The sequence below is a fragment of the Lissotriton vulgaris genome, chromosome 10 (assembly GCF_964263255.1).
Source record: "Lissotriton vulgaris chromosome 10, aLisVul1.2, whole genome shotgun sequence".
NCBI lineage: Eukaryota > Metazoa > Chordata > Amphibia > Caudata > Salamandridae > Lissotriton > Lissotriton vulgaris.
This window is the reverse complement of record NC_141698.1, coordinates 132,230,014-132,518,371: the sequence shown is the minus strand read 5'-3', so window position 1 is coordinate 132,518,371 and position 288,358 is coordinate 132,230,014. Positions and strand designations below refer to the sequence as shown.

General features: G+C 44.5%; 1 protein-coding gene across 1 annotated transcript; it reads right to left on the bottom strand.

Moving 5' to 3' along the window:
- Positions 1–92,441: 92,441 nt before the first annotated feature.
- Positions 92,442–273,480, bottom strand: GNA12 (G protein subunit alpha 12). The gene is made up of 4 exons (XM_086940704.1): positions 272,091–273,480; positions 162,747–162,962; positions 111,986–112,036; positions 92,442–94,668 (listed from the first exon to the last, which is right to left on the bottom strand). Exons 1-4 carry the CDS (start codon positions 272,394–272,396, stop codon positions 94,099–94,101), a joined length of 1,143 nt encoding a protein of 380 aa, XP_086796830.1. The 5' UTR covers positions 272,397–273,480; the 3' UTR covers positions 92,442–94,098.
- Positions 273,481–288,358: the final 14,878 nt, after the last annotated feature.

Sequence of the window (288,358 nt, the reverse complement as noted above, 5' to 3'; positions counted from 1 at the left end):
TGGGTGGTTTTTTTGCACCTAGTGAAGTGACATAGAAACTTATATTTCTCATGCAATAGTAAAATATGGAAAATATTTTGTGGTTCCGTGTGAAATATAAGCGACAGGGAGGACCAAATTATGCAACACATTCTCTGGAAACATTTTCATTTATTTGAGCTTGCAACAAAATGTTGTTTGCTCTAGAAATTATGTGCCATGTGTTGTAACTACATATTTATGAGGCAAAACAATGCGGCCACAGAATAATAAAAATTACTGGCCCTCACCGCTGTCCTTTGTTTTATCAGCAATGCAATCATGAAATGTTTACAAAAACTAAAGATTTCTAATTACAATCAGTGCCTATTGTTAGCTGCAATTTTTGAAGAAAACTGTTTTATAAATAACTTCCCAAAATAAACATGCACTATATTGAAATGAAATCTTAACAGGATTGGAAGAGAGACATAGACTGGTGTATGGTAGGGAAGAAGGCGGTCTATATTAACAGAGTTTGCCCCGGCAAATGGGGGAGGGTTTAGAGCAAATGGAATTACTTTAGAGGCAACCCCTGTTAGCCCCGAGACCATGGGGGAGGTGTGAGGAAACACAGGAGGAAATGGACTGAGGAAGGGATGAAGGAAGTGCTGCCTTGCAAGTGATGTTGTACACAATGCTAAGTAGGTTGAAGATATGCCCAGGCGAAGTGCTACTATGTTGTATTTGGGGTGAATGTAACTGCAATATTGTTTCGGGAATAAAAAAGATTTAAAGAAAAAAAGAAACTTTAACAGGTAATTTTTAATATGATCTTTTATTGCCATCGCTGGGTTCTGGTGACCTTCACAAACCACTTTGTCATTTGCTGAGTGGTTTATGATGTCAGCGGAACCCCCAGATGAATGTAGGTCGATACTTCACGGACCCTTACACAAGGAGCCTGTAAAATGTTGTAGGCACCTTTAAATAGTGGTTTGTTACATCAGAAGGGCCTTTCCTTCACACACACACGCACATATATATATATATATATATATATATATATATATATATATACACCCACACACCCATAGTCATTCACACATCCCCTCACGGACCCAGAGAATCACTCACAGACCCACACAGGCACTCGCTCAGCCACATACACACTCATACAGCCATTTACACACTCACTCACAGATCCACACAGCCACTTACACACCCATTCACACATCCATATAGCAAAACCACTGACACACCAATACAGCATCTCAAGTATCACTCACAGACCCACACAGTCACTGCCACACCCACTCATACACCCACCCATCACACACTCACATGTCCACTTACACACTCACACAACCACTCACATTCAGTCACTTACACACCCACTCAGACCCAGAAAACCAGTCACACACCCATACAGTCACTGATACATCTACACAGAAACCCAGAGAATCACTCATACACCCACTTACAGACCCACATAGGCACTCAAACAACCACTCACCCAGCCATGTACAAACTCATACAACCATTTTTTTTGATGACACACAAAGTTTATTTAGACCATAGTCTATAAACCATGCATCGAACAATGGATCGCACATTGTGATAAGACATTTAACACCACAATTCATTTTACACATTTACAGCACTTGTAAAACCATAAGCATACAATATTTAAAACCACAGTTCATTTTATACAATTACAACACTTATGAGAACCTCCATACGCATAAAATTGGGATACTCTATAATTTCAAACTCTCCCATTCTCCTTTGTTGCCTCCGTTACATATTCTCGTATTGCTTTCAGAAATTTCCCCAACGCAATTGTAGTATCCAAAGAAGACATTTCTGTGAGGAGGTCAATAGCATCAGCCCGTGAGGACACCTCATTTTTAAAAAAAAGTGGATGTAAATTTTTTTTCCGAATTGCTAAAATACACGTACAATCACACAATATATGTAAAATATCATTTCTTACACCTAGACCACATTTGCAAATTCCATCCGGATGGATCAGGACCACTCTTATATTTCTTTCAATCTTCCATGGATTTAGTCCCACCCGAATCTTCAAAATTTCATGTCTTAGTCATCTACTAGGCAGTAAATCCAGGTATGGGAACCGGACCTTCTTTTCCCAATCATTTTTTACCCAATTCACTGATTTTTTTTAGTCTCAGATAGTCCATATCTTTTGATCTAGAGTATTCAAGCCCTTGGTCTCTAAGCATCTTTTTCGTGCACACTATATTCAACAGTGGTGGGGAAAGGCTCAATTTCAAGTTCGCAACTACCGTCTGGAGGGTTTTCTTCACATCTCGTGCCCAGCGTAAGCTGCTTACTCGAATTTCCTCTACACCAAATTGAAACCTTCTCATCACCACCAGGCTCCAGTCGGTTCCAAAATCTTATTAGAGACAATTGGGACTTTACTTCCCATGATGTTAAACCCACCTCCATTATAATTGCTTGAATCATGGAGCTATTTGGTAAGTACAACAACATTTTCACAATTTTTCCTTCTTCCCAGTCCCACCCTTTTTTACCGTTCAGAAAAAGCACCTCTGCTCCATAAAGCACTCGTGGGGGGATAATAGCTTCAAAAGCCTTCAAAAGCGGTCTGTGTGACATATCGCCTTAATCTTTGTTAAATTTTTTCAGCCCACAGACAGACGAGTAGGCCTTTGCCTTCTGTGCCTCCAAGTGGGTATTCCACTTTAATGCTCCATTAAACCAGAGGCCTAAATATTTATATTCATTTACTATGTCTAATTTATCCTGTCCTAAAAACCAATTAAAATTGTTTACCCTCTTTCCAAAACATAGGATCTTTGTTTTTTCCATATTCACTGTTAAGAGCTTTTTATCACAGTACTTATTGAACACATTCAGTTTCCTTTGTAGGCCCATTTCTGTTTGGTCCAAGATCACAAGATCATCGGCATATAAGAGACATGACACTTTATTATTATTCATACGAGGGCTCGCACTTTTTTCAACTTCCAGAGTCGCTGGGAGGTCTGCCAAGAAGATTGAGAAAAGCAAGGGTGCCAAAACGCACCCTTGTCTCAAGCCATTTTTCACTGGAATTTTTTGGGTTACGGAACCCTTTATATCTCTAATAACCTGGGCCCAATTACCACTATGTAATTCTTTCAAGATGTTCAATATGCACTGTGGCATTCCATAGTTTTCCAGTACCTCCCAAAGGCTATTTCGGTCTACTGTGTCAAACGCCGCTCGGAAATCGACGAAACAGCAAAATAATTTGCCATTTTGTTCCATCGATTTCCTAGCCAGGGCCCACAATGCAAAACAATGATCTATCGTAGAGTGGCCTTCTTTGAAGCCCCCTTGTTCAACCGGGATGATAGATCTATGTTCCACCCAGATTTTTAGCTTACTAAGGATTATTTTAGAGAATTTTTTTTCTCCTATATCCAATAGGTTGATTAGCCTATAATTCTTCGGGACATATTCATCCCCTTTCTTGTGTAGCTGTCTTATTATAGCTCCCTTCCAGTTTGGGGGCATAATCCCTTGGTCTAAAATTAAGGTAAACATTTTCGCGTAGAATTCCGCCCACCAAGTCTGATTTGAATTTAATATCAGGGCTGGTAGATTATCTGGGCCTGCTGCCCTAGTTAGGTTCAGTGTCTTTATTGTTCTAAGAACATTTGTTGTTAAACATTCTTGTTTTAGATCCTCTACTTGGCCATGCCAGTCCCCAGCTACCTCATTTCCAGTCCCTCTCCTTGGGGCATATAATTGCTGTATATACTGTGTCCACGCCCCCTCTTCCACTACGCAACTCATCGGGGCAACCGAAGGTACCGTTGCTGTCTGGATTAGCTCCCAGAACTGCCGTATATTTTTGGCTTCGATTGCTTCTAATAATTTGCCCCAACACTTTTCTTTATAGGTCCTTTTAGCATTACGGATTAGGGTGGTATATTCCTTCTTTATTTTTATTAGGTTTTCTGCCCTGGTTTGCACGAATTTTTTCCGTAGGCTACGTTCTTCTCGCCTAACTTCTCTTTTCTTTAGTAAACATTCCTGATTAAACCAAGTTTCTCGCTTTGCTTGTGACCTTCCGTTGTTCTTATTGGCGCTTACATCATACCTTAATTCTACGCTTATGCTTTCCACTACTTGTGTTATTTTCTCAACATACCAAGGTAAATTTTGGCCGCACAAGTGACCTAATTGCACCTTTTGTTGCAGCTTAGTCAACCTCGCGATATATTTTTCAGTTAAACGTCATCCGCTTTGGGTAATCCATCTCTTGGGGGATAACTATATCACATGCTAAATGTTGGGCGATTACAAGCTCTAGTTTTAACATTTTATGATCACTACATTCCGCAGGGACAATCCTAAAATCTTTTATCAACTCAAAATTCCAAGCCAACATAAAAATATAATCTATTGGGCATATTTGCGTCCCATAATTAAAAGTTTTCTTTGCGGGCAATCCTGAGTTATCCTCCCATTTAGACAAAATAAACTTTTTGTTGCCAAGAAGTTGGCCGCATCAGTTGTTATTTTAGTTTCCAGGAATTCAGCTTTTTTCACATCACAAGCATCTAGAATTTCAATATACAACTGACCAGTCAGTTTAGGGTTTAATTTGTGATTAAAATCTCCCAGTAACAACATTAAATCATTTCCATACTTATCACACAGCATATCCATATCATTTTTAAAATGTAACAGTTCGTCCCCATATTCCTTCCTTGAGCTCCACTGCATATACACATTTAGGATCAACATGCTTTCATATTTTTTATCAGCAAATGATGTTTGTATTCTGCAAGCCAAAAGCCACTTAGATGTCACAGGTATCTGAAAAGCCGTTATTAATAAGCATGTTGAAATCAAAGTCAACAAGCCCCCGGCAGGGCGGCCAGAGGTAGATTTTTCTGCTGGGCGGTAAATTTGTTTATACCCTTCCACTACTGGGGGTTCCCCACAGAGCCAGGTCTCTTGAATACAAATGATTTCACACTTTTTTGTGAGTTCCTTCAGAGTTTCCTGTTTTACTTGGGTACCCATCCCATTTATATTCCAAGAGACCATATTTGTGCTCCGCGGTTGCCCCCTTACCTATTCTACATCGCTTAGGGGATCATTTATTTCTGATTCTTCCCTATAGCTTTGTGAGGGGCCTGCCGGGCTTTCAATATTACTCCAATTTTTCCAGGACTCTACTAGGTCCGAAATATTTATCACTATATTGATATTTTCCCGCCCTTGTTTCATTTCTCTTCCAGGTAATTTCACTTGTCTCTTTCCTAGCCCTGCATGGTACTTTAAAAAGGTTCTCTGTTGGGGCACCATCCGGCCTAGTCCTAGCTCTTCTTTGGGCACTAGTCTAATCCCCTCTTTTTGGATCTCCTGTTCTGCGTTTATTATTGCTGTTACAGCCAGGGCGAAATAGAACTGTACCTTAGTAACCTCCTTGCCATCGCCATTTGCCTGGAAACCCACCTGTTTCAAGTCTTCTGTACCTATGCATTTTAGGTTTGGGCAAAGTGCGAACATGTTAAGAAGGTAGGACCTATTTAAATGAGCGCACTTTTTTGCTTTTTTTCCGCCCCTTCCCAGTTTTACACGTTCGAAATAGAGTAGCTTATTCCCTTTATTCATCTCCTCTCCAAATTTACCCTCACCCTGGTGTAGTTCTGTATTAATTCTACAAGCTTCCTCTAGGCTAGTTTCCCAGTATACCTTCTTTTTCGCTGTGGCCTTCCGGGCGGGTGCAATCAATTGCTCTAAAGCCACCTGTCTCTTATGTTTTGTCACCTTTTCCTGGAGGGTTTGCTTTCTACAACTGCTTTCCTCTTTTGCTAAGCCCCTGTCCCAATTCTCAGATCTTATTCTCATTGAACTAGATTCACTCGCCATCTTGTGCGGCTGGGGCTTGGGATCATGCACTTCTGCTTCTATTAACTCACGCCTTTCTTTGTGGTTTTTTATCACTCTTTTACTTAGCTTCGCTTTCACCCTCCTTCTTGCCACTCTGACTCTTTTTGGTATGCCGTGACTCATAAATTCACTTCTTCTTTTTACCAGCATTGGCCATCTTGACACATAAACGTGGTTTTCCCCGGAAGGGGCTATGTCAATCTGGCTTGCTGATCGGGGTTTAGTTGTTCCACCTTCCTCTTCCCCTTCCCTCCCTTTACTCATCATCACTGAGTCTGCGACAGGTCTTAACATTGAGGGCATTTGCTCCCTAATCCGGTGTAATTCTCCCTCAATTTTAGACAGGTGCATTTTTTGACTTTTCAAAATGTCATGATTTAACATTGTTACTTCTAGCAGGCCTTGTAACGATTTTTGCACCATTAACATCAATTCCAAGATTGAAGATGCTGGGGATTCCGACGACTACAAGTTTATCTCAGGATGCTGGTTTTCCCCATTTGTGTCGCCATTTTTGACCAAGCCCACAGGGTCATTGCTGCTTGAAAATGCAATTTTTCCTGAACCATCAAAACTTCCATCTAAGTTTGGGGTTTTTTCATCACTGTGCCTCGAACTCAGGCTAAGTAAATCCTCCAGCGACTGTCGTAAGAATCGCGGGGAGGAAGAAAGTTGCGGTGAGGAAGAAAGTTGCGGTGACATTATTGTCCCCTTTTGGCCTGGCAGGGACTGTACTGATCGGTCAACTAGATCTATTGAGTCTGCCAAGCGGTCATCAAAGATTAGAGACGTGCCCCCTTTCCATGGATTCTCCTCCTCTTCAGTAGCATTAGTTTTAGCCGGTGAAAAAACCATTTTGAAGTGCTTTCCCACAAATTCTTTGATTGTATGGGTTGCTACATTCCCCTTACTTCCTCCCTGTTGGACTTTTTTGGGAGTTTTCTCTTTGTTCTTTTGGGGACGTTTTGTTTTTTTCCTTGACCACAGGTGATGTCGGGCTCTCTTGGTCATCTTGTCTATTTTCGCTGCTAGGCTTTGCTTTCCTTGTTGTTCCTAGTGTGCTCTTATTTCTCCGTGGGGCCATTTTAATCCCTAATCACTTTCCCTTTCGTGCTTTAATTTAAAAACAATTTAATTGAATTAAATGAAAATTCTTTCCACTTACCTCTGTTGTGCCTTGCCCTTGCGCTCGTGACCCGTGACCTTCTCCACTTTTTCCTTAATACAATGTATGTCCTGGGCTAAGCAGGTTATTCTGCCAAGTAGTCCAAGTTTTCTACCACCTCCTCACTTGCGGGGGATGTAGCTAGATAGGGTTCCTCCTTCTCAATTTTTACGGAGTTACTCCTGACCCTTCACTTATCCTTTTTTCCTTGGCTTTACCGGGGTTTGATTTGCCACTCCTGGCCGCCCGGTTTTGGCCCGGGGCTACGGGATCTATACTCCGAGGGCGAGGGCTGGAGCACAGCCTGGACACACGGGTCCCACAGGCACTGGTTGCCTCGCTCCCCCACTCCACTTACTCCTCGCACCTCCTTTGGGGGGTAATATTATGTCCGTATTCGACTCGCGCTGCAATTTGCGAGTTCTTGCGGTCCTCCGCTCGGCTCCAGCAGCTTCAGCTTCAGCTCACTCCCTTCGCGCTCCTCGCGCACTGAATCACGCGTCACGCGTCGGGTCACGGGGTCACGGTTCACAGCGGCAGTACGGCACAACAGAGACTGTCTACAAGGACTTTGGCAACCATTCACACACCTACTCACACACCTGTACCACCACTCACACACCCACTCACAAACCCTCACAGCCAGTCACACATGCACTCACATACTCACCACACACTCAGACACCCAATTACACACCCACACAACCATTGACACACCCACTCACCAACCCATACAGCCACTCACACACCCATTCACAGACACAACAGCCACTTACACATCAATGTAACCACTCACACAACCACTCAAATATCCATACAGGTACCCATACATCCACTCACAGACCCATACAACCACTTACACACCCACTTTCACATCCACACCACACTCATATACACACCTACACACCCACACAATCACTCACACACCCACTCAGACACCCATTCAGTCATTCACATACATAGTCAGAGACCCAGAAGCCACTAACACACTGAGATACACACTAATACAGCTACTCACACAACCACTTACAGACCCAGAGAAGCAGCCACACACTCACACACCCATGTACACATTTATACTGCGAGTCGCACACCCACTCAAAGACCCACACAGCCAATTAAACACCTACTACACACTCACACAACAAACCATTCAGACACCCACTCACACTCCCATACAGCCACTTACACACCCACTGAGAGACGCAGCAAACAGCTCAGACACCCATACAGCCACTCACACACCCATATACACACCAACACAACTACTCAAACACCCACTCACACACACATACAGCCACTTATAGAACCACTTAGAGACCAACACACCAGTTGTACTAGGATATGTTTGTATGAAATGTGTTGTTTTGTTTTGGATGGGTGCTTTTGGTTGGGAACCTTATGCCTCTGTCAATGCCACTCTCTCTGTTCCAAAACACAAAACTATGGCCCAGAATCCAGAGTCTGACCATTTTGGAGGCAAGCAGGAGTAGCAGATAGGAAAAGGCTGTAGCAACATGAAGCAGTTTTAAAGCTGAAAAGCAATTAAAATGGAGGATAGCAAGTAAAATATAAAATAACATATTTGATTGGATGGTGGAAATGTGCAGCGCACTAAAATTATGTAGTGACTTTAAAAAAAAAAGTGACTAACTATGTAATTGGCTTTGGAAAGAAAAAAAAAGTTATGTTGTTTGGGATATGCTTGGAATTGCAAATAGTCAACCACACCTGCTACAGTTACTGTGAAGCTAGTATTCTGCTGATCTGCCGATATATATATATATATATATATATATATATATATATATATATATATTCACTGAAAAAACCATTGGTTATAGACCATATATAGTTAGGGATTAGCCTTTTCAAAACCTTATTTTACTCACACAAAACCATTGAAATTTCATATATAGTTAGTTCCACTAACTATATATCGCGCACCCGCAATCCACTGCTGATGATGTCACATATTACATCATTCATGACATGGTTAGTGACATCACTGATGACATCACTGATGACATCTCAAATGACATCACTGATGACATCACTGATGACAACATCCAGTGACTGTATGTTTCTGTAAAGTTAAAATATGTCTTACATATTGAAGAATGAGTGGATGTATAAGTGTCTGGATGAAGGATTTAGTAGGTGCATGACTGACTGTATGAGTGAGTGATTAAATGTGTCTCACTGAGTGCATGGGTTAGTGACTAAACTGTTTTAATTTGTGCATCATTATATCTGTTGTTCTACAAACTGCTGCATATGTTGATCAGTAGCTATATGAGTAACTGAATGGGTTATTCATTGGTTGTCCAAGTATTTGTATGGGAAACTGAGTGTGTGTGTATGGGTGGCTGGGAGGTGTGTGACTCTGTACATAGATGTGTGAGTAGTTGATTCACTATATGTATGGGTTCAAAAGTGCATGTGGAAACAGCTGTATGGGCGGTTGACTGTGCATGAGTGTATTAGTGAGTGAATGGATATCTCAGTGCTACATGTCAAAGTAAGTACATATGTAAAACACAGTACATGTGAGAGTTGACATATATAAATAACTGTGCATAAGAGCCAGTGAATGTGTGAGTGGCTGTATGGATCATTGTGAACATGTATCAGGGATTGTATAAGAGAGTAAAGTAAATATGTGTTAGTATATGTTTAAATAAGTAAGGTGTGTATAACTGTATAGTTAAGAAAATGGAGGTGTGATTGATTTTTTGCATAACTGACTAGGTGTGTGAGTAACTCCATGGATGAGTGACAGTCTGTGACTGTCTGTTTACACTGATTGTATCTAAGGTTATATTAGAGTCTGAAGAGGTTCATGGTATTATCACATGAATGATATCATCAGTGATGTGATCAGTCATGTCAAATGAGATGTTATCAGTGATTTTATCAGTGATGTCATCAGTGATGTCATCAGTGATGTCATTTGAGATGTCATCAGTGATGTCATTTGAGATGTCATCAGTGATGTCATCAGTGATGTCACTAACCATGTCATGAATGATGTAATATGTGACATCATCAGCAGTGGATTGCGGGTGCGCGATATATAGTTAGTGGAACTAACTATATATGAAATTTCAATGGTTTTGTGTGAGTAAAATAAGGTTTTGAAAAGGCTAATCCCTAACTATATATGGTCTATAACCAATGGTTTTTTCAGTGAATTTTTAAGGTTTTGTAAATGCAAATTCCTAACTATATATGGCCTATAACCTATGTTTTTTTCAGTGAATTTCATTGGTTTTTTAATAGCAAATATCAAAAGCTGTAAAATGTCAAGTACGTGATAGGTAAAAACTTTTTCGTGTTTATGCACGCTGATGTGCTTTGAACGCTGCCCCCCTCCCCTCTTTTCTCTTAGTAGTACTCTCTCTTTGCAGATAGTGAAGAGTAGTTAACGCAGGCCTTTACCCCCGTTGTAATCCGTCGTGCCTGCTTGTCTCTCCATTTGATTGATTGTTATCCAAGCATTTACTGTTTTACAATTGATTCTCTTTGGTTCATTCTCTATTTACAAACAAGCACAAAGTCGCAATACTCTGTTTAGTCTTTGCAGATAGTGAAAAATCGTGTAAAAAAATAAAAGTAATCGAGCAAAATCAGTAGGCCACTAATTGGATCTCTTTTTGACCTCGCTAAAATAGAAACATTAGGAACAATCCTTCATGAGAAATACGAAAATAGTGAGATGAACTGAGCTCCACACCATGAGGGCTGCAAGACAGCTCGGCTCCGTCACCCACCCCGCCCAAAATAACGACAAACCCTATGCAAATATTAAAAATATAGACAACACACCAGCAAAGTAACAGGGTAAAACATTTTATTAAATAACTATTTACATTACGTTGGTTTATGAGATGATGTCAGTAGTGGACTGATGTGTGAATAGGTCGGAAGCAGCACAAGGCGCCAAGATCCGGATGGCAAGTCCTGGATGTTGGGTGCCATAGTTCAGAGTTCTGAGTTTGAGCCTTTTTCAATGCCTGTGCTTTGTTGTTTCCCCTCCATCAAAAACAAAAAAAATATATAAAACTGTGCAAAAATACAAAAAAAATCAAAAAATGTTTAGAAAAGCAGTGCTTGTAAGACTGTCTGAAGCTTATTTCCACCTACTGCAGCTTCACTATTCTCAAAGTAAGTGAGGGTCGTTTGTGGACCTGACTGCATTTGAAAACAATGTTATATGGTACCTCCCTAAACCGCTTGACGGAGGCCCCCGAGGTGCGGTGTGATGGCACGGACTCGGAGAAGACGCTTGGCTCCGACCCCCTCCCCAAGTCTTATAGCACTGGTGTAGCCTGAGATCGCCCCCGACATAGGCGGCCGGCTCCCGGGGTCCGGCGGAACTTTTTGCCTTTTGATGACTCTTCTATTCTGGACTTTGTCCCACACTCCGTTTGACCTGAAGACACGCTGTAGTGGGGCGCCCCTTTACCGTTTTAGTTGCCATTCCGCCCGCTTTTGCTACACTGTGCCTCTTCCGCCATTCAGCTGTTTACCGCCCGCTCTTGCGACTACAGCGTCTCGCTCACCATGTAGTTGAGTTGCTCCCGCTCTTGCGGTGCAGCGATAGGCGACTGCTACAGGACTCTCAAAATGGCGGCCGGCTCTTCGGTTTTGGGCCTGGCCCACTAAAATGGCCCTGGGACACCTTGGAACTCGGACGCTTCCCTGATAGGGCTTGGGTCCCATTCTCGAAAGCGTCCCCTCAGCCGTGAAGATTCTACAAAAGTCTTGGGGGCCCCCCGACTCCAAGCAGGCTTCTGGTGGGGAGCGGCTGCCATGTCTGCTCGTGGAATGGCCACGACGGAGCTACGAGATGGTAGTGCTCTCATGCTGACGCCAGCTTTAGTCTGAAACATCCAGAAACACTGTAGACTACCAATTCGATCAGTTCCGGTAGCGCCCCAACATGACCCGGTAGAGAAGAACTTGCCCTCCCCTCTTTGACTGATGGTTCTTGTTGGCTGTCCCCTCTGTTGTCATTTAACAGAACTTTTTGGACTGCTGAAAGGGGTTGTGTTCCGAACGCTGGTTGGTGGAGACATTTTGACTATATTCTTGACCTACGTTGTCGCGTAATGCGTTATATGACACGCCGCGTTAGCGCACCCGGAAGTGATCCGGGGCGCGGTGCGCAGAGCGTAACGTAAGCATAACAGGTCATGTGACTTGTTAATAAAACTTTTCATTGGTTCATTTTTTTTTTTGTTATTTTAATGATGAAAAGCTTGGTCATATGACCTAAAAAATACGCTTTTTATTGATTTCGAACTTTTTTTTAATAACATATATGTTATAATATTCCAGGCTAATGTACTTTCCCGGAAAATTTACAACTGTCCTGCAAGTAAAATATATTCCTTTTTCGAGAAAAAGGGCGTTTCTTCGTTCCATGACGGAGCCGTTGAGTAAAAGAGACTCGGCCTGCTGTCTTAGTCGCCGATACGCCTGATTATCAGATTCTTATCGATCACTTTATGTTGCAGGAGTGGAAAACGCAACTGCCCTTGACCATTTATCTTTACTGCGTTCCTACATATTATACCTTTTATCCGTCATGTAATTGGACTGCTTTATTTCACTTGCCTTTTACTGATTCTAAAACAGTGACTAAAAGTAAAAACTTTACCAATGTAAATACTACTACCATGTTTTGTTTTAAAAACCTTTATTGTGAAAATGTCAGTATACAAATACGGGCCTATAACCACGTGGGCCGGCCACGGAGCAAACTGAAATCGTATATGATGAGGAGACATTTACATTATAGAGGAACGTAACGAGCGAGCCATTAGGTTGCAAGAACTAAGATGTCTAACAGTTGCGGAATCGGTGGACGTACATTTTGTAATTAAAATACGACAGGGCCACTTACAAAAAAGTTATCTAGATATACATTTGCGTGCAAGTACCATGGGTGATGTTAATTCGAACTTTCAATAGTACAGTAATAAATAACACATCAGAACTTAATATCAATAGGGATGTAGAAATATTCAATCAATTCTCGTCCCCGCCCGCCATGAGCATCAAAACTGCATTCATATCTCGTGATATCAAGGTTGTTCAACCAGTACACAACAAGGAGTTACGAGTCCCATTTATACCGGCGCCATTTTGGGCGAGGCCGGGCAGGTTCAAGATATAGTTAAAATGTCTCCACCAACCATCGGCCAGACCAGAACCCCTTTCGGCCCTTTATGCTACAAGATGGTGTCTTCCATTCAGAAAATATTGTTGGCAGCATTTTGAAAGGAAAGATAAACAGCCGTTCTCCTAGTGAGTCTCACATTGTTACATTTAGGAAGAATGTTGAAGAGTAATATGTGGAAAATCTGAAGCCATTTTTCTACAAACTCTCAATCAGCCTTGGATGGAAAAAAAAATCCTGAAGAATGTACAAACTGAAAACCAATTTTTGTCTGTATAGCATCAACAGCAACGCTTGAGTCAGCTTTGTGTCAAGCCGCCATTTTCATTCAATCAATAGCGTCCCCCTGCACACATTCAGGGACCTGGTCGTGTCTTCAGGTGAAACGGATTGTGGGACAAGAAGCAGAAAGGAAAAGGAAAAAAGTTCCGCCGGACCTCGGGAGCCGGCCGCATATGTCATGGGCGATCTTTGGCCACACCAGGGCAATAGTGAAGCTGCAGCAGGTGCAAATAAGCTTCAGACAGTCTTACAAGCACTGCTCAGAACTCTCAACGATGGCACTCAACATCCAGGACTTGCCATCCGGATCTTGGCGCCTTGTGCTGGTTCCGACCTATTCACACATCGGTCCACTACTGACATCACCTCATAAGCCAACGGGGCACCCCACACCGACTTTCGGCGCAGCATTGTAGGATGGCCACACCAGTGCGGCAACTTGCTGGACATAACCTCGGTGCCATCCGGATCTCGGCGCGTTCGAGTCACTGTACCGCAAAAGTGACCGGAACTCAGCTGAACACGCCGTCTTTCGGCGCAGCATTGTAGGATGGCCACACCAGTGCGGCAATTTGCTGGACACCACCTCGGGCAATAGTGAAGCTGCAGCAGGTGCAAATAAGCGTCAGATAGTCTTACAAGCACTGCTCAGAACTCTCAACTATGGCACTCAACATCCAGGACTTGCCATTCGGATCTTGGCGCCTTGTGCTGGTTCCGACCTATTCACACATCGGTCCACTACTGACATCACCTCATAAGCCAACGGGGCACCCCACGCCGACTTTCGGCGCAGCATTGTAGGATGGCCACACCAGTGCGTCAACTTGCTGGACACAACCTCGGTGCCATCCGGATCTCGGCGCGTTCGAGTCACTGTACCGCAAGAGTGACTGAAACTCAGCTGGACACGCCGTCTTTCGGCGCAGCATTGTAGGATGGCCACACCAGTACGGCAATTTGCTGGACACCACCTCGGTGCCATCCGGATCTCGGCGCGTTGTGCTGCCTTCGGCCTACTGTAGCCGCAAGTGCGGACGCAACTCAGTTGGACGGCGAGTGAAAAGATAAGGGGCGCCGCACTGCAGCCGAGGAGCCTCCATCTTGGGGGAGACGCACAGCCCCCACTGACTGACGCGACCTCACAGGCCAATGGGGCGCCCCACGCCGACTTTCGGCGCAGCATTGTAGGATAGCCACACCAGTGCAGCAACTTGCTGGACACTAACTCGGTGCCATCCGGATCTCGGCGCGTTGTGCTGCCTTCGGCCTATTCGCACACCGGTCCGCTACTGACGCCGCCTCACGTGCCAACGGATTTTCTACGCTTTTTGTAGCCCTATACCGCATAACAGGTCATGTGACTTGTTTATAAAACTTTTTATTGGTTCATTTTACTTTTGGTTTCCTAAAGATGGAAGGCTTGGTCATATGACCTAAAAATAACACTTTTCATTGGTTTAGAACATTTTTTTTTCCCAAACGATGAACGTCCCACCTTGTTTCTGGATGATTCAGACTGAAGCTGGCGTCACCATGAGAGCACCACCATCTCGTGGCTCCGTCGTGGTCATTCCGCGAGCAATCATGGCAGCCGCTCCCCACCGGAAGCCTGCAGGAGTCGAGGGCCCCCAAGACTTTTGTAGAATCTTCACGGCTGAGGGGACGCTTTCGAGAATGGAGCCCAAGCCCTAGCAGGCAAGCGTCCGAGTTCCAAGGTGTCCCAGGGCCATTTTAGTGGACCAGGCCCAAAACCGAAGAGCCGTCCGCCATTTTAAGAGTTCTGTGGCACCCGCCTATCGCTGCACTGCAAGAGTGGGAGCAACTCAACTACATGGTGAGCGAGACGCTGTAGCCGCAAGAGCGGGCGCAACTCAGCTGGATGGCCGCCACCTGGGGAGGCCCGTTCACGCCGCCTCCCCCACGCCCCCCCCCGGGCCGCCCCACGCCAATTTTCGGAGCAGCATTGTAGGATACCAAAACCAGTGCGGCAGTTTACTGGACATCACCTGGGTGCCATCCACATCTCAGCGCGTTCTGCTGCCTTGGGACTATTCGCACAACAGACCGCTACTGACGAGGCCTCCCCCCGCACCACCCGGGACGCCCCACGCTGTTTTTCTGAGCTGCATTGTAGGATCCCAAAAACCAGTGCGGCACCCAGGTGACATCACCTGGGTGCCGTCCAGAACTCAGCACGTTGTGCTGCCTTGGGATTATTCGCACAAAAGACAGCTTCTGACCATTGTTGCTTTTTTTTTGTAAAAAATGTTTAAATGTTTGTTACAGTTTTTGTTCCGTTCGTTATATTTAAAAGTTAATAAAGTTTTATAATCCCACTTTGTTGGAGTGCTATATATTTTTAAAAAATCGGGTGAATGGGGCCTTGAATCGGGTTATTGTCATGTGTGGGCTTTGCAAGTGTACTGCTACAGGATCGGACATTTCAAACTCAAATGCACGTTCTTTTTCTTACCTTTCCGAAGCATGGAGCGCAATAGCAGGCAGAGAAAGGGTGATGCAAGTGTTGAACACTGCCTGGCCTGGCAAGTTGCTGGCAGTGCCCCCCCCCCGCCCGCTCCTGAAAGAGGACACACACACACCGCCGCCCCGAGTACTTCACAGATCTTTAAAAGACCATGCGCTTGTTCATGAGGCTTAAATGGTTTATCACCCCTTCTAGAACCCCTGCATCGACCCTCTGACGTTTCCTGGAAAAATTACCACGTAACACAATACCAAGCCTTGTCAGCTAAAACCCCCGAGGAATCGTGGGGCATATTATCAAGGGGGTTTATCTCCGCTTTTTTGGCTTTAAAAGCCAAGAAAGCGGAGATAAAATTATCTCCCTATTACCAAGCTGTCGCTAACACCAGTTAGTGACAGCTAAAAGGAGATAGCGACCATCTTGGGCCCCGCTTTGCATGTCAGTGATATTTATCACTAATGACATGCAAAGTGGGCGTGCCAAGATGTTAGCGACTGGAAACAGTCCCTAACATCGCTATCTCCTATTACCACCTTTTGGAGATATTCGCGCTAAGCGCGAATATCTCCAAAAGCTAACACCTGCCCTGAGCAGTTCCTAGCCATGTTATCCAATGGGAGGTGGATAACATGGCTAAGAGCATTTGCTCGATAATGCATGAATATCGCTGACTTTTCAGCGATATTCATGCATTGCGGCCGTTTTTTATCGCATTTGCGATAAACCTTGCTAATAGCAAGGTTTATCTGCGATAAAAATCGCCGATGTGCGGCGATAATTTTTGTCTCTAAACAAGTTAGAGACAAAAATTATCGCTAGTTGTTGGTAATATGCCCCTGGGTTTTTGCTTGCAGAAATCGGGAGGCGGGAGACTAGCACTGAAATCAGTAGTCTCACGCCTGAATCGGGAGGGTTGGCATGTCTGGATTCTCTACAGCTGGGGCCATAAACTACATCCGCAGGGCTAGGTGATAGCCTGGGACCGGCCTGGCATCTAAAATGGCTGCCGTGCACGACAAAATTGTGGCATTGGAAAAAAGGCAAGATGGCGCAGACAATGTTTATCAATAAGGATTAATTTATAACAAAATATTTTATCGCACTGACAAATTGGCGGTCAACACTTCCCGATTTCCATCGAATCGAATGTTAACAGACGTCACGCAGCAAAAAAAAAAAAAGCTCACGCACACCCGCTGGAAGACATGTATCAACATATATGAGCCTCCTCAGCCACCCTCAGAAAACATAAGGGATTAGGATACGTCTCCCCCACCCCCTTATACCTAGTAATTTAATTAAAACGAAGCACAAAATGGCGAATTCCCGTTTCGCTACCAGTTTGCGGCCCAGTTCGCGGCCCGTGAAGCGCTTCTACCGTGAAAAATATATATTTTTTTATTTTCCCCACTGGACCCTTTAATAACCCCAACAACATTCCTAGGGGGTCAAGAGGGGTATACCTTGCCCCCTTTCATTAAATTCCCCCTTCGTTTTTCACCTCTTCTTCTCTCTCGATCCTACCGAGAGATAAGATGGCGGCCGCTCCGGACTGTTTAGAATGTTGACAGACACCGGGGAGCCAATCAGCTTCGCATCGCAAAGTTCCGTTTCGCGAAAAGTAAGCGGACCGGAGCGCAGCCCGGAGCGCTGTTACAGATATATATCTTGTTTTGAACGTTAATTTCTCAAAATCCACTGGAGCACATATATTGAGACCTAGCAAAGGCACATCGGGCTAACAGTCCCTACAATTTTGCCAAGTTTCTTGCAAATCCATTCAGCCGTTCGAGCTAAAAGTGAGGCCAAAGGCCCTATGGAAATTAACATGGGAAAAACGCGTTTTGGGACCCCCCTTTTTTCTCGGCCCCCCCTTGACGAAACCCCCCCAAATTTTCAGGGGCTGCTCAGAAACAAAATGTGCCATTTTCCTGAAAATTTCAGCCGATTCCGTCCACAAACGCCAAAGTTATTAGACATAGAATTTTCAAAAGTTCCATAGACAAATAATCCTAACTATATATACCTAAAGGCGAACGCCAGTAGGTAATATATATATTACAGCTCAAAATTACCCATCGGGATAGGATGCACAGGGAAACAGGATTTGTGCTTTCCAGCATTTAATAGGTATGAGCACAAATGCTTCTTCCGAAATATGACAGCCACTCCATCATAGCCTTACGCGTTTAGTTTTTCGGCGGAAGTTGGTTTGTGCTTGGCGCTTTCACCCAATTTGAATCTATTGCCCGCCCTCAATTGGTCGCTCAAGTGATACAGGGCATTATGTGTGACGTAGTGCCAAATCGCAATCGTTCCGAAAAAGCGCTTTGACGCCTCGTCAGGGGTAGTAAGCGCTATATATAGTAAAATTATAGTTAGGTGAATTTGTCAATGACAACATTAATGTTTTGCACTAAAAACACACAGAAATTAACCAGTTATAGTTAGCAGCCCTAACTATAGCTTGCACCACCACCATGCACTGCTTAGGACCTCTCATATGACAATACTCATGACATGTTCTATGCATCTTTTTTTTAATACAAGCAATTACCATTGTTCCTCTAGTACAGTGTGTGGATATATTTAAATTATTGTGGGAAAGAATGAATTCACTTCCCCTTTGAGCTGTACGGTGAGGTATTGAATGAGCTTGTTTACAGATTAATCATGGAACTGATCGAGCAAGATATACAGCACAATGTTATAACTCTGTTGTTGCCCACATCTTCAAATCAGTGAATGAACTGTGCTTGGCTAATACCCTTAAGATAGAACCCTCTATTCTTAGTGACCATTCTGTACTTAAGCTTGTGCTTCATATAATTTATATGAAAATTAAGGCCAGAGTTACCTATTTAAACTATGGGTAGAAATGGCATCAATTTAAAATGAATAGGCATAAATGAAAAGATACTAATAGAAAGACTAGTTAAGAAGAAACAGAAAGACTTTATTATTTGTACTGAATGAGGGGAGGGGGTTTAACCATGAAAAGCTGTTAGTGGCATTTCACAATATTGGTCTAGCAGTTGCAGACAAACTTAAATCCCAGGTGAAGGGTCTAGGTAAAATCAAAATGACCAAAGGGTGGTTTGTCGCCTCTTGAACTAGAGCAAATCAGAACCTTAGATATGCATTACAGGAAACCCTATGAGATAGGGGAAAAGTAAACAAGCTAAAAAGGAACTATAAATTGGTGCAATCCAAAAGACTAGGGGAACTCCAGGAACAGAAATGGGCAAACCTGGAACATGCAACAGATACTGGCAATAGTAATCTGCTCTCGCAAATTGTTAATTCCCCTTTTCTTAGAGACAATGCCATGCCAACTAAGAAGGTCTTAGTTGAAGCAGGGGCCTGGACCGCTCATTTTGGAGAAATGTTTAACCCAGATCATGTTGGCATTTCTCCTACCAAGGATCCACTCGATGCGTTGATGTTTGAACCTTTGAAGCCAATCAATATTGAAGAAGTCAATATAGCCCTAAATAATAGCGCTCTTGAAAAAGTACCAGGTCCATATTGGGTCTCAGGACAACCCATTCAAATCTAGTATATTGTTATGGGCCCTGATATTAACCCAGGTTTGTAATGCAGCTGCAAAAGGTTATTCCCCCAAAACACAGAGAGATAGTATAATTGTACTTAAATTTCAAAAGGGAGAGAGAGGCAATGTTAGATGTTATAGCCTGATTTCATTAGTAGATTCCTCTTTGAAAATAATGGTGAAGGTGATACTAGGCAGGATGGAAACATGGGCTCAGGAAAATCATATTCTGGCAGACTCTCAATATGGGTTCAGAAAATAAATTGGCACAGTGGAGCAGGGTATTGATTTGCACCAAATAATTTGCAAATACACCATGGCACGTCAGGGACACAGTCATCTCTGCTTTACAGATTTGTTCAGTGCTTTTGATTTAGTGAATCATGCACAATTGTGGCAGTCCCTAGTTGATGTGGGTGCTCCAGTAGATATAATATGCCACCTCTCTCAGTTGTACTCATATTCAACAACTTGTGTATGCTTTCGGAAAGATGGGGAATGTACGGAAATGTTTTGGGTTATGCGAGGAATTAGGCAGGGATACTTCCTTGCCTCTTTTTTCCTTCTCATTATACATGAGTGGAGTATATGGTCCTTTATAATGGCTAAAAGCAGACGGACCTAGCATATGCTCCCGCGTGCCCCCTATTCTATTATAAGCAGATGATGCGGTGCTGCTGTCCCGGAAGACAAATAGACTCCAGCTCTTGATTAACAACTTCATAACTTTTATGGAGAGCAGACACCTACAATTTTACTTAACTAAAACATACAGTATGGACTGTGGTAGGGGGAGAAATGGAGGAAAAGTTATTTTGCAGCAAGGCAGAAATTGGAAAAAGTAAAGACTTTTAGTTATATGGTCATTCTGTTTTCACAGGAAGGACTTTGGGGTCAACATTTCAAAACTGCAAACTTAAACTGTATTAGGGCAATCGAAGAGGTATTCAGATTCACCAATAAAACAGGAAGTAAACCTATAAGAGCGCTTGTGAAACTATTTAAAAGTAAATGTCTCCCGGTTGCATTGTATGGGTGTCCAGTATGGGGCATGATAAAGTGTAATATGATACAGATACAGGAGAATAATTTTTGATGTAGACTTTAGGTACTTCCAAAATCCACCCTATCTTATAAAACCCATAAGGAACTTGATCTTACATATATAGAGTGCTCCATCCACCTTAGTACCTTGACAAAGTGGCATAGCATTTGGAGTAAAATTGATACCAAGTTCACCAGAGACATCATAAGAGATTGTCTAGAACTTGATCACTATAAAACAAATCCCATGGTTGCAGTATGTGAATGGACTACTACAGTAACTTGGGGGCATCTCTAGCATCTTGAACCCTACTGACATTCTGTAATATAGTAAAAAGGAGCCTATAACTGTTTTTCTGAGGAAAAGGGAATGCTATTGAGAACTGTAGGAAATAACCAAGACTACAATGAAGAGATACTGTATGGGTCCAAGACAACAGGGGATTCAAGGTTATTTGATAAATGTTACTAATGCAAAGGATAGATACTACCTAACCAGGTTACGGTTGCAGCTATTACATCACCTAATGGCATTCTCAAAATGTGAGGCATGGTCAGCAAATCTACCAAAGTGCTCATGTGACGACAAAGCCAGACAAATGACTATCAACTTTAACTGTTGTTCTGTGATGTCTATAAAGATATTAGACTTTGTGTACTGTGACCATTATTTTTAACAAAGGGCCTGTTTTATTATCAGGAGGCTTTTACATTTTTACAAAACTTAAGGGACGCTTTTACCTGTTGCGCTATTGTGACGTACATCAAGAGAGCAATAAGGAGGCGTAACCTAATAGACCCACTTGGGCAATGCTGCATATTGAGGAAGATTAAACTGGGCACAGACCGTCTTTTAGATGAAGTTTTGAAGATGGCACCCATTTTGGTATTTTAGGACCTGTACATGCACCTTTTTAATTTCTTAAATACCTGTATTGTAATGTTGTACTGAATGTATGATTATTTTAAAATTTCCGCACACTTACTGTGTCTATACTTTAAATCTTGTTCTATAACTATGCATTGAACATATTTTCTGAATCTGACATTTTGTACTGTACCTTGTATTGAACATATGATCTTTTTATTACCCATATGAAGATAAGTTTTTTTACTGTTTTTAATGTTGATTGATACATGTGGTGTTGCTATACTTTATGGCTGTGTATAAATCCGAATATATTTTATTGAAATTGGAAATTGTACTTCATTGATGATATCTCAAATGACATCACTGATGATATCATCCAATGAGTGTGTTAGTTTGTTTATAGTTTACATAGTGCTGGGTACGTACCATACTGCTTCTATACCTAAATTTGTACAGTGTGGGTCCAGCTAATTGGTGCGTTTGCAAGCACATGCGCTCCTAATTTTGTCAAAGAGTCACAGCACCAGAATATAAAAAGTGAGGGAACTGGCTTTAATCAGAGGGTGAGCATATCAATATATATAAAGCAGACCTATAATCTCTCACCAAAAATCACCAATATTTTAATTCTAATGTATATTTCAGTAATCCACACAATGCAAAGTTTATTAATATGGAATATTATAAAAAATGATCAATCAAGTTTTAATTAAAAACAGTGTGTGACTATCTTTTAACATCGTTATTATTATGTTAAAATATTAAAATAGACAGACATACTTCTGTTAAAAAAATCAATAAAACCAACATGTCTCTGAGTGTTTCATTTAATATTTCTCAGCCCAGAAAATGCAATTATAAAAACAAGCACCAGCGGTCCTTCCACTCTATCTGAAGAGCGTAGAGCTCCAGCTAGGACTGCTAAGGAAAAATGCAGTAAGCTCTCCAAGGTGTCATGGATTTTATGCCCCAGGAGACTTACTGTATTCTTTTAACTGTTTGTGGGGGTGGCTCCAGCACTTTCTTCAGCCCCCGCAACATTAAAAGAAATGATTGGTGGTGCCGCAGGGTACCATAAGGAACCAACGATAATGGAGTAAAGTCCTTACGGGGCATCAGGAGCTCCCCTCCCCCCTCAGCAGAAGCCGTGAATATGAACTGCTCATTTCATAGTCACTGCTAACCACTGCCTTTTTTTAAAAACATATTCTATAGGTAGCACAAAGAGTCCACTCCGATGCTGCCTTTAAAAAAAATTCTATAGGTATAGTGGGCACCCTACTCCCGCGCTGCCTTGTCTTTTAAATTTGGCGAATTCCCGCTTTGCCATAGGCCTCCTTCCACAGCCCCACCGGCTCTCCTGCGAGCATTATAATGGGTGCTTGCAAGAGCCATCACCTTTCCTTTGCTCCTGCATGGACAAGAGCAACATTTTTTAGCTGCTCCCGCTGGTTGGGAGCAAGGTGGAGTTCCTTACCCTGTAGAGTGCGGGCAGGGTATACCCGTACTCTTCTGGGCTGGCAACCAGTGTCGCAAAGGGAAACTGTGTAGTATCAAACCCCAGGGGTTGGTGTCCCCAGGGCAAATACCAGCATGAGAAGAGGGGTGTACATCTCCCCCTCCTTTCATAGATTTTTGGCCATAGGGGAAGGGACCCCAGTGGCCCACCAGTCTTGCACAGAGTGGGCTGCATACCCACCTCCCCTCTATGTAGTGTTTAGGCCCTTGGAATGGGGTCTGCAGGGCCCAATAGTGACTAGGGAAGGAAGGTTGCATGCCCCCGCTCTCCTTTGATGTACATTCGGCCCTGGGGGATGGGGTCCTTGGTGTCAGAAGTAGCTTGTGGAGCAGGGCATCACTCATACCCCTCCCACCCCAAATATTTTAATTAAAGACCCCTGGGCCCTGGCCTGGTTCGGCATTTACTTTTATATGTTGTGATTCTGCAGCCTTTAATGTTTTTTTTTATTTTGGCCCTAGAGCAACCACAAAGGCTGGGGGGTAAGGTATCCCTACCCCTGCCCTCTTATATGTTTTTTATTCATTAAATGTTATCATATTTTACGTCGTTTGTTGTATGATTTACATAGCAAATATTTTCCGGGCTCGAATTGTGCATCAGCTCTAAGATCCGAGCCAGATACTTGGTTCGACTCTGGTTCGGCTCTCTCTATTAATGTGTTGACTCACCCACCTCTAGTGAGACCTACAAAATGACTCGCACACCATTGGAGAAAAATTCACATGGTGTGGGGGTTATTAGATTTCTATTTTCAGAAACAAAATCTCGCTTTAGGATTTTGCTTTGAAAATAAAAAAAACAGGTTTAAAGTTGGCCAGGTGGGACTGTAATGTTCACAGAGGCAACAGTCAAACTTTTAATACATTGACAGGAACTGTCATGACAGCAGTTCCTGCCAAAGTAAGAGATTTCTGCTGGGGCGGTGGACATCTCTAAATTTGGAGTGTGGTTACTCCGTCAAGGTGACAGAGTATTTTACTCCGTCTCCCTGTCAATGTAAGAACCTAACTCCAAACTCTAAATCATGCTATTAATTAGAAATTGCAGTAAAGTGTAACTAAGTAAGGAAACTATTATCTAAGTATACTTAATTAGAAACATGTGCAGTTTAAAGATTCTAGTTGCATTATATCAGGTATGAAAGAACCTATAGCTTATTGAGCCCAACTTGTGCTTTCGAACCACTTGGTAGATTGGCACAATAAAGTGGACGAAGAAGGAGTGGAACATGACGAAACAAATTTTATATTATTTAATTGGTAAACTGCGGTAAATAGAAATACTCTGCGAGTCAGTTGGACAATTTGCACTTTTGAAGGACACAACTTTAAGAAGTTGAATAATAAAACAAGAAATATAAGCTTCCATCAGCAACAGTGGTCACAATTAAGACAACTGTTCTTGGGGTGTTGTAATCTTGGGGGCCAATCAATAGTGAAACTGTATTTATTTATTTAAAGAGTTGTATATAGCGCTGGCTAGACCCGTAGGTATCAGAGCGCTTTACATAAGGTCAGCAAAGTTACAACAATAATAACAATTTTACATTACATCAGAAAATATGAGACACATTAACGGGAGAGAAGGAGAGCTCGATAGAGAGGGAAGGGGGAGTGAGAAGGAGAGGACAATGGGGAGGAAGGAATAAGAGACAGAGATAACATGGTGGTAACCCAATCATGTTTGGGGGCTTGCCATAGATCACCCTTTGAGCATTGTAGAGTCTTGAAGGTAGAGCATCTGACCACAGGTTGCTATTGAAGCAAATGAGGATTTCTGTGATGTGGTCACTAGATTAAGGGGGAGGAGTTCTTTTTGCATTTGTCACCCCGAGTGGGACGGGTATGCTCAGACGTGAGTCCTGTGCTCTCCATGCCACTGAAATCAAGCTATCCTTGCTGAAGAGGGGTGAAACCCCGAAACCGGCCCTAGGATGCTTGTTTCCAGTTCAGGGAGGACCTGGCCTGGCAGTTCGGGCTGGATTGTTCCCATTGGGAGCAGGGTCAAAACTGATTTGCATATGGCTGGGTCCATACTGGAATGGCATGGTGAGCAAAACAACGATGGGATTAGACCCAGATCTCCGTACTGGTGTGAATGTATGACATTGCTCTGCATTCTGTCCATCAATTGTTCTTTTTGCATTTCTCACCCCGAGTGGGACGGGTAGGCTCAGACGGAAGTCCCGTGCTCTCCATGCCACTGGAATCAAGCTATCCTGGCTGAAGACGGGTGAAACCCCGAAACCGGTCCTAGGATGCTTGTTTCCAGTCCAGGGGGGACCTGGCCTGGCAGTTCGGGCTGGACTGTTCCCATTGGGAGCAGGGTCAAAACTGATTTGCATATGGCTGGGTCCAAACTGGAATGGCATGGTGAGCAAAACAAAGATGGGATTAGGCCCAGATCTCCGTACTGGTGTGAATGTATGACATTGTTCTGCATTCTGTCCATCAATAGTTCTTTTTGCGAAGGGGGAGGAGTTGTCTAGCTGTATTGTATTGGTGCTGATGCTAATTAAGCCAAATTCCCAAACACCCTTGATGCAAAGTGATGCAAAACAAAGTGCTATTTGATCTGAGTAAAGGGCACCTTTCCGGCGCAAAATAACTTTTGTGCTGGAATGTAACTACTCTTGTAAGTGCTTGTGCTGCTTGGCATCACTTTGCATGTGTTGGCCGCACATACTGGAAGTCCTTAGTAAATGTGGCCCTAACTTTCTGTTAAGCATTCCCGGTTGTCAAATTCGAAAAAAAATATTTTTATGAGCAGCATTATTATGGCAGGAATTCAGACTGCCCCTCTCACTTTACTAGGGGATCCCTTGAAATGTGAGGGTGCTGTGCAATAATCCACTTTTCCCATGCTTTAAAACATCTCTGACTGGGAACTAAGATTCTAAGATTTTCTTTCAGCACTCCATGAGAGTACCTCTCTTGCTTATGCGCTGCTTCCCCCGACATCCGTTTTTGCCAATGCTGCATGTCTAAAAGGCAATATTTACAGGCTTTTTTTTGTTTATATGCTCGATGTAGCATATGCTATCCACATCAGCAGCTTCCAAGAGTGTGAGATGCACTAATGTTCCCAGGGGGTCCCCCACATTCCAAGGCTTTCCGCTTATTTAGGCACGCTGGAAATCTGCTTCTCATAGGGCTCTCTCTCCCCGCTGGTTGCAGAGTATCACAACATGGCGGCTGGCTGACACACATCTTCTATCATGGTCTCTGTATGGAGAGCTATGGGAGCAATTTAGGGGCACATGTACGACTGGTGGATTTAGCGACTCTCAATTAGCAAATAATTGACCAAATTGCGACTCGCTAACGAGTCGCATCACAATTACCAAAATCGCTAATTGCGAGTCGGTAAATTATTGCAAATAGCAATTGCGTTCACAATTAGCGATTGCGGTTGCAATTAGCGACTGCACATTTTAAAAAGTGCCTTTTCACTTCCTGGAACATGTGAAGGACTCCTAAAAGAGGAAGTGGTGGCCCTGGAGAAGCCTGGCCAGCAGCCAGAAAGCGCTGGTATGACTTGCGCTCATGGGCCAAGGAGAAGGTGGCAGCACACCAGCATGACTCCCAGGGAACAGGAGGTGGTCCATCAAATGTCCCCCCACCTTCAACTGTTAAATCAATGGTCAAGACAACACTGGAGCCAGAGTCAGTGGCTGGATTTGGGTACCTCGACACGTCTGCACCCCCACCAACCCCAGGTAAATGCAATGCTACGTCTATGCCAACAGTCATGTCAAACACCTGCTGAATACATGTATGCAACATACCCTTTCCCTGATTAACACGGATGGTCCATGTAGATGTACAAAATGTCAGCTGGTGCATTATGGGAAATGCAGTCATGTACATATATGGTGCAGGTACTGTCAGACATAAGCTGAATAATGTAGTACGAACAATGAGATAGTGTTTCACACGTTCATTTAATTCATCTCCCCATTTGCCACATAGATACACCTGTGGAATTCCAGGAAAGGGCTGATGATGAGGGCGAAGACCATGACCAAGCCCAGATGGAGAAAGGGCAGGATGGGGTGCCTGTGAGTCTGCTGAGTACTTCACATGGTTAGGCCTGTGCTGTGCCCAGCTTACCACAGCCAGCTGCAATTGGGGTCCCGGGATTCCAGCCGCCTGCCACTCCTCAGCGTATTCCTGTCATCAGGGTCCAGCAGCTGCATGCAACACCACAGGCACATAGACGCCAGCAAGCAAGGCAGGCCTCTCGCCCCCCAGGCAGGATCCAGAAACCAGCGGTGTATGGCAGTCTGGAGGTGGCCATGCTGAAGGTTCAGTGCTTGCAGCAGAAACAGATCAGGTAAATAAACCGTAAGCTGACACAGGGATTCACCACTATTACCCAGCAGTTAGCTGACAACCAGATCCACATGGATGCTAAATTTGATGCAGGGGCAATTGGGCAACTCTGCACAGAGCTGACAGAGGACAGAAGCCAGCAAAGGTGCGGGGAGTGCAGCTGAGGAACCAGGTTGGAGGCAATGACAGAATAATTGGAAGGCTAACGCAGGCAACCACTCAGCACCTTGGCCCTGCAGCAAGAGATGGGCCACTACAGTGGTGACATGTCACGAGGCCTGCAAAGGATCACTGCAGATGTGGAGGAAAATCACACAGCTAGAATTGCCAGTGGGTCTACTAATTATACGCCAGACAGTGAGGTGTCAATCCTCAGTAGTGTGTCTGACGCAGTCGCACGTGTTCTGCATAGGAGGAGCAGCCGCCAACCAGCACCTTTGTGTGGCAGCACCTCTCATGCCAGGCGTATGTCAAAGAAATAACTGCACACTGGCAGTGTGCCATTGTGGTGTTTACATTTGTTTGTGTTTGCTGTAGAGTAACTGCACAACATTTGCATCTATTTAAGTTCTGTTTTATGTGATGGGCGGGTTGTACATCAATGTTTTTGTGAACCCTGATAATTTAAAGGGTTGCTTTTTCTCAGAAATCAAATTGTTGTTTTGTCTTTTATGGAGAGTATTGTGTGTATGGAGATATCTTACCGTGCAAAGTAATGTCTGCCTATGTGGTCCCTGTGCCCTCTCCCTTCTGCTGCTCTTCTTTCCTCGATTGGCTGATGGACAGGTGGTCCAGGGTCCTCATTCTCCAAGTCTGATTAGGACACCTCTACGGGTAAGCCTCTCCTGCAGGCAATGTTATTGAGTACGGCACAGGTTGCCACAATCTTGCATGCAGTCTCAGGCACATACTGCAAGGCTCCCCCACTCTTGTGAAGGCACGGGAAACGCAATTTGAGCAGGCAGCAGGCAAATGTATGCTAAATCACGGACCTGGTGCACCTACATGTCATGTTGTAGCGTCTTTCATGTTGGTTGTTGTGAGACAGGGTGTGAGGATCCATGGCCCCAGGGCATATCCACTGTCATCTGGTGAGACACATATAAGAGTGAGACAAGATAGCGAGTAATGAATGTGCTACTACATTTTACTTTGGACAATACATTCCAGTACCTAGTATGTATCCTTCATCAAAATCCCCTCTTTCTAGTCACAGGTATATATTTATTTATTTAATTATTTAGTGTTTTATAGAGCGCGAACCAGACCCGTGAGGGTATCAGAGCGCTTTACAGTAGAATCAGGGGAATGTATAACAAGGGGAAATAGAGTCCAGGGATAAGGGAACAAATAGAAACAATATATGGTAAAACAAAACAATCATAATAAGCGACTACTATAAGGGGTAGGAGCAAAAACGATGCGATAAACTAGAAAAGCAGTCTCATCACCCAGGAGGATAGTTTGAAGTGCAGGGTGGGTAACATAGGGAAGGCAGCCACGGAAAAGTGCAATGATGATAGAAAACGTCAGGTTGAGGGGGTGATTGTAGTGTGAGCTTTAGGATAGGAATTTGCCCATTAGGAAATATTTGGTCTCTTTTTTGAAGTGGGCTAGAGACGGTATCCTTCTAATGGCGAGTGGGAGTGAGTTCCATATTCTTGGAGCGGCCCCAGAGAAAGCCCGAATGTATGTTTTTTTTTTTCTTGAAAGCGTGCGGGTTGGAGCAAAAGAACACTGGTGGACCGGGAGTTTCTGCTTCCTCCAGATAATACAAGTTTTTGTGCGAGAAAAGCAGGGGACTTGGAATAGAGGGCCTTGTGGGTGATGCCACTGGCCTGACTATGTAGGAGTTGTGTTTGATCCCTGGATATTTGGCCACAATGTCTGTAATGATATAGTGTCCAATTCAGACAACATGGATGTCCAGGGAATGGGTGCTCCTGCAGCTCCTGAATATTTATTCCAGGTGGGTTGGGGGACATATGGGCACATGGATCCCGTCTATGCACCTGATGACCTGTGGGAATCTGGCTATCTGGTAGAATTGCATTTTGGTATTTTGCATTTCCACATCATCCCTGGGCAGGTACATGTGCTGGTGTATGTAGAGTAGCATGGCATCTAGGACACTGTGAAAGAAACATGAACGTGCACACTGTGACATCCCTCCGGCCACTGCTATAACTTTTTAGTAACTTCCAATGGCCAATAGGTGTAGGGAGCAGAACACTTGTACATGGATGGAGATTTCATTGCTGCGCTTTGTACTGCTTTTAAGGTGCGGCTTTAAGGTAGCTATTAGGTCCAATATCACATTGCTACTCAGCCTGATTTGCTCACATAGCTCTTCTTCAGTCTTCTAAAACATGGTCAGCCTGACTCTGATTATCCTCTCCTCTCTCCGACTCCTCTGCTGGGCAGCCAGTGTGCGCATCCTCCTCGCTATCAAGTACAGGGCAGCCATTGTGGAAGTCCCTGATGCATTCTGGGACCGTTTTTATAGTTTGGGCCCTGTTACCACTTGTTTTGAGTTGGTGGTAAATTGCATGTGCCAATGGGGAATTTTCCGACAAATAGAAATTTTTCGACTCGCTAGTACATGCCGTTTGCAACTCGCAATTCGGGATTCTCTCATTGAGACTCGTAAAATCCTGTTGCTATTTTTTGTGAGTTGCAATTCGCTCGCATCACTATTTTCGTTTTACAAATGCTGCTCGAACATTGTGTACGCCCTTTTTAGCATTCGCAAAACGGACTGCGACCGATATGGGACTCACAAAACAGTCATGCATGTGACCCTTAGTGACTGGAGTCAGTAAACACACATCTCTGTAACCAGGCCCGGACTGGCCGTTGCGGCCACCAGGCAATCCCCGGTGCACCGCAAGGGTGGGGGTCGGTTTTGGGCCCCTAGGGGCCGTTTTTGCAGCATAGCTGCAAAATCGGCCCTGTAACAAAATCTGCCGAAAACCGGCTCCGGCAAAGAGTTCGGCGGCACCCCCAAAAGGGGGGGCCTTCCGAGCACTTTGCCAGGGCCGGTTTTGGTTCCCAGTCCGGCCCTGTCTGTAACATATAAAGAATCAAGCTCTCAAAAAGCAAGCTGTTCTCCTTTCTTGGCCGTTGACACCAAAGACAGGAGAGGCGATTTTGAAGTCTGTTCCCTCCCGATATCATTTCCTGTAAACAATTCCCAGGATGTTGAGGCAAATGAAGAAACCAGAATTTTCTCACCGGATGCAGCACTGCTGTCTGTGGTCACATGTTCCACCGTGTATATTTATAACACTGGAAAGCATCCTAAAAAAAACATCTGTGTTCCACTTTGATTTTATGTCTCAAATGTACTCAAATTTCAGTTCTCTTTGAAAAATTTACAGGCCCCGGAGGTCTGTCAGTAATTAATTAAAACAGACCCCGGGGAATTAAAGTTTAAACATGAAAAGTGGAGTGCAAATTAAATAAGCACGTTAACGAAAGGATTTCATGGCAAGTAATTAAGTAAAAAAAAAATAAAAAAAAAATAAAAAAAAAAAGACGTGGCCGACATCCAACAACATTTTAAGATTTGTAGTACAAATCTCCAATGATGACATTCTCATTCGTGGACCCAGATGTCTTCAGTACTAAAATAAAATGTAAAAATAATTAAAAGTGTCTTGGGAGAACCTGTCCATTTTGTGAAATATATTGCAGAGGCTCTCCATAAACAGCTGACCAGGATTCTCGGACATATTGCATTAAGTTTTTTTTTTTTTGACATTCGTGTAACACATTTCCACCATTGGCATAGCTTTGTAGGGCAACCAAAATCTGATATTTTCTTTGCTTGCGTTTCACACTTTTCAAGGGGGCATCATATTGGATAGGGCCAGGCACGGTAATAAAAGGCTATTAATTAGTAATGGATAATTCTGGATTGTAGATGCCTATATCGTGCTATGGATCTGTGCAGAGCAATAGGCCTATGTATATGGCAAAGTATTTAGGGGCAGATTTATGAGTTCTGGCGCATCTCTGCAAATCAGCAGGGATGCGCCAGAACTGATGCGTCATGCAATTCCCTCCTAGCGGCACCACAGATGCGCCGCATTTACAATGCGGCGCACCATGGTGCAAGGAAGGGCAGATGCGTGACGCATCTTGTGGTGTACGGGCGGCGCATTGCTGGAGTAGCGTCGCAAGTGCGACGCAACTCCTGCAATGTACAGAGGCCACCCATACATAACGTGGTGCGTTACTCCTTACGCCTGCTTCAAGCAGGCGTAAGGATTTGACCCAGCAGCGTCGTAAAACTGACTCAGTGAAATCTTGTAAATTTCACTGCGTCAGTTTTACGGGGCTTTCCTACGAGGGAACGCCCACCCTGCGACAGAACACCCACATGAAACCTGACGCAGGTTTCATGTGGCGCAGGGCTTTACAACGTGACGCATCTGCCTAGATGCGTCACGTTGTAAATAGGTCACAGGGATGCACCACGTTTCCGCGCCGTTGGCGTGACGCAACGGCGGCGTAAACGTGGCGCAAGTCCAACATAAATCTGCCCCTAGGTTTCACTCATGTCGAGTGCATGGTTGTTCATTGCTTGGCTTGGAATGGCTGTTTAGTTTGGTGGCTTCTTTTCTAATTCTGGCTTTGATGCAGTGTTGTGTGCATGGTTATTTAAATTAAGGTCTTCTGGGTGGCTGATGTATAGGATGGCGATAGGATACGCTGTTGAAGTGGCACACACTTAGCAAACTGATGCACCAAATAAGAGCCCTTTGTAAATTGGTGTGTTACTCAACACACACCATAAATATGCCATCTGGATTGTTCAGTCAGATATGATAATGCCAATTGGGAGTGGCGCCATAAAAATGGGATGCAACATGCAGATTTTGGTGCTTACCTCACCAAAATCTACTTCCCAGTATTTACCGGACCTGTGCTCCGGTTAGCAGGGGTTGCATCAAACATATCCTACTGGCAACTTGTTCAACATTTTTGTGGCTTGTTTGGACCAGTTTTGAATGCCCTACCATTGTTTGTTATACGTACAGTTGACCTACCCAGCGACATATGAAACAAGGCAGTAATTCCAGTGATCAGCAAAAACATGGCTTGCCACACTCCAAGCCTGGATCTACCAAATCAGGCTTTGCCTATTTGTATCTTATTCAGAGATTCCGCTACTAGGTCCTCTTGCTCCTAAAATTCTGCTTAGCGAGTTGAGTCGGCCTCCTTGGGGGCCACCATATTAGTTTTCAGATAAGGGCTAGATCTGACTTTGGTCTTTTTATTTTTTTTAGGTCTAACCTAGAGACAGTTTCAGCAGTCTTGCCAGCATTGTGCAAGTAAAAAAATAAATACCAACACATACATATAAACATCCCCATTGGGCAAGGGCCAGAGCTTTTCATCCATTGGTCGGTTCAGCTGTCATTCAAATTGTCTTGCCCCCAACCACAGCATACATTACGTTGCAATGGGTCAGTCCACTTTTGGTATTTGCTTCTTGCACTGAGTGACAGCATCTTGCCGGATCTCAGGCACACAACCACCTAAAAAGGCCACTTCACGGCTTTTTTTCTACCCAGTTTTTATCCTTTTTTATTTTTCTTACTATTTGTTTTAGTCATCGTTGCGTTCAAACTATGTCTTCAGGTTCCAGTATTTCAAAGCAGGTAGCACAATTTCTTTGTGCCCGTACGAATTGCCTGTGAAACGCTTTAAACCTAAAATTGGTATCTGTACCTCTGAAGTAAGTATACCTGCCTCCTAGGAAGCACCAATATTGGTATAATAAAATGATTCACTTTTTTTTTATTTGCATTTTTTATTGCAAGTATATGCCTGCCACATTTAGGTGGCAGTATTGTATTTTTTGTAAAATTATTTTGTGGCATATGTTTGCCATACCTTTTTTTTAAAAAAAAGTTAAGCATCAGACCAGCTCATCAAGGGCCGACCTAATGGCCTTGTCACTGCCTGTTTTCCTTAAAGTTAGCAATATTGCTCAGGGCATCATTCCCATTTTGATCTCCTGGCATTGGATCACTTATGTACTTGCAGTGGCAATGTGTAGGCTGGATTATCACAATGCCATCTATACTGCTGAAACCACTGAAACTGTGAAGGTCTCAACTGATCCCACTTGCCGCAACCCAATTATGCAATATCTGACCACAGCACTATGAGTTACACACTAGTAATCGAGAATTACAACAGTAATCACACTTCAATCCTATGCGCATTGTTCATGGTACAGCCCTGGCCCATTACACCATGCTGTTTCAGTAGGGACTACAGACCAGTTCCCAAAGTTGGCTCCCTGAATATTTTGGTTATCCATCCTGCCAAATAAAAGCAGTTCAGAGAAGAGCTGTCCATCATCCTTTGGAATTACCTCCACTCCACATCTGAACTGAACAAACTTTCTTGAAGTTCAGGCAAAGTTTAAAATTGTACTTGTTCATTAAAGGATTCGGCTCCAGCAAGCCTTGATGGGCTATGATCAGCCTTGGTCAACAACTTTTAATTGGAACATATCCTCAATCTTTGCTCATCAGTTTGTTTCTTCCACCACTATCTGTGAAGCATTGTGGAATGGCTGCAAAGTGGCAATGAGCATTCCACAAAAACATAGAACTAAGCTTTCAGACAGTAGGGTAGCGAGGATGTCATAGGCCCTGTTGAAACCAAGGAAAAACCTGCCACATTATTGCTGTTGAGTAGTAAATAAAGCAATTATTAGGGCTCAATGGGCCATTCAGGGTTCTGGACCAAGTGTGCTTCACCAACAGTAGCTACACCCCTACTTTTAGACTAATGTAAGCAATCAATTAAAGAATGTTTTAATTCTATATATGGATTAGGTATGTATTTCAACATTGACTGCTGGTCATCTAAGAGCAAATGTAGACCGTGGTTTACTCTTTGGGGGTATTTCTAGGCTGTACGTGGAGTACGTCTGTTACACATGGCTGTGGCCACAAAGGACTTGATTTTGATTTTCTGCACTGAAGATGGGGTGTTGGAGAGAACCTATGATCTGAAAGGCAGGGTATTGTAATCTATCTACGTCTTTTTCTTTCCTTGTTAAGTATTGAAGTTTATTATTTACTTTTCCTTCCCTTTTTCTCACACTTGTCCCTGCCCTGTACCTCCTCCTTGCTAATGGCCGTTCCAGTGACTGCCTCATGTGATACAATTCAATTTCAATTTCGAAGCTTTTATTCGATTTGCAAACAAATCATACAAGCAAAACATGAAATCAATCCATTGCGTTAAAAAAATTGTTACAAAATTTATACAGGGGAATCCAAAATAATTCATATGGGAATAGGACACATACTAACAAGCGTTTAAACATTGGATCTCAATTAGAAAACATGAAGATGACAAAAAGGTATAGAAGTTAAAATCGTACAGACAGGAATAAATAAATTGGCACAAAATGCTTATCCTGGCAGCTGTACGTTGAATAACAAGCCCCTGCCTAAATCATGGGACAAGAAAATTTTTGATTTAAAATTTTGATACAGACAGGAAAGTATAGAAATATAGCAGCACTAAACATTTCCTGGCAGCTGTATGATAAAAGTGTGAAAAATCAAAAGAGAAGAAAACATGTACAGACAGGATTGAAAATAAGTTGAACACTGCTAAAAAAGTGCTCACCCTGGCAGCTGTACATTTTGAGGAAGTACAGACAGGAATATAGAAATCATAGCAATACAATACTTTTCCTGGCAGCTGTACATTTCAAAATATAAGTGGCAACAAAAAAACATATGTCCACATTTTCTAAAGCTGATAGTAACACAAGGGCTTTCTTAAAAGACCGTATATTATATTTAATAAATATAGGTTTTAAATACCTTAATCTTAAAAAGTGATAAAATTTGCAAAAAAGTAAGAAATGGCAGCAACTCTGGCGTGACACATTGTCACAAGGGCAGGGGGTTTCAGATTTCTGTTTCTGTACTGGGAACGCAACTAGGTGGTGTACAATACCCAACCTGACGCGGGTTAAAACATATTGATGAGATGGGCGGCAGACATAAAGGAGATAGGCTTGGAACCCCAATGGTAAGTTAAGTTCTCTATAGAACTTCACAGTAGTTAGGTTACCATATACCTCATCTCGCCCTTTCTTTTTGTACATCAGAAAGGTTTGTTTGATCTCTTTTTTGGGTATTTCTACCGCGAGTTCGGGGTCGGTAAGAACATCAATATCAAACAAAGTCTTAAACCAAAAACTAATATATTTCAGCCAAAGAATACGTAAAGAAAAGTCCAGGCCTATACAGTCAAGAATAATTTCTTGAGTGAATCGAGTTTCTGGCTTAGCCCAAATAGAACGCCACAATAAGAGTGGACGAACGGCTGCTAAGTCCGAGATAAACTCGACCCCAACCTCGTCATGAATTAATTGAATGGAAGCGGAGTGGGGAACACAAAGCACTTTTCTTAGGAACTTGTTCTCCTCTTTTTGGAGAGAGGTGCCGTCTGTGTGGCCCCACACCCCAGCCCCGTACAATGCCGAGGGAACACAGCGAATATTATAGATGTTAATCATATCACGGATGCTTCTCGAACCGAGCTTAGAAGAAAATCGAAAAACGCTGCTAGTACAGCGAGTCATTTTCAACCTGGCATTATCAAGCTCTGATTTCCAGGACCCATCGTTAGCATAGGTGATTCCTAAATAACAAAATGTTTTAACTTGTAACATTTTATCGCTGTCTAGATAGAAATTGGACTTTAGTTTATTGGCTGACTCACCGCACAACATAACATAGGTCTTGGATTTGTTTACACAGAGTCTCCTGTTTTGTATAAACAACATAAAACCATCAATGAGACGCTGTAAGCCTATCTGAGTGCGTGATAAAAGTACTGCGTCATCCGCATAAAGTAAGATTGAGACAGAATTGCCTCCAATCTGCGGAGCATCTGCTGGTATGGTAGCCAAGGTGCGATCAACACAGTTAATAAAGAGAGAAAATAAAAGAGGAGCTAGTACGCATCCTTGGCGGATGCCCCTAGATACCTTAAAGAATGGTGTACATTCACCATGGGTGCCATATCGGACTTTACACGAAAGTTTCTGGTAAAGACTAGCCAGAAAATGTACTATTTCTTTCGGCGCTCCTAACTCCAATAAAACCTGCCAAAGAATGCCGTGATCAACTAAATCAAATGCGCTGCTCAGATCTGCAAAACATAAAAATAAATTGCCCTTTTTGGCCACTGTATATTTGTTAATTAAAAGATCCAAATTCACGCATTGCTCCAGGGTACCCATCCCCTTCCTGAAGCCGTATTGCACTTTAGTTAAAATATTCATATCTTCTGCCCAAGTTTCTAGTCTTTTAAGCAGAATTCTACTCATAACCTTTACTGAGGCATCCAACAAAGAAATTGGCCGATAGTTGGAGGCCTCGGATTTGCTGCCTTTTTTTATATAAGGGGATAATAACCGATTGACCCCAAGAGGGAGGAAAATTGCCTTCCGCTGCACAGTTAAAGGTCCTAACCAAAATGGGGGCCCACAGATTAGGTTCTGTTTTTAATAAATCTATGGGCACCCCATCAGGTCCCGGGGCCTTCCCCCCCTTGCTATTAGCAAGGCCTTCTAGTCCCTCTTGCAGCGTGATCTCTAACGGTATAGGTAACCACATTGGCAGATCAGCAAGGGGTAGGGTTAGTGATACCCTTTCTGGATTAAAAATATTAGTGAAGTGAGAGACCCAGTCCTCGCAGGCAACATAAGAAGTGATTTCTGGGACACCTTCTGTGTTTAAAAATGGACTGTTGACTATTTCCCAGTAGAGTTTACTATTTTTTGTCTCAACTGCTTCATTCAATTTATCCCAAGCTTCTCTCTGTAGTACCTTTTTCCTGTTGGAGATAGCCAATTTATAATTAACCCTTGCTTCTTTGATGCTAATGCCATCGCGGGGTTTGAGCCCTAAAACACGTTTTAGTTCCCGTAAGGCTACAGTACAGGGCTTGTCAAACCATCCCAGTTTTATCGTTTTATTAGCTGAGGGTTTCTTGGTGAAGATACCCTCGATGATGGTATTGATATTAATAAATTGAGATATCAGAAGATCGTGGTTAAAAACATCTTTAAGGCAATAACTAATCTCAATTTTACAGCTGACTATTACCTCCCTTTGTTTGACCGCAGAATTGACCCCCGTCCATTTAATTCTCGGACCATTGGGTCGTTGGGACACTATATCGGTGGTGCAGGTTTCCCCAGTTCTTTGTATGACACCCCTTGAAGGAAGGGTGATACAAATACTGTTGTGATCGCTAAGACTTTCCTCTCTCACGTACAAGCTTAAATAGTCCCCATTGCTTGAGAACAAAATGTGATCGATGAAAGTCCCAGCTTCCCTCCCTGTAAAGGTGGGACAAGTGGCATTCTGCTTATTTTTGTTACAGTTTAATAAGGATAAATCTAGTTTAGATAGCAGTTTGTTTAAGGTGGAGCCGTAATGGCAATGTGGGAAGTGGGGAAAATCCTCACTCCTTCCCGCACCCCCATTAGAAGTATCCGGCTCCGCCCCAAAGCCGCATGGGTTGCCCCTAGATAACTGACATGGCTGCAGATTAAAGTCCCCAGCCCATAGAATGTCTGACTGCTTGTTTGAAATGCCTATAGCCTTAGTGATTTCTTTTTCCAAGGGGTACAGGATATTCCCTCTGGAGGCATCAAAAATATTATTATAAAAGTTGACGAGAACCAGGCCCTTGCCCTTAGCACATGCAATCCTTAATACCTGGCTGTAAGCTCCCACATTTGAGCTACTTCTAACTTTGTAGGTTTCCAATCTGTTGGAAAGGAGAATCAAGAGACCCCCCTTTGCCCTGCCAGAGTGGATTTGGTGGCATTCAGGCAATAAGAAGAATAACCTTCTACATTGATATCCTCCTGACTCCAGGTCTCCTGGAGGAGGACTATATCGAACCCTTCTCCTATGAATCTAGACCACAAAGGGGTATTTAATTTCCCTGCGATACCAGCGATATTCCAGGATATCAATATAAGGTCGCCCGGCTTAGTTACCTGAGCTGGTATCTTTAGGGGTCCGCTAACTAACCTGCAGGCGGGGGATTGGGTGTTAAAAGGGTGGTGACAAAGGGGAGGGGATTGGGTAAAAGAACTTTCGGGTGCAGGAGTCTTATGTAGAACCATATGACCACTAGAAGACACAGGGGCCGCTGTAAGAGCAGAGTTGGGGCTAGGGCTGGCAGGGTCGGATCGCACAACCACACCAGATGCCGACCGCCTGTTGACAGTTGGAGACGGTGGTAATGGGACATAAAGTCAATCAACCATCTCCAGGCAGTCAAACCTGTTAGTGGTTTGGATACCCTGCCACCCGCCGTCTGCAAAACGGTTGTTATTAGGATACCAGGGACGAGGTACCCAATCCCTACCTCTGAACTGTTGAATTTGCCATGGGTCGCCATAGTCCCATTGATGTTCTTGATTCATAGCCCAATTTGGCGGTGGAATTGGGTAGTGGTAATTAGAAGTAGGGGGGTAGAAAAAGGAGAGTCGGTGGGTATCAATTCCCCCTTTCTTCTCTAGATCAGGCCAGGAACAAATGTGGTTCACAGTAGAGGCATCCTCGCATGTAACGATGACACAATCCCCTTGAATGCTCTTGGGGATCTTACCCACCCAAGATACCCTACGTACCGAAGATATTCTACAGGTGAATGGGGGCTTCAGAGGCCTGTGAATACTAAGCCACTGCAGAATTTTATTCCGGAGGGACCAGTGGGGTTCATCAGTTCCCTCTGGAAGTTCCGGTACTCCTGTTAAAATTGCCGTAAATGGAGATACCTCTGGAGCTACTTAAAATGGGCGTTTAGGTCTAGGCCTCTTCTTGTCTGCATGGGAATTGGCTTTGGGGACCTTATTTTTGCTGGTAGATTGCTGTAAAGGCTCATTGGTCAGGGTACGATTGGCATCATTGGAGGTAACTTGTGGGGTCTGGACAGCAAGAATTTGCTGAGTAGATGACGGTGTCTGGGGTATTGGTTTATCTTTCAGCTTAGATTTGGAACAATTAGTACAGGTGTTAGAAATAGACGGTGTTAAAATTGTGGGGTCCTTTGTTTTAGATTTGGTATTAAACACAACTGTATTGACAGATGGTTTATCTATGTTAGTCTTAGTTGGAGGGACCCCCGGACAGGACACCACAGATGAAACCACAGATGAACCCCCCCCAGGTTTAGCTATTCCTGCCCTTGGATGGTTGGGAGATTTATCAATAAGTATGGCAAGCTGTTTCTCAATGGCCATGATACTCCGTTCTAGGGGCTGGAGTTGTTGTTTAAATAAGTCCCTGAGTCTTTCAAACAACTGGGTATTATCAAAGTCAGACGGACAAGGTGCACCCCCCCTGAACAATACCCTTAGAAGTACAATATGGGTTAGGCGAAACAGATGTTACAGAGTTAGTACAGGTAAATATATTCGTAACTGGTGCTGTAGTAGTCCCTTTCTTTTTCTTATTTTTAGGATGTTGGTTGGCCTTATTCCCTTTATTTGTGGGTAATGACTGCTTAGGAATGGCGCCTTCTCTCACCCCCATGGAACGGATACCTTGGGTTTGGTCATCAACTACAATCCGCTCCAAATCCGGGGTGATCTCAAGGTTCTCAGTGGAGTCCAGTTCCAATGACAGGTTTGTGGCCGATAGATCTATGGCATTGGGAATGGAATGAACTTGTGCTATAACATTTCCGGATTGAGAAAGGCTGGGAATAGATGTGACTGCTGGGACTGGGGTTAAAGCTGTAGCTATGAGACCCAGGGAGGATCTCTTAGCAAACGCAAGGTCCTGGGATACCCTGCGCTCTAAAAGGGAGATGTTTAAATTAATAGCCTCAGTGGTAGTAGAGATAAATTTGTCGATGGGACCTATAAACTGCGCAGTTCTAAGTGCGGTCTTACTCTCCTCGATCCCCTTGTTACTGACATAATGAGGGTATGCAGGCACAGAGGCGGCAGTCCAAAAGAATCAAAACACAGAACTAAAGAGTACCTTTAACTGAAGAGAGTGTCATCAAGCGATTACAAGCCAAACCAAGGGGAAGGGGCCCAGCCCAGCCTGGTTCAGTCTGGAACGGGCTGAAACGGGCCCGCCCTTGGCCCGGGCTTCGCCCGGCGTCCCGCGAGACGGGGCTGATGCCAAATTTAAGCGCCGCCTGGCGCTTCCCCGTGGGGCGGAACACCGCAAGGGCCGATGGACGTTGAAGTCCGCCCCTCGCCCGTCTCCTCTCGGCGGCCCCTGCTCCAGATGACAGCTGAGCAGTCGGGCGGCGGGAGACAGGCGGGCGGGTCCGCTGTAGAATCCAGCAGGCAGCAGAGGGTTCGTGGCTTCAGTGAAGCTGCAAGGCAGCTGGCGGCAAGCAAACGAGCGTGGACAGAAGAGTTTCCCACACACGGTGGGGCTGAGGCCAAATTTAAGCGCCGCCTGGCGCTTCCCCGTGGGGCGGAACACCGCAAGGGCCGATGGACGTTGAAGTCCGCCCCTCGCCCGTCTCCTCTCGGCGGCCCCTGCTCCAGATGACAGCTGAGCAGTCGGGCGGCGGGAGACAGGCGGGCGGGTCCGCTGTAGAATCCAGCAGGCAGCAGAGGGTTCGTGGCTTCAGTGAAGCTGCAAGGCAGCTGGCGGCAAGCAAACGAGCGTGGACAGAAGAGTTTCCCAGTGACTGCCTCATGTGATACAAGATTCTGTTCTGTGGAGAGACTGAAGGGGATTCTTGTTACCTGCACTGGATTTTCTGGTGAGGGCTCCTGTTAATGGTTCGCTTGTTGCAGGTATATGAAACCTTTTCTCAGCCACTCATTGCTTCTAAGAGTGTTAATAACCTTCTTCGTTATATCATCCTCATCATCAAATTTGAAGGAATGCAGGCAAATGTAAATACTTTATTCAGCACAAGGACCAGGAGTGGGGTATGCAGGGCGAAATGCGGAAGGAAAAACAGAAAAGAAGTAACTTACAATACTTAACAATGACAAAAGACAGACAAATTGCAACACAAGACGCCTCTCCAGTACTTATAAGATCTTTGCAAATAGACCCGATATGGGGATGTGGAGGATATGAAACAGCGGGTCCCATAATCAAGTAGGAAACACACATCCCCTTACTGCTTCAGTCCTTCCCAGAAGTGCCACTGACACATAGCAGGTTCATTGGTGGTTGGGTGGGGATGACTCCCATTTCTTGGCGTCTTACAGGAGACTCCCAGCTCCACCCCACCATCCTGCTGACACAGCAAAGACAAAGACTGCACCTGGGAGGAATACGTTAAGGGAAAGAACTACCGGAACCTGTCCATGAGTTGAACTTATGGCATACACAAAATCTGTCTGCAAACTGAGTATATGTATTGAACAGAAACTACGTGCCAGGGTTCCTGTACCACATATTGAGGTCACAAAGCAGTGGTAAACGAGAAGCTCTTCTGTGTTCTTAGTTGGGGTATTGACCACCAGCTCCCGAGTGCCAGGTTTGAGAGCTTGACAGTCTGCTGGAAAATAATACTGCCTTGGGCTTGCCTTGAAGGAAGCATCTGACTGACTGCTTAGGAGGGGCATTGGTGGCACCCTTGCATGAGGAAGGCACGGCATAGAACAGGGAAGACTGCAAAGGAGTTGAGACAGGATACACTGAAGATGACCACTTCACCTTGGAAAAGGTTTTGCACCATTCAACAGGAGGGTGTGGCCTGGAAAACCTGGTTGTTCCCATAGTTAGTTTGTGCTGATTGGGTAGCTCGTGGGATCCAACAGGATGTTTTGAAGTATTTCCCACCAAAGAAGCCAAGCACTGCTGGGAGCTGAACAACGTTGCTAGGTGCTACAGAACTGATACCACATTTGGTGGCCCTAACTGATGAACTAGAGTGTCTAAGGAGGTAACGCACCAAGGAGGAAGGCATCTCCCACTTCCCGGAGGAAACAGTGACAGACATGATTCAATCTCCGCTGCGACCCAGGGTAGGTTCCTAGTCAGTGGCAGCCGGCACAGCTCGCGGGGAGGGCGCGCACATATGGTGGGGGGGATGGGGGGGGGGGGTGTTGTATAGGGGCATGCAGGTCGCCGGGTCCCGCTTCTCTTCTCCTGCCTCCGACTCCAAGAGTAGGAAGCAGGCAGACAGGCTCCCCCCTAAGCCAATCACAACACTTCAATGCAGCGTTGTGATTGGTCTGAACACTGTGACACAGCACTTAGTCTGTGGCTGGAGGGGTGGGCATGTTCTACACGAAGGTTGTAATGCAGCCTGAATGGAGAACAGGGAAGTGTGCATGACTGTTTTGGGCTGCCCGAGAGGGCCTACTAAACAGTCATTGCGCACTTAGGAGTGGGCAAACCACTCCTCCCCAGCTCAGCAGCCCCATCCCACCCCCTCACGCAAAGCTCTCAGAGCAGGACAAAAATAAAATGATAATAACATTATGTATCATTTTATTTCATTTGTATTTTTAATGCTAAAGAGCAGTGGGGCGTCGCTCTTCCGCCTTAGCGGAAGAGGCGTCACTGTTCCTAGTGTTGTCTCAGTGGTGTGCTTGTCGGGGTCAATGAAGATCCAATAAAGATACTTCGTCCAGACTACGAGCAGTGTGACCTACGTGTGCCCTCTTCAGAACCAGCACTAGTACTGTCTATGCTCACCTGACAGGTCATGCATATGTGTATGAAATGCAGACTGCTGCAATATTAGCTGCTCAGGGGAGTCCAGATTTCCCTGCTCAGTGCCCCGTGTAAGCATACACACCACCTACGGGGCAAACTGTGTTATACACAGGCCCTCGCGGTGCGGGGGCCCCCGAACTCCAGAGGCCCCCCTCAGCACAGAACTCCAACCGGAGAGCTCCTGATTGAGTCTGGATAGGGTCCTTCACATACTTTGCGGGGGCCTTCAAATTTTGTTAAACCACTGATTATACAGCCTGTTGTATTCCATTTGTAATTCTATATTCTATGTTCTATCTCCTTGGTGCCGCTGCTGTCCGGTCCATTCTTGACTTGGAGATCGGACCAGACAACAGCTTCTCAGGAGATCTTACTGCACTTTGTGGGTTCCTTCCTTTGGAGTTAATTTATTAATAAACTCCTATTTTGAACTTATCCTGCTTCTTTCTTAATGTTGTGATCCAATACAACACTAATTTGGCGACAATTGATTTTGGGACTCGAATTCCAACAAAAGAAAAAATACACCGTCGAAATCCAAAGAAAATATTTATTTTAAAAGAAAATCGATAGATGAAAACGAATATACATCAAACGAATTCTTCACTTCAACGGTCGAGAAACATTCGGTAAGATTACTTTACCTTCCTTAATGTTTCTGAGGACCGTTTAATCGCCGCATCGTTTGAACTGCCGCATATGTTCTGATTCACTCCGCGTTATTGATGACCTGCTCCTGCACTGTGCGTGTGAAGGAAGAATCGTAAGACGCAAGCGTGTCATCACGCTGGGTCACGCAACGTGACCTTACGTGGTGGCCATTTTCTTTTCATTGTTTTGCATCGCAACTCCATGAAATAGACTCGTATGCACGCAGCTCCATGAAATAGCCTCCTCTGCAAGTAATTCTTTGGATCTTTTTCATTTTAAACTAAATTGTCTATCCGATTTTCAATTATTTGAGAGTTCATCTTTCTTATGGAACTACTCTTCGAAAAAAGCAGTTACTGACATTAAAGGAAAGAATTTCCTATTCTCAAATTTGTTTCTATTATTTTATACTTTGACTGTTCATTTGGTTTTGAGTTATAATGGCTTATCAGATGCAGCCATATCAAATTAACCCTTTTTTTTACAAAATCCAGTAAATAAAAAAAACCACAAGTTAAATGGCAATAATGGTATAAATCGTATGAAAGTTACATCATTGACATAGATGGAAAATCATATTCTAATGAAAGTAAAAAAGCAGTTCTTTATGGTTTATTAGAAGATGCCGGAAGAGAGATTTTTGATAATATCCCAGAGAGTGAACCTCCTCCAGGACAATTTATACCCTGGGATGTTTTAACAGAAGCTAAAAAGAGGTTGGAAAAAAGATTAATTGAAGAACCAAATATTATGGTTGAAAGACATAGTTTTAACAAAAGAAAACAGTTAGCTGATGAGAGGATAGAAGACTATATTTCTAATTTACGCCTCTTAGCTTCTAAATGTGAGTTTGGAGAAATGTTGGATATCTATCTACATGATCAGCTTGTTTTCCATTGCTTCTCAAAAAAGGTACAAGAACGACATTTGGCTTGTAGGAATCCTACTTTAACTGAAGTTATAGACATTGCTATAAGCATTGAACGCTCATCAGTTTCAAGTAAAGTGATCACAGGATCAGACAGCAATTCTGAATCCATTTGTACTGTTTTGAACAAGACTAAAGTATTGGAAACTACGAAACCTAAACCTAATACCATCATAAGAAAAAATGTGGTATGTTATCGTTGTGGTTCTAAGACACATATAGGAAATAACCCAAGTTGTTCTGCTCTTGGAAAAAGATATTCAAGATGCAAAAAGCAAGGACATGTTGAGAGATCCTGCAGGACGAGTTTCAAAACCAAAAATACCTCTCACATGAGTCTTAATGCTATAGAAGAACTTGAAGATGACATGATTAACAATTCAATTGTAAACGTTAATGTCATTGATTATGATTAGGGCTCCCGGTTTTATGGTATTTATTTTTTGGCCATTTCCGTCTGTATTTGTCCATATTTATTTTTTGACCATTTTATCTGTATTTATCCATATTTATTTTGTGTTTGCGTATAAATGAAGTTGTAAAACTGTACATTTCCATACCTATTTAACTGACAGACGCGCACTTGTACTTTGATGTGTGTCGTATTTTAGCTATTTAAGCTGCCAAATATTACACAATACATACACTGGTAGATATTAGCACTATACCATGAATACATGTTAACATATTCAGTTATTTAAAGACATTTCATCCTGTTTTTTAATTTCCCATGCTGTCCATCTGCTCAGCTGTTGGCCTATAATTCATGAAAGAAAGCACGAAGAGTCACTTAAAAGAAGCACAATTTTCTGTATTTATCCACTTTTAAAGATGAATGCAGACAGAAAACACATTGTTTTCTATCTATTTATCTGTAAAAATCCGTAAAAACTGAAAACCAGGAGCCTTAATTATGATGTGTCCTTTGAAGCACCTTTGGGTCAAGCCTGCATTGGAAATGTACATTTAGAGGTTATGGCTGATTCAGGATACCCAATTACTATACTATCTGATGTAACTTATTACAAAAATTATTTTCCTAATTAACTTTTTGTTACAGATGTAAATCCTAAAGCGTTTGGCGGACAGGTTAAAGACATGGTAGGTTATTTTAATGAAACAGTAAATCTGTTGGGCAGATCCATAGTCACAAAGGTATATGTAGCAAAAAAAGGCTGTGATATTATTGAATGGCGTGATCTAGGGAAGATCGGGATCATGCTTAAACCAGGAAGTGATACCCTGATAATTCTTGGTGATATGCCAATCTGAACAGTTGATGTGTGTACTAACGATAATAAGTCAAATCAATTGGATGAAATTCTCAATAAGTACAAAGATGTTTTTGAAGACAAAATAGGTTACGTAAAAGGAGTTATACGTGACATTAAATTAAAAAAAGGTGCACTCCCGTTTGAACATAAATTTAGAAGTGTGCCAGTCAGTGTTAGAAAAGAATTGAAGGATCTTTTGGAGAGTCTCTGTAGAGACAAAAGAAACTAGTTACTTACCTGTACACTATAGTTCTCCAGTATTATCTTTTATAGATTCACATGCTTGTATCTTCCTCGTCGTCATGGTGGGAGTCTCACGGTAACAGAATGACCAAAGCAGTACCATAGAGATGAAAAACTGCATAGAAAACCCCATAGGGAATGAAATATTTGGTAACCAGACCTCCTTATTGTTTGGTCCAAAACTCAGCCAATCAGCAGCAAGCCCTGACATCACACTCCCCAGCAGAACTCTCCTACCTGAGATTTCCAGCCCCAAGTGAGAGACATGGATATACCCAGAGGTAAAAGGTTCTACCTGAGAAACGGGGAGGTGGGCGGGCGCATGTGAATATACTCTGATACAAGCATGTGAACATATGAAAGATAATACTGGAGAACTATAGTGTACAGGTAAGTAACTAGTTTCTTCTCCAGTATTGAATCTTTCATAGATTCACATGCTTGTATCAGGATAGCAAGTAGTACCAAAAAAATATAGCGTTTCCAGGATAGGACCTTAGTATTCTGGTTCTACCCCTAAACACTGTGGTGTCCTAACCATTTGACACCATCCACCATAAATGGATAATCACTGTAAACCTTGAAAATTAAAACATATTTCACATATAACAGCACTAAAAATTAGAGCATAAAATAAACATTGTTCATCAGTCTGTGTATTCTTGAAAATATTCCTTTGTAGACTTATGAATATATACACAATTGCATACTTAGAAAAATAGTTGAATAGAAAAAGAATACCTTATTGAAATAGACGCCGAAGAATGGCTTGCCCCACTGCCGTATCCTCCTTCCACGCAGTATCTAGAAGTAATGCCTATTAAAAGAGAGGACGCTCTTCCAGGTCGCTGCTCTGCAGATGTCTGGCAGCGACACTCCTGCAAATAAGGCCGTTGAAATCGCCATCTTTCTAGTGGAATGCGCTTGTACCTTGGAGCGCAGTGGATTCTCGGCTTTTTCATGACATTTGACAATAGCCGATGTAATCCATCTTGAAATACTTGATCTGGATAGAGGCAGTCCTTTTCTCTGTCCCTCAAAAGCTATAAACAGCTGTTTTGACTTTCTGAAGGATTTTGTCCTGTCAATATAGAATTTTAAAATCCAAAAGTGGGGAGAGCTGCATTAACACTCCGCACCCTGATGCACTGCATTTTTAATCTGAGGATACTAGATCCACCGTTCGTTAATCCATTCGTCTTCGTACATATTTATCCATATTTCAACCATTGTCTTTGTTATGTTGTATTCAATATATCCGTCTGTTCCACATTTTCACCAAATTGCGTTTTTGAAACTTTACGTATTAACATGTGCCCATCCAAGCTTCTTTGTAAATACGATCAATACACAAAAAGTAGTTCTCAGCAGCGTTATTTTATTCATGACCCAATGCATTTCGAGCAATTACTTGCTCTTCGTCAGGGGTAACTGAAATTGGACATAACAAGATTTACATTAATTTACAAGAACCCAAATTTAATTCTAAATTCTACTTCGTACAAATACCATAGTTCAAATGACATCATTACATCATTAAATTACGCAAGAATAAACTCACTTAAAATCACCCTATTATATTTCAAAAAGAAACCCAAACACCCTGATAATACTCAATAATAATCAAGCTTTTCAAGATTTTTTCGTGCATTTTAATGTATCCACCCGATCTTTTGTCTCACACAATTCTTAAGCCCTCAACCATTAAGGAGAACCCTGGCCCAATTATTGAGTTTTACTCGTCTAGCTTTATTCCTGAAACCTGCTTTCTGTACGTTTAAACCTGTCTAATCATTTGCGCATACCGAATGTTTGTCAGTTTACATGCTTAAATTCCGAAGGCTCAATGTTTTATCAAAACTTGATGATTCCGACAACGCGCCATGAGTACCTGCTTTCATTTTCTCTTAACCACAAACCCGGGTTCCTCACAAACTCTTAGTTGTTCCCTCTCTTGCAGCTCAATTTATAAACTTATTCGGCCTCCCACCTTCACGTGCAAACAATCTAAATGAAACATTCCCTTTGTGCGTCCCTTCAAAAACTCACATCCCCATAATGCATCAAAATTTCCATAGAAAACTATATGTGCACAGAACATAAATCGATCGTGTTATACATATGTATTTTCAATACACTAGCATCTCTATCCTTTCAAATTGCCTCAAATGACGCTGGCGGGAACTAGCTGTTTGAAACTGTGGCATCTTTCAGACGGCAATTCTTCTTGTACAAACACGTTTCATCTTGGGGTGCATCACCAACGTGTGGCAGTTCTGTGTTAAAGATGAATGTGGTGGTGTGCACACCATACTTACCAAAATAAACCACTCCATATTCTTAGCATATTTGACCATTTGCGTGCTATCTGGGTTTCGCCTTGCCATTGCGCGATGGCAAGGCGAAACCCAGATAGCAAGGAAATGGTCAAGTATGCTAAGAATATGTAGTGGTTTATTTTGGTAAATATGGTGTGCACACCACCACATTCATCTTTAATATAGAATTTTAAACATCTTTTGATGTCTAGTGAGTGTAGGGCCCTTTCTGCTTCTGTTGAAGGATTTCCAAAGAAAGTAGGTAATATTACCAGTTCATTGAGATGAAATATTGTGGGGACCTTAGGGATGAATTTAGGGTTCGTCCTCAATATCACATTGTCCTGACGAAACTGAAGAAAGGGTTCTGCTATTGAGAAAGCCTGTATTTCGCTAACCTTCCTTGCAGATGTGAGGGCCAAAAGCAATGCTGTCTTCCAAAATATGAATTGCAAGTCTGCCTTATGTATTGGCTCGAATGGAGGCTTCATAAGTTGCGAAAATACTGTATTAAGATGCCAGGGGATAGGAGGGCGTTGGATCGGAGGGAACGCCCTGAAAAGTCCTTTGATGAATTCCTTGATCACTATGCGACCAGAGAGGAGGTTGATTTGGGACTCTCCTATATCTCGAAATTGCCGCTAAGTGCACCTTCAATGAGGCATGTGAAAGACCAGCTTTCGACAAGTAAAGAAGATATGGCAAAATTTGCTCTGGAGAAACTGCGAAAGGATGTAGCTCCTGAGATGCGCACCATTGACAGAACCTTTTCCATTTTGCCACATATGTTTTATTTGTGGAGACTGCTCGAGATTGAGATACTATGTCCCAGCAATCTTACGGAATGTTCAGAGATTTGAACTCATGCTCGTGAGGTTCCATGCTGATAAGTTCAGCGATATCAAATTTGGGTGGAGAATTTGTCCTTTGTTTATAGAGATCAGGTCCTGAGTTATCGGAAACTGTATCCTGTTGCACACTGAAAGTTGGAGAAGCTCTGAAAACCATACTTGCCTCGGCCAAGCTGGAGCTATTAAAATCACATGGCATGGCTCCGACCTAATTTTGCGAAGTACTCTTGCAATCAGGGGGAATGGAGGAAACGAGTAGGCGAACATTCCCGTCCATCTTAGATGCAGCGCATTTCCCAAAGATCCCATCTGTGGATATCTGCTTGCGAACTGGTCGCACTGAGTTGTCCTGGGTTGCGAACAAATCTAATGTTGGCGTGCCCCACAGCTGAAAAACTCTTTGTAGCTGTGCATGATCTATTTCCCACTCGTGGGACACACTGGCTGTTCTGCTCAGGACATCTGCCCTTGTGTTCTGTATTCCCTGGATGTGTTGAACCTTAATAGAGATGTTGTGATGTATGAGCCACCTCCAGCTTTTCTGAGCTTGGGACGAGAGTGGTTTCGATCTTGTCCCTCCCTGTTTCAGGAGGTAGAACATTGTTGTTGTATTGTCAGTTTTTATCAGCACCGTAGAGCCGCATATCCTGGGTAGAAAGCCTTTAGGCCCAGGAATACCGCTTTCGGTTCCAGCATGTTTATGTGTAATCGTGCTTCCTGCTCGGACCAGTGACCCTGGATTTCTAGTTCCTGAAGATGCGCCCCCAACCTTGCAGTGAAGCGTCTGACGTCATTACATAACTGTGACGTTGGGGTTCGGAAGCCAAGCCTTGTACTAGGTTCTCTCGTAGCTTCCACCATGACAGAGCCTTCCTCATTTGAGGAGATATGGTGATCCGATCCTCGAATGACCCCTGAGACTGAATCCACTGATCGCCTAGTAGTTCCTGTAAAGGCCTCATCTGTAGGCGGCAGTTTGGAATCAGTGGGCTACAGGAAGACATCATTCCCAACAAGGATTTGTATATTCTCACTGAAGTGTACTTTTTTTGACTACAGGGTGGAGGCCAGATTTAAGATTTTCTGAATCCGCTCCTCCGACGGATATGCTTTCGCTTCCTTAGTGCAAAGTAACGCCCCTAGAAATTGAAGCGATTGAGAGGGCACTATTGATGATTTTTCTAGATTGAGTCGCAGACCCAGTCGTTGAAAGAGATCCATGCAGCATTTTAATGAGATCTGGACTTTCCTGTAAGATGGACCCTTTATGAGCCAGTCGTCCAGATAGGGGAACATTTGATGCCCCTGCAATCGTAGTTGAGCTGCGACTGGAGCCATGCATTTTGTAAAGACCCGTGGTGCCGATTTTAGGCCGAAGGGCAACACCTTGAACTGAAAGTGGCGTCCCTCCGCTACAAAACGCAGATACCGTCTGTGTTTCAGATGAATTGGAATATGGAAATAGGCATCCATATTATCCAGTAATGCCATGTAATCTTTTTGTCGTAGGAGCAAGAGAATCTCCTGCAGTGACAACATACGGAAGGGGATGTTCTTGATGTACTGGTTCAGATCCCTTAGGTCCAATACCGGTCTCCATTTTGAAGTCTGTTTTTTCTTTATCAGAAAGAAATGTGAGTAAATCCCTTTTCCTCTGTTGAAAAGGAACTTCCTCTGTAGCCCCCTTCTGTAAAAGCGACAGAACTTCCGCTCTTAGTGCTGAGAGGTGTTGTTGTTTGAAAACTGGGGGTGATTTGGTGCTATCTGAACAAACTCTAGGGTATGGCCTTTGTGTATTACATCTAATACCCATTTGTCTGTAGTTATTGACATCCAATGCTTCCAGAAGAGAGACAGATAATGGTCGCTGTCGGGTATAAACCAGTTGGAGGGCGCCCTGGTTAAGTCAATGTCGCCTATTAGATTGCTGTGCCTTGCCTCTAGCCATTGTTTTACCTCTAGACTGCTGTTGAAAAAGAGGTATTTGAGGATCGATATTGTTGATTAGACAGATATTGCCGGTAATTTTGCTGGTTGTAAGGAGGTCTTTCACCAAATTGCCCTCTAGCTCCTCTTCTCTGAAAGGATTGATATTTTCCCTGCTGAAGGGACCCCAGTGCCCGCGCCGTGTCCGTGTCTGCCTTGGAATGCGTTGTCTATGTTTATCCCAAAAAGATTTTCCCCGTCAAAGGGCATGTCAATTATCTTGGCCTGAACTTCGGCCCTAAAAGAGGTAGCTTTCAGCCAACCTTGCCGTCTAAGCGCCACCATCTGTCGAAAAGCCATTGAAGATATATCCATAGCGGCATTGATGGATTCCGAGGCTGCTTTTGCTCCATCTTGTAGAATAGCCACTGCTTCTTCTTTCTTATCATCTGGTAGGTGAGCCAATAGTGGCGCTATATCTGACCACATCTGCCTGTAGTAATGGCTGAGAAGAGCCACAGCATTTGCCGCCTTGATGATAGAGGCTGCCATTACTGCAAACCTCTTTCCCGCTTTGTTCATTCTTCTTCCTTCCTTATCCGGCGGAGCCATAGATGTGGAGACAGGATTTTTAGAGTTTCTCTGCGCTGCCTGCATCACTACCGATTCCGGTCGTGGGTGTCCTATCAAACAGGCAGGGGAAGTTTCTGGCGCTAAATATTTTTTCTCAATCCTTGGGACCAACGCTGCCACTGAAGCTGGTGTCTTCAGTATTTTAAGACCCTCATCCCATATGTGCTGTATGATTGGGATCGATCTGATTGACCTTCTTGAGTCCTCCTTAAAGTCATATAAGAAACATTCTGTTTCTTGAACCGGCATTTGTAGTTCGAATCTTTTAGCAGCCTTTTCAATAATATCATGAAATCCTCCAATGTCTTGAGGAGGCGAATTAGCTGGTGAAGGAGATGGAGAAGGGGTTGTTGGTAAAACGTATTCATCCCATTCTGCTCCAGCCAGAGCGTCTTGAAGAAATTCACCTTCCTCCGGTTGATCATCTACATAGCTCTCAGCCAAGATATCCCTTATTGTGACTATCGACGGAGAACGCACTCTTTGCACTGCAGGTAAAGACTTTTTTACTGGTGCTTGAGGCTGAGCCACTGGAGCCGTTGGATTAGGGGCATTAGCCTCAGAGAAGCGACGGTAGTAATCATTAATCATAAGACGCAAGTCAGTTACTAGCGATGCAGGCATTGAAATAGATTCTTTATTTATTTATTTATTTTACACATTTGTAGAGCGCTCTGTTACCCGGAGGTGTCCTGGCGCTGGAAGGATAGGCTGGTGTGAAGGAGCGTGCTTACAGAGTGAAGAGCCAAGTTTTAAGTCCTCTTCTAAAGACCATCAGGTTCTGAGTCTGTCTGAGCCCAAGTGGGAGTTTGTTCCAGGCCTCTGCCGCTCCCAGAGAGAAGCTCCTACCGCCCCAGCGAGCTTTTTTTGTTCTGGGGACTGTGGCCAGGGCCAGTTGTCCTGACCTCAGAGTTCTAGCTGGTTTGTGCCAGTGGAAAAGAGATTTCAGGTGCCTGGGGCCTGTATCGTGGAGGGCTTTGAAAACCATGCATACCGCCTTGAAAATGATTCTTTTACGGATGGGTAGCCAATGAAGTTTTACCAAATCTTGAGATACCGAGGAGAATTTGGGTGTGTCAGTGATAAGGCGGGCGGCTGCATTTTGCAGTAATTGAAGTTTGTTGAGAACGCACTGCTGGGCGTTTAGCATCAGACTGTTGCAGTGGTCTAGGCGTGAAAGCACTAGACCTGTGACAATTGTTTTCCTATATTTCTTCTCCAGATATGGTAGAATTTTTCTGATAGTTTTGAGTGTAAAGTGAAGGGAGGAGGAGAGGGCGTTCACCTGGGATTTGAAGGTCAGGGTGGAATCCACCAGAATCCCGAGGTTCTTCACTTTGTCCACCGGCTCTGGGAGAGGTCCCATTTCGTCAGGCCACCATCTCGGGGACCAGAACTTCCCTTCCTTCAGTTTGTTGTTCTTCTTCTTCCTCGTAGTCACAAGGTTCCTGAAATGATTCGTACTTCATAGACTTGGTCCGAGTAGTATCTTTAAAGGAGTATACTTCCTCCTCATCCGTGTCCTGACTCTTGATTTGCAGCTGGGAGGGACTATACGCTACCCCTGAAGATTCTTCATCGTACGATTCCTGCATTTCCAGTAAGTTTGATGGAGGTAGTGGAGATATCTTCGTCCATGATGTGAACTCAGAAGATTTCCTTATCGCCGACAGGCCCGTAGACGAGTGAAAAGATCTGATAGAGATCAAGGTCTTTGACTTCGGAGATTTAAAGCCTTAGTCGACGGAGCTTCCGTTGACGAGGCTCTCGTCGTCGGGATGTGAATGATCGTCGACAGAATAGCAGACGACAGTGCCGTCGACGAGGTCGACGCCGTCGTTTGTCTCATCGACGGAGATGTAGCCTTTCCTGTCGACGGAGTCATCGTCGTCGACGATACGGACTTGGTACCTGTCGACGCTGCCGTCGTCAACGATGTTGGCATCGACGGTGTCGTCGACGTTTTGACAGAAGCCACAGATGAAGTCACCACAGCGCTGGATTATGGGGCAGAAGACACTCCCCTATGGCCGGAGGATTTCTTCAGAGGAGTTTGTGGAAGAGAAGAAGCCTCTTTTCCCTTGGTTTTCAGCTTTTTAAAATCCACAGATGCTTATGAAGTGGAAGATTTCCTCTTTTTGGAAGTCTGGCTAGTGGATTCCTCCTCTGAATCAGAATCTGAGGTGCCTTCTTCTGAAGCCACAAAAGAAGAAGTGCCTCACGATCCCTTAATGTCTTTGCAGAAAAAGTTCTGCAGTGTTTGCAGTCCTTTGCTACATGTTTGGGTTGAAGGCAGTATAAGCAGTCCTTGTGAGGATCTTCTGAAAAGAGCCTAGCTTTTCCAAAGGATCTGCAAGGCCTGAATAGCCTCTTTTTAGAGCTTTCAGCCATTATAAGATGGATCACAATATCTTAATCTAGAAGAGAATTCAGCAGTTGGAAAGGTCAAAAGAACAGAATAGTGTCTTAGATAAAGTTCTTGATATTTTGCATGACAAAGGGATGAAAGTTCCTAAAGATAAATGTGGTTTTCTGGTGAATTAATTGGAATATTTAGGACATTTCATCACTAAGGAAGGCATCAAACCAAAGAAAATCTGATTGATGCAATCCCTAATGCTCCAGAACCTGTAGATAAGGATTCCCTTAGATCCTTCTTAGGGCTTAGTGAATACTATGCACTTTTGTGCATGGATATGCACTGTGTGTTAAGCCTCTTAGATGTTTGACTGGAAAAGTGAAAAGTTTGATTGGAAAGTAGCTCATGAAGATGCTTTTAATAACATTAAGGACATGATCAAAAATGCTCCTGCCTTACAACCATTTACATGTGGATTAAAATACACCGCTACTGTGGATGCAAGTTCAAAAGGACTTGGAGGTGTACTCACTCAATCTCATAAAGGCAAAGAAAATACCATTGCATTTATTTCACGAACATTAAGTAAAGCCGAGTCAAATTACAGCATTATCGAGAGAGAAGCTTTGGCTTGCACATGGGCCGCTGAGAAGTTCAAGAGCTATTTGTGGGGTAACTCCTTTGATTTATTAACTGTTACAAACCTTTGATATTTTTAATGAGTGGTAATGGTACAGGTATGGCATCTTCTAGATTAGTAAGGCTCATATCAAGGTTGCAGGAATACAATTTTGAAATCAAGCATATATCTGGTGGAGCAAATTTTAGAGCAGATTGTTTATCTCGCTTACCTGTTAAAAACATTTCCAACACATTGGAAGATGATGATGAAGAATGTGTTGTTGTCTCTATTGATGCCTCAGAATACACTATGGGTGGGAGTCATTTCTGAAGAAGATTGGATTGAAGGTTATAAAACTGATGATGTACTTAAAGTCATCAGATATGTCACCAATGGTTGGCCACCATTAAGACATTTAGAAAAGTGTTTAGTTCCTTTTCAACAAGCATCTTCTGAATTGAGTGTGGATACTAACAAAATTACTAGAAATGGTTTATTTGTTCCACCATTAAAGCTTATTGAATTGTTGGTGAAAAAGGCACATATTGGTCATACAGGTATGTCAGGAACTAAAAAATTACTTTGAAAATGTTATTGGTGGCCAGGTATGGATATTTTCGTAGACCAATTCATTAATAAGTGACCTGAATGCGTATTATCTGATAAGCATTGGATAAACAGTAAAGTTTCTACTTCTACTAATATTTTGCCAGATCAACCTTGGGAAAAAATAGCTATAGATTTTTCAGGACCATATAATATTTTGAGTAGTGACATGAAACATCTTATTGTGCTAACTGGTTATTATTCTAAATGGATTGTTTATGATTTGGTTTCTTTTCCCACAACTGATGTGATAAATTCTTTTGAAAACCTTTCTTGTACTGAAGGATTTCCGAAAAACGTAGTGTCCGACAATGGCACACATTTAACTTCCAATAAAAAGGCGGATTTTCTTTAAAAATACGGTACTAACCCGTTTACCGCGGTGAAAATTTTGCTGCCGTGTGGGCGTTCGACGGAGTAGGCTGGGCTGCATCGGCCGTTGGTCGTGCGAAGCAGCAGGGAGATAGTGCTCGCGTCGGCCAAAACCACCTTTGTATTTTCCAGCTGCTAATGATTTAGTCGAGAGATCAAACACATTTTTTAAAGAAGGTATTCAGACAGCTTTGTCTTCTGGTTCAGATGTTCGAAAACATATAAAGGAGAAAGTTTGGAGTTCTCAACACTCCGCATTCCATCACTGATTTCTCTCCTTTTTTCTTGTTGAAAGGGAGAGATGCAAAAACTGTTTTAAATCCTGTTTTTGATAAAAAAAATTGGACTCATTGTCCAGGGTGATTGAAATGAATACTCACAGGTCAGTGGATGATTGCGTAAGAACATTTTTTGAGAAAAGATACAAACCTTGCACTAAAATTTCTATTAAGGAACAGAAGGAATATGTTAATGTAGATTGGGTAATTGTTAAAAAACAAAAACGGTAAAGGATAATCCAAGTATTCTGCTCCTCAAAAATTGTAATAGTCACACGTTCTTCAGTCATGTTAAAAAATCGTGGATGGTGGAACAAGAGTGCTGTTGTTAAAATGTAACCTTTCCAGAAAGACATTATTGTTAAGAAAATGCGTAACAAAGAATCTTTGGATTGTTCATTCTGGGACAAATCAGTAGCTGATAAATTTCAACATTATTCAAATGCTTCTTGTTCATTGCAACCAAATTCTGAAGTCATTTCAAATTGTAGTCAACAAGATGTTTCTGAGAATTGCACAAATGATTGTACTAATGTTCAATCAATCAGTACATTTATAGAGCGCGCTACTCACCCGCGAGGGTCTCAAGGCGCTGGAGAGAGGGGGGGGGCGCTACTGCTCGATTAGACAAGTCTTGAGGTTTTTTCTGAAGGTGAGATGGTCCTGGGGCAGTCGTAGGTGTGCGGGGAGGGAGTTCCATGTCTTGGCGGTCAGGTAGGAGAATGATCTTCCTCAGGTGGTGGCTCTATGGATCCGTGGGACTGTTGCGAGGGTGAGGCTGGCGGAGCGGAGCTGGCGGGTAGGTGTGTAGAACGAGAGGTGGTTGTTGAGGTATTCGGGACCCATGTCGTGGAGTGCTTTGTGTGCGTGGGTGAGGAGCCTGAACGTGATCCTCTTGCTGACCGGGAGCCAGTGCAGATTTCTCAGGTGGGCAGATATGTGGCTGTGGCGAGGGATGTCAAGGACGAGTCGCCCGGAGGCGTTCTGTATGCACTGAAGTTGTTTCTGAAGTTTAGCTGTGGTTCCTGCGTAAAGGGCGTTCCCGTACTCCAGTCGGCTGGTGACGAGGGCCTGGGTGACCGCGTTTCTAGTTTCTGTGGGGATCCACCGGAAGATCTTTCGGAGCATGCGCAGGGTGTTGAAGCATGAGGATGAGATGGTGTGGACTTGTTTGGTCATCGTGAGGGAGGAGTCCAGGATGAATCTGAGGTTGCGTGCGTGGTCTGTGGGTGACGGTGCGGTGCCCAGCGCTGTGAGCCACCAGGAGTCTTCCCAGGCGGATGGGGATTGTCCGAGGATGAGGACCTCCGTTTTGTCTGAGTTCAGTTTCAGCCGACTGAGCTTCATCCATTCCGCGACGTCCTTCATTGCTTTCTGGAGGTTGGTTTTGGCGGTGGTTGGGTCTTTGGTAAGGGAGAGAATCAGCTGGGTGCCATCGGTGTAGGAGATGATGTTGAGGTTGTGTTTGCGTGCGATGGCAGCGAGGGGGCTCATGTAGATATTGAAGAGGGTCGGGCTGAGGAACCTTGGGGTATGCCGCAGATCTTGGTGGCCGTGGAGCGGAAAGGCGGGAGGCGGACTCTCTGGGTTCTGTTGGAGAGGAACGAGGTGATCCAGTCTAGCGCTTTTCCTTGGATCCCAGTGTTGTAGAGGTGGGTTATTAGGGTGCGGTGGCAGACCGTGTCAAAGGCGGCTGAGAGGTCTAGGAGTATGAGGGCGGTTGTCTTCCCGTTGTCCATCAGGGTCCGGATGTCGTCGGTGGCTGCGATGAGGGCTGTCTCGGTGCTGTGGTTGCCTCGAAATCTGGATTGGGATGGGTCGAGCGAGTTGTTTCCCTCGAGGAAAGCAGTCAGCTGTTTATTGACGGTCTTCTCGATGACTTTAGCCGGGAAGGGGAGAAGAGAGATTGGGCGGAAGTCCTTGAGGTCTTTAGGGTCAGCTGTGGGTTTTTTCCGAAGGGCGTTGGATCTCTGCGTGCTTCCAGCTCTCTGGGAAGGTGGCTGAGGCGAAGGAGTTGTTTAAGACGTCCCGGAGGTGGGGTGGCGAGGGAGTTGCAGAGGTCTTGTGATGTCGTTGTTGCTGGCGTTGGGGTTGGAGAGCTCTTTCACGATGCTGAAGAGTGCCTTGCTGCTGTGGGTGTTGCTGTCCAGCTGTTCCTTGACCAATGTCTTTTTGGTGGTGCAGATCAGCTGGTGGTGATCGCGAGTGGCGTTCTTGAGGGCTGTCATGTTTTCTGTCGTCCGTTCGTGGTGCCAGGTTTTTTCGAGCGTGCGGCATGATTTCTTTGAGTCTTTGAGGGTGTCGGTGAACCATGTAGTTTTTCCGTTGCTGGTCTGGCTTAGGGGTTCTTCAGCGGAGCGAGTTTTTCGGTGCAGTTGGTGATCCACTGTGCGAGATTGAGAGCTGCGTCATTGGTGTCGGAGGTGTCGGCTGGTGGGTTCTGGCTCAGTGATGTAGTAAGCTGGTCAGTGGTGACTTTGCTCCAGCATCGGCGGGGGATCTGTAGCGTGCTGTGGAGTGTTGTCATCTTCTTGTAGGTGAAATGGATGCAGCTGTGGTCGGTCCAGTGTAGTCTGATGGAGTGGCTGAAGGAGACGTGGCTGTTGGCGGAGAAGATCGGGTCCAGCGTGTGGCCGGCGTAGTGGGTGGGGGTGTTCACCAGTTGCTTGAGTCAGAGGTTGGCGAGGTTGTCGAGCAGGTTGGTAGTGTTGCTGTCATTGTTGTTCTCTAGGTGGAAGTTGAGGTCCCCTAGGAGGATGTATTCTGGTGATGTTAGTGCGTGGGGGCTGACTAAGTCAGATTGTGTGCGCGGGCCTGGGGGTCTGTAGATGAGGGTTCCTCTGAGTGTGGTTTTGGGGTCGGTACGGATCTGGAAGTGTAGGTGTTCATAATGATAAGTCTTTAATTTCAGATTCATCTACAGTTAGTGGAAGGAGAAATGTTTTTATACCTGCCAGATTTAATGATTATTATTTGTATTGATTTTGTTGTTATTTCTTCCAGTTTTAATGATTATTATTTGTATTGATTTTCTCATTTTTCTCTGTTTGTTTTTGTTTAGCGAAGGGAGATGTTGTATCCCTTTAACTCTCATTCCATTTGTAATTCTACATTCTATGTTCTATCTCCTTGGTACCGCTGCTGTCCGGTCCATTCTGACTTGGAGATCGGACCGGACAACAGCTTCTCAGGAGATTTTACTGCACTTTGTGGGTTTCTTCCTTTGGAGTTAATTTATTATTAAACTCCTATTTTGAACTTATCCTGCTTCTTTCTTAATGTTGTGATCCAATACAACACAGCCCCAGATATGCTGTGAGGGAGAATGTCTCACTTGCACTAAGCTACCACTTGACTCATGTCCTTAAGAAGCAACCCAAGCTGCATTCCAAATCACAGTTGCTACACGAGATCTCATTGTACCAGTTGAAGTGCCCTCCGATGACTTTCTACAGTGCTGTGTTGTGATAAATAATGTTTTCTTTTACAAGTAAAAGCACCAGCAGTAGATTGATTGTTTAGGGAGGGGGGGGGGGATATTTTAGTGAGTTAGTCTCTCACACATAAACCCTAAATGGTTAACCATTTCATAGGTCCTACTGACAAAATACTGATTGGTCAGCCCTGTGGCATTTTTTGTCTTTATGTCTCTAATAAATGAGGAATATATTTTAAATTTTTACAGCATAATTCTATTCCTCTGCTACTTACCATTAGACACAGGTTTTTTGGTAGGTCATTTTTGTGATTTCATAAGATCTGTCCCTACTCTAATCCCACTTCTCGTTCACATGTAAGCCAGTCACCAAATGGATGATATCCTAAACAGTACTCAGGGGAGGTAGTGAAACTCCCATTAGAGAATCCAAAGGGATTTTAGCAAGGAAAACACCTCTCGCATTCATTGAGAACCTCATAAGGCAAATGAGTCTTTACAATCTGAACATTCTAAGGAATAACTTTGCCCTCTGTATGTCATAACCCTTTTCTGAATATGCACTGAATTTAACATACATAATGTTTCCTCCAACCCCTTTCTAGGTACTCAGTGAGTACTCCAATGAGTAGATCTTGTGGTTCACCACTACTCCGATGAGTATCGGGTCAAACTTAGTGCCAACTATAGCCTTGTAGCCCGCCATAGAGGGCTATACCAGCCTTTAATGCCCACTCCAACACTAAAGGCATGAGCCAAAGGAGAGGGCCTTTAACAAGGGACTGGGACTTTAATGCCGGTATAGCCCAGCCACGGAGGGCTATAACGCTATTAGAACATTCAGCCACTACAAGGCAGAATATTCTAACAAATAAAACAAAGGCCTCACGAAGCCAGCTCCGTGAGGCCTTTGCTCACTCAATTGTTTTCAATGGTGCTCCGAACATTCCAATGTTGTAATTTGTACTAAAGGTTTGATCTGACCAACATAGGCTATTCTTATTAGGAGCCTGAAGTTTCTTTACAGTATCAGACCAGGAGCTCTCAGAAAAAGCCCTAGGTGAGAGATGCCCTTGATAACACTCTAAAGTTAAGAACTACTTTGGTGTTTACATTTTAGAAAGCATCTTTCTGGAAACCTGGTTACAGCCAGCTCCTGCCTATTTGCCCTCATGGTTATTTATTTATTCTATTTACTGAGTTTTATGTAGCGGTGGATAGACCCGGTATCAGAGCGCTTAACATAAGGAAACAGCAAGTTGTAAGTTACAAAATTTCACATAAGTTACAGAATGATTACATAGCCAAGACATGAGTTACTAGCGAGCCCAAAAATCAAGCCCCAAAAGACCAAGAGAGCTGGAAGACCACAGGAAGGAGACTGCAGCGGAGAAAACGACGAGTTATATGTCCGAAGTCCGGCTGGGTAGGTGACGGTCATAGGAGTGAGCCAGAGCCAGTCTCTCCTATAGCTGTCGGTGCAGCTCCACCGGGAATCGGCCAAGAAGCTCAGGCTCCGCATGGTTAGAATAAAGATCATGAAGTGTCCGGAGGTCTTGAGTCAAGAAACAGGAGAGTGGAGATGACGAGGATGGCAGGATAGGAAGGGGTATTGTGTTTGGCAGCCATCTTACAGTTAGGCAAATAGTCAGTTGGACTCCGAGACTCTGCAGCTAGGCTTGCCTCATGTTCTGTGGTTCGTTTACTCAGCTATGCCATTAATGTTATGTTATGTTATGTTAGGGGGATATTTCTAGAGCGCACTGACACCGTGAGTTTCCTGGCGCTGATTGGGAGATCAGTGAGATAGCAGATAGAAATTAACCGGATTGGGTGAAAAGCCAAGTTTTAAGAGATTTACGAAAGAGAATAAGAGAGTTAGCAGATTTGAGAGACAGGGGAAAGGAATTCCAGAGTGTGGGGGCAAGATGTGAAAAACTCCGACCTCCCATCCTCGCAAGTTTGAAAGAAGGGGTGGCAAGAAGATGAAGATGGAAAGATCTGAGATTGCGAATGGGGCAGTATGGGGTGATGAGGGATTTCAGGAACCTAGGAGAGGGGCCGGTCAGAGATTTAAATACTATGCAGCCGATCTTGAAGGCTGCCCTAAGATTGACCGGGAGCCAGTGCAGTTTGGCAAGAAGAGGCTTGGCCGACTGCCATTTGGGGATCCTGAAGACCAGCCGTGCCGCTTGGTTCTGAGTGATCTGCAGCCTGTGAAGCAGAGTTTTTGGCAGACCATGATATAAAGAGTTGGAAAAGTCCAAGCGGGAAAGGACCAGGGCCATGGTGACTTGAAGCAGAACTTCGGGGGACAGGAGATAAGCAACCTTCCTAATCCTGCGAAGCTGATACATACAGGAGGAGACCACCGCCCCCACCTGGGCTTTAAGTGAGAGTTCGGAGTCAATAATAACTCCCAAACTCTTTACGGACGCCACAGGGGCGGGAGGGGGGCCAAGCTCTGAGGGCCAAAAGTGGGGACCCCAATGGATGGAGCTCTTGCCAGGAAGAAGGAGCTCCGTCTTCCCAGGATTTAGTTTGAGCTGATTTTGACTCATCCAGAGGAGGATGTGGGACATGACAGCATGAAAGTTAGAGACAGCAGAGGGGGTAGAAAGAGGAAAGATGAGTTGTAGGTCGTCAGCGTAGTTGAAGACGGTGACGTCCCACTGCCTCAGAGAGAGAAGAAGAGGACGAAGATAGAGATTGAAAAGAAGGGGGGACAGAGAAGAGCCTTGAGGGACACCGCAGGTGGAAAGTACTTTGGGTCCACGAAAGGGGCCCAAACTGACCGACTGAGCCCTACCGGACAGGAAAGAGTGGACCCAGGCCAGCGCCGGGCCCTGGAGGCCGGCTTGCTTGACACGGCGAAGGAGGATGTTATGGTCCACCGTGTCGAACGCGGCGGACAGATCTAGTAATACCAGGGCCTGGGGGGTGCCCCTGTCCGCGTTGCCTCTCAGAGTGTCGAGCACGGCCAAGATGACTGCCTCCGTGGAGTGGCCGGGCCTAAAGCCGGCCTGATTGCCCTCCAGGAAGTTCGAGCTTTCGACAAACTGTGAGAGGCAAGCAGTGACATGGGCTTCTAGAATTTTGGAGAAGTAAGGGAGGAGAGAGATGGGTCGGTAATTAGCTGGTACCGAGGGATCAGCCCCAGGCTTCTTCAAAAGGGGCACGAGAACGGCCTCCTTGAAAGAGTCAGGTACCGTACCCGAAGAAAGAGAAGAGTTAAGCAAAGGGAGGATACAGTCAGGGAGGGACAAGCAGATGTTACATAGCATCGAAGGGGGACAGCAGTCATCCGGAGAGCCAGACTTGACTCGGGTGGCGAGTTTTGCTAGAGTGGCGGAGTCAAGAAGAGGAAAGTTTGAAAGAGAGGAAGTGTTGTGAGGGACGGGAGTGGTGTCAGCGTCAGGGAGGGGGGCAGAGATGGAATCCTTAATAATGGCGATTTTATCCACAAAGAAAGAACTAAGGGTATTGCAGGATTCCTGAGTGGGGGCTTGAGTAGGAAGGGTCCTGGTGTCAGTGGTAAGTTCCCCCATAACTCTGAAAATCTCTTTGGATTTAATAGGTGCGGAGAGAATTCTGTCGGTGATGTGTGCAGATTTGGCCGCAATGATTGCTTTCTTATACTTCTTGCGCGCAATCAAGTAGGTATCTCTGCTCGTGGCGCAGTAATCTCTTCACCTGCGCTCAAGTTGGCGGAGTTCAAGGTGTTGCTGTTTCAGGCTAGAATTATACCACTTGTGAGAGTGACTGTGCCGGGATCGAGGGAGTTTTGTTAAGGGGGCCAGGGCATCAGTGGCTGATAACAGCCAGTGGGAGGTGTCATTGGCCAGCTTGCCGGTGCTGAGGTCAGGCGTGAGGGGGGGACGCGATTTTGAGAGGAGATCAAGAAAGCCCTGAGTGTCTACGGTCTTCCATTTTCGCGCCATACCACCCTCTGAAGGGGGGACCTTGATATGGCCAGTGATGGTGAGAGTGGTCTCGACCAAGAAGTGGTCGGACCAAATATGGCTTAATATGGATTAATACGGCTAGAACACCGGAACCCCCTCGTCTAATGGGATGTCTTCCCTCTGAGGTAGAAATACGTTGGCAGGCTCCATGTTGGGGTCAGGCTCGGCGAGTTACGATTGAAAAGTATTTGCCGAGTTTGATGGGGGATAAATTTAGGCTCCAGCAGGACCTCTGAACCAACATTGGGATCGCAAGTGGCTGTTTTCCGCTCCCCCACTCACCGCCTCTGCAGCACGTCCGCTGTGTAGATTGAGATTGGCATACCATGGCACTTTCTAGACTCACTCTCCGCACGCAGTATTAGACTGGCTAAGAGACTGAGTGCAGTCGCCATGTCAGGGTCAGGCACAAAGGCCAGGCAGTCCATCGCCAGCTCGCGGCGGCTCAATTTAAGTCCCAAATACACTAAAACTATTGACTGACTAAAGGGACCCCACTAAGTAATTATCAGACTGGAGGCTGGATCAGTTCACCGCACTCTGATCTCCGGGTCTGGGCCTCTAACCGTTCCCTTTACTCCTTACTGTCCAGGGTGCGCCAGCTATGCGGAGGTCACAGCTTCCATCCCGCATGTCTCTCCACTTCCCCGCGGCCCTTCTGTGCTCGGCCTCAGCCTCCTCGCAGGTCCCGGGCCTCGCGGCACGCTCCAAGTCAGTCGATCACTTTTGAAGCTCCATCTTGAGGGCGCTCGAACTCCGCCGGCTCCCCGGGGCAGAGCCTGCCCCCGTCGCTCCTGTGGGTGCTTGAGCTATCCGAAGTAGCCCTGCTCGTCAGTGGAGTTACCGGACCAGATTCAGCCCGCGTACAGGTCCCAGCCACCAGCAATTTAAGATGATAGACTCAGGACCGGCGCGTAGCTCCGGGCTCACACGTCCGCTCTCCCCTGAGGCTCCACTGTGTTCCCACTCTTCTCTTCAATAAAATGCCAAGATCAGTCTCCCAGACTGCACCTCACAAATGCTTGTTTATTTTAGCACCAACCCTAACATTCTATCATGACATCACAGATTCTATGATGCTCTGGCTTATACCAGAAGGTTCTCTGCATGACACTCTTGCATATGAACCCCTAGAGGAAACACAATCAGACCAATGCTCTAGAAACCTACTCAGTGCTTGCTGAAAACAATAACAATGCTTCCAGTGCCAAGGCCGACAGCTACTAAGCAGCTTACAAAACAATTGTTCTAGCCATAAAGACTCGCAGGGGTTACACCAGGCATATTCACAGTCCAGAGTCAAGTCTGCTCATTATAAAACAGATGCCAATGTTCGAAAAGGTGCCAGCCATCTGCTTGTCAGCACAGCCCTTAGTTAGGAGGGACAGAAGAGTTCACTTACCCAAATTTAGGGTCAAAGTTATAAGTCCTTTTTGCAAAGCTTCTTGAAGGTCTGTGTCTAACAGCTGAAAGTACTGCTGAGGAAACTGATTCCAAAGCAAAGTAAAGTATGTGATGATAGTAGGATACCCTGCTATGTTATCCCGTAAAATAGTATTGGAGTTAGAGCGAATCCACAAGACGTCGCCCTTGTTTTTTTGTAGACCTTCACCCACTCTAATAGTGGCTTGCTTCATCATTGGGTTTCATTTCGGTCCATATAAACCAGAATGAGATTAACCATGTTCCTGAGTGCACTTATGATTTATGATATTTATCCAAAGGGGCCCAATACAATAATAATACCTATGAGACTCCCCAGTTATCCTTTTAATATTGTCTATGTGGGTATCCAGGGAATTTATTCTCACTACACCCCGATACTTGGCCAGCATCGGAGTGTAGGATAAAAAATACTCTGAACATCTGCATAGACCATTTTTAATCGTACGAAGAACACCCAATATTAAAGTGATACTGGGGTGTTTCAGGTATTTTTATTGCATAAGACCCTGTGGCATTATGCAATACCCAGACCTATTAAAAACCAGCATGGGGGGGACAGTATCCTGTATCCCAAAACATTTATCTCTCTCTTCACTGATAATAAGTTTGATTTTATCCTGGGAACTTGGTGAATGAGCTATTATGATACACAAATGGTAAAACTATCTCAAGCTCATGAAAATGAAAGAAACTTCTGAAGGCTAACCTCTACTCAGTAGATTTTAGCTGAATATGTGTATCATAATAGAGACATTGGGAGATATCCTAGATGATCATGTGGATGTGTTTGCCAGATGTTAAACTAACATTCCATATAATTCACCATCTCACTGGATTAGACTGTTTATTCATCAACAAAAAAGTTTCTCTGGTATTGATTTTCAGTCATAAAGGTCAGTGTACTCCTGGATTACTAGCACAGCCTTGCTTTGGTCTTGTCAGGTCAAACGCAATCATCTGCTGTCCTTCCTTTTTGCAATGCAAATCATCTGGTCATGTGCAGCGTTCCTGCATAATCTCCATTGTCGCTAATCCCTTTTAAAATGTATCTGCAGTCTTTAGGAATCTGATTACATTTTCAGGATTTCAACCTGTGTTGTAGGAGGATGGCACTACGATCATTCTGAAGCAAGATTGCCATTGCTTCCTTGGTCTTGTATCTTAGCAATTGCTTGTCGACTTGGATGGGCAAACATTTTCTGGATAAGTTGATACAACAGGAACCTCAGCTGTAGAATTCCATCCTCTAGCCTATGGGTGTTCTTTTTTCCAGACGTCAAGGTCCGTATTCTCAGATTTTGTTTTTCGTAAAAGCTTTATTTTTAATGACCAATGCATTGCTGTAACGTCTATTTCCATCAACATTCGATATATACACAGGCTTGCAGTTTATCCCAGCTTCCCTATATATGTCAGTGGTATGTGCTTCTATACAATCCCTTCGAGATATTAAACAAGTATTTGCAATGCAATAGGTCTGCATTTACGAGAGTTTGAGCTATTGACACAGCAAATAACAATGCCTTTTCTTGTTTTCGTTTTTAAAACATAAATAAAAAGCAGTGTCATTTACAATGCCAATAGCTTAAACTTGCGTAAATGCGAGACCTATTGCATTGCAAATGCTTGTTGATTAATGTGTGGGGGGTTGCTTTCCACAACCTTAATGATTTTTAAGGCATATGATTTTGGAAGCATACTTCACCGAATAAACTAGGCTACTGCAACATGTTGACAGTAAAGGCACAGAGTACAATTACTGAATCCCAATTCGTCCCAGCGCCCCTGATAGTGGCGGAGGCGGGGCACCCTGTTAAACCCAACAATCACATTCCTTTGAGTCAGAAGGTGGCCTGTGGGCATTAAAGCATTAACCCTACCTTTGTGACTCTTGAACAGCTCCGGTAGGCAGATGATAAACATGATACCAACTGCAGTGAGGAGTTTCAGGAGCGTGGACTTGGCGCCGGCCCTGTATATGTCACCATGTATGCGGCTTCTACTGGGAAAGCACAGGGATGCAGGGCTGCTTAAAAAAGAATCAAAGTGCGTGCTGAAAATAAAACAAGCACTGGCGACTGCGGAAAACGAGGAAGTGCTGCTGGACGGCCTGTCGTCCTCTCCACCTGCAGCGTGTGTGGCCCAGAGTTGTCAGCCGATGTTTGAAGGAGGGCCCTGCGTGGGAGACCCCCAGCCCAGGTCCCATGTCTGTAGCAGTCTGCGCTTACAAAATAAAAGTAGAAGCACGAATGGCACACTGAAAACAAAAAGTGCCAGCGAGTGGTGTGTACCAGAGCTGTCGGCCGGATGATTGAAGGCAGGCCCTGCGTGGAAGACCCCTACCCACTGTCCCCGTTTGTAGCAGTCTCGAGGCTAACAAAATGAAAGTAAAAGCACGCATGACACGCTGAAAATAACAAGCTGTCGCCATTGCACAAAGGCAGCCGCTTGTTTATATTTGCCTCACGCTTTCACTTTACAATAGCTGCCGCCCCATGAGGGCGAAATACTGGCACCCTCCTAGGAGCATATGAATGAAACTCACCAGACATAGCAGGTTTGCTCAGAAACAGAGTGACATTTATTTAATGGTACCAAAAGCATGCATCATTGCTAATTAGCAAGGAAGAAGTCAGATCTGCCACCTTAGGGGCTCTCAGACCGCTTCTTCCCAGAGTGACAGATTTCTAGGTGTTATATACCTAAAGTAATGCCATGTCAGCGGAACTAGAATAAGGCACCAAGCCAAATATGGCTGACATGTATGTGCAATGTCTGCACCATGCAAAACAGCTAGATATGGGCAGCCTAGAAAGACAGGCTTTGCACTGTGCAACACTTGCATATCATGAAGTCAAGACAAGCAAGGTGACCTGTAAGGGGGTACAGAATAGCTTGTTGAAGCTTGTCCAGTCAAGGTCAGATAGGAAGCCCTTTTGAGCTCCAGGCCTCATTTTAATGTGAAATATCTAATCATGATATCTTTTAAAGTGCATACACATGAATTTGTATGGATATGTATATATATTTTAGAACACCCCACCCCGTGAGTACTGTGTGGGGCAGAAGCTATTGTAAAGTGAAAGCACGATGCAAATATAAACACGAGGTCAACCTTGCCAAAATAGTGCCACCTACAAATGAAGGAGAATAACGCCGCAAGTAAACAATCCAGTACTGATGGGCGGTCTCCAAGGAGACCGGGCGGTAACAAGGAGGGACTAAGAAGACTCATTTTCAATCGGAAGCCAGCATTTACCATGGACGATGACGCCAGACAATGATAAAGTTGGGCGGGGCTTCCACTCTACTTCTAAAACATTCCCTACTACAATATGCCTCGCAGAGCATACGCGCTGCAAGGCAAGACCTAAAAACTGCTCTTTACTTGGCTTGCCTTCATTTACCTATCTTAAGGATACAGCAAATTGTTTGGTTGGTCTGCGCCATGAAAATGTCTGATCAAGACTGCCCTGCACTTCAGACTGGCTCCCGGTTGCTGAATAGATTACATTTAAAATCCTTTGTTTAGCAAATTTTCTCTTTGATATTAGGGTACCCCTCCCCGCTGTCTCAGAAAATGTTATTCCATAAACTCCTTCCAGGAGTTTATGGAATACCAACTTCAAGAACCTGTCTTCCAACTTCAAGAACCTGTTCATGGGCCATGACTCACCAAATCTTGCTGTTATGGTACAGCTACCTGCACTTTGAGTTCTCGACTCTGGAATGCTATTCCTTTTGTATGCCAAAATTCCAAACTTTAATAATTTCAGAACGCTTCAAAAACATATTAGTTTTAGGGTCCTTTCTATAATCGGAGGTTCCTGTCTTCTGCTTATTAATTCATCCATGCAGTATGATAGAGCTAAGAAGTCACTGGTGAACAGGTGTTCCATAAATCCCCAAATTAGCTAAAATTGAATCAGAAAAACATTTGAGGAAAAAATGTGGGTGGTTGGGGGAAAAAAACCAAGAGGACAAGAGAAATGAAAGGGAAGTTTAAGGTGAGACATCTCCTTAGGACCGCCGTAGTAGCACAACAACTGTAGAGTCGCCTGAAGTCACAATAATGTCAGATGTAACTGCTTCTCAGGCTTTTTAGAGCGAGTCCCAGGTGATTTTATGGCACATATGTGATTTTAATATGTTATTGGGTATTGATTTATTCAGTGCCATGCCAAAATCCTAGGTAGTTGGACCATCACATAAAAGGAAAGGGAGAAGATGGCTACATTTCCTTACTTGTATGACTTAATGTATGCCACGTTTCCCAAATAGCACAGAAATGTGTTCTTTTAAAAAGACCCCACTCCAATCTAGACTAGTTCCCCTATGAGATGATGTTCCGATTCTTTAACTTCTGGAGGGCAAGGGTTATTCCACTTCAGGCACATCTCTCTTCTTGCTAGTAATATTCATACAAAAATAAGGGATTTTTGTGTCTTAACTAGTTTTATGGGGGGACTACTCCCCCTCAAGTACCCCAAATATAACCATTGGCAGGCTTACCTTGATTTCTTGGCCTATGATTTTGGTCAGATCCATGCCTACTTCTTGCCAGAAGGGCTCGATCAGGGGCCACTGCCAAAACATATGGACATCGGCCTTTTCCTCGCAGCATTTAATACATCTTCTGATCCCACAGCTTCCCATTTTGGGCAACTTTTTTGGTGTTCAATAGGCTTTATGGATGGTAAACAAATGATTTTTCTTAAAAGGTGCATATTTAATAGAAGACCGAGGAAAAGACATACTTGCCACAAGGAATTTGCATCCACGCTTGGCAGGTCTTTCTTCCAGATCTTTGCAGGTAAAGTACATTTCTCGTCTCCTGCTTGGACAGACATCCTGTACCATACTGCTACTTCCTTTCGCTGAAATGTCTTTATGTATCCTATCTTCCCAAAGACAATTGCCTTTTCCATCTTTACATAGTTCTCTTACCCAGCTTGCTAATTGATAGTACTTAAATTTGGATAAGCTGCCCTCTGTGTTTTCTACCAACTTATCAATCATCAAAAGGAGAGCGAGCAAACAATATCGGAGCAAAACGTTCCATTCCCCTGGGTAAATATGTCGCAATCAAAAAGAACGGGCTCATGCAAACATCTTTTGCTTGTCAAATTACTGCTTTGTGTGAGGAAAACCATTAGTTGTTTTTTCTTGAAGCAAACCTAGTCGGTGGCATGCTTTATCATCGGGTTCTCATCCAGGATGCAGAATACATACCGGGTGTGCTTCGACCCCGAGAATTACAGACGGGACTGGAGTGTTTTTGTCTGTGCCAAGTGAAGTGACTTGTGAGTTAAAATTATCTATAGGGTCCCCTAAAGAAGGGAATTTTTTTTAATACTAGGGCCCTACGATGGATTAAAAATAAGAGAGTGGTGGATATTTGTACAGATTTCAAATTGACTCCTATATCCTGAAGGGTGGTCTACATGTTTCAGCCAGATACTTATATTTGCTGGCTTTCGTCAGGACCAGAACTGTGAAAAAAGCTGGACTGGTAATACAGATTTTTTTAGTGAGAAAAAACACAATCTAAGGTGCGTATAGTGAGAGAAAAACATGCTTTCTTGTAATTTTAAGGCTAATTTACTGTCATTTTTGCTAGCACTTTTATTCTGTGGCGAGAAAACTCACAATACAGTAATCTTAGACATACACACAAATAAAGTAACATTTGTTTTGGTGGAAATAGATGTGCACCCATATGTGCAGCATTAATTATTACATGCAGGGTTTATGTTAGTTGTAAGTGCCTATAATTGTTCACCATGAATGTAGGACCCCATTGGTTTGACTAGCCCCTATGGTAAACTAGCATTGGCATAGCCAGTAGGTCTCGCCTTTGGGACCTTATAAGTGTTTAGCCATGCAACACTTGATGTTGTTGCACCAAGGAAATTGTGCTGGATAACTAAACACTTATAAGGTCCCAAAATCGAGACCTATTGGCTATACCAATGCGTGTTATGTTTGGCTTGCAGCATTCATTCATGCCAACACTTTTGGTGATCTAAAAAAAGGACAAGGAGTGCATCAAATGCAATTGGCAACTTTGGGTTTGTTTGAGTTAGATAGGTATTCAAGTTTTGCTTCAGACATAAAGCTTATTTGCAGCACCTTTTCTACTGTGGCATCTGAAAATTTTCATTGGTAGAAGCGTTAAAAGTATCCAATTTTCAGAAACCATTTTAAATGCAGGCAACGTGTGCTTGCACTGGTCTACCTTCTAACAGAATTAAGTATTCAATTTAGAAAACTCAGCCACTCTCATTCCTCTTGTCATTACGAAGCTGAACACCAGTTAAGTTATAACAGTCTGTAGCCAGCAGCGTGGAAGAATAAAAATGTGTGTAGAATTTACTTTTGTTCAAAAAAAATTGTTCGTAGAAACAGGTTTACTTTGATAACAGGGAAACAAAAATAAGTGAAATAGCCAACAACAAATGCCAAACGAGTGTTTCGTACAAAGAGTTATACCCAAAATGACTGCAGAGCAAGTAGCTTTTGCAGGTCGCTCCTTGTATGTCAGACAGTATATTTTGGGTGTTGTAATCACCTGACCAAAAACACTATATAATAATGACTTCTAAAGCTTCTCTATTTGCACCTAACAGTCTAGCAGCCAGAGGGGCTCATGGAGACCTGTAGGCTGGTAAAACCTTCAACTGTGGCTAATCGTCGTGGTTATCCTGCCATGGCTTTACGCCTAACTTAAGTGTATAGAGTGGACTCTAGAAGTACCAATGCAATACAATGAATACAAATAAATCATGCCATGTTGATACAGGGTGGCAAGCGCAAAGCTTCTTTTCAAAGGGGTGCGTTCATTTGCCTCTGGGATATCCACTTTTGTCAGTGTGGTGTCCAGTTATGTGTCCATAAATACAAGCCAGCTTGCCATATTGCTGCAGACAGAAAACCGGTCGGTCCAGATGAAAATACTGAGAACCAGCTCTAATGCCCACGTCAGAGACTCGAGTTACAGCTGGGAGGGATGCCCAAAGGTGTATTCCAGTGATGCCACAAGGCTTTGAAGTGGTTCCTTGGAGGGAGTGGGATGCCAAAGGAGTGACAACAGTTGGTGTTACATTTTTAAATTAACGATTTTGGCAGTTCATATAATCGGGCACTTGTATGACAACTATGAAACCGATTTTCAATATTTGAAGTGGTACATTTTGCCCAGTCATGTATTGGCCCTGAGGGGCGGGCACATGCCACTTTGTGATGCTGCTTCGTGTTTACCCATCTTGCAGTGGTCGGCAATTGATTGGATAGTGCCCTGGAAGCAAGGAAGGTGGCCTTTCCTGAAGGAATGTTGATAATTTGGAGTAGGCAAGGAAGTGCAGTTGAACTAGGGTGTGTGGAAAAAAATACAAAGGGGTGTCCTGAGCTCAGGAATTTAACAGCTCCATGCGTGAATAGATTATCAATTCCAGGACTGGTAGTCCTGATTTTAGAGTGGCTTTCATAGGACTACAAATCCCAGTGTGCTGTAAAAAAACATCCAACTGGATGAGCTACTCTCTTGGAACTGAATAGCTTAAGCACTGGATCTTTTGCCGACCCCCAGGAAGGCAAGTAATCCCAGTGAATGAGTAATAGAGCCCCTGTAAAAATAACTGTGCATTTTAGAGGTATTGTGACTCGCTAAGAATGCAGTGCTCCACTTGTGTTCTATTAATTAGTTAAGGTGTGCAAATTTAGTTGGATCCAGTGTCGGAAATTGGAACTACAACTCCCAGAATGCATTGAACTGTTTAGCTTAATCCTCGGGGAGAAGCACTGCATGTACTAAAGATAATTGAGTGACAAGACCTCGAGTAGTCCTAATACTATCTGAGCAGGACAAACCTGAAGCTGGCGCTGGGGAGTTGGTGATTCAGAGCAGCTCGTGCTGCTGAAGGAATGAGTTTCATCTGTTCGCACAGGAGTGCAGAAGAGGAATCATGGCTAGGAAGGCCTTTTCCCCAAAGACCGCTTCAAAGTGTATCGGATGAGGAAATCCTTCCTGAGTTGTGCCGCCACTGACGGGGAAACAGGAACAGAGCGCCTCCATCAGCACCAAGGCGCGCCATATTCAAAGCGCCAATGTGATACGGGTGCCCTGGAGCCAAAACACAAAACGGACCCGCACAGCTCACTGAAGGGGTTCTAACAGGCGCTAAACAGATAACACAAAAATAACAAGACGTGCGCGCTAAGCAGAGCACACAAAAGACGCGCTGCGAAAGTGAAAGTAATCGCGATTGTGCTGTAAGGGTACAGCGAACAATGCTCCTAATGAGGCATGACGGAAAGCCAGATGGCGGCTGTACGTGCGCGTAACCGCAAGCTTGAGGCCAGCAAAAGCATGTGGTAGGACTTGTAAAAGCCCACTTACTAAATGTCTCGCAGAGCAACACATGCGCTGGCTCAGGCGAGACCTGAAAAAAGGGGCTATGTGGCTAGTGAGACCTCACAGGTTTTGTGACCAGTCTGGTCGTGATAGCAAGTGTTAGTTAATTTTAAATAAAATCACCGGTAAATTTCCAGTATGAAAAGACGAGTCATCCTTTAATACCTTCCTGCCTTTAAGGCTGCGGAGAGAATTTTTTTCTTTAAGGAAGTTGATGTTAAAATTAACCAGTATTTTTCTAAGTGTCTTCCTAGCCGGACCTCTGGAGAAAGGATCTTGGTGTACCCTTTGTATGTCCTGTTCTATATGGTCTACCTCGATAATAAATTCTTTCAGTAAATTCATTGTAGAGGCTTGGATATGGTTTCCCTCTAAACCCTCTGGTACATTTAAAATCCTGATGTTATTTCCCCTTGTGTTCTCCAGTATTTCTATTTTCTCATGAAGATTTCTATCTCCAGTGTTTAAATGCTGAATCTCCTTTTTGTTCAGTTCTACTTCCTTAGAGAGTTCTACAATAGATTTTTCCATTACGCTTACTCTGTCCATTAAGAGTTTAATTTGACTTCCATCGCTTCGCATGCCCCTTGTTTCTTTTGCTGGTACTTCTCAGATACAGCAAATTTCTCTCTAACCTCCTCAATCAGAGTAACAAACATTTTCTCTACATTTGGCTGCTTTTCTTTTCCTGAGAAATGTGTAACGGTAGCTAGCGCTAAGCCTCGAGGAGTATTTTCATGGTTAGACAGTCCAGCTAGAACTGGAAATCTATTTCCCACCTCCATAATACCCAACTCCTTAACCTGTGTTGAAAACCCCTGCAGGATGTTCTTTAAACAAGTAGACAACAGCAGGCTGAGTTGTTCCTCTTTAGACTGAATCCTAAAATAAGAGCGCAGGGAGGGGGTAATCTTCACTTGATTTACAGCTTGAGTCCCTTTCCTTCCTGTCCCTTTTATGGGAATACCTAATAGCATCAGTGCTTGAGAATGGGGCGCCCGAGAGAGGGAGGGATGGGGTCGGATCACAGCTCTTAATGGTAAGTTGGTCTTTGGCAGCAATCTCCTGTCTGCTTGCCAATATGCTGACCTGTGTGTGTGTGTGTGTGTGTGTGTGTGTGTGTGTGTGTGTGTGTGTGGGGGGGGGGGGGGGGGGGGGGAGTTTAATCTACTTGAAATATGATCTCCGAAACCCTGTATACCCAGACATGCCTATTTCTTAAAACGTATCTGTGGGGTTGGGCTCCCAAATGCACTACGGGAGCGGAGCAGAACTTCCGACCGTCACTATCTGGCGGCAGCCTTGTCGTCGCCCCCCTCCGGAAGCCGGAAGCCCCTAATTCTTAGTTACTCTATGAAAGTGTAACATTACAGATACCATTAATTAAATGTTCTATGTACTGTTGCAACTGAAGTTTGGTTGTATGATCCATACAAGAGACATCAAATCTAAGAATACTTTTTCAACTTCTATCACTTTTTGCTGCTGTAGAACCAGAGTAGTTAACAGAAGAAGGAATCGATAGTCACACCAAAGGTGCTGGGAACGCTTGACCATGCCATTGAACTCCAGGAGCAAAAAAAAATATGGACTAAAACTGTTCACCTTGTGAACTCAGTGGGCTATGTGTATTAACTGTGTTGAATAAAGATTTTTTTTTAAAAATGAACAGGATAAAACATTTATTTTTTAAATAAAACATCTTTAAAGTCAAAGGCCATGGTTGTAAAAATAGGGGAGATACCCCAATCAAAGTGAACCTGACACCACAATGGCAGTGGCCAGAGAAAGGCCTTTCAGTAGATGAAACGTTCGTACGTAAAATCAGATTTGCCTTACATTGTTTTCTGTGTTGATATTACAAAGTACTTGTGTTACGTGCGTTTCCAGGGAGCCTCGTGAGATATCATGTGCACCGTACTGTTTGCTTTTTCAACAGATCTCACTTTAGACATCTCTAGTAATGCAGATACAGCTGCAGTCCATGAATCCAGTCCCTAGCATACCTTCTTCTGCAGATGTTAAAAGTAGCGTGAGGCAATATCTTCTGCTGTTGACCAAGAAATTGAAGAGAATAATGCACAGCCATAAGACTCGCTTTATGACGATGCTGAGGCTGATCAAGAGTCGTTGATGAGGCAAGTTTTTCATAGGTACCAAATGATTGCTCGGAACTCGGTGAGGTAGTTTCAATCTAAAACGTGTCTATTTTATTGTGCACGTCAAGGTGAAGTACTAGATCAGGTACTGAAGGTTATCACAAGATCAATATAATTCCGCATATAGGTTTTGGTTTACCTACAGCAGATGTAAACATTCTGCTAGTAGAGGTGAGGCATTCGGAAAGATTATTGCACAGGCAATATATACCATACATACTTTCATAGATGCTTATATACAACATTATGTAAAATGTAAATCCAGTATTTGTAAAGTGCGAACAATTACCTGAAGGTGTCAAGGCGCTGGGGGCCTTCGGGAAGATTAAGCAAGCTATTGCCCAGAATCACATGGTGCTGACCTGCTGCCGGCAATCGAACCGTGAGCCCCTGTGTTCTGGCATCAGTTGCCCTGGCTACTGCGCCACATCTCTTCCATGTTATAGTGTATTGGGGCATGCTTGTGTCTACAATAACAGAATCCTTCCTACACCAATGACTGTCCTATGACCATCAATTCATGGATAATGAATGCCTCCGACACAATGAAGCACCTACCTCATGGAAAAGCAATAAAAGATGAAGGACGTAAATTAACAACAAATGCATGCTACAGGTATTTGGTTGTGTCTTTTCACAGCAATGTTGAAGTATACATTGAACACACTGAACTAAGATTTTTGTGAAAAACTTTGTTGTGCCGAATTTCTACAAATGCTTTTTAGGTGTCGCCTACGCAGCGCGCATGCGCTGCTTAGGAGGTCCTTTAACCGTCGCTCTGTTCATTTTCAAGCACACACTTGTGCTTGTGGCGGCATCCACCTTGCAGGAGCGAGCCGGGGCACTCCACAAGCACAAGTGCTTGAAAAGGAGCAGACTGAGTGTGCACACGCACCACTCCCGGGCTCACCTTCTGCTCCCCCTCTCTCTCACGTGCATTCATTGTTTGTTTTTTACGTTTCAGCACGTTTTCATTGCCAGACAATGCGCTTATCTTGTTTCTCTCATGGGTTCTGCATTTCCCATGGATCCTGGCTGCAAAATACTAATAATGTTTAATACCCATCGTGTTAGCATCATTTACACAAATACTTTACAGGGAAAGAAAACAAACACCACAGAAGCTTGCTTTGACTGAGATTTCAGACGTTCCTTGCATATCTGTGGTGCGATACACCTGCCACATTGCCCATGATTCAATGCTGGAACATGAGGTGCTCTGAATGTGCGTCGCAATCCTGGTATGTAGCACATTCCCCATGAATCCATGGAGTGGATAGGATGCATAATTGGCAAACGTGATTCCCTTTATTAGCAGTGCTCACTGCCACAGTTAGTGTCCTTTGACCTGGTGATGGTAGCAGTACATTTTGCGCTCATTCCGCTCAGTTCTTGCAGGCACAACCTGTTTAAGAGTGAATCTAACCAGGTACTGGTGTGTGCTTACCCTTGTTATGTACTGTATGTCGTTACCAGTGTTGTGCCTTGTGCACTGGCTTTGTGGTGGCAATCTAAGTTCGCCCAAAATACACTCCCATCTTAGTTATGAAAGACTTCGAACAGTATCTTCTGCTACACAGTTCAAGTTAACTCCCAGACAAGTCCTTTCATAATCAGCTACAAACGACAAATTGCATTTTAGAATTGCCACCTAATGTAATTACTTTTCGTTGAAGTCATATTCAGAGTTAGGTTACAGTATGTGTGTTGATTAAGGAACTGGTGTGTTTGGACTGCATAATAACTGTCAGCAATGCCTACCAAAATGGATTTTCCGTTGGTGGACGCTCAGGAATGTGCTGCGTGGCTAAACACTTCAAAGGTAAGATGTATTGGCTATGCCAATGCTCAGGGCTTTAAGTGGGATGAAAAAACTCGGGGGTCTCTCAAAGGGGCGTGGCCAATGTAATTAGGGGCGTGGCTTAAAACAAATAGGCATAAAATATCTGTGCTTACCATAGTGTGCCACCCAACTTGTATTTTGCCGTTTCTGTCACTCCACCCAGATTATGATACAACTCACATCATACCTACAAGTCAGGACTATTGGCTTTGTTAATGGTTGCATAAGATACATAACTAGCAACTATGGTTTGTGTATAATATTGAAAAAGCTTCCACTTAAAGCCAGATGACACCACAACACTGTTGCTGCTCCTGAGTTTCAACAAGCATTGGCATAGCCAATAGGTTTCGGCTTTGGGACGCTATAAGAGTTTAGCCATGCAACAGTTGATGTTGCACCAATGATATTTTGCTGGATAACTAAACACTTATAAGGTCCCAAAGGCGAGACGCATTGGCTAAGCCAATGCTTGTTACATAATGTTTTGAACAGTTTGGAATGTGACTTAAGTGGCCACCCTGGCTTTGGTAGTTATGAATAATACTATACTTTAAACATTGATGCTTTTTAATAATTTAGAAGTAAAGCACAATTAAAAGTTTTGGTGAAAATGCAAAATGTAATCAGTTATTTGAAGAAATGTCCCGTCAGTGTGAGTCTTCCATTCAGCAAATAGACTAGTTTCTTACCTGTCGGTGTAGTTTTGCAGCTTGAAGATCTTTCTGGATTCACTATGCTGTGCATTATTCCGCAATCTGGTGGTTGGGTCCGGATTCGTAGTCTTTTTTCTCTTCTTTTTTTTTTTGTAGCCCAGGTGGGCGTCGACGTCCCACCACTTGGTGCACCTTCGTGACGTCGGCACGCTTCCTGCGGAAGCTCCCACCCTTGGGCGCCATCTTCGGATTCTTTTTTCTTTCCTCCTTTGTGGTGAATCCATGGCTATGTGTATTAAAACTTTCCTTCAACGTAAACTTCTTCACGTATATTTGTCTTGTTAAGCGTTCCCATCTTACTCTATGTCCTTCCACCTTCTCCAGCCTCATCTTTCTGGCGGAGGTGGGTGGGTTCGCTAGTGAATCCAGAAAGATCTTCAAGCTGCAAAACTACACCGACAGGTAAGAAACTATTCGTTTTGCAGCGTGAATCTTTCTGGATTCACTATACTGTGCATTGATTTCGTAGCGGTTTTGTCACTCATGTGGCGGCTGGGTGGAAGATGAGCCTTGGTTGTTAAAGATATGTTGAAGCACTCTTTGGCCCACTTGTGCTTCCTTGTTCATCTGCACATCTACGCAATAGTGATTAGTGAAAGTGTGCACTGAAGCCCATGTTGCCGCCAGGCATATGTCTTGGATGGGCGTGTTTGCCAGGAAGGCGATTGTTACCCCTTTCTTCCTGGTTGAGTGGGCTTGTGGCCCCTCCGTGAGCTCCTCACCCGCTTGCATGTGGCAGAGCTGTATTGTTTTTGCAATCCATCTTGCTATGGTGTTCTTAGTCACTGGTCTACCCAGGAGACTCCTTGCGAAGGACACAAAGAATTGTTGTCTTCCTGTGTTCTTTCGTCCTTTCTATATAGTGCATTACTGCCCGCCTTGCATCCAGAGTGTGGCGCGCCCTCTCCGCATTTGATGTGGGCTTCTGGAAGAAGCTAGGGATCTGGATACTTTGGTTCATGTGGAATTTAGAAACTACCTTGGGCATGAAATGCGGGTCTGTCCTCATCACGACCCTGTCACTGTGTATTTGTATGTACGGTTCTTGCAGCGTTAAAGCTTGTAGTTCGCTCACTCTGCGTAGCGATGTTATTGCTACTAGAAAGGCTGTCTTCATTGTCAGTATTTGTAGTGACGCTTTATGGATAGGTTCAAACGGCGGCTTCATGAGTTCCGTCAGTACCACGTTCAAGTTCCATGCCGGCGGCGGCATCCTCTTGGGTGGCGCTATTCTCTTTGCTCCTTCCAAGAACCTTTTCACTACTCTGGAAGTGAAGAAACTTCTCCCCGTTTCTCCCCTTGTGTATGCCACAATCGCTGCCAGGTGAACCCTCAGCGAGGACGAGCTTAGTTTGGCTTTGATCAGGTGCGTGAGGTATCTGAGTACTGTAGACCATAGTCAGTTTTTTCTCCAGGTTTTTCTTATGGCACCACTGCGTGAACCTCTTCCATTTCTCCCCATAGCACTTCCGTGTACTGGGTCTCCTTGCTTCTCTCAGCACCCGAAGTGTGCTCTCTGGTAGTTTTAGATGAGCAAACTCTGACAGGCAGAGGCTTTCTGGTTCTGGGTGTAGAACTTGTCCCCCTTCCATGGAGAGACGGTCTCTTCTTTTTGGGAACTTGTGTGCTCTGCCCTGCGCCATCTCCATAATCTGGGAGTACCAAGTCTGCCTCGCCCATTGGGGAGCCACCAGGATGAGAGTCATGTTGCTCGACCTGCACTTGTTCAGGACTCTGGGGATCAGTGGCGTCGGTGGAAAAGCGTAGGCAAATTTCTTTGACCAGCTTATCCATAGGGCATTCCCATGGGACATTGGTTCCTGTTCCCTCGATGCAAAGTGTTGGCATTTTGCATTCCGGCGTGTTGCAAACAGGTCTATTGTTGGTGTGCCCCACCTCCTGAACAGGTTCTCTGTCTCTTGGTTGTTCAGTTCCCATTCGTGGGACACCGATGCTTGCCTGCTGAGCCAATCCGCTTCCACATTGTCCTTCCCTGGCAGGTGTATGGCCAGCAGGTCTATCCTGAGTGGGATCGCCCATCTCCATATTTCTTGAGCCAAGCTCGACAGAGGAAATGACTGAGTCCCCCCTTGCTTGTTGATGTAAAACATCGTTGTGGTGTTGTCTGTCTGTATCAACACCTTTTTGTTGTAAAGGTGCTTTTGGAAGGCCTTGAGGGCCAGCAACACTGTTTTCAGTTCCAGGTAGTTGATGTGCTTGACCGCATCTCCTGGGTTCCACAGACCCCTCACTCTGAGCCTGTTCATGTGTGCGCCCCATCCTTTCTGGGATGCGTCTGTGGTGATGGTCACAGTTGGGTCCCGTGGCGTTAGAGGCTTCCCCATCGTTATATTCTCCTTCGTCCACCATGTCATCTCCTCCTGCACATTGTGCGTAACAACCACTAGATCTTCCCAACTTCCTTCTGCTTGTGACCATTGTTGTTGCAGCCACTCCTGTAGTGGTCTCATCTTTAGGCGAACATTGGGGACCAGGTGGATGCATGACGCCATCATCCCCAAGATCTTGCTCACCGTCCTCACTGTCAGAACTTGCCCCTTCTGGTAGTGACGTTTCTCCCTCAGCAGGCTGAGTGTTCTCTTCTCGCTGGGTGTCACTCTGCATTCGACAGTGTTGATCAGGGCTCCCAGGAAGATTTTTACTTGTTCTGGGTCCATGGAGCACTTCCTCCAGTGGATGGAGAAGCCCAGGTTCGTGAGCGTTCTTGTGACCTGTTCTGCGTGGGCTTTGCACCTCGTGTAAGAGCTTGCTTTCACGAGCCAGTCGTCCAGGTAGGGGTACACGTGTATACCCTCCCCTCGCAGGTGTGCGGCCACCGCCGCGAGGCATTTGGTAAAGACCCTTGGTGCTGACTTGAGCCCGAAAGCCAGGGTCGTGAACTGATAGTGGTCTTTGTTCACCTTGAATCTTAACAAGTGTTTGTGTTTCCTGTTCATGGGGATGTGCAGGTATGCGTCTTTTAGGTCTATTGTGGACAAGTAGTCCCCGGGCCTTATTTGTGGGATGACCTCTTGCAGGGAAGTCATCTTGAACTTTTGAGTTTTTACGTAGGTGTTCAGGAAGCGTAGGTCCAAGACGGGTCTTAGGCTTTCGTCCGCCTTTGGTACTAGGAAGTAGTTTGAGTACACTCCCATGTTCCGTTCTCTTTGCGGGACTGGCTCTATGGCCTCTTTGAGGAGCAGTTCTTGAGCTTCCTCCTGGAGCAGGCGCAGTTCTCTGCCCTTGTGACCCCTTCTCTTTGGCCTCCTGCTTGGTGGGTATCTTTCCAACTCTATGCAGTATCCGTGTTGTATAATGTTTAGTATCCACTTGTCTGTGGTTATTTTTCTCCACTCGTGTAGGAAAAATCTCAACCTTCCCCCTACTGGTGTTGTGTGTTCTCTTGAGCAGTGTCCGTGTGAGCCTCTCCTTAGCTGTAGGTGCTCTCCCCCCGGAGGCTTTGGGTGGGTGAGCGCCTCCCTCTTCGTGGAGTCATTTTTGGGGGGGTTGATCACCACCTCTCCGTCTTTGGCCCCGTCCGTTTCCTCTCCCTCGAAAGGACTGGCCCCTATTCTGGGAGCTCCAATTCTGCCTCTGTTGACCCTGTTGCCATTGGTTGTCCCCTTGTTGACCATGGTGGTGCGACTGATGCGAATGTGATTGCTGGTTTCCACCTCTACCATTTGGTCTCCTCGTGGGGGTGCCCCTCCGCATCCCCCTGAATTGTAGGGCTCCCATTGATTTGGCTGTCTCATTGTCTTTCTTCAGCTGGGCCAGTTTGTCATCCACCGCTGTTCCGAACAGCGTCTCCCCATTGAAGGGGGTGTTCAGGATGTTGTTCTGTACTTCTGCCTTGAAGCCTGATATTCTGAGCCAGGCCTGCCTTCTCTCAGTGATACCTATGGCCATCAGTCTGCTTGATGTTTCTGCCCCGTCTAGGGCCGTCTTCAGGCATGCGTTTGCTATGTCCTTTCCCCCCTCGACGAGGTGGGCTGCCCTCTGCCTGTACTCCTCAGGCATGTGTTTCAGCAACTGGCTCATCTCATCCCAGTGCTGGTATTGGTGTCTATTCAGGAGTGCGTTGGAGTTTGCCATCCTCCAATGCATGGCCGCATTCCTTTCTATTTTCCTTCCAGTGAGGTCCATCCTCCTGCTTTCCTTATCAGGTGGTGGGCCAGTGTGGTTGGCACGTTGGCCCTTCTCCTGGCAGTTGCCGCGATAATAGAGTCAGCTGCCACGGTGCCCTGGATATAAGGGGGGTCCCCGGAGGAGAACTTGTATTTCTTCTCCGTCCTCGGGTCACCGACCTGCATGTAGCCGGTTCCTTGAAGGCTTCAGCTCCTTGTGCAGTGACGCTCTTCAGCATGGGCAGGAAACTGCTTTTTGTCTGTGAGGGGAGCAATGTTTCCAGCAGGAAGTCTGCCTTTGTCTGTTCCTCCTCCAACTTTACATTGTAGACTGTTGCAGCCTTCTTGACGACTTCATAGTAAGCCCCGATGTCGTCTGGCGGCGAAGGCCTCGACGGATACGTCTCCACAGGTTCCTCGGGGTTATCGGCCTCGAGATCCTGCCATTCTTCGTCTAAGGACGCCGAGCATTCTGAGTAGTAGCTCTCGCGGAGGTAATCTCCCTCCGAGCGGTAGAAGTCCTCCTCTTCCCCTTCATCTGTGGGGTCTGGAGTTTTCGGCGGCTCTTCGGCCTCGAAGTCCTCCTGCAACTCTACCTCTTCGGCTGGAGCTGCGGTGCTCGAGGCGGCAGTCGCGGTCTTCGAGGGAATCGAGTAGTTCTTCATTTTCTCGTCGAAGTCTCTCTTCCTCTGGAGCATACTCTCCATTTCGGCCTCGAGCCTTCTTCTCTTTTTCTCCATCTCTGCCGCCTGCTCAGCGTCGAGCTTCCCGGCTGGTCTCTTCGACGGCGCCTTCGACGTGGAGGCCATTTTGAGCATCTTCTCGCTCGCGGGTCCCTTCTCGAGGGCCTGCTTCGACGACCTATGCTTATCGCTGGTCTTCGCCATCTGGGAGTCCTTTTCGAAGGATCCGCTGGGCTTTTCGGAGGATGCAACTTCGGACGTCGAAAATTTCGTCGCCGGTGCTCCTTTCGAGGACTTAGCCTCTGTTTTTCGGGGTTCTCCCTCAGGCTTTCTAGGCCCTGTCTGGGTTTTCGGGATCGTAGACTCTCCTACCTTTTTTGAAGGTCTCACATCGGTCTCTACGACCGTGAAGTCATCTGGTCCCTCGGCGATGTTCTCCTCTTCCTCGGAGGAGGCGCCCAGGTCGTAAAGCATCGGCGTGGTCCCTTTCCCTTGCATCGTCTGGTGGGCCACCCTCTGTCTCTCTCGAACTCTCAAAGTCTTCGGCGTGAAGACTGAACAGGCGATGCAATCCTCGCTGGAGTGGTCGACCGGCAGGCAGAGGTTGCAGACTGGATGCTGGTCCTTCTGCGCGTACTTGTGGTGGCAATTACGGCAGAACTTGAATGGAGTGTTGTCCATGTGCTCGGTCAGGGGGTCCCCTGCCCGCTCCTTCTCCTTGGCTGTCGAAAACCTCGATGTTTTCTTCCTCCTTCTCCGTTCTGGTTCTAGGAGGTCTTCTTCTCCGACCTTCCTCGGTCCTTTTTCTTCCAAAAACTTGTGTATTTCCTTCTTTTCTCCTGAAACTTCTCCGGAGCTTCATGCGACGATCCAGACCCAACGGCGGAAAAAAGAATCTGAAGATGGCGCCCAAGGGTGGGAGCTTCTGCAGGAAGCGTGCCGACGTCACGAAGGTGCACCAAATGGTGGGACGTCGACGCCCACCTGGGCTACAAAAAAAAAAAAAAAGAGAGAGAAAAAAAGACTACGAATCCGGACCCAACCACCAGATCGCGGAATAATGCACAGCATAGTGAATCCAGAAAGATTCACGCTGCAAAATAGACATTTTCATTATCCAGATGATTTATAATTTGTGCAGTCTTTTCCATCTCCGCCACACACGCCTCTGTCCCCCCCATATTCAGGCAGTGGAAGCTGGAGTTCTGTGGTTTCATTACGGAACATACACTAGAATTTGAACGATTTATTCTCAGGACCTGCATCAGAAGTCTCATTTGAGCAAAGAAAAGCTTTTCAGTACAATTAAAAAATAACTTCATGTGCCATATTGTACTCGTCCTCCGCAATGGTGAGAAGATGTAAATTTGTAGCACGCAGTCAGGGTTTCAAGGGGGAATTCATTACTGCCTACAGAAATGAACAAGCATTTGCAATGCAATAGGTCTCGCATTAGGAAAGTTTGAGATATTGGTCTTGTAATTGACTTTTTTTAATTAATGTGTTGGTTTTGAAAATTGCTAAATTAATAGCTTTGTCATTTACAATGCCAATAGTTATAACTTTCGCAAATGTGACACCTATAGCATTTGTAATGCAACATGTTTTGTATTTATTGACTTGGATGTATTGATATTACAAATAACAATGGCTTTTTAAAAAAAAAATAATTAATACTTAAGTAAAAGTGATTGTAATTTATAATGGCAATAGCTTAATGGCACTACCTGTAATCGTTCTGAACAGTTAGCACCATGATGCCACCATTGGTAGATGCACACTACACAAATGCTAGGTTACATGACATAACTTGACAAGTGTCACTTGAGTCCTATACATAGAAAGATAGAACAAAACACATACACTTTATGTCAAGGCAAAGTTGGGGGAAATCTACATGTCCTCTATCTATGTTGACAATTTGGCCCACTACAGGTTTGCTGCTTTTGAGTGCCATCTCCTTTTTATAGGCCTCTGCTGAATAGTACTTCTATTAGCAAGGTAATTTACTATCCACTTAATGTGCTTTTGGTAAGGAACGCTCTCAGAGAGAAACACTATCCATTTGTACATGTATTTCAACTGTAACATCAAAAAGGCATTGCAATTTGGGGGGGTCGGGAGGAGAGGCAACAATGAAATAAAATTACAATGAAGATATTTTATTACAGACATAAATGTTGTAAAAGCAATACACTGCTAAATGAATATATTGCACTATTTACCACAAATCATGTATCAGGCCTAATTGTCCTTTCACAGAAAACTGATAACCAGTTTGTAGTTTATTGGCCATAGTCGTTATTCCACAACAGATTATTTACCCAATTATTGGTTAGTGCTCTTATGAGTTATAATTAATCTAATAACATGAGAGAAGAAAAGAACAGGCTACATAACTAATGAAAAAGCAACCTACACGCGTTTCGCGTGGTTTGATGCACTGACACTTCATGGCTATTTTTTCTATTCAGAAAGACTCAAAATGTTTGCCATCTTCATTTAAAATGTATCAATATTATAGAAATAGCCATCTTTTCCATTGAGTTGCCAAGGGATCCCAAGACATGCTAAGTGCTCCTCTTACCCAATGTACAGGTACCTTTCTATTTCCAAATGCGACAGTATTCAATGTAAAGGATTAGAGGGTTCGTTACCTTGTCCGAGAGATGAGGTGTACAGGACAGGGTAGAAAGTGAGAAATGGGTCTCTAAAGTCACCCTCTTCAAAATACAGAGCTTAAGACAATCTAAGAAGAAAGCTCTATAAAATGTTCCATTGCAAAAAAAAGTGCGCCAAACAACATCAGCTCGGTATAATAAATGCACGTGAAAAAATAAGAACTGTACATGCGCTTACTTTGAAAAGGCTCTGGAGCAAAGGCAGACAATATAACTGTCCTCACAGGGATCATCTATATGCAGCACGATCTCTGCCACCATGCTCCACCTTTCGCACAACATGCCCGTTCCCGCGGAGAACAGCAACCAGATGCCTTCTCTGTACGCGCGGGTGCCACACAAATGCCCCAGGGCCTCTTTACGACAAGCATTGAACGTGCAAGTCCTACCAAGTTTGCGCTTTATCAATGGTAAACACTGTATTCACTGCGCACGAGGACCGAACTAGTGGCTCCAACCATAAACACTCAATCAGGTGTAAGAAAACATATCCTGTTTAGATAGGGCAGTACTCTGACAATCAGGGATTGGTTTGTTGACCTTTTGTCATGTGACTGGCTGGGAAGCTATTGTCAACTGTTTATTGGACAACAGTGCTCTTAAACTACACGGTTGTTGTGGATTGGCTGAGAGAGGTCTGCCATTTTATTATTGGTTGAGGGATCCCGGAAGACGACACACAGCCAAACGATTGGATGGCGGCATGCCCGTTAACTTCTGTGCAGGCAGTGTGCTGGTTTGCAGCCCACCCGGCCTGTACTGGCGTCACAGGCGTGTCATTTACGCCTTCCTTTCCTACTGCAGCTACCGGCCTCTTAAGAGCATCTTTCCGTCGCACCCACTTTGTGTGCTGCGGCCCCCCACCCCGCAGCTTTTCACTTAGAATATTCCCTGCATGATACCGGCGTCCCGACCGGTTCAGGTGAGACTGCTGCAGCGACTAGTATCGCCTCCTTAAAGGGCGCGCCAGCCATGGTACGGGATGCCCGCGCATGCGTGGCATTTCTAACTTTCATTCTGAGGGCCCTGGCCCAGTCAGAAATGCCGCGCATGCGCAGGCAGCCCCCGCTCTACTAGGTCCGACAGCTCCCGTCGTGAACAAAATCGGCGGGCAGCCCCCACACTACCAGGTCCGGCAGCTCCTGTCGTGAAGAATGTCGGAAAGGGGCGAACATGCGTAAGGGGAGAGGAGCCCGGTGAGTGGGGTTGAGGGAGGGGGTGTACGCGCGTTTGTCTGTTTGAGTGTGTCTGTGCGTGCGTGTGTGTGTGTCTGTTTAAGGGGGGGTGTGTATGCAGTGTGTGTGCCTGTGTATGGCTGTGTATGTGCGCATGCGTGAGTGTGGCTTTGTTTGAGCATGGGAATAGGAGGCACGAGAGGGGCACGGCGACGTGCGCGCCCACGAGGTAAAATCTCGGCCAGAAAAAGCGCGTGGTACTCTGCTGTCCACATTCCCCCAAAAGTAACATAAGTTGTCTCGCCCTAGACAGCGAGAGCTTCGCTTTTGCTTTCATCTAGGCGAGACCTAAAAAATAGTTAACTAGGGAATTAAAGGTCACCGGAGATGTAAGAGTTGGTGGTAGATCTGTTCCACAGTACTCCAGATGATCTCACACATTCCAAAGAAAAGCAATGCATATTCATAAAAAATAAATAAAAAACTATCTCCATTACTAGCGTGGCGAGTGTAGGTTCAATGGCTATTATAGTGCGAGTCGCATAGCTTCACAGCAGCGGCAGCTCCTCCACTATGGCAGAGGAGCATCGCCCCCTCAAAAGCAGCAGGAAAGGAAACATAAACAATTTAGGGGAGTGGTGTTGCTGCACTCCCATCACTACACATGATGGTTTGGCCGGTCGTCTTAGGCCAACCAAACCATCATGCGCAGTGAAAGCTCTCAAAACCCAGCAACGCAGCTGGTTTGGACAGAGCAGGCAGAGACTCGCAGTCTGTCCTGGAGCGCAAATCTAGGGCACTCAGGACAATCCTGAAGCTGCTCTCATGCACGAGAGCAGCTTCAGGATTGGCCGCATGTCATTCTGGGAGCCTCTGCCTTCCTGAAGAGGAGCACGATGTGGCCGGCTGAAGTTAAGATTCTTTTAGTCCCCTCCCCTTCTCCCTCGAGTCACCGGCTCCTCCAGCATACCGGCTCCTTCTGCCTCACAGAATACAATAGTACAAATATTCTGTGGCCGCACTCATCCACCAACACAAAGTAGAGGCTGGACTCAAACACATGGACACATGTAGGAATTAATGTCCATTAATGGACTAGTATATCCTGCACCCATTAGAGAACCATTTGTTCTTTCTGAATGCACCTCATAATCCGTTACTTAGCATGAGAATGTTGAAAAAAACTGCAAAACTATGGTTTATACAGAGGTCAGCAAGGCATACAATTAGCCCATTTAAGGAGTATGTAATTTTCCTATTGCAAAACATTTGTTCTCGTGCCTTAGGTAAAATTGCTTGAACAAATGTCCATAGTTTTACCCAATTCAGATGCGGAAACAATGCCAAACCTTAGAAACCAGCCTGGGCAGCATGTGGTTGGAAACTTAGTATGGCGTGTCAGGTCACACAACAATGCTTCAAGGACTAGTGCCAGAATCTGGGAAATATCAGCTGAGATCCTACATGAAGAAGCCACAGTGTCTTGAAAATATGCTTGGAAGCATGCATTTCAACTTTAATATTTATTTAGGGTTCAAGTATACTGTGGAGGGGGCTCAGGATGGTCTGCTTACCAAGGCGTTACAATGGGATTCATCAGAATGCACAATGAACAAGAATATCCGGACACTGCACATGCGCTCCTTCCTTTGTTGCGCCTATGCTGAAGCAGAGGTCTTTTCTACTGTGCCAATGCGTGCACGTTCAAGTATAAGCAAGTGCTGCTGTGAGCATATCAATCGCAATACACAGCTAAGCATCTCTGCCAACTTGCGCCCACAGTCTTGACGCTACATCACGAACTAAAAATACATTTATAAGCGTTTTGTAGTAGGATAGGAGGACTTTCAGGTCTGTGTACTGCCATTTAGCTTCTCACTGCTAAGGGTGTTTACAAAGGTCCCTATAATTGTTGCCCTTACTTCATGAAGAAGAGATGGGGGTATTTCCGTATCTTGTAGATGGTTACATCTGACCCTCTTCTATGTTAAAGATGAATAGTGGCACCCAGCAAATCTACAGAAGGATTCGGTTCAAAGGCAAGGAGATCACCAAAAATACCTCTTGCTTCTGTACAATTAAACGTGTATATCCTCTCTGCTACATTCCAGATGGGGTGAGGACAGAGTGCCTCTAGGTAGAGAAGCTTCTGTGCAACACTAGCTGACAGCATAGAGGCAGGGTGCCTCAGACCAGGAGTAAATGAGGGTGCAAGAAAGGATGCCACAGTGGCTAAAGTTCCAGGGATGTGCCTGTATCTAATGATAATATATGGACAGGGTTCTCCCAAGTCGGTCCTGGAGGGCTTGATCCATGACAGATTTTTAGAATATTCCCATTTCGATAAATGTAGTATTCTTACATTTCTGGCATGGATCCGGCTCTTTATGACCAACTTTGGAGAACCCCAATATACGAAATTGAATCAGCCATGGCAGAGTTGTGAGGGCCCTCTAGCAGCCTTCCATTCCTCACACCTCTTTCTAGCTGCAGTCCACATTACTTAATTCAGGATGGAGTGCCAGGTGGTGGGCTAGATTTTGAGCTCATTGTTGTACATCTAAACATTAACCCAGGATCTGTTTGTACAGATCTGCTGCATTTATTTTGGAGTAAGAATGTCTGCTAGGAAATCTAGCTTGTTTCACTCTTGCTTGCAATTGTTTTGCTGCTTTCTGAATTATAGTTTTGCGGGGGGGGGGCAATTCATATGGGGCAAATTAATTGATTTATGGAGTACAGTCTACCATCACGTCAAACGGTTTCTGTACACCGTAATCTTTCCATATCTGTCAAATGCTAATCAAAGAGGTCTTCCTTGCCCCCTGTCCATTATCAGATTCCTCATACAATTAATAACGGTATCAACGTTTACATAACAATTATGGTTCTTTGTTTGCTTGCAGGTATATTTTCTCCCTCCTTGTATGGAAAGCTCTTTCTCCACAAACGATCTCTTTGGTGTTCTTTATGGGTTAAGACAAATGGTGCCTAAGTCACTGCTTCATGTTAATTTTTGGTCCCACTGTTAATCTTTTGGTGGCACAATTTCAATGTTTTTTTTTTCTTTGCAGCTTTGTCAGTTTAAAAACAATGTATCTTTGGAGCCAATGGCAGCATATTTTCTAGGGTGCCTTATGGCAACATTGAGATATCTTGACACAACAGTTTCCTTATTTTGGAATGTTTTAATGGGAACGAAGGGCCCGATTAAGAGTTTGGCGGACGGGTTACTCCATTGTAAACGTGACTGAGTACACTGCCTCCCAAACCCTCAGTCCTTCCACGTCATTAAGAGATCGGAAGACCTTATGCATTCCATCGACAGCCCGATGGAGTATGTGCTCTCGGAGGAAGGACATTACACCAGCCGCCCCATTTATTAATCAATTATTTTGGCATTTGTAGAGCGTGCTGCAACCCTGCTGGAATCCTGGCGCTGAGAAGATAGCAAGGGACCAGGAAAAGCTGTTAAGAATGTGAAGGGCGATCTACAGAAGAAGAGCACTATTGCTAAGAGGCAGGATTTTCAAACTTTTGCAAATAGCCAGGTTATACTCTTTTCCGGAACAACGTCAGATTCTGAATACCCCTGATTTCCAGGGGAAGATGATTCCAGAGGAGGGCTGCTGCCACACTAAAAGCTCTCCCTCCCAGGGTAACCTTCTTTGTCCTGGGGATTGTGGCCAAACTGGCCGAAGAGGAGCGGAGTGTATGTGCAGGTTCATACCATTGGAATCTATCATCTTGAATCAGCTTGGGGCCTTGCCCATGGGGTGCCCTGAACACTATACATAGAGATTTGAACAGGATCCTCTGGGCTACTGGCAGCGAGTGTAGCTCCGCCAGTGCTTGCGTTGTCGAGGACCGGCGTGCTCGGCCCAGAGCTAATTTAGCTGCTGCTGTCTGAATACTCTGGAGCCTGGCAATCAGGTATCCCGGGGATTCCAGAAGCAGGGCGTTACAGTAATCCAGGCGGCTCAGTATAGTACTTCTGACTACTGTAGTGCGTGCCTGTGCTGGCAGCAATGGCCGCACTTTCCGGAGGCCTCGGATGAGGGTGTAACAGCCTCCCATCAGTTTATTGACATGAGATTCCAGGTTTAGTTTCTCATTTAAGCCAACCCCCAGGTTGCGTGTGGTGTTCACTGGTGTCTGTATGCCATCAGAGGTTATAGGCCTGAAGATAGCTGGCAAGGTTTTTGGGGAGGAAAAGCAGCATTGGTCTCAATTATAAAATTAATTTACTTCCCATGTGATGCACTCGCTTGCAAGAAACCCTAAATATCTTCTCTCATTCAAAAATCAACTTTGGAAATCTGTGCTTCTGAGCAGTGTGAGGCTCATTATATGCGACTGGTGAACATTGGTCATCGTCTCCAGTCAACACCCACTATTAAAGTTTTGGAGAAAAATAAAATGTAATGTCCAAACAAAGCCACTAGACTGTGGGTTCAGAGGCCTAACACAGGCACCGGGGGTGCTGCTCTCCAGGGCCCACGTAGCTCATCAGGGGGCCCATCTTAACATTTTGCAGTGGCGCCCCATTCTTTTGCGTGATGCAACAGCTTGGGATTATCTATAGCAGTGGTTTTAACCTGTGGTCGGAGCACCCCTGGGGATTGTGAAGCCCACTCAGGGGGTCCACAACTGCTTAGAAAAATCAAAAGATTTTTTATCAGGTTAATAAAATGTATATAAATAAAAAACAACAATTTAAAATTGAAAGTTTCAAAAACGTTCTGTTAAGGTGAAGTCAGTATCCTCAGATTGATTAGTGGGAGCAGTGCCTTAAACTGAATACAGTACTGCAAGAGTGGCCTCAAATGAATTTACAAAAGCTTGCAAATATTCATTTTTTTATATTGGTTACTGAATTAAATAAAATATTTCATCATTTGTGTACCATGCTAAACCATGGATTTGGAAATACAAGGTTAAACCATTTTAACACTTCTCCACAGGGTCATTTTACCCGACTCAACCATAATCAGGTTCTAATCGGTCTTCTCCATCCGCTTTAGCCCACACGTGTCAGTTGTCACTACTCTAGGAGAGTAGAGGTGATTGAGTGGAAATGAGAAAAGCATAAATCGCTTTTTATGCTGCCAGCTTTTTGCTTCAGCAGCTCGGTGAATATTTGCATGCACAGCTACAAGTTGAAACCCTTTTCCTTCCTTTCTCATAGAGGAACACAAATTAACCTCTGATCCAAGCAAGTAAAACAGGTCACAAATTCCTGTCTCTGCTGGCCAGTGTTGAATAAGCGATCTAAAAATAGAAATGGCTTCTTCCTGTTGGCAGCTGCTCAAAGATGTACTTGGCCAGAGATTGTTTAGGACAAGCAGACACAATATGCAGCTTACTGTCCTAGTCCAGCATTTTGTCCCATCATGGACCAAACAAATAATACCTCCTTTATTTGAGGAAGTTCTGTACAACCACACAAGCTGGAAGTAATGAATACACGTAAACCACAGAGGACAAAGGGCTGGGATCACAAACACAAATTAAACCCATACAATGCTTGAAAAATGTGGCAAATTGCCAGAAAGTGGCAAAGACCAAACACAGCGACGGGTTCGCAACAACAAAGAAATTATAATTTTGACATCAATCCGTAATTGCCTGCTCAAAGCTCTACAGGTAACAGACATATTTAAAGAAGTTGTGTTTATTCAAATTCTGAATGGCAGAAAGGAGAAATGCTGTTTGCATATTTCACAGAGACTTTAATCATCAGGCTCACATGGCCTCCTTTTGCTGGAACAGTTAAAAACATTTCATTTACATGTAATTTCTGAAACAAGCTATACAAAGTAAGTGCACATAAAAATTATATTGACTTCTAATCAATGTCAAAAACCGCATTGGAGGAATTTGTGCCGTGATCTCTGGGGTTTTGACCTGATTGTACCACATGGTAGACATGTTCTCCAGAGCCAGGCCCACCAGAAAGATGCTGAAGCACTTTAATGAAAAGCTTGGTTAATTTAGATAGCCATGTAGTCAATCAGCTTAGAAGACAATTTCACACAGTGTATAGCACTCGGCAGTTCACGACTACATAAACATATTGAGCTAGAGGCCAGTCAGCTCGCATTAGTGTTCTTCACAGACTCTTGCAATTTCACATCGGAGAAGAGAACCTGATCTAGGTCATGTGCTAAGTTTGATGTTCTGTTTTATACATGTGCCTTAATAAGGGCTAAAGATCCCTGTGGAATAGGATTGGCAGAGCAGAGATTTCAAGCAGATTTACGTAAGAAATTCTCATTGCCCAAGCGAATTTGCGATCACACGGAGTTAAAGAGATACAAATTCTTCAAGCAGATCTTCCGTACAACGAAGCGTTTCCCAGTATTCCAAATACAAGAAAACAAATACAGAAAAATCCAGAGCCTTTTCTTCAAGAAAAAACTTTCCACATCTTAAATATCAACGTACGTAGATCCTTGCTACCACATCGTCTCCTTCACCATTCTAGTTAGCCAAGGGCCCAAAATCTGAATGTGTCCCGACAAGTTCCAGTAAATACCTTTCACATCATATTGGCAACGTTTTTATTTTTTTTATTTGTCCAATTTTTCAATGGTGAAAATAAATGTACCTGTAGTGCAAACTAAATGTGGTTCTACATCAGTTAAGCATTCCCTGTAAAATTTACAAGCTCGAAGGACTGCTTGGATCAATCAACTGGCTCTGACCAGCCGCCCCAATCCCCACCCCCCCTTGAGTGTAAGATTCACACTGACATACAACCTTAAGTGGTAGTGTAAGGCCCATGGCAAAACAAAAACACAGTGGGCAAATAGGCTGCCCTCATCTCCAAATCATCATCAATTAATGTTGCCATGTACCCTCAATGTAACCATATTCCTGTTTGGAACAGAACTGTTACAACAAACACCAGATGGTTTAAATGGGAACAACATGGCTTGTTCTACGAGCTGGTGTCAACAGCTTCGCAAAATATCAATTCTTCTTATACTCCATTTGAACCTTTTAGTCCCAAACGTCAAATTTCTCTTTAAATTTGGGAATTGTCGAACAGGACCAAATGTTTTCAGTAGTTTCGCAAGTTCAGACGATTCAGTAGCTAACCTTAAAAGTATCCAAAGCGGTTCTGCGCATAGCTCATCTGTTTGATTTGGCTAGGTTACAGCATTCCTGAGCTTTGTACTAATAGTATGGATGCTGGAACAAGGGAGAAAGATTATTGTCTTTAACACCCTTGGAGTGGGTGAAATAATCACTCTGACCTATAGCCCTGAAATAAATTAATGGCAACTCAAGAGAGGAGGTTTCACCCCTTTCACTGCAACATAATGTCCTTTAGATTCTCTTGGAGAATGGTGTCTTTCACGGCGTGAAACACAAAGCGAATGTTTTCAGTGTCTATGGCTGTAGTGAAGTGGTGGAAAAGAGGTTTGCTGCGATTCCGCCGCTTTCTGTCAAAACATTGCACCAGGTAGCGCTGGACATCCTCCATGCGCTGTGGATCCCCCTTGAAATCAGAGAAGTACTTCTTAATGCTGACAGTCTTTACTTTGTCTACAAGAAGGTCCATTTTGTTGAGGAAGAGGATAATGGAAACGTTGGAAAAGAGCTTGTTGTTGACTATTGTCTCAAAGATGTTCATGGACTCCAGCAGACGGTTGGTTCGCCGATCCTCCATGAGAACTTGATCGTATTCACTTGACGAGACCATGAAGAGGATGGAAGTGATGCCATCGAAGCACTGGAACCACTTCTGCCGCTGGGATCGCTGACCGCCTACATCCACCATTTTGAACGGGATCTTTTTGATTATGAAATCGTGCTCCACAATTCCCTTTGTGGCTTTCCGAGCTAGCAGTATGTCTTGCTTGCTTGGGAAGTAGTTCTGGAAATGAGAGTAGACATGTTAAAAAGGAAAAAGATTATATATAGAGTCCAATCAAACTATAACAAAAATAACAATTTATAATGTTTGCACAGTTCTGCTTTGTGGCATTGGTTTAAGTATGAAGTATGAAGCTTTTTTTTATCCCTATGCTTAAAATGTGACATTTTATTTAGAACATCATTTTCTTATTGAAAATTAAAAATTCATTCCTTCTAGATCAACCATTCCCGAACAGCAGAAAGAAATAAACTCATGGTTTTTTTTGTCATATATAGAGAGATGCATGCCAAAAATTAATCCAGAGATTAAAAAACCTCAGCCGTACACAATGAGTTTAAAATCAGTAACATGTCATGGTTGAAAACGACTCCGCCCGTCTCCCCCAGCATTCCCCAGCATTCCCACTCCTTCCATTTTTATAGGGAAACGTTTTACAAAACAGGAAAATTAAACAATCCAAGTCTATCAAAAGTAACTTGGCAAATAACATGATCTGACATCCCTGATGACTTCACCTATCACACAGGACGCCCGCTGGCTGCACAGTGGCTGGACCCAGTGCATGGCCGAAAGAGAGGTGCCCGTTCTTAACAATAAACAATACATAAGGAACATGATATATGTGCAAATGATTGCGAGTCCCCAATAGTGACTACTATGATATGACTTGTGAGGCAATATGTGATATCAATGATGTCATCTGACACAAATTCATTAACAGTGCACTGGGGCGAGTTAGGGTTGATTATGAATGGCTAATTTCTGTGATTTGTTTTTAACTAGAATCTAACCATAATGGTTCAGTGAATTTGTGTATATACATTATAAAATATTTTTTTCCAAACGCCTTGACGATTTGATAAGGTAACTCGACCGCACCCCTCCCATCCGGGCTGATGCCTCATGGAGCTTGCACAAACAGATCCCTTATTTTTCTTGAACAAGCCGACGCGTTTTGAAGCTGGAGCGCCTCTTCTTCCTGGGCTTGAGGGATAGAGCTGCTGAAACACCTGACTGCGGTTGCCACTTCCTTTTATTTTGCAGTTGCCAATCACGGCGTACTCTTTGTTGCGCTGCACTGTGGGGCATGTAGTCTTTAAGGTGATTCTGCATTAATCTTTGAGTAAGTTCAGTGTTAGTTCCTCACATTAAGTCCTCTGTATACACACCTTGAGTAGGTGGGGAACTGTTTGCATTCGCTAATTGCCACGGGATGCCGCGCTGCCGGGACTTGACCAAGTTAGAGTCCCAGCCTTCCCATGTGTGCGTTTTCCGCAGGGAATGGTGCACCTTATCAAGAAAGGAAAGCAAGGGATCGGTTTGTGCGAGCTCCACGAGGCATCAGCCCGGATGGGAGGGGTGCGGTCATATATAATTTTTTTTTTAAATTATTTTCATTATCAACGTAGCCGAAAATTTCAGGTGCATTAGTCATATTTTAACAAATTACACATTCCCATATCAGTAGTACAAAAACTATGTTCACATTCTCATTTAGATCTTTAGAATCTACCATTATTCCCCTCATATAGACCATGTTACTAACTTTAATGTTCCTCCTCTGAACTGTCCTCATTTAGTTCCGGTGGCGGTTCACAAATGTCTCCCCTAAACTTATTCCACGTTCCCCACACCTTGTTCCATTTCTGGGGGCAGCCACGATTAATAAACATCACCCTCTCAGCCATCATAGCCATGTCCATGCACCTACACCACGCGGCCAGAGATGGCACCTCCGCCGCCCCCCACTTTTCCTCTATATTTTGTTTAGCAACCATTATCCCCAGCGTGGCCCAGTTCTGCGCCGGATGAGTAAGGTCATTAGACTCCCACATATTTAATAAGCACCTCTTTGGTTCCGGTACCAACGACATCCCTTCAGTCTGCGATATTGTGCTCATTATTTTCTTCCAGTAGTCAGCGATTTTCGGACAGTGCCATATCGCATGGTAAAAGGTCCCTTCCTCCCCACAATTTCGGAGGCAATAAGGGTGTGAAATTTTTCCCATCTTGCATAGGGTATGTCTAGTGTAGTAGGTGGGATGTAGGATTTTAAGCTGCACTAGTCTGAGTCGCGGATGTATGCCCACCTCTCGCGGCGAAGCCGGCGCCTCCTGCCATTCTGTGTCATCAAGGTCGCCCAAGTCACGGGTCCATTTGTCCCTGAGTGATGCCAGGGGTCCGGAAGGTTATTAACTAACTTCCGGTATGTGAATGATGTAGCCCGCTTTTGCATGCAGTCCGTCGGTAGCATGTCCTCTAAGGGGGAAGCCTCAGGTACCTTGGCAATGTGCCGTATGGCCGTGGTCAGTGCGTGTTTGATCTGCATGTAGCAAAAAATTTGAAGGTGCCAGTTCGTATTGTTGCTGAAGATGTTCGAATGGGACTACTTCCCCCTTATTCCACATGTCTCCCACCGTGGATATGCCTTTGGTGTCCCATTGCTCAAAGCCCTTGCTATTCCTGAGTCGTCCCAAGCGCTTAGTGTCCCAAAGATGAGCAAGTTGGGTTAAAACCCCTTGCCAGTCCATTTTTGCCTGCACCGCGTGCCATATGGGGACTGTTTTGTGGGCCCTATTAACACAGCGGTGTGTCCCTTATTGACAGTGCAGAGAGAACATTTCCGGGTCCCAATAAAAACCTGTCTGCTGTGTCTGCCTGCGGGGCATGTATCCACTGGTTGATTACTTTTAATTGCGCCGCCCAGTAATACGGTTGTATATTTGGGAGTGCCATCCTACCTCCCATGGAAGAACGACTTATCCTGCACTATACGGGCTGGTTTGTTACCCCATAACAGGTTGGATACCTGGGCTGTTTTCTTTTTTAAATAACCTAGGGGTACAGGGAACGGCGTATTTTCTAGCGCATACAGAAAACGGGGAAGCGCCATCATTTTGAAAAGTGCTGCTTTTTCCAACAGGTTCATCAGTAATGATTCCCAGTGTGTTGCATCTCTTCTTAGACGCTCCTACGGGGGCATCAGATTTCTTGAGAAGAAGCCATCTGGGTTGGCTGTAATGTATATACCTAGATATTTAGGTTGTCAGTGACCTGGGGCGGGCAATCAACAGGGAGTTGCGGTGGGGGGCCATGTAGGACGTATAAGATTGATTTTGACCAGTTTATGGTGTACCCAGATAACCTCTTGAAAATCTCAGTTATTGAGGAGAACTAGTATGGAGCGCCAGGGGGAGGCCAAATATAACAAGACCTCATCCGCGTATATGGAGATACGTTCTTCCAAACCCATCTGTCCACCTGAGACCCTGTATCATTGGTTCTCATCTGATCCACGCTGCCAGCGGCTCCAGCACCAGGGCAAAGAGCAGTGGCGACAAGGGGCAGCCCTGGCGAGTTCCCCTCGCAAGTGGAAAGTCGGAAATGGGCCCATTTGCCATAACGTGTGCTACTGGTTTAGTGTACAGGAGGCGGATCCAAGCGCAGAGCTTGGGCCCAAAGCCCAAATGATGAAGCACTGCGAATAGGAAGGGCCACTCAACCATACTGAATGCCATTCGTACGTCCAAGAAGAGTATGACAGCTGGTTCTTGAAGATATGGAATTCGAGCCATCACCCCATGTAGGCGTCTAAGCTTCAGTGCTGTATTTCTGCCAGACAAACTGACTGATATGTGTGTATTAGGGTTGTAAGATGTGGTGTTAGTCTAATCGCCAATAATTTCACAAGGATTTTGGCCTCCGCATTGGATAAGCGATATCGGGTGGTACAAGGTACATTCTGCAGCAGGCTTTCCCGGTTTAGGAATCGCCACTATGGTAGCTATCCGCTGATCAAGCGGTAGTTCACCTACATCCAGGCTGTAGGAGTACATGCCTAGTAGGTGTGGGGCAATAGTCCCTTCAGTCTTCTTGTATAGCTCAATAGGCATACCATTAGGTCCTACCGCTTTGCCAGATAGCAACGACCGGATAGCGACTTGTAGTTCTTCCAACGTGAGGTCCGCCTCAAGCGCGAGGGCCGCCTCCGGGGTGAGCCTAGGCATTGCTATGGTTTTAATATAAGTCAACGCATCCTCCAAGGTAATCGTGAAGGATGAGGTATATACTCTGAAAATGCAGCGCTAGTGTGCAGACTATCGTCTGTGGGTCCGTCGTAGTCTGTCCTTCCTCCGTCCGAATCTGTGCTATCCCCGTATTACCCCGCTCCCTCTTGTTGAGCCAAGCCAGAAGCTTTCCTGCCTTGGCACCGGTTTCGTATATTTTAGGTTTAATGGCCGTGAGCCTCGACTTGGTCACCTCTATAAGGTATTCTCTGTACTGTTGCTGCCCAATGCCCAGCGTCTGTGATGTAGCTGGTGTGGGGTTAGTAGAGTGGTGCGTCTCAGCCTCGTGCAATTCTAGCTCAATGTCATGTAATTCCCGCTGCTTCTCCCGCTTGTGCCCTGCAATAGAAACCTTGGCCTGCCTTCTAATGACAGTTTTATAGGCCTCCCACAAGGTAGTCTGCGAGCTGACCGACAAATCGTTTTCTTTGAAGTAGTGTTTCGTCGCCGTAACGACCGCTTTTTTGATCTTTGGGACCTGTAAATAGCTGGGGTAAATACGCCTCTGAGTCTTGTGGTGATACGTACAAGTCAATAGTACCAGGGAGTGGTCGGAGATGCCCCTAGGTCTGATTTCTATACCATCAATGTTCCTAAGACTATCCGCTGAGGCCAGGAAGTAGTCTATTCTAGATAGGCTGTTATGTACCCCCGAGTGGAAGGTGTAGTGCCGTGTAGTGGGGTGGTGCCGTCTTCACAAGTCAGTAAGCCCAAGTGCCTCCAGAACACTCTGAAGGCGAGACACGCCAGGCATGTGTGCCCTTACAGGGTATCTGTCCAGATTACCATCTATAGTCGCATTGAAGTCCCCTCCTATCAGGAGTTCCCCTTCCGGAAGGTCAAGTAAGAATTCACTAAGGGCTGGGAGCGCTATCGCATTTAGTGTGGGAGGAATGTATACAGATACTATATTGACAGACCGTCTCTCCCACTGACCCAGTATAGCCGCAAAGCGGCCTTGATCATCTGTTTTTGTTTTATTCACTATTAATGGGAATTGTTTTCACCAGGATCACAACTCCTCTGGAACCAGAAGAAAACTAAACTATAATTTTATACCCCCACCTGTCCATCGCTTTACATGCGGTACCAGTGAGGTGCGTTTCTTGCAGCAGGGCTACTGTCGGGTGCATCGCTTCAAACTTTGTAGTACCAGGTCCCTCTTTATTTTGTCCCCCAGGCCGTGCACATTCCACGTGAGCAAGGACGGAGGGGGGGGGGGGGGTCACTTGAGTCTTGGGGTACGATTCAGAGTCTGGATCAGCTGGGGTTTGTGTTGCCATGCCTAGTAAAATGTCTGGGAGCAGGTACAGAGTTAAAAACAAAAAACAATAATGCACAAAACCATGTAAACTGTCCAATCCCACCCACCCCGCCAGACAGACTGCAAAGTTGGGAAAGCGAGTAGTTTTGAGAGTGCTCAGTCCCAAACTCCGAAAAAGTACTTGCGTGTGGGAGGTGAGAGGTTCAAGGACGGTCATAGTCCATCCCCACCCCAAAGACAGCTTTTGCCAAGAGTATGGTTCAGTTCTTTGTGCAGGTAAGTCAGTCTGTGCGTCCCCGCAAATCGCCCAGTCGCAGAGTGATACGAACTCGCTCAGTCTCACTCCTCGGTCTCACTCTGGTGCAGGTGTTCTTCCTCTTGCTCCTGGCCACGGTCCCTGGGCCCCCAGTCATCCCACGACATTGCTGGTTTCTCTGACCGTTTGGGTCCTTCCACCCGACCCCATCCCTCGATCCAGTCGTGTACCTGTTTTGGTGTGTTGAAAACCCACGTTTTCCTATCTGCCACCACACGCAGTCTCGCTGGGAATAGCATAGAGTATGGCAGTTCCCTGGCTCTGAATTCTTTCTGGACCTCCATGAACTCCTGCGGCACTTGGAGACCGCCGTATAGTCCGGGAAGAATGACAACTGAATTCTGGATATGTAGCGGCGGGGCCACCCTTGCTGTTTGCAATATAGCGTCTCTATCTCTGAAATTGAAGATGCGGACCAGTACAGGTCATGGGGGGCCCCAGGTTTGGGCATACCACCCCACCCCCTGGGACCCTGTGGGCCCTCAACTGAGAAAAAAAGGTTGATAGCCCTCAGGGTTGGAGTCTAGATTTTATGAGGTCCTCTACATACAAGTCCATGGCAGGGCTCCCTTAGTTTCGGAAATTCACGTAATTCTGATATTGTTGCGCCAGGAATGCCCTTCTTGGTCGTCCAGCTTTGCTGCCATGAGTTTGTGTTCTACCTCCAGGCGATTTATTTATTTATAAAATTTCTAGAGCGCACAAATACCTTCCGGTGTCTCGGTGCTAGAGTTCATTAAGATTGCAGAGGGTTCCTACAAGGCTTACTGGTTATAGAGCCACATTTTAATGTGTTTCCGAAATATAAGTAAGGAAGAGCTTAATTTAATATGAGGGGGGAGCTTGTTCCACAATTTGGAGGCAGCAACTATGAAGCGTTTGTCGCCCCATGTTGCTTTCTTAGTGCGTGGGATGTCAAGTAGCTGGGATGCCGCAGAGCGTAAGGATCGAGTGGGTTTGTAGGCAGTAATGGATTTTTTTAAGAAGTCCGGTCCAGTATTGTTCAATGTTTTTTAAATGATGCACAAGGCCTTGAACTTTGTGCGGCTTCTGATAGGCAGCCAATGAAGTTGGCGAATGATGGGAGATATGGGTGAAAATTTGGGTGCACCGGTTAGAATTCTTTCAGCAGCGTTTTGCACTAGCTGTAGTTTGTTCATGACTTGCTCCTGTGCATTCAATAATAGGCCGTTGCAATAGTCAACCTTTGAGAGGACTAGCGTGGACATTAAGGTTTTACCTGAGTTTGGGGGTAGGAAAGGAAGAAGTTTCTTTACCATTCTCAAGGTGTAAAAGGACGCTGAAACCACTGCGTTAGCATGGCTGTGAAAGGTTAGCCTATTGTCGAATAGGACTCCAAGATTCCTGACTTTTGACACCGGTAGGGGCGGATCTCCAAGCTCTGATGGCCACCAGACTGGTGACCAAGACCGGGTCAGTTCACCAAAAAGCATGACCTCCGTCTTGTCGGAGTTTAGTTTTAAGCAATTCTGGTCCATCCAGGTGCTGATCGCTCTCATTCCTTCCTGGAAGTTAGCGGCCACTGCGGCTCCGTTTTTATGAATAGCCGGGACTAATTGAGTGTCATTGGCGTATGATGTTATTCCAATGCCGAATGACTTAATCACCCTCGCTAAGTCCGACACATAGATGATAAAAAGCGTCGGACTTAGCGAGGAGCCCTGAGGAACTCCACAAGGCAAAGTGAAATCAGGCGAGTATTAGCTCCCCATTTTCACAGACTGTTCTCTGTCTGATAAAAAGGATGCTAGAAGAGTCTTAGCTTTGCCTTGGATGCCCATGGCATCGACACGGTCGATCAAGATGTTGTGATCGACCGTGTCGAAGGCTGCCGACAGATCTAAAAGTATTAGGATCGCTGTACTGCCTTGGTCCAAAATTATTCTAACTTCTTCGGCTGCTTTTATCAAGGCGGTCTCGGTGCCGTGACCCTTTCTAAACCCAAATTGGGTATCATCTAGTAGGTTGTTGTTGTCAATAAAGCTTGATAGTTGTAGATTAATTGCCTTCTCGAAAACCTTAGATAAATATGGGAGCGAGGCGATGGGTCGATAGCTTTTTAACTCTGCTGGATTTAGTGTTGGTTTTTTTAGAAGGGGCTTCACAATGACTTTCTTCCAGACTTTAGGGTAGTCACCTGTCAGGAACATCGTATTGCAGATATGGGTAAACACCGGGGCTATCTGATCAGATACTAGTTTAAGGATGCGTGGGGGGGCAAGGGTCCGTGGGTGATCCTGATTTGACTGTGTTCATAATTTCCTCTATGGAGGCCTGAGAGTGAGGAGAACGCTTCCAGAGTTGGCCTGGTGGATATATGGGGAGCAACTGGGCCAGCTATGGCATCAGAAGTTTTTTTTGTGAAATTGTTAAAAATATCTGTGACCTTTCCTTTAAAGAATTCCGCAATTTCGTTGCAGAAGGCTTGAGATGGTTCTATGGAGTCAGGAACCGTAGGGTTAGATACATTTTTTACCACCTGGAATAACTGTTTGCTCGAATTTTTAGCTGATTCTATTTGTGTGGTATAGAAATTACATTTTTCCTTAATGATACGTTTTTTGTAGCTATGCAGGGCTGTCTTATATCTCTCTCTATCGTTATTGTCGTAATTCCTACGCCAACGTCTCTCTAGGTTACGACATCGTTGTCTCTCGAGTCTTAGTAGTTCGGAGAACCAAGGAGCAGAAGGTTTATTACGGTTAGGCTGCAGTTTTTTGACAGGTGCCACATAATCTAGTGCATTATTCAACCAGCGCACATAGTTATTGGATGCTTCAGCTGGGTCATTTGAGTCTTTGAGTTTAGTGGCTTTGAGTGTATTATTAAAAACATGGTGGTCAATATTTTTCCAGTCACAACATTTGATCTGTGAGCGTAAAGAGGGCGCGCAGTTTTTGCGTTTCCTAACTAGTATAGAAAATGTCACTGCCGAGTGATTAGTCCAGATGAGTGGAATCACAGTAGGTTGATTCATAAGTGATTTGTTTGTGAATAGTCCGTCCAAGGTATGACCAGCTTGATGAGTGGCTGAGGAGACTTGTTGTTCTAAACCCACAGCCTGAAAATCAGAGATAATCTTAATGGAATCTTTGTCAGCATGATTTTCTAGATGAAAGTTAAAATCACCCAGTATTGTATATTCTGTGTTGGCGGCTACTGGTTCTAATAGAGGATTAAGAGCTTCCAAAAAAGATGTTCGTGAAGTGGGAGGTCGGTAAAGTAAGGTTCCTTTAAAGGTTTGAGTAGAAGAAAGAGTAAAGGTGAAACCTAAGGCTTCAATAGAATCATGAATCATTGGCTCGGTTTTTAGAGCTAAGTTAGCACGATGTATGATAGCTAGACCACCTCCTCTTTTTCCAGAGGATCTATCTAATCAGGTTACATAATAGCCATCAGGGGTGGCTATGTTGAAATCCGGGCCCGAAGCTGAATCTGCCCAGGTCTCTGTAATGAACAGGATGTCTAGGTTTTGAGTGGCTATAAGTTCAGCTACCTCTTCTCTGTGTTTTACAAGGGAACGGGCGTTTATAAGGGCACAGTGTATATATTCTTCAGCAATTAACGGCAACATAGGGGCAGCTAGATTAGAGTGAGGAGTTGATTTAAAAGCGCAGTTTGGACATGGATTAGTAGGCAAATTGCGCAAAGAGTCTGCATAAAAATGGGAACATCGTTTATCATTGAAAGTCTTGCCTATACACAGAAGTTGAGTTCGGGTGTAGGTTATTACCTTTGGTGTATTGAGGGTGTTACAAGAGGCAGGGGATCTGGCGCTCAGCGCAGTCCCAGAACGGACTGGCGCAGACTGGCACCCCTTTGGCACGGCTTCGGCGCTCCCGCTGCGCTCGACCGCTGCGCTTCAGAGAGGCCATTTTATACTCTAAGCCCCGCCCCCAGCTGGAACGCTAACTCCGTTCTGCTCGGGGAGGCGGCTCTGTAATTCTAAAGCTCACCCTGCCCTCCACACAAACGGCACGAAGCCGCGATGGAACGGGGCTAGGGATACACAAAGACAGTAATTTTGTACATATACTTTTAAAGCGTTTCAGGAAAAAAATTCTTGTTCAATTGAGTCCGAGTCTAAAAGCAGAATTAAAATGCAATTTTAAAAAGCGACACAACAGTGCTTTACAGCGTGCAGAGGAGGAGCCCCTCGCAATCTGCACGAGCTCTATTAACAAAACTGCCAAGGAGCTGCCACCACCTTGTTAGTACCGTTTGTATCAGACCCATATTATCCTTCGTCAGAGATTTATCACTTGCTCAACTTCCGTGACACTGGCTGTCATTTTTTTAAAGTCCGCTCGTACGAAGGAGACATCCGCTGATAGCGATCCCACTGTCGAATGTACACTGGTGAAGGCGGTCATTAGGTCTTCCAATATTACTTTGTGTGTACCTTCCTCTCCAGGGAACTTGTCCACAAGGCTTACTTTCAGGTAGCAGAGGGAAGTCCTTTCCGTAGGTGAATTTGTCCAGTTTGGACTGGGCGGTCGTGCGTGGGCCCCTGCTCCCCCTCCTCGCCCAGATGACTAAGCGCTATCCGGTACTGGCCGCCGCCTGCCTCTAGACCGCCTTGCCTCGAGACAGCCTGCCTCGAGACAGCCTGCGCCACTGGATGTTACGAGGTCTGCAATTGGGGATGTAGGGCCAAGGTGGGGTGGGGGGGAGGTCTCCTACGCAGCACCTCTGTATCGTGCACTTCACAAATTCCCTTTCTCTTTTCGCGGGGGCCGCCAGCCCGTGATTCTTTGCCTGCCTTCTCCTGCAGCTCCCCCAAGTATTATAGGGTCTGCGAGCTATGCCTCCGGCGGTGCGTGTATTTGGGCCCCACTGTCACTAGGGCCCACAAGTCTCCTTATACACCTTGAGGGCGCCTGCCTGCCAGATGGTGTGGGCTGTACCAGACGCCCCTCAGGCGGATGAGCCGCCCGCCTGTGCTCTGCTCTCAGCCAGGTATTACCACAATATCGGGCGTCTTCCGCCCCTGGTCACAATCCTGCACCCTGGTCACAATCCTGCAATCTGGTTCACTGCAATCGAGGACCCGGCTTCACTTGTGTGCAGGCTGCACACCTTCCTTATGCAGCGCGGGGCCTCGGATGTGTCTGACGAAGTCCAAAGCGGGTCCGCCGGTCTCAGTGGGCCGCCCCCACCACGCCGCAGGCGCCAGACACCCCCCATGTCGCAGGATCGCTTCTGCCAGTGTCGTCCGTGGGGCGCTTTAGGCAGCGCTGCAGCTCAGGCCCCAAGGGGAGGAGGGGCAGCGCACCCCGTACACTACTCCGGTGCACCAGCGGGCTATAGTGGGGGGCAAGCCTCCGCCGGTGGCACAACCTCCAGGGCCCCCTTGCCCCGGGATTATTCCCGCGCCTCGGCCCCACAGGCGGGCTCACCTCCAAAATAGACTCCCCGGTTGCAGCAGAGCCGCCAGGCCTCTACCGTCTTCACTCCGTCCCTGCACTGCGCGTAACGGATTAGTAATGGAGTCGGGTCTCCAGGCTCCTCCTGCACTCCGACATCAGTGTTAGTCTTTAGGGTACAATGTGTGACCGGATTATCAGGGGAGTCTACCGTGCGCTTGGAGCTCTACTAAGCAGCAGCCATCTTGCTCGCCTGCATGCCACGCCCCCGTTTTTAAATGTTAGGATCCTACAAAAGAGGACCACAACTTATGGTTAACAAAGTGTCTTTCAGTGATAAATTATATACTTATATGCTTCTGAGATATATGTGTGCATATATAAAGTGTATATTTGCTATTTACCCCATTGCTATTAATGCAGGAGGTACACAGAGAGATACAACCTCAAGTGTCTCAGGATGCTCCCACCCGCCATCAATAGAAATAACCTAGTGCTGCACTCAGAACAGCATGGCATAAACCATACATGCAGAAACGCTCTCATGTGCATTAGATATAGTCCCAGTTATTCAAGCATAACAGGAGCACTAGCTCATGGTATAGCCCCACATTGTGATGCAACGTTGATCTAAGGCATGTTCCAGGTACAGAAGATTTAGATGGAGCTCAACTGTGGCAAAAACATGGGGGTGGACCTCTGCATTGTGGCCATGCATGGGTGAATAGGCATTTTGTACACTTGCTCCAAATAACGAGTTTTACAGGGCCGCATTGCTTTTTTATTTTAATGGGATGACAAAACACATGCAGCCAGAGCTCACAGTCAGAGTGCAAGGCCCTTGGTAAGGTCACTACATATAAATTGGCTTTTTGACCCAACTTGGTTAGCCAAGTAATCTAGAAATTGCAATTTGGTCATCACCGGAAGGCCAATTTTAAAATCTTTTATATCTAGTTCACGGAGTAATATAACGAGGCTTATTCAGAAGTTAGCCAGTTGGTGTATCGGTTCCAAGCCATGGCCACGTTATTGCCCAACCTATGACATATCTAATAAAACTTCCAGATTTTGCTAGAGCGGATCTTCGAGTGAAGGGTTTAATCCTGGTGCAGAGGTTCACGGTAAGAGGGATTTAACCAGCAACGGCTGATGGAGAGCGAAGAGACTCCTTCCTTTCCACATGCGGGGTGTTTAAGGAATGGAAAGTAGACTTTTGCTGGATGAGCACGGGCTTTTAATGCCGGTAAAGGATAGAATGGCTGCATTGTACATACACAGAACTTTACTTGAACATTGGTAGGGAAATGGTTTAAAGCACTGGATAGCCACGCCTTCATTAGATCAGAGTTCTAGACACAAAGCAGAATTAATACATACATGTCCACCATGGATTTTATATGAGCAACAATCATGGCAATTTGTTTTCTAGAAAACACACCCTGTTTTTCTGCAGGCTAGATGCATGAAAACTCAACTGACTGGCCAGAACAGCTGAGCAAAGTAGGAGGGGCTCAGGCAGCTTTTTCTAGGCCAATATTCAACAGTGCCAAATAACAGCATATTGACAGTCTCAACTCTTCCATTCTACTAGAAATATCATATTATCCAACTATGTGGTGTTAATCTTAATCATTTGACATTAAAGGCAAGTGAAAATTACATAGCTATCATACGGCTATTTGCTTGGTTGTTTGATCATAAGTTGCCAGATGAGGCTTCTAAGGCGACATGTTTGGCACTATGCAAATCAAATAAACCTAGTAGGGGCGTGGATGACGCTGGTCATTAGGGAAAAGGGGTTTAATTTGTGGCAGTGATTACAGGTAGTGGGCCAGACACTCATGTTTTTTGGAGACTGGTACTTAATTTTCTTTATCAAGATAAAGAGTCTGCTGCTCCATCCCTCTTGAACGTCCTGCGGTAGCAGCTGCCATGCTTGTGTACTATGTGCATGATAGCCCACACTCAGCCTACGTTACACCTGGCTCCTGTTCACCCTAGGCGGGCTAGTTGAGAGCATTTGAGTTTAGAATGGTTTTCTGCATAGCTGTATGAAAGGTTTGAGGAGCAGGGATTGGTGAGTTAGCTTAAATGGTAAGGAAAGTAAGGTGAAGGGTTGGGATGCTTAGCGCTAGTGAAAGCAGCAGCGGTGCAGCTAAAGGGAATCAGTAGTATGTGAAGTGCAGCAGAGTAGTGCAAATGCTGGCCAACTGTATTGTTGGTGACATTTGGGCAGTATGAAATCTCATTTAAGGGCCTACTGCATCCTCGCAGAAGCTGGAACAAGGTCACTGAAGTCCAGTTTACCACCCCTCTCAACCAGACCCTACCACAGACATCCAACATCGTCAACACATAAGCACGCAACCTCCAATGCTTGATCTCCAATAAAGCCAGCTGGTTCTCCCCCACCCTCCAAGAGTCCAGGTGCACCTGCAGACGGCTCAAGAACAGATGGAGGAGCAGCAAGAGCACAGAGCCTCCAAATCTGACGTCCTAACACTCCACCGCTTTATCAGAACAACAAAGAACACAGCCATCAAGGAACGCATCGACACCAACGCACACAACAAATAACTTCGCTGTAGTCAAAGAATTCACAAACCCCAGCACAAAGACAGCAGACCCCCCCTCCATCTCCCCGGTTTCAAGACCTCTGCGTCAACTTTGAATCCTTTTTCCACCGCAAGATCATGGAAATCTAAGACAGCTACGCAACCAAAGACTCATCCACCCCACCCGCAACCACTGGACTCAATGGCTCCAGCCGACCGTGACCAACTGGACTACCCACACCTTAGGTGAGACCTTCAGGATCATGAACAGAATACACCCCAGAGCCCCCTCGGACCCATGCCCACAACACATCTTCAACAAAGCCAGCATTTCCAACGCATAGGAACTCTGCTGCACCATCAACTGCTTCATTGAGTCTGCAACCTTCCCGGAAGACTGGAAGCATGCAGAGATCAACCCACTGCTGAAGAAACCTTCTGCCGAACAGACGGAACTCAAGAACTACAGACCCATCTCTCTGCTCCCAGTCAGAGCCAATGTCATCAACACCCAGCTGTCTGAGTTCATCAAAAAGACCTCTCCCATTCAGCTTCAGAAGCAACCACAGCACTGAGACGGCTCTCCTCACTGCTACGGACATCTGTGCCCTCCTGGCCCGAGCCAAGACTGCAGTACTCATCCTTTTGGATCTATCATTCGCCTTGGACACGGTCTCCCACCACACCCTCTGTGGAAGACTACACAACGCTGGCATCTGTGACAAAGCACTAGAATGGATCCATTCCTTCCTCACCGGCCAAACGGAGAGAGCCAGACTTCCAACGGTCAACTCAGAACCCACAGAGATCAGCTGCAGAATGCCTTGGGAAGTCCCACCCTCGTCAACATCTACATGACCCCGCTTGCAGCCATCATCAGAAGCCACACCTCAACATACTCTCCTACGCAGACCACAACCAGCTGATCCTCTCCCTCACAGATGAACCTACCTCTGCCAAGACCAACTTCCATGATGGGATGAAGGCATTCGCCATCTAAATGGAGGACAGCTGCCTCAAGCTTAAATCCGATACGACATAAGTCATCATACTGCCCCCCCCCCCCGCTCCACCCGGGAGGACTCTTGGTGGCCTGCGGTGCTTGGACCCCTCCCCCACGACAGACCATGCACAAAACCTTGTGTATGATCCTGGACTCCTCGCTCTCAATGAACCGCCAAATCAGCACAGTTTAGTCCTCCAGGTTCCACACGCTCCGCCTCCTTTGTAAGATTTTCAATTGGATCCCCACCGACTCCAGGAAAACACAGTCACCCATGCTCCCGTCAGCAGCAGACTACTACGGCAACACACTACGCCGGCACCACCAAGAAACTCCTAAATAAACCGCAGACCATCCAGAATGCCCCCGCCAGACTAATCCTAAAATTCCCATGGCGCAACCACATCACTGGCCACCTGAGAGATCTTCACTGGCTTCCTGTAAACAAGAGAATCGCCTTCAAGCTTCTCACTTATGTCTACAAAGCCCTCCACTACGCCGGACCTGCATACCACTGCTCCCTCCTTCTACACTCCCACCAGACATCTCTGCTTGACCCAACCAGCCCCGGCCACCATCCCACAGATCCGCAAGACCACGGCTGGAGAAAGGTCCTTCTCCTGCCTCGCTGCGAAGACCTGGAACTCCCTACCTCTGCACCTCTGGCAATCACCATCACTACCGAAATCCAGGAAGGACATCAAGACCTGGCTCTTCAACTGAACCGCAGACCTCATCCCGGGCCTTGAGACCCTCACGGGTGAGTAGTCACGTTTTATGGGAATATCGATTGACTGAAACTGGCTTGCCTTTTCCCCCGATTCCACTGATTAAATAGTCTATCATTGAATTGGGTACTTTCACAATTTTTCAGAGGGTGGGCTACATACATGTCCCAATGTTGCTGCAGTGTGCTCCTATAAAGTCTGAGGCATGGAGACAGAAATTTCTAGACTCATCTACTTTCACTATGATATTTGTTAGAAACTAGGATTGTGAAAGAGGTGCACAAAAGAAAAGGATAATTTTCAATACTCCATAAAGTAAAAAAATACACCTGTATGGTGTCCTGGATTAGAAATGCTATGTATCCAAAAGGCCAGCACGTGCGAAATTAATAAAAAAAACTTTACATTTGCAAAGCCTAATGTGCATTAAAAAAAAAGAATTCAAAACCTCACTTGGTTGATGCATTTAATCACATATCAGAATTTAAACAGCAGGTATATACTGAAAAATGAAAGTATCCAGTTTTTTTTTTTTACTTTCCGTAAATGAGTATTCTAGTAGGAAAAGTATGGTCAGATGGTGGAAACCCCAAGGAATATGTAAAAATGTGAACAGTGTGGTGAAGGTATTCAAACTATTTAACAAGTAATATTAATCTGATTTCAAATTATGCACAAATTTCTATTTGCTCAAAATTTACTTAAACGTTGGTTGTTAATTTGCATCTGAGGCATAAGGTTTACCAGAACAACTAAACCAATGCTTTAAGATTTATATGTTTTTAAAACTGTTAAATGTCTGAAATGATGGATTAGTAACTGGAATTTTATAAAGGTATTGTCAATAAATGCGTTTATGTTTTTTAGATATTGAGTTTCAATGTATGCTGTGCCCGCTTTTATTTAAAACTATTAACAAAACTAGTGAAAGTGAATGGAATTATTAATGAGATTAGTTTTTGAGCCAGATCAAAAGAGACAAAGAAAAGGGATTAAGAAGGAGGACGATAAAGCTAGATAAACAGTGACAAAGGAGGCCTGCAGGGTCTAAAGAAGGAACCCTGAAGAGTGAGATAAACAGCCAAAGTGTAGAGTAGAGGTGGAAGAAAGCAGCAACAGCCTGAATTACGAGAGGGGTCCTAACAAATTTTACAAATTAAGCAATGAATAAATCTTATGATCCAAAGAGCAGGACTTCATGCTACGAACCACGACAGATTTGTTGCGTTGAGGAGGCTCCACCAGTCTATTATCCAGTGCCGACCTTAGAGAACTGTATGGTTTTGTTTTAACACTTACATCTAGATTCTCATTTTTGTGTTCATCTTGTATGAATGAAGTACAATTATGGTACTTTTATACTAACCAAGCTTCACATCAAGTTTATTCTACAGATGACCGTCATCTAAAAACTCCATGCAGTCTATGCAAATGATGGGATTTCTTGATAAGAACCATAGTGCCTTATAAACTTAAACATTTTCTGTACGATTTTTAGAATGTCAGAACAGAGTTAGAAATTTCAATGCTCCCATTTCTGAATTTCTGTTTTTAAAGTAACTTCTTAAAGTATGGACTTAATAAAATAAAAAAATAAAAAAGACTCAAAAGAATACACTTAAAATACTAACCATACATAAATATTTCACGATATAAAATTCTAGTACACCTAGGAACACTAGCAAGCATTATCCCTTAAAGATGCTCAGGCTGGCGTTACAATAGTAAATTAAACGAAACCCTATAACAGGCGGATATTGGCTACAATTCAAACCTCACAATTTTTGTAAGGAAATAGTTACATAAGGTTGATATTGTCTTTCAGGAAACTATGTTTTTATATCGAACTATTTTCACAGTCTGATTAGACCCCCCAAATATACTTTTATTTTTGTTTTTATTTGCTCTTCAATACCATCAGTCCTCAATGTTCAAAGTGCAGTCACAAGCGTCTACAATGTCATGTTCAACTTTATTAAACCGTAGCTTACCAGCTGCCCAATGCGGTCCAAGTTATCCAGGAAGTACTTCACAGACTCGCCCTGCAGAAAGAAACATCTGTTTTAAAGAAGTGAAATCGAAACCACAAACCATATCCTGAAACCATATGTCCTATGAGCAGGGTTATTAGGAAACACTAAAAGGAATCCGCCGGATTGGAATTGGGGACTGTTGTGATGCAAGTGACTAAAATAACAGATGCACACGGTGTACATGCGAAATCTATCCCTCGGGAACATGCCCGGTTCTCAAAGGCTGCAAACAGGTCAAGCTTTCAGGCAATCCAATGAGAATAATCATGAGGCGAGTGAGGAAGTATAGTGTACCTAAATTAACTACATAGTTAATGGTTAGCCTGCACACCAGGCCCGAGTGAAATATTAATTAAATAGCAAGCAAAAACTTTGCAGTTCAGTTTTTCACGTAACGGATATTTATGTACAATTTTCCACTGCTTGCTGGTTATATATTCCTCCCCGCTGGAGACTGGTTTCAGCAGCAAATGTCTTGCCGGAACTGGGCAGAGAGAGGTCTGCTTAACCGGTAAGACATTCTCTGCCCAAATAAGCCATGAGCGGGTGTCTTTAAGCTACTTCTGCATGTGAGGTATGCACTCGCGTACAATGTTCACTTAAAAAACATGAGAAATCAACTTTGGGCACTATGATTCACTTTTAGGAAATTATGTATTTTGCAAGTAAAAAATGTTCACCCACCACTACTAAAGTCGTTTACCAGACAGAGTAGGACTGCAGGCTACAAAATGTAAAGGCTTTTAATAACACCAGCCTTCCACACACAAACACACACAACTGTACAACTGAAATAAGGGTCGGAGCCTGCGTTTAAAAAACAAACAAAAAAAACTGATTCTTTAATTTATTTATTTTTAAAAACACAACTCTCAACGCCAGTCTGTTTGCCACAGTTCGACGAAGAAATCATTACGTCCAAAAATATATGCTTGCTAAAATTCTGATAGAAAAATGTAACTGTACGCACTAAAAGAAAATCATATTAAGATTATCGTTGGGATTATTTAGTAGTCGCCAGATGTTTGGAGATGCTTGTGAACACCTAACTGTTCTGCGTGGATACCCCTCTACAGCACCTGCGGATGGGACTTCAAGGAGCGTCCTGTAGTAAGAATGGCAGATACTTCTGCAGTCTTAGGTGAATGGGGCTCCAGTTATGGATGTGAGTATTTTTACTTGTGGGCTTATACCATACCAGAAATACTACTAGAGTTACTACAGACTACTTATTGTAAGCAAAACCATTGTTGCAATCGACTCTACCCTATCTAGAAAAGAGCATCCCTCCCAAGTATTTGTCTATACGATTAGAACTTGAATGATGAACAACTGCAGTTTAAACTATGGACTGGTCCAATGACATAGGACCAGTTTCAGCACTTTAGTTTGCATGACTGATGCATTATTTCCTTCGTCCTCCTCTTTCTACGGCCTTCCAGCGGGGCAGCGCAAGGAATGTCAGATGGGAAATCGGTCCCAGTCAAGGGTGGATTAGTGTCATATGTCACGTGGAGGGTGACCATTGCTACGCAACAAAGCAACAGAAGCACCACACACACACACACGACTTCCCACAGGGGTTAACAAGCATTTGCAATGCAATAGGTCTCGCATTTGCGAGAGTAAAAGCTATTGGCCTTGTAAATGACTTTATTTGCTCTTCAATACCATCTGTTTTGATAATACATAAAATCAAAGTCATGGTCATTAACAATGCCAATAGCTCAAAATCTTGTTCTATTTCACTTCAAAGAAGTGGCCGCCATGGTCCCAGGCTGCTTGGAAAGAGACAGCACCCATGGCACGCTGAATGTAGCAGGAAAGCATGTCCTGCCTGCAGTAGGAGAAACTCGCTAAAGAAAACAGTTTTACAGACTAAATAAGACTACTGTGTAGCAACTGAAAAACATGGGCATTCCCATGGGAAGGTACAAATGAAGACAAGTCGGTACAAAGGAGGAACTAACAAGGCTATTAATGAATCAGGAGCAAGTATTTAGGAAGGACAATGGCACAAGCCAATTCAAATATGGGCGGAGAGTTGGCGGTGCTTCAACTCCATACTCCAATACAGCATGCCTCACAGAGCAGCGCATGCGCAGCCCAGGCTCAACCTAAAAAATAATTGCCTAAATATGAGCAGTGGAGTTATAGTTCCCCAATCAAAAGGATGGTAAAGAAACCGCTCCAGAAGGAAAAGGCACACGAAAAGGTAGCAAATATATCTAAGAAGCAGCAAATTACATTGACAATAAAGCCAACCAAAGGTAAGCAATAGAGTGGGCCACAGTCCATTGTATGTTCTGGCACGGACCACAATAGGTAGCTTGTTGCATTACCCACCAAAGACATCTGGGATGCAATCCATAGTTACCTTATTCTTACAAGGGCCATGTGATGTCTACTGTGGGTCAGCTGGATCTCAGATGTCTAGAGTAGACCACCACAGGATGGCGTGCATAAACATTCCAAGCCTAGAGCATTCTGACTTGGCTTAACATTGTATCTTTCGACAACAAATGAACGTATTGATCAGGATGTACGCATTAATGCTCAGCCTGTGTGCCTTATACAAAATCCAAATATAATATAGCCTTATAAATGCTTGGTAAAATGCTTCCTATACAAATGTAATACAACTCAAATGCGACTGCTGCCGTTTCTATCCCAAAACATCCCATGTGGGTGGGGTTAGGGTTAGCAAATGACTGTCACTGGGTTACAGTCGAAAGCAGCTCTGGCTTTCCTCTTGAAAGTCTATACTATCTAGTCAGATAACACAAGGACACGACGTGCAGAGTTCCCTTGCATTTCAAGCGAAATACGGGTATGGACATGTTGCGTCCAGGAGAAAGGGAGTCACAGTACTCATGGGTATTTCATAGCGTTAAGCAACAGAGTGGAGCTAATCTCACCTGGTTTCTAACACCATGTTGGGCGGTTGCCATGAATTTGTTGAGATACCCGCAATGGATCCACAATGAGCAGAATACCACAGCTGGTAACTCCATTGTCAGTGCTAAAACCGCAAGAGAAACACGTACAGGGCACACAAATAGCTCCTGTACGTTTAGTTACGCCTTTCTTGCGTGCCAAGCCTCCGTTTGAAATGATTCAGAGAGTCGAAACAACGTTAAACCTGTATGCACCAGTAGAATTCTACTGTTGTCCGGGCAGTGCGTTGTAATGATGGTCCAGGCGAGGTTGTAGGAAAGCACTTTAATGAAGAAGTGAGCAAATACAGGTGAGCGCCAGGGAGCATCCACAATCTACACCACAGCTCTCCAACTGCCCATGCAATCCCCAAAGATCTACACACATACATTCCAAGCATCATGACATTCCAACAAGCACACACGAGCCTTAAAGGAAAAGTACAACATAACATGCGTGGCTAAAAAAAACACAGCCCGGTTAGGCCAAGCTCACAAAACGGCCATCTAAGAAAAGAAATCAAAACTCCATTTGAACTGAAAGAGAAATATCGTTACTCTAAAACGGGCGTGGTGATTTTTTTTAAAGAGCCAAATAAAGAAAGGAGGCGGGACAGGGCGACAGTTTATATGACAGAGGAGATCGACTCAAAGCAAACTAGTTTGAGCTATGTACGTTTCACCATTTTAAAGAATGCAGAATTTACGTTTCACCATTTTAAAGAATGCAGAATTTACATGTTCAGTTATAGAAAGGTAGAAGTTAAATGCTGTAAGGGAAAATGACAGATCGGTTTGCTTTTGTAAATTGTGTTAAGGAGTAAACATGAAAAACGTTACTCATAGAATATTGTATGTGTATAGGGAGTTTGCATGACGTTTAAACATAAGGCTAGTGAGTTTCCACAAAAAAAATACAATGGGAAAAGGGGGGTAAAGAAGGCACAGAGGGTGGGGGTAAATAAGGCACCAACAGGAGGGAGGGTAGGGTTGTAAAGAAGGCACCAAAGCGTGTTGTGCCTGCAGTAAGAGAATCTTGATAAAGAAAATAGTGCTTAAAGACTAAATTACAGGTACTGTGTAACAACCGAAGTAAAAGGGCCAGGCGCCATGGGTGGAGACAAATGAAGAAGAGGTGGTACTAAGGAGGGACTAACAAACCTATTTACGAATCAGAAGCCAGCATTTAGGAAGCACAATGGCACAAGGCAATGGCACATATGGGCAGACAGTGGGCGGGGCATCTATTCCCTGCTCCACTACAAGTCTTGCAGAGCAGCGCATGCATGCTGATCCTAGGCTACACCTAAAAGGTCTGTGCGCCTGGGCTGGAATCACATTGCCACCACTGCCAGTCTCCTCAAAAGCTGGGAGAAGAGTGCAATACCTACTCCCGCTCCACTTTGGGTACTACTTGAGTGATCTCCCAAATCAGGACAGTTAAAGCTCTATTCACAAACACTGCAGTAAAGTCTTATAGTATTCCTAGGTACTCGCAGACTGTTCACTGGAGGAAAAACATTGAACAGGGATAAAAAAGAAATGCAGATGTCAGGGCGGCACAGCTTTCCCTAAACACGCAGAAGACTGTTCCACGCCATCAAGAAAAAACAAACGTTAACGGAATGTATATTCAATGCATTATATATCACAATACCTATGTTTAGGCGACTCAAAAATAAATTTGCAAAAAATTAGACTTGAGCTAAAAAAAAATAGTAATAACGGTCAAGATTTAAAGATCTATATCTAAAATATTCAGAGAAAACTTGCTTCACACGTCTCCAGTTCAGAAGAAAAAAAATGATGAAAAGGTGCTTTCTTCAACACTAAGATGTATCCATAATAAATCTCGAAATTGGTTCAGGGCCAATGCCTAAGGACCTATCAGATCAGCCAAAATAACTAACTATTTGGGAAAGATCTGTATGGGTGGTGCCACCAAACTGCGTCAACAGGATGGGTGTAGAAGGCAACATGGGAAACCCTAAGCCAATCTCGGACCGGTCCGGCCTGCAGCCAGCACTCCAACTACAGCTCACCCCACCAATGATGGCTGCTTCTTTATGACTCACTGTGGTTTTGTAAGTCCAGCTTCCCAGTGCAGTTCATATGCTGCGTCAGATCTCTGCCCTAAGTCACCAGTAGGAGTACACAAGAGACCCTAGCTCCAGAGGTTCTGTTAGTCAGACTCACTTTTGGGAGTTGGGAAATCATGCAGATATTGAAGAGAGCAAAAAACTCCCATTAATGAGAAGAGCATGTTTTACTTCGCCTTTCACGGATGTGCTCTTCCCCAATCTAAACAACAGATATGACTCAAAGACTCTGTTGCTGTCACCGGATCGTAGAGAGGCTCAGGGCGCGTTTTAAAATCTGTTTAAATAAATAATATTTTGATGATGCTGAATATGCCATAAAAGCCCAGTGTAGTTATGCGTGACTGAACGCCCCCCGTCCTACAGGACTATCTTCGTTACAAACTCCCTGCTTTTGAAAGGGCAGAGGAACCAGTTCCCGTTTCAGACAAAGCAATCTGCAATTGCTCTCCAAAAACCTGCTTTTGCTGCACAGAAATACAGCAAGACATGCTTTGGTATCGTACTTAAAGAGCGAACGTCACTCACAACATATTCACTCTTAACACTGCAGCAGGACTGCAAAACAAACGCAAAAGTACGTTTCAATGAGGAAAAAATCAGCATGCCCCCACTTTTTTAAAACCAATATATTCATTATTAAAATTTTATAAAAGATCCAGACCGTGCACAACAGCAGCACTATTGGTTGCGGTGCTCCGCAGCGTGAACACAGATCAGGAAATGTAGGTGGGGGGCAACATTTAGTCTTTCACTGGTCATCATACCAATCCTGCACAGGCATAGCTCCCAAAACTATGGGTGCATGTATATCCTATCCAGATAGAGACGCTCTTTGGAATCCCAAAGTACGCTTTCATGAGCTCCACATGTCACATTATATTTAGGAGCATCCATGCTTTCATTAAGGATTCTTGCAGTTAAGATAATCGTGAGCCATTCTTCTTAATTCGGTTTCTCGGAAAACCATTAGGCCTCCTTCCACTTGGCTGAGATATCTGCACTGGGTGTGAGAGCCAACATCAGAATAGGTTTACATATCGAATCACTGCCAATACAGTCAGTGCTATTACAAGCTCTGTTTTTAGTCCAAAGACAAATGACCAGCCCGGCACCCTTTCCATCACTTTTACACGTGTTGGTTAAAAGGCCTCCCGTACCCACCTGCAAAGATCTCCAACATATCAACCGGCCCCAGCGTGATGAACCTAGGTCTTGGGTATACAGCCACCATGAAGACATTTAAGAACTGGTTGCAATACCAACCTATTCCCTTCAAATCATGGCCTCCATCCATTCCAAGGTTTTACCCTTTAAGTCAAGTCCAGCCAAACAGTAGGTGGGGTGGCCATTAAGGACACTGAAGGGCTTCTCTCCTCAGTCATAAAAATTCTAGAAGTCTTACCGGCCAGAGACACCTCTGCGCTGGTTCTGAAAAGCTCATTTACCAGAATTGATTTGATGCTTTTTTCATAGACCTGGAGGAATGTCAATGTTCATAAAAGGCTCAGTGTGTGAAAAGGGTGCCACTCATCAGGATTAGCACAGACTTTCTGGAGCTTAATATCTTTGCACAAAAGAGGCAGCAGTTTGAGAATCTCAATCAGCACCCTTCAGCCCTTTGGCAGCTGCCCTTTTTTAGGAGTAACAGAAGCTCAAACCCTGCTGAGTCTTGTGAACTAGAAGAGCCATCTTCAATTTGAGACCGTTTGATATGGGAAGCCAGACTAGACCTTGGTTGGGAGACTGAAATTGGCAATAAAGTTACTTTGAATGGGGGTGTCTGAAACGTTTCAGCCCTCAGTCATTTCCCTGCGTTTGCTTTGCTTACCCTTAAATTGGCAGGGTATGCTCAGATGTGGGTCCCTTCCTTAATTTGCCACTGGATTCAAGCTAGCCTGGCTGATGAAGGGTGTTACCCTGGAACCAGTCCCAGGTTGCTAGTTTCCAGTCCAGGGAAGGCCTGGCTTGGCAGTTCGGGCTGGACTGTTCCCATGATACACAGGGTCAAGACTGATTTGCATATGGCTGGGTTTGAACTGGGGTGGCGAAGTAAGCTAAAGAATGATAATGAATTCAACCCAGATCTGTGACAGGGTGGGGGTGTTTGCAAAGAGTGAAACGTTTCCGTGCTCTGTCCGTCATCTCCTTGTGTTAGCAATAAAGTTACTTTAACATGTGTGAAGTAAATAATTTTAAAGCAGCTGGCCAGAGACCATCTTCATACACGAGGATCGCTGGATTGGATGACACTACTGACCAGCAAAGCTGGGAGATTGACTAGAAACGAAGAACTGCTCTGCAAAATATTTAAATACCAGACGTTATAGTACTAAAGAAGCCAAGCCAACTAGTTCGACTCTCTGAAGTGTTGGGGAAGCGGGGAGTAGAGTTCCTCCCACAAGAATATTCGGAAAGTATTTTTTAACATTAGAGTCTACTACATTTCACAGGAGCAGCATTTCTCTACAGCGGTACAGCTGTGCCACATTAAAGTAGCTCGGGCGGAAACCTCAGCCAATCCATGTGTCGGAGATTGGTCCTACCCCACCTGTAAATTTTGACGAGTCTTGTTTGAGGGACAACATTTTCTAAAGAGAAATTCTCCTCCACATCATGTGGTTCAGATGGAGATCGAATGGAGGTGTGTAGAGGAGAGATATAGAAGATGGTAGCTTTCTCTGTTTTAGATAAAGGACATGATTTAGGGTTTGGCAGGCAGAACGCCATCCGTCAAGGCAGTGACGAACATTACATCCGCTACTATGACCAACTACCTCCCACCAAATTTAGAGATCGCCGTAATCCCAAGCGTTATTCTCTGGACCGGCAGTCTGTACCACAAGTCTGGTAGATGGCAGCAGTCTGTTTTGAAAGCTGCCATCAGTTGAGGACAGCCCACCACACACTTTGATTTTCAACAACAAATGGTGCTCACATACATTAGTTTATTCCCTGCTGCGGGGATATTATTTTTATTTTCCGATAGTCACCGCCGGGTTTTGCCTGGCGATGTCAGGCAGAAAAAAGAGGACATCAAACTGTCAGGTCTAAATAAAGTGTGCTGTGAAAGGCCCTTACTCCGACGGTGAGCAGTCAGTCTGCAATCAATACAACAGAGCTAGTCCAGGAACGTGATTATTCACCATTACATATAATAATCTTCTTAGAAGCAATATTGGAGCCCTCCCCAACCCACCTTCCCAAGCATCCCACTATTACATTATCCCCTTAATATGTGCTCGCCAAGCCCCCTCTTGATTAAACCCTTGTTAAATAGTATTCATTGTATAGGTTGAGCCTCAAGCTTTGCCTTGAATGAATTACTTTTCTAGGTCATTACCTCTTCTATTTTACTAGGTCAAGGGCCTTTACACCATTTCCTCACATCATCGATACACAGAGGGAAATAAATTGAGGTAGGTCTGTATGTAACACTCATGTCTATGGCACAAAGGTATACAAGGTATGAATGCTTATGGAGAAAGTAAGGTTAATGGATAGTTTTCCGTTTATTGTTGTAGCAAAGACAGTGTTAGGTTAAAGGAAAAGCTTAGCAAAACAGTAAGGGAAACCTTTATGCTTAAAGGGAATAAATGAGTTTAGGGTTCATTTTAGGATCTGGGTATGGGGCAGTTTGGGAGTAAGAGAGATGAATAAGTAACTTACCTTTGATAATGCGCCTTCTGGTGGATACTCTCTCCAACCAGGGATTGCTCATCTTCACTCCCCAGGTTTAATGCTGGATTCAGAAACAGAGCCAGCATGAAGCAGCACACTGCTAGTTGGTGCCATGCAGCTCCATGCTGACTCCGTACCACCAAGGAAGTAATGGAGTAAAGCTCAATATAAGCGCAGTCCTGAGGGTTTACATCTGTTTCCACCTGATCTCTTTCCGAGCCCACAGAAAAGGAGTGTGAACAATTGTTAGTACCAGTAGGAAGAATCCCAATTTTGACCCCATTTCCATTTTCAGGGCATAGCCATGTCAGAGGATATTAAGGACCCGCCGGTAGGATATGATACTTTGCCACCCCAAGATGAAGTATTTAATCCTGCGTCCCACAGAATGGCTGTGTGGGGCTAATGGCAAACTAAAGTGGCCTGGAGGCAGATGCTTGAGGGGTGGGTGACTGGAATGTTTGCAGCCCAGATGGCCTGGATGTTGGCTGCTTGATCTCAGTCTCCGATCCCAAGAAAACTTCGATGCATACTAGGGGAGCGGTAGGCCTTGTCCGGTACACCAATCCCCTGGAGTAGCCTTGAAAAAGCAAAACTGGCGATGATACGGTCTTGTGAGGGTAAAAAGGCATAGGAAGTGTTCCACGGGCTAGCTCTTTTAAAGAGTTCCAATGCTGAATCTGCCTTCTCTCCAAAAAGGCAAGACCCCCCAAAAGGCTTGCATGTCTCTAGAGAAGCACAGCTGCTCTCTGAGTCTCTTAACTTTGAAGATTATCTTCCTCATTGCGATAACTTCAGCTCGTCACATGAGGGAGACTCATGCACTGTTGGTGCAGCCACCCCACACCTCGATTTTCTGAGCTAAATGAATGCTGAAAACTCGGGTGGGCTTCTTGCCAAATGTGGTGACTCCTTTCCAAATTGGGCAGTCAGTCACTTCCTGCATGCATTCTTGGTCTCTTCACCCCTCAAAAGAGGAGGCAAGGCTCCATTGGTTGAAACCCTAAAGGGCTTTGAGCTGGGCCTGGGTTGTACCAAGAACACCGTTTGAACAGTCAGCTTTTTATGGGGTTCTCTGGAGCAAAGAAAGATAAAGAAGTGCAGAGAAGGACCCTTTTGAGGTGGAATGTCCTCTGCATCAAGATCTGCTTTGCACTGGCGAAGACAGATCCTCTAGAAGGTCTGAGCTCATTCCACTAGTGCCAAGGCTGCTACCACAGCATTGGCACTCAGAGTGCCTTTCCAGTAAATCTACAAGGCTGCGACAAGGATGTCAATGCCCACGTTCATGAAGCACTGCTGTCTTGACAGCCAGATCTGGCTGGAATAGCATTTTGCAAGTTCGGTTCTGCAAGATGTTTTGGTCCGAGCTCACCCCACAGGCTCTTCACTATGTGGAGGTATACTCCTTTGGTATTCATTCTAAAGTGAGGAATCAGCTGGTAGAAGTCCCTATCAGTAGAAAAAGTTACTCATCTATGGCAGCGCTCTATCTAGTGGATTTTCTATCTAACCACAGATTCCTCATTGCCCCCCACCTTCCCATTCAGTGGCGTGACCTCTCAACATCTGAAAGGTCCCAAATTGGACATTCCACCTCAAAAGGGTCCTTCTCTGCACTTATTTATCTTTCTTTGCTCCAGAGAATCCCACAAAAATCTGACTGTTCAAACTGTGTTCCTTGGTACAACCCAGGCACAGCTCAAAGCCCTTTAGGGTTTCAACCAATGGAGCCTTGCTTCCTCTTTTGACGGGTGAAGAGGCAAAAAATGTATGCAGGAAGTGAGTGACTACCTGCCCAACTTGGAAAGGAGTCACAGCATTAGGCAAGGAGCCCACCCAAGTTTTCAGCATTCATTTATCTCAGAAATTCGAGGTGTGGGGTGGCAGCACCAAAAGTGCATGAGTCTCACTCATGTGACGAGCTGAAGTTATTGCAATGGGGAAAATAGTTTTCAAAGTTAAGAGACGCAGTGAGCAGTTCTTTATCAGTTTGAGGAGCGTGCAAATGAGAAAAATTAAGGTCCAACTGTGGCCCTACAAACTATTTAGAAGGAAGCATGTGTGTCAAACCTTCGATAAACCATTACAATAGGTCATTTAAACAAGGATGGCTCGTCCGACAAATGTAGATAGTCTAAAATGGGTTGAGGAGGCGGACGACAATTAACCTTTTAATGGTGCCCAATGCAAACCTTTGTCAATCAAAGACAAAATGAACAAAAGAACAGGCTGCTTGGCTTGTAAAGGAAATGCATCTCCTAATGAGCATTCTTGCGGAAACTCAAATGCACTAAACCTTCAACAGCTCATTCCCGACTATGGCGAAAAGATCTATCCAGGGTTCTCGGCAATGTTGGAAGATGCCCTGCGTTACCTCAGGATGTACGGCCATTTGTAATCTACCAGATACTGATTGCTTAGCACATCAGTTCTGGCATTGAAGGATCCCTCCAGGTTACTCTTGTGGGAAATGCCTGATGCTCCAACCAACCCCATAGGCGCAGAGCCCTCTGTCACAGGCCTAGGATGCCAATCTGCCCTTCTTGTTTCGATAACACATGGAGGTGGGGTTGTACATAAGAATCTGCACCAGCCTCATCTTCATGGGAAATAGTTGGGGGTAAATTTAAAAGTTTGGATAAGTTAAGTTCAAGAGCTCTGGAAGCTGGAAAAGTTTTAAAAAATTTATCAAAAAGGGAAGGGGGGCGTAGCTAGGGTCTAAGGGATTAGGGAAATACATATTATAGTAAGGCAGGCAACATAGTTGTAAACAGCGTGATATTGACCACACAAAGCCAGGCGAGCACAAGGTAGTCAGTCGTTGGCTAGATCGAGATAATGAATGCTATGTAATGAAAAGTTGTTTTTGTGAGGGTGTGAAGGCTAAAAGAATGCTCCTCCGACGTCCACACCACACTGCCTCTTGGTGTGCATGATCTTATACTGATCAGGGACATGGGATGCAGAGAGAAAGGAGAGCTGCCAATTTTTCAAAATCCATGGGGTTGAATATTAACTAGCTGATTTTTAAGGCTTGTGATATGACAAAATGTAATACTGATCGGTCACTGGAATTAAGATGAGCGAAATACTAATTCGGTCAGAAAGGGGAGAATGAATATAATAGTCACCAACACTAAAGTAGACAATGAATTAAAATAAGGTTGGCTGGATTCCACGTGTGCAAATATCCTGATAGAAAGTATGGAAAGTATCACGGTCATGTTTGTAAGGAGCATCAGTCTTGTGCGCAAATAGACTCCTCCCCGTGATTCTAATGGCTCTTTGCCTTCAGTTGCATCCCCAGAGAAGCACCGGTTGGGACAGAAATTTACAATATTTGGATGCCAAGTTATAATATTTGTGGCAGATTAAGCTTTCTCACCAGAATATTCTAGCCGTGGAGTAATATCAGGTAAATTAGTTTACTGCACTATTTTTGGGCAAAGCCGCATTTTCCCCAGATGTTCTAGGCATGTAGTTACAACAGTGAATTGGTGTTATAAGAAGGCTTCCTCCATGGTAGGAGTCGCCTCCATCATCTTCAGCTTTCTGGAGCTGCTCTGCAACAGTAGAGGCGTACGCAAAGTGACATGCTGCTATTGTGTTTGCTTTTATGCTAACTAGCTATATAAAAGTTTGACTAGTCTGCTGGCCACACCCAAACAACTCATAACATCGAATTTTCAACAAGGAAACTTCAAACATTATCAGACTGCCTATGACTCGATACACCATGTTTATGACGGAATCCTTGAAATATGGGCTGGAAAGTACAGGATGGAAAGCCATACCAATAGCTGGATGCGCGCCACACAAATACAACATAGCACTTCATACCACCCTTCTGCCATTTTTAAGCACTGTAAATAAGTTGTTAATATTGACGCACTTTACCACCCTTGCCTGGATGGAAGGCTGAGTCGACTTTGTGAAGACCACAGAAGCTGTGAGGAGAGACCCTTAACTCACTGTGCCATCCGGCTTCTTATATCTGGCACGATGACAATAGCTCTCATCACCATGCCCAAGATTTAGCCGTGCGTGGGTGGGAGAGGTCGAGCCAAACACCACGTGTGAATCACTCGTGATGGGTGAGATTTGACATCTCCAGATAAAGTGATTTGCTCATGAGTACATCAGACCTTGGTAAACTATGGAAGCTGCCGTTCAATCCAAGGTCTTCTCTCTGTAGAGTCTTCGGAGCGCTATTTTCAAAGTGTGCCTAGAAACACACAATAAAATAACAGCATAGCAGCTCCCATTTCAAGTCCCTGCTACTGTGATTTTCTGTTCACACAAACTGCACCCCTCCCCCTTCCTCCTCAAGAGACTGGAGCGTTTCTTGGCCGCGGTCCACCGTCTCCAAGGCTCAGCCAGCTTTCGAGCTCTGCTTCCAAACACCAATTACAGGAATCGTGCTGTTCCTTCTCACACTGCTCCCCAGCTAGGACCCTCCTCCTCCTTCCGCTTGGTCTCAGGCCTCCAAAGTCCCCACAGTGTGCAATCGAAACATGAGCACAAATGTAGAAACTGAAAAGAAGGTTCCCTTCGCATAGGGAGAAATCAGTAGTGGCAGCCACTCCGTTTCGTTTGCCAACAAGGTTCTTCAGGCATAGAATTTAAAGACATACATAGCTTCAATAAGAGCAGAGGCCTTGATTCAGATTTGTCACCAATAGTGGGCACAGCGCTTCCACTAATGCGCCATTTTCTCCCAGGCTTAACCAATAGATTTGTATATTACGGCAATGGAAATCGCCCCAACCACCATCACAAGAAACATGGATGGTGGCCATGATCCAAACAGCTTCCTACGAACGTATTATATACAACATACAGGATCAATCTGATCTTTCTTAGAGTATGGTCACCTTTTCTAACCTCAAATACTGATACTGTCAATAACCCATCTATGCAGTAATTTAATTTCTATTTCCTCTCACTCATTCATTACTGGTGGTTATAAATCCTAATACACATTATATTTATCTACTATTTGTTGTTTTTAAGAGCTACTCACCAGAGCATTTACATGTAATTCTGTGTATATATATATATATATATATATATATATATATATATATACACACACACACACATACATACATATATACATACATATACATACATACATATACATATACACACACACACACACGTGTTCCTCTACTTACACTTTCATTCTGCGCAATATACCTATTGTTTTCATTTACTGTTTGCACATTTCTCTATATTATCCATTTCATTATCTTTCTCTAAATCCTTTTCCTACTTCATCTCCCTTGGCTCTAACAATATATTCATATACCTGTAGTACATTGTAATGTAATTTAATTTTGTCCAGCAAAGAATATTACTTTTTATTTTTCTTTCTCTGAATCAGCATAATTACTTTGTGTGTCTTTTCCTTGGAACATACTCTTATTGCATTATGCTTCATATTTGTACATTTTTCCCTTATTACTTTATTTTGTGATCCCTTCTTTCACTTTCTCTCCCTCCCTTCTGGTAATTCCATATTTTATGGCCTCAATATTAATCCAAATTTGTCTTCGCATTCATAGGTTTATGTATTTATTAAATTATATAGTAGGATTAATTATTCAGAAAGTCTTACTATATGCTGATATATAACAATGTTCTTCTATATTTATTGCATGACAATGCATACAGTGATTATAATATATGTATTTTGATTTTATTTAAAGTATAAATTTCAATAAAAAATGTAAACACAAAAAATAGACTGATTTTCATATAGCTGGGTCTGAACTGGGGTGGCAAAGTGAGCTAAAGAACTGTGATGGATTTAACCCAGATCTGTGAATGGAGGGTGAGTGTCTGAAAAGGTTTAGCGCTCCGTCCATCATCTTTGTGTTTCCTTTATTTACAATGGCATCAACATCTTCATAGTCAAACATACAAAGATCCCATTTTTTTCCTCTTCAGATTATATTTCATATATAGAGGCGGAAGAGATCAGTTTAACGGTCTGCATTTATCTGTGAAAATAAAAAAAGAAAAGTACTTCGAGTAGTTCAAAATTCTGTCACTCATAAATGCCCAGCCAATGGCTGTGCAGAGAGAGAGATCTTCGGTGGTTCATAAAGAGGCACACATTTAAAGAGATGCAGATGTATCCATGGGTTTAGAATACAATGTTGATTATTTTTTTGTAGATGCGTATGGTGTTATACCAGACTGCTTAATAAAAGCAAACCGGTTTCCTAGTGCAAACGTACATTCATCAGTGAAATAAATGTGAACATTTGTTGATGAATCCCATTGTTTGTGACAAGGTCAACTCGTCAAACGCACAGCGCAGGTAACACCCATGACGAGTTGACCTTGTCACAAGCATCGAAGGGGTTAAATATAGCACAATGCCCCCCCCCCCAAAAATAAACAAATACCGTAACTCAGGAGCACTAAATATAATGCATATACAAGGCAACCTAAGGTACACATTCTGCCGCTAGAATGAATGGGTTTTCCCCAAATATCTGGCTTTTTAAAATTAAAATGGTCTGCACTTCTTAGCCGCACCTAAGCATATAGTCGTTTTTGTAGACTACACCGCTAGCCAGACTGACACATGCACAGCAGATCAGCATAGCTATTAGTGTGGTAACGCTGGGACGGAATTGCCTCCTGCATGTTTTTTTTTTTTTTGTATGTGTCCCCGGGCCGATTTTTTATCCCAATCCAACCCTGGCAGGCATGGAAGTGACCCATATGAGCATGTAAATTCTTGTTCCCTCTTCTCTGCACAGTTTGTTTGGCCTACTGCCCTCAAACCCGCTCAACGCTGTGCCTAAGTCTTATGTGGCAGAGTCCCTTGATAGCACAAGTATGCGGTATAGGGAGATCGCAGTATGTGCCAGTGAAGTGCTCGGAAAAGCACGTGGGAGTGCAAATATGTATGTATATGAAGTTTCTATAGCTCAAACCTAGTGAAAAGACAGCTGAACACGGACACCCCCCCCCCCCCTGCCAAGTATTATTGGTGCATGAGTTACGAAACAGGGCAGTCCTGGGTTTTTCTTAGTCTTCTGAAACATTGTAGCATTATTTAACCCAGTATAAAACTAGGAGCTACAAGTACCAGAAATCTAGGAAAAGCAGGAGCTGGGCTAACAGTCATGCATAGACCTGGGAAATTTGTAGCTGTGCACCATTTTATTGTTTCCCCTTACCCCAAGGATGAAGCATTCGCCTAGCGGGTGGGAATGATGTTGTCCACTTCCTATTTTGATAACGGTCAGGGGGATTATTTGCACTGGTTACCATTTGTAATAAATGTACCCTTCACTCAAAAGCACAGCAGCAACATCACGGTACCATCTCAAATGGCCATAAGAGGGAGCCAGAGAACAGCAAATTTCCTCAACAATGGCCTTGTTTCAAGGGGAAAATGCTCAAGCAGCAAAATGCAATATTACCTGAAGATTTTAAAGTCTCCAGTTGAGGCTAAATGAAACCAGATGGATGCCATCACACCCAAGTAAGAGCTGCTAAAGCAGATTACTAATTTGAGGACAGGTTTATCAAAAGCGGTTTAGGCGGGATGGTGGCAGAGACACCCTACATATCCCCCATGAAGAAAGGACCCCTGAGCCCAAGCCCAGTGAAGTCAACATGCCCATGGGTTTGCCTGCCAGTTAGGTCACAGTAACCTTTAATCACAGATTGCTAGACCATGCTCCAGCGTGGGAGATGTGGAGTAAGCGGTGGGAGTCCGAGGCTGGAAAAACGCAGCTTTCAGCCTTGAACCAAATCTGCAGGATTGAGCATGCCACGTAAGACTATGTAAAATACCAGGCCCACTGCCATGTGGTCACCCAGCTGTGATATGAGACCCCTTTACTGAATGCCCAGGGATCTCTGAAGGTGCGACTAGCTTTCAAGCCTAGGCTAGCTTAGCATCCCCCCCCCCCCCCTCCCCACCAACACCTCTTTATATATGTTGAGGAAAATCAAGAAGTTGCTGCCGTATCTCCCCTCAACTGCAGGAAAAACCTTAATCACCACGCTTGTCTTCTCAAAAATGGACTACGGCAATGCCCTTTTCCTCAATGCTCAGGAGCAGGTTATATCCAAGCTGCAATCAGTGCAGAACACGGCAGCTAGAATACTGCTCGGCGTTCCAACTCGTCACCCCACTTCCGCAGCCATATACCACTTACACTGGCTGAGAGTAAAGAGTCGGATAAAGTTAAAGGCTCTTTGCATCGCCTATAAAGCCATTCATGACTCAGGACCTAGGTTCCTGAAAGACACCTTCTGAATCTATGTTCCCAAAAGATCTTTACGATCAGCCTCCACACACATGCTCCCGGTGCCACGCACCAGAACCACCACATGGGGAGACAGGCGCTTCTTGGTAGCAACCCCCAGGCTGTGGAACTCCCTCCCGTTGGCTATAAAAACTTGCCCTACTCTCATGTTCCGCAAGCTCTTGAAGACTTGGTTATTCAACCAGTGATCCCTTTAGATGCCTTCTGTTATTAGGAAGTTCTGCATGCATCGAGACACCCTAGGGTATTCGTGCGCAATAAAAATCTCATAAACATAAACATAAGAACATTACTTTTGATGTTTCGTCATCAAAAAGTTACAAGACTTTTTGCTATACCTCCATACAGCAGGCAATGGTGACCAACTCAATATTAAGGGTTCTACTGACAACGTATGGTTGAATGGTCGATAGGCCCTACCTGCACTTAGAGGGGGACATTTAGGGAGGGTGCAACCTACTGAGCCATATTATCAATAGCTACATTTTTGATTGAACAAAATTATTATATTTTATTAGCAGACAATATGGCATACTTAGAACGCTGACTAACTACCACGTTCAGAATCAGGAAACTGGAGCATAGAGTGGCAGTATTTTTTTTCTTTTAAGTGAAACGGGGGAGAGGGGGGCAGTTGTAAATGGCCTTCACATTTGCACATCCACCTAAAAAGAGCACTTCCGTGTCACAGCTGGGGTGGCTAGTGCATTACTTTACAGTTCTTTATTTTTTGGTGTGGCCTACAGTCAGCCTTGGCTGGCTGTCTGTTGTCGCCGACCTAGCAGCTATAATGCATTCGAATACACACATACAGTAGATTTAGGGTCAATCCTGGTTCAAGTTTCGATGGCTTTCTATTTTTGATCTTTTTCCTACTGCTTATTGTTTACGTTTCATCCCTATGGGTAGCCCCGCCACTAGAACATTTCCTTTAAAGCGTTTTGAGTGGATCACTTCTGCCCTCCAAATACTTACATTCATGGCGGCTTTTCTTTTTCTTTGAACACTCCACGAGGTTTTGCATTTTCTAGCTTTCTCCATCGTATGGTGCTTCTCACCTCAAAACCTCAACCTCCAACCCACACTATTCTCTCCCCCCCCCCGCCCCCACACCTTGCTGCGGCTTCTCATTTCCTCGCAGTAATTCCGGTTATAGTTATATCAAGTAACTATGACTCGTGCTCTAAAGTAACTAACTTACACACACCCCTGTTAAGCACAATTTTCACATCAATAATTTCATTTTCAATGTTCCAATTAAATCAATGAGGTCATAAAAGATGTCATGAGTGATGTAATATGTGGGGCAATTAGCAGTGCATGGCGAGAGTGAGTTTTAGTTACTGAAGGCCATGAGTTATTTACTTGAGATAGCTTTAGCTTGTGAATTTCCAGTGTTTTGAGTTTACACCGTTACATTGATACTGAACAGTTTACTTAACTATAACATTACTTTAACCTTTATTTTTCCAGTAAATTAAAAAAAAATCTTTTAACCCAAAGTAATATTAAGTTATCATACGTAAAGTCAACCCCATGCATTGGACGAAGGGGGTTGGCTGCAGGGCTTGGCCTACAGCCTGGCCCTGTTTCCAACCCTCTGCAGGAAGCCAACCCATGCTGCGAGGTCAGCCGTTGCCAACCCACTGCAAGCATCTGACCGTGCACAGCGTGGGGTTGGTCACAGGGCTGTGGCCAACCCTTCCCCCGGCAGGCAGCCAACCCTTCCCCCGGCAGGCAGCCAACCCTTTCCCCGGCAGGCAGCCAACCCTTTCCCCGGCAGGCAGCCAACCCTTTCCCCGGCAGGCAGCCAACCCTTTCCCCGGCAGGCAGCCAACCCTTCCCCCGGCAGGCAGCCAACCCTTCCCCCGGCAGGCAGCCAACCCTTCCCCCGGCAGGCAGCCAACCCTTCCCCCGGCAGGCAGCCAACCCTTCCCCCGGCAGGCAGCCAACCCTTCCCCCGGCAGGCAGCCAACCCTTTCCCCGGCAGGCAGCCAACCCTTCCCCCGGCAGGCAGCCAACCCTTCCCCCGGCAGGCAGCCAACCCTTCCCCCGGCAGGCAGCCAACCCTTCCCCCGGCAGGCAGCCAACCCTTCCCCCGGCAGGCAGCCAACCCTTCCCCCGGCAGGCAGCCAACCCTTCCCCCGGCAGGCAGCCAACCCTTCCCCCGGCAGGCAGCCAACCCTTCCCCCGGCAGGCAGCCAACCCTTTCCCCGGCAGGCAGCCAACCCTTTCCCCGGCAGGCAGCCAACCCTTTCCCCGGCAGGCAGCCAACCCTTTCCCCGGCAGGCAGCCAACCCTTCCCCCGCAGGCAGCCAACCCTTCCCCCGCAGGCAGCCAACCCTTCCCCCGCAGGCAGCCAACCCCTTGCTATGCATTGCCTTTGGTAACATGGCGTACGGTTGGACTTTAGGCCATTCCAATTGCAGGGCATAGCCATGTCAGAGGATTTAAATGACCCGCCTGTAAGATATGATAATTTGCCACCCCAAGATGAAGTATTTAATCCTGCCTCCCACAGAATGGTTGTGCAACTAATGGCAAACTAAAGTGGCCTGGAGGCAGATGCTGGAGGGGAGGGTGACTGGAAAGTTTGCAGCCCAGATGGCCTGGATGTTGTCTGCTTGATCTCAGTCTCCGATCCCAAGAAGACTTAGATGCATTCTGGGCGAGCCATATGCCTTGTCCGGTACACCAATCCCCTGGACTAGCCTTGAAAAAGCTAAACTGGTGATGCTACGGTCTCGTGAGGGTAGAAAGGCATACGAAGTGTGCCATGGGCCAGCTCTTTTTAATAGAGTTCTAATGCTGAATCGGCCTACTCTCCAAAAAGGCGAGACCCACCAAAAGGCTTGTACACCGAGGCTCGCATGTCTCTAGAGAAGTACATGGTTCGTAACCAAGCATGCTGCCCAAGCACCACACTACTGCACACTGCTCTGCCTAAGCAGTCTGAGAAGTCCAGTACAGATAATATACTTTGCCCACATCCTGACCAGCTTGGATGATTTAAGTAAAACTGGATCAAGATTTGAAGCAGGGTTTGGCATGTACTATCAAAGGAAAAGGCCTGTACGGAGGCAACCAGAGAAGGCTGCACTTGATTATTCACCAGGTGTACAGTGTTCAGGGCACAAAGGTCTGACGTTTTGGCCATGCCCTGTGCACAGGTCCTAAAGGCTACAGCGCATGATCAGGGGCCATGGGCAGAAGCATCAGAGCACTGGGCCCTCGACTTCAGCCAGAAACAAAGACCAAGAGTTTACTGGTCATACAGAGAAAGCTAAAAAGATGGAATAAAGAAACTACCTACCTAATGGAGAAAAAGCTGACAATTGTAACACTTTTTGTAGCCACATATCAGTACTTTAATTCAGGCCACCAAACGTACACACCAAATTCTACTTGCTGTGCTTACATTACTCCAACAATCAAACGAAGGGCACTAACTATTTGCAGTCCCAATTTCAAATTCCTTCACACTTTAGAAAGCGACTTTAAGAACAAATAGGATAGTAGGTAAACCGGTCTACATAATTTGACCAAACTGTGGTGAGCACACACAACACTTGGGCTTGCGTGATTACATATGCAACTCTAGAATGTGTGTCCTAGTCTGTTTTGACATCATTGCGCTGTGTTTAGAGCCCTAGTGCCATTGCGTGACAAGGTTGCGGTGTCCTAAGCTTTGTAAATAAATCGAAATGACTTTTGTTCCAAAGTAGGTTCAAATTAACTACGATATGTGAGATTGGCAAAGCCTCACACATCTCAGTATTGGATAGCGGTACCGAGCAACTACAAACAATAATATGGCTGGGAGGAGAATACGTTACAGAGGACTGCGAATAAAGAAGCTCCACCACTCAAGCACGATATGCTAAATGTATGCTCGACTTCCACAAAAATAAATTCACATACAAAGATTCTGTGTGGAGAACGTGGTTATAGAAGCTATCCTGAAAACCTAGCATGGATCTGGGCCTACACAGGACACCCCTTGAAGAGTCAGCTGCGAGAGACCCCGGAGTGAATTCTTGTCCGACGCCTTGAGAGCTGTAGCTTAGAAGCTGCATGCCACTGCTCCAACAACTGCCCTTTCCTCTGCAACACCTGGCGGTAAAGACAGCTGCAGTCAAGGTCGCCGTCCGATCCAACGACAGACAGAAATCAACTTGACATTATCTGTTGTGACCAGCGCACTCCGCCAGCTAAAAAGATGCCCTTGTATTCCTGGAAATAAATACTCGGACACCGCCGGTTGGCTCCCGGAGTCAATCATGGGCCTCTTTTGGGGTTGAAAGGATGGACAAACATTTATGAGCGCATTCAGAACAATGTACAGTTTGATGAAGCGCCTAATGTTGGCAAACAATCAGTTACTTTTGGTAGAAAAGGGAAGAGGGGCACAGTCAAAATTGATTTGCTCAGGATCACACATTTGTCAAATAGAGAAAGTTATAATTAGCTTTTTGTGTTTGTGGAGACCTTGTCCAGCAACAACTAGATGACACAATGTATTGATCAGTTTATAAAATTGCAAGTCGATTTTATAAAGTGTATTGCTTGTCCCACTAATATGTTGGGGTGAAGTGGGGTGGGATAAATCCTGTAAGGACTCATCTATGGAGAATATCAAGGCAGTATCTCCACATAGTGATAAGTCACGACAGAAAGGTGGACTAGGGATAACCACGAAGTGACAAGATCACCATGCCCTAGTGAAGGGCCTGCGACGACGGTCCAATCCTACAGCACAGAAGGGACTGCACCACAGGCAGTTCAAAAGGAACTAGCCAGAGTATTCACGAAATAGTTTTACAACTAGTGCTGCCACTCTGTTTGGGGTGGTGGAGAACCAGGGGAAAGAAAGGAGACCCCCTGAACGATACGCGGGTAAAATTACACCAGTCACCAGATTTGCTCTTGTCCACTCCTGCCTCTAGCAAAAACAAGAACGCACAGTTTTCCAAATAAACAGAACATAGTTATTAATCTAGGTGTTATTTTGGCTAACAGTGAAAACTCACAGGACTAAAGAATTGCTTTAATCCGTCTGTATATGGTGAAATACTCAGGTGATGATACAAACCTCGGCCAAGATGCTGCTACGCATAAAACGTCAAAGTAGTCAGACATGTGTTGATGCGCTTGTTTGTGTTGCAGTACTGATACCTGGCCGTCATTTCAGTTGTGTGAGCAGTCACTGTTCTAGTAGCATTTAACAATAACTGGCTGGGGCTCACCAATGTGAAATAATAGCATTCGTTAAGGTAAAATTAGGCAACATATGGACCAAACATTGAATTTCAATTCTTTTGGAAAGGAGCCAAGTTTAATACCAAAGACGTCTACACATAAAACTGATTATCAGAGGGTGTTAGAAATTCTATGGCACAGTAACGACATCTTGTGGAGGTACCCAATCCCTCCCCAACGCACAAATGGTGCAGAAAGGCCCTTAACCTCATCGACGCTGATGACGGAACCGCTCCGTCATCAGCTGCGGTGGCGTTGTGCTGATGACTGAGCGGTTCCGTCATGGCCCGCTCGCCGCTCATGCGCGGCGCGAATTCCGTGCCTGCGCTGAGCGTTCTATTGAGCGGGCGGAGCCATGTTGGAACCGCTCCGTCATAAGCACAGCGCAACCGACGCTGGTGACAGAGCGGTTCCGTCACCAGCATGCGCCAGCCGCTCTCCCGCCCCGCCCACTTAGCACTGCGGCGGAATAGCCGCCGCAGTGAAGGGGTTAAGATGGTGCAATGCGGTCTGTCCATTTTGTAGCGTGGCGGGGCCCAGGTCAGGTAGGCCACAAGTGCACGCTTAAAGGATACTCGAGAGACAATCACCTCTCTGCAGGAAGACCACGAGCGATCTTCCCCCATTTATTTATACCCTCGGGACGAGCCCGCCCGAGGGGTATAGGAATGCGTGGGTGCTTTACAACAATGTCAGAGAGAGTCCAGGTGGCGCTCTACACATTTCACCACTACAGCGTTTCACACAATGTATACTCCTAGACTGGTCTCCATATATGAGCTTTAGGCGGAGAAGGCAGGGGTGCTTTATGAAACTTCACAGCTGTATTGACGAAGTTTAAACCAGTTATCAGGGGTGGTTCATTTACAGCAGGGGTCTCCAAACCGGTCCTGGAGGGCCGGATCCATGCCAGATTTTTTGGATATCCCCATTGAGATACATGTAGTAATTTAAAAAATCTGGCATGGATCCGGCCCTCCAGGACCGGTTTGGAGTCCCCTGATTTACAGGGACCGGAAAAGGAGCCAGCTACTAATTCATGCCAAAACATTACAATGGACCTTTATGAAGGGCGGCTCGCGGCCTCAGTGCAGGCAGAGCTGCGCGTGGCAGCCGCCATGCTGCGACAAGCCTGATGACTGTTTACTGCTTAGTTATTTTTCTCCACAGCTGGTATCAACCCCAGAGGCTACAGGTTGCCTTCTATGAGGTCAACAAAGACGAAGGACTGACAGGCCAGAATCCATCACCTTGTTGCTGGTCAGAGATACCCAACAGCATATTTTGCCGAGGTTCTTCAGCAAACTGACAGGCAGTTAGTGATAATTCTCATGCAGCTGATTTTTAGGGAATTATCTCGCTGTAATTGGTCCTACGCAAAACAGGCTCGTCTACAACCATATACTACCAGCAGCTTTCTTCCAACTGGCCTTTCCAACTTGATAAGAATGACGTTTCTACAATCTGAGGTGGTCTAGACACAAAACAAAGACTACACTAGGTATACAAGATGGCGGTTTGTGTGCAATCATTAATGCCCATTTGTGAATGTGGCATGCAAAGCTTGTTTAGGAAAAATGGACAAAGTCACTGATGGAATCGGCCCCAATGTGCACTGCAAGTCGTGTGCCACATCAAAGAATCTGTTGAATGTAAAGATACCGTAAGTATACCCACTTATTGATTAAATGAAAAAAGTATCCCAGATCCTGATGTAAGCTCTTAATTTCTGCACATAGTACCCTCATTTACTAGCAGGTGCCAAATCTCCACCTTTGTCGCCCGTTGAGCTCTATTTTTTAGGTCTCGCCTTTACCATTCCGCAGGAATGGGAAATGGGGAGAATTCAAGTCGGCAAAATCCTCTTCAAACCACGGGCTTTCAGCCGCGGTTTTCTTTAAGTTCACGTGAATCACGTGATTAAACATGCACGCGCATCGGCAGCATTTCTCCTGCAGGCTCGCAAAAGGCTCTCCTCCCTCCCCACATCAAAGGCATCAATCACCCTCCCACAGGCTTCCCCAGCGCTGCCCCGCCCCCTGCTTCACAGCCAGGCCATCTGTTGCCTGCCAGACCTCTCACACCTCTGTCACAGCATGCCTGTGTACTTCAAAGGCTTATCAGTTCACACGGCCGGGGGGGGCGTGGCTCGGGCGCCGATGGCGATGGTCGCCTGAGAGCTCGGCTCCGGGACTAAGCCCGAGATTATCCTGAAAATCGGTGGCTGAGGGGCACCCCAAACCCCGCATTCGGTTGTGCGAGGCGACGACACCCTGCCGGGGGCCTTAGTGGAGTTTGGACGGGGACTGCTCTGAAGAAATGCCGAAGTTTGCGGAGTGGCGGAGTGCGACCCAACATGGCGCCCGGATTCCTTTGTCCCCTCGATCGGAGCTACTGAGCTGAGGAGGACTCGCGGATGTCGGCTGGCACCCGGCTTCATCATCCTCGGTTGTTTGGACAGTGGACATTGACGGGCTCAGACTTTATGCAACGGGTTCACACTCGATTAGACGACTGGGTGGGTGCCCACGCACTGGAGGGCACCGGGTGTGGGAGCCTTCGGCTACAGGTGGTGGCCCGCGTCGCGACTCCGCAGCCAGATACGTCCTCCCGGCCAATTCAACTACATGGGAGGCGCGACACTCTGGCGCCACGGAACAACCGAGGGAGTTGGTGGCCCTCACCCGGGAGCTATAGTGGGTGAACGGGCCTGCCCGTCCAGGCGACGGTTGTCTCCGCCCCCTCATCGGTGCCCTCGGACGACGTGGCGGTGGTGTGAGCCGAGGCGGCGGAGCCCCTACAGGCACTGGAGAAGGAGATCGCCCAGACCCGATGTGAGACGGAATTCCCGGGAAGGTCGCGATCGACTCCTGTACGCGGAGACACTTACTCCGGGACACCTACGGAGAGCCCCCGGCAGCATGGGGAAACCCAGAGGAGCCAAGGGATCCACCCAGACCACCTCGGACTCTGAAGCCCAGGACAAGGAAGAGCAAGGAGACCCCAAAAGACCTGATGGCGCTCCGCTGCAGCAACAGTTCGACCGAATACTGGAGGCGATAGAGGCTACTCGGTCGGCCCTCCAACAGGACATTGCTCAGGTGGCGACAGGCCTGGGCCTCCTTAGGGCGGACCATGGTAAACTCTCGGACCTGGTCAAGGAGGTGGAGGGCACGGTGAAAACTTTGGAACCGGCGCAGAGAACCTTAGCTGCGACGATAAAGGATGCCATGTCCCGAATCGAGACCCTCGAACGGAGGGCGGAGGATGCGGAAGGCCGCAACAGAAGGAACAACATCCGAGTGGTGGGCCTACCGGAAAAAATCGAGGATGGTGATATGGTGCGATACTTGGAGACCTGGCTCCGAGACACGGTGGTCCCGGAGGGGCTGTCCTCCTTCTACACTCTGGAACGGGCCCACAGAGTTCCAGCACGACCCCTACAGCAGGGACGCACTCCAAGGCCGGTGGTGGCGCGGTTGCTACATTTTCGGGACAGAGACTTGATCCTAAACGCTGCCAGGCACAATGGTCCGTTCCAGGTCGCGAACAGTCAGGTGAACATCTTCCCTGACTATACCTACGAGACGCAACGCAAGCGGTTCTCCTTCCTGGCGGTTAAGCGTGAACTCAGAAGTGAGGGCATCCAATATTCCCTCCTATTCCCCGCGAAGCTCCGCGTCATTGTCGACGACAAAACCCAGTTCTTCGACACCCCGGAGGAGGTCTGTAACTGGCTCGAACTGTATCGGACAGGGAAAGATGGTTTCGGCGCCTCGACCCAACGGGAGGATGAGCCGGAACAAAGGAGGCGATCCAAGAGAGTCAGAAATCGCCGCGGCCGCACGGGAGGGCCATCGACTGCGGAGACATCATCGGAGCGGAGGGGAGTGTTGGAGGTTCTGTCGGAACTATCGGGAGCAAGAGATGAAACTCTCGAGGAGGAGGAAGAAAACCCGGGTGCCCAGGGGGCACCATCGGACTCGGAGGATTCAGTGGCAGACAGTACCCATACACCGGTGATCACACCGAAGTCGGTGGAGGACCTCTTAGACGGACAAGGGTGACGGGGTACGCTGCCTTGTTTTGGGTGGGGGCCCGGCAGGGGGGAGGCGGTTGCCGTTCTTTATTGCTGACAACGGAGAAGGGAGGGTTGGGGGGCCTCTGCTCTTGCCCCAGGAGGGTTTGATACCGGGGGGGGCTTGCTATAGTCCTGGTAGCCTGGGCGACGAGGGCCCACTGCCTCCGCCCAGCCCGCACCTGGCCCATAAGGCCTTCCTACGGTGGCGACTGTGGGACTAGGGGAGGTTTTGGGGTTGATACACGCCGAGGTTTGGATGGGATCTAGATGGTGCAGTTTGGGTCCTGTTCTGGGGGGGTTGGGGGGGGGCCTTGTTGGTTTTTGGGTGGTTTGGTTTTGGTTGGGGAAAATGGCAGCCATCAGCGCTGGGTGGATTGATGCTTTTTCTTTGGGGGGACCCAAACGGGAAGACTGTGCAAGAACACAATGGGACAATGGCTGATGTTGCTAACTTGAAATGTGTTACTTGGAACGTGAGGGGGCTTCACACTATGTCCAGGCGTCACAAGGTCCATGCTTATTTAGTGCGTAGGGGAGTGCAAATGGCGCTGTTGCAGGAAACGCATCTGAACAAGGCGGAAGGGGCGGCGCTTCAGCGTAGGTGGCGAGGGCAGGTCTTCTCCACGGCGTACTCTGCTTATGCCAGGGGGGCGCTAATATGGATTAGGGCAGGAGTCCCCTTTCAGGTCACGAGGACAGTGTTGGACCCAGAGGGGCGTTTCGTGGCCATCTCAGGCACCCTAGGAGGGAGGGATCTGAACGTTTGCTGTGTGTATGCTCCTAATGTTGACCAGACTGCCTTCCTTTCCGGGTTATCGGGCTCGCTGGCCCACTTTTTTGCCGGGCCCCTCCTGCTGGGGGGAGACTTTAACTCCGTAGTAGATGTGGACATGGACCGCTCGCACCCCCCGCTCCCCGATTCCCCGGTCCGGCGTACGGCCAAGGGTCGTCAGGATTGGCAGACCCGCTGGGGTTTGACGGACATTTGGAGGGCGCATCACCCCGCGACTAGAGATTATTCATACTTTTCGAGCCTCCATGAGCTACATGTCAGGCTAGATGGCTTTCTTGGTTCGCCCGAACTAGTTTCGGCAGCGGTCCGTTCGGAGTACCTATCGCGGACCATCTCGGACCATAACCCCCTCCTGCTGGACGTTCGCTGGTTCCCCGGGACGCCGGCAGTACCCACCTGGAAGATGCGCCCCGAGATCCTCGAGGACAGTGTCTTCAAGGCGGACCTAGGGGAGAAAATCGCGGATTATTTTGCGTCCAACGGCGGTTCCGCGAGTACTAGGGCGTTCGAATGGGACGCTTTTAAGGTGGTGGTGAGGGGCTACTGTATCTCTAAGAAGGTGGGCATGAGGCGTGTTATCCTGGCAGATTTAGATACAGCGGACCGGGCACTCCGCGAACTTGAGGTTAGCCGTCCCGGGCACCCGGAATTACAAACGCAAACGGTAGAGGCGAGGGAGAAGGTAGCGGTGGAGGTCGAGCGGCTCCGCTGTTTTGATTATAAGGCCTATACGGTCCGGTCTATTGCGGAGGGAGATAGGTCAAGTGCGTTGCTGGCGTGGTTGGCCAACCCCACGCGCCAGTCCCAGACAACGACAAACATGCGTAGGGCAGATGGGACCGAGGTTTGCACCCAACCGGAGATTCTTAGTTGCTTCCGGCATTACTACGAAAGTTTGTACCGTAGTCGCTCCGCGCGTGACCCGGATCGGCTTGACAACTATCTTAGCCCACTGGAACTCCGCACAGTAGGACAGGAAGTGGCTGAAACCCTGGGATCCGATATCGACTTAGGGGAGATCCGCGGGGCCATCAAACGGATGGCGAGAAACAAGACCCCGGGCCTAGATGGCCTCCCAGTGGAGTTCTATGCAGCTTACGCTGACCTCTTGGCCCCTCGGTTACTAGTGGTCTACAGGGAGGCGAAGAGGTTGGGTCGTCTCCCTGGCTCGATGTGTGAGGCGTTGGTGGTTCCTCTCCTCAAACCGGGCCGGGACTCGTCCGACCCGGGGTCTTACCGTCCCCTATCCATGCTGACGGTGGACTACAAAATATTGAGCAGCATCTTAGCCTCGAGGCTGCTGGGACATATGAGTTCCCTAGTACATGAGGACCAAGCCGGTTTCATCCCACGGCGGAATACAACTATGAACATCCGACGGTTGTTCCGCTTGCTTGGGGAACCATTTGTGGAAGCCCCGTCCCCGGTGGTCTTGTCGGTAGACCTGGAAAAGGCTTTTGATAGCCTGGAATGGGACTACCTATGCACGGTATTACGGAGATTCGGCCTCGGGGAGGGATTTGTCAAATGGACCGCAGTCCTCTACGCTTCCGCTTCGGCCAGGGTTAGATCGGGCCCTTTGATTTCGTCGCGATATCCGGTGGAACGGGGCACGCGGCAGGGATGCTCTTTATCCCCGCTTCTTTTTGCACTAGCGGTAGAGCCGCTGGCGATGCACCTCCGCTCGGGAGCCCACTACACGGGCTTATGGACGGCGGCGGGCCCGCATTATGTCTCGCTCTATGCGGACGATCTGTTGCTCTTCCTGGAGGATCCGGTCGACGCTTTGCGGGGAGCGGAAGTAGCGCTAACGGAGTTCGGAGCAGTCTCGGGTCTCCAAGTGAACTGGTCTAAGACCTGCCTCTTCCCAATGCGCAGGGGCACCCCCGCTCCTACGCTAAGTAAGGAGATCAGGTGGGAGCCCGACTGCTTTAAATACCTCGGGTATTTGTGTATCATGACCAACCCGACCTCCTAGATGGGAACATTGCCCGTTGCATGCGAGCGCTCCGAGGCTGCATGGACTTCTGGGCCACGCTGCCGCTCTCAGTGGCGGGACGTATTGCCCTGCTCAAAATGGTGGCGCTCCCCCGGCTATTGTACTACTTCCGAACCTTGCCGATTTGGGTCCCACCGGCCACGTTTCGTCGCCTGCGTTCTATGGTGATCGGGTTCCTCTGGGGAACGGGCCGGCGGCGGGTGGCCCTCAACACCCTGATGAGGCCAAAGGACGAGGGGGGGCTTGCTGTGCCGGATTTCGAGAAGTACTACCTGGCGGCACAGCTCCAGACCTACACCCAGGAGATAGCCAGGGAATTCAGAGGCCCGGAAGACGGAAGGGGGACGGGTATGGCCAGGCACATCCTCTCCTTTATCGCGCTGCGACAACGCTTGATCCTACGGGACCTATCGATGGAGGAGCGGACTATCCGACTGTGCTGGAACCGGGCTCACGCTAGAGGCCACTCACGGAATCCATATGCACCTGAAATACCGTTGGGGATGCTGACGGCCCTCCCCCACGGAGGGGATTGGTCACGATTGGCGGACTGGGAGGACTCAGGTTTACAGCTCGTCGGGGACCTGTATGAGGACGGAGCGCTCTTGTCCTTTCAGGATCTCATTGACCGCTTTGGGATCTCCAGGGGCGACTTTCTGCTGCATTCGGCCATTGTGCGAGCGATCCAGGCGCACTGGCAGAACGGGCTAGAGGAACCCCAATTATCTCAGGTATGCCAGTACGTGATGATGTCGGCGGGCACAGTGAAGGCGGTCACCTGCCTCTACGGCAGGTTGATCACCGAGGGGTTGGTTCCTCTCACCACATTGAAATCCCGCTGGGAGGAGGACATTGGTAGGGAGATACCGGAGACGACCTGGGCCCAGCTGGTGAGGCGTGCCTGGAAGGGTACACGCAGCACCCGTTTCCAACTGGTCCACTATTATGTTCTCCACAGAGCGTACCTGACCCCGGTAAAGATCAGGCGTTATTTTGCCACGGCTTCAGCGGAATGCCCTAGGTGCCCGGCTCAGGAGGCGGACCTTTTACACATGCTATGGGCCTGTCCAGGGCTGACGTCCTACTGGCAGGAGGTAGAGGCGACCTTAGAGGAGGTGACGGGGAGGCATCTATCATTCGATGTGGCGGTGGGGCTCTTGCACTGGTTCCCCCATACCCCCCGGAATAAAATCTCCAGTAAATTCATTGACCTGGGGCTCCTACTTGCTAAGCGAGAGGTGACCAGGAACTGGAAGGCACGGGCTGGTCCGGCAGGCAGCAGATGGCACAGTGAGCTTTTGAAGTGGGCGGCGGGTGAGAGCGCGCTAAGATACCAGCTGGCTTGGAGGCAGGGTAACGAGAAGGCGCAGGAGGCCGCGTTAGAGTGGGAAACGCTGGTGCAGGCCCTCAGAGATTATTGTACCCCCAGCGACTCCGATTGTGATGAGGCAACTCGCCCCGAGTCCCGATAAACATTAGCATTGATAGCACTATTACCTTCACCGTGGGTCAAGCAATGGATCCTACGTTGATGAGCTCCCTGGCGCTGATGGTGGGGGGGGGGGGGGGAGAGTTCCGTAGTTAATGGGCAGTTCAAGGGGGGGGTTACTGTGGGGGTTTTGGGTTTGTTTAGAAAAGCAGAAGACGGACAGTGTGTCATCCGGACCAGCTCCAGCATTCTACTGACCCCAGCTTATTTGCCGCCCGACCCCAGGGATATGGGCTAATTGGCTGTGTACAAACGTCATGGAGGGGGATCAGTGGGCTTTCTGTTGTAAATATCGTTCATACCACAATGCTGGTCGATACTGTATTGATTTACTGATTCCTGCAATAAAAATATATTTAAAAAAAAAAAAAAAAAAAAAAAAAAAAAAATCAGTTCACACGGCCGGCCGCAGGCCGTGCAACCAGAGCACTTCAGTTGGTGTGCAGCCCCCCTCCTAGCACTGCCTTGTTACTCTCGGCAGCCGTGAGTCCCTAAACACTTTTTATATTTAATTAGCAGCAGCATTTCTCCTGCGCCAGGCCACATCAAAGGCCCTGTGCCACTTTCACCCACACAGCAACACTTACAGACACGCAACGCCACTCACACCCACGCAACCCCACACTCACCCACGCAACGCCACTCACACCCACCCACGCAGTGCCACTTTCAGACACGCAACGCCACTCACACCCACGCAACCCCACACTCACCCACGCAACGCCACTCACACCCACCCACGCAGTGCCACTTTCAGACACGCAACGCCACTCACACCCACGCAACCCCACACTCACCCACGCAACGCCACTCACACCCACCCACGCAGTGCCACTTTCAGACACGCAACGCCACTCACACCCAAGCAACGCCACTCACCCGCGCAACGCCACTCACCCGCGCAACGCCACTCACCCGCGCAACGCCACTCACCCGCGCAACGCCACTCAGACACACAATGCCACTCAGACACACAACGCCACTCTCACCCATTCATGCCACTCACCCACGCAATGCCACTCTCACCCATTCATGCCACTCACCCACGCAACAACACTCACCCACGCAACAACACTCACCCACGCAACAACACTCACCCACGCAACAACACTCACCCACGCAACGCCACTCACACACGCAACGCCACTCACACACGCAACGCCACTCACACACGCAACGCCACTCACACACGCAACGCCACTCACACACGCAACGCCACTCACACACGCAACGCCACTCACACACGCGCAGTGCCACTTTCACCCACACTGTGCAGTGCACAATAGGTCTCGCAGTAGGAAAGTTGGAGCTATTGGTTTTGTAAATGACAAAGCCCTTTATGTTTTTAAAATGAAAACAAAAATAAAAGGCATTGTTATTTGCAATTGTAATAGCTCCAACTTTCCTACTGCGAGACCTATTGGCAACGCCAGTGCTTGTTTCATAATGTTAGGGAACCATGAGCAGCAAACCGCTCTACTCACCTGCTGGAATCAATAACTTCACCACTTGATATGGTCTGGTCAGTCCTACCAGAGCGGATTGGAGACAGGACGACGACTAAAGTCCACATGACCTACTATTATACCAGGGTCTGCCGCTCCCCAACCTTCCAGACTCAACACAAGCGCATCACATGCCTAGACAGTCCTCCTCCCTCACGGCAGGGCGAAGACTCTACAGCAAATTGAGAATTTTAAGTTTACCCTCCGATATTTAGTGTATGTGCAGGTGAAATATTCACAGGGGATTCTGCTAAACGGGTTGTCAGTGTCCAGGCAACAGCCACATGTAACTGCCATCTCCTTCCTGCTCAACCGCCATTCAACAACTACTCTAGCATCAAAGCCATACAACCATAGCTCTCGCCTAGCAGTCTATGACCAGTCTTCCTTACAGAACATGTCAGAATCACCCGGTAAACCCTCCAGGGTAACCAACGCAGTGGTTAGACATAAATGTGGAGTTCTTGCATAAAGTCCCATTTACATAGAGTTAACCTAACCCACCAGTAACTGTTGTACATGAATTCTGTGTAGGTACATGGTACCTTTTCGACAGGGAACTATAAACATATATGCATTTTGTGCACTCCCAGTTTAATTTATATATTTGCACCAACTTCTCAACTTTGTTTTTTGAAGGAAAAAATGTGTCTGTTGTGACTGCTGTGTCCACAACCCCATGCTGCTTAAGGAGCTTGTGTTGTGTGTCCAAGGCTCCAAAATATGTTAATTTTCTCTAACATATTATAACGTAACACCTGGCATTACTGTACTCCCAGCAGGCATATTGAATATGTGCCTCATAATTAAGGGAATCTGCAGAGATAATAAACACCTTTCATAGCTTGTGACCGCATAATTACTGGCTCACACCCCGTTATTAGCACACAAGGCCGTGACTATGGCTTCATTCCAGGTGTGAAACACTGCTCTCAACTCCAACAATACAGAGTAAATTAAGGTTCAGACTGCACATACTACGTTACACAATTTTCCAAGGTTTATTCTAGAGTGAGAAAGCAGGGGAATGTGCTATTTCAACATAATACAACTATGTATCCTGAAGTCACTATTAGGAGAAACCTACATCTCAATCTTCTTTTGCAATTCAAATAGGTCGGCCAAGGTGTTGCTTACCTTATGGACAACAAGCTGGACTTCTGGATTGATACGGAACACCACCCAGATTCATCAAAATTATGATTTTAAAACTGTGTGGATTATGGATTGGTGTGGCCTGGCCTTGGGGTGATTTAAGTTTATATCTAGTAGATATGGAACTAGATGTTGTGTTTCCATACATGCCTGAAGAATTTGAGCTTTGTCCAGACACCAGAGTCAAAACATAAAAAACAGAAATTAATGCAACAGCGGATCTTCAAACTGGCATCTCGTGCTATTTCGAAATGCACCATCTTACGTGCCAGGATGAGCACTCATTATTTATGTCAAAGACGAATACTGGAGATCTGTATTTTTCTTGATATTTTTCTGTGGTCTGGACAGGACCAATTATCTTACTGGTTGAACAGATGACCAAGCACTGTATGATTTGCCTCAACGAAGCTTCCTCCCCGCTTTCCCACAGTTTGTGCCAGCACTTCCTGGTGGGAATGTAGTGATTAACTGCAGCTGGGCTATGGTTGAGCAGAAACAGTTTGGATTCAATGCAAACTATAAAGGAGGACATGAAAAACTCAAAATATCTGGGACTATTGAGCTTTTTTCCATTATGGTTTAGAGTTATTTTATTAACTGCTATTGTTCAGGGAGGTCGACATCAAAGCTCTAAGACAATGGGGTGCATCAAATACCTCATTCTTTGAGAAGCCTCTGGATTTGGAAACAAAATATCGAGAAAGAGAAGATTCTAGCAAAGAAACTTTTTGTACAGTTCCGAGGTGATTTGGTCAGGAAGCGGATTCTACACCTTGAAACAGTGGTCACCAAATGTCCCTCAAATGGAGAACTGCCAAGAGCCCACTCCTGCTATCAGAATGAATACCCTTACACCCTGGCATCTAGTTGACCACAGAATCATGAATGGAAAGTGTGGTGGCAGGCTCTGGTACGACACACTTTTGTACACATTTTGATTAGAAGCATTTAGTGACAGCCTTTAGAATCAATTGCAATGAGATGAAAGCGAATGAGGGAAAGACACTTGACATAGGTAATCCTAATACCGGAGACCAATACACAATGAAGCAAACCTGCGGTCTATGGTGACTGGGGTTCAGCAGTATCTTGTGAACAAAATGTCATTAATACTTTGGCATTTCACAGATATATGGCAATGTGCTGGAGTCAGTTATTGGCCACGTGAAGGAAGATCAAAGGAGAACGCGCTGGGACCATCCTTTAACCAATTAATTTGCCAATGCAAATGCTCAAATCCCAGTGCCAAGACTCTGCATGCAGTTCTGACAATGGGCCTTAAATCTGCAAAGCCCCTAAAGATGCCTCTGCATTGGAGAGTTGGAAGACAGAGCGGTCCTTTTTTCAATATTTATTTCTTCATTTGCAAAATCCCATTTATTTGCATGCTAATGATTGATCAGTGTTGTCAAGCCTTTAAAAAGAAAATACCCCTCCATCCAACTTCATATTTGCAAAGAATTTTACAACTGCACATAAGGCTTCAGGATTGAATGTTGTTCAAAGATACACAGCCGACCCCACTCTAAAACCCTGTCTTAACCTGCTAGATGAAGGCCCTTTTAAATAAAGGACAGCTCTCATTAAGCCAGAGTTCATCACTGCATGGTGCAGTTTATAGTGGCTTCTTCTGAACAGAGGTGTTAACCATTGCTTCACAAAGGCTGGAGCAATGACAGAACTTTAGGGAGCACATTTGAAATACAATTACACAAATTATCCTAAACAGTAGTGCTTTAATTACATAATCTGTGGGTACATTGAAAATGTTGCATTCACTGTCCCTCGGTGACCAAGGAAACATTGCTTTAGAAACTGGAGAGTAATCAGGAGTCTTGCAAAATGAGATGCTGCAAATGTTTTGTAAAGATTTGTGATTCACCTGGATTTTGAAAGACCTTTTTCTTTTAGAAGGTAGTTGAAAGTGGGGTGTTATGGTAGCAATTTTTTATAAATTGGGTACCAGGCCATGGGATTGTAAAGGCGCTTTACAGAAATACAATACTCTGCTGCGCCTACACCTCTACCGGTTACGGAGTTAACAGCACAGCTTCCACGAGTCATTACCTTTTTTTTTATATATATTTTTATTGAAAGAAGAAAAACAAGAGGAAATATTACACATATCAGGTGTCATACAATAGAATACATTACAACTGTGAGTAGGCGAATAAGCCAATGTGGTAAAATCAATGCACAGGAGTGTGGGACGTCAACATGAACAGGTAAATGAAAAGGAGAAACAGTACGATCCACAACCCCGTTAAGCTGACGCCAGTAAGGTCCGTCCACCCACAATTCAGGATAATTAAGACCAGACAACCAGATGTGAGAAAAAAGATACTCAGGATAAGCAACCCACCTCTCATAAAAAGGGGAAAAGAAAGAAAAAGGCCATAGAACTAAACAAAGACCAAAAAAAAAAAAACATTTCACCCACCCTGCACACCTGCAATGGCTACGGCTATAACCCCACTAGCAGTGTGCCTGTCGCCCAACAACTATAACCTAAAAGAAGGAAAAGAGTGGAGGAGGCGATGTCATACAGGCTCCCGGTCCCCCTCATATTCCGCCAGAAGCAAACCACCCCTAAATATAGTCAAAACATTGAAGCAGCAATTCCAAAACAACCGGGGGAGTTTGTGAAAACCGCCCGACTCCTGCATCATTATAGGCTACAAATCCCGTATCAAATGAAGCCTTTTTTATCAAACCCAGACAATCAAACTCAACCCTGGCCACTCTGATTTTTTTGTGCGAGCTCTCCGCTCTCTCCAGCATTTCGACAGGAGAATCAAAACGTTCAAGAAAGTCAAAGTCAGTACGGTAGGATCGAATCCAAAGTATTAGTACTCGAAGTCCACAAGTCAAACGGAGATATCTGTCCACCAACAGTAAGTCACGAGAACGTAGTTGAACCAACTGGGAGGAAAAGAATGATAAATCAATCCGATAATCACGGAGGAAATTATCCTGGAGTATAAGATCGGCTGTGTCCATCTTGGGCAGTATCGGCATTGAGTATGATGAGTTTTTGGTAGTTTCAGGCTCGCTAGCTGTTTGGGAGCAGACAAAAAACACCAGATCTGGTTTCCGCGCGGGGCCCTGTCTCAGACATGCCCTGCTTTGCGGGTAGCACAACATGTTTCAAATCTATCGAAGGGTCGTAGTCCGGTCCCTGACACATTTTCAGCTGTTACGACCTTTTTATGGATGATGGCGGTGACCTGCAAGTTAAGCGCCCCAATGGCGGCCATTGCGGTCTGCAACAACGGCGTACATTCCACCCGCTCCATATCCTCTCGCGAAGAGACAGATCAGATCTTTGACCCCGGAGGTAGACTACTCCGGGGTAACAGGCACAAGCGGGCCCGACGTTAACCGTGGGCACCCGTCATTCTCGCGGTCTAAACACAGTCGCCGCCAGCGAGGATCCAGGCCCGTCGACCCCGGGGACTCAGCAGGGTCTTCGGGCAACGGACCCCCGTCCACAGCAACCGGTGCGTCTTGCCGCCGTATCCTTGGAATCAACCTGACCACAGTACCACCATCCAAACCGGTCAGGATATTCTCCACTTCGGCAGAACGGACGCTGCCCAAGTCCTGCGGCCGATGTTGTTCAACTCCAACCAGGATGGGTTAGAAATAGAAGCCCCGGCTTACACGCTGGGTTAGGCAGAGAATGAAAACACGGCCCAGCTTCGTCATTCGAGAAGATGGAAATCTCGGGATTACACCTTTAAGCTCAGCAACACTTCAGCCACACTGGAGTCTGGTTCGAATTCAGGATTTATGAGCTACTGGCGGAGGTCCGCGGAGCCGGGAGCTTACGAGGCCATCTTGGTTGCTAGCGTAGCTCCTCCTCGAGTCATTACCTTTTTATTTGCATTTTAAGATTATGGAACTTCAATCAATCAGAATTTATATAGCAATGCTAATCACCCGATAGGGTATCCAAGGGGTTGCAGGTCCCGCTTGCAGGTCCCGCAGGCTCATTCGAACAGCCAGCTTTTGAAGGCTCTATGCTTCGATGGATGTGAGGCCTGGGGAAAGTGATAGGGAGGCACAGCATAATCTTAGACGGTAGGTGGAAGTTCAGGCAGTGGTTAATGTAGGTAGGTTCTTGGTTGTGTAGAGCCTTGTGCGTCAGCAGCTTGAATTGGCCTCTCTTCTGTACGTGGAGCCAGTGAAGTTGCCGGAGGTGGGGTGTGATATGGGTTCGTCAGTGGACGTAGGGGTAGGGTGGGGGGGGGGGGGGGTATGTTGGTCTGCAGCATTCTGCATTTTTTGAAGTCTCTGTAGGTAGTGTACAGTGATTCCCATGTAGGGAGTTTTGCCATCGTCCAGTCGCCTGGTGTTGAGGGCCTCTTTCACTGAGCATCTTGTGTGCAGGGATAGCCACTTGAAGAGCTTTCTGTTTATGCACAGAGTGACGAAGCAAGCGGAGGCAACCACAGTGATCTGTAACATCATGGTAAGCTTGTTATCAATTATGATTCAGAGGTTTCTGACATGGATTCTGGGCGGGTATTGGTGCAGGTCCCAGGTTTGGCGGCCACCAGAAGTTGTTTCAAGGGTTACTGTTGCTGCCGAAGATCAATACTTCCATATTGTCAGTGTTCAGCTTCAGGCAGTTCTTTGTCCAGTCAGCAATATTTGTCATGCATCTGTGGAAGTTGGTCCTGGTGGTGAAAGTGTCATTGGTGAGGAAGATGATGAGTTTGGAGTCGTCCGCGTAGGATATTATGTTGAGACCATGAGATCGGACTATGTTGGACAGTGGGGTCATGTATGCATTGAAGAGAGTAGGGATGAGAGATGATCCCGAGGGGGGGCGTGGGGGGGCGCCAGCAGGCGATATTCTTGGGTTCGGAGGTGAGCGTGGTCCCTTGGAAGCAGATTTACCGGAGTCTTTCGATCAACGTGTGGTCGGATACTGTGTGGAACGCTGCTTTGAGGTTGAAAATTATCAGGGCTGCTGTTTCTCCTTGGTCGAAGAGGGTTTGGATGTCGTCGGTGGATGCAATCAAGGTGGCCTCTGTGCTGTGATTGCTACAGAAACCGGATTGGGAGGCTTGGAGTAGCTGGTTCTGCTCCAGGTGTGTTCTGATTTTCCTGTTGATAGTCTTTTCCAGTACCTTGGCTGGGAATGGAAGCAAGGAGATAAGCCAGTAGTTCATGTACACAAATAGCTTGGGCAGCTAGATAGAAGCAATGCTAAGAAAATAGGATAATGGCTAGAAAGGCCACAACTCAGGGCTTAATTGGGAGTTCCTAATTTTTTTATATTTACAATAACAGTCCACCTACTGTTTGTTAAAAAAACAAAAACACACACAACTGTCCTTTCCTGTACAATAGTGCAATCATGAGGTAACAATAGCTTGAGGCGAAGTGAGGGCGTCTCATGCACTGGGATGCCAAGGGAGAGGTAAGAGAAAAAAAAAGAAGCCTTCTCTCCACCAGCTACCTGAAAAAATTGCGTGCAACTGATTAATCAGCAATTCTCAAGTCTGCTTGGGAGCTGTGTTATGACTAACTGATGGGGTCAAATAAGGCTTCTTAATCATAAAAATATTGTTTTAGAGAGGTAAAGTAAGGGTGTTCCCAGAGGAGTGCTGGAGTGTGTCAGTGTAATGGAAACGTATAAAAAAGTGCAGTTTGTTTGCATATTAACAAAAAGATCGTTTGAAAACACTTGTTCATTTTGCGGGAGCCGTTTGTAACAATTTTAAAATAGTGTATTCCATGCGGACACAATGCTTTCGTTTGCATTTGGTGATCTCGTAGCACTATAAATACACGTGACTTTCCCCCCAAAGCATCAATTCTAATTTGGAATCTGTCTGGTTACAAACCGACAAGTGTAATAATTCCATTAACAAGCGGAGCTTTCATAAAGCAACGGTGCATTTGCCCCCCCCCCCCCCCCCCGCCCCCTCAATATATATTTTGGCTAAGGTATTTGCACCGTGGTTTATATACATTTTTCAGAAGGAGAAAGGCTTACAACATAACTGTAGACTTTTGTTTTTTTGGGCAGCCTTGTGTCGGACTCTGTCCCACGCTCGCTGACCCCGCCCCAAAGCACTCAGGATCAGTGTTCCCATTACTATTTTAAGCACTTCAATGGCTACCAAAACGCGCGCGCCAATAGAGTCTCATCCAAAGGGCAATTAGAAGCACATGAATTAGGCCTCATGCATCAACGCCTCCTTCCAAATAAGCGCGCAAGAGGGTACAAAAACAAACAGAAACGCATATCGTGTTCAAGCCTCTGCACCCTGCCAATATGTGAAGTGCACATTGCATAACGTCGCAACTGAAGTTGGATTCCTGCTTGGCCTCCAAAACGTTTTAAAAACATCTGCTCTGGCTCGAACAACAATGTGCTGACTGAGATTGCTGGCACTCTCTGAATGCGAGCTGTACACTGGCGGGTCCACCCACCGAATCTCCTCACAGACGAGCATCATTTCCTAACGCCTCGCCTAAACCACCCCCCCCCCCCCCCACCCCCACCCCACCCCCGATCCCGGCTTCCATGGGAGCGCGCGCTTTTAGTGCCACGACACAGCAACGCGGTCCCTCCGAGTCACGTTAAATGTCCTCTTACATCACGTGACAAAACGCCAGTCTCAAGCCGTGACCCCCGTCTTATTTAAATGACAAGTGTCGAGCGGCTATTAACCGCCTGGAGTCTGTCCGGGAAGAGGACAGAACACCCCCCCTACCCGACGTCTGACACTTGGACTCAAACGAACTGAGCATTACAAGCCTTTCCAGCTCCCTCGCAGGATACAACAGACAAGATTCGTGGCTGACGTCCGGGGTCAACTCACACAAAATGCAGAGAAGGGGCAGATGATGGACGGCTGCTGATGGACCAAATGAGGCGCATCCAGGGCCTACCAGCGACATGCAGCATAGACGAAATAAAAGGCACGGACAGGCTTATCGCCATGCCTGGATTGCAGTATTTTTTTTTTCACTAAGTTTTCCCAGAACAATCAGTCACCAAAGAGGAAAAAAAACACTGCCCCATAAAAAGATAAAAAGCAGCGGCGTGCATACATAGGCATTGGGCCATGAACGCAGAAGGGAACTCCCCCATTCATAGATGCATGCAGACTCAAAGACAGCCAAGTGTGGAAACAAAGGGGCGTACTGTACCCAGGCCACCAACGACGGGGCAAGAAAGACGACCAACCACACACAGGTGCATACCTTTGTTGTGTGGTAAGAAATATAAACTCGCTAGCTGATTTTTGAAACCGCTCTGCAGCTCGCTCTTCATAACACTTTAACCAAGTACCCCCACAACACTTCACCGTGCGCTCAGCTGCATCACTACGAACTGATTATGCAGTCAGAAATTCAGGGCGAGGCTCCTCCATTGGGGCGGAGGAGCGTCGCACCACAGATACCCTGGAGCCCTGAGATGAAAAATAAAATGGCAATTCATCATCTTATTTTTCACCCCGACACCCTCTGGTACTCCGGGCCGGAGTGACTATCGGGCGTTTTGGTGTGCTGCCGAGCTGGGGGCTGATTTCACTGCGGTGGGGGCTGATTTCGTTAATTGAGACCTGCGTGTGCTTTGAAATATACAAAGCAAAAAGAATTTCGCTCAGCACATGCAGGTTCCCATCAACGACCATCAACAAAATCATCCCCAAGCTCAGCGGCATTCCAAAACGCCCGGTAGCCAGTTCGGCCCTGCTTGTACTGAACGAGCGCCAGGATAGAGGCAGATGCTGAATGACAGCAGCAGGGACTCTGAGGAGGGTAGGTTGCATGTGACTTTTCAAAATGCGCATGTCATTTTGGCCGGATATCTTGCGAGGGCCAGCAGACATGTACACTGTGGAACCTCTAACCCAGCTGTCATGGGACAGCTGGGTTAGAGCAACTGCAGGCCTCCATGGGCTATGAGACAGGCCATTCCCTCCAATCAGGGAGCTGCTCTCATGCTGGTGAGAGGAGCAGCACCCAGATTGGTCAAGCGAGTTTCCTGGTGGCCGGGCTGCAGCACAACAAGGCCCGGAGCAGGAGGTCCTGTTAAGTTAAAAAAAATATATATTTTAAGTCTATATTTATGTGCCCAGGATTGTTTAAGCAGCCAGGCAGGCGCACACCCCACTTGCCCTCCCATTGATGCCAGCCGCCACTGGCCGCCATCAGGAAACTGCAATGAAACACAGCCTGCACATGTACTGAGCCCGCTGGTTAAGAGGGAGGTTACAAAGCCTCCTAGGTCAAGAATTTCACAACTTAAAATACAGAAGTATCTGTATTTCAACAGTGCCAACCCCCCTCTGCCCCACTACATTTATCCATAAGTGACCATTTATTAAATCTGGTGTTAGCCTAAACCTTTTAATCCAACTAAGTTTTAGGCATGATATACTTTCTCGAAGGAATTTTCAGTCAGCCGACCCTCTTCCTCCATTGGTCTGCTGTTGTGTCATTCACACTTTTCTTCTATGAAGTACAGCGCACTGCATGGGGCAGTGATCAGCCCACTTCAGCCACTGGTTAACTGCAGCCAATACCCCCTCACATGGAGCACATAGCCTGAACTAAAGTTTTAAAACCACTGAAAGTCGGCATTTATAGTTCTGTGAGCTACCTATAACTTGTGACCTGGTCAAGCACTGCTTATAACCGCGCATATTTCATCACTCTTGACCTGTTAAATGTCACCAATGAAGACACCTCAAATAGCTCATGATTGATGACATCAAAGCTGAAATCAGACAGACGACAGTGCTATTTGCATTCCTTCACAAACAGTTACGTCATTCTAAAACAGAAAAGTATTAGTAAAGGTCCTCTAGTCATATACAACCTTAAAATACTGTGTGCACGCGTGTGGGTGCATTGGAATTTAATAGTATTAGCCCTGGAGACAAGCATAGCTGTGCTTAGTGGAAGTTACATGGTGCACAGTATAATGAAAGGTTTGGGTCAAGCACTAATCCATGTTAAACAGAGTAAAGACTGAGTGGACTTGATGTTGGTTGCAAGTGCAGGTTTAAAAAAAAAAAAAGTAGTAGCCTAAAGCCAAAAAAAACAAAAAAACTTTGAGAAAAGCCAAAGCTTCTGTTCACAACAGATTATCCACCAGTGTAGATGCTTTAGTCGCTTTAGAGTGCTATACACAAGTTCTATGTAAAGAGGACGTTTTGGAGGTGTGGATGTTTAGTTCAAGAAATTCACCGAGGATTTCGAGGCACTGCACTGTTGAATAATGCAGAATGTAGAGGTGGCCTACTTAAGAGAAAGTTTAGCTCACAATGAGGTTATAAGTACTGCTGTATGGTTGTACGCCATTGTGCTCAGGTCAGGATTGTGTGTTTTAAAAATCGGTGGTTGTCCATAAGACCTAGCTGAAGTGGTCTGATGAGTGGCTAATGCATACCTTTCAGCCACTTGACTTCTATAATTGGGGACCATGTGAAATCCATTTACCTTAACAGGATCACAGTACAAACTTTGTGTGTGTGGGGGGGGGGGGGTTCAAGGTTTATAAATATGGCGACCCTAGTAAAGTCTATTGACACATTAGGTTTGTGAGCATCACTAAAAAGAAGGCAACATCCTCTAAATGTGTGCGAGTGGCTAAATATGCTATGTATTCAGCAAGCGAACAAAGGTTGTGTCCATTATCAATTGACTAGTGATAGAAAATTGAACAAAGGTTGTTGTTGCATTACTTAAAGTACACAAAGCAAATTGGAAACTTGCAGTGTTTGGATGATGTCATTAATGACATCATTTAACATGTCATGCACGATGTTATATGTGAGGTGTAAGCACTTCATGCGTGGGCACAAACTATAGTTTGCTCAAGAAACCATAACTGGTGAATTCTGGTGTTTTTTCAGTTTTCAAACATAAGTTATTATCTCCTTTCAACTCCTAAGTATAGCTTCACTTTAACCTTTTGTGTTTTTACAGTGAATAAATAATTTTACTAAAATCAACATGTCGAGCTCTAGGTCAGACCTAACAAACAGAGGTTAAACAGTACAGGTATCAGAATTTCAGAGTATTGTGTCTATATTTTGTACGGAGACAGCTATTTGTTGGCAACTAACAGAATTTACCATACTCTGTAAGAGGAAATCCTCTACATACATTGTAAAGATGGAAATCAGGCTGAAGAGTAACCCTTTCTCTAAATTATACTTCCGGTCAGATAGCAAGTCATTTTGTCTTGATATATGTATACCTATAATCTATCAACAAACAAACTCCAATTCCACCCGAATATACTGCGGGCACCATGTAACATTTACTGCTGGTGGGGGTTCAACGTAAACACTTAAAAATACCTCTTTAATGCCACCCTGATATCCACGTCTTTTTGCCACTACCTACATCACGACAAAAACGATCAGGAGAACAACAAAGCCTAAACAAGAGAAAACCTGAATGAGAAACTGGCACCGAGAGAGATAAAACAAAAAGAAAAAATTATACAGTCAGTCAGAAAATCACCCAAAGCTCCCCCATACTACCATATCTGACAGCTCAATGAAAAAGATGCAGTGCTGATATGACAAGTGAAGACGGTGTTTTAAAATGCTAGGTTGGAGGTTACCTAAAAAAAAGTAGTGTGCTTTCAGTTGAAATACTCCCATTTTCAATTACAAGAGATGTCTGGGTTGAAAGATATCAGTTTTCAAATACAAGAAACGTCGGAGCTTACAGACCTGTAGCAAAATAAAGGAAGATTTTTGTTTGGAAAACACCCATAGTGAAATGCCAATGATCTCTGGTTTGAAAGATGGCTGTGGTAAAAGGCTAGAGCTGTCGAACACTGTGCAAATGTGTAGCCAAATATGTTTGGGTTCAAAGAGACTATATAACTGTGCCGTGCAGATATGAATGCCACTGCAGGGTGTTGGTGATTTGGCACATGCATGCTTCTTGTGTGGTGTTGTGTATATAAAGGAAAAGTTGCGCAATGCGATGTTATGTTGCGTTGGAAGCAGCTTGTCACGTTTTATTACTTGGTGGTGATGTGAAAACCTGTAGTATGTATAGCCGTGTGGTAGGCGAGTGTTGGGCTGTTTTTTCCAAACATGAAAAAAGCTGCTTAGGGTGACCAGCTTTTCAGGACCAAAAAAACCCGGACAAACACAGACATAGGAATAGTACTAAATGTTGACACATCATTAAAATATACATACATATTATATATGCACACACACATACACAATAAACGGAAGGGTTCCATAAGGGGTGAAGGTGGATCTTGTGACCGTCCAACCGGTGTGACTGGCGCGCATGCAGACTTTTTGCAGTGCGTTGCTTTGTATCTATAACTAACTTCCTGACGCTGCTCAGTTAGAAACCTTCAATACGAGTACACACTCGAACTTTTCGCAAGGAAAATGCTGTTTTCAATTGCAGCCAATTATTTTTTTCCAAACCGACGTCCCAGTTCCGATTTTACAATGAAATTATTATAAGAGAAGCGTGGCGCTGGGAGCCCAATGCTACATCCAGACCAACACGCACAATGCGGCCCTTGTTCCGCGCAGACACTGTAGCGAGGAGGGCGGAAAAGAGGCTGGCAGTCAGCAGTTTGTGTTTTAGGCGGAGGAAAAGAAAGAAATAATGAAGCAAAACAACGACAGTGACGTGCACCCACTCGCTGGTTGGGAAGAACGGGGGGTGCAGAGGGAGATTAGAGGGCTTGAACTGAAGGGCGAGGGAGCACACACGGACGCAGATGCCGGCAGACGGCTCATGTGCTCAAACTGAGAAACCTTTCAGAGCATGTTAGTTTCTGGTCCAGCAGCTGTGCTCTACCAAAGAATTCTTCGAGCAAGTGGCAGACAAACAATCCCGCCTGCTTAGAACCCGTGATCGGGGCGCCGCCATGTTTGAAGAGAACACCTCCGCACAACACAGGCGCGCGGCCAAGCTGAACCAAGCCCGGGGACTCCCCTTGGAGCCTCACGAGGAGGTATTCACACCGAGTTATCACACTTTCAGTCACAAAAACAAAGCAGTTCAACATCGCGTTTGTGTATGGTATAGGATTACACATAGATGCTCTGCACATCTCTTTCAACAAGTAAATCAAATACTATTATTTAAAATCAAAGGAATGGAATCTAGAGTCTGTACTGTTTGATACAGAAGTACCCAACAGAGGAAAACAGGGCACTCAAGGGGTCTTAGGTCTGGCAAGGGCACACAACCATATTTTTTGCCTTTGCATTCAGTGATACTTTCAGTTTAGTTTTGCTTTTCACATTCTGAAAGGCAGAACAAGTAGCGCAAAGCGCAGATTACAGAAGTTATTACACGCATTACTGTACCCCGCACTAAACAGTCACCCTTATCACATTACCATGCACTGGATAACAGAAGGAGATTCATGGATTACTTAATACTATTACTTCATCTCATTCAAGTTTATGATGATTTTTAACCTATATTGAACTAAATGAAAATATTTTAATTACATCTAGCAGACAATACCCAACAGACGTCTTACTTATTCAATAGAGTTTTCATTCTTCCCCTTACAGGTCTAAGTGAGTGCTTTTATGCACGTTTAAGTCTTTGCTTCAGGATAGGACTTTATCTACATAATTTACATCACTCGGTGTAAAGTGCAAGTCGTGTGGCCAAGCGTTTGAGTACCCCACATAGGGGTGCTATTATTCCATACAAATGTTAAAATACACTATTTTACATGCAAGTAATGTTTTTCCGTTCTACAGCTTCACATTCTCAGATTGCATGCCATCTAAAAAAAAGCTTCCTCTCACTAGGTTCACAAAACCCTGCATGAAAAATTGATTTGAAACCTTATTAAATGTCCCTCCTCTTACCATCGCTCCTCTGCAAGCCTTACTCTCCAAGTGCAGCCTACTCCAAGGCGCATACATTTGTGTCTTACTCTTCATGGATACATTACTTACCTGAGCTCCTTCTGGTGGTAACTCAATCTAACCAAAGATACCTCCATTTTTTTAATATCCCCAGGCACCAGACAGGCTCTGGAAAAGTATTTAGCATAGCCCCATCGAGATTGTGGGAGGCCTCGTGAGGCACTGCGTCGATCCCTCTCTGCCCCGTAAGGGACGCCTGGAGACTCTATTCCTCTTTTTTGAACACTTAAAATGTGGGCAAGTAATGAACCATCCAAAAAAGATTATGCAAATGCTGCTCACCTATCCGATTGAACAAATAAATAAAAAGCCAAAGCTGATGACCCATGAAATAATAAATATATTACTGGGTCCAACAATCTTTTCTAATCTTTAAACAAATGGAAAGCAAACTTTTTTCATAGATTCACCAAAGACATGATTTTTTTATAAAGAATTGAAGAAAAAAAACATGATAAATTAACCTACATGATATCTAACATCTTAATACACCACAATAATTCACACAAGTTTATAAAACTTTACTGAAATAATATCGTAACAACAAATACCAACAGGTTGTAGTCGGTCTTCCCGGTCTATGAATATCATTCTAGCCAATCATCGCAGACATCATAACTACGGTCTGTAAGCCCAGTCAGGTAACCTTCAGGACAAGAGAGACCGGACTGTCGGCAACAGGCTGCACCAACAGGTTAGGTATTCAGACGACGAAACAGCTACGTCACAGCTTAGCGCAGTCTTAATTGACACAGTTTTAACCTGGGGTTTGGGGTAATTTTCCAGACACCATTTTCTTTTTAAGGAGGGCAGTCACGTCGTCTCCTCCGACACCCTATGGGGCACGTTTGAAGAGGAGGTAAAAACCTTTCACGAGAACAAAATAATTTGCCAAACTCAGGAATTTTGTATTTTGAAATATCTAGAATTTCACTAAGTCACAATTTAGAATAAATGGTACATGCAATATTAGATTACATCTATTGGGTTTTAGCACAATCCTAACCTTCCAATAAGATCTAAGTGACAACCACGTACAAAAGAGCACTGTAATACCATTTGAAATAATATATGTTTAATCAAGTCAGGATTTATAAACAGTAAGATGATATGTATGACCAACTAATTGAGTAACAGTAATATGTAAAGAATTTTTCCTTCCTTTTATGAGTAGACAAATTAAATACAATTGAGAGCAAATCGCACACAGATTATGCAACCATCATGACGGTCAAATCACTAGCCAACACGAGAAACTACATATATACTGGATTAGAACAAGATAAATTATACAAAGTTCTATATTATGTGTTGGCTGACTTCTCTTTCATTTACAGCTGGGAACGAGGTTTTCTCGTTTATCGGAATGAATAAACAGTCTGATCCAGGGGACAGTGTTCCACCGGACGTGAGTAACCAGAAAAAAAGAGGGACTATATCCCCCTTAAAAGTGGTCCTGACAAGCCATCGACCCAGCAAGGACACAGGTGGGCTGAAGCATGTAGACCATTGTTTTATATGATGTGAAGGATACATTACAAGTTCTTCTTTTGCCTCCACCTTTGTTTTTAACCTTACCTTCTCTTTTATTAAATCAATTCCACAAAGAGATAATTTTAAATCACTATTTTAGGAGTAGATCCCAGTCAACCCCTCGGGATCACCTCCTGGTGGAGGCAAAAAAGACCCAATGATTAAGCTATTAAGCATGACTAAGCCGACCGGAAACGCATACCAGTGGCGGAAATTGGCTGTTGAGGGTCCTACAGATTTTTCATCAAGATCCTTCTAGGTCCATAGGCTCCACTCTTGATTTTTTTGCAATCTCAAAAGGTTCACCAGGCAGCAGCAGGAGTAGCTGCATGATGCATTTATGGGACTAGGTTTGTGTCTGGAGGCACGGTGGCCCTCAGGAAGCACGGATCCTGCAGTAAACAGCCTTGACTCCCTTCCCTGTCCGCAGCCCTGCTTTGGACTCAGTAATCAGGCTGAAACTCGAGAGAAGCAGGAGAGTCCAGCAGGACATGTTGTACTTGGAACCATACTGCGCACAGGGTCTTGTGGAGATTGGACTATAAACACCAGGATTTCAGAGTGTGGGGGGAGAGCGGGACAATTGTTGCCAACGCTATATATTTGGATTGCCCTGAATAATATTTTGTTTAGTAGTTGAAGGCTGAAGGCAGGATTGAAATCCAGTGGCCTACACTTCGCCCAGATGCAAACGAGGAGACAACGTAATTTTACAATTTTTGTTGCTTGAGCAATCCTGGATTAGACCAATTTATTGTGCTGCAGCAGATTACATGACGCATGTTGAACCAAGGCAAACTTGCAGGTGAAAAAATGAAGTAACATGGTTGTTCATTGCTTGCGTTTTCTTCATTAAGCAAAGGAGGGGGAAAAAAAAATTGTGCAGAAAGCTTTGCGTTTGAGAAAGAGGTCTGCAATGTCCTCTGAGAATGGTCCAAACATGCACAAATGCAAATTACGCCAAATGGTACACATGAATTTAGTTTTTTTTGCACCACTACACATAGTTATGTAATCTGGCCCGAGCTACCGTGTATGTTCTGTCATCTGCCCCTGGCTCCCACGTGTTTAGTAATCGGCCACATTTATTCTGTAATCTGCCTGGTCGCCTGCTTTGTAATCTACCCCGGACTGCCCTTAAATCCCATTGCGAAGCCTGTCCGAATGAAGAGCAGGTAATGTCTGCCCTGGGCCTGCCCCATTTTGTTTAATGAAAAGGGACGTTTGTGGTTGTGTTCGAAGCGCTAGGTTATGCATTCAAATTCTGCTTTCGCCGTCTGGTCTCTTCGTTTTTAGGTTTCGCCTAACAAGCGCTTTCGAAGTCTATTGTTTTTAATATAAACTTAAGAGACTTGCCTCTCACCTCCTCTCTTTCCTGGCTGCTCATTGGTTTTTGTGTGTGCCACTTACCTTTACTCCATTTCTATTGGCTGTAGCATATTTTCCTGCAGTTACCAATGCTTTTTCCTCCTTACTTCCAGCCGCCAAAATACTGTTAACATCCGCTCTGGTGGAACTATATATTTTTTTTAAATAAAGTGTGCCTTTTACTATTGCAACATATTTATTTAAAAACGTATCACCCGGAACGATTAAGTGATTTTCATAGAATCATAGGAAGTTGCGCAGCATCGCCGAGACTCAAACCGGGCTCACTAGCTCTCGAGTCAGCAGCTCTGGCTGCTGCATCACATCCTCTCCAATACCATGTTATCCGTCAGTGAGCTCTTTCCTTCTCCCTGAGGATGACTGATGAAAACAGCTCTTTATTCATTATAGGTGAAACTGATGCATTATAAATGCTTGTTTCATTATGCTACTACACATCTAATTTGATGCATTCCTTGCCCACTCATTGGCTTTTAAGGAGCCCCTCAGCATATTGCTCACACTGCAGCAAACAACGCCCTGGATTAAAAAGAATACAGTGCAAATTCAAAGACTATCAGGCATATGCATCAAAGTAAATACCGGGAGCAAAGGGGCAGATTCTCAGAATCTGCCCCTTTGCTCCAGGTATTTTTTTTGCATTTGGGATGCATCATCCCAAATGCAAACATCGCAATTTAAGGAATCTCTAAATTGAGATTCCTTCAATTGCGATTGCATTTAAGGAATCCCAAATTGAGATTCAATGCAATGCATGAAAGTTAAAAAAAATAGCGAATTCGCTAATAGGAGTAGCAAATTACCATCAAGTTGAACGTCATGGTAATTTGCTAAAACTTTGAAAAAGCACTTTTTTGCGTTTTTCAAAGTTTCATGTTGCGCACACACATGCCCTTAGGACATGTGTGTGTGCAAAATATGTGCAGAGATCAATTTCAGGGGTGCGACAGGGTGTCATTTTGACACCCTTGTACCCTTGCAATTGCATGAGCAATTTGCGAGCACCTACTGGTACTCGCAAATTGCTCATGCAATCTCCAATTCATTCCTATGGGCCTGTAGGCCCATAGGAATGAATGGACCAGCATTCCTTAATTGAGAGTAGCAATTAAGGAATGTTTATGAATCACTATTTTAATAGAGATTCCTACATGCATAGGCTTTTGCTATTCCTAAATAGAGATCCCTTATAAATCGCTATTTAGGAATATCAAAAGGCTACTTTGATGCATCTACCAGTATGTGCTCTCCTGTGCACTGGAAACTAGTCAGCAAGCGAGTCCTGGTTTCACGCCTAATAAACGAGCACAACTAAACAAACCCAAAGTAACAGCTGCATGGCTCAGGGAGACCAACAAACAAACAAAAAAGAGAATCACACACAAACAAAACATGATCAGAAATGTTAAGAAGAAATGGTGGCCAAACTTCTCACCAGGTGACTTATTTACTACCCAAATCGACACAGATCTGAGGAAATACCAGACTAATGGAACTAAACTGTCACAGAAAGGCAAAGTCAAGCTAAAAGCTATAGTAAACAAGATCTTCACAAGGCTTCCCAGGGCACTCACCAGCTGGAATTCACTTCTCCTGTTGAAGGCTTCCTTGATCCCCGAATCCCTCCAAAGGGCACGGAGCGCAGGCACGTACAGCTGAAAGGTGGAGGGCTCGACAGGCACGCCCACCTTGTTCTCAAAAGCCATCAGAAACATGCCATGCTTCTCGTTCTCCGTGTACTGCCAGGGGATCCCCAGCTTATCCCGTGCATCCACCAGGACCCTGGCACCCTACGTGAAAAGAAAAGAGGGTGGATGAGGACATGAGCAAGAGGGCCTACAACACAACATTAGGATCATTGCAACTTGATCATAGGTTGGCACCGGTACTTTCCCGCTTGTTGGCTCCTAACTACACGGGATGCATTCAATGGAGTAGTCAAACAGTAGGAGAAATAAAGTCAATTTCGATTCATAAACGTACATTACCTAAATATAGGATTTTCGACTCTTAATGCCTACCCAAGCTACTATTTACTGAGGACGAGATTCACAAAATTTGGAGCATCCAGGTTGAATTTAGTTGCCCAAAAGTAGTTTTGACAGGCCCCATCGTGATATTTAGGAACATTTGTGCATTTTGACCACCGGAAAATCGTAGAACTATTGAGAGTCTAAGGGTGGGGCATATCTTCCGCAGTTGCAAGTTTAGGCTTTTGGGAAGGTGATGAATATTCACAAAGTTACTCAGTGGGTTTAAGCTCTGAACATTAGCGCCACTAAACTACTCCGAGTCGAAATTGGGTGAAAAAAAGTTACATCCCTGAATACAAGGGATTTCTGTCCTGCAAAAACAGTCTATAGGTCTGGTTTCAAACTGCGCCCTGCAAGTAACCCAGAAGACAGCGTAATTTGATTTTCAAAGTTTTATATGTGTCGGCCGAGGAATTTTGGTGGATCCAAAAAGAGTACTCAGAAAAATCAGATTCAATCCAACGATATGTAAAATTAGTGCATTCTTTACGAAGGACTCAAAAGATAAAGAAGGCACCAATCACATATTAAAAGAGTAAGTGCGATGGTCCTAGAAAATTTACTTTATTCCAAGAATATACCTCTGTAAAAGCACAGTGACATAGCGAAAGAAAAAAGTAGAAAAGGCCAGTGCACAGTAGAAATGACTCATTGTGTGTGATAAACAAAGTTCAGTTTCTTCTGTTGCTCTTAATCATTTAAGTTCGATTTTTTTTATCGAGTAAGTGAGGTATGTAAACTCACAGAGACTAACTGGATACAACAAATCACAGTAAGATGCACAGAAAGCACAATAAAACGAACTTAAAAGGGCCCAAATGTTTTGCTTTCTTGTAGTGTATGTGCACAGTGGCAAGTAACACAAGGGAGGTCATGTGCACAAATGGAGCATGAGACATTTTCACAAAGCCCAAGGGATGCTCAGAGCCAAATGCACTCAAACCGTCAGTAATACAGACCACTGTGCAGTAGGAAGCAGAGGCTGACGTACAGGAGGTGGGCACTTGGTGAGCACTGACTGACATCCATCATGGGGGAAACATCATTTACAACGAAGTCTTTTCCACGTATGACGTTTTCAACGATCCACTTACCCCGCAAACGTCTCTTCAACGAGGGAGCCTTCAACGACCGTCTTTACCACGCAAGTGGTATTCCTTTTGGTCGTCCAGCATGTAAGTTCTGCGTGGCCTTGGGGGGTTCTCTCCCCCTCCCCCCCCCCATTAAAAAAAAAAAAAAACGCAGGCTACATACAATAAAAAAACGCACTAAAGTGTCAATAAAAAAAAAAAATAGAAAAGAGCCGCACCGAAGACGTAGCGAGTACGTCATAATTGAAGTCCTTTTTTAGTTTTGGTAGACGTGTTTAACGCATATTTCGATGGAGGATGGAAGTAAGAGCTGGTGAACGTAACGTTTTTGAAATGCGAGTTTAGAACTTGCGTTCTAAAAAGCTGCGTGGTACAGCCACTGGCGAAGTAAAATTCGCGTGGTAATGCCATGCGGAGTATTTGTATTCGTGGTAAAGTCATATATTCCATCATGGAAGCACCGGGAGAGTGTCTCCTGGGAGAACCATGGTGGAATGTCCCAGGACAGCACCAGGAGAGTGTGTCTGAGGAGCACCGGGAGAGAGCCGCTGATGGGAGCAGCGAATGACGCGCTACTCAAGGAGAGCACCAGATGGTGTGCACCTCAAGAGGAGCATTGGATGACAGGAACCTCAAGGGGAGCCCATGGTGGGGAACCATAGAGGTAGCACTGGGGGAGACGCCTTAAGGGAGCACTGGCACCTCAGTGGAGCCCTGATGTACACATCAGGGGCCCTGCACAATGTGCATTTTGCAGGAGCAGGATGCTGTACAGGGAGCTTTACAACGTGTCACTGGTTTACGTGCAATCGGGGGCAGATGCCAATGCCCCACATGTCAAATGTCCTCTGAACACGCATGCCGTTTAGGACTAACATTTGGTACATGTAAACTGTACTGCCAATACAAATAAAACCGAAACGCAGGGGGGGGGGGGATCTACATATACACACACACACACATATACACACACAATATATATATATATATATATATATATATATATATATATATATATATATATATATATATATATATATACACACACACACATATATATATATATTCATCACAAACGCCCCAAGCATTCTGAAGAGCAACACGACCTCTCTCTCACCATCCGGCAATTATGTGCAGCTCGCCAAAATCGTCCCCTTTCATTAAGGTTAGCCAACCATATACACACACATATATATATATACACACACATATATACACACACACACACACACACACACACACACACACACACACACACATATATACACACACATACACATATATACATACACATATATACACACACTCATATATACACACTCATATATATATACATATATATACACACACACACACACATATATATATATATATATATATATATATATATATATATATACACACACACACACCTCTATACAGGCTTGTAGCTTTAAATTAGGAGTATGCCTTTGTCAACCAACCCGACTTCTAAGAGAAGGCGGGACCCTGAAATGATAACCTTTTGGCAAAGTTAAGAGGCTCTTTCAAACAGCCAAGTTTTGGGGGCAGGCGACCTACCCTGAAAAGTAAGCAAGAGGCAAAAATCAAGACAAGTAGAAACCTCGTACAAGGTAATATTCACTGGCAAAGAAGCGTCTTGGTAGCTTCTCATTTAATTAAGATTTATGGACTCAGTGGCTTGTCCGTTTGCCACCTCACTGCACAGCCATGGTTACAACAATGGCATGCAATCTTTTGGGATGAAAGGCAAGTAACTTCCCGGTGCAGGAATATAGTCTGTATTATTTCACGATCAGAGCATTGCCTTTTGGGGTGAGGGGATGGGAGTGGAAGAGAGGGCAAAAAAAGGTATTACCGGTCAGATTCATGAATTCCAAGCAAAAGAAGGCACAGTAACTTCAAATGTGTTTAACTTAGTCAGTCAATCATGGAATCTACCAAAGACATTCAAACACAGAAGAGAAGTAGCCGTTGGTCTTGTAGACGCCAGTACTAGTTTAGGGAGCCGCACTTTACAGGTCAACTATAGGCCTGACCCATTGGGAATCCCAAAACCAGTCTCTGCGAGCAAAACCATACTGGTTAAGAAGCCAGACTGGACCAAGGTAATGCATACGACATGGAGTCCCCTACAAAGTACGGGTCAACAAACATCGATCGGTTTTGTGGAGCTGGGCTTCAGGGTAGGGTGGTGGGGAACAAATAAGAGCATTCAGATATCATCCAGTGAACACAATTGGAAAGCCATCTACTGTAAGAACAGTGATCAATCATTTCATTCAGTCATCTAAGTCACAGACAACTGTGCTCATTTTATTAAGATTGCCACCGGATTAAAGGACAAAGGTTGTGTGTGCAAATTTGTCAAAGAATCTCAGCTACAATGACTTAGTAATGTCATACTCTTACTAGAACACCACTTTTGCTTAGTTGGACATCTGTCCGACAATGGTCCTTGCCCTATTTAGGGTTATTGGAGCCAAGTCTTTGACCAGCTTTGATGCCACCGAATCTCGGTGGCAGATGTGGAGGTGATTATAGGGCAGGTTTGTCTTCTACTCAACACATTTTATTTTGCATGCGGTGAGTGGCAATGAAACAGACTGTCCTTATCCACCTCTCGAATAAACACACCTGGACTCAACTTTTTTTTTTTAGGTTTGGGTTTTGACAACACAGCTATCACAAAGACATACTGCTTACAATATACATAGTTCGGGCTTTGGCCCGCCTCTTTCAATCATTGGCTTCCATTAAACAGCCTCTTACCATTTGGCTTGCAACTTTGACAATCAGGTCTTGGCTCACAGCCCATTGGAGTTTCGCCAACCTAATTCTACCGGATTTTCTGGAGTATCCTTTTGCATTCAGCAGAGCGTGCATTGGGCTTTAAAACTATTTCCCCCCCTGTGTACGCTCCTGCTGGCTCCCTCTGGTTTCTTGAGTTAATGTGCTTACACTGCGAGCACCAGCGCATTAAAGTCTGACCAACTGGCTTTGCCAAGATTTGCTTTTAGATATCGAATTACCCCTTTATCATAAGCTAATGAAGTGATTTTGCTGAATTTAAGGCCCGGGGTGGATTTCCTTTAGTATTGGGAGCTTTTTTTTTTTTTACGATCACACAACACAACATATCCTTTCCATATTGTTTAACATACCACAACGGCCCATTTCTAGGCGCTGTAAGAGTAATCAATAAATATTTCTTTAACATGGATTTAAGCATGTCTATAAGTGACTTATCAGTTCTTGTTACAATAGGTTAATTTTACCTTGTTACTACTATCTTGGCATAATACAATTAAAGATGCAGTTTAAATTAGGGGTTAGGGTTTTAGGCCAAAGGACAACGGAAGGGGTTGTGGTAGTTTTTTGGGATAGTGCGGGGCGAGGAAGGGGGGGGGGGGGGGGGGGTCGGGATAGTGTTTGTTAAGGGACAAGGTTTTAGGCCTCAGGGCGGGTCATTGGGGAATTTATTAGGGTTTAGGGGAGTGCAGGGTTGTTTTTTTGGGCTCAAGTAGTTTTTCAAAATAGGGGATTTGGTTTTAGGCCTAAGAGCAGTGGAAGGGGTTGGGGTAGTTGTAGTGACAGCATGGGGGTTGGGAGGGAGGTCAGGGTATTTGGACCTCAGCGCAGGGAGGGGGTCAGGGTATTTGGACCTCAGGGTAGGGAGATAGGTTGGGTTTGTAGCTTACGGCAGGGGTGGGGTTTGTAGCTTATTGCGGGCAGGGGTTGTAGCTTACCGTGGGGGGGGGTTCGCAAACTTAGCCACACATGCCCTTTACCATTCATGCATTTACCACTTAATTTTGTGTAAAGGAATGCGTGGTCAAGACATTCGTGGGTTAAGCTGCATGGTAGAGGTATGCATGCTTTATCCAGTCGTACCTTTATCATATAACCCTGTCCTCCACAACTCCCTGGATATCTTCTAAAGTCCTTTATTGGAAAAAACTAGAATCGCACCTAGAAAAATTGAAACATCCTTAATATTCCCACACGTCCCTCTACATTACACTCTGAACACCCTAGATAAAATGTAATCTCGCGCACAAGATCAACAATCCATCACAATCATCATCATGTGCATTCATTGCCCTTCAACCCGGGAGAAAACACTACCCAATATATTCTCTCTGCTGTTATGTCTCGACTTTCTCTATCACTCCCCTTTCTACTTAACTATGACCCTGGCTCCAAGTGTCATCCAGCTCTTAGACACTGGTCATCTAAGAATGATACTCAAGTTTTTATAAAACACATCCACTTCTACACATTTTCTTCTGTAAGGTATTGTTACTTAAAAACAGTGTTTAAGAATTTTACCAGCAATATCAAGTATATTTACACATTACAATGCCTTCACATTTCCTATAATCACCATGGCTGTAATTTCACTCGATTCCATTCAGTTATAATTTCTGCATGACTGATTTGCAAAATCAATATAACCCCCGACATAATGTTTATTTTTACTGAGTTTTAAAACAGGGTAAAGGGTTTGCACAGTTAAATAAGGTGGTTACTGGGTATTCTTAGGCTTGGACTAACACATTATTTGAATGTGTGCTTTTTTATGAATACATACATATATATATATATATATATATATATATATATATATATATATATATATATATTTGACAAGACAGATTTTCACATTGCTCTAGTATTAAGTAACAAAAAAATACAGAAATGTTACATGTAAAACATTTAAAGACTACTAATTTAATCTTAGTTTGTGATTTGAACGCAGGGATTATGAAGACATTAAGAGTAATAAAACGGATTAAAAAAACCGCTTGAGAAATAAGACTGTTTTGCAAATTACAACTGAAAAACAGAAGTCTAAATCTAATATATTTTAGATAGTTCCTTGATCATTGTTCGTTTATATAACAGATATTATCCCAAAGCTAGAATTGTTCCAGTTACACATGCACATCTTGCATGCAAGTTATGAAACACTAATGCAACTGAAGGGATGGGAGTTTCAAGCGATCAAGGGGTGTAATAATGGAAATGGGTGTGTCAGAGGCGTGGTCAAGGACATGCAATAAACATCGAGGACATCCACAAAGAAGTAGAGTAAATGAGCGTGGGGAATGCAAGAGGAAATGGGGGCCGAAATCCACCAATTAATAAAGAAAAATGTATCGGAAGGTGTGGCATGCATTGGAAAGGTTTACGGTAAAGCAGTAAAAATAAAATTAAACTGGTTAACTAATGTTTGGTACATTATCTTACGTAAAGCATAATTTAGACAAAGGGTTACAGAAAATCGGTTCAAGACAGGTTTGCATAAATTATGAATTCCAGGGGTATTTAAACTATGTTCATGTTATGCCTGCGTAGAACGGACGCCAATGAAAATGGTTGGAACATTCACAAAAAGGCAATTTACTCATTCACTTCCTACGAGTATGTAACAATTCTTTTAGGAAATCCTAGTGAATTTGGGTTCTTACTGCTTACAATTCATACCATCCCTTTAGTTTTTAAAGCTTATGTTTTGCTTTTTTCTTAAAAACCTCCTTTGTTGCCACCAAATTGGATATCTGTTCATTCTGACTTTCCCTACTTTTGCCCTCAATGTTTCATTTACCTCCAAACATAAATTTACTCTGCTCTTCTCCCAGTCGCTCATTAATCCTCCTCACACCAACCAGCCTGCTGTGCGCTCTTAAACTGATGCTCTTGTAATCAACTATTTCGAATTAGTAACCAAACCTATTACGACATGCACATTTCTGCCCAAAGTAAGGTGTTCCTAAATCCATTCCATTATTGCACTAGCTAAAGCACCCACAAGCATAACAACTTGAATCAGTATATATTTTTATCATAGTACAACAAAAAGAAGATACGTAAACGTCTCCAGGAAATGAGGTATATGTACAAAAGGAATGCTAAATAAAAATACATATCATTCTCATATGTAGTCAGGAAGCAAACTAAAAGTGAAAATGCAGAGGCTCAAAAAACACGCCAACTGGTATCACAGAAAGCCAGTCATGGCACCACCAGCCATCAACATCGGACACAGAAGGCAATCGCTTGGGCCTCAAATCCACTGGAAATAAACATGCATAGCAGCACCTCCAGTTCTTTATTGCCATTTAAAAAAACATCAAACAACCTCATATGAGCTAGCAAACCCTGCCCTAAAGTAGCACTACAATCCGTTCTGTTAATCTGCGGCCCATTTGCATAGTAGAGCGAGCATCTATAGACCAGGTTCAGCCTTGTATGTAGGAGTACTTTTAGTGTCCAGGATCAATCAACTTTCTCTTGACGAATATATGTCAGATTTATAATCTACTTCTGAATGATTACGTTCTAAATTGTTATTGGGCTTATGTATGTGCGTAAATGGGCGGATGCATCAGCAAACCTCATATTTTCATCTGCTTTCCCTTATGCCTAAAGTAAGTTCTATATGGTCCGTCTATATTGTCTCAAGTCTGGAAAAGGTGCAGGAAATGTCTGACTGTATAGCACCATCCAGAAGCTCACACCACCAAAACAGAGTTCTTGCTATTTGCCAAACAGCAACAACTAGACCAAATAGGATTCCAAGATCTGAACATGGACAGACTGGAACCCCATCTCTCTCCGGTTCACCTCTGATCCTCCCTCTAGGAGCACAACCCCCAAAAAGGCCATGTGCCGAAAGTGAAACCATTCACCCTGGAAAAAAAACTACAAACTGCAGTTCAAGCCCTCACACTCCTGCATCTTGATGGTAGCAACACCCTGCTCCAAGGCTTCCTAGTTTCCACACTGGCCCACCTTAAGGGAACCCTACACACCACATGGCTTAAGGGCCGACGAAATATGATCACAACATCTCCACTCTTGTGGAATTCTAATCGCTCTCCTTGGTTGACCTCTGGGGGCTCTCTGCATGGCCAGAGCCAGGTTAGGCTGGAGATGCAGAAGTGCAAAAAGAAAACAAGATTTGAAAATGTCAACAAGTCTTCACAAGAATGTTTTATGGAATGCTGCATGTTCTCACAACCCAAGAAGATCTGCAGCGTCCCCGAAGGCTAGTCCCTTAGCCACACTCGTCCTACACCAATGACACCTAGCTCATCCTCTCGCTGTCCCCTAAACCACCAAAGCCAACCCACAGATGTATGATTAACATGGAGGGCTTGATGAAGGACAACTGTCTCAAGCTCAACATGGACAAAACTGAAGTTTTCATCTTTGGGAACACACCTCTCCATTGAACGACGCATGGTGGCCTGCTGAACTCGGCCCATCCCCAGGCCCAACAGACCACACCCACAACCTTGGCATCATCGTGGCCAGCAACCATCTATGAAAAAACACGTAAACTCAGTCTCTTTCGTATGCTTCCACACATGTTCATCAAGATGTTTAGGTGGCTCCCAGTCAACACCAGAACAGGGCTCGACAAATCCTCTCGACCGCTTGCATTTGCGAGGTAAATTTTATGAGGTCGAGCTATTTTTAGGTCCTACTCACCCTTTCTGGCGAGCTGGAAAATATACTAACTTTTGTCCTCCGTCTTTGAATTCTGAGCAAATGTGACAAGATAAGATTTAAAAGCCTTTTTATTGCTCACAAAGCAAATGAGCAACACAGATGCCTTAAATTTTGTTATCTTGTCACATTTGCTCCGTTTTCAGAGATGGCGGTCAAGTAGGTTACTGTTAGGTCAAGGAGATTTTTCAAGGTACATGACCTGCAGGACTAGTACCATTTTTCAGATTTGTCGAGCCCTGCAGAAGGAATGTTACACAGGCCCTCATCACCAGCAGGCTGGACTACGGGAACACACTCTACATACGAATCACCGCACACCACCTGTTGAGACAACTGACAATACAAAACTCAGTGGCCAGACTCCTCCTCAACCTCCCCAGAAAACCCACATCACACCCCACCTCAAGAACCTACACTGGTTCCCAATCCAGAAGAGATTAAGTTCAAGATGCTGAGAGCCTGGAAACCCTCACAGGTGATTTCATGTGCTTTACAAATCCTTGACTGATTGACATGGCAATGCAATGCGTAAATAGCATGGGAATTAATATGTATTTGTACAGAAACATAACTGTAGAAGAACATTGGTGTAGGTTAAATGGTCAGGTGACAGTTGCACTGTCATGCCAGATCTAAAAATCTATGTAGATTAATGACTGCGCTCCTTATCTGCACTCTTGCCAGAGGAAAAAAAAAATCTTGTAATCTAGGAGACTAACCTCATTATAATGTGCGCGCACCCTGGAAAGTTCAAGCTCAGTCACCTGGAAAACTAAACAAAAAAATAAACAAAATGTTTACAGCTGTGTGGAGGTAAAGAACTTTTTGGGGGAAGCACACAACTTCTGCCCAATCAAAACATGTACTCCTGGCTCCCAACATGTCTGCACATCAGGACCACGGACCCTGCTCCAATTTAGGAATAAACTGAAGACGTAGACTTTTAAAGAACACGACTTCACAATTAAGTAGCCGTCCATTTTTGCTCTCAAATCACAGCTCCCCCTCGAATCACTCACTGAGTGAATTCACAGCCCTATCAATTGCTCTACGATTAGAATTGTGCTTCACAAATTTCACATATACATTCATATAGGGTTTTGACAAACTAGAGTTAATACAGGCCTCATCTACAGTAGGCTTTCCCTGGTGTTTCCGTCCATCTTTTCTAAAAGCCATTTTCTGATTATCAGATACATTTTAAAACACTATTTTTCTATCGACCCCAACAAACAGACCGCAAATCTGAAATACAAATTTGTGCTCGAAAGCATGCAAAAATGGTTTAGCACATTGGGGCCGAAAGAACTGCTGTCTCTTATAAGTTAAATCATTAGTGAACAAACAATCTGTGTCTCGGTTCACAGTGTTTGAAAGAAAGATTCTGAATCTTCATACACTGCCCTGTGCGCAAACAGGGCACGTCTGATTAAGAGCCGAGTCTGGGAGCCAAAACCCGGCAGCTTAGCGAGTGTGCCAAAAATCTTTATTTTGTACAGCTACACACCCACGCAACTGCAGCAAGTTCAAGATGTAGGCTTTAATGCACTCAGCAAGTTTTCCTTTGCCTTCCAACATTTATAGGTATCGTTTAAAAAAATGTGATTTCCATTGAAACATTTTCATCTTGTGTCAAGGAGTTTGTAGTAGGGGATAGCCAGGTGGAGAAGGACTGAAGCGAAACCGTGCTGAAAAAGTGAACCAACAGTTTGGTTGGTCAGTGCTTTTGAGCATTTAGCTCCTATTTTTTCGGTCTGGCATTGGCCAAGACCTTTTGTGCGTACTAAAAATGGTTGTATGACGATCCATCGTGTACTTTGATTTCGCGCACGTTTACAGCGTGGCATTTACATCGCAACGGCGCTTACATCGCCATTGTTTGCATCGCACGTTGTAGAGACGGTAATGCGGCCATATCATTGAATAGCGTGTCACATCGCAGAGGTTACATCGCGCGATGTTTGTGCCAGGTTTAAAATCTTTATAGCCAATGAGTGATTGAGGGGGCGGGTATATACCGTATTGCCCACCCTCTCTGCAGCTGTTGTGGGTGTGAGCAGCCGTGACCCTGTGTACAGACTTTGGAGTCTACTGTAAACCTAGGCAACTGAACTCGCCAAAAGTTGCAAAGTGACCGCGTAGGTGCAGTATGGTCAACTTTCTCTCGATTTAGGCGAGTGCACTCAAATCCAGCCACCACATGGTCTAGCAACAGCAAAGGAGGAGGTTGCGAGGTATTTACAGGAAAAGCACAGGCGGCGGAAGTGTGCTTGAATATGTAGTCAATGGCGACATGTGATGCTCAGCCCCCATGAGGGGTGAATGTAGTCCTGTGTTTGAGACCCCTCACTGTCCTTGTGGCAGGCGCCCGGGGTCCTTCTCCATTAGGCCTGCTGGCAGTCCTCTCGCACTGCACCTAGACCTGCCGGTAGTCTGCCGGGGCCCGTCATGGCAGGATTACCAGTGAATCGGTTGCAATATTCTCTGTTTCTCTGCTCTGCAGACCTGTCACTGGCGCCGTGCCTGAGGTGCATCATCAGAGCTGTGTGAATAACAACAGCTGTGAGCCCCGTGCGAGAGGTGCATCATCAGAGCTGTGTGAATAATAACTGCAGGCAGCCCTGTGCCTGAGGTGCATCATCAGAGCTGTGTGAATAATAACAGCTGTGAGCCCCATGCCTGAGGTGTATCATCAGAGCGGTGTGAATAATAACAGCTGTGAGCCCCGTGCCTGAGGTGCATCATCAGAGCTGTGTGAATAATAACAGCTGTGAGCCTGTGCCTGAGGTGCATCATCAGAGCTGTGTGAATAATAACAGCTGTGAGCCCCGTGCGTGAGGTGCATCATCAGAGCTGTGTGAATAATAACAGCTGTGAGCCTGTGCCTGATGTGCATCATCAGAGCTGTGTGAATAATAACAGCTGTGAGCCCCGTGCTGAGGTGCATCATCAGAGCTGTGTGAATAATAACTGCGTCAGCCCCGTGTCTCCAACAAGATTAATTAGATTAATTCAAAAGGTACGTGACAGCAAGGAAAAGCCCGTTTGTTACGTTGTAATGGCATCGCGCCGTTGTAGCATGCGTAGTCAACGATCGTGCGATGTAAAAGTCGCGATGCAATGTTGCCCACTAAAAAGATGTGCAGAATATACTTACATATAGGAGCTTTCAGCAAGCTCTTCAACGATTGGTCTGGAATGGTGTCATATGTTTTTCAGCCCGCCACAGCGTACGGTATTGGGTCAGCCCAATTTAGCCAATTGCTAGCTTTACTGTGAGTGGCAGCATTCTGCCCCCTTCACGAGGAGCACGGAAACCTACAAAGGCGTTCTCTTAAATGCAAGGTACCATGATGGTAAGGTGGGTTTCTTGAACCACAAAAATGCTTGTTTTTAGCCAAAGTTCTGTTTACACTGAGAAGGGTGTGGTAGCTTAAAACCAGGGCAAAACAAAAAGTACTGAGAAGGCTAAATGGATGATTGGCAAAGCAAGTAGTTCTTGTGTTGCTATGCTCGTTCTTTATCGTTTCAAAGTAGCATACTTCAGTCCGCCCAGTTGGACAGTCAAAGTATTTATCAGGGTGAATTATGATCCAGTGTTACCATCTTCTGGGTTTCTTCATAGACTTTAGAAATCATCTTAGCAAACTAAGGACCAGAGTAATTCGCCCGATCAGGACTCTGCCTTTTTTGAGAAGACTCCAAAGAGCATTTAGCATGGCAGCCTGAAATCCAGTGCACTCTTGTGGGTTGCCCTCTGTCACCTTTGGGGGGGGGGGGCTCTGAAAACCATTTACCACAGCTGCCTAGAATTCAGTACATTCCTGTGGGTGGCTACTCCACTGAAAACGAACCAAGAACCATATCCGTTGCCGGTTTAGAACCAGCAATTACGCGTGCACAGTGATCTCCCAATACCTCGTTTCACTCCACTCATAAGCATAGCTTCATAATCGGGGCAGTGAGTAATAATGTGCATTCCCCTACTCATCACACACGACCACAAACAACTTTGCACACCCTTCCAACCTGACACAAATGTAAATTAATGTGAAGTGAAAACATTCTACTCCTCACTCGTCTTCCCTCCTCTACCCACTTAGGTGGAGTGACCGAAGAAAGCATACGAGCACCTCTCTGGTCAAAAACGCACAACTGCAAAAGCCTTTCCACATAGGCCCCACTGCTATACAACACTTGTCCAACACTACGCCATTGGATAGTGAGCTAATCCTACTCCAATGCAATTCAGCATCACTTCAGATAAATAAAATGCTTTATAATTGCAATGCAATAAAGTGCTCAATTCTGGCCCATATGAAACCCAGCTTCTTTCTCGATGTGAATATCAAGGAGGTGTGGTATAAGGGAGACTTAAATCTTACACCCAGTATTATGTGGTTATGTAGTCCTGCAGCATAGGCGACACTGTAGGGCATTCTGAGTTTCCTATATGCCATTTGATTGGCAAATAGCAATATTTAACTTCTAGAAGGACATGGAACTTACTTATAGAAAACTTCCTTACAGGAAACTTCCTTATAGGAGTTGGAGTCATCTTTCAGAATTTCTTCTGTACTGCTTTCCTGCGGAAATTTTGCATAAACAAACCCTCTCATCCTCTCTGCTTGTAGATCACAAAACTTAGCATTAGCAGTCACTGCTGTGGGTGGGGCAGGTTTGCCCTGCAATGCACAGCAAGTCCACACTGTAAAAATATCAATGAATTTCTTAACAGCTGTGGAACCAAAACAAATTTGTAATTCCACATAAGGTTAGCGGAAGCAGGCTTTAAAGAAACCTTGTAACTTTACCTGTGGAAAGCCTGCTCCTCACGCCTCCACCCAAACAAAGGCGTGCAACAGATACTGGTTGACTAGATACCCTGTCACCTTATAAATAATTACTGGCTGTGGCTAGTATTTAACACGTAGAAGACTTACTTACCTTTCAAGCCGGTAAATAGCCACCTGCTATGCAATTCAAGGCCTAGTTGTGAAACAGCGTGTTATGACTCACTAAACTTGTGATGCATTCTATGCACACCTCCATTGTTCCCTGCTCTGCTCAGCAGTGTGTGAAGTCATGGAATGCTGGTGAGTGACTGGCAGTTAAGAGTGGGCTGAGCAGAGAGGATGCTGCTCCTGGTGGGGTTCTTACTATGTAACCTGTAATCTAACCTAGAACTTCAACAAACCTACAACCTGCTATCCCACGTGAACTGGCCACCAGACTCCAGCTTACGAAGAGAGTTCCTTTAAATTACATCAAATACGAACCTCATGGCTACACCTCCCACAACCCTGCAAATTCCCAGGTTTCAGAGGTTCTGCAACATTTATGGTAACATTCTGTTGAATGGTCTTAAGCTTCCGATGCGAGTATTTTACTCTTCGCGTTTGAAATTTGGTAGTCAGTTTATGTTTGAGCATAAAAAGTAAACAACTCACCTGGTTGCACCGGATCATGGCCTCCATGCTGTGGTCCACTATCAATCCTACCAAGAGCGTTTGAGAGATTGTAATAGATATCTAACTGAGACAGCTTCCACACATCCTTGAACCATGCGGTCTCCGCTAGCACCACAGTGACGCGACTTCAGGCACTGCCACCACCGTTATTTCAGAGACACATTACCTGAACCTTGCAGGTTTTGATCTTATCACCATCACGTTTAAAAAAAAAAAAAACAATTTTTATTCCCTGCCCCTTTCTTCTCTCCCCCAACAGGTCATAAGCTACCGTCCAGTACAATTTATTAGGACCCCACGTTATTTTTGCCTGGTTATCATCCAACAACATTAGGAGCCAAACATCTAGTAGAGCAACACAAACCACTCACTTAGGTCCTTTTAAGTGACATTTGACTCGCTAGGAGCAACCAAGGCACGAAACATGATGACCCTTTCCACAGAGATAGCCCTGTAGGAACATTACCTCCACATAGGGCATCCTGATATCTTTTAACTAAGCAGGATCTACCTAGAATAAAATAGTTTTGATTAGGACTTATTTTAACACTCACTATCCTTGCACTACCCTTGCCCTCATACCCGCACACACCTAATGGCTGCTTCAGTAAAAGATGTCCACCAAAGAGCCCAGTTCACTGTGAGCCCGTCGAGCATTGCAGCGCCGGCCCGACGAGGACCAAAGCCTAATGATTAAGCATGACATCCTCCAGGGTGTGTGAGGGCATCACGAAGCAAGACCAGTCTTCCCCCTAGGAACTGCATACCCCTGGTTGCACTGCTTACTACGACCCGCGTATGCAGGACCTATTAAAATATCGGCTCTTGGTCCCAAAACCTTCCTCTGACATAAAAAGTAAATCTCATTCCAGATGACCGTATTTTTGAGAGGGTAAAACATTACAAGTACATATTCTTCATAATAAACTCGGGTTATTTATTGTAGGCAACAATCAGGATTTTGTTGTACATAAAGAAGTTCTTGGGTCAGGTATAAGACAAGCTGGATTTAATAACGGTTAGTTCCAAGTTCCAGTTTCAAGTAAAAGAGTTAAGACAATAACCCCACCAGGAGTGACCTCCCTGCCACTCAGCCTGCCTGCCATCAACTGCCACTACACACACCAGCCAGGCACCCAAGATTCTATGATGACATCAAGCATTCCAAGACCCACACCAGCTGGGCAGCAGGGAAGTCACCAAAGGTAAATATAACAGATTTCCTTATAGATGGAAATTCATATGAATCCAGACACCTTAATCGGGCACCGGCAGACTAGTGCCCTGTTGCAGCACAATACTGCGGATGTAAAATTATTTCTAAATTCGTGGTTGTGGATGTTTTTGAAAAGTAACACGTTTTAGTTACTCACACTTTTGTGTTTGGAGCATTAGCCCACTCATAGAAAGTAAAGCAATGCAGGGTATTACTTTTCTTGAGGACTGATGCTGCACATGCCCGAGTTACACTAGAAACCATTGGAAGTCATTGCTGTAGATAAGACAGATCAAGCCCACCCCAGATGAAAACGATAGTCTCGTCTGGCCCAGTAGGACCATTTGATAGTGGGGCGATAATGGGGAAAAAAAAAATTTCACCTGATATGTGACAGTAATTCTAAATCTTCAGCAAGAGGACTCTTCTCCTGTGGTAAATCCACCGACTGAATTATCTCTGGCGTAACTGTACTGTGGGGTACTTTCCCGTGGAATTACATTCACCGGACTAATCAATAACAGAATTATTTATTTGTTCCAGAAAGGACTGGTGTGTGACATATGGTCACTTCGTAGAGCTGAGGATGGTATGAATACATTACTGTTTGATTCAATTGTATCACCTTAACTGGACACAGATCTAAAGTAGCAAGGGGTGACCACGGCAGACATTACATCTCGGATCTTAGGTGGTGACAAACTGAGCACAAAGTAGCTTCTCCCTATGTGAAAGGTGGGGCGGCAACCTCACGTCATTAGATTGTTGGGAAGGCTTATTCTTATTTAATGTTGTCAGATTAGGTAATTTTTTTAAATTTGGGAACAGAGAGGACTAGAGCACAGCTCATCTGATGTGGATTGAGGTCTCAACTTGGGTTGTTCAATCCACATGGGTTGTTCAATCCACATCCTGAGATCAAACATTGCACACCTACTTTTCCAAGTCAGATTTGATTGGAGTACAGCTTAGAAACAAGGAACGAAGAGCTTTCACAAACTTCTTCCATATTTGAATAATGTATTATTGTACCCATTTTAGGGCAGCGCTCAGAGAATATTTAGGTAACAAGGGCACTGCTGCGGCCCATCTAGTCTGGTGTATGAAGGCTTTTATTTGAGGGGTAACTCAACAGTTTATATTTGTATTACTTTATAATAACTTCTGAATTAGTAACCGATTTATTCAGACAGTCACAGAAAGGAAGCTTCCAACTGCTTCATGCAGTTTGCCATGAGTTTACACTCTGCAGACATCTACCTCTCCGAGACCTGTGCCATGCAGCTACATGGGGAAAACAAGGAAAGGCTTGGGTCCCGTCACTGACCGGCCTGGACCGCTGCTATGGAGTGAACAAAAACAAGTGGCCGAGCAGGGTGAATTATCAGAAAAATGCACCACCTAGTCAAATCAGTTGCTAGGTTGGACAACCATTTGTGTTTAGTCAATTCTTATTTTATAACATTTTTTGAAAGAAATTTTTATGACATCAAAACACCACAAACTATTTAAACAAATACATAAATACATTCAATACACTGATATGTCAAACAAAGTAATTTAACAAAAGAATTGTCACAAAGAAAGTCACATAGACAACTGTACAATGCCTCAATTGGATACATTTTTGAGGCACCAGTCCTGAATGATGATGAACAAGTGGACTAACAGATTGTTATATTCGCCTACTTGTCAACACCGACACAAGATACATAGTGAAGTTCATGATAGGGTGCTATGGCTAGGAATGACACATAAAAGGCTAGATGATTGCAAGTGTATTAGTTAATTCCTATCAAGCCCTGTCTATTTTGTATCTTGGAGGGAAGGTCAACGCGTTTCGAACCCAATTTGATTCTGCGGGTTCTCCTCAGGACACGGACTGGGGGGGGGGTCGCTGTCACTTATTGATGAAGGGTGGCCTTACAAAATTCAGGCTGCTCCCTCATTAGTGCGCATTATATGCGGGGATGTCATAAAAATTTCTTTCAAAAATTTTTATAAAATAAGAATGGACTCAACACAAATGGTTGTTCAACCTAGCAACTGATTTGACTAGGTGGTGCATTTTTCTGATAATGCAGCTACATGGGACACCCCACGTAATTCCGCCATCCCTCTTCTCGAATATTCTTCTCTGAACCATACATCATTTGGCCGGCCAGAAGAACTCTCATCTGCTTTCCTAGGCCTAAGGGGCAGGGATGTACACAATACAAACGATTGAATTGCAGAAAGATCTTACGATTCACTACCTAATCTTAAGCACTTACCACTTGACCTTGTGGTGGTCCAGTTACAGTCCCCTGCACTCTTCCTTCTTGAACTTGAAATCTGGCTTTTCTCTAGTGAGTCACAAGCCTGCCTGAGAGTGTTTTCTTTCATCAGGTACAAAGTTTGGGAGTATCCTTGCACTAACCTGGGAGGAGATCTAATGTAGGGAAAGCTACACTGCAATCCGCATCCTCGAGAGTACAGAGTTTCGTATGAAGCTCATAATCCCAAACACTGCATATTCAGCACAGAAACTGTGCATACACTCTGGTATTCAATGCAAGACTGGAGCGTACGGAAAACATTATGGTTTACTAGATTTATAAGAACCATAGTCTTTTATTCTTTGCTTCACATTTCTTTCTGCTCACTGGACCATCTGAAGGTCAGATCCTCGTTTGACCCCCATCTCGCTTCTCTGGAAGAGTCACTTTGACCTTTTGCCCCTCATATCCACTCTGCAAGGCTACCCTACTCTCACTCTGCTCCTGAAGTTTCACCACTATTGATAAGTCCACCAAGTGCCTTCCACTTGTCCAAAACCTGGATGACAGCCCAGGACATTTCGTTTTTCAGCATCATGGCCGTCTTCCAGAGTCCATAGCAGAGGCCTTCCATTTCCACAACGGACCCTCCTGAAAAGTATTTTCGCCCTTGAACCACCATCCATGACAAAATGGATTACAGTGGCAAAAATAAAGCTACATTTTTCGGTCCAGTTATATGACGTGGTCATGAAATATATAAACGTAGTAAAGAAAGATGCAGTTCATCAGGAATTGCCTATTCGTTATGCTGCACAAGATTCACTCTCCTTAATTGGAAATGAACATAGCCAGTCCTATTTCTTTGCTTACTATAGGAGGCAAAGCAGTAATATATAGGATCTGTTAACATGCATTCCTTTAAGGTGCAGTTGTTTAACTACGGTGTGTGTAAATTTGCATAGCAATGAGGAATTTAGACTGATTTAGAACCAACGCTTTTATAATTGGGAAGAAAATGATGGAAATGCATAAATAGATAAGCGCCTACCATAAAATGCATATATCAATTATATACCTTTGTGTATTTCACATTTCGCTTCCGCCCCCCACAGGACACAGCACATGGCCATGGGCCAGCCCACTTCAGCCACTCGTCCGGCTGCCCAATTCACATTTTGCAGGCCTCCGCACACAGCATGGGGCCTGGTGTCCGAGCCCCTTCACCCATTGGTCTCTTATTGTGTCATTCACATTTAACTTTTGCCGACCACAACCTAGTGCGTCAGGCCAGTTCCCCCACTGGTCTGTTACTGTGTCATTCAGGTTTTACTTCGGTCTACCACAACACTAAGTTTTGGGCCACGAGTCAGTCCACATCGCCCATTGGTCTGCAATTGTGCGAGTCACATTTTGCATCCACCCACCACAGCATACTGCACACGGCCATGGGTCATCCCTCTTCAGCCATTGTCAACTGGAACTGTAAGGCATTCTGCCCTTTCTCAAGGAGCACATCCTCACACAAAGCAGGTTTTCAGGGCCAGGGACTAGTATGTAAATAACAGTTTGAGACAAAATTGTTTTTCAGCTGGCCTTCTTATTGCATGTCCCGCAAGTTTGTTTATTTTCTTCTCTTTCAGAATCTTTAGAGAAGTTCTTTGAATCGTAGAGTTGTGTAAGCAAAGTGCATTTCTTGTTTTTATTGAGCCAATTGTTCTGCTCAGACTTTTAAGTACACTCCCCATTTGCACAACATTGCAATTCATTCGCCAGGTCAGCTCATTTTACACACACAGCATTCCTTTTTATGAGTAACTCTGCTCTCTACCTAGGACACAGTATGTGAGGATTAAAGTTTGATAGTTAACAGATGGCACCAAGGATGACTACTGCTCAGGCACCAACTCAAATAATGGAGGGCAGATCTGAGTTGGACTCTAGCACTGAGACTGCATCTGAGGGAAAGGCTCATGGAGCAGAATCTGAAAGTCATTTTGCAGGTGTTTACGTTCAGTCCGATACTTGCCTTCCAGTAATCAGAATTTTGCAAGCTGCAAAAAAAAAATCTCGAAATTTGGACTTCAGAAAAAAAAAATCTAGAGATTTTTTACAAAAGCCCCTTAAAATACCTTTTGATACTTGGTTAAAACCTCCTTTTAACCCCTCCCCTGCTGGTGACGGAACCGCTCCGTCACCAGCCACGGACGCGCTGTGCTGATGACGGAGTGTTTCCGTCACGGCCCGCTCGCTGCGGATTCCGCGCCTGCGCTGGACGTTCTGTTTAGTGGGCGGGGCCGTGACTGAACCGCTCAGTCATCAGCACAGCGCATCCGAGGCTCGTGACGGAGCAGTTCCGTCACGAGCACGGGTGCGCCGCACGCCCCCCCCCTCCCTTTAGCGCTGCTGTAGAATTGCCGCCGCAGCTGCGCTGGATCAGACAAAAAAAACAACAAAAAAAACGGTGGACAAGAGGTTTTTTCCTTCTCTCTCCTGCACTGTGCAGCGTGTGAAACCACCACAAGCTTCCTGGAGGTCAGGCCAGCCTCCAAGAAGCTGGAAACAAAACGCCAGGCATTACAACCAGGAGAAAGGCTGCTGGAGACATGGAAACAGCAAGTATGCGAGCGCTTCAGACTCCTTTGGCAGTAGTTTCTCCTGCCCTCCCAGTTATGCTTCTCCACCGCTTGTTTCACACCACCCCTAACCCACCTGCCCCTGGAAGTCCTCCTTCCTACTCTTTACGTTGTGCCCCCCCCCCCCACCTTTGCATTTCAACTCTTTTCTCCCCAGTCACCTTTTGTCCAGTCTTCGGTGCAGTTTGCTCTTCCTGATCATCCCTAGTTTGCCACCTTTCCTAGGTCTCCATGCCACATCCTTCCCCAAACACCGTACAGCATGAAATATATGTTACTTAGAAGCTCCCTCTCCCCTCACCTTGCATTAAAATAGAAGGTTGGTGGAGGGAGCCACATTCATAGCTCCCTATAGCAGAATGTATTTCACGCTGAGAAGGGATGAGTCAGGATGAAGGCAGAGTGCAAATTTTAAATTGGAATCTGCACGCTCTCTGGCATCAGACATGCAGCTTTCCATTTCATATTTGTTGCAATGTGCAAATTGGCTGGCTGGGCCACTGTATTTTTGTTAACAGGCACATTGCGTGCCCGATACAAATTTTCCTAAAATTTTGCTTATTTGGTTACAATTTATATTTTTGCAGCAACAAAATTTGGCAAACCAGTCTACAATGTCCTGGGGGTCTGAGCAATTATGAAGAACACAGCCATGGCAGTAGGGATGCCCCTCTTCTACCAGAATCTGTGCAGCTCAGAGTGCCTCCAACTCCCAGCCACGCATCAGTCCGGACCAGACAGGTTTTTGAATCTATAGCATATGCTGCACTTTCGTGACAGTTATACATCATCCACATAGTTTAAGTCATAAATCTGAGTGTAACAGAGACATAAAGAGAAACACAAAGCTTAACCTAGGCTTATTGTCTTTGGGTTCTCGTGAAGGAGGAGGTCAGATGGTCATAGTAGGAGTGACACAGATCACTGCACCCACTATTGTTCACGGTAGATGGTGGCATACCTATGGCTGTTGGCTCACACAAAACGGATTTGTTAGTAAGTTGGCTGACGACGGGTGCGTGGCAGTGCGATTGGCATTTCAGTCCTGTGGGTATATGCATATCATGGTCCCCTGAAGGGCGAGTTTGTGGAGGGGAGTGTTCTACCCATGCTGGTGGTGTTAATAGCTTAGTGTGTGGCACATGACAGGCATGTGAATGGACAGTAAAGTGGTTAGTGCCTTGACGTGGCTTTACTGCTCACAAGTTGTAAGTCATTGGTTCAGTATTCAAATATTCAAAATAAATTTACAGTGATTTCTCAGTTTTGATTCATGTGGAATTACGGGTTAATCATTTGCTCTTCGAACTTTGTACCACCGCTTCTGCTAAATCCAAATGCCTTAAGTCTGCATGTGAGGTGGATGGGTGTACAATATTAATTAGATTGGTTTAATAGAATTTAACACATTTATCTAATATGTCGATTAAATGAGTTCACGTACAATGTCAGACACCTGAGATTTTAAAGCAATGCACACTGCAGCTCACACACTGCTGAGGTGCAGCAAAAGGCACACCTGTCAGCCAGCTGAAAGGGAACAATAACCGCTGTTATTTTTTTTAAACTGAACACTCAAGTGAGCACTGCAACCCGGCGTTCCCACAATTCCCCTAATGTAAACTGTACCACATTTGTCTAGGTGGGTCTATTACCGAGACAAGATCTGGCCAAACCGGTGGGCATATAAACGAGATACCAGTCCTAATCTGAAAGTGTGGGGAAACGGAACAGCACACCATTTCTTATTATCAATTTAATTTCTCTGCATTTTTGGCTTCCAAATGCAACCACTTAGCAAGAAAAAAAAATACTTTGTGAAATGCCATCAGAATCACACGATAGTAAGGGTAATCCCAAATTCAGAATACAAATAACCATGTTATCTTGGGTACATTTTAAAAAATTGCACAAGTTTAATTCATACCCATTTTTCACTCATTAGATTGTACCCTATGAACAGAGGCATGGTCAATATTGACTAAGTACTGCGTGTTTTTGGAAACCAAAAATCACTGTACACAGTTGCAAACAAAAGAGTCTGATATAGTTAATGTATTATTACTTTTTTAAATCATGCTTGGTTGAAAAATAGAAGACACACAGATGATGGACGAAATGCAGAGCAAATCAAACACGTGCTCTCCATGCCACTGGAGTCAAGCTAGCCTGGCTGATGAGGGGTGATGTCCTGAAACCAGTCCCAGGAAGCTTGTTTCCAGTCCAGGACAACCTGGCCTGGCAGTTCAGGCTGGATTGTTTCCATGGGGAACAGGGTCAAGACCGATTTGCATATGGCTGGGTCGGAACTGGAAAGGCATGGGGAGAAAATAAAACAGTGAATTTAGGTCCAGATCTCTGTACTGGGATGAATGTTTGACATTGTGCAACATTCCGTCAAATTGTTTTTTGTATTGGTGGAAAAATAGTCAAAATTCCTATCTTTTCCATCTTATTTACTTATTGATTTCAACTCTTAGTCTCATTGAGAAAACAATGGGCGATCTACATAAACCACTCTTAACAGAATTTGGAAACTGGTCTACTTTTCAGAAATGTATGGATGTTAGAGAGACACCCACAACCTTTCTCTTCCATATCCGCCACAACCTGCACAGAGGTAGAAACCACACACTTAAAAAAAATACGGAAAAATGAACCACCATTTAGAAGAAAGCACTTCCTTGAACAGCACTTTCTTTATTTATCCTCCCCACCCCAAAAAAACTGTCACAAATTTATTTTGATCTATTTTGCCTTTCAGCAGCGGTCACAACTGTTAAGAATCTCCAAAATGTAAGAAAAAAAGGCTGCAAATTTGTTCTTGATACGGTTTGTGGAAAAAAAAAATAATGTAGAAAGGCTTATGAGCGGAGCACTGCAAACAAAAAAGGTACAAAAAAGCTCAGCAATGGGAGGAAAGCCTCAGCTGCTAAGGGGTTGATTTAGTCAGATCCAGGGGATTTTTACCAGTAAGAGGTTAGCTGAACGCAGAAGCCTGGAAGGATCATAAATGAAATTTTTGCTTTAAGATACCATGTACCAGCTTGATGAATAGTGCCCGTTGGACCAGTAGAAAAGTATTGAAAAGAATACTCTCCCTAATAGGAAGCCAATGCCGCTCTCTAAGAAAAAGAGAATTTTCAGTGGCAAGCCGAGAAGCGTGCGAGCTGCTGCACTTTGGATCATCTGCAACTTACTGACCATGTAATCGGGCAGAACGAAATACAGTGCATTGCCGTAATCAAGCATAGACGTTACCAAAGCCTGTACTACCAGTTTCCAAGCAGAAAGAGACAGAAAACGGAGGACCTTCCTAAGCATCTGCAGCAGACCAAAACAGGATCTTCTGCATTAACTTGTGACAGAAAAGAAAACTCACCATCAAACTTAATACCAAGATTTTTGACTCACATGGCACCTGCAGCCTCAAACAGCTCGCCTCACACGTCCGTGTTGAAGAACTGCATGAAGCCGGGAGCAAAGTCAGCGTACGTCACCCTTGCGGCATAGCATTTTTTCATTATGTTTCTGTACGCAGACTTGTGCTCACCAGCCCAGTTCCACCAAAACCAATCTGAGCCGAAGGAAGGTACAGAGAAGACTCCCCAGTGCAGGAATATCCCAAACATGGGCTCATCGTACCAGGCTGGCGATGGGCACGTGTCCAGGGAAAGCCAGTCAGGGGGTTAGTGAGCTCAAAGTGCTGAGATTGCAAGCAAGAAGAAGAAGAGCATGGGGAAAAAGCAGTGGCATCTTGAGCTGGAGTCTGACAGATGTTTACTGTGAACAAGGAAATAGTGTTACTGCCAGACAACGCTTTTTACTTCCACCACACAGACCACTACGGATGCACGTAGCGCTGGTCACAAGACGTTTTCAGAGAAGTCAATTGCTTTACTGCCATAACCACACAAAACAGTCTAGCTTGACACAGATCAGCATCTTCACCAATGGCAAACCTGGGACATGGTGGGTGTGACAGGGAGAAGAATTTGAAAATAAACCACAACCATCGGTCAGACATTAGCTTCTCGCCCCGCACATTCCTTGTGTGGAAGTTATCAAGAGTATGGAGCAGACAGCAGTCTGTGCTCCGCCCCTTGCCAGTGACTGGCTACGGTAGCCCGGACAACAGCGTGTGAAAAGCCTGTCTGGTGCGCTTAGTAAAACAAGCCTAAAGAAGGGGGAAAAAAAAAAAGTGCGCTGACAAACGGCATAAACAAGAGTAGGGGAAAATGTGACAGGGCTGTCCATGGGAGGGAACACCACACCAACAAGCATTTGCAATGCAATAGGTCTCGCATTAATAAAGTTTGAGGTATTGGCATTGCTAAATAAAACACCAATAGCTCAAACTTTAATAATGCGAGACCTATTGCGTTGCAAATGCTTGTTAAATCCGGAAGCAGCGCCAAGCAATAGAACATTGGAGTGTAAAACGGTGTTGAACCACCCATAGAAATGAAGAGGACAAATATAAACTAGGATTCAAAATTACTACATCATTCTTACCATGCTTGCTCATCATCGAAAAAGGGCCTTTCAGGTCAACTTTAACGAAGTGTGTGATAACAGTTTAATAGACGTGTTTTGCTACTTTTCATGATAATTCCTAATCGTAATAAACATTACGAGTTACAGAGATAAACTTAATAAAACATACCGCTAGGTATATAATTTAATTTATAAAATAATTATGCATGACATAGGTAAACACAAATGTAAGAAATAACGATCTGCCTATTTCATTTTGCCTTAAAGGAGGCTGTGCAAATGAGGAAGCTTGAATCTTTCAAAATGGCGGCCACGTCTCCTCTTTCATACACCAGTGCACATCGCACTGTTTGTGTCCCCATTGATGATGCAAGACCGTTGTCCAGTGCGCTCTTAATTTTACTGAAACACTGTCCCCGGTATAAGAACTACAACCCGGGAGAGAAAAAATCCGGGGTGTGGAGGGTGGCGCGCAGGTTTGAGATGGCGCGGAGCCCTCCGCAGAAAGAAAGGATGGCTGGAGCTAGAGAGCGACCCTGGTGAGCTGGGAGAGGAAATGGAACAGGGGATAGATAGTTGCTGGCTTTCAACACTGCACACATTTATTACCACTTCTTGACAGGTGCTGTTATCCATAAGAGTACCGCAGTTTTAGCAGTTCTCCCACAGTCGTGAAACTAAGCCTTGCTACAATACACTCTGCCTCCTTCTCAACACATTCACTTCAAATAGTGCTACAGTTTTCTCGCCGTTGCACACTCTGGCATCCTACCCTCTTTTTGTACCTAACCCTTCTCACCACTACTCGACCATCCTCTCTTCTCCCCCGTAGCTTAGAGTATTGAACTTTTGTTATTTCTGGTGTCCTATTTGACTGGAAGCTTTTTTAAAGTGCCTGCCATCCCAGTGGTCGTCTGGCTCTGGTTTTAAAACTGTCTATCTAATTAAACAAGTCTTCAGTTTTTGTCTGAAGTTCATGAATGAGGTTGAGACCCAGGCGTCCAAGGGTAGTGTTTCTTTTAGATGATAAAGTACTACACTGCAAAAGGACGACCTCCCTTTCAGATGGAATTTAATGACATTAAAGCAGGAGTTATATTTGCGGCTCAAGTCCCTGGGCTGAGCAGGCTAATTAACATAAGAAAGTAAATAGCTGGGTGCAGTTTGATGTCAGCTCTTGAAAGTAATGCACATGTCCTTAATATGTTCTGCCACCGGAAATCAGTGCAGTGCTCTTCAAGGTGATGACACGATTTCTTTACCCAACCGCGAAGATCCTCATACTGCTACATACAGAATTCTTGGAGTCGTCCTAGGAGATTTTTGGCAACAGTTATATAGAGCGAATTGCATGAGTACAGCAAGCCTCAAATTTAGTGTCATGCCTATCAACGCTGCGCTTTTATTTTTACGACGTTTTGGGCGAATATGTATTAGCTTGCGAAGCTGGGAAACACAATTTGTTTCCATTTTATTACAATGTGGCTTGAGTAGCTCCAGATTTAGGCCAAACATTAAAATCTGAAGCTGGTAAGGAGCAGCATGGTCCCCGGGTGTGTGCTTATCCACCCCCACATTCCTCTCTTTGTTACACCCTCTTCCTTTTTGTTGATTTACTGTGGCTTGTTGCCCCCGTTTGGTACCTAGACATGTTTAGCCAGTTACTTGCTGGTTGTTGAAGTAAGGGGCATTGTTTATCTTCTGCTTATGTCCTCGACTCCCTGTTCAGACCTATTTGTAGTGGGAAATTTTTTCCCTGAAAAGACCTGAAACAAAACCAGTGGCACTGGAAAACACTCCCGCGAGTGGTGCACGCGCGACAGCGAACATGTGTTTTTAATTATCGCACCCATGTGTTGAGCACGATAATTGAAACCACATGGCCTTTGGTGCATGTAATAGACACCAATAGGCCATGGGCGGAGAAATGCGTCCGCCTTTGGCATATTGTGTGCAGTCTTTGGGAAAAACACTCAAAAGCTAATCGCGGATGCCAAAAGGAAAAGCACACACGTGTGTGCGATTCCAGGCTCAGTTTCTAAACCCCCTCCAAAAGGAATTTCCCCTGAGCAGGCAGTGGTGCGCTAGGCAACGCAGGGCGCAAGCCCTAAAAAGGAGGAACAAATAGCAAACTTTCACCAATGAAAAGCAAAAGAATTTTGAAAGCCACATGAAGGAACAAATGGAAAGCTGTGAGCATGGTCTAAGCCCCCAAAGTAGATAGCAGCTTGTCGAGAGAGAGCATGTGAGCCGCCTAGGTTAGACCTAAGGGAAAAAAAAAAACCTGGCAGACCTAATCCTGGGTAGGCATAAAAGGAGCAGAGCGAGCTGGCATGATTGGCTGGCCTATTTGATGCCAAAGTTTCTATTCAATCAAGTGCTTGTTGATTAATTAAGATCCCGTCCCCCAAGAGAAAAGAGCTCCCACAGAGAACAAGCAAATGCTCAGTTTTAAATAGGCATCAATAAACAGCCTCTATGAACTGCTTCATGAAAATAAGAATTGTGAAAACACAAATCACATTTTAGAAGCAAAATCCTAAATAGCTTTTCTCCATCGGGAATGGAAATCTACTCAAAGATAATCATGTGCCTAGGTTTAGGATTGGAAAATCAGAGTTCAGATCAGCCTTTATACTTCATATCCAGGTTAGTGGCGTTTTACATGAAATAGGTTACCATTCAGAAACTATATAATAAATAGCTTTAAATGTGTGTACATTAAACACTTTTTTAAACTATCCTACCCGTTTAAAAAAATGTTGATATACCCTGCTGAAACTGCATTTTTTTATTGCTCACATAACTTTTAAATTCCCTTATTAATAATAACTTAATCCCTGGGATTCCTTGCTCTTTCCATTGTCAGTTGTCTAATTCCAACTCCAGCCAATGCATCCCGTAGCTTATGTATTCTTAACTGTTTACTTTCCTTTTTATAATAAAAACTACTTGAAATAAAAAAAATGGAATAACTTAGCACTGGTCAGTAAATTCAATTGCCTTTTCAAACAGGGAAATCATAACCCACACTAAGGTAAGCACAACAGATGCAATAAATTCGCATTTAAAAAGCAAGTATTTAAAGCAATTATGAGAATCACATTCGCCAAAGCACGTAAAGATCTACAGAGATGAAGTGCTGGAAATCTTTCATGGGTGGACAAAATAGCAACAGTAAAAATGACATTGTTGATAAAGATTCTCTTCATCATGCAGAACCTCCCTATGCCCTCCTTGTCTACCCAAATGGGTGCTTGGTAGACTCCAAAGACTGACAGAAACCTATATATGTGACAGGACTAGTCCCCGCATGGCTAAGAAACCAGCATACCTTCCCATAGACTGTGGCAGCCCCATTTTACTCATTACTATTTGGCAGAACAACTTGGGTACTTGGTGGAGTGGAACAGACCACTTACAGGGATACATTGGTGCTTCATTGATCAATCCATAGCGGGACCCACATCTGAAGATCGTAGGACTACCCAAAATCACAAACTAGTTGGAGGCCTCCATATCGCCCATAACCTGGTCGACTGTTGCAGCCTGGGCAAGTAATGGCGGCGAATGTCATCTCTCCCCTCACACCCCATCATAGGCAACCCAGTTTCCAACGGCACGAGGGAGCTCGAAACTCAGAGACGGGCAGACGGCTCATTGCAAAAGAATTGAGGACCTATTCGATGACAAGGGACTTCGAGGCTTCTGAAGGCTCGAAACAGATATGAACAACCTAGCTTAGAGTACTGGCACTACCCTGCCGTTGCAACACCGGATTAACCCAACCATCTATTCGCCCCCACACTCCTCCAGAGCCCTGAAGAAATTGTAAAAATGTCTTATTACTAAAGCAGACGATAAAAGCATGCACCCTAATATTTATAATTTCTTGAAAACAAAAGACTGACTACTCCAAATCACCTCAGTGACGCTGGGAGGTGGAGATGGAATGCACCTTTACACACAGGAAATGGACTGATATCTTGTACAGGACTCATACCACCTTCCTCCACGATGCAGGGAAAGCATTATTAAAAACTCACTACTGGTACTATACCCTTACTAGACTTGCTAACCCCAAATGCCACAGACACCAGCTGCTGAAACTGTGGCCAAACGGGCACAATCACCCAACTCTTCTGAAGATGCCCTGAACTCAAGAGCTATTGCGAAGAAGTACTTATGGACCCTGACGACATCTTTGACACAGACATATCACCCCCCCCCCCCCCCCCCGTTTTCAGAACTACACTCTTGGGTCGCAAAAACGAGCTAATGTATCCACTTGGATCAGATAAGGGGAAAGCTATGACAAATGGCTCTATGCACTGGAAAGTCCAAATGGAGAACTAATACAATGCCAACCCACTTGGATTGACTGCACAAACTGTGGGACATTGTTGCTATGGAAAAGCTTGTGGCCTCCTTCGAGCACAAGCTCCCGCACTTGCAAAATATGCGCGCCTATGTGTTTGCTTCCTTGCCCAAGTCCTGCCCCAGTTCTCAGAGTGCTTCGATTGAGGACTGTCGAGAAAACACACCAGCTGATCAGATAAGACTGGACTCATGCTCCATGCAAGGGTCTCCCATTTTTGGATTAACTATTTCCTGTCCTGCTGCCTTTAATATGACCCTGCTCCCTTCTCCCCTCCTCCTTTTCCCACCCCTACAAATTTGCAAACTCCCCCCCCCCCCCCGTGACGCCCTCTCCAGTCAGACTCCCCTTGCCTATCCCAGAGTACACCCCTCCCCCGATTGTGTTTTTCCTCAGTCCACTTTGGATGTAGCTGAATATGTGCCCTATAAAGTTTCAATGAATGAGATTTGAACAATAAAAATGAAGTATTGGCAAAGCCAATAGTCTGGCATTGCCTGCCAGGCTTTGTCGATGCTTATTCTGTTTTGTCATGGCTTCTAGAATCTTTAATGCTCAGTAAGCTGCCACCCTGCTGGTCAATTGTCAAAGTTAGACAAAGATATAAGTGGACCGATCCATTGCTCCATACTGTATGCTGTAGTGGGTGCACAAAGACTGAATATATATAAAATTTTAGGAATTAGTAGGTCTGATTCTGCTCTCCAACCACAGTCCAACGAATAGCTTATTACTCTGTTCCCGGCACAGACACACTTAGCAGTTCGAATTAGGTTATTGTGGTCATCGCAATTTCCACTCCCATCCTAAGCTTGCTCAGAGTAAGGACACCACGGTCTCCATTTCCTGCCTCGGACAATAGCCCACGCGATGAGGAACAGTGACACAAGAAGGCGAGCCTGTCAGGAAAGGGCTGTGTGGTACTGAACAATGAGTTTTACTTTAAGGAGGCCTAGGGAGAAGATCTTGAACAGTGAGCTTTTCCAGATGTACTATTAGCTGTGCTATTATCATTCTCCATTTCCTCTGTTCCGTGAATCATTTAGCAAGGTCAACTTCACTAACACATCCAAGCATGAAAGGCCCACTGTCCACTGAATGAGTCATACATAAGATTCAGCCATTTAATAAAATTAAATGGATGCACTCATGTCAATAAATTCAATGAAGAATCAGATGCTTATCTGGAACAGCTGTTAGGCTGTGTACCAAGAAACAGCCTACTATGAAAATAAGAGTTTCACTTGGTAGCCAACCAGGCAAAAAATTAGACTACAACATCACATAAATGATCAAAGAGTGGATCCGGTAAGTACGCAGAGATCAATATACAAACCATTACTGTGTGATCTTCAGCTCTATTACAATATAGTCGAAGCACTTTGAACATGTGGAGAATTACACTGCTGTAGTCATTAAATATAGGAGGTAAGATCATGCCACAAACAGGCAGTAACATAAGGGTGTCTCAGGAAGAGCATAGATGGTTACTAATCGGCACAAATAGAGTCTGGTACACAAGTGGTTCAGCCATTAGCAAATGTTTTCCAAGCCATGTCCCTGGTGATTAGGGCATTAAGAACAACTCTGGTCCCAAATGACTGCTAGATACCGAAGTAACAGGACTAGCTCTTAAAAACCCTATACACGAAATAGTAGGATTAGTAGTGACCTATCCATTCCCATTCTGTAACCACCAATGCTTGATCTGGTAGAAAAACACTGACTGTAGGAATAATAATGGGACTGCTCGGTTTTTAAAGAAACAATGAACGTAACATTTGAGCAATGTCACCGATTTCCCAAATATGAAAATCAAGGACACTGTTGCATATACTGCTGCTCCATATCGTTATACTGAAACTACTTGGCCATTCCTTGCTATCCTCCACTCTGCCAACTTTTGATCTCCCCATGGAAAGCGAACCTGAATATTTCACCCTGCACTGAAATGTGCGATTGCACTATGTTGGCAAGGAGCTTTTCTATAAATGTCTTCTATTCCCTTCCGGTCTCAGTCTTTGAAACCACAAAACTTCTTGTATGGTGCCCTTACTCCATTGTCAACTTTTCCACATTAAAGAACGATAAAACTAGAAATTCTTGGAACTCAAGTGTGGTTTGTGAATCTTTAGTTGTGGGTCACTAGGCCTTCTGCTGGCCTTTCTCAACTCCAAAATCTTTCCTTCAGGTCAAGAAACTCTGTTCACCCCCTATCGTTATCTATAGTTACTCAGTCACTTTTTGGTTCACTTGCATCTTGTTAAAGAGGCAAACTACAACAAGGGCTTGCTCACTCTTCACCGGCTGCTCCAATCCTACTTCGATGTTCCAGGTTGTACTTCTCTATTCTTATTTGTCATTTACTGCATGGCAGGAGCATGTTGAAAAAATGTTTACGTCCATAGGTTCCAGTTTCTTAATCGTATTTCGCTCAGAAAGGACCTACATGTTGCTCTTGCCCATGTGTTTCTCCCCCAAGCCCCTCTGTTGTGCTTGCGTTTGTGTGATTCTCCCCCCCCCCCCCCCCCCCATGGTCTACCGCCCATGTGCTCCTCCCTGTGCGCCACATTGCTCTCCTGCCCAAGTTATGAACTTTTCCCACATCCCTTAGTTTTGCTTTCAACCACTTCCTCTGTGACCCTTCGCCCCGCACCAGCGCCCTCCTTGCTACTTCCCTCCAACCACTTTTACACAAAATAAAAGCTGTAGCACTGCCATTTTTTTAAATTTACCAATCCATTTTGAATTGGTAAATAAAAAGAAAGAAAAATAAAACATGCACATTGTGGGCACTTTCATCCGTAACCCGACATTCAACGTTCTACCCAAGCCATGGGTACAATAAACTGTATTAGCAGTAATTGAATGCTGGGCTCTCGCTTTTATAACTTTGCCTTCAAAATTAATTACTAAATGTATCTTCTACATCGCGCACACAATCATGATCATACCACACGCGCACCGCAATAGACCATTATGAAAAAACATCAATGAATGCTAGGATTTGTAAAGCGTTCGGCTACTGAGAGAGTGTCCCGGCCCTAGGCAATACGCTCAGTATAGAGTAGGACATCTAGTCCTTGAATAGGTGGGTTTTTGATTGCAGATTTTTTTTCCTGCTGTGCATTGGAGGATGAGCGGAAGATCATTCCAGTACTTATCAGGACTGAGCAGGCAGACCCACCTCTCTTTTTCCAATTTTGTAGCGGTAACGACTAGCAGATGTGCAAATTGTGAGCGAAGGGCTCTTTGTGGGCAGTAGCCGAAAAGCCTATTTTGAAGGTATGGAGGACTGGTTTTATAGAAAGCACAGTGGGCTATTGTAAGAGCCTTAAAAATTACTCTTTTCTTCACTGGTAGCCAGTGCAGTTGTTTGCGGTATTGAGTGAGGGAACTGTGTTTGAGGAGCTTGAAAAGAAGTTGGATGGCCATATTTTGGCTTTTTTTGTAGGCTATGCCTCATAGTCTGGTCTAATCTGGACATGATCAATGCTTGTACAACCATATTCTGAGCATTCAGAGTGAGGAGTTAGAGCAACTTGATTCAAGAACCAGCAAACATTTGTACCTACTGCTGTGATCTTAGGTTTGAGTGATAGCTGGGTATCCACTAGTACCCATAGATTTCTGGCCATTCCAGTTTGGTGGGCGTCTGGGGGTTGTACACTGATATCCACAACTGGATGGCCAGGCCCCTAGCCAGCTGGGAAGGGGATCAATTCCAAACAGAAGGATCTATTTTGTTAGGATTGCATTGCACGGAGTTGGGATTGAGCTAGCCCATTACTGCTGTGACATGGGGAGAGAATCTAGATTTGGTCTTGTTCTGGTTATCTGTGAGTACCAGTTTGGTGGGAGTGATCTACGTAGGCTACTACCTGGCCATCAAAAGATTCAATAAGATATGTCAAAGGCGTCATATATGTTAAAGAGTGGGGCTCATGGCCGAGACACTCCGTACTTAATGATTTCGGCTTCTGAATAGAATGGCTTGAACCACAGAGTTTGTTCCATGTTCAAGGAAGGATTTTAGACAGGTCAGAGCCTGTTATTCTACCCTAATGTGGACAAGGCGTTGAATCAGGATCCCATGTGAGTTAGTGTCTAGTTACACTGAGAGGTCCAAAATAATTAGTGCTTTTCCACTTAGCCGGTACAATGCCCAATTGCAGGGAGGAGGTGAAGAGGTGGGGGGGGGGGGGAAGGGGGAGGATTCCGCAGGGATCTGGAATTATGGAGAAAGTTCTTCAGTTCCAGATTGATGGGGCTATGACTTTAGTCTGCCCTGTGCAAAAGGCAGGGGGGGGGGGAGAAGTTCTGGGGCACTGTATTGTGCATGGAGATTGGGGGCCCAGTATTTTTTACTATTTTGTCCAACAACAAAAAAAAAAAACCTCAGGTAAGAACACAGAGATGCACCTGTCTCAAGTGGAGATGCGAAATATTTCGGATTAGTGAAAGAAGCAATTTAAAAAAAAATCCTTTGCATTGTTGGCTTTTGCAATAGCATTAGTCACAACCAAAAAAATTGTGCGGATTTCACATTGCCATTCGTCCGAAAGGCCCTTTCATATGGTCTCTTATCCAATTCGTCATCGTCCGAAAGGCCCTTTCATATGGTCTCTTATCCAATTCGTCATAGTGTTTTCTCCAAAGGCGTTCCAACTTGTTACAGCCCTTCCTGCAAGTTGGAAGATGAACCATTGGATGGACTGAAAGTGTCTGGTGGACCTTGGCTTAGTTATTGGGGCTGCACGATTATCTCAACAAACATCCATCATCACAACACCACAACTTTTTAGGACACACCAACAGTAACGCGCACACATGCACACCCCCCACACCACCCAACCCCCCCCCCACATACCTCCCAACACCCCCCACACACCTCCCAACACTCCCCCCCACACACCTCCCAACACTCCCCCCCCACACACCTCCCAACAGCCCCCATCACACACCTCCCAACACCCCGCTCCCCCCAACCCCCTTGCTGTGACTGTGTGCCAACGGCAAGAGCGCATTACCGCTGCCTTTGCCGTTCAGTTCGTGAGGTTCGTTTGCTAGGGTTTTGATGGCTACCTTAAATCCGTGTGTGCTAGAGAGAAAGAACCTTACAACGCTGCTCAGGGCCTCTTGCATAGTTGTGCCGCCCACCTATATCTGAACGGAAGCTTTTAATGATGCTGCCTAAGGAATTCCTATTGAGTATTCGTGAATCTTGCAGAAAAATGTCATCGGGAAAAACCCCTTCATCAATGTTTCTCAAAGCAAATAGTGCTATTCCTACCACGCAAGACACTGCGTTATGATATAGAAAACCTTTTCACGGAGTGCCTACAATTATCTAACAAAAATAACGAAGCCTAGGCTGAGGCCTGGTTTGAATGCACTCCGGGTTCACAGCGGGACACACTTACATTTTATTTAGGCCCAGCGCGGGTCGTTTTCTTCTCTCGGTTTGCAGCGCGTGGAATGCTAAAAGGACTGTTCTCGACGGAGCCCTCTCTGTTTATCTTTGAGCTTAATTTACACAGCAGTGCTGGGCCAGTGCACGGTCTATTTTCATCTGGAAGCCACTGATCTTGCAGTAAAAGAACAACTGAGTTATTGCAAGGGCCTTCATCCCACTTCGATAAAGCTCGCAAGACTCCACAGCCAAATGCTTCCAACACCTTCGCCTGGACTTGCAAAAAGGAATTCTTTGCATTGCAATGCAGCAATCAAGTAGATACGGGGGTTATTTAGGTGCAAAGATGAGGTGGAGGGGACGGCAGCATCAGCAAGACATTCAGGCCCAGGATTTGCTCCAGGGTTTTAGTGCTCCTTAGGTTTGCAACCTTGGCAGGATCCGCACGCCCTTGCATGATTCACTTGTGGCACACAAAGGCAAAGTCCACCCTGAGACCTCACAGAAGTGCAAATCCTGCTTCAATCACAAAATCCATGATATATTTAGTTAACTACTCAGAGGTATCCAATCACATGGCGCAGCGCACAAAAAAAAAATCAATTCAAAACCAGCGTAAATTATGCATATATATCTCCCCACACACACTCCCTATTTGTATCCGTTTGATTTTATACCTTTATAAATTTGCCCTGCACTTTAAGAGAAAAAAGGAAGATTTTTATTTAATGATCATGAATACGTTTTCAAACATGCACATGGTGTTTAAGGAACATATGTTGCACTATATTATCTACACACACAACCCTATTTGAACACGTTTGGCTATTTAACAAAACATACACCATAACTCATCCATGCGACCTATACATATAAACCTCATGTAGCCGGTTTACCTAAACCCACTTACAAAGAAACAAATGCACAGTATGCATTGCAATAATAAGGAAATTTGAAGAAGATCTAATGTTTTTCTCTTGCGCTGCGATCTTCATTCAGTTGTAACAGATGTGCCGACAAGTTTGCCAAATAAACACATGTACTTCTAGAAGCATGCTTCAGAGCTGTGCAAGCCCAGGCCCTAGTCTCGTTTCATCACCACAGAGGCTATGCTCTAGTCACTGGCTTAGCCGAAACTCATTGGAACCACCGGTTGCATGTTGCCGCACATCTCATCAAGGACTACTAAGTTCAACTAAAGAATATCTACACTGAGAGAAAAACATTAACTCCTCTTCCAGAGGAGCATCATCTTAAAGGGCAGCTTACAAGGTCATCCACGTCAAACAGCCCTGAAAACCTGGCTGAGAAACCAGTTCAGATGACCAACACCATACCAAGAGCCCAAATATCAGCAGACCGGATACAAAGAAAGAAAGAAAGAAAAAAAAAAAAAAAAAGAGAACTACAGTCCACCTTCTTATACGCATCAACATCAAAAGTGCTCCAAATGTGTTGCAATTCAGAAAGAACCCGAATACTTGTGTATTCAAAGAGCACTACCTCCTGTTACAGTGGGAATTTATTTTATCTACCCTAATGTAAACTTTCTTCGAACATGTCCCTAGGCGGTCAGCCTCGTTAACTACTCACTGGCTAGATTTGCCTATATAAGTACCCTCCATATGCACAACTGTTGGTGAAGCAGCAGTGAATGGGTATTAACCATTTTTGCAAAAATAAATGCCTTTGGAGAGAGGCTCACTTGTGGAATGCAGTAATTTTGTTGTCTGCGCTCCTCCACGTTGTGGTTGCCCTCTTCCCCAAAGGCACCCTCAAAAGAATTGTCTTCCCTGTTGGAATTGCCAATCGTGCTGGTGCCCTTGTTGTTGTCCCTGGCTTACAACTTGGTAAGTTTGCTGATACATTTGATGCAAGGCTGTTGGTCGATGGTCACCTCTGCCAGCTGGTCTCCTTGCTGTGTGCCTCTACGGAGGCCTCTGAATTGTAGTGTGCCCATAGACCTCGCTGTTTCATTGTCTTTTTTCAGCGGATTCAGTTTTTCATCTACAACGCTAACAAACAGTTGTTCCCCATTGATTGGCGAGTTTAGTATGTTATTTTGCACATCCGGTTTGAAACCAGAGATTCACAGCCATGCAGGTCTTCTCTCAGTGATGCCGATCATCATCTGCCTGCTAGATGTGTCTTCAGCGTCTAGGGCCGATTTTAAACGTGTTAGCCATGTTCTTTCCTTCTTCCACTAAAGTGGCTTGCTCTTTTTTGGAACTGTTCTGGCAGGTGCTTTATTAGTTTTCCTACCTCTTCCCAATGCCGATATGCGTGCCTGTTTATCAAAGCATTTGAGTTTGCAATGGGACACTGAATTGCTACACTCCCCTCTACTTTTCTCCCCATAAGGTTCATCCTCTTGCTCTCTTTGTCTGGTGGTGGTCCAATGTTGGTTGGTACATTTGATCTTTTTCTGAATGTGGATGTTATGATGAAATCAGCTGGCACCAACCCTTTGATGTATATAGGGTCCTTGAAGGAATGTTTGTATTTTTCACTTCTTGGTGTGACTGCTTTGCAAGTGGCAGGCTCTTTGAATGCTTCCTTCCCTTGATCCAATACACTTGGTAGCATGGGAAGAAATTGGTTCCGTGACTGAGTAGGCAGCAAAATCTCTAGTAGAAAAAACGATTGTGGTTTTTCTTCTTCCAGTTGCACCCCATATGTGCCTGCTGCCTTTATGACTTGGTTGTACATACCAATGTCATCTGGTGGTGAAGGCCTCGAAGGATACGTGTCGACCGCCTCTTCTGGTGATTCGATGTTGAGATCCTGCTATTGTAGGTCTGGAACCTCCAAGGTCGCTGAACCCACATATGTCAGTGCCTCATCTTCATCCTTGAAGAAGAATTCCTCTTCTTCGTCGAGCGATTCGGTAGTTGTTGGCAGCTGTAAATCTTAGACCGCCTTTTCCGCTCCTGTCAGTTTTCGGCAGTATCTTGAATTTCTTCAAGCTGTCAAATTCCTTTATGCCTTGCAATATTTTGCCATTTCTGCTTCTAGTCTTTTTCTTCTTCTTTATCTCCGATGCGAGAGTTTCGGCATCGAGACACTCAGCCTTTTTTGTGCTTGGCGACAGCGAGGGCTGTTTCGACTGCGCGTTTCGATACAGAAACGTCTTTTTTGTGACCGTCTTATGACTTCTTCGATTTTTTTAGGGTCTTCGCTGTCAGAGTACTTGTCGAAGGATCCGGCCGATTGTTTGTCTCTGGAGGAGACTGCAGTCGGAGAGTGTTTCAACGCAGAGGCTCCTTTCGAGGACTTGGAAACATTTGTTTGGGTCTCAACTTGTTCTCTCGAGGTAGACGGTACTCTTAACTCCTTTGAAGTCTTCTATTCAACTTCGACGACTGAGACCTCTGTGTCCTAGTCTACTTCAGGGCCTTCGGTGACATTGTCCTCTTCGCTGGAAAGGCCCAGGTCTTGAAGCGACAGTGATGGCCCCGACCCTGCCTGTTGTAGTTGGCCCTTCTCTGTCTCTCTCTTGCCCTCAAAGTCTTTGGGGTGAAGACCGAGCATGCGTTGCAAATTGGATGCAGATCTTTGTGAATACTTGTGATGACAATTCTTGCAGAACTTGAACTGTCTTGTCCATTACTGTGCACTGGGAGCCCCCTGCATGAGCATTCTCGGTGTTGTCGAAGTTATGTCATTTCGGCCTTTTGGCTCCTAGGAATGTAGTCCGGTGCATTGAAAAAGCCTTGCATCGCTGTTCTGTAGAAGATTGCCCTTATTTTCGTTGATTCTTCTCTCCAAATCTCTGAAACTCCTTCCGTATCGATCCAGACCCAACAGCGGAAAAAAATAATCTGAAGATGGCGACCAAAGGTGGGAGCTTCCGGAGGAAGTATGTCAATGTCCCAAGAGGACACTGCATGGTATGGCCACGCCCAACAGCAAAGAAAGGAGAAAAACAGCAATTCTGGACCTAACCACTAGATAGCAAAATAATGCACAGCATGTGAATCCAGAAAAGGATTAATGTTTCAAAACCTTTGCGCACATGCGTACGTCCCTCTGTCGTATTGGTCACATTTATTGCTGACTTTTCAGATAATGGGCATCCTTGGGACTTGGATCAGCAGCAACTGTTCCAAGGTGCCTGGAAACCGAGGAGCAGGTGCTGTAATAGGAGGAACAGGTGAGTGTGGTCTTATTTACTCTATGGCTGAGCAAGGTTCTAGCTGCCTTTGTACTTTTTGTGCTGCATTGTCAGAGACTGAGCTTGCCCTTTACACTTTACACACGGGGGGGGGGGGGGGGGGAAGGGTCAGCAGTGCAGAATAAGGGGTGAAGGTGTGAGATCTGCCATTACGAGAGAGGGTCCACCTTGGACCTTTATTGGAGGTGCAAGTGTGCCATTTTATTTGGCCTCACCTGGGCTTTTAAAGTGTGTGGCTTGCAGCAGTGGTAAGAGTTAGAGAGGTGTTGTGTAAAGTAGGCTGGGCAATTTAATCTGTTGCCTAATTCCATGTAGTTTTGTTGGTTATTTTCTTTTCAGGAAAAGGAGGGGAGTGGTGGATGGGGTTGGAGATTGGTAGGTGCTGGGGGAGGGGTAGGGAGTGATGAATATGATGGGAGCGGTGTAAGAGTGGATGAAGCCTGAAGATTATCGTAGTAAAGGTGGTTGGAGTTTGATAAAACAGACGAGCAAGAAAGGGGGGGGGATGGGAAAGATGCAGTGGTAAGGGAGGGGAAGAGTGCCAGGTGTGAACTGAAGAGCCGAGGTAGAGTGGAGAAGACGGCTAAATGAAAGAGGGGGGGGGGGGGGGGGGGGGGGAGTGGATAGGGCTAGTCTTAAGGGGTGATGGACATGACTGAGGACGGTCAGTGGAGAGTAAATCCAGAGGGTAGAGTGGTAGTGGTCATGAGAAGAGTTGTGAGGGGTACTGGCACACAGGACTGGTTAGTGAGAGAACTGGTATTGGTTTTAAGGTGGGTAGTCCGTGATTTATTTCGGCCCACGAATATTTGTAAAATATACGTTGCGGCCCTCGTACTGAAAAGTTTGGAGAACCCTACACTAGAAGAAGATTCAGGATCCTATCCATACAAGAATAAGAACTAATCTCCGACAAGAGAGTTGAAGGCACAAAGTTGTTTCTCACTCCTTGGTTCCTTTCCAGCCATTAAGGGAAGGTGAACAATAGCAGTAACAAAAGAAGCTGCTGCGCATTACGCATATTACTAGATCACTTACAAAAACAGACCTTACTTGTAAAGTCCGCACTTGCAAATACTCAGGAGTGAAGGTATGCCTATGCTTGCATAGCATCTGGTTACCCTCACTACACACACTGGGGAAGCTGCAGGTTGTGTAACTGCACCAGTCTAGTCATCACAATTTACACCAAAATAATTTCACACAAAAGTCATATTATAAACCCACACATTTCCAGACAAACAGCCTATGGAGCGGCATATAATGCACTCTATAAATGTAACTACAAAATAATACACACAAATTATGTTTTACACGTAATAAAAAAAATTCTTAATGAGTTACATATATTATAGTGCTAGAATGGTTTCAATTCGCTCGGATGGAATTAATCCAGTACTAAAAGGAAGCTTGAAAGTAATTCACGAGAGGACCTTTCAGAACTGCCTGCAAACATATCCACATCAAGAAGTTAAATATCCTAATGTATTCATTATGCTCATCTTGGACACAAGACCTATTACACACTTGCCAAGAAAGTGATTCCTCTGCCTAGACACTTTGAGGAACATTCAAACACAGCAGACGTATTGTACAAAAGACATCATTGTTACACAGCAGAAACAGAGTGCACAAAACGTACTGTCCTCAGATGAAATACTCAGGAATGTATACCAAGGATTTAAATGTCACATGAATAGTGGTTCCACATAATTGTGTCTTTCTGGACAACGCTCCAAGGCTACTTCCTGTCTTAGCATGAGGAGTCTCAAGTACAATGATCCCACAATGTAGCGCCAAAAATAATAAACACTGAAGCTGGTCATTGGTAATAACGTCACAAAACACAATGCCAGGAGAATAATCCCCCAAAAAAGCTAGGCCTAAAGAAAGTCTCAAAACACCGGGCACTAAAATTGCATCATCTGCCTACTACACTGTGGTAACCACTATCATGCCTGCCTCTCACTGGTAAGTCCGGTTAAACAAAGAAATACATTTTTCAAACATATACATTAAATTGTAAGATTAAAACAAGCATTTACAATGCAATGGTTTCGCCTTTTGAAAAGTTTGAGCTATTGGCACTGTAAATGACAAAATTTGTATTTATGTGTTGGTCTTCACAACAGATAAATAAATGGCATTGTCATTTACAATGCCAATAGTTTAATCTCTGGCAAATGCCACACAAAGACACACATACAGACACATACAGACACACACAGACCCACACACACCAACAGAGCCCCCCCAACACACACACACACAGAGCCACACACAAACCCACACACAGAGAGAGCCACACACAGAGAGAGCCACACACAGAGAGAGCCACACACAGAGAGAGCCACACACAGAGAGAGCCACACACAGAGAGAGCCACACACAGAGAGAGCCACACACAGAGAGAGCCACACACAGAGAGAGCCACACACAGAGAGAGCCACACACAGAGAGAGCCACACACAGAGCCACAGCCACACACACACGCCACGTATTTCAACGACCACTGATACATGATTAGATCTGGCTTTGCCGCATACGTAGTGCAAAATATGTCGATTTCAAAGGAGGATTGTAAAGTTCTTCCCTCGGACAATGTCTATCACCTACATCCGCAGCAGGGTCTGTGCTGATGTGGCCCATGACATTTAAACCAGGCTGACCTGTATGTAACTGATGCTCGTGAGGCCTCGGTCTTTCATATGTGTACTTTTACCAACAAACAAGAGAGTTCCTAACCAACTTCCATACGTCATATTTAAGTTGACATATGCGATCGTTACGACATGGCCTTTCACTCTCCATACTTGCAGAGCATACGGTGAAGGCACACTTATTGCAGTTGTATATTGCACGAACTCGACCCGTGGTTATTGGAGCGCTTACACGATCCCCAGTTACGTTAAACAAGGACACGTTCGTTTTTAGTTTCCCCTGAATCACGAAGTAGAGCCCACGCCGAGAATCGAACCTGGGTCCGACCCCAAGTTTCAAAGTCGGCAGCTTGGGTCTGGGTTAGACAACTACATTACTCAGTTGACCGTTCTATATTATTTTGATGTTTTTTCAACAAGTCTTAGTCGAGATGCCCCAGGGGAACATTGAAATAGAACGACTTCCGGGTGGTATAAACAGACCGGTGGTTCTAGAAGAGACCTTTAGGAGTTTATTTACAAGCTTGCGCCACCGGTACGTGATTGTTTTCCATATTATAAGCGGCGCACCAGTGACGCAAGGGGGTTGTAAATAAGCGCCTTAGATTCTGGTGACTACACGCGCATTTGTAACAAACACATACGCAACCATCTGAAAATCCGACACCTGCTCCTGCAATGCGACCGGCAACCATTTTTAGCGACTGCGTCACAGCCAGCGGGCGCTCGGAGCGCAGCCATTTCACGTTATAGTCCGGTAGATTAACCCAGTCGACTCTAGGTTGGGGTTTTCAGAGGTGCGCGACGTCGGAGTATCAAAACTAACTACGCGTTCCCGTTCCGGAAAGAGGAACGAGCCGTTCGTCAGCTATAAAGCTCCAGAGCTGTGCATGAAGAAGAGTCGAACAGATCTTTAGGAACCTCTTACAATAAGGAAATGTTATGTGATGTGTTTCCTATCCCCGCTAAAAACGCACAAACCCCTACAGCTGATCACTTTTACACAGAACGGCGAGTTTCTAGTGCGTGTAGGAAACTGTCAACCGCGCTGCACTTCACATTCTCATGTACACCACCACAGGACAACCTTCTAATTGTTACGTACCGCCCTGGTAGCGTCCGCCATACCGCGACATCTTTGCTTGTCGGCTGGTCTCCGCACCACGGGCTCGCTCCTCGCACCCTAATGGCGCCAATAGCTAGTCGGTTACGCAAAAGATATGCGAAGAGCTTACAGCTCGCATGCGCCGAGACGCAGAAGCAGCCTGGCCCCGTGCTCGAGAACTCCGGTCGTTGTAATGTCATGTGACGGGCAATGCTGCGGCTGGTTTCCATGGCAGCGGAAGGGACTGTACCTTTGCCTATAAACTGACATGAAGTTAGGAAGCTTGTTAATTCACACTACTTGGCGGAGAGGCCGAATTGAGAGGGGATGTAGCTTACGCAGGGCTTTAAAGTGCGTTGAAAAATCTGGGGGGGACGTCTCTCAAAGTGATGTGACCGATGTAATTAAGGGCGTAATCAGAGAGAAGCGGGAGGGGGCGGGAAAGGGGGAGGAGAGAGCTGACGACGGCCGGCCGGAGCAGAAGACGGGCACCAGGAACAAGCGCGGGAGAGAACGAGGGGGGCGGGAGAGTACACGAACGGCGGGAGGGGGGCGGGAGAGGACGAGGGAGGCGGGAGAGTACACGAACGGCGGGAGGGGGGCGGGAGAGGACGAGGGAGGCGGGAGAGGGGCAGCTAGGAACAAATAAGGAGACCCGTCCCGAGCAGCAAGGGAGGTGCCGGCAATGCCGGAACAGACTCGGGGGCGTTCCCGGCGTCGCGTGACGTCGGCAAAAGCCAAAGAATCTCGGGAACGCCCCCGTGTCTGGTCCGGCATTGATGGGCAGGCCCCTCGTCCAATGGCTAGGCTCCATTTATGGAGTTAGCCAATGGGACGGGGGGCGTGTTCCAGAGTGCCTTACTGTACTCAATAGATTTCTCTAAAGGAGGAGCCTAACGGCTCCGCCCCCCAGCGAAACCTAAACAGTATGCACACAAAAGAAAAAATTGGTGTTCAAGGATAGGATTCCATGGCAAAACCATTCACTAGGAAGAATCCAGGTAAAGAAATGCAAAGGTTTGCTCATCTCCTCCTTCGTCCAAAACCACAGCACTGTAACCTACACTCCAACTGCTCTCCTCGCCTGCCCTGGATTGTGGCATGCGGCTTGACATAGACAAGGGAGGGCCCAAGTACAGATAATGCCTCCTCTGAAGCTGCCTTCAAAAGGTAGCAGCATCCAATCTGGGATCTTGGGTTCTTGCCTCAGTCAGGAAAAACATCACCAAGAAGACTACTTCCAGCTAGGGAGGAAGGCTGCAGAGCTAATCTAGAAGCTCCAGAGTGTCCGAGGAGCTGCTCTCGTGCAAAGACCACGGGTGGATTCTTGATCAGATCACAGCAGATGGATTGGTCTAAAACAGTTGTATCCATTGCAACTGGAAATATATTATGGAGAATGTGAGGCAACTTCGAATGTGCACCGCCTAACCTATACAACTTTTCACTCATCTGAAGAACCATTGCCAAACTTGTACCGCAAGATGGATAAAAACAGAACAAACTATTCAGGTTAAAACCATTAAAAAAAATTGTGAAAGGACCATACTGTGCATCAATAGTTACTAGGTAAATTATTGAATTGCAAGCTTTATAGAATCTAGATAGTAAAGTATAGCCATTGAACTATGCTCCACAAAACGCACACAACAGTGACAATTAAAAATCTCAAATGTATACAAACGAACATAAATGTTTAAACAAGGACAGTGCAAGGTATAACTTATTCATTCAGGCACGGACACCAGCACAGGTAAAATCCGAGAAAATGGCCAATCTTCCTAGTCTTAAAAAAAAAAAGTATATATATATATATATATATATATATATATATATATATATATATATATATATATATATATATATATATATATTTATTTTTTAAGCCTCTGGTTTTGTTCTGGTTTGCTGGAAGTTGATACAAGAGCTCAGTTAAAGTTGTACACAGCACACATCTTGTACCACCAATTGTAAAACATGCTGGGCTGCTGTGCAACATGGCTGGAAGTAATAAAAATAGTGGTATGAGGCAGCAAATGCTGGCTGCATCATGGTGCCTTTTTCGTTACTTTAAGCCACGCTACACAGCAGCCTGTGCTGCTGTGCAACTTGTCAAAAATATTGAAGAAAGATAAACTAGATCTCGCATAGGCAAAACCTACTGGCTTTGACAATGCTTGCTTTTAAAGCCTGCCTCTTCTACAGGTCGCCATTTTTTTTTGCTTTTTTTAATTGACGGATGGCAGATTGGCAAAGAAGTGCGTGAGGAGTGAGGCACTTTGAAGAATCCAGGAGAGCAGGGGTAAGCAAAAAAAAAAGTGCTATGGAGGTGCCTTTTTCCTGACGCGATGGTAAGATCGAAGGACTCGGAAGGAGTGGGAATGGAAGGGGGGCGCGTAATGCAACAAGGTTACTTGGTGGGAGGCATGAGGCAAGCAACTGCCAGGCACGAGGGGATGGGAGGGACGGGCAAGGAACAATGAAGTTGGAGAGGGGTAGGATGGATAGGGCAAGCAACTAGTACAGGACGATGGTGGGTGGGACGGAGATGAATAGAGAAGCTCTGAAAACATGCACTCTTCTGGAATATTAGTTTAAAAGTAACAAAAACGTATCTCTGGAAGTGGGCTGCCAGTGAAAGGACACTGGCAGCAGAGGAAACTGTATTTGGTCCAAGCTCCATGAAAGACTGGAAGAACCGAAGACTAAGTGTAAGAAGGAGGCATCGCCCAGTGAGAAGCAAGGAAATCAGATGTTTAAGTCAAGTAATAGTAAGTAATGGGTGGGCACCAAGTTCATTCAAAACATTTTTTTTTGTTTACAATAGATTTTGCAAGCTGTGCAGGCGAAACCTAAAAAGCAAGACAATTAGCGTGATAAGGCCAACTAATGGTAAGCAATGGGTGGGTGGGCTCTAAGCAGACAGTAGGTCTGATAGAGGAGACCTAAAAAGCATAATGAGGTTGTGTTGTGCTATGGAGTCAGTTAAAAAAAAGGGATGACCACGAGGAATTTACTTCAAAATCCCTCAGAGCACCTAGGTCCACTTTTAGGACATCTGTGTTGATGGTATTTTAGCAGTTGGTTTGTTTGGCCCTTAGAGATATTTAACGTAAGTTCGGGAGGACAGGATCCAAGCCAGAGTTTAATCCACAAGGGATACATTTACAAGTAATGAATCTACATTAAAATAATATACATAGTCTGTGGTCAGTCTGACAATCTGACTGGATACCCTCCACCTATACCCAACCGCCAGACCTACACAGGAGCTCTATGGAATACATTTTTCATATTGCAGTTTTACTCGTAAGTAGGGGTGTCTAGTGGAGGTGCAGGAGGACTCTATAAAACCCCGAATTTCCGGATATTGACTTACAATACATTTTCACACAAAAACTGAAACACAGAACTCGATTACATCGTTGTGATCTTGAAAATTGAACACAGATATAGTCTCCATGGATCTATTTTGGACGCCAATGAAATACAAGTTTCAAATCTTAGGTTTTACCCTAAACAGATTTTCCTTCAAACAATTTCCCACATTTGTTTTTAAGGAAAAAATATAAATAAATGCATCTAGCCCTTAAAATACTAAACCAAGTACCCAACTCCTAGAACACAATTTAAAGCAGGATATATTCCATTTAAAACACACTTGCCTGTCACTATGTACTACTGCTACACAAACAAGATTATACATGTCTTTGGAACTGCCAGCTGTTCGCTCCCCTTTAACTGGGCTCTGGAATCAGATGACAGCAAACTTCCTTCACATGTTTACATTCTTTATACATTAAACAGAACAAATGGCTTCCACCGAGTTAATGAAAGATGAAAAAACCCATTTCCCAACAACCTGCATCACTGCAGAGAAAAAGAACTGCTCATTAGGGGTTAATTGGATTTAGGCTGATTGAGCAGAAGCGGAAGGGAAACCATAGGGCCAGGAGGAGACCATGATGTATCCATCCAAACATTCTTTCAGACCATGGGGTTTATGCAATTTCATGGTTTCTTGTTCTGAAACTAATACTGAGGAAATGTTCTGTGTACAGCAAGAGAGCTAATCACCACCACACAAAAAGCAGCGAGGATGAATGCAACAGACAGGCACTCACCCCAACAGAACACTGATACGAGACACACTCCCAGGAAAACACATCACATAAGTTCAATAAATAACACAGCAAGGCCTCATAGGTGGCCATCATGGTGCTCCCGACAGGCCTTGCGGCCAAGAATCACAAAGTGCAGGCAATCCTCACTGCAAACTAAGAAACACGTAATCAAATGGCAGAGCCGATCTGCCACACATTGCAACACAAAGGTATACCAATTGAATACGGCAGTGCCATCCAATCTTAAGACCAACTAAAACAGAAAATAAAAAAAACCTATCATGAAAGTCAGAATCCAATCGATGATGCAACTCGCAGAACCACGTAGAAGCAAGACTAGGTGCCCAAACCACTGACTGATAATGCTCTATAAAAAGGTCAATCACATAAGACTTACCAGGAGTGTTTTGTATTGCATTTTTTTGGAGCTCTTTACAGCGAATATGGTCTTCTGGCTTAGAAACTTGCTTTGAACCCAGAAAATGAGGTTAATTAATCCCGGCGTAGCACTTCACCAAATACTATAATTCTGGACAGTTTACAATATTTCCCAGATCATCAAGTGATAAAACATGTATAACGTAATCAAGTACAATTTCAAGTGTGCTGCATATTGTCAGTCAATTTACACAATCTCATGCAGCGGAACTGATGATCCCATATAATCACAACCCCCATCAGGTTCAGAAAACTGAACTTTTAAGGCTTGCTCTCAATAGAGCTTCATATAGCTCATGGCCTGCTCACAGCTGAAGACCATATGTTCCATTATGAACCTACCAGATAGGACTCTAGTGTTCACTCACTTGGTCTTCAACAGCAGACCACTAAAAGGACATTGTGGACACCATTGCTTACAGTGAGCTCTGGGTGGACCCTGCCCCCTGCGAACTACTGGTTGACTTTCGTGTCACTCTTAACTGCTTGCTTCTTATTGGATAGCTTTCATGCCTCTTCTTGCACTGGTCATTCTCCTGCAGCTTGGAACATCACTATCCGATTGACTGTGTTTTTTGTATTCTCCCCCCGCTTACATTCAGGGAAATACACTTTTCTTTTACATAAATACTCAATGAAAATGCAAAGGTTCTTACCTCACTCCCCCATAAGCCGACTAAACTCTCAAAACACCACCCGCGTTCAGTGTTGCTCCCCTTTACCTAAAAAGGTCTGAGCCTTTCCCATAACACCCCACCTCCACCATGGAGTTCTCCCTCACTCAACCCTTTGTTCCGACTCCGAGAAACAGGGGAGTGTTTAAAAAAATATATTTTGAAGTATTTTTTCTTTTTTGGAGAGCCGGGAAGCTGCAATTGGCTACTGGGTTCAGTGGCGCTGTGCTCATGACGAGCTGAGCTTGTCATAACCGCCGTGGAACGCCCACGCGGAGATAATTCCCCTGCTGTGCTGGCGTTCTCAGTAGCGGGCGTGGTCATGACGAGCTCAGCTCATCATGAGCACAGCGCCACCGTGCAGCAGGACTAGCTGAGCTCGTCACAAGCACCGCAGGGTAATTACCCCCACAGCGAAGGTGCTAATGCCCTCTTGCCCATATATTTTTTTATGTACTTCTCCAATATTGGTGGCTGCTATCTTCAAATGGTAAATTAAAAGTGATAAAAATAAATGGCCACGGCGCCCTAATGCTAAGTGTGCATGTGCAAGTATACATCACACTGTGGCAGCTATTTTTATTGCTTTTGTCAATGCTATTCTGCATTGCAAATAAGCATTTCATTTTCACTACTAGGTCTCTACAGTGTAAATAAAAACAAAAAAAAAAAAGGAAATGCGGTCACTGCTCTGCCACTTTCTAACTAAGGTTGCACTCAAGAAAGAGCATCCAGGCATACAAGTTCTACAGACGAAAAACATAAGGAGGTACGCAGGAGGCATCAAATCTTGTTGAGCCATTCGACTTTCCACACAAAGTGTAAGCTCCCTCCTGGCTAAAAATAGTTGGGTACTTAGAGCAGAAACAGGCATGCTTCTGTCTCTCCAGTTACTTATATAAGCTTCTGAGACGAGACCAGAACGGTGGCGACACATTTCCATCAACAAGTGGTCTGCGGGTACCGCTGACCACATCATCTCAGACAGCCACAGTCCAGTAGGAAGGAAACCAGTGTCCATGACAATTGCTCCTTCCTCAATGCTTGTAGAATTGACCTCCCAAATGTAATGGCAGGCACGCTCAAAACAAGAGTGAGTGAGAGCACGTTGGAGTCTTATATTAGAGCCCAAAGCCCCAAATATGATATTGTTCCCATAATACCTAGACATAAAAGCATTGGCAAAGCCAATAGGTCTCACCTATGTGCAAGCTATTGCCTTTGGCAATGTTTTGTAGCCATGCAGTACATCAGCATGGATGCTTTGCAGTGGGGCTAAAACTAATTTTTCTCAAGAAGAACTGCAGCAAGTCCCCAATTCTGGTTACCCAATCTTCCCATTCTCCATGGACTAGAGGTAAGAAAGGCAATTTTGGACTTGGGAATCATCCATTTGTGACCTACTTAGACCAACCTAGTATAAACATTTCCACGTTTACAGCTTCTTCGTCCAGAGGGAGGACAATGTCTTACTAGATTCTAGGCAGGCTATGCTGAAGAAATAATTAATTATTTTCCAATTGGCCATTAAAGATACAAGATCCTAGAAACAAAATGTATTCCCTCCCTTTTTGACCACAAGGTCCTTCTCATGAATTCTTAATAGCCCATCACCTTTCACAAGAAAGTCTTAAAGGAAATTCGAGAGATAGATATCCAAAGTCCAGCTGTCCAGCGCACAAACAGAACAGCACTACAGGCAGCACTGAATAATTTATTTAATCCCAATTTTAGGCAGAAGACTTAGCATCAACGCGTTTCTGCACCATTGGCCTTCGACATCATTATCTGCACACCACATTTAAACAAACCAAGTGCCATCAAACAAAGGTAGGACTTCATGCAGTCCAAAACTGCAGCACAACATGCAATTGTTATCATTACTATCAACATTGCTCAATCAATACAGGATGGCCTCCAATACATACACTGTGCATCTAGCCCCAGTGGGCAGCTGGAGTTTAGAGATATTAAGTGCTTGGCCACAGGTGCTTTAACTAGCATCCCCGGCATTCTGGAGCCTGCTGGTCTATGCACGCTGGTTTTGGTATGTAAGTTTGTTTAATGCCGTTGGGTTGAAACTCATTGCACGAGCTGGTGTTGGTCTACAATAAATGAAAACTTATTTTGCAAGACCAGAGTGTGCATGTACAGGTTTTAACCTGAAAGCATGAGGTGATTATATATATATATATTTTGACAGCATTTCTAGCGAATAAAGAATATTGAAACTCAGAGTACCATTTTTTGTCTTCACTATGAAGTTGAGATGCTATTGAAAAAAACACCCCCACCCCCCCCCAAAAAAATAGGCATTTTTAAGCACTTCGTTCAACTCATCTAACAGGAGGACTTCCAAACAGCATGAAGGTAAATCATGCAGCACCCCTTTTAAGTATTTCTTAATGCTCCAGTACAAAGTAACAAAGTGATAACACAAATCTAAGCATATTACAAGTCCAAACAGAACATTTTATTTCGAATCATCATAAATAGAATTAAAAGTTGAAGAACATTTTTTAATTTTTTTTTAGAAAAGTATTGAGTTTCTGCAATGTACAATGGGTTTTAAACTACAGCCTACAGTAAACAGGCAATATAGTCCTTCACGATCTGTAAAACACAAGGGGGGGGTCTGCATTTGATGAAATTTAAACATTTTAACAAGGAGATTAAAATAATGTTTCACAATATACTTTGCAGAATTTACAGGAAAAAAGTAAAACGCAAAATTAACTTGACCAAATTACCATTGTAAGGGCAAAGACAAAAAATGCTAGAAATGCCACATTCATCAATGTTTGACTAAGTAAAAGCCAAATATTTACTGTTCCGTTTTTCATAATACCACAAAACACTATTTTTCTTCAAAAGAATAAGTGAACATTTAAAAATAAATTCATTTGATTTGATGAAATCTTGACTGAAAGAGTGGTCTGTGAAAATGAGACTTATAACTAATTTTCCTTGTTATCTCTCGATTAATTGCGCAGTACTGGCAATTTGTTTGTTTACTATAACATTGGCGTAGCCTTACTGCGCTCAAGCAAAAACCCTCGTTGCGGTCTCTCATATTCACCAAGAAGGAACTACAACATGGCGAGTAGCACCATTTTTGGACCTAAATAATAAAACCCTTCCCCAATGACTTCTAACGTTCAGCAAATATGGCTCAATACAAGCAGTAGTCTGCAGAACTACAAAGTCTCGCAGGCGGGCAACTTATTTAGTGGAGTTTTCTACTAAAGCACCTATTGTCAAGAAAAGTAAGTTTGACCCAGAACCTACCAAGTTTACATACGGTCTGAGCTATTTCCTAGTCATTTGATAGGGAGCTTTAGAAACTAGGATACCATGGACACATTTTCTTGAAAGTATGTCCTTTGAAGCATTTAGTAGAGTGAAGCCAGACATACCAGGACAATACAAATTCTGATACTATTTGAGCAGTTCACTGGGCGCCCTAACAATGCTCAAACGCAGTACCAACTAAGAAAGTCCGTTTTAAATATTTGTTTTTGTGGTTTGTTTTCTTGCTCATTATTGTAATATCTGAAATTAGTAGCAGCAACATCTCCAGAACCCACGTTGAGCACTAATGAGGATTGTGGGGATTGCCAGCCCATTACTAACCCAATAAAGAGGTTTCCAAAGGTAAGGTATGCACATGCGTGAATATGCCTGGGAACATCAAGAGTAGGAAACAAACTCAAAATGAACCCCAAAACCTCCCAAATGCATGTTTTAAAAGTTTTTTTATGAAAGGCAGACCTGGACACGTGCAGATCATGAGACTATGCCACTTTCCATTTTTGCAACTAAGTCTTGAAAGCCATATCAGAAGAAATTTCAGGACACTTTACTAACGGATGATGCAACTGTTTGCACAGTGAAAGTAATAGAGAACCCACTTAGGGATTCATTAAGCACACATTACACTGACTCCAGGCACTACACAGAGCAAGATCAAGTAAGACCGGGAAGGCAAGTGAAGGAAGATCTAAAATAAAGGAGACTATCATTGTTTTCTCTTACAGAGAAAAGATCAATACGAGTAGATCTGGTGGTAAGAGCAACACAGGGGGTCACAACCCGTATGGGTGACCAACCTCGTAAACGCCACATGCAGCAAAAAAAACACCAAAAAAAAAACAAGTTGTGGCTCAGAAGTATGCAGGATTACATTGGATTGTAGAAAATTAGCCATTTACCTAGATAGTAAGTGAACACAATTCACAAACCAGGACACCATTTGACCTGCTATCCCTGCCAAAGAACCTAGTTTCGTCACTGCAGTAACAGCGTAGGACAAGGATATTAAGGCTACAAATACATTTTGGATTTTCTCCAAGCCATTGTACCGTGAACTGGAAATATCTAGGTCTGAATAGGCCAAGTGGCCTACTATCCTTGCTCTCTGTGAGTTATAAATATAACCAAGAATACTAAAGGTGCACTACCTGAGAGTGAGAACCTTTATAAGCAATTAGATCTTAGACTTAACAAGTTCATTTATTAATGACGGCGGATACACAACCAGTGTGAGAGCACCTTGGAAAAGAAATGTCTAAAGAAGGTCCTGGGACCCAAATCAAGCCAGCCTTTCAGGAGTCTCACCTTTACATTAAGATTGTGTGTAAAATGTATCATGTGTAAATGTATCTTTTGTAAACATCTTGAAAATCCGGCATGGATTTGGTCCTCCTTTTCCTAAGTGAGACATTCCCTTTACAGCATAATGCAGACACCAATCAATGGCAGTGGGCAAGCACGGGAGCCTCTATTCCATTCAGAGAGAAGTCAGCATGGGGTTCAGTTTCTGGAAGGGAGCAAGTCTTATGTTTAAGAGAATACAGACATCCAGGCAGGATCTAAAAAATAGGTATCCATTTAGCAAGCATTCATCAACAAATGTAACTTTCAATCATGTCACCACAGCTTAACTAAAAATCTAGAAATGATAACTGAGAGAAATAGAAATTAAAAAAAAGTTAAAGGTTAAGCTTAGCATTCTGCCATGTACCTATTACTGCTAGGACATTTCCACCATTGGAACAAACAATAAAATTGATCGGGTCATTCACCTAAAAAGTGGTTCCTGGTCAGTGGGATACACAAAAGCATTCTAAAGAGCATTCTCCGCGACTCAAATCGTGAATAATTTAGAGTTTGTTGAATGGCAGGCAGTCTGCCAAAGTAGAAGAAAAACCAACCAACGGCTAACAAGTAGGAGAATTATAAAGGGTCTCAAATACAATTGATCGAATGGTGAAAGGTTTACAATTAGTGGATGAATTGGCATGGAAGTTGGTGCAATATGTCTCATCAAAGATAGCTGGCTTGTATTTATGTGAAGGTTTGCAAAAACGAGGATCAAGGCAATGAGGTGGACATTGTTTTCGCTAACTTTACAAGTGCATTTGATACAAAGCCACACATTGTGGGGATTGCCAGCCCATTACAGAAATGGAGGACTGATTTAAAGGTAGGCTTGAGGGTCAGCATTATTTAACCGCAGTTTGAGTGGTAGGAGGGTTTTTGAAGTCTTGTGCAAGATTCCACATGGAGTCCACTTTTCACCATGTCCATAACTTAGAAGAACTTTAAGAGTAATGTTTAAATCAATGCTGGTAACGTCATACTTCATTTTGTTAAAGTAGGGAACTCCTGAATCAACAAAAAGGGATGGGGATGCAAGTAGGAGCATCAACTTACAATAAGACTTGTATGGTGCAAACTGAAAGAACAAATAAGGTAAGAGGGGAGAAAAAGCTGAGCCAACACACACGGATAGCAAACCTGAACTGAGCGCACAATCTTACATAACATTTTCCAGAAAGACTGTTTAGGAAATAAAGCACGTTTGTGCCAAGTGTGGGTGATGTCTATTTGAGAGGTGGATTTGTTTTTTTGTTCACATTAAGCTAACTATGGGTGATTGAGTACCAAATACAGGATCACTCTTCAAATATCCTTGTAGCCCAAGGAAAATCAGATTTTGTGCTTTTTAGGAGGCAAAACTCTTTCACAGCGACTACTAAAAGATACAGGGTTCTCAATTGTACCGATCCTAAAAGATACACGGTTCTCAATTCTACCCATCCTGTTTTTATTAAGGCAAAGACACAGTCAATCAATGATTGGAGGGATGGTGGGTTCTGAGAGCGGAGATGGAATTTTACTTTGTGGTGATGCTGTGTTCCTTTAAGAAATGTCTCTTCAGCACGTTCCTAACCTGCAGCAAGAAAGCAAGGTCTAATGGATACCCAAATTCCGTTTCAAATACAGGCGTGCATAATGGAGCTGTGGTGAATAACCATGCAGAAATACCATTATAAGATTGGAGAGGGACAGTTTCAGTGTCGAACATCATGTTAAGATTACCATAAGTACAGAGGTAAAATATGCAGAAGCAAACACAGTAAATGCCAAAGTGGTTAAAACGATTTGTTTCAGCTCCGTCTGAGTGACTTTCTGCATTGATGGCATAACATGAGCGCGTCTAGAAAAAATGGTAAGGATGCAGGGAGGTAGCTACTTACCTGTATAAGTAACAAAGTGAACGCTCTCTGGGAAGGGACAGCCCACAGACTGAAGACAAACAGTACACTAGGTGTCACGTACACATCTTCAGCGTCTATTGTGGTGGTAAATATAGTTGTCAGCATGTGATGTGAGCAGAATCTGGTATCATAATTGAGGGTGGTAAATAAATAACGTCTTCATTGAGTAGAGTTATTTTCATGAGACAATGCTACGAGATTTAGGTATTGCTGATGCACCTTAAACATGGTGGGCGAACCGTTATGAACGTACAAACTATGAAAAAAATTGAAGAGCGTGTGAAATAGTCTAATGTAGTGGTCTTTAATCTGGTGGGCGGGACCCCCCTGGATGGGCCTGAATGGATCCGAGAAGTCCCAGATAGGATAAGAGGTGCATCAAGCTGAAAACAGTGCAGAGGGATTAGTGAAAAAAAGGCCATGAACCACTTTAGAATGGGCCACTCTGGAATGGGCCATCAGTAACGACCTTTGACACACTCCCAGACCAGAAATAAGTGACAAAGGGGAGGTGGGGCGCTAGAAATAACCCTGAAAGTACCTATCCCCCATTTCTGATAAAGGTTCACACTGCGGATACTTTTACACTTAAAGGAGGAGATCTCTAACCATTCTATGTGGACAATCATGTATTTGATTGCATTTCTAAAAGGGATTGCTTGGCATAACTGCAATATCTAAAAAACAATCCTTAGAGGTGCCATATTGATAGAGTACCTGTGAAAAAGTATGTTTGGCATTCTGGTAGACCCAATTAATTTTTTTGTGAAGAGGGTGGCATAAAATAATTTATATCCATGGTCTAATTTAAAAAAATATGAATTCAGGTACAATAGAAAAAACAGATGGCCAATAAAAACATACCTATAAAAACAAACATGCTGCTAATGTTATCATCAAGTACGTGCACAGTAATTTAAACAGTCCTCATTTAATGAAAAATGAATGGATTTGGGAATTAGTAACAGGGCAAATTTTGCAGTGTTTTTTTTGGCAATCTAAAGGTTTTCATTATTTGAAGGCTCTTAGGGTGCCACATTTGGTTGCAATTCCATGGTTTTTCGAAATTATTAGGATACTAAGACCCTCATCCTGACGTGGTCGGTAGATGTTGAAGATATGCATGCCTGCATACATTTCAACAAGTAATACTTAAAATCTGCAAGGGGAAAAAAAGTTCATAAAATATTGCAGCTCTGGAGCAAGGAAAGCAAGCAGTCTTGTCCTGTTGGTGATCAATCTTCTGACCTGCACAAACTGTATCTAGGAGGTAATTTTTTTTTTTTAAACGGAAAATCCACAAGGTCTGACATGTTTTTTAACCCAGGGAGACTATCAAAGTACACAGACCCATGCCCCACTCACTCATCCAATTCTCGCTGCCCCCGCCTACAACTCAAATATCCTGGCAGGACACCGAAATAGGTCCAAAAAGTGTATGAGTTACAAATCTTTTTCATCATGAGAAGTTATTAATTCCTCCTGGAAATTCAGGAGTCAAAAAGACATAAATACCCACAGAAACATTTGTGAATTTAACACTACATAATGGCTAGAGCTAAAACTAAAAATAATTCATACAGGTCTAATTTAAACTAATCCTTTATGGGTGCCGGAATAGCGAGCTAATCGCCGAAAAAGTGCGGCGACGCCTCGTCAGGGGTAGTAAGCGCTATATAAATGCAATTACAATATAATGTTAAGTTTTGAAGCGGCAAAAGTGAAGACGCAGGAACGTCTCTTTTCAGCACAGAAACTGTGAAAAACTCAGACTTGCTAATAATCTCAAAGGAAGCCAGTGTGTAAAAACAAGTCCGCCTGGATAAATCCATGCAGGAAGACGACCTGCGTGGATGCCAAATAAAGCAAACGCAATTAGACTGGCCTGGTTAGTCATCAGCGATGCAAGGAAAGACTAGCAGACAGGAAAGATGCAGCTAAGCATGCCCAGTTTCAGAGCGACAGTAATTCCTTGATCTTTCGCTCTTAACAATACTGTTTCATGCCATGTGACGTCCCCTCCGGATCCTGAAATTCAATGAACAAGACATCAAAAGGCCCTCCACTAAACTCCAGGCCAGCTTCCTGCGAAATCAGGTCTTTCCCAGTGGAATCCGAGAACAAGCAGCTGCACGGAGAAAATGTCCTCTCAAAGACCAGTCCCCTCGAGAATCTAATTGTGCAAAGCTTATTAAAAAATATTCTTCTCAGAAAAATAAAATTTGAGGACTCATTTTTTCAGCTTCATCAAAGGAAGCCTGCTTTTGCAGTTTGTGGACCAGTACTAAAAGCATGCATGGAATAAATTCAAGGGGGACTGCAGATTTTTCCTTCTACTGTGAGCATTTTTTCCCCCTTAAGCGTAAACATTAGTAAGTTACTCTCCTTTGGGAACAATCGATGGATCCACAAAAGTTTTTTCTACTTCTCAAATGCACGATTTTGAAAAGTCATCAAGTGTTCCTTCATTATGCTTTGCAAAGAACTCCCAAATGTTGGCAATTGTGTGAACTTACACAAAGAGATAAAATGACAGACAATTGCAGAAAGTATACAGAATTCATGGGTTCTAATTTCAGCCACGCACTTTCCGGGAAGTCAGTAGCCAATACATCTAGTCTCGCCTTCAATGCTTGAATCTATTTAAACACAACTTTTTTTAAATTCTTTTAAGAATTTAAGGTTTTATTAATTTTACCACGTTGGTTCTTCATTTAATAACTCATCTTAAAATAGAGTTTCCTTTATGGGTGCCATGGTGTTATTATACAATGTTCACTTCGCAAGCCACAAGTCCGTTTTTTTCTTCAAAAAACAGGAGGGAAAAAAAAACACTTTAGGAGAGATTTGTTTAATTTGCATTAGTGCTGCAGGAGGATTTTCTTAATGATAACATTTGGCTTTTGTAAGGTTTTGGGTCTATCTTACATTTTGTTGCCAAAGAAAAAAAGTGTGCTGAAATTGTAAAATAAATCTGTTTGATGGGAGTGCAGTGGTTTCTTTTACTTGAAAATATACAAAAATGTATATTTTTTATCTAGAACTGAAGATCACTTAAAAAATCACCTTTAAAGTAACACAACAGTCTTACTGTACCACAACAAACAAAAATATACAGCATGAAGCAAAACCAGGGAAATAAGAAAAAAACAAACCTGGGGAGAGGATCAGTGTGAGTAAAGTGAGAATTGTAGCAATGACGTGGTTCTGCTTCCACCCGGTTTACATGGCAGTTTGGAGTGAGTAAGAGTGCGTGCTAGTAACACAAAGCCAGGAAAATCGCTCTCCTGCTCTAGCCATCATCCTCAGAACCATAATAGATCACTGACCCCATATTTTTTTTGCAAAACTTTCAATGGCAGCCTCACCTTTTGTATACGTCCTACTCAGACGCCAAGCGGCATTCAGGCCCAGACATCAATGTGACATAGATGGACAGCGGAGTTCATCCATTCTTGAGTTATTTCACTTTTAGCCACCATCAAACTCATGAAATGAACAGTAAGGCTGTGTCAAGGCAGGATGACGCAATTGGGCATTACCATAACTACAGTTTGTGGCATAAAGGAGATGAGATCCAAGAACAAATTCTCCAATCACCTAATTCAAGATTGGCTGAAGCTTAACATACGAAACCAAGTGTATTCAAAGGCAGGCAGTAGTCCCATATTCCTAAAAACCTTGAGCTTGGCCACCTGGGTGGGTGCATGTGCACTACACTCCAATCAACATCTTCTAGGGTCACCAACCCATTGAAAAAGGAAGAAAGTCATGAATAGAGCTAGCCCAGGAGAACTCATAATGGTCATTGGACTTCTCTTTTAACCTTCTACTGACCTTATTTTGGGCTCTGTACAACCATTCTCAATGAAGCAGGAAATTCAGGCATCACCTTGGGAGCCGTCTACATATCCCGTACCCCTGTCAACAATAACCAATAATATACTACTGGGATATACACTGAAATGAAAATCATTGATAAACATTTCCCCGCTGGTCACAATTGTATGCACTTTCTTATAGAGAAAAGGCAGAAGCACAGGTACCCAACAATTGCATACATATGACAAAATGTCAGTTAAATTCTAAATTCCAGATCCTTCAATGAGGAAGCCACATTAACAGTAGTTTACAAACACCTATGTGTGAAAGTAAACAAATCATTTTAAACTGGGCTCCAGTAGCCACATATTCTAGTTATTTAAATGAGAATGACAGCTTTGAAAGCAAAAAAAAAAAAAAAAAAAAAAAAAAAAAAAAAAGAGTCCAAATCCCAAAACTTTCCCCACTCCTGTTCAACTTGGATATGCAAAAAGTGCAGTCTGCCAACAGACATTTTATATCCTGGCCCACAGAATAGGGATCTGCAGATGGAACTTCTACAGGCAGAAGATACACAAGTATGTTAGAACTTCTACTGCTGCAATACTGGGGTTGGGCCATGGGTGTTGCCAGGAGCTAGGATAAGGGTGTGGCGGCTTCTGGAAGGTAATCACCTCGAACTCTTCGCTTCATGGCTACTTCTAATCCTTTCCAATGGTTTCGACTCCACATTTCTGCACTTGCACACAGCCCTAAAAAGGTGGGAAAAGTGGGTGTGGTAAACATCAAAGCAAGAGATAAATAATGGTGGTGTTGAAAAATATTTTCCAAGTGGAATAAATAGTGAAATTTCAAGTTAAACTAGCGAGTACCCACACACTCATTTTCAAAGTTTGAAAAACCCACCCATATTTAATCAGGCACGTGCTTGGAAACCTATGATTTCTATAGATTTATTGGAAAAACCCAATGGAGTTTGTGAAAGCCATAGAAAGAAGTTTGAATGTTAGCACTACGGCTATGCTTTATGCAAAGTTACTCGTTTTGCGGATGGTCTCCATTGAGGTGCCTTGAAAAAATATGTATATATGGGATTTCCGGAACAATCATGCAAACAACGTCATCCGTCCATGTAGTTTCAAACACCTACACTCTGCTAGAATGCCTGTAATCGCTGAATACAGTTAACTGCACACCATCATGCATGTGATAACCATCTATTCAAAGGAAACTTAAGTCACATTATTTATGGCTGGGTTTTTCCATTAGAGACAATACCAGGATGCACAGTTATAATTAGGATTCCCAGCAGGATGATTTCACTGCATTTCCCGTATTGTTTTACTAATATCACAACAGGAAACAAAAGTTTAACGTGTGCTACACGAGCTCCTCAAGTTTAAGGATGAAATTGTTAAAGCCTGTGAGAATTTAGAAGCCATTTAATATTTTGATATTGATTAAACAAACTATCAATGGTTCTAAACCTTTGGACGCAAGACCCCTGGGGGCCTGCAACGAGTTGGTAAATTCCAGAATATTGGCTGATTTATCAAGTATATACATGCAAAAAGTAAACTGTAAAGTTGAAAATTATAAAAGCTCTGCACACGTTAAGAAATCAGAAAATAGAGGCTTAAAAATAAATGAGAGCAGCGCAACCACAGCAAACAGAAGTGATGATGACTCGTGTCATCAACTGAAGCACCTCCGTCCAGTTACAAAAAGATGCGTTAGGCTAAAAGAGAAGAGAAAGTTGAGGTTTGCGCCACATAAAAAAAAGTTATAAAGAAATATGCTATATAGTCAACCTTCAACCATTCTATTAACATTTTAATTTTTGCATATTTTTCTTCATTTGTGAATTACAGAAAAGGTTTCATAATTTGTGTATTGTAATTGCATTTATGTAGCGGTTACTAACCCTGATGAGGTAGATGCTTGATGTATGCATTTTTCTGTAGTTGTGAATTTTTTGAGGTTCAAACTGTAAAGGTTGATCAGGGCAAGGTACCCATTTTACAATAGTGATCCACAGAAGTCAAAAGGTTTGAAACCGCTGTACCAGATGTTGCAGTTGATGCAAAATATAGGCGAGCTTTGTGATCAGCCAGAGGGTGGGAAAGGTAACAGGGTTGTAAAAGCAAAGGGGCTGGGAGATGTCACGTCGGCCACCCTTGGGATTTTGATGAACGAACGTCACCAGCCTTTTGGTGAATTGGCATCACTGGGGGAACAACAAGCGAATCACAAATTAACTTGCTAAGCACCCCTTTGTTCTCAAAACTTTAATCAAAAATCTCGAATTTGAGGTTGCAGGTGCCTCTCGAAAATACAAGCATTGGCAGTGACAAAAGGTCTGGCTTATAGCTGAAATTACATCTACAATCAAACACTTCAAGATGGTTGCCTCATTTAACAAGCATTTACAATGCAACGGTCTCGGCATTGTTAAAGTTGAAGCTATTGGCATTGCTCGTGACATTTTTATTTAGGTTTTTGCTTTTAACACCATCCCTGCTGATGGAATTCTCCTCCTGTGCTGGGCCCCTATGTAAATGGGTGTGGTCGTGACGGAACCATTCCGTCATCAGCACAGCCCAACCGTGACCGATGACAGAATGGTTCAGTCACAAGCATCGAAGGGGTTAAAACAAATAAATGGCATGGTCATTTACTTTGCCAATAGCTTAAATCGCTCGCAAATGAGCGACCTATTGCATTTGCACCCACACATACAGAGCCACCCACCCACACACACAGAGTTGTTCACATAGAGCCACCCACCCACAAGGAACAGGGGGCAGGAGAGCAAGGACAACAACAAGGGTGCAGGAGAGCAAGCACAACAACGAGGGAGAGCATGCACAACAACGAGGGAGAGCAAGCACAACAACGAGGGAGAGCAAGCACAACAACGAGGGAGAGCAAGCACAACAACGAGGGAGAGCAAGCACAACAACGAGGGAGAGCAAGCACAACAACGAGGGAGAGCAAGCACAACACCCGTTTAGAGCCTGTGTGTGGGGATACACATGCCATTATATAAACCTAGTCAACGCCACCATCCATCACATGCTCACGGAAAGAATAGAAGCAGGCAGAGATCCCATGTTGCCAATCTTTTACAAAGTCGATGCTAGAAACACGAATTTGACCTCATAGGTCCTTGAAGCTACTCTTTACATAGCGCTGTTCTTACAGACCCCTACAAGTAGACCGGAAAAATGCCATGGTTTAGTCCTCTCGAGCCCCCAGGACTCTTATTTGGCACTGCTTCAAATGGCACCCATCAGTGCATTTGAAATGGAATAGTGACCAATGCTACAGACGGCATAGTCTGCCTTCTGTACTTTAAATTCTCTTTTCCATAGGCTCACATGCGCCTGCAATACTCGGAATGTCCTCCACAGAGGCCAACACGGGTTTGACAGGTTTCCTTGCTCTAGTCTAACCCATTTGCACTTGGCATTCCCATAAAGACAAGTCCACCTGTACATGCAGTGTCCCAGTCCTCATTGGCACGCCAGCATTTGGCATGCTAAAGTCATCAACGTTTCAAATGCACTTGATCAACCCCCAGGACCCAAGGAGCCAACTGGGCTACTTGTCATCCACACTGCGCGGGCCACCAAGATCCCACGGGCCATATTTACTTGGTATGCTCAAGGCCCAGATGCACCTACAAATAATTGTGCATTTAGTACGAGCAACAGAACCAGATGTTAAAGGGAGTCACTTGACCCGATCCGGGCCCATCGAGCACTGACCGCATCCCCTCTGTGCAAGTTGGTCTCCATACCCCTTGCATTATTGGCCCTTGGCAGACCCTCGCCCACAACCTCCACTCTCCCAAAGTACTCACGAGGAGTAGTTCTGCTCGGCCATGGCGGCTGCCATGAGTGCTGCCCCTCCGTGGGCTGCGGCTCGCTGGCAGAGCAAAGATGAGACTGACTCCAGCGCCGCTCTGCTCCACTCCGGGGCCATGCTGTCCAGGATCTGCAGGAGACCAGCAGGTAGGACAGTGGGGGACCGTGATTGGGTAGCTCGCCTTTGGCTCTCCCTAACAGAGGCCGCGCGTTGTTTCTCCTCGGTGAGCGCGCAATGGGAGATTCACCTGCGCACCTCAAACTGTGCAAGTAGGCGGGTCCATGTCTGAGCGCGGGTGCCATCTTGGAAACGGGCAAAAAGGCTTTGGTTGTCTCATTCTCTCAAACCTTTGACGAAACATTACTAAAGGCAGTCACGTCTTACATGCACGCGCCCGGTCTTATCACAGAAGTGTTCGGCCGTGCGCATTATTAGTTTGGTTCCAGACGTTCTCACGACTTTTATTTTGTTTTGTAATTTCACATCTAAACAAAGGAACTGGTATAAACCTCAGTGTGGAGGCGGGTATGTGGAGGTTTATCTGCAGCATATACGAGAAAAACTAGTAACGGAGTAAACAAGCCCCGTCTTTCAGACTAGGGGGGCGTGTTTTTTGTTGAGTGACTGATGAAGTCACGGCGAGAAAGAACACAAAAAACACGCCAACCCCAATCCGAAAAAGACTGGGCTTAAAAACGGAGTGTCGCCACTCTCCAGTGGCTGGCGTCTGTTTAAGAAGCCAGCCAATGGAGAAGAGGGGCAGGTTAAAGCCCCCATACTAAGAAACATTAAACTCGGACCGAGACCTGAAAGGTAGTGGCTGTGTGAACTGTGGAGCAAAGCAGATGAAATGAGCAGCAAGCAAACTTCCCAGTGAAAACATAAAAATCTGACATACGACCTTCAAGATCGCTTTATCAGTTGAACCAATCAGGCTTACAGCTTTTATCATTGGCATGTCACCAAAACAAACTGAGGGCTATTGTATTGGGCTTAACCTTTTGCAAAAGGCAGTCATGATGTATCCATCTTAAATTTACAAATACATGCATTCCTCTAGGTTTCAGGACAAGCTCTAGATCTTGCATCATCAATTGACAGGCGTTAACTGCTGTGCTGATGCTAGATTAGAGATGCCAGTACCAAAATATATGCTGTGATACCAGTTCTACATATAGTCAGGCATATGCCCATTTACTATGTGGGGACACGACCCTGCCAACAGCATCTATGAGCAGGGATGTGGAATTCCTATAGCCCGACACCCGGGACATATTTGGAGTCAAGGGCAACACGTTTCCATGTGTTTTTTGTCCTTGGGACAAGTAGGCCCAAAAGTCTTTGGTTGCCAGTTTACAGTACCCCATTATGGATCAGGGAAAGGCATTGCCTGCCGTTAAGGCAATTTTGTGTCCATGTGTTAATGCCGTTCAAACCTGTATTTATGGCAAAACCTTTATTATTAGGGTGAGCACTCCAACAAAAGTTGTAAGCTCAGACTGCACTACCGATAGTGGTTCCAGTATAAAAATGTGAACACACGTTTTCAATATTTAGCGATACGAGGCTATGTATAATGCTTCCAGAATGCTCTTGGATTAGATGCAAATATTTCCAGAAGCTTGAAAGCAAGATTGATGATTCTTTGCTTTCAAAATAAAATGTTCACAAAAAAATGCAAAAATATTTCGCCAAACTACTGTAAACTTTCAGCTAACATTTCTCTGCAGCATCATTTAGTAAAATATGTTGATGTATGCTAGTATTGCCCAAACATATTCATAATGGAAAATCAGTGTAACCAGTTCATAAGATTATGGGAAACAAAAATAAACAAGCATTGGTAAAGCCAGTAGGTCTGAAATTGTTGGTCAGCCTTTTGGTTATGTCAATGTGTAACTTGTTTTGGCATATGTTTGTAAAACTTATGGTGTGGGAGCTGCTTGGCCCGCACCATTATAGCAAACATTGGCAAAAGCAAAAACTGTTTTCGTTTCAAAAAGCACAGATTGCCACAGTAGTTCCTTGCACAGAGCAAAGAAAACGGTGTCTATATGTTCCTTGTGAAAGAACAGAATGCTATCACTCGCAGTCAAGCTAGCAGATAGAACGGGACCTAATTAGAACGGGACCTAATTAGAGGCCCAATTATGAAATCAAGTCTCAAAAGTGCACCCATGCTTTTGCATGAAGTGCAGATATACGGCTTTCGTGAGTTCACGAGATTTTACAGAAGTAGGCCAAGAAATAGTACCCTAGAAAATTTGTGAACTGAATTTTAGCATGAACAAATATGCAGGTGTAGATTTGCTCATGTGAAAATTTGAGGGTTTGCAAGTTCACTCTCCCTGCAACCACATTTTTCCCAACCCTAGAAGAAGTTTTATGTTTGCTATTGTCAGGAGTACATTTCCAACCTCGCTCAGTATGGTGCTCCAAGTTTAGAGAAGGATTGGTGAAAACCCTTAACATGCACGTTAGTAGGTTTGCACAGACTCAAAAAGGAGATTCCAACCCTGGAAATGTTGCTTATTATTATCTTCAGCCCCAGTATGTAGAGCTGCAGAAACGTGGCAACATAAGGGAATTGCTAGTATTCAAACCCTACTTTTGTATAAGAGCTGGCATTTTCAAGGAAAAGATTTTAGAGCTCTTATATAATGAGATTGCGGCCATAATTTGTCGCCGCATTACATGGCACAAAAGGGACAGATTGATTCTGTTACAGGACAAGTAGATTTATGAACGCTCCTGCCCCATGGACAAGTAGATATTTTACTAAATTCCACCCCCCTGCATAAGGCACAGTCTTAATTACAAATATGTATATAATCAGCAAAACTATGTATACCTCCTTCAAAGATGGCCTCAAAATGATTCTCATAGTGCAAATCTTCTACCCTCAGGCTGTTTCACAGAGTCCAGCCACCACCTCAAACCTTGCCCACTACAGTAATCTGAGATTACATGAGAAAAAAAATGCCTGTCTAAATCCTTTAACACTCACTTATACAAAGCCATCATAAGAGACCTATTAGTCTTCAACATATGCTTTTCACAACAAATGTGTCAGGACACTGTCTTTATTGTGACATTCTGCAGTAAACAGATTAGATCTATTGCATCGGACAACCTTTTAGCAGTTGTCATGATCTGATCATATACAGCTTAGACTTACTAAATAGGTTGAAAACATTGCTATTTCCTAGATAACTGCACCACCCCACATCACAGCAACAGAGCAAACAGTTGCACCTCAAACACAATCCTCAGCTTACAACCCACAGATTGTAAAGAACCAAACCAGCAAGCTGTTTGATATGGCTAAGAAGGGTTGAGCTATGGTTCGCCCTGGCAGAATATATATTTTACCTACTGGCGGTTGCCAGTAGGTGGTTATAGTTAGGACCTAGTTTCCATAGGAAGAGCGTTTTCTGATTCGCCAATAACTTTAGCACTATTTGTCAAAATGTCGCAAAATTTCCCAAGTCTATCAGGCAGTCACTTCAGCTGCGGTTTTGAAAAGGTCAGGGTGATCCTTCAAGCAGGGGCCGAGAAAGGGGGTGGGGGTGGAGCAGTGTCTCAAAAGGCTTTTTCTCCATGTTAATTTCTATAGGACACTTCAGACACAGCTACAGCCCGAACTACCCAACAGAATCACACCAAATTGGTCAAAAAGGTAGCTCTTGGTCCACAAAGCAGTCTTTTTTGTTAAGTGGTGTAAATCCGTTCAGTAGTTGCTGAGAAATTTAAAGAAATACCCTGTTTATATCTAGGTACACGAGGGATCTGCAACCCTTCCGATCTTGTGCCCGAGATGGGATTAGCTGCCAACACTACAAACCAGGAAGTGTTGGCAGCGATCATGGGGGTCGGTTGAACAGTCGCAAGGTTTTTAAAAACAAACAAAAATTTGTAAAGTGGCTAGGGTGGAAACACCCCGACAACCTAGGCCTGTTTAGGGGGGCCCATAGGGACCCCAAGGGCCAAAAAAGCATTTTTTCAAAAGAAATTCAGTGGAAGGTGCTGTGGATCTGCAAATCCGGACAACACACAAAGAAAAAAAAAAAAAACACAAAGCACAGACTTCTGGGCTTCATTTAATTAGGCCCCTGGGTGGGCCCTTTCTCACCACTCAGCACACGTACAGTTTGATGCGCTGTTATTTAGGAAATTAATTCCCATTTACTGGGGAGGGTCCTTAGGGGCCAACAAGGCACCTAGTTACCTCCAGTAAGCCCCACACAGTGGGATTACTAAGAAGGTGTCGGAGGTCATACACCCTTGCTCCACTACTCTGCAAACGTACTAGTCAGCGCACTGCTGGTGGTGGTGGAGGAGGGGACGGGGACGGGGAGGGGAGTCTGTCCCCTTGCCTCCTGAGAACCTCAGAATTAAAAGCAGTCTTCTTCCCCAAACCAAGAATGCGCCTGGAGGCGCGTTTGCAGAGTGGTGGAGAAAGGGGGCATGGCCTCCAGACACATCTGAGCAATCCAGCTGTGTGGGTCTCACTGGAGATAACAGGAGGGCTCATTGACCCCCCCCCCCCCCCTCTCCCCCCCCCTCCCGAGTACCCTCTAGAGCAAAGGGGACTTCAACTACCAACTAGTAGAGTGCCAGGAGGTGCTTTTGCTGAGTAGTGGAGAAAGGGGGCGTAGCTATAGAAAACCTCCTCAGCAAACGCACTGTAGGGGACTTGCTGGAGGCAACGGGTGTGGTAGTTGCCCACCCCCCAGGACCCTCAATAGCAAAGGGGACCTCAACCACCTTACTAGTGGTGCGCCAGGAAGCGAATTTGCATAGTGGTGGATAAGAGGGCGTGGCCTTCTACTAGGTCTCAGCAAATCAGCTGTGTGGGACTTGCGGGAGGTAACAGGATGGGTAGTTGCCCCCCTAAGAAGTTCTTGGGGGACAACTACCCCTCCTGTTACCTCCAGCAGGTCCCACACAGCGGGACTGGTAAGAGGTCTTCAGAGGCCATGCTCCCTTTCTCCACCACTCTGCAAACGCAGCTCAGGGTGCCCTAATGGTTAGGCCATGACGTCCACTCTACTCCTGAGGGACCTTGTGGACCAAGAATCTCTCCTGGTACCTCCTGTAAGTCCTACACAGTGGGATTCCCGAAAGCTGGTTGGAAGCCCAGCCCCCTTTCTCTGCCACTCTGCAAACATGACTACTAGTTACAAATCATAGAAATTCACTGGAAAAAAAACAAAGGTTACAGGGACGTTGTAGTTGGGGGTCTGATTTTACTCGTACAAAGCCAGAGCAATTCAGCAGTTCTAGTTAGCTGAGCTAACTATATCCAACGCCCCCGCAATGCACTGCTTATGACCTCACATATTACATCCCTCTTCCCATAAGGGGTCAACAATGATTCTCACAGTGAAAAACTAACCTAGGACTTGTCAGACAGGGTAGCTAACCTAAAAATGCGTGCCTGCTACAGTAAACTGCGAGATGCCATGTAACAAAATAAAATACTTGTGTAGAGGCTTCAAAGCAATAAAAACAATCCACCCTAAAAGGATTAGTTTTAACATATTCTTTTTGCATTAAATACATCAGAGCTACTAATTTTGCCCTAACGTTTTAATAATAAACAGATGAAGCCCATAGCTTTGAACAGCTTGTCACTTTACCCATCTCAGTTCTGCTTTAACAAGCATGAGCTTTCCCACATCGCAAAAACTGCAATGCAAGCAGTCTTTCAGTGCAAGCAGACCACATCTTCCCAACCACCTGCTGTGCTCAAGGCAATCATCATCTGGCGAAGCCAAAACACCCTTTCCCTTGTAGTACTCTCAAATATTTTTCTGTTGATCGCTTACGGTCATGCTACAGCTACACTGAATTACAAAGTCAATTTGCTATCCACAAAAAATGCTCCAGACCTCAGCCAGACCATAGGTCTTGTGGCATTAGTCCGTGAATGGATTCCGGAAAAAATAAAAAAATTATACAAGAAATTTTTACTATATATATATATATATATATATATATATATATATATATATATATATACACACACACATACATATACACTCCATAGTAAAAGCAAAGCCACGTTGCCTAATAACATACCAACATTACCATGAAGAGAAAAACTAAACTGTAGCAACACAAAAACAGGGCTATAAGACAGTTTACACAACTGCAGACGTACAAATTTGCCAATCGTGAATCTAGAGACAAAATGCCCTACAAAAGACCACATTTGGATAGAACTCCAGAAATACATTCAAAAGGGACAAATAGGTCATTAATTGTTCATTATAGCACCAGACGCATGTCTTCACTAATTCCTTAACAAGCACATAAACAGACAAGGTAACAGGGAGATCTGCCGCAGGGAAGAACCATACAGCACCCAGGTCACGCCCACCAAAATCAAGTACTACTGTATGATCCATGACTATTGGAAATTTGGCACACTTACTCAATAGAGACACAAATGACTACACATTACCACAAGAGGAAACTGACTCCGGTTTGAGACAGAAACCTCAGAAAAGTCTGCCCTGGACTACCAAAGTAATTTGTGATGCTGTATTTGAACTCGACCCAATGCCATACAAATGCTAATAAAAACATAAGCTTGTACAAATCTGGTCACAAAAATAAACAACAAAATAAAACCTCTGCTATAAAAGAAAGTGCATTAATCCCAAACCCTTATTATTCTAGCCTAGCAATTGTCTGAAGCAAGCTGAAGTTCAAAAGGCACCAAATGGTAGGTCAAAGGCACCATATGGTTCTCTCTCAAGTGAGTGATGGCCAGTTAGTCCCTTTTTAGATCGAGCATTCTAGACCTCTTGTATATACTGATTATATATACACTTGTATGTGTATGTACTTTGTGGGCTCTGGAGATCAGCCCTAGGACTGGTCTGCTTCCACTTAGGGACTTTGTTCCTGGTCAACTGCCTCCATTTAACGGTCTTGATAAAAAATGGCCAGCAGAGGTCAGGAAAATACAGAATCACTTAAGAATTCTCTAGATTCCAGTCCTTAAAAAAGGTCTTCCACAAGCACCCGTAAACAATATTTTTTTCAAATCTTGTATTTTCTGTGATATGACCTCCGAAGGCCCTGTTTTATAATAAAAGCAGAGTTTCAGACTATACCATTTTCCGCTTAAAGGCAATATTTCTCTCAGTGGGTTCTCATACCTGGCGTGCCACACAGTTTGGTGCTTACTTTCCCTCCATGTTAAAGAACAGTAGATGTTTCAGCACACAGGCTAATGTGCTGCATAGCTAAATACAGATAAGGTCCCAAAGGCAAGACCGAATGCATTGCAAATGCTTGTTTAACCACTGGCATAGTGGTTTAACTTTTTGCATTCAAGTATGAGCCTGCTAATCTCAACATGCACCACTGGCTGAAACGCGAAGATGGACTGCAAAGTCGCCATCACGACATGAGGCCTGTTGACAACTACGAGAAGTAAATTTCAACTTTCGATTCCATCCCGCCATGGCACAGATGCTCTCAAGCTTTCAGAAATGCAACAAAATAAATGTAAAGCCTTCTTTGGACCAAAGTGCACGCAACTACATGAAAGTACATTTGCATCTTAAAGTCACACCACCCTCCAGTTTACTCGTCCCTTGGCACAACGATGGAACCCTCTGCCAGGGGTGCTACATACAGTCAACTCTGATTCCATTGTAAGCCACCAAGTCTGTGGTAACACACATCTCTGTGCACCAATAAATATTGCGGTCAAAGAAATTTCAGTTGACCGGCTGTAAATGGTTTCGACTGTTAAGAGTGGTTAGCATATCTTCTTTTGGACAGTTAACGAACTGCAGTGAGGAAAAATCGTGTAGCTGCTAAGAGAAAAAGCAAAAACATTAAATCCAATAATCCAACTTGACTCCTACCCTTTGGAAGGCTCAATCTATTAAAAAAAAAAAAAAAAAAAGAAGAGGAGAACACGCTTATATATTTAAAAGATCCATTTCCAAAGCCATCCTTCATTAGTAGAAGAGCCTTCCACTCTGCTTGGAAAGCCCCCCCCCCCCCCCTCCCCAGGGTCCAACCCAGCAAAGCTCCCCGGCCCAGGGTTCAACCCAGCATTTCACGAGGGCAGCGATTCTTTCACATTTTCAGAGCGCTAATATTTCTACTTTTGAGGTCAAAGTTCTGGACTCAGAGCACAAATAATAAGCAAAGCTTTTCAAAATGACCGGAAGCCACACAATGCTTCGACGTTCTGGGACGACCACTGCCTTTTCAGAGATAAACCCCTCAGCCCCCCTCCACCCACGCAGTTCCCATTAGTGAATGCGGATGAGTTTCCACTCTCCTCACAAACTACTGTGATCGTCTGCTTAACCGTCAGAAAACACAAACACTTCAAAAAGTATGGTTCCGGGGTCAAGCAGAGGTCCCATTCACGATGCAATAATGCCCAGCGGGAGTTTTTGGAGTGGGGAGGGGGCTCGCAAATTACCACCATGGGGGGGGGGGGGGGAGAATATTACACAAATAAACTGAAAAAAAATTGTAAAAGCAAAAACATACTTTTGTGGGATCTTAGCCAGCAGGAGAAATCACTGAGGTTTGCCACATGCTCACCACAATTTACAATCGACTTTTCACAGTTCTGCCGTACTCCACTGCAGCAGTAAAGTTCACCACCTTTCAGCATCGTATTTAGACGCAAAATGACAATTCTAACCTCGATTCTGCGCCCATGCAGGGCAGAAAACTTGTATAGGCGAAGTGCCCTTTAAAATAGGTTTGGTGCCCTTTAAAATAGGTCTATGTGCAAGCAGTGTAGAACGTTTTGGGCAGAATATCCTTCCTTAACAGTGGCAAGGTTTGTGAGAGGCACAGGCTAGGGTAACCAGATTTTCATAACAAGCATTTACAATGCAATGGTCTCGGCATCATTAAAGGTAGAGCTATTGGCATTGCTCATGACATTTCTTTTTTTTTCTTTAAATCATAAATAAATGTCATTGTCATTTACATTGCCAATACACAGCACTCTGCACCTGCACTCACTACTCTGCACCTGCACTCACTACTCTGCACATGCACTCACTACTCTGCACATGCACTCACTACTCTGCACCTGCATTCACTACTCTGCACTCACTACTCTGCACTCACTACTCTGCACTCACTACTCTGCACTCACTACTCTGCACCTGCACTCACTACTCTGCACCTGCACTCACTACTCTGCACCTGCACTCACTACTCTGCACTCACTACTCTGCACTCACTACTCTGCACCTGCACTCACTACTCTGCACCTGCACTCACTACTCTGCACCTGCACTCACTACTCTGCACTCACTACTCTGCACCTGCACTCACACTTTGCACTCAACAGCACACACCACTCTTCACACACTCGCACTCTGCACTCAACAGCACACACCACTCTGCACACACTACCACACTGCACTCAACAGCACACACCACTCTGCACCTGCACTCGCAGCTCTGCACCTGCACAGCATAATAGGTGATCTCAGGTGCAGCGTTAACTTTACACATACAGTCCTAGGATTAGTGTTAGAGTGCTGGGGTGGGAGACCTGCCAATCTAAGTAATTGCATTCACTTTTACCACGTCTTACCTTATTTTGTTATTATGTAAGCACATATTACCTCAACCTGGCACACATCTAGCCAGCTACAAAGCTCTGATAGTTAATGAATATTTATTGGCTGGATAACTGCCATGAGTCTGTTTAATCTGCCAAAAACACACATTATTTGCAATGCTATACAAAAGCTCAAAGTTCAAACGTAAATAATAATGCAGGAACAAATTAGCATGGAATTTGTCTAAAGAAAAGTGCAGAGGCTCAAAGTTTTCTTAGAGGCGTGTTGTTGCCAAATGCCGGGGTTGCCGATTAAGTTGATTCCACTTCAAGCAAGCCTTTTTTTACACCACCCTACACTCCCTGTCTCTTTATCTTAATCTTGCAGTATTTTCGCCAATGTGTCTCCCTTTGTCACCTTTTGCTTATCTTTCTCTTCATCCTTGTCTTCCACCTTTTCTGCCTTTCCAGCTTAGACCAACCAAAGTCTGACTATAAAAAATGCCCTGGTCTACAAAAATGAGCGTCTCTAGCCACCGGCTAAAATTAAGCACTGGGCGTCATGGTGTACAGTTCACAGAATACAGCAGCCAGCAAAAGAGTTTAAAACGCTGCATGTAACTTTTGAGAGCAGGAGAGCTGCGGGCAGAAGGAAGGGGGGCAGAGGAGAGACGAAGGGGGGCGGGGGGTGCGACGAGAGACGGAGAGCTGCGGGCAGAGGGAAGGGGGGGGGGGGGGGGGGGGAGACAGAAACTCGGGATCAGGCTGTAATACCGGGCTGCACATGTGGGCCGGGTGCTGTGGACTAAAACGGCAACTTAGGCAGGCAGCGAGTGTATTGGGAAGGAAAATCAAAGCTGCCTGCTAGTTTTCCATCTGTCTGCCTCTGGCCAATAAAGGCACCGCACGCGTGGTCAGCAGGGCGAAGGCCTTTCCGGAAAAAACAGCAGGCAGGGCGCGGATCCACGAGGGGGTGCTGGGCACGCACTGTCTGCTAGGTCGCATTAATTTGTTTGACAACAACAGAACACTGAGACACATATCACGTGGAAGGCTCCTGATCTTTTGGATATCTGAATTCAGCTATCGGGCACCGGAGCAGAGTGTGACAATTAGCAACAGCGCACTAAATGGCAAGCAGGCTGCCTCAGTACTTACTGTGTCTAAGTGTCAGAGTCCAGGCTGGCGAGGTAAAGTTGCGGCCCGCGACAACGCCGCGTGAGGGCATGAGGTGCTGTCCTCTACTCTGCGCAAATTCAAAATGGGGGCTCGGGGGGCTTCTCTGCGTCCTGGGGCTGAGGTGTGTACTCCACGGCGTCGTGACTGCTGGAGTGAACTAAGTAGGCGAGAGAGATGGGAGCTCCGTGGGGGGAGAGTGGGGGGAGGTGAGCAGCGGAAACGGGGGTGCGAGGAGAGACGAAGGGGGGGGCAGTGTGCGACGAGAGACGAAGGAGGGAAGGGGGGGTTGGGGGAGATAGACAGAAACTCGGGATCAGGCTGGATGCACATGATAAGAAACAGCGAGAAGCAGCATGGAAACAGGGACGTCTGGATCAAGTCGGGAGCAGCAGCAAGGGAACAGTGTCATGTGGGCCTCGGATAGACCGATCTAGCAGGATGAAGCTGTGGCATATTTTCCGGCATGATCAAAGACCTGCTCCATGACTATGCTTTAGTGGAGGTGTGGAGGCTCCTCAACCCTCGCAATAAATATCGTACTTTTGTCTCTTGTATGACTACTCGTAAAGAATTTCAGTTTTGGTCCCATAAACCGGAGCAGGGCCTGTGCAGTCACGTGCGAGCTGGCCACCGCACACAGCAGCAATTACACTTGCACCAGAGGTTATGAAGCAGCTCAAATACATTTACAATGTCGCATGAGAGCGGGGGACGAAGGAGAGCTGCGGGCGGAGGGAGGGGGTTAATGAGTATGCTTAGCAGGGCTGACCCGGCCTTTCCTTCTTCTCTGGAACAGAAACTGGGAACAGAAGAGGAAGTGCTGGGAAGACGGGCAACGAAATAAAAGGGAAAGTTTGGGTGGTAAAATTGGAGACATTACTGAAGCAAATGAGAAGGTGTGCACTTGTATGTCGTGGATAGTACTGACAGTTGTCTTGCTGCATACTCCAAACCAAGGAAAAGAGGATACATTTACTCAACTGACTCTGAGGAAAGTACACGGATGTGCAGATGGAAATGTTATTATGTGGTTATAAATGCAGAGTTGGCCAGAAACCGGTTAGATAATAACTGAAATACTGGCCCTGTAAGAAACCAATAATGCTATAAGATTGTCGGTGAGCAGAAGATGCTCCCAACTTTCCAAGAAGGTCGGTTGCTTTGAGGGATGTAGTATGGAAAAATGGCTGAAAGCTCCACCTTGTATCTGCAGGTAGGCATTATACTTGGCATTGCTCTTGTGGGTAAAGTACAGGTCATAGCGCTGCTGGGAGGATGGGAATGTCGTTGATGGGGGTACCCTGACTGTGCTACACATGGCTTTCTGTGGTGTCCATTGGCTGGCTGCGTGGAGTACCTTGAGGCTTTCTAGGTGTCAGACCATCTGCATGCGGGGTGGGGTTTGGGGGGGGGGGGGGAGGGGGGCTTGCCACCAGAGTGCCATGTGCGGCTTGATGGGTTCCATTCACAGACGAGGCTGTGACTGCGTTTTTACGTAAAACATGTGTGCTTTCGCCATGCTAGCTTCTGACACGACTTCCAGTTTAGTGTGATCCATAGTTCACTTTGTATACAAGTAAACGAAAGCCACTTAATTCACAGAGTTTTGCAGATGCACTTTCATAGCGTGAAGTTGCATCACATCGGGTTAGTCATTCATTCAGCGCTGGTACAGTGTCAGAGCTTCACGGAGGCGCTACAACGGCGTGTCTGTTTGGGAAAAGAGCCCTTTATTAGGAGTGCGCGGTTGGTCGATCGAGCATTGAGTCACGCTGGCTACCACAGGCGGCTTTCAGCAAGTGGGCGTCTTTAGTGGACGTGCACTGAAGAAACCCCAGGAAGTAGCTCTGTTTCAGTGAGCATGCAAGGGAAATTCCGACCCTGTGGGTGGGGGGATGTGGTTTGAACAAAACCAAGGGGGGCGGTGAGGAGGGCGCCGAGTAAGAGGTGGCATATGATGCGCACACACAACACATCTGGAAGGAAAGCCGAGGCCTACAAATTAAGGTTAAACTATGGACCCCTGAATGTCCGAACAGTTATAAAAATCTAGAGGTCCGCAAGGGTGGATTGCACACGTGCTGCAAAGGAAGATATTCTTCCTTGTAAGGAGCAGAACCAATGGAACGTGGGTGCTTGAGTTTTAGGGACACAGAACCTCAGATCTCGAATGTCACAGGGTGCAAGGGCCTCAGCATCTGAGTACTCTAGTGCACAGACCCTCAGATCTCGCCTGTCACGGTGCAAAGGCCTCAGCATCTGAGTACTCCAGGGCACAGAACCTCAGATCTGGACTGTCACAGGGTGCACGGATCAACCGTGGGGCAGAGCAGGACGACGGAGCTGCGGGGGGAGGGAAGGGGGAGGGCAGAGCAGGACGACGGAGCTGCGGGCGGAGGGAAGGGGGGGGGGGCAGAGCAGGACGACGGAGCTGCGGAGGGAAGGGGGGCAGAGCAGGACAACGGAGCTGCGGGCGGAGGGAAGGGGGGCAGAGCAGGACAACGGAGCTGCGGGCGGAGGGAAGGGGGGGGCAGAGCAGGACGACGGAGCTGCGGGCGGAGGGAAGGGGGGGAGCGGGACCGGGACGAAGAAGGGCTGCGGGCAGAGGGATGGGGGAGGGGGACGGAGCTGCGTGCGGATGGAAGGACAGAGCTGGACGAAGGAAAGCGGAGGGAAGGGGGGACGAGCAGAGCAGCTCTGGAAACAACCACCGTCTTTCTCCGAGGCAAAGCAGAAATGCCTCGGAGAAAGCATGGTCATTTTCGCATTTGGGGGCGTGTTTTGCTGTTCTGAGTGACGGACAACGTCACGGTCTAAAGAACGCAAAAAATCACGCCCCCAAATCCGAAAAGGACGGGGCTACATTGGAGTGACTGATCTCTCCTCCAATGGCTGGCCTCCGTTTAGGAAGCCAGCCAATTGAGGAGAGGTCAAGTACAGAGGCGGATTCAAGCTCCGTACTCAAAATCATTAATTCTCTGACCGGAAGCTGGCAAGCCAGCTTTTCCGGTCCGAGACCTAACAAAAAATAGGGACAGGCAGTGACACAGAAACAAGGCTACACTGTGGTGTATGCAGATGACACCTTGATGAATCTAAGTGAGCCAGAGAGGTCGGTACCACCACTGCTAATAAGAGAAATTAATTGTAACCACAAACAGATTTAAGTGTAAACTATTCCTATTGGGCAAATTGAAACACACAGATACGGACTGCCCTTCTCTTTGGACAGGGTCTGCAGAGAAACAGTTTCGAAAGGGGGGGTGGGAAATCTAGATCGACAACGTGCTAACAGCACAGTAGGATCTTGATGTGGGTAGGATGATGGAGGAACTGTTTCATTCTGTCAACTTCGGGAAGATGCTGCTGCTTACCATAATGGGACGCAACAACTTAGCTAACATTGTGTTCCCACTGCACTGCTTGCATGTGTTGCAAATCTAATGTGCCTGATCCCTACCTCCATATTTGGTAATCTAGACAATTTATTGTGTGTCCTATTGCAGACTGGAAAATGGAGACAGGTAAAATGGGAAACACAGAAACTCCTGTGGCGAGAGGAGGGAATAGGGCTGCCATAGCTGTTCGCAACGCATTTTCAAATTGAAAATTCAATATTAGCGGGTTAGTTTGACACCTACACACGCCCAGAGGTATTCATTATGGTAAAGTAAATTTGTAAGGCCTTTCAAACCTGCTCCGACAGATGGCAGACGTTTGGCATAGACTAGTGTTATAATGTGAGCTTTCTCTCCTTTCCTTGCCTTCTCGTGCTTGCTAGCTGATTGTTGATTGTTGATTGTCACCCCCTCCCCAAAATTCACGACCTTTTGGCTAATCTGGGTGGGGCTAAATTCTTCTCCCTCCTTGACCTTAGATCCGCCTATCACCAAATTCCCTTGTCCCTCAGGTCTCAAGAGTTAACATTCGTCACCCCCTTTGGTGCTTTCAAGTACCTTAGGCTTCCCTTTGGTTTGGCCTCTGCAGCCAGCATTTTCCAAAATCTAATGGACAACCTCTTTCAAGATATCCCTGGCGTACAAGCCTACCAAGACGACATCTTGGTCTAAGCCAATGACTCTTTTCAGCACAATCAAACTCTCAATACCGTGTTACAATTCCTAGAAAAAGCTGGTATGACCGTTAGACACGATAAGTGTAAATTTGGTGTCCAAGAGTTGGATTACTTGGGTCACTCCCTTTCTCCCAATGGCATTAAACCCAAGTTTTCTTTAATTAAAGCCATTCGTGACGCTGCACCCCCCAAGGATCGTGATGCACTTCGCTCTTTCCTTGGCTTATCTGAATATTACGCCAGGTTCGTTCATGGTTACGCTCAAATTGTTGAACCTTTAAGAACACTCTTAAGAAAAGGTGTAAAATTCGTTTGGTCTCAAGACTTGCAAAGAGTTTGAGCAAGTCAAAAAGATCATCGAAGACTCACCTGCTTTGAACCCCTTTTGTGACGGCTCTATGTGCTTTATCACTGTAGACGCCAGTCTTACCGGTTTGGGTGCTGTCCTGGGTCAGTGGGTTGAGGGCAAAGAACACACGGTTGCCTTCGCTTCCAGAACCCTTCTTCCCGCTGAAACCAGGTACAGCACAATTGAAAGAGAAGCCCTGGCTTGCGTCTGGGCTATTCAAAAGTTCAAATCCTACATTTGGGGTCGCGAGTTCGAAATCTACACAGATCACAAGCCACTCATGCATATGCTCTCTGACAGTGCCTCTAATAGAGCTTCCGCTAGACTTGTTCGTCTCCTTTCCAAGCTTCACGAATTTCACTTTGTCATCAAACACATCTCCGGAGGTAAAAATTTCAGGGCCGATTGCCTCTCTAGAATGTCTCTAACTGATGATTCAATTGTTAATGATGATGTTGAGTGCGTTGTTGCCACCATTGATGCAGTTGCTGAATGTCAACCCATCTCTGAAGCAGAATGGAATACAGCTTATGCCAATGATCCTGTTCTCTGTAAAGTTAAGAATTTTATTGTCAACAAATGGCCCGAACGTAGAACCTTATCCTCTGATCTTAAAGGTTTTGCTAATGTTTCGGAGGAACTTTCTTTGGTCAATGATATGGTTATGCGCAATGATCTATTTGTTCCCCCTCAATCTGTTCGTGATCTTATCATTCGCTCTGCTCATCAAGGTCACCTCGGCATCTCTAAGACCTGTCAGCGCGTCAAACAATTTTACTGGTGGCCTTCTATGGACTCTCACATTAGAAAGATGATTGACAATTGCACCCAGTGCATCCTTTCTGATAAACATTGGAAGACCCTTTCCACACCCTTATGTCCTGTTTCTCTACCGGCTGGCCCGTGGGACAAAGTAGCCTTGGACTTTTCTGGTCCTTATGATATTTTACCCTCTGAACACAAGATTCTCATACTCCTTGTTGATTATTATTCCAAATGGCTCTATTATTCTTTTTGCAATTCTGCTTCTACTGACAATGCCATTAATTTCTTACAGTCTGTTTTTGATATTGAAGGTTTTCCCAAATCCATCGTTACTGACAACGGAACTCATTTTGTCTCTCAAAAGATGTGTTCTTTTCTCAAACGTAACGATATTTTTCATCACAAAGTTGCCTTGTACTCCCCCTCTTCAAATGGCCTTGTTGAGAGATGCAATCGCATTATCAAGGAGGGTGTCCAAACTGCCATTTCCTCTCGGCTTGACCCCCTACCCTTCGTTCATGACAAAGTGTGGGCCTATAATACTTCTCCACATTCGACCACCGGGGTCTCACCCTTTAGCTTACTTAGAAAAAGAAGTGTTCATTCTGTTCTTAATCCCAGTTGGTTGCATAAGAATGTTGGTTTATCTGATTCTTCTTTTTCTGTTCAAGATCGTGTGTCTGCCAAACAATTGTCTATGAAATCTCGTTTTGATCAAGGTAAACATTCTGTTGATCAGCCATTACAAAAAGGAGATATTGTCCTTATCAAAAATCCCAAAAGAGTTTCTAAGGGCATGTCCAAATTCTCTTCCCCAAATTTGGTCACACAAGTTAGTAAAACCTCAGCCCTTCTTGATGACGGTGGATGGTGGAACAAACGAGTTCTTGTCAAGATCTCTCCTCTTCAAGCCAACGTCATCAAGGAACATGCCACTTCAGATTCTGAACATTGTGATTGGTTTGACTTTCTTTACCCCCAAACACTTTCCAACAAACCTGTTTCTGAAACTGTGCAACCTGTTTCCGAAACTGTTCACGAAACCTCCACGTCCACCACGGACACCTCTCCTACTCCCTCATCCCTTACACCTGATGCCCTCCCCATCATCTCCTCTTTGCCACCCTCCTCTGCCTCCGAGGAGCTTTCCCTTCCACACGTTTCGTCTTCTCATGAAACTTCTGAAGTGGCAAAGAAAAGGGCATTTCGTTTGAAACAGCTATCTTGCAGGTTGAGAGATTATGTTTTAGAATAATGTTGCTTAACCCTGCACTTGCTTAAGTTTTTTTTTTTTATTGCCTAAACTCGTTTGCTTTTGTTTGTTTGCATTGTTTCTCTTCTTAGTGGGAAAGATGTTATAATGTGAGCTTTCTCTCCTTTCCTTGCCTTCTCGTGCTTGCTAGCACGAGAGCTTTCTCAACCTGCATTCCAGAATTCAGTTCTCCAGTCGTGAGGATTCCTAGAACGTCAGATCGGACGTTGGCTTCCTCACGACTGGATGGCTCTGGCTGTGGGTGCTTTTATCCTGGAAATAAGCTTCAATAAATTAAGCTTCAACCTACGCAAGTTTCCTGAGTTCTTCATTTAACAACTAGTCTGTAAAATCCTGCACAGACAACCATTAGCAGAATACATTTATGGGTTATGAAACCATTCGCCAACATTCCAAAAGACATGTCCTTTTGTTCGATGGCGTGGGTGGGGGGTGGAATGAGACCAACGCAGGCGACATTTAAGGGGCAGATACAGGTCATTTGCGCAAGGTCAGGATCAGTTCAGGGTGGGACCGGAAAAAGAATTGTCAGCATGCTTGGCTGGACCACACTGCCCGAGGGATCACACCAAGTTCCTGATAAACCACTGAAACTTTCGATGATGCCACAATTGCTGGATGGGTGTGGATGACTGATAATACACTTGCATGTGGTTTTGGTGTCCAACAAGGGAGGGAGACGAGCAAAGCCCAAGAATGCCATAGGAACAGCTGAATACACAGAGGAGCCAACCACAGCAGTGGGAAGGGGGTGAGCATGTAACCAGGTCTCTCTAATGCTAGATTCGAGTATATTCAGTTCAACTGGGTTTTTTTAATTTGTTTTTTTACATGGAACATACATGACCCCAGAAAAGCTTTTTCCCCCCGATATACTCAGTGAGCCCTACTGTCTGTGCTATTCAAGCCCTGTCACACTTAAGGAGCTGAATCTAAAAGGGACAATAAAACTGGGCCTGCTGGGAACACTGCAACGATGGAAGAAATTAAGAAATGAAAACACAAAGGGTAACACTAGTGGCAGAAATGGCAAGAAGTTGGATAGCCACACACTAGACTGAATTCTGGGCTCTCGGGGTGAGAATCTGGAATAAAGACTTCTTAGAATGGGCGCTTGCAGATGAGAGAGAAAAACAAAAATAGTGGCACACGTTAAAAGATATAGTCATGGAGGACTTGGAAACCTGGGGTGAGTGGATTCCCAAAATACAGACCCACCACCCTCTCCCAATAACAGACCGCCCTGAAACGTTTAAGGAGACAAACATATTTAACAAATGAGTGAAGGAAAACGTAAGTGTCTAAAATGACCCGATAACAACTGTGCTTATGATGGTCCTCTCCAAGACTGTCGTTTTTGTTCACATGTATTATGGATTCATGTTTTTGTAATGATTGCCTTAAAATGTGGTACAAAAGGGGTTGGTGATGGACGGAGCTTCTGAATCAATCAGACACTCACACCCAGTCAACAGATCTGGGTTTAATCCATCACGGTTCTTTAGCCCACTCTGCCACCCCAGTTCAGACATGGCTATATGCAAATCAGTCTGACCCTGTGCGTGTCTGATTGATTCAGAAGCTCCGTCAATCACCAACCCCTTTTGTACCGCTTTTGGCCGCCATAAGTGTGGCAGGGTATACTCAGACGTGAGTCCCTTGCTCACTTTGCCACTGGATTCAAGCAAGCCGGGCTGAAGACGGCTGGAATGCCAGAAACCGGTCCCCGGAAGCTTGTTTCCGGTCCAGGGAAGACATGGCTTGGCAGTTCGGGCTGCACTGTTCCCATGAGGCACAGGGTCAGACTGATTTGCATATAGCCATGTCTGAACTGGGGTGTCAGAGTGGGCTAAAGAACGGTGATGGATTAAACCCAGATCTCTTGACTGGGTGTGAGTGTCTGATTGATTCAGAAGCTCCGTCCATCACCAACCCCTTTTGTACCGCTTAAAATGTAAGCAGTTCTCCACACAAAAGGAACACAATTCTCTTCTTCCATAAAACGACTAAAGCAGATTGATCACAAAAAACGAACACTGAAATAAATCACCACTACATCAACCAGGTCTGAACTGTTCCAGTGGCGGGAAAAGTAATGGAGCAAGGTATATCAAATTTCCATCGGTTGAGCATCAATCAGGATGCCTGACACATCTGCAGGACATACTACTAGAGAATGCTGAAGTCCACTGCAGTGCAATCCAACTTAGTGTAAACTGCAATCTAACCTGCTACCACAGCCCAAAGATGTACAATGTCGCCTTCTACTGCCACAGCCAGCAAAGTTATAGTTTCCTCAAAAAAAAAAAAAAAAAAAAAAAAAAAAGTCTGAACATAAACAAAAACCCTACCAAGAAAGCGAAAGGGCACCTTTGCATGTTTAAAAATGTTTACGCTACAATTCATTTAAACGTAGAGAAAAAAAAGTTCTGTGCACATCATGAAAGAGAATGTAGTGACGGGGGCTCGTTGTGGCTTCTTGGTCCCAACCTTTGGACAGCTTTCACAATTGAGCTCTTAAGGATCATTTAGCAGTCTGTTTTGGAAACTGATTTCTTTTCTATTTGGATGCAAGTCATTTTTAGGTCGAGACTGGGCAGCGAATGCACTGCTCTTCAAGGCATGCTGTATTGGAGTATGGACTTGAAGCTCCGCCCATATTTTTCATTGGCTTGTGTCACCGTCTTTTGTAAATGCTAGCTTCTCATTCGTGAATAGGCTTTTAGTCCCTCCTTAGTATTGGCTAGTCTTCATTTCTAACCTCCCACGAGGACTGGCCCCTTTACTTCAGTTGTTACATAGTAGGTCTTATTTAGTCTGTAAGCACTATTTTCTTTAATGCAATTATCCTACTGCAGGTAGGAAATACTTTCCTGCAACTTTCAGCACGCCATGCATGCTTTCACTTTCCAAGCAGTCCAGGAAAACGGTGGCAAAGGTCTCACATTTAAAAGAGTTTGAGCTATTGGCATTGTAAATGACAAATTGGCATTGTAAATGACAATGCCTTTTGTTCATCTGTTAATTATCAAAACAGATAACTAAAAAAGCATTGTCATTTACAATGCCATTCGCTTAAACTCTTGCAAATGCGAGACCTATTGCATTGCAAATGTTGGGGCTCTCTGGTTTGGCGCTCTCTGAGCAACGGCCATCGGTGCTATACGTGCCCTTCACAAGTGATAAACGAATCTTTGAACAAGTCACAGTTTAATTCTTCATAAAAGTGTTATAAAATAAAAATATGTATTCCCCCACCCCCATTTTCACCTATGGCCCAACCCCTCGTCTCTCAATAAACAAAAGAATTTAGAATGCCTATGATCGTATGACGTATAAAATCGGCTCATTTTACTCATTTCGGAGTTCAGGAAAAGATCAAGAAAGAAGGACAGACTGTGCCCACAGCCCAGAAATCCTTTCAGAGTCAACCACAACTGGATTTCAAAGGCCGCCTAGAAAGTCAACTGAAAGTCACAACCTGCTTAAACCAATTTGTATGTTGTTTGGAGAGCGGTCAAGCAAGACCCATTTTCCACTGCAGCCTGCAAATTTCCCCACCATTAAAATACTTTTCTCCGAGGGATTGCAAAATAATGAAAAAGGTGAATATGTTGCAAAGCAGGCATCCCTCATCCGTGTCGAATCTGGAAAAAAAGGGATCTTTTGCATGACCAAATCGTAACCCAGACACCCTACCACACACAGCATTTAACAACCTTTGGTTGATGCGAACAAATTCCCAGAAAGCAACTTGATTCCAAAGCATACACAATTCCAAAGATTCAATTCAGAGCTAAGCCTAAGGTTTAAAAACAAAAACCACCTCAGGTTCTTTGCAGAAAGATAAAATATATGGTCTACTCATCTTTAAATGGTACATAACTGTGGGACATCTTTTACATTACCTTTAAATGGTGGTTTCCTTCTTAAGATTCAGACCCAGCCTAAAAAGAAAGTATACATCTGCAGGACTGTGTCTATTCTCACTAAGCCCACCCACGTTCATGTGCACTGAGACTTCAATGTCAAGTTTAGAGCATGTATCCCAACCACATGCCTCTCACACTACACATCCCCTAATAGGCTAACGTACAATCAACACTCTTTCAACCTTGCACTCTAAAGGGCACTCAGTAACCAAATGCAACTTGGACAACCTTAGGCCCTCTTCATGAGTATGAAGATCTATGCAAATGTTACAACACAGTTTCAAGACTTTATAATACTGGTAGTTCTTACTGAAGGGCCTTAACCAGGTAACTTGACCAGGTGGATACACATCAACAATGCGCTTTTTATCCGTGTGCTTTCATTCACATCAGCAGATCTGGAGAGTGGTAACCTTGGTGTGCTTTAAATTTCCTAATGACAGTGATTTGTTAAAAGGAATCTATGTACTGAATGCATTGTGTCCTCAAATGAGAGTTTGATAAATAAGGTCATCCTGTCCATGGGGCCTTTTCTTTTAAGGCAGCAGGATTTAATAGTTGATCAACCTCCCCTGGATTTGTGCACGGCCAGAGTTCAATATAGGTGATCGAAATTGAAATCGCACCATCAAACAGTCATAGGGCAGCAGCGCTTGCTGGGCAAGAAGCGCTCAGCTCAGCCTGACCCACAGTGACAGGATGTTTGTGGCCTTTTTTCAGCTCACATTCTCCGGAGTCTTCGGCAACAGGCAAATCTGGGCAGAGAAAGTGCTCTTCCCTGGTCCAACGCCTACTCTGCACCCCCGTGTGTAGCTGTGGCATGTGGAGGTGCAGTTGTGCAAACTTTTATGAGACATCTCTTGAGCATGGCTATACCGCAGAGTAATCAGCCGTAAATTTAAACATCATCTGCTCCCTCTCAGGCATCAAGTGGTTTGAAATATAGGGTTCAGGGAAGATCAGAATTGGTTGGGGGAATTTTTTTTGTGCTGTACAGGTTCTCTTTTTGTGAGGAAAGTGCTTTACCATCACGCAAGCGACACAAGGAAATATAATGCATAACTTTTGTGCAATTCAAAGACCTTATAGCCCTCCCCTCATTAAATGCAACATTTTAACTAGTTATTGTTGAAAATAAATAATTTTGAAAGGATTGCCAAAACATACATACATACATATATATCACTATGATGAGCTACACATGAAATGTGATTTGGATATGGAACAAAGAAAAAAGGCAGAGTATAGGGAGTTGTGTCTCCTGGTAGAGCAACACTGTATGTGTGAGTGTGTGGTAGGGAGCGAGGGGGGGGGGCAAGGGAGCATTGCTGGGAGGAGCTTTGATTAAGCCTGCTATTGGCCAGCACTTCAGCAGGATTGCAGGGGTGGTTAGACTTGTATTTGCTGTTGTACTGCTGGACTAGATGACTCAAATTGTCAGGAAAATGTTTTTCCAAAGACTGCCAGACAAGGGTTGCTACCAACTGAACATTGCATGCACACTTTACAATGAATTACTTCAAAAGAAGATGCAGGGCATGCAGACAGATTTGGTGATTTTAAGTCGTTTAAATAAAAAAAAATAATACATAGTCAATTGTGTAAACACTACTCTCAGGTGCGGGTGGGTTGTCTGCAAAGGTGAAACTTGTTTAGTGTTGTAATCACCTTATTTTAGAAGTTCAAGGTGTGTGGGCAGCACATTTGAGAGAACATTGTTTCTAGCTTGAAAGGGCGGCTCTGGAATGTAAAAATCAAGTTTACGGATTGTAATGGTTGGGGTCTCTAAAATGAATTTACCAATTAAACTGAGTGATGATCACAGGCCTGGTTTCTGATCTAGTGGTTCATCCTCTGAATCAATACTGGGAGGCAGAGCGCTTTTTGCAACGTTTGCCGCTATGCCAAGGCAGCGAGCATGCCATTGGATTCCACACTTACTCTTGCTTTACAAGGAACCACTGCCTCATATGAGGAACATTGGATGGCTAGTAGAAAGTGCTGGTCTGGAAATGGGAGTCATCGCAAAGAATCCTGCTTCAACAAAAAGTAGCCATGTTGGGAAGCGAAGGGTGGACTCCAGTAACTAGAAAAGGTTTGAGGAGTTACAGATAGTGGATCGCAATCTCATTCTGACGTCACTTTCTAGCAATATATGTATTTCTATGCCAGGTACCCCCAATATCCAGAAGTTCTCTGTTTGCTGCATGGGAAGGTTTGCTGAGCTAGACATTGCTTTACAGCAACATTAGTGTAAAGGAGACGCATGGGATGGTTAGTTTGTGTGAAGGGAGGAAGACATCTCTTCTGAAGTCAATAGCACTAATCGTCCTCAGTCTGCACTCCACAACTACAGGCCTGGAACAAATGGCTCAAAATAATGCTATGGTTGAAACCTCTAGGCAGAAAAACTAGTGATTATAGTTGTGTCTGCAACCCACATGCTATTGCAGTACAAGCCTTTTGTACCATGGTCAGTGAACCATGAGATGAGTCACACTGCAGCCATGCGCGTGACTCAGAGCAGACACACGCGCAACGCTTAGACACAAATCAAGGTGTTGTGTAAACACACATATTTGTGGTGAGACTTATGAATGGAGTCGGCCAGCACGGAGAAGCAGGGCATCCTGGACTGCTGAGCTTGTTCAATACTAACAGGAATCATCTTTTATTGCTTTTATTTTCATTTATTTGTTTTATACAGCACTGCAGGCCAGGCGGTGGGGGATTGATTAATACGCATTTGATTTCATAAAAATAAAAATCATAAAAGGGTGGAAACCACCATACAAGAAATGTACATTTTAAATTAAAACTCGCAAAGGTACGTACTCCGCAATTTGGTTTAAAAAAAAAAAACCACCATACGCAGCGGTGAAGTGCTTCATAAGTTCTTAACATGAGTGACACAAACAAAAAGAAGCTCACAAAAATGAGGCAGGCAGATTTTATTGAGTGCGCTATAGATCAGCAAGGAGAGACCTTTGCCTGTGACCAGGAGGTGGAGTGTTCCAGGTGCTGGACGGTCTAGGAGTTGCTTTTGTTTAGAGTTGGAGGGTTACCAACTTTAAGAAGGCTTACCTTCAGAGTCCCTGCAACCACCAGAGAAAGGAAGCCGGCTGGCGGGAGAAGCCGCTGATCAGCTGGTTAGGGCCCAGTGCCTTTTAAGGGATGAAGATTGGGCTGAAATTTGTTTTGGCCTTCAAGTGAAGGAAAGAAACGTGATCCTTGGAGAGCTAGGTACTGGAACTGCTCTCGCCTTCTTACAAGACCCAATCCTCGTGTTCTTGTCGGTATCCACCTGTTACAACGCATTTTTTACAACGCACTACCATTACAACGCAGGCATTACAACGCATACCATTACAACGCATGGCGCTGGGGGGCGCTCTAGGATAAGAGGTAAGTTTAATTTACTATCCAACACCTTCCCTAGGGTCCACGGGGACTGGAGTTAGAATAGTAAATTATACTTACCACTATCCAGCACCCCAAAGCGCTATGCGTTGTAGTGGTATGCGTTGTGAATACCGTGTTGTAATGGTATGCGGAGTAAAAGTATGCATTGTAACGTCATACATCCGTTCTTGTCATCCAAGGATTTCATGTCTTACCTCACAGCCAGACCCCAGATGGTCCCGCGAGGACTGGGTGTAGCATAGGTTCAGTTAGTAGAGTGCACAGATCAGGCAAACAATAGGACATTGTGCCACATGACCCAGAACATGATCCAGGGAGGAAGCGGGCGGCATGCCCGAATGGGCTGAACCAAAATGGAGCAGAAAAGGGGCACAGATGGAGGGCAGGGATGCAAGCTCAGCTGACTAAGTGAAGTCCCGCAACAATTGAATGCATCAGTCTTAACAAGCTGACAAAATCCAAAGTGACATTTTTACAAACAGCTGCTATCATGTGTCTTAAAGGCTGAGCCAGTTGTTCCTGCATCTTCTTGCCAGGGCTTGGCATAATCCTCGACTTTGAAGTGGCGCCTGCGTCAGTGAACTTCTGGCCAATGAACACTGCTGCCCACAGGCCTTGGTGCAAAGGGCTTCAAAACAGCTTTTCACATTTCTCTCCAACAGAAAACTGCGTATTGATTTTAATGACTGTATGATTAAGAAACTAAGATAAACGTATTATAAATAAAAAGGTGGCCAACAACTGCCCATGTGACTCCACAGCGACACAAAAATGAAAACTCCCTGCGGCATACTGCCACAAGGGACTGAATGGGCACCTGATGACGCAGGCCAATACAGTGTGACGGCCAGAGGTTTTTCAGCTATGTACTTGCTAAAGGGTGCCATATTATTTCGTCTTTTCATTATGTGTTGTTTACGGCTACTACTGTTCACCTGAAATTGAGACACACTTAACCAATTTCAGGATCTAGGAAAAACATACAAATATACTTATCAACTCGCCTGCATTTTACGGGCATCACCTGCTTTTTCCCCTGTCCATTCATCTATATGGATTACCCTCTGAAAAACCGAATTCATTTTTTTTTTTTAATTCAAGAGTTTGACATGCGTGACTAACAAATCATGATATTTTGCCCCGTGAGCTGCGTTTTGATGTGCTTGCAGTCAATCAGCTGATTTTGCTGTACTGATCCGTTAACCCGCAGGAGCCGTGGAGCTTAATTTATGTTAAGTAACCAGATCTCTGCCGAGCTCAGCGTGTTTTTATGCACACTGTTGTGATCATCTGACTGAGAGCTGGCGGCACCCTGCAGCGGGGTTATGACAGGACGCCCAGCAAGGAGGAAGCAACACAGTACAGAACAAGGGCAGCGTTTCACTCACATGGGCCGCTGCAGGGAGGCGAAACTTTAAAGACCGAAAAGCCACGAAATCCAGTATGAAGGCCATGACAGGTTTTCAAACAAAAAAAAAAGCCACACAAATACACCACATGGCTGCCCAGGTTACTTACATTTAATTCATATACTCAGTTCTGATCTATACCCAAAAGCCCAATGCAGGTTATGACTTGTAGTTTTTTTTTTTTACCCTAGTGATGTGTTAAAAAAAAAACCACAAAAAAAACCACAATCATTATGCCAAATGCTGCCAATTAAATGTAAAAAAATATGCATTAGTAAAGCCAATAATTTGGCCCTTCTTTGACACTGGATTTTTTCCTGCCCGTTTAAAAGAAAAAACAAGATATATAAAAGTACATTTCTTTTTTTTTTTAAAAAAGGGCATTTGCCCAGCAGTGAAGGGAACTACTTTGTGTGGCTGACAAAAACTGTGCTTCAGCAGAATGTCATAAACTACACAGAAGGGAACCAATAGCTGAGGTGGCCTCACCCTATGCAGTATGCTGTAGTGGGATGAAGCAAAATATAAATGACTACTGCAGACCAGTTAATGCAGAGGGCTTATAATCTCCAAAGTAAGTATATTGAACGGCTCTTGGTTAATAGCTGACAAAAAAACAAAAACAAAGAATACCACACACACACACAGGACTAGTTGTAGTTATTCATGCAGCACATGGGCCCTTGACAGCTATGCATATAGAAAACCAAAAAAGGTGGACGTAATAGTTATTCTCAATAACATATTTCAAAATGTTAACACTGAAATGAGGGGCAAATATTAAGGGATAACTTCTCAGAAGAGCAGCAAAAACTGAACCATGCACAATGTCAGCTTTAAATCATAAGAACATTTTTAAGATAGTTACGAAAGTCTGCAAGAGAATAAACTGGGGAACAACAATGGAATGCTATAAACGCAGAAGCCGCCTTATCTGAGCTCAGCCGCATCCTGCGTTCAAGCACCATTTCGCAGGTACAGCCTTAACCCCCTAGAAGCTGCTCTCAGTGGCACTGGTGTCTGGACAAGCAACCGTACATGAACACCTACCCACTGAAACATCTAGAAAGAATTGTGAAGGATCCACTAAGCACATACAGAAGCCAGGACAAAGACATCAGTAAAGAAAGAAAAAAAAAAAAAAAAGAAGCATTAATACAACCAGTGGTTCAATTAAATCACTTGCAGAAGGCAACAATACCCTCACTGTTAAAAATCCAATATTCTGCATAAATACCCCAAATCATTAACCAGTAGTTTTCCATACTCAGATACTCTACACGGTCATCTGTAATCTTTACCACCAAGTCAGCCACCACACGGTTATACCCAGGCTTTAACAATACAGTCAATACGAATCACTTCGAAATGCTTTTATGTAAAGATCTGTGACTGACAGCATCTTTGGCTGCATCCTCCAAAGACCAGCTATAGTCCTGAACAATTGTATGGTTTCATTTGTACTCTATGCCACTTGTCCCAAGCTGCCAGCCACACATCACGGAGCAGATTTTGAGTGACACCAGAAGGCGTGGCCTTTGCCAGCCAAAATGCTTCGAGCCATTTGATGTGACTAGGCATCAATAATTCACATCCTTTAACTGTGGAGCAAAAAGTGAGAGTGCCCGATGAGTGGAAATATGCACTTCTGCCGAATTATGTTAACAGAGCAATGCAAACATTTAAAAAAATGCACCCGCTGTTTTGCCAGATTAGGACACAAAAACTTCAGGCAAGATCTTAGTCGACATGGAAGGGGAATGCTTCTATGGTGACATTTATGGAAGGTCCAAGGACCAACCTATCTGGGAAAACAACTGTTAAAGCATACTCGCCACAATGAAGCTCAGGAGTCCACCACACCCTGTGCATAGTCAGTTGCCACCAAAACACCACATTGGTTTAAAGAAGCCAGAGAATGAATAATATATATATATATATATATATATATATATACACACACACACACATATACACACACACAATAGAGTCACGTTTAAACATTAAGAATCTATTTATATATTGAACAACGTTTGTAGGTGGCCCCACCTTTTATTTGCCAACATGTTTGGATTAAATTCCCCAGGCAAGCTTCATACTGCTCCGTTTAATGCCCTATTTTCCACATGTACTAAACTGGGAAGGTTAGCAAGCAGGGGGGTGGGGGGCCCTTCCTGGTATACAAGGGAGTGTCGCAGTGCTAAGGAATTATCAATACGTGCTATCAAAGCAGGTGACAGTGACCGAATTAGCCAACAACGAGCATTACAAAAAATCATTACTTTGATTTCCAAGCAGGAATGCATAGTTTCAGGTTGGTTGGCACTCACAGAAGCTCCTCATATTAGAGCTACTCGCCTCTTCTGGAAAATCTTCTCCAATGGGGATGCCGCTTCTAACAGCCGTATTACAACCTCAGCAGTGGGTAGATCATTTCCCAGCCTAGCTGCTGCTCCGGCCTTGCCAGTCCCCTCTCATGCTGCATTGTGATCCGCCTCGTCTAGAGTAGAAGAGTCCAACAGATTCTCGCCTAGTGATAACTGCGATTAATGCTTAGTGTCCGGGCAAAGCCCCTGGATCTGATAAAGTCCCAGGTGATCTCTTCCGTCGGGCACCTAACATGAGTCACAACTAATGAGCCCCTAGTTTTGAATATATGCTTTTTACATAGCACTTTCATACTTTAGTTCACTCATTCACTTGCACACATTTTTGTGTTGCATCCGTGATTGTGATGCATTGTGTTCACTTAACATGGAGATGTTCTGTACAGCAAATACACGAGTCTGATTTTTTCAGAAGGAAATAGTTTTTTTTGAGTATCCAAGAAAGTCTAGACTTTCTTTATACAGTGCATCCATAAAGATAACGAACTAATGTGTGATGACTCAGTGTACATTTGTGATGCAAAATCGTGCCTCATGTATTTCAATACAGGATATCAACAGGGAGCAGAATACTACATCAAGCTGCCAGTGGTACAAGGTGAGAAAGATACGCTCCTCTGGTCAGCCAAAGCCCACGCAATGTACATTCTAAAGGATATGCAACAATACAGCATAACATGCAGACCTAGTCTGTGCTCGTACAATTGAGAAGTCTAAAAGCATCAACAGAATCAAATTAATTCAACTTAAAATAAACAAGTTGGATTTTAACTATTTTTAAAAGACAACAACTGGGTTGAGTGCATAGTTGGATAGGCAACGAATTCCATAGGTATGTCTCACTACCTCCAACAGCTTCGTTTATTTCTTGGGAGGTTTGAATTTCATCACAATGCTGCATTGATGGGAAACAATCTCACCTGGCCTAGTTGGCAGGCACACCCTCGTCCCATGAGGCAAACTGGCGCAAGAGAAAGGAGGCTGAACTGAGCCCATGATTAAATCTCCAGAGCCACATGTTCAAAGGCATTACACCTCATCCCCCCTCATGGTTCAGGATTCCTCTGGACACCTGGTTATCCATATGTACCAATATGGTCCGATTTTAGAGTAGAGCAGCAAAATCTAGGTTCTCTCTATGCACAGCTGATCATTTCCTACAATCGCTGGTCTCGAGAGCTTTTGGCAGATAACACTCCTCTCCATCACTTGATGGTTACAGAAACAGTTAGCTTCATATGACAAGCATCCGTACTGAAAAATGGAGGAAGGGGAGAGCTGGTTACGTGAATGTCAACAATTAGACTTCTGCAATCAGCGTTGGGGCTTCCAAATCTCTGGTGTTACTGACATACAGGACCTGTGAGGCTTTGAACAACTGGGCTAGATAAATCTATATCAGATGACACCATGCATACAGAAGCACATACAAGGTTGTTGCAATGTACATGTAACAACTACTTTTTCAGCACCAACTAGTCTCAAGCACTGCTTTCAATATTTCCCATAACCTGGACACACTACTAGCAAAGAAGCTCCGTCCCCATATCCATACAGAACTCTGCGATAAAGGTAAGTTCCCTTTCTTGTTGAAGGTGAATCCATTCAGCACGAGTTTCTCCAAATCCTTGGCATTCTCATTTGCTTCGAAAAACAGTGCCAGCAATTACCTTAGACTCCAAATTGGGGAATGCACTTACTCCTAGACAGTCCAATGGCACCACCACTGGTTGCACCAAATCGAATATCCAGGAGCAAAACCCAGCAGGAATGAACACCTGAATTGAAAATGCCCACATGAGACCACAGATTTTTATTATTGGGGCGGGGGACTACGACAAAATGCAAGCTAGCATCCTTCAGTTACACTAACACAAGAAAGACCCAGACTGAACAATGAGGATTTATGAATTTGTGCATTTGTATTCTGAAAGAATGATGCAGTATAGATTTTTTACTACCTTCAAATCAGTGAATGTGCAAAACTCTGGAGTACTTTCATAACAAAGACATACGTTCCCTGGGTCATCCTTCCCTAGTGAATTCAAGGCAATTGATCTCACATTACCTCCTTCCTGCAATGCCTTCCTCTATATCAGACAGTGAGACAAATGTATCCATTGACACGACCACAGATAACACAAGTCTAAGAAGACCCCATAAAATTATCTGCTATGCCCAACAAATAGGCAGCTCCCAACGTTTGCCCTCGTCCAATGACAGTCATGTCGCTGGTCGATCATGTCAAGTCAGGGTTGGGAGGGAGACAGGATTACGGGAGGTTGAGGGGGAAAGGGTAAGAGCAAACAGTTTCCAGGATCTCTCAAAAGGTGAAAGCCCAAAGTGTAAAGGGGACGTTTGGAATAATGGCAGATCAGAAAAACGTAATCCTCTGATATTTGAAGAAACTGCCATTACATCCGAGCAGGCATTGAGGTAGATCCGGTCGAATGGCAGATCCAGCAGCTATTATTCAGCTAGATCTGAAATCCCGGCTGGACCCAGTGAAATATGCCGCCTACGTCCTGGTGCAATTGGTCGACATATTCAGCACTGTCTGCTTTTCTTTCAGAGCAGCAACCTGCACATAAGGGGGGGATTTTTTTAAATTCCAGCTGGAGCCAAAACAAATGTCGGATTCAAAGGGACACAACTTTAAGAAACAAATATATGGAGACACTATTTGGACTCTGTTCTGTACGTACGAGTAATAACACAAATAACACTTTAAATAGCACTTACTGATTTATTTTAAATTAATTATTTTGTTTTGCTACTCATTCCAGTGTAGGGAGGAGGCGCTTTACAACTCAAAAGAATTTTCAAAAAATAAAATCATAGAACTGTATGCATCAATGCACAGGCAATCTTAAAACAATGAGGGTTACAAGATGTAGGAATTATATCTTTCATACTGGTAAGCATTTTATATTAAGACTGCATGGTGGGTAGAAGCACCAAGGATTTTAAAAAACAGCGGCTGAGGTGGTCTGTTCTAATAAGACTTAACTTACTACCCAATGGAACCCGGATGTAAAACAGTTACTTCTTTCTGGAAGGGAGAAAAAGAGTTGCCGGTCTCCTGGGGAACTGTTCACCTTATTAGTATTGTATTTTGGACTTATAAAGCGTGCAATCACCCCACGGGCATCCTGGCGCTAGACAGGGACTATGACAAGGGAGGCGGATGAAGTGATACATTATTACCAGAAATGCCCATTAAAAAACAAAACACTGCCCAGAAAGGTAAAAAAAAAAAAAATTACCAGTACAAATAAGAACAGTTCGCTCTAGTCTCAAAGAGGCTAAAACTGAGAAATAGTTGTGATGAGATTCAGAAGTTATGCATGACCGACAATCCTTGCTAAACCCATTTTTTTTTTAATCAGACTACCCCTAGACTAGTCAGGGTCCTCAGTTTATATATATACAGCCTGTACATTTTCCACCTCTGAACAATGAGTGGCCAGCATGTGCAAGTCTTAAAATTCGATCAGCCCCATAAAAAAAAAAAAAGTTAGAGTCCTGTCTGTTCCCTGTAAAGACATGGCTTTATACGGCTCACACACTGATTTTATAAGTCTACAACTACAAAAGCTGCAGAAATTAGAACCTTCTCACGGTACAGTTATTTTCCTTCCAAGAAGTGTAATATCTGCCCAAAGTCTATGAAAGTGCCTTTAATGAGTGAGTGTTGTGACGAAATACCAGATTCTTAAATAATGTTGCAGCTCCTCTTCCTACTGACCACGAGCAACACATACCATTCCAAACAAAGCTCATTAGGAATCTGCTCTATCAGCTACCCTGTGCTTCAGAGGATCTTCCTGAATGATACAACTCTCAGCTGTAATATAGCCCGTTTCCCATCAAGTCATTCAACATCATCTCACCCATGTGCCTAAACAATATGATACAAACAGGAGGTGAAAGAAGTACAAGCAAATAATCAAATCTTGCATGGATAAATAAATCACAAATGCGAGAATAGGAACACTCCTTTAACCCTTCTCTTGCAAAGCCCAGAGACTGTAGATCAGTCAGTCAATCTGAAAGACTGAACAACCACCATACTATTTAGAACCTACCTTAAAAATACTTTGTTGCATATCTTAGATTCTAAACCCATCTCGATATCTATGCAAAAATGTTAACTCGTATCATTGTTACTAATTAAGCCCTTCCTTGGCCACTTGACTAGGGATGCACTATATAAATAGCATTACCAAAGCAACACTCAAGAACATGACTTTTTTTTAATGAGGTAGTGCCACCATTCCTGCCCACGAAGGTTTACACTACTATTATTTTACTTCCGGTGATAAATGCATTTTAGTTGCAAAGAAAAAAAAACCACATACACAAATCTGTCCGCTCAATTTTACTTACTTGTTGAGATATTTAGAGCCACAGGAATCTGCTACTAGCAACAGTAACCTGTACTAGTGCCTGTTTCGCAAAATTGGTAATCTCCGCACAGGCAAGATTCACTGCTTGCAGAATTACCTACATATGAACCTAGATCTTTGACAAGGACTCGTGTAAAGAAGAAGAAAAGAAAAAAAAAAAAAAAAAAAAACCTGGCTTCATAAAACTATGATCAGATTGGACACTGGAATCATTCATACACAATTTTGTCTGTCATTCTGAATGCCAGATTATTTAAATGTGTACTGATAAAGACCAATTTTCCATTTATACCTGCAAAGACTAACCAGCTGGTCTTGCACACTGGTAAAGTCGTCAGTGAAAATGGTAGAGCAAGACTTCCCTGTACTGTGCAAAAATGTATGGATTTTAATTCAGCCGTTTTCCCATTCAACACATTTTATAATTGGGGTGGCACCATCTGATAGTCTAATACCAGAATATAAATAAAAGTACACAAGCATATCAACAGTTGCACGGTTTTGAGTGGCGTGGCTCACTGGTTGGAGGCGGCAGACCAGAGAGTAGAGTACAGCCCAGGACCATGGTTCAATTCCCAACGCGGCAGGGTCGTGGACCAGGGTCAGCGGACTCGATAATTCTCACCTCGGTCACTACTCTAACCAGGGATCACACTCGGCAACTCTGGGCATTAGCTTGCCTCATCTCCACAACGGCCCTCCACAAACGCCGGGGATGCCTGGTTTCACCATGGAGATACCCAGTAGGGACCATCTCACAGGGAAAGCCAGGACGGGTTCCCCAGCGGTCTACTGCTCAGAGATACTCCTTCGGGAGTCTATTCTAGCGCATTACAAACCCACAATTAATTAAAGTAAAATCTATACGTTTGTAAATTAAATGGCTAAGTACACTGAAAAGTCGATGATAAGACGCAGGTCCGTGTGCAGCACAAGAGCGACAAACAACCCCAAAAAATTTGAGAAAGTTAAAACAAAAAGTGATGTAGCTTATCGTAGGCAGACACCTGCTTGGATTCCTCCATGGCAATCAAATCTTATAGGAGTTTCTTCACTGCCATATATATTGATTGGTCATCCTTGACTTACGTGGAATAGTGAACAGACAAATTGTGGAGCTACTGAACAGGAAGGGAGGAAACCATGAGGAAAGTAGCTTTTTATGGGTTGCCCCAGAATATTCCACATACTTGTTCAATATGTGGCACACAATCCAAGGGCAAACGGGCAGGAGCTAGGACGGGGAACAGACAATGGGGTAGAGAGTAGAATCAGGTACTTTGAACCTGGTAGGTTACTCAAGTAGGAATTGGAGTGAAGCTTGATGGTAGCTTAGTGGGAAAAGCAACATCCAATTGATAGCCAGAAGCTTGCGATCAATGCCAGTTCCTTTCCTGACCTCAAATTGTAACAAACAGAAAAGAGTAACCACCAAGAATCAAAATTAAAGTTGTTTCGTTCTAACGATATACCAGTTATTTAAAATTATTTGAGAATTATAAACAGGTTAACGAGTACAGCATTAGCAAGCGAGCCAAGTTTGGAGAGGTCGTTAACGCTTAATTTAGATTATGTTCTCAGCCCATAACGATTGGCAAGAACGGTATCTACTTCCTGCTATTTGTGTAACTATAGACCTGCTCGGCAGATTTAGGGTAACGATCACCATTAAGGAGGCTTTATACATTTACGTTCTCCAAAAGGAACTGCAAAGCATTCAAGAGGTGAGGAGAGACCATAAGAAAACTGAAATACATATTACAGGATAATATCCGTTTAAGGACACCAAAAAGCCATGTGGTCAGGATTAACATCGAATCACTTACATGAAAAGCGACTGGGCCTGAAGTTTGGGGTTAGTCTCTACATCGCTCATAAGAGGATGTAGAAATCCTAGTCTTCCAACTTCTTACATTTTTCAAACGCTGCCCTTCTTAGTGAGTCCCGAAAGCGTAATGCATCCTATGTCTAATGTTCTAGGTGTAGTTATTTATTACACTTAAGGGACCTTTACTAAGAATTAAGATGAGCTTGCACACTGTACCAAAAAAACCACAAAAAATTTATTATAGAAATGAGTGACTGAATAGTAGACTTTCAAGCACTTAAAACATTGGTAGATCAGAAGAAAATGGTATGAAGACATCTGGTCGACCAGACCAACCACAGTTCGAAACATCTGGTAGCCAAGCAATTATCAAAAAATTGTCTCGCCTGAACTGGAAAACAGCTGTTGACAAGAGAGTCGTGGTTTGTAAGGTGAAGATATTTGAGTGAGAGTAGTTTGCTTTGAAGGGCTTTTGCCGTGTTGCTCATGCTATTAAACTCAATTATGCTGTGAACATGGAGCCAAAGTATTTCATAAAGCAGCGAGGGGCAAATGCACGCTCAACGCCTGGTGCAGAAGAGAAGTATTTCTCCAATGTTTGCAGTGCAGCGTAAATGGCCATCCTTGTGGTAGCGCCAGATACACTGACTGCACCCCTATGGGTGCACAGGCTGGATCAAGCCTTATGAAACGGCAAAGGGAACAACATTTAGCAGAACTGATGGTTCCTACTTTTCATGAGGTCATTTTCAAGGACAAGATAGAATCTAGGCTAGGATTTCCAAGCTACAACAGCTTTCTCGGTTACTTCCCGACATCAGGTGTACACCAGTCATTTCTGAACATATTAAAGACCATAAGGTCCCACAACAATTGAATGCCAGAGGCTTGTGGAGACAGCCTGGTACAAATGTTAATTCTTGGTGCATCGCTTTCAGGTCCAGTAGACTTCCTAACTGTTTTAAATCAGAGCTTATACTTCTAGTAAGTGCTTCATACTTCTAGTAGGTGCTGTACTTCTTGAGGTTTAAAGAAGTCACTGAACTCTAAACACCTTGTCAGGAGACATCTACCCACATACATGGGCTCAAAGTGCCTTTGTGGTCTCCAGGACAGTTCTAGAGTGAGGTGTGTTGGTTTAAAATACAAGTCTGCAGACTTCAATATCTTAAGATTTATTGAACCTGCTCACATGCCAGCTACAGTACCATCTCAGGCTAGGGGAACGGATAACATATCTAATAGCCCCTCTAGTGTTCACCATCTCCATATGCTCAGGAGAGCCCAGCCACTGCACAAGCAGAAATACTCTATGCTCTTCTGTAAACCAAATGCCCCACATCTGGGCATACCCAGTGCACTTAGGGCGAGAAAGCAAAAGAAACACAACTGATGGACGGAATGCAGAACAAATCAAAACATTCACCCCCAATCAAGAGATCTGGGTTAAATCCATCATTCGTTTGCTCACCATGCCACCCCAGTTTAGACCTGGTCATACGCAAATCAGTCTTGACCCTGTGCCCAATGGGAAAAGTCCAGCCCGAACTGCTAAGCCAGGTCCTCCCTGGACCGGAAACAAGTATCCTAGGAGCGGTTTCCAGGTGGCTGGTCTAAACTTGGGTGGCGTAATGGGAAAAAGAACAATGGATTTAACCCAGATCTTTTGACTGGGGGAGAATGTTTGCATGGTCAGCATTCCGTCCATCATTTTTTTTGCGGTTACACTTTTTGCCCTAAGTAGGATGGGTATGCCCAGACGTGGGTCCCTTACTCACTGTGCCACTGGGTTCAAGCTAGCCAGGCTGAAGATGGGTGATATACCCTGAAACCGGCCCCAGGATGCTCGTTTCCGGTCCAGGGGTTTCCGGGCCTGGCAGTTCGGTCTGGACTGTTCCCATGAGGCACAGGGTCAAGACTGATTTGCATATGGGTGGGTCTACACTGCATTGGCATAGTGGGCAAAAGAACGATGGATTTAACCCAGATCTTTTGACGGGGGAGAATGTTTGCATTGTCAACATTCCGTCCATCATTTGTTTGCTGTAACTTCTGTACACCTGTCATTAAAAAAAAAAGGCCCAGTACAACTTGCAAAAGCATTTAAGAACCCCTTGCCTTCCAGGAAGCCCAGTGAGAATACATAAGGAAAAAAAAAAAAAAAAAAAAAAAAAACCCCACAGGTCAACACTTAAGCAGTAGCCAAGATATACTTTTGAAATTCAGATTTAGCAACTACCTAGTTTTGACAGAACATATAAGAAGAAAAGGCCTTGCTGTTCTACTCAGGAAATCAATGTGCGAGGTACCCGTTTCTATGGGAATGTAGACGCAGAATTCATAAACGACAGCATTTGAAAACAACGATTTGGGAGATTTATTTTGCTAGAATGACCTAGTACTAAGGCGGTCTGGGGCTGCATGTATGTCGATCCCAGGTTCACAACTTGATGCAAGCTGATAATTGTAGCATTTGTTCAATTAAGTTGCAGGAACAGATCTGAAAACACTGAATTGCAGAAGGAAAGCCTAAGAAGCACAGGAGCCGGGTGCTGCACAGGTTGTTGTTCAATAATACATACACACGAGGTCTGATTATATGCGAACATGAATGTACTAACTCTTTACACACCGTTTGTGACAGGTTTAGGGCCCAGAAAAAGAATATTCGGGATAGAAAGACCAACACAGAGATTGCCATATTATTTTCAAATACTATTTTCATAGTTGCATGGCGAGATTAGTTGCACTAACAAAATAGATTAGTGGAAAATATCTGCACTCTGAATGCTGTACTGCCTGGTACAGATCACACTTGGAAGGAAGGAAAAACAGCAACATTTGCCTGCCTCCTGTGTGTTTGTGTAACTGAGGCATTACAAGTGTTCAGGGACAATGATATGAGGAACTGCAAAGGAATTCCCCTCTCCTCACCAAAGAGAAGACAAGTAGAAGGAGATGCAAGAATTCGAGAAGAACAGACACAGGCTGATTGCCACGGACACATTCCGAAGAGCCAATATCCGAATGCAGGCCTTACAGCTTTATATGAAAGGCATGGAAACTTACACTACTTTACAAAGATGCAATTATAGAGTTCTATTAACCATCCAGCAAACAATTATGAGGCTATAGACAGATAAAGATATAAGTTAGGGACTAGACTATTCGGATATGGAATGCAGACATGAGTGATATGTGCCTGGGGTTTTCCCAATGTCCGTTCTGTTTCATATTATGACAGCTGAGAGTAAAAAAATAATTACCATGATTCTGCTAGCAAGAGTTCTGGACAAATTATACATAATAAACAACTATGTTGTAAAAATGTCAAAGGTACATGTCTGCTATTTCTAGAAGCCAGGGTTTGGATCCATATCTATATACAATGCTCCCTCTTCCAGGGGTTTGTCTAACGCCCAACATTACTCAACTAAAGGACCAAACTTGCTTCAGAGAGCAGAGAGATGTCTGGCAGGTTTCCTTTTCTCCCAAGAGGGTACACTACTCAGATGGACGAAGAAACAAAATACACAAATACATAATCCCACACATTTCAGGCTCCAAAAACATTATCTATATGCCGAAGCATGATAGGACATGAAACAACTGGCCAGAGGACGCCCATGAGTAAGGGAGGTGAAAGTATTCATCATTTACAGTTAGGAGGGGAGGATATGGACATGTTCGTTTGAAACTGACATGTAGGCTCGAGACCTATAAATACGGAACGCTATGCCACAACACAGTGGAAAATTGGATATGCTCTGGGGTGGTCTGTTTAGGAGCCGTATTGTAAGGACTGTAAATACTGCTCGATTATGAAATCTTATTTCCAAGAAGTGAACACTTAACACTGGCTCAAACATAGGAAAAAAACTTTGATCTTCCAAAAATATAATACACACAGTGAGCTTTGATTCAGGGCTCTCCAGGAACTGGTTTGAAACCAGGTCAATCACATGCTCCCACGGGAGTATTTTAGTCTCACTGTCTTTCCATTGGCCGTTTGTTGTGTGTTCTTATTTTACATCTGATAAGAACGGTAACTAACCATGCATTTACTAAAACTTTGAAAAGTACAGTCGCTCATTACACAGTCAATACTTTAATACAGCTCTCCTCTTCTGCACTCCTGGTAGCTCTGCTTTCATCCCCACCCAGTGGCTTTTCTTCCCCGTCAATGCTGCCTGCTCTTGCTGAGAGTGTCCCTGGATGCGCATCTCTACCACAGTCTAGACACCGCCGGCAGCCTACTACAGCCGCACACAAGTACTGGCAAATCCAATGGAGGTCACTAGAATACGAGGCAGACCTATTGGCTTTACGAATGCTTGCTGGAATTGCAGAGCAGATCCTTTAACATGGAGATCAAGAATGGTAGTTGCTTTAGAAAGGTTTTATCACAAACATCTGCACATCCTCCACTTTTCACTTACACTGCTCCGTTTGAGGCTTGGGTTGACCGCATAATTGTCTGCAAGATCTATTATTAACAATTGTATAAAATACAGAGTGGCCTTTGCTCATCCCATTGGAATATTGTTCGCTCACCCCATGGTATTAGTTGTTTAGTTCATCATGATGTAACTTTCTATGGAGTGCTTGCATTGCTATTCACAAGGACTCCCCCCCCCCCCACATCTCAACATTACACCTTATTTTTGCACATCAAAATTCTTTCTCCTAGCTGCTTTGCATAAACAAAGAAATATTTCTGTCTTTCAATTAGGCATGTTTTAATGTTTTAGTCAGGACTCAAAATGCAAACCTGTGCCTACTCTCCATACAGCTAGAATATTTTAGAACATTTTCCAGAGAGATTGGTCTTCTGAAGCCAATTAGGCAGTGAGCCATCCAACCCAAAAAAGGTAGAGACTGGTCACCTTAAGCTTAAAATTAGAGAACACCTGATGTGTGGCTCAATGGTTAGAGCGGCAGACCCTGATGCAGAGGTCTAGACCGGGACCAGGGTTCAATTCCCCGCCTCGGCGGGTCTTGGGCTAGAAAATTCCACGGACCTGATAATTCTCACCTCGGTGCCTATTCCAATCATGGAGTCCCACTCTGCAACTCTGGGCAATAGCTTGCTTAATCTCCACAACGGCCCCCACAACGCTAAGGATGCCTGGCCTCCACCTTGGAGGTGCCCAGGAGTGGACGCCTCACAGGGAAAGCCAGGATGAGTTCCACAGCGGTATTCGTACAAGCGCCTTGAGACCTTGCGGGTGAGTAGTGCGCTATACAAGTATCAATTTACATCTAGGGTATGTCCCGCCCTGTGCATAGAATAAGACACAGAGGGGAGAAAAGTTAAGGGCTGAAAGAGCCTGTCAGCGAAATGACTTCAGACTCCATTGGTTTATCCATATGAAGGTTTAGATCACCCAAAACGAGAAAGTGGCTATATCCAAGGACCAGGGGTTCTATCGCTCATTAAGGGGTCTCAAGAAGGCGCCAGGAGGCCTATGCGATGGATGTGATGATAGAGAGCAGCGGAATCCAAGACATTCCGCTCTTTCTATAGCTCCCAGGGGCTGTTCAATCAAATTCTTGCTTAATAATAATAACCACCCAGCCCTGTTTCCAATTGGACAGTCCATCCTATGTACCTCATCCCCAAGTGGAATGGTGGCTGCAAGCTTGAAATTGGAAGGCTCAGTGACCCAGGTTACTGTTAAAAACAATAAAATCAGGTTGAAAGTCCTGACGGTCAAATACTTTCATTTCGTGCTTCTGCAGGGAGCACGTGTTAAGCAAAAAAGCAGTGAAGTCTCCTACATGCTTATCCCTTCCAGGTCCAAACTGGCAGCATGGCCAACACAGGCCACCTCTGGGAGGCTGACGGGCGCGCCAAGGGCGGGTCATCGCAGCACCTCTGTTTATATGCATGAGGACTAGAGTGCGCACTAACAGAAAATGGCACAGCTCCATGTCCCAGCACAGTAAAAATGGCAGAAAAGCTCAAGAATCCCGATTTTAGCTGCTCCTTCCTCCCAGCGAAACCAACAGATTCAAGAAACAATATTCCCATTGTATCAGGTACATGCTCAGTAAATATTTAAGATAGCAAAGTTCAAAAAAGATTACACCAGTGCAAGCAGGGTCGTGCTAGTAAAAGATAGCAAGAGGCCTACTGCAGCGCCTCTGTTTATATGCATGAGGACTAGTGTACAGTAAAAGAAAATGGAGTCGCTCCATGTGCCAGCAGAGTAAAAATTGGCAGAAATGCTTGAGAATCACGATTTTAGCTGTTCCCTCCTCCTAGCCAATCCAACAGAATCAAGAAATATTCTTCTTGAAACAGGTACACGCTCAGTAAATATTTAAAATAGCAAAGTTAAAAACAGATCAAACAGTTGAAAGCAGGGTCGTGCAAGTAAAAGATAGGGAGAGACCTGCTTCCGTGAAATTGAATGACAGGACCACAGCAATGGATGAAAATGGCCGACAAGGGGCTCCAAGTATTTATATATGTATTCAATTGCATTGTGTTTTTTTAAGTGCGTCATGGAAAAATAGCAGAAGTTGTCTCTAGGCCACACAAAGAAAAATAATCATGCTGCTGCCTAGAAGTGGCAGTCGTATGCTTGCAATTACATTTTTAAATTAATAAAAATGTAACTGCCACGCACAATTTAATTTGTCCTTACAACAGATAACAGGCACAGAAACCTCTTCCAGTTTTAATACACATCACAAAATAGGATTCTTATTAGCACGAATTTTTGCAACCTGAACACATATCTAAACATACAAGGAAGACTTAAATAGGGGGAAAGAAAAAAAAAAAAAACAGCATTGCCAAAGAAAAATATTAGTTTACCAGCCAGCTCATGCACTGAAATATCCTTATTTTTAGGTGGAAGTGGAAGCATGAAGAGACAAAACACAGTCACAGTCACAGTGCATGAGAGGTCATAGCTGAAGTGAGCTGACCCACTGGTCCAAGCTGTATCCTATAGTCGTCTGTAGTTAAAATGTAAATAACTGAACAGGGGGCACCTCTATGTACGCATTTGTTTAAAAATTATGGTATTTTATTAAATGCAGCTGGTGAAACACCTAATGCTGTATGAAGGCTACATCTAATAAACAAACCCTGGCAAAGCAAAGAGGTCTGCCCTTGGGAAGTCTACATTTTTTTTCCTTTTAGAAAAGTGCTGCTGTATAAAAGTGGCATGAATGTTTTTTTTTTTGGGGGGGGGGATGGGGCTAGTCAATGCAAAAATACATTTAACCAAATCCATGAAATAAAAGAAGTGCAACCTCACAGTCATGAGCGGAAGTCGGCTACTTTCCATGTTGAAATGCAAGGCCAAAATGCTGTCACCGACAATGAAGCGAGCTAATGAATGACCCACTTCACCATTTCGTAGGCTGTGTGGCTTAAGACAAACTTTCATTCTAGTTTTACAGACCACTGTATGAGGAGTGCTGATCAAAAGCCCATGTATGTATTTGTTATGATTTTTTGGTGAAAACATGAGGTTAGTGAAACAACGAAAGCGGTGTGTAGGCAGATCCTAAAAATATGAAGGAAGATAGTGGTTGCAAACTGTACACCCTTAATGGGAGAAAGTGAATCAGTGAGAAGCATATAAGGACTAGGAGCGCTTGTCTAACAAGGAGAAAAAAAATTAAGTTGTACCAATACTTTACACATCCATTTATAAAAGTCTTAACCACAGAAAGACTAAAACAGTTTTACAGCATGACAGTAGGTACACAGTACAGTACTGTTTTTGGATTAAAAGCAGGGCCACTGGAATTATGCAGCAGGGTCGAGTAAATTCAGCAAGAAAAGGAAAATTATGCGGCATTACTTCATCATTTTGAAATGTTTTTAACTTATTAACACTGCCTGGGCATTAGTTGCACCTCATTAGTACCAGTGTCTTTTTTGGTAATCAACTTTATTGATTTTTAGAAAACAAAGAAAGACTAGCACCGACAGCACAGTACACAGGTTTGCATGTAGGACATAATGGGGGTACTAGTAGCAAAATAATACAGTAAGCACGACAACCAATCACTTTATGTGGCGAAAGTAAGCAGTCTGTCAAAGGCAAGAGTCCATCCTCGCGGACTCCACTAACCCATTTGATCTGTCCATTTACCCCACATTTTATGGTACTTGGCTGGGCAACCCCTGGCCTCAAACAAGGGTTTCTCTTGAGCGGCGCTCCAGTCCATCACTCAGCGCCATTTAGCCATTGTGTGTGTGTGTTTGGGGGGGGGGGGGGGGGGGGGGGGGGGGGGGAAAGAGAGGGGGGAGAGAAATTAGATTGTGTCTAGGCCATGGCAATATCTTGTTTGGCCACCTTGATGGCCGTCCCCAGGAATAGTTGGTCTGCTCGGGATCTGTCCAAACAATCCATAACACAGAAGGAGGCGCATAGGGTTGGGAGGTACATGCCAGATAGGTATCAGTTTAATACCCAAATATAACAATAAGCTACAGAAAGGTGACCAGTCAACCTTTAGAAAGGGCCTTCCACTGCGCAGAAACATGTGTCACTGCATTCTTAGTAACTTTTGAACGCTTTAAGCTAAAACTATTTTTGTTAAAATCTACAGATTATGCAGCAGATCATGGGTTATGTGGCAAATACAGTAAGTCTATAATTATGCGAAAATCACGGCGGCCGCGCCATTGCATAATTCCAGTCTCCCCGATTAAAAGGATTGAGGAAAGTTGCGTTTGCAATAGGACCTGCAAGGCAGCACGGAAGCCTTTGTTTGACACACGCATGGAAGTTTATATAGACGTTTGTGAGCAGCACATTAAGAACACTACATTAGTAGGCTGTAATGTTTTATGTATTAGACGGGTTTACTTTAGCATCACCTACTTTACCTAGCATGCCAATAAAGAATTGTACAGTATTGGCACCATCAGAGCTGACTCCCATACAGCCCTGCTTCAGGGCCTACATTTAAAGACTCCACAAGAGCTAGAGGAGATATTATGTTAAGCCCTGATAAAAGCCTCGGACTTCCTGAATACAAATGCATATGTACGTATTAGTGCTGACCTTTGCAGGTGGGCTTCTGTATGGTGGCTTACTGGGTGCTGACCTTTCAGATCTGGCCCAAACCCACGTCCAACACCTCCACAACTCCAAGACTAATTTCACACAGTCCACCAGACAGCCTCCAGACTGTAGTTTGTTGTTACTAACATCCTGTGAGGACCTGGATTCAGTAACAAAAAGTTAGCTAATCATCGATCCAAGCCTACACAACTAAACAAGCCTCAAAATAATACACAAGCAGAGTAGAGTACTGGTGTACAAGTTTGTCGCCTAGGGTATTGTTTAATGTCTGGTCTTCAAAGTTTAAAGATATTTATTTAGTATCAAACTAAAGGTAAAATGATCCACCGTATTCAGTCGCTCAAAACCAAAAGAAAACGATCAACTGTTTTCAGTCACTATGTGCGCGATTGAGTGATCATGCACAAAAAGCGGAAAGCTTCATAAATACTCGATCAAGAGTAGGTCTAGTCTGTCTTATGGTGAGAAGTGCCCACATGCTACATAAATAGATTAAACAGTTGTTTCCTCAGAAGGAGGTTTGAACAAAGTCTGGAGTAAAAGATGGTGCATTGAGAACGTAATTGGGCTGTACACCTGGATCATCATCCACAAGAGAGATTACACCCATTATCAGCGAGAAGAGGGAATGCATCCTTGAAGCAGGGCACCAAGTTGGAGACTAAACCCATTGTAACGATGTTTCACCGAAACGACATTAGAAATAGGTTAACAGCTCTGGAGAAATCTGAAGTTGGTTTTAGTCAAAAGGGAACACCAGAGGATGTCTTAAGGCTGTAATAGAATCCTGTGCTTCAGGTCTGGGACAGGAAAATTGATGGAAACGACAGGGCATTTTCCTCCTGTGCAAGACCTGAGAAGTTTGACAAATTGTCAACGGAAACAGAGCCACTAAGTTCAAAACATGAACTTTAAACTGGACTGAACTAATCACCACCAGGTGTCACTGACACTTAACACCAAAGTAATAAAATGCCTAACAAAGGCGATAGGGGGTAAGGTCTTGGATGGCCCAGATATCTGAATTATTTGCCCTGAGAACAGCTTTCCTGCGTGTCTAGTTATGGCATTTCACTTGAATATCAATTTCTCCACTTTTGGCAAAACACGTGGCATCACAAGTGACACACAGGAAATCACTCACGATATGAACACAATCACATGTGGCACATCACCATAGACCGCTTGCTTGTAAAAAAGGCAGAGTTCATGTTTCAAACACTCTCCAGACCCTAGTGATATTACAGGCAAGAACTGTCGCCAATGCTAGCCACGATCAGTGCTTAAAATTGAAACATATAAGTGCAGGTACTCACCATTTATAGTCTCCCTTTGCTCCTGGGAAGTGCCAGTACTCTCCCATTAAAAATTAGGCATCTGTGCAGGTACTCTTACTTTTTTTTTTTTTTATTAAAGTGCAGGTGCTGAGTCCCTGCCCATTTAAAGCAATGGTCACGGTGGTCAGCAAAATGCATAGTGTGACTGTAAGTGGTCATGATATATGCCTGTCTTGGGCCAGCCAGCCTATGGCATACTGGTCCCGCATCATGGTCAAGTTTTATTAGCCTGATCCAACCATTACGTTACTTCTGCGAAAAGTAGTGTTTATGACGTCCAAAAAGTTTTTTTATCATGCATGTTAGGAGAATAAAAAATAAACCTCAACTACATAAAAATGTGTTTTTCTATCAGCGTATTTACCACATACAACTTTTGTATGTGTTATTTGCTGCAATAAAACTTAACATACCTTACCTTGGTGGTTATTACACACGACATGGAAACACTGCCCACATTGGATGAAAAACAAAGACAAACACCCATCCAGCCACACACCAAACAAGTCGTAGCATACTTTCCACGTAGGCAAGCACTTCAGGCATCACTTGGGGGTAGGAAGAGCAATATAAATACTGCAATACAATACTCTAAAAACAAGCGGGAGGCAATAGTCATTTCTCACTGGACTGATGATTAGAGAAAGAAAGTAGAGGAAGAAAGATAAGTAATGGCAGCTAGTCAGTGATGTGGGTCCATTTTGAAATAACAGCTGCTAAATCCAAGCAATTCCATGGGTGAGAAACTTTCTGTTCTAGCCAAATAATCCAAGATATTCTTCAGAGATGAAAGACACTGGGAAAAACATAACACATTGTCCCTGTATTTCACTATTAAATCCTTTCTGTATCCCTTTTTCTTTCTTTTTTTTAGTGCTGATCTTGTTTCACAACCACGCCTATGTGAAGCACTATATAGCATAATCGAACCACCTAGAAAGCGCTTTGGTCCTCGCAAGGCGCAGGAATGCGCTATACAAATACCGATTCAATTCGACCCCCAGGAACTCTTCCATAGACAAGAGGCTCCGAGCAAATGCCTGTTTTATAGGTCAAAAGTAACAGAGAGGCATGATAAGCTATCACATACTTCTGCAGTGATGTCATTCTATAACAATGAGTCAAAAGACAGAGAGGCTCAGCAGTAATAAGGAAGTTCATCTTGGAAAAAATGGTGAACATATAGAAGCACCAACCAGCAGGAATAACTAAGGCAACAATGTGTGACAAATCAAGCAGGCCTTTATGGTGTGCAATGGTAAAGTGAGATTAAAGGCCAGCTAGAACCTCAGAGTGCTGAACAGAACAACTCAACAATTCTCATGTATCGACTAGGTGGATTTACAACTGCTGAGAAAATACAGTTGGCTGTAGGGCTATGCAAAGAGAAGTTAAAGACTGCCTCTACAGCTTAAACATTAAAATGTCCCGTGTTTTTATGCCTTTTAGTGGATCTCTTGAAATTACAATCCAGTTGTTACAATAAATGAGCGTTTGAAGTCACATCACTCCATAGTGTGTAGGCACACGGCATTAAGGTCAAATTATAGACCTAATGTACACTGTGCTAGGGTTAGTGTAATCTATTACCTGCTCCATGGAGTAGGGAGTACATTTGATCTCAAACATGCACTCTAAATATGGCATTAATTCATATGGGTCATATATAGACTACGTTTACTTCTCATAATTGTTAATATATATTTTTTTTTCTATGATCACTTGTAGGGACCATCACAAGTTGAAAGCACAGCAGAGGTGACAGTTCAGCATAAACACATAATTCATTTTTCATGTAAACTGCTGACAACCCCTAAATGACATCCAAGCCTATATAGACCTTCCAGATTGGGCTCTCTACAACACGGCAGGAAAGGCTGGGGGCCCTTCCCTTAATCCTGCCAACTGCAAATACTGACCATCTAAAGTGATCTAAACAGAACAAGAACTGAGAAAAACAAAAATTTATAAGACATTGTACCTTGATGATGTTCTCAAAGATGGTGTCCCTGAAGTCCAGCAACGCCTTCTGGTCAAACTCTTTGCCATGAATGATCCTCATCTGCTTCAGAAAGGTAGACTTCCCACTCTCTCCGGCTCCGAGGAGAAGGATCTTGACCAGCCGCCGGACAGCACGCCTCTCCCGGGATAGCATGGCGTCAATGTCTCGGCTGCGGCGGCGGGCCTCGCGCTCAGAATCCCGGTTCCTCTCTTTACTCTCGCCCCGTTCCCGGCTAGCCTCGGCGGGCAGCAGGCAGCGGCTCAGTGTCCGGACCACAGCGGCCATGGTGACAGTTAGGACAGTCAAAAAAAATGTCAAAGTCTCAGACGCAAATCCAACAGCATGGAAACTAAACCAAGAAACAGCCACCAATGTAAGTGCAGCGGGAAACCTCCTAATATTAAGTTTGTATGTATGGACTGGAATGTGCCAACATAGTGTCAAGAAGCCCAACTAACCTGAGGTGCGGAAGCTAGAATATTAAATACAACTAAGATTAAATACCCATTGGTTGTTTATGAAAATTAAGCTCTCTCTCTTACATTCTGTATAGCAAACTTTGTCAAAGTTGGCAACAGCATCTAACGAAAAAAGAAATAGTTCGCAATCACATGACAGGGCAGGAATTTCTCCCAGTTAACTAAATACATGCATTTCTATAAACTACTACATAGGACAAGATACTAACACAATCTTTTTACTGAATTCAGATCTAGTTCCAACCTAAGCTGACCCCATGTTAAGGGTGTACCTGTTCGTCCTTATTCAACTCTTAATCAAGACACGGTCATCAAATAACATCAGACTTTTAAATGAAGATATCAACAAGTAGGGGAATATTGTATCCACCCCGCCTCAACAACTGGGGTACTGGCTCTACTTCAGTTTGAATGTGCTACAAATATTATTTAAAATAGCAAAACGTAACCTAGGAATCATGGACTTAAGTGTTATGGCTGAGGTGCAGGGCACCCTAATTTAAAGTTACTGTGCCCTGGTATAAAGTGTTCGGTAGTGTCAGTGTAACCTACCAAATAGTGAAAGTGTACTAAAGTGCAAGTTGTCTGTCCAGCTCCGACCGCCGCCGTCTCGACTAAGTAAGTCGCTGCTGATGGAGAGAGAAAAAGCCCAAAAGTCCAGCGCCGCTTCTTCATTCAGGAGGAACAAACAAGAGAAAAGTCTGTAGTCTCCAAAACCAGCCGTCGCAGAAAGTTTTTGTTTGTTTCCAATAAATCTTCGGTGGTGTCCCGCCCAGCCCTGCTACTCCTGCCGGGAATAGGGTGGAATCTAGAAGGAAAATCCGAACTCGTTTGGATCCACAAAGGGAGCGCTGGAGACATCCCTCTACCCGCCTACCGCCTGTTTCACTGAGACCAGCCCGCCCCTTAGACTTAACGGGCACGACCACAAAACAAGCCCGGAAGAACGTGAAAAGAAGTTCGAAACCAGCCCAGCCCACAAACCAATGTGCGAGGTGCAAACGTTATTGTTGAAATGACGCAGAGGTGGAGAAACTGTAAATTCAGTGGTTTAGTTCAAGCAGATTATAGCCAAACTAGGTTAAATTGAATAAAACCTCTTTATGTTACATTTTTTTTACTTTACCATATACAGTTGAACAACCGTTTTAAAATAAATACCTCACTTTTGATTAGCGTACTTGCATAAGTTAATCGAAAACGGTACATTTATATGTATTTAAAGTACGTTTTTTTTGTAAATTCATTGCTGTTTTGAGATTAAGTCTGGTTGCTCAAAGATTCTATCATTATTGTCGTCAGGTTGGAAGACAACCAGCATAATAACAAGATGGCCTCTATATCTACCCAAACAGGAGCCAGACGCGAATCATAGTTTGGAAGCAGACATCTGCACAGTACCCTCTATATTATTCCCCGGTACGTCTTATAATGTGCTGCCCATGATCTGATCTCAGATTTTTGTATTTTTCATCCAAATAGCAAACCACGGATGCATAGTTTGTAATTAGAACTATAGGATGCATTCACAATAAGCTTCAAAAAGAAAATTCCGACAAAATATTTTACTTTGTTCACTTCACATTTACACTAAGCCTACATTGTGTATGACTGTGCACTATGTTATATTCCTAGAATTTTCAATATTTTTTTCCTTTAGGTTTCAGGTTAAGCCATGACTGGAACGTTTCCCACGGGCACACCTAGTATATAAACTTTTACAAATGTGATACTTAGATGGGGGAAAAGGTGTGATTTAACATGGAGGCTTAGCTTTTTTTTCCAAATCAAACCTTCACCCCCCTGTTGTACCGCTTTGTTCGCCATAAGTTAGCAGGGTATGCTCAGACGTGAGTCCCTTGCTCACTTTGCCACTGGATTCAAGCAAGCCTGGCTGAAGATGGCTGTAATTCCAGAAACTGGTCCTAAGAAGCTTGTTTCCGGACCAGGGAAGGCATGGCTTGGCAGTTCGGGCTGGACTGTTCCTATGAGGCACAGGGTCAGACTGATTTGCATATGGCCATGTCTGAACTGGGGTGGCAGAGTGGGCTAAAGAACAGTGATGGATTAAACCCAGATCTGTTGACTGGGTGTGAGTGTTTGATTGGTTCAGATGCTCCGTCCATCACCACCCCCCTTTTGTACAGATAAAGGAGGTGCAGCAGTAGTAGGTTATTGGATCTATCTGGAGCATTTGACACGTTGATCAATCGTTCTCTGTCTTAGGCAATGGGCACAAGGCCAAAGCCCTTCTGTCCTTATTTCTTTCTAACCGCACCCAGTTAGTTAGTCTGAACAATTTTAATTCACCCGTTTTTTAACTCCCATGTGGAGTTCCGCAAGGATCCTCGCTAAGTCCGACTTTGTTTAACATCTATGTCAATGACTTAACATGAGTAATTAAATCGTTTGGGATGTGTCTCACATCATATGCTGATGACACACAATTGGTGCTCGCCGTGCATAAAAATTGGGACGCAGTTTCGGCCAGCTTTCACAGTGGCATGTTGGCCATCAGTATCTGGATGTCAAGTCACTGCCTTAAATTAAATTCAGCCAAGACAGAAGTAATGGTCATTGGAAATGTATCCCCAGGATGGTCTATGGGCTGGTGGCCAGATAATTTGGGATTACCCCCAATTCCTGTCAAGAAAGCCAGAAACTTAGGTGTAATTTTTGACAATAAATTATCTTTTAAACATCATGCTAAAGCAGTGGTCTCCTCATCCTTTTATGTCTTAAGAATGATAAAGAAAATTGTTGCCTTTTGTCCTGGCTTGTACCAGGAGAAAGTTAATTTCCGATCTGGGCATGTCTAAAGTTAACTACTGCAATAGCCTTTTAATTAATGCACAGGAAATGGTCCTTAGTAAGCTGCAGTTGGTGCAAAACGCAGCCGCTAGAATACTATCAGGTACTCCCAAGTTCAAGCCCATCTCTAAAGTGGTGCGACCTTTCCGTTGGCTGCTCATAAGAAGCAGAACGAAATGTAAAGCCCTCTGCATTGCTTACAAGCCAATTCACAATTCAGGACCGGAATGCTTGAAGAAATCCTTTCTGGCTTACACGCCCATCAGATCTCTTCGCTCAGCAGATGCCAATTTTCTGGTCGTCCCTAGAACCAAGACAATCAACTAGGGCGACAGTAGTTTCATAGTTGCCGCAATCAAACTGTGGAATTATCTTCCCTTGCAGATGAAGGCTAGTCCCACCCTGCGATCATTCAGAAAACAAATAAAAACTTGGCTTTGCAAGCAATAGGCTTTTTTTTACCAGCGTTACACCTTACCTTTTCAGTACATAGCGGTGAGACACCTACGGGTAATAGTGTGCTTTACAAGTTGTTTAAATAAATAAATAAGGTGACAACTCAACACGCGGAGGGGAAATAATTAATACCCTTGATTCCGTCTTGACAAGGGTAGTAAACGTTCTGTCACAAGAGATTGAGTTGAATCTGCTAAGGGCACTTTAAAATGTTTTTTCATCTGTTACTCAGATCTCCGTGTCCCCATTGGATTACTTTTATAGTTAAAATTTTCCATAATCTTTTGAAACTTTGAGAGGCCGTATTGGTATGCTTGTCCTACTCCCATGTCAACCTAGGCCCCGGTAGACCTGTTAGAACAGGTACAAGGGCAGAGAATCGCTTTGCCAATTTCACAGACCTAGAGTCTTGTGATTGACTATTCCCTGGTGACCTAAATCATAATTTAGTCGATGGTAATAAGGCAAAAAAGCAAAGAGGAGCAACAGTCCGAGTGGTGTCTACAGGGAAATGTAAACCAGGGATAAAACTAGCAACCTGGAAAGTTGTGGGCCTTGGGTAAAGATGGGTAATGCACAGTGGATTTTCATTTGGCAGGAACAGCATATATTATGTTTACAGGAAACCTGGGCAATTGACCCTATATTTGTAGATGGCTACCGATCATTTCAAACGGAAGCAATCTCATCCCCGTCAGGTAGAGCTAGAGGTGGTCCATTGATATTAATATCGAACACATTGTTCATCAAGCTTAAAAAGTTTGAAAGCCCACTCCCTATGTTCATTTTCTGTCATTTGAAGGAGAAAGCAGTCAGGAATTACATCTGATAATTTTTATAATAATAACTTTGGTGGGAATAAGTAATCAGTGATAGTTTTATTGGGAAAAGAGAATAATAAAATCCCCGGAGCATTGGCAAAAAAATGTATTAATATTCTGTGGGTAGGTGATTTTAATATCCAGCCATGTAAACACTCAATGGACATTGTTTGCGGTTTAGTGGACATGGCTAGCAACACAATTTATCATTCTAAACATGAATATGGCAATAGCCTAAATCGGATCCTATCCACCAGGAATTTGGAAATAATTAATAAGGTAGATCCAGACACAGGAGGTTTTGTAAAAACAGTTGACCGCTGCGAGTATGATTCTACAATAGACTTTGTGGTAGCCTCTGAACCCCTCAGAGGAATCATTCCCAAACAGACACAACATTTTCCAACTTTAGTGACCATGCAATCATTTTTTAGTAATGTTTGGGGTTGGTTATAGTACTCTGCCAACAGTAAAGGTACCAAAGCCAAATATGACCAGAAAGAATGGCTGCCAACTAACATAGGACAAAATCGATAAGGCAAAAGTAGTCCATCAGATTTTATTTAACAAGCTGGAAACGATATTAAAGTGTTTAGATTCTGATCTATACTCTGATACATTGCTACCACTTTTCCTGGAATTACTTGGTGAAATCAAACTCGCCTTGACTTGGTTTAAACTTCCTAACGAGGCCCCAGTAAACCAATGGTTTGATGACACTTTTACAAAATCCTGTTCAAAAAGTGTATAAGTCAGCCCAAAAGTCAAGGGAAAGGGGTCTGAGGGAAGCTGCCTGGGAAAATCTGGCACAGACAGCATTTACTATGAATAGTAGGGAATACTGGAAAGTGATAAACGCTCCCTTTTTAAAAAAGAACACAGAGATTACACTGGATACTCATGGCAGCAAGAATGCTTGGGTCGATCACTTTGAACATATTTTTGAGACCAAGGACGAATCCCCGAAAGATCCAATCCGTAAAGTCCCAGCCCCAATGAAGTTCTTCTTATTCAATCTGGAAAAAGTAATACATAGGCTGGGTTAGTGCTATGGTGCTAAAGCCCCAGGCCCAAATGGGGTTCCTATTGATTTTTTCTTAGAGCACCAAGATCTGTGGGCCCCACTCCTGACCAATGTATTTAATGCCATATCTAAGCTGGGCCCCTTAGCCTCCTGGAAAACTAGCATAATTGTTCCAATTTATGAAAAGGGTGACAAAGCAAAACCCCAGAACTACGGACCGATCTCCCTTTTGGATAGTACCTCAAAATTGATGGGCCGTATTATGTATTTTGCTAAATAGACTGGAAGAGTGGGCTAGGGAGAAAAACATCCTGATTCCAGCCCAGTATGGCTTCTAAGCTTTATGAAAACACTGGAATTGAGGATAAATAAGTCAAAATCCTTTGTAGTAATAGCAGGGGTAGCACACTCCAAAATAATTCCATCTTTTTATATAGGGAGCCGAAAACTAGTGGACATCTTTCCCTATTTAGGGGTATCGTTTGATAAAAATCAATCCTGGTCAAATATGGTAGAAAACAGGGCCCTAGTAATGGAGAGAAGCATGGCAGCCATTTTTAGCTTTACAAAAAAATTGGGATCAAAACTAATTGTGCCCATAAAAAAGGTTTATAGTGCTAAGACCATCTCTGCCAATAGACTATCTCCAAAAGATACAGGATTTTTTTTAAGAGGGTCGTGTCCCTTCCTGGTTCTTGCTCTAATTATGTTTGCCATCTAGAACTTGTTTTACCATTTGTGACTGATACCATAAGGCTTGCACCTATTTTATTATGGCATTCAGTTTGGAGCAGGGACACGGTCAACCTAACTCAAATTATAATAAAAAACTGCTTGTCATTGGATAATGTACATAAAATCACATGGTTGCAGTATATAAGGACCGTTCTGACTTTAGGATTAGCTGATTTATTCTCGAACCCTAGTTCCTGCATAAAACCTTCGAGAATGCAATTAAAGGCATTCTTTTTTATCGAAGGAAATTATGATAGAAAGGAAAAAGAAACAATGTTGAAATCCTTTGTAATGTTATATCAAATGACCCCGCCTCTAAATAAGGGAGAGTACTCATATATAGAAAAGTTAAGGAACGCTCAGTTTAGATTCATTCCGTTGAGGCTCCAAATGAACTGAATCCCTCTGATGTTGTGTTTCCCCGTGAAGAGGTATATTTATTTATTTGTTTATATATTTGATGAGTTTTACATAGCGCTGGCTAGACCAGGAGGTATCAGAGCGCTTTACATAAGGTTGCAGAAAATTACAAAATTACATCAGTTACAAGTTACATCAGTTGCTAGAAAAACATTACAAGAGCATAGAAGACAAGATAAGTGAGGTGTAGAGTGGGAGGGAGTAAGGGTAAAGGGGTAGGAGGGAGATACGACGAAGAGACGAAGGAAAGTCTGCCCAAAGTCCGACCGGGTAGGTGATGGTCAAGGGGGTAGTCCAAAACCCATCTCCTCTATAACTATTAGGTACTTCCATCGGGCATCGGCCTAATAGCTAGGTCTCAACGGGAGAACATTCAAAGAACATAGAGGACGAAAAAAATGGAGCTTAGAGGGGTAATGGGGTAGGGTAAAGGGGTAGGAGGAAGAATACGACGGAGAAACGAAGGAACTTCTGCCCAACGTCCGGCTGGGTAGGTGACAGCCGATGGGGCAAGTCCACAACCAATCGCCTATTTAGCTATCAGGTAGCTCCACCGGGCATCAGCCAGAAAGCTAGGTCTCCACGGTCGGGGGTAATGTTCACAGATTCAATGTCCTGATGGGTACGCCGGATGGAGGAAAGGTTCGATGTCTGGTCGATGTCAAGTTTTCTGTCCCATAGTAGTAGCACAACGGCCACTGTGGCAGCCATCTTGGGGTCAGGCAGTGGGTTCTGATCTTGGTGTTACATTCAGCTGTTCCCCATCTTTATCTTTCGCTAAACACAGGGGGGTTAGTTTGCTGTGCAGAGGAGCAGCTTGAGGGCAGAGCCAGTGACCTCTTGCCTCCAGAGGAGGAGAGTATTTCTGAGTTATAGCTGCCAGGGGAGAGATGGCAGCCATTTTAGGATCAGGCGGGACGGCTCCGATGTCTCTCTTGGTTGGTCATAAAGCTGATCTTGGTCTTCCCTAGAGGCCGGAGTTATAGTACACGCGGTGTTTTTAAACTTGCTGTACTCTTTTGTTAGTAAAGTGCGGTGCGGGAAAGACTGTGGGCTTTTGTTTAACCCCTTCCATGCTGATGACAGAACCGCTCCGTCATCAGCTACAGTTGAGCTGTGCTGATGACGGAGCGGTTCCGTCATGGCCCGGCCGCCGCGCCTGCGCGGGCGTTCTAATGAGCGGGGCGGGTCATGACGGAACCGCTCCGTCACCAGCATAGCTCAACCGCGGCTGGTGACGGAGCGGCTCCGTCACCAGCATGCGGCCGCCGTGCGGCCGCCCCGCCCCTTTAGCGCTGCGGCGGAATAGATGCCGCAGCGAAGGGGTTAAGTAAGCATGTTAATCACAGCTCATTAAGGAGCTGTGATTAACATGAACACTTAAACAAAAGCCCACAGTCTGCCCCACACCGTGACAAAAACATACACCAAGTGCCCCAAGCCTGCCTCACCTGCACTACTGAGTCCTGTTTATCCAAGCAAAACCCTTTTAACTGCTATTGTAAACCTTCCAATAGCGATTGCAATATTCAGGTAGCGCATGTCAACAAGAAGTTCTACAGCTTGTGTTCAATTCTTAATTCCATATTTTAAAACAAATTGGACATAAGATCAGTTTCTGCAAGGGCAACACTTTTAAGCAGTCCACTAATATGTTCAAAATATTAAATTTTGTGCTCAGCTCATGTACTATTCCCCCAGGTTGGATCATTTCCATTTTTGTTTTCTCATTTATAAACCAGGGGTCAATTCTTATTCTGAACAATTCACACCTAAGCCAGCGATTTAGGAACATACCCAAATACAGAAACCAGACTACCTTCTGCCAGGTGTTTAACATGAATTGCACTGATATTTTCCCACTCAGATACTGCCAATCATTTCCCCAAGACAGATACCTCATCAAAGTCCTTTACTCGCCTTTGAGACTTCAACTTGTAATGTCTGTTGGCATAATATCATATTCCTATTCCCACATACAGATTCCAAAATCTTTCTGACTCCTTTGGCGCATTTCAGTTCACTTTGCTAGATCTCGTTTTTACACCATTGGTACACTTTATGTTCCTGTCCTCAACCGAGTCTTTTCCAAAATCTTGTTAGTGCCACTTGCCAGTGTATTCCATGAGGTCATACCTGTCTCCAATCTTATAGCCTGTATCATGGATGAGTCTGGTAGGAAATTTAGGGTCTTCTTTATTAATTTACCCTCCTCAGCATTCCATCTGGTTTTACAGCGAGAGAAAAATTAATTCTGCTCCATATTGTATTTGAAAGCCTTCAAAACCGGTCCATGTGACATGTCACCATAGTTTCGGTTGAATTTTTTCAAACCACTCACCGATGCAAGGGCCCTAGCCTTTAGGGCCTCCATATGGGTGTGCCAGTTTAGGGACTTTTCAGGTATTTTTCAAACCAAACTCCTTCATATTTGTATTAATTTACTATTTCCAGTTTTGTGGGGCCTAGATACCAACTAAACATATCTACCTTGGTTTTAGCCAAATTTACAGTTATCTGTTTGAGGATACAATATTCTTTGAAGGCATCCAACTTTCTCTTCAGTCCCATCTCTGTCTGATCAAAAATTACAAGATCGTCTGCATACAGAAGACATGATACATTTTTGCCATTCATTCTATGGCTAGCACCTCTGTTCACTGCAAGGGCATATGGCAGATCATCTACAAATATGGAAAAGAGTAATGGGGACAACACGCACCCCTGACTTAGTCCATTATTGAGTGCTATTTTCTGTGTCAAGGTCCCCTCAGTAGCCATAATGACCTCGACCCAATTATGCCTATGTAGCACCTGTATTAGGGACAATATACCCATTGGAATATCGCATTTTATCAGGGTTTCCCATAGACAATTCCAGTCCACCAGATCAAAGGCTGCCCCGGAAATCTATGAAACAGCAAAACAGCCTCCCTCTCTGCTCGACTGATTTCCGTGCAATGGCTCAAAGAGCAAAACAGTGATCGATTGTGGAGTGGCCCTCCTTGAAACCACCTTGTTCTGCTGGCAAAATTGATCTCAGTTCATCGCATTCATCCAACATTCTCCAAACTATTTTTGCAAATACGTTTTCTCCCCCATCTAAAAGATTAATCACCCTATAATGTTGTGGGCCCTTTATATCTCCTCTTTTATGTATTGGCTGGATGATGGCACCTCTCCAACTATCAGGAATTTGAAATGTGTCTAATATGATAGAGAACATTCAATATAAAACTTCAGCCCACCATTTCGACCTTGTCTTTATTATAATAGCAGGGAGGGTATCAGGACCAGCTGCGAGCAAGTCAAGTTTAAATTCGCTACAATAAGTTTTATACTGCCTACTGTAAAGTGTACTTTGATGTCATCCTCCACCCCTTTTCAGGGTAGTATACCTCTTTTTGCAGGCTGTAACCTCTTACCATATATTTCCTCCAAGTACCTCTCCCATTCGGCTTCCTCCACCATGCAATTCATTGCGCCTTGACTCTTGCGTGAACCTTCCTGAATTAACTTCCAAAACTTTCTTACGTTTTTTTGGTTTTTATTGTTTCCAACAAATTTCCCCAACATTTCTCTTTAAATTTTCTTTTATGCTTTCGGAAGAGCATTTTATAGACTTGCTTTATTTTGACAAGATTATTATAACTTTCGGAACCATACTTTACTCTGAGACTACTCTCCCGTTTCCTTATCAGCCCCTTTAGTTTACTGCATTCCGCACTAAACCAATCCTTTCTCGTTCCATGTTTACAGCGGTTCAATTTAGCCCTGAATTCTTCATCTATTAAAATAACCCTAAGGCAATGTACCACTTGTCTAATTGTGTTTTTGTACCATTCTAGATTTGATATCCTGGCATTTTCCAGAGTTAGGTTCTGCTAAAAAACCAGCCAATTTTATCAAGCATTCCTCTTTCTATCTGGTGGTAAGACACTTTGGGTAATCCAGTTGTAGTGGGATTACCATATCTCCCAAGCTCCTTACACCTCTAATTAATTCAAGTTTTAATGGGTCATGGTCACTTCCCTCTCCTTGTGATACGCTAAACTCCTTTATTTTTTCAAAGTTCCAGGCATGCATAAAAATGTAATCATTTAGGCAGTATTGCAAGCCTACCTTAAACTTTTGCTTGGCGGGATGGCCGGTCTCCATCCTGCCGTTCGGACATAACGGATCCTTTGTGCCCAAATAATTTCCGAATGTCATATCTTGTGAGGACAGTGTAGTATCAGGGATTCTAGACACACTTATGTTATATGAGCGTAATATTTCTTTGAACCAGGGGTCTATCCTTTTTGGGTTCATTTCATGGTTAAAGTCTCCCATCAGGATGAGCATATCTTTATCATAATTTTCTGACAGGCAATCCACATCTTCCTTAAATGTCCCCATTTCTGTCCTATACTCTTCGTGCCCCCCCCCCTGCATGTATAGATTCATAATTACCATACAGTCATATTTTGAGTCAGGGTGCCGCAGGAATACTCTACAAGCCATAAGCCATTTGCATTTTACTTCGAAGAGTATCACCTTTTTTGCAATCTTAGTAGATATTAAAGTCATTATACCCCCCGCGGGGCCTCCCTACGGACTCCTCTTTGAACAAACCCATCTAGTGTGGGTGGTTGCAGACACATAATCTCAAGAGTGTTGGATAACTTTTTAAGGAGTTCTACTTTTGACCTTCTCCCAAGCCCATTAACGTTCCATGTTAGTAGTGGGGGCGCTAGAGGGTGCACGGCAAGATGGCCGCACTGATGTGAGGCTCTGCCTGACCGATCTACAATCCAACAAATATCTGCTGCATCGTGCCATATCTGCGCCTGCTAAGACCCTGTGTGGCTCTCCGCTTACTTTCTGCTTCCATCGGAGGTCCTGGTGATCCCGTCGGCTCCTGGTAACTGGGCGAGAAGGACTGACTTGCCCCGACACTGCGCTGCAGCAAATGGCGGCCGCTGTCACCCTGTAGGCCTCCCCTGTGCTGTGGGGACTGAGGGCCTGGCCTGACATCCTGCGTGGCCCCTTTTGCTCTTCGGGGTGCTGCGCTTTGCGGCGGCTGCTTTGTAATCCACTGTGATCTCCTAGGCGGGTGCCGGAGGCATTGGAGACCGGCGACGGCAGAACGTGGAACCGCCCTGCGTGTGGAGGAGATTGTACAGGTAGTTGGAGAGGGGCATCGGCGGCTGTTGGAGACTATCCCGGACAGCACTTTCCTGTAGGGGCTGCCTGGAGTGCTGGCGCCCGTCGGCGCTGGTTGCTGTGAGTGGGGCTGGGGTCCGGCTGAGACTCGAGCAGGGGAGGCGGGATTGGGCCTTGTGCTGTAGCCGCGTTCTGACTGCTACGGCCGGCACGGGGCCTAGTCTGAGCGTGTGGACTTGAGGAGGAGCGCTGGGCCTGCTGCTGCCATCCGGCCTTGGGAGGGAGTGTAGAGGTCTCCCCGTACTGATTACTGACAGCCCTGGAGCCTATATTTGCTTTTCCATGTTGGCAGCTGCAATTGTAAGGCCCTATTAAAAGTGGCAGTGGTTTCATCAGGCGAGGGGCATCGCGAGGTACTGCTGGCTGACTAAGCGGGCCCTGTACAGAAATTGAGGTGGCAGAGTGGTGAGGCCATCAATACTGTCTACGGCATTGACTTCCATGGCATCTTATGACACACGGCACGCAGGCCAATAGCAGGGCCCCAGAATCAGCATATTCTTGAGCATTCTGGAAATACCTATAGAACTTACCTCGAACTCTTTGATGCAGGCCTTCTGCTCTTGGTATATTGACATTGAGGTGGACTGAGCTGCGAGTTCTAACACTGCTTCTGGGTGGAGTACACTGGGCTATGCACTGTCGCGCTCTTGCGCTGTCCCTGGATCTGCGGGGCCTACTGGCTGGTTTGCTCTGAGGGGTGCTTCTGTGGCAGGGGGCTTTGCTTTTGATACGCCTTTTGGCACGAATTAGGGCCTTACGTCTGTGATTTCTTGGGCCTTTGGGGTGACCTCCCGTCAAGCCCTTACCTGACTGTGGGGCTTCGGGTCTAGCTCCCCCTGCGTCAATTCTCTCACACTGCATTGAGCCGCCATTTGCAGCCATGGGGAGGACAGATAAGACCCAACCACGTCTTACATTTGAGTGGAGAAGGGCCCCTAAGACACCGCAGAAAGCTGCCTCCGACTCTGAAGCTGATGCACACACTGACAGCCCTCCCACGCTGGAATCTACGTTAGCGGCTATGCAGCGCATTTTACAATCTATTGAGGGAGCGATGCTGCTTTAAATCATCGGCTTGAACACGTCATCTGAATTAGAGAAACAGAGTGCTCGCATGGGGGAAGTGGAGCAAAGGGTCTCAGCGGCTGAGGATGGCTTGACGACGGTCTCTGACAGAAACTTAAACATGGAAAAGGTCCTCTCAGTTATTCAGGCAAAAAACGAGGACAGAAGCGCGGTCCTGGTGCAATAATATATGCATTATCGGGCTGCCGGAATCGGCAAATGTTGTGTGGATGGAGACTTTTATTGCGCGCCTGATCACGGACATTTTTGGCACAGAACACTTGTCCAGTATGTTCATTGTGGAGCTTGTCCATCGCTCCCTGGCTGCGGGACCGGTCCCAGGGGCTCCCCCACGCCCTATCATAGCCAGGGTCTTGAACTACAGGGACCGTGATACCATCTTGCGCCTGGCTAGGGAGACGGGCACAATTACACATCAGGGCAGCGCCTTGGCCTTTTTTCCTGATTTTACAGTCGCTGCCAGAAGGGAATTTGGCACTGTGAAACAGTTCTTGAGGACAGAAGGGGTCCCCTACGCTATCTTATACCCTGTCCGTCTTCGCGTAGGTGGGGTGGGTAATAGCAAGATTTTTACCCCCCCGAAGGCCGCAATGAAACATGCTAAAGCATTGAAACGGAGATAATGTGACTCCACGGCAGGGTGCGTAGATGTCGAGTAGTGAGGAGCTCAGTGCTTTTATACTGCCTGTTGACATTTTTGTATTTTCCTTTGCTACTTCCCGCTCACAAAGTAATATTTGTATGGTCACATTGTTCTCATGCTCCCTTAATGTCCGCATTTAAGATGCCCATCTTGAGGGATTCTACTGTTTACCATAACAGTTGCCTACTAATTGACTCTGCAGCCTCCTTACTATTTGAATAGATCTGACGGCATTTCTTAGGCTGTAAATCCTGTTAGTTCAGTATGCAGGGCTCGGTTCCTATTATAGGTTTGTACTGTACCTGCCTATTGCTACACTCAGTGATGTTGGGTATTCCTAAGTCATAGTAAGCTACATATTATTGATGTATTGTACTATTGGTTATGCGATGCATTGCTGTAATATTATTGCTTGGTCAACTCCTACTATGTGGGAGAGTATTGGCTTTGCGCCCCCTGCATATGGGTATACCCCAAATATGTTTTGCTATGCTAGGGTGGGGGAGTGTTCGGTTGGGTGTTGGGATGGCTTTGGCATGGTTGGGGTGCTGAAGTGGGAAGGGGGATGGAGGTGTTCGGGATGGGGATGAGGGACTGTTCTTGGGTCTTTCACAGGCACACAATTGGAATACATGTCAGCAAACACTGCCTGGTTTTATTCAGTTCACGACCTTTTGCGAGGTATCATCGGGTGTTTGGGAGAGTGGGGGGGGCGGGGAGGTTTGGGGATGTCCTTGGCATGGTTGAGGTGCTGGGGTGGAAGGGGGTGACTGTTGTAGAGTTGTTTTTTGGTGCAGCTGTACGAACTGTCTTGACAATCTTATGTATCATACATCTGGTAGAGCAACCTTTGATCCTTTATACTGGGTGTTGTCTCAGTCTGGTGAATAATGGAGAGGGCAGGTAAATTCACTTGGATTACTTGGAACATCAGGGGGTTAAATAACCCTAAAAAAACTAGGCAGGTGCTGGCGTACTTGGACCGTCATAATGTTGAAGTCGCGCTCCTACAGGAGACTCATCTTATTGAGCATACTGCATCTTCTGTGGCCCAAAAATGTCTGGTGCACATTTTGCTTCTTCATATTCATCATATGCGAGGGGGGTGATGGTGTTAATTAAAAAAAACATCCCCATTGTTAGTACTCACGAGGAGAGTGATACGAATGGCCGGTATATCATAGTGCAGGGGAGGCTATGTGGCACCTTGATCACGATGGTGAATGTCTATGGCCCGAACATAGACGATCCAGAGTTTTTAAAAATGCTGTGGAACAAAGTTTATAAGCTGCCGTCTTCTGCCATCCTTTTTGGGGGAGATTTTAATGTAGTGTTGGATCAAGAAATGGATCGGCATTCGAGAATAAGTGCTATTGTTAAAAAGGCTGCACAGGCTGTTCATGATGGTATGTGTGATTTGTGACTTAATGATGTTTGGAGGCTGCAACATCCTGGGTTATGGGAGGGAACGTGCTACTCAGACACACATAACACATGGTCCCGGTTAGATTATTGGATAGCGACGCATGATGTCAATGCTTGGGTGTCTCGGGTATCACATCTGCCCCGCACTTTGTCGGACCATGCTCCTGGACTGCTTGTCATGCAAATGCCTACTTATGCTCCAGCCCCGTTTAGATGGAAGCTGCAGCCCTCGGCCTTGCTAGATCCAGTTTTTAAGGAAGGTTTAAGGGTGGCTATTTAAAATTATTTTGCTGATAATCTTGGATCCATGCAAGGTATGGGCCCCATATGGGAAGCATTTAAAGTGACTATTCGTGGGGCTTGTATGGCATGCAGGCAGGGGTGCTCAAATCTTTGCGTACCTCCATAGGAAAAATAGAGCGTGAAATGGCGAGGCTGGAGCGGCAGTATGAGGAGGTACCCGATGCTGCTACCCTGGCTGCTATACGATCACAGGTGACTGAGTACAATGAGCTGGCAGATCAGGAAGTGCGGCATCTATCGCGGCGATGAAAAGCCCAATATTATTGTGAGGGTGGTAGTCCGGGGCGTGCGTTAGCTGAGAGAATTGCGGAACCGTGGACCAAGTATGTAATGTGCAGGGAATTACAGAGTGCGTATTAATGGGCACATCTCAGAGGCGTTTGCGATTAAGTGGGGTACCAGGCAGGGCTTTCCTCTGCCGCCCTTGATATTCGCGATAATGCTGGAGCCACTTGAGTGTGTGTGTTGCGGCAGAGGCATTGAGATTTTTTCAAAGACCATTAGCAGTATCCATGTATGCTGATGACATGGTCTTGTACGTGAGGAAACCAATACAGTATCTAGAGCAGGTTATTCGGGAATATATCAGTTTTTAATGGTATTCAGGATCAGCTATTTATTGGACAAAATCTATAATATTCTCTCTCAACCATGTACTGTGCCATTTGTGTTAAACTACGCCCTGGAGTGGGCTACTGATCCCATAAAGTATCTGGGAATATGGATACGTAGGGACCCGCAGGAAACCATAAGGGCAAATTACGGTACTGCAATATCGAAGCTCGAAGATCAGGTGGCTCAGTGGATTCGTTTACCACTGACATTTGCGGCTAGGG

Excerpts from the sequence above, each read along its gene's own strand:
- GNA12 (XM_086940704.1), bottom strand. The coding sequence starts at position 272,396 with ATGGCCGCTGTGGTCCGGACACTGAGCCGCTGCCTGCTGCCCGCCGAG. Across the intron at positions 162,963-272,090 it reads TCTTTGAGAACATCATCAAG|GGTGCCAGGGTCCTGGTGGA; the intron begins GTACAATGTCTT and ends CTTTTCACGTAG. Across the intron at positions 112,037-162,746 it reads GGAGAAGTGAATTCCAGCTG|GGCGAGTCTGTGAAGTACTT; the intron begins GTGAGTGCCCTG and ends TTCTTTCTGCAG.